The sequence below is a fragment of the Aquarana catesbeiana genome, linkage group LG08, assembly GCF_042186555.1.
Source record: "Aquarana catesbeiana isolate 2022-GZ linkage group LG08, ASM4218655v1, whole genome shotgun sequence".
NCBI classification, from domain to species: Eukaryota; Metazoa; Chordata; class Amphibia; order Anura; family Ranidae; genus Aquarana; species Aquarana catesbeiana.
The window spans coordinates 77532514-77820871 of NC_133331.1; the positions used below are offsets into that span (position 1 = coordinate 77532514).

Below are 288358 nucleotides of genomic sequence, written 5' to 3' on the forward strand. Positions count from 1 at the left end.
ATCGTGCGACTTCACTTGAAGTCGCACGATTTCAAAGCCGCAGGTCAGTGTGATATCAGGGGCAACTTGCCTGACATCTGTGCAACTTCATGCACAGATATCTATGCTAGTCTCACCTGAAATCACAAAGAATAGTGCAGGAACCTTTTTTGCAAATCGGATGTTGCACCTATTTGAACAGTTCCATTACCGACAATGGGGTGCGACTTGTCATGTGATTTGGAACTGTTAGATCGCATGACAAGTTGCACTGGTGTGAATGGGGGCTTAAGATGCAGCACAGACAGGAGGCTCTACTCAAACAATCCAGGAACAAGATCCATTCATAGGTGCAGCCTCTTGAAAAGAAACCCAGCATCCAGTTCAAAGGGCACCAGGGGCAAGCAGCCCCCCTCCTCTCAACTCACTGATCTATTCCCTCGGGAGGGAAATATAACAATCTCCTAAGGGTTCCAGACTATTTAACAGCATCCCAGCCACCAACTGGGCACACCCCAACAAGAGTTGGCTAGGCCCTGCAAAATATTCAGGCTGGTCATTTAAATTCTTTATCCCTGTGCTCTAGAAACTTCTTTTAGAGGCAGGGGAAAGCAATCAACTCCCCCCAACCAGGAACTAAAACTAAATTTGCCTAGCAGCTCAATTAAGAGGGGCCTACATAAAGCTAAACTTCAAGCAAAGAGCCAAGTACACAGATGAAATACCTCCCAATGGACTTATTATTGTGTGCATTCAGTCCTAAGATTTACACAGCTCTGATGCTCAGCACAACTCAACTGGCAGGGTAGGAGACCTGCTTTTTCTCTGCACCATGGGCTCATTCATGTTATGCTCCTACATTAACACAACACACTACTGTGCATTAAGGTGTGCTACATTAAGACAGCCCATTCAGTCGGTGTGCTGGAACTTTATTCTTTTGCAAAACTCTCAGCACTGATACTTTACGATACCTCTAGTGTGTTGAACAACATGTCCCACTGTGATTTCTCCCACTGTCCCCTAGTCTCTGTAATGTATGGTAGTGAAGTTAGCAGGAGGAGCCACAGTTGCCAGTACTGGACATGCCATTTCATATACCTAGAAATTGGAATCGTATCAGCCCACTGAACTCAGCAAATGACCCGAGTACTGAAGCACCAGCACATGTTGTAATAATTAGGATAATTCCATATAATGGACTTATACCTACTGTTTCTTTCACAGGCTTCCTTTGTTTTTTGTTTTTTTCATATGTACAATGCATAACGTTTCAAATATAACCTAGCCCTTTCTCAGGGACTTACCATACTAAACTACCACCATCATACATATACAAATGTGGCACCCTCTAGCGTTGCTAGAGTAGGATTTTTTGTGTTAGTGTAGGCCTGTAGGTACATTTTCAGGCTTGGCTGCCAGCGCAGCCTGTGATTTTTCTGGGTTGGGTGAGTGACTCAGGTAGGCTGGATGACTCATCAGCAGCATCTCTGGTGACTCCCCCTGCACTGAAAACTTAGAGAAGATTCCAGAAGTAGATGGGAAGAGTACAGAAGGAGCTAGCTGGAGTGTTCTGAGGGCCCTGACTAATCTACAACAGAAGGGTTGGCAAGTGGCAGGCCCCCTCAAATACTCAGGGTCAGCCCAGCAGGGAGCAGTGTGGAGTTCGGGTGGAAGATGGAGAGTTAGGCTGTAGGCGCCTTTGGGAGGTTCACCTGACAGCAGGAGGTAGAAACTTACCTACTTGGGGTAAATTGCACAGAACGCTATACCTGAATCCTACACCATCTCATAAGCCTGGTGCTTTGATGGGGTGATCCATTTTTGTTAGATACCCCTTTTTTAGGCATCTCTAGTGACGAAAGGCATATGGGTTGATACCAGGCGATGCCAGACCTCCCCCATGCCTGTACAGGGTTAGTATTTTGGGGGGGGTGCTGAAAGTGGCAGTACCAAAAATATCTCATTGTCATATCTGTAACAACTGATACTTAACAGTGGACAACACATAAAATTCCAGCCCAGTCCTGAACTAAAATGAACGTTAAACTCACATGCAGCATAGCTTACCTTTTTCTTAAATTTGCATGAGAAAATACATGAAAAAGAATCATAATTTAAATAAGGTGAGACCTTATCTCTGTACTCATGGAACACATAGTTCCATGAACTAGTGCGTAAGATGCAATACATTCTGGATTTGTTTTACATTGGAGGTAGAGATTCAAAGTTTGAAGGTTCCTGGCATATATAGGAACTCTTATGCCGCGTACACATGAGCGGACTTGCCAACGGGCTAAACTCCGTCGGCATTTCCGACTAAAAGATTTAGAACATGTTCTATATCTGAGTGCGTCGGAAATGACGACAGATAAAGTCCGATGGGGCATACACACGGTCGGAATGTCCGACCAAAGGCTCCCATCTGACTTTTTCTGTCGGGAAGTTCGGCTGTGTGTACGCGGCATAATTGTGAAACAATATTTGCTCTCACAGTCACCTTTGATTCACAAACTGAAAAGTTCTGCGGGTCATTAACAGTCCTCATACTAACTTGTTTGTTCCTGAAAAGAAAACATGTACTCCCCAGGCTCCCCTACTAGAGGTTCCTCACCCATCACCCACCACTTCATAACTCTGGCAAAAGCTACATCTAATATAAACTTCTTCCTCAACATCTACACTTTTAGAATGGTTTTAAAACCCTAAATTGGCATAGGGAAAGTCAATGTTTAATGGTGGAACCAGAAAGCTCTCCTTAAACTTACAAACATTCTTTATATTGGTAGATTATTGTATTCAAAAGACTTTATCACCAAATATCACACCCACCCCTCACCACCCTTGGAATCCTTCTGGTTAGATCAGGTTTTCCACTGCCTCAGGAATCTAACACAAAATTAGTGCTCTTCACAACAAACACATTTTGAGAACATATGTGCACATACACCCGTTGCCATAGGCATTATGTCTGCTTTGTACAACATAATGAATGAGTCTGGAACTAAGACACAATTTTACTTTATGACCATGGGAGACTGTTTTGAACAGGAGTCTCACAATTTCTGAGAGGAAGCATTCTTTTACTATGCTTAGTAAAGGAAGTTATCAGGATTCCTTGATGGAACCGGCAATCTGACTTGGTTCTAGTCAACTTATATAAATTATTACCCATAGTCTCCTCTAACTGCTTTATTAACTGTATTTAAAGTGAAATTTACTTTTCAGTTTTGGATACAGTGGAGATGGGTCAGAAGCTCTGTCAGCTATTTGATGCTACGTCCCCATCAGAGAGATTTCCCTGTACGTCCAGTCTGCAGAGACACAACAGTAAGTGGTAATCCCCCAATATAAGGAGACACCCTACCTTTGATAGTTTGTAGTCCCCATCCTATTACAACTGACAATTGTAAAATTTATAAAATTATGGATGCCCCTTTACTTTCTATCCTGATATCTATGGTCTTTAGAAGAAATAGAGAGAATGGATCTCCTCCAACAGGGACACAGACAACAATACAAACATTAAAGCAGTTTTAAAGCCTAAGTTCAGTTTAAATGAATAAATGATTTCCTCACAATTATTAAAAATAAAAAATCAGAAGCTTCAGTTGCAATACTCAATCCATCTCTGGTCCAGTCCCACAATAGACTCACTGATCCAGAGCCAGTACTCTTTTTTGAAATTGTATTTCTTTTTAAAATATATACAGGGGTTGATTTATTTAAGGCAAGTAGAGTGTGCACTTTGCAAAGTGTAGTTGCACTCCACAAGTGCAGTTGCTTAGTAAATGTGGTTAAGCTTCACTTTGCAAAGAATACCCAATCACATGCAAGGGAGAAAAAAACAAACAAAAAAAAAATATCCCAAGCTTTCAACAACTCACAGAGCACTGTTCAATCCATCATCTGAAAATGGAAAGAGTATGGCACAACTGCAAACCTACCAAGACATGGCCATTCACCTAAAGGGACAGACTGTACAAGGAGAGCATTAATCAGAGAAGCAGCCAAGAGGCCCATGGTAACTCTTGTGGAGCTGCAAAAATCCACAGCTCGGGTGGGAGAATCTGTCCACAGGACAACTATTAGTCGTGCACGCCACATGCAACTTTTTGGCCTAAAAGCAAAACGCTATATGTGGCAGAAAAGTAACACATGTACATCACCCTGAACACACCATCCCCACTGTGAAACATGATGGTGGCAACATCATGTTGTGGGGATGCTTTTCTTCAGCAGGGACAGGGAAGCTGGTCGGAGTTGTTGGGAAGATGAATGAAGCCAAATACAGGGCAATCTAAAAAGAAAACCTGTTAGAGTCTACAAAAGACCTGAGAATGGGGCGGAGGTTCACCTTCCAACAGGACAAGACCCTAAACATTCAGCCAGAGCTACAATGGAATGGTTTAGATCAAAGCATATTCCTGTGTTAGAATGACCCAGTCAAAGTCCAGACCTAAATCCAATTGAGAATCTGTGGCAAGACTTGTAAATTGCTGCTCACCGATGTTCTCTATCCAATCTGACAGAGCTTGTGCTATTTTGCAAAGAAGAATGGGCAAAAATTTCAGTCTCTAGCTGTGCAAAGCTGGTAGAGACATACCAAAAAAGACGTGCAGCTGTAATTGCAGTGAAAGGTGGTTCTACAAAGTATTGACTGGGGGGGCTGAATACAAATGCACGCCACAATTTTCACATATTTATTTGTAAAAAAAAATTGAAAACCATTTATCATTTTCCTTCCACTTCACAATTATGTGCCACTTTGTGTTGGTCTATCACATAAAATTACAATAAAATTTACAATTTTGGTTGTAACATGACAAAATGTGGAAAATTTGCACTATAATTTGGCTCTTTACACAAGGCTTGCTCACTGTGGTGCAAAACTTTGTTATTTCCATCCAAAGTCTACCAAAGAGACATCATCATTTATCCAAAAAATCTCGAATCTTGTTCCGAATGCACTAAATTGTGGCCTCATCATACAGACTGGCTCCCCAAGCCCTTGTTTGCTAAATAAAGAAAGCTTGCAGGGAAAATTAATTTAAATGTCATTTTTTTCTTTATATATGTCAGCTTTGCTGCAACAGGTTCTATACACATTATAGATGTGCCACACTTAGACTAAGGGGACCCCACAAGCACTATATTTAACCACTTCAATACCGGGCACTTTCGCCCATTCCTGCCCAGGACAATTTTCAGCGCTGTCACATTTTTAATGACAATTGCACGGTCATGCAACCCTGTACCCAAACTAAATTTTTATCATTTTCTTCCCACAAATAGAGCTTTCATTTGGTGGTATTTGATCACCTCTGCGGTTTTTATTTTTGCACTACAAACAAAAAAAGACCGACAATTTTGAAAATACAAAACTGATGGACTCTGATAGGCAGCACTGATGGCACCGATAGGTGGCACTAATTGCACTGTTAGGCAGCACTGATGGGCACAGATAGGTGGCACTGGATAGGCAGCACTGATGAGGAGCTACTGACAGGCATGACTGAGTGGCCTCTGGAGGGCACTGACAGGCATTACTGATGGGGCACTGATTGGCACTTTTATGGGCACTGATTGGCACTGTTGAGGGCACTGGGGGCGCCGGCTTGTTATCCTGATCACGTCATATGACCTCCGATCACTTTGCCGCCGTCATATTGCTATATGGCGGGCGGCAAGTGGTTAAAGGAATTTTTCATTTTTATTGTTTCGCTTTAAACATTTCCTGCCCCGCCTATAGCAAAATGATGGCCAGGCGATGGTTCAGTTATCCCGACTGGGTGTCATATGGTGTCCAGCAGGATAAGCCGCGATTGCACGGCCTAGAGAGCACACAGCGTGGCAATCGCTGCTGTGGTGTGTCAGTCTGACACACCGCATCACAGATCTTTGTAAAGAACCTCTGATGGAGGCACTTTACCATGTGATCAGCCGTGTCCAATCACGGCTGATCATGATGTAAACAGGAAGAGCCGTTTATCAGCTTTTCCTCACTGGTGTCTAACTGACGTGAGTAGAGGAGAGCCGATCGGCGGCTCTCCTGATAGGGGGGGTCTGTGCTGATTGTTTATCAGTGCAGCCCCCCCTGCAGATGCCCACCCAGAACCACCAGGATGCTGCCAGGACCACCAGGGATGGCCACCACACAGAAAATCCAGGTATGCCACCCTAGACCACCAGGGATATGCCAATCAGTGCCCATGCAGCTGCCAATCAGTGCCCATTAAAAATGCCTGTCAGTGCCACCAGTGATGTCTATCAGTGCCACCTATCAGTGCCCATCAGTGCCACTTATCAGTGCCCAGCAGTGCCACCTATCAGTGCCACCCATAGGTACCCATCAGTGCAGCCTTTCAGTGCCCAGTGTCGCCCATCATTGCCCACCAGTGCCACCTATGAGTGCCCATCAGTGCTGCCTATCAATGCCCATCAGTGCTGCATTACAGTGCCACCCATCAGTGCCATCTTATCGGTGCCGCCTTATCAGTGCCCATCAGTGAAAGAGAAAACTTACTTTTTAAAAAAGAAATTATAACAGAAACAAAAGAAAAACTTTTTTTTTCAAAATTTTCGGTCTTTTTTTATTTGTTTAGCAAAAAATAAAAACCGCAGAGGTGATCAAATACCACCAAAAGAAAGCTCTATTTGTGGGAACAAAATTTTGTTGGGGTATAGTGTAGCATGACCGCGCAATTGTCATTTAAAAAGTGACAGCACTGAAAGCTGAAAATTGGCTTGGGCAGAAAGGGGGGTAAGTGCCTGGTATTGAAGTGGTTAAGCATCATTAAAATCACTGCTCATTTAAAAACAATATTTTTTAAAAGTTTTTTTTTTTTTGCATTGATACATGTCCCCCAGGGCTAGTACCCGGGAACCCATACCCTTTTTGGCCAATAACTTGCATATAAGCCTTAAAAATAGGGACTTTTGATTTTTCGAGTTCTGGTCCCATAGACTTTAATATGGCTCTGGGTTCTAGTCAGAACTTTTTCACTGTTCTGGAGTTCTGATGTAGAACAGAACCCAGGAGTGTTCTGCCCATCACTAAGCAGCAGCATCATTGATAGTAGGGTTAAATTCTGTAAGAACCATTATAATTTCCAGACAGAACAACCACCACAACTAACATGTGCTTGGCAGAGGGCTAATCTTTAGAGGTATGCCAACTTCCTTTGGCTCTATATAATAAAGTACTGTGATTTAGGACTTGGAACCCTTGGTCTGGGGGTAAATACAATTAAGTGGCCCTTTCATGACATGTACAAATTTACATTATCCAGCATCAGCTTTCTTTGCATCTCTTGTCATTTGTTTAGGAATACAAAAGAAGCCTCTGCTGAAATACTGCCGTGATCCCAGGGATCATGTAGTTATATAACATGTGAAGACACAGTGTAGTGCTAAAAGGCCATCAAGAAGACAGCATATTACAGTGCATTGAAAATGGGAAAACAAGAAATAATAATATATGCTAAAACAATGATGTTTGGTCAAGTCCAGTGACTAAAAAAAAAAAAAAAAAAAAAAGTGTAAACATGAATTCGCAACTGGTAAGCTCATTAAAGCAAATGTCCATAAATATAAAGAACTTAAGATCCACTCTTGAGGTGATACTCGGAAAATAGAGATAAGTGGCTAGCCGTTAGGACGCCAGAGATAGTGTATCTTCCACCAAGGAAATATGATATATACTCTTACCGGACAAAGTGGACTCACGTGCCAGCGGCAGTGAGTCAATCGAGCTCGTATTGGCAACAGCCTGGAAGTCCAACTACATGGGACTCAGATGGAACTGGGATCCAGTTGGGGATCAATCCAGATGTGGATGGTGGATAAAAAGATGCTCTCACCCAGACCGACATAAAGATGATAGGAAACAAAAAGGCTCCATATGGTGCAGGTCAAAAAAGGGGGATTTATTGTAAAAGTACAAACATCAATTCACAGATGTGTACAACGATGTGATCACAGGATTTAAAAGTTATATAACACCCACTCTGCAGTATATCACTGCAAGTCCCACTGAAAAGGTGAAAAATGTCCCTACCCCAGTCTCCCCCAGATGTGAATACAGTACTTTATTATTTATTTATTTTAATTTTATTTCAGTTACTTATATAGCACCATCAATTTACGCAGCACTTTACATATACATTGTACATTCACATCAGTCCCTACCCTCAAAGAGCTTACAATCTAAGGTCCCTAACTCGTATTCATACATACTAGGGACAATTTAGACAGGATCCAATTAACCTACCAGCATGTCTTTGGAGTGTGGGAGGAAACCGGACTAGCTGGAGGAAACCCACGCAGGCACAGGGAGAACATGCAAACTCCAGGCAGGTAGTGTCATGGTTGGGATTCGAACCAGCGACCCTTCTTCCTGCTAGGCGAAAGTGCTATCCACTAGACCACTGTGCCGCCCTCATCAATGAAGAACTCTATTGTCATGGCCGGTTTAATGTTCAAAAGGGGTGTGCTGAATCAAAATTTGTAAATAGTATTATATATTACACATTGGACAGCCTCTGTTGTGTCAAATGGAAAACATTCACCTTTTACCAGGGTAGCCAGTGAACATCTGCAGAAAAGTTCCAAAATACAACATTTAATATGTGTAAAGTTCCTGCACTGGTAGCAAGCAATACTTTTCTTTCTGCACAAGGTACAAGCAGGGACTGGTGGATTTGCATTCGACTCAGGCTAGGACTCCCAGCTGAAAGACAAGATCCAGTGCTATGCCTAGCACTTCAGCTCCTGGACTTTTCATTGCATTTCAGCAGCACCTCTGTGCCCAAGGAGAAATGCTATTGAAATTTTTCCTACATCCTTCATCTTAGGTTCATCCAGCTGTGTCCGCTGCAATAACCACCATGGCATCAGAATATATGAAGTCATTCAGCATCAACCTGGTTTCATCAGCCCAAATGCTGTTTGCATAAACCCTTCTGGATTTTGTGCAGATGTTATTCTACATACTGCTAGCACACCCTGTTCATTGGACTAGACATTTGGAAGGTCTGAAAGCAAAATATTGTTCTAGGCATAAACAGGAACCAAGCCAACACTGACAAAGCATGCAAAAAAAACATATTGTGGTGTAAAGTTCTATAATTACCACTCAGATGATGCAGTGCAGTGCACGGGAAACAATGGTTCAGATCTTAACATCTGGACAGACCCACATGACCTTACTTCCTTTTTATCTAGACACTATTGTGATATACAGTATAGTTACAAACTTTAAATATATATTTAAAGATATTAATGTGTTAGAATGTGAATCCTTGACTGACCAGGTCCTAGACACAGGTTTTCCATTGAAGATGGGTGCTGGATATGGATTGATGAGATATGGATGCCACCATGTTGAGTATAGGAAGCCAACTGTGACTCTGTGCGGTTTCACATCTGGCCCCCTACTGCGCATGCATGAGCTGTGCTGCGCTCTAAATGGTACCACAGCCTTTTGGAATCTGGGACTTGTCTCAGGAGGTTGCGGGGAGGGAGGGGGCCTAACTTCCGCTGGGATTGGCTAGGTGATTGCAGCGGAAGTGAGGCGCAGATACCTATCAAAACTGGGTACCCACACCCCCCAAAAAAGTGTGTTCAGGATTTGCACTTCTGAGATAGACCAAAGCAATTCTGATTGGTCAGTGTCTGCACAGTAAATCACTCTTGGTCTGTCCCGGAACTACTGCACAGAGAAGAAGGAAGAAGACCAGCTCAGCATCCCCAGAGGTAAGTATAGCGAGGATCGGGGGTGGGGGTTAGGGTGAGTCTAAGGAGAGTGCACAGTGTTAGTTCACCTTTACATTTTTTCTGTAAGGTGGGCCAACACTTAAACTCTGAGATAATTTTTATGGTTTCTATCAAATTACCATTAGACATGTTTAGATCATATTTTATCTTAACAGGACAGTCATAACTATTGTTTTTCATTTGTAGTTTGCTATGAAAAGGTAATAATTACACATTATTTTAGTATCTCTATGATTGTGTATTCCGATCCACAGAATGGACCAGGCCGCAGATGTTATTGCTGCACACTTTCTCTCCTCTCCAAGACCACTAGAGAGCCAGAGGAGCTGCTGTGTGTGGAGAGGAGAGAGAAAAACAGAGGACACAGGTTGCTCTGCTGCGCCAGGATTCAGTCATACACATGACTTGTCATACAAGATTGGCGTTCCTCTGACTCTATGGCTGTTCCTTATGAGCCTTGACTTGCTGCTTTGGGGTGTGAACATCACACACCACAACGCATGTTAAAGCATAGACCTGGGATTCCCTAGTCTCAGGCTTTTGCTTAAAGCTCACCAATCTCTTGATCTACCGATCAAACCCTTTGCTTCTGATACAATACTGCCATGTACAAACGGCTTCGAGACCTGAGGCGCCGTCTCTCTTCATTGTGGCCTGTGCATTTTCTCCACATTGGGTAATATTGTTACATACAGGCATACCCCGCTTTTAAGTACAGGGGGTCCCCTACTTACAAACACCCGACTTACAAACGACTCCTACTTACAAACGGAGGGAGACAACAGGAAGTGAGAGGAAATCTACCCCTAGGGAGGGAAATTCACTCCTGTAAGAGTTAATATGGGAAAAAGGTGTCTCCACTGATGCTTTATCACCTATCCTTATTTCCCTAATAACCCCAAATTTTCAAAATCCAATTGTCATTGGGACAGAAAGTGAGGTGAAATCTTATGAACAGGGGCACAGACAGCAAAACAAATGTTACAGGGGTGATAACCCTTCCCTATGCTATCTACAAAACTTAAAAATAGATTTTTTGGCTGGAGCTACACTTAAAAAATTTACCTGTTCCGACTTACAAACAGATTCAACTTAAGAACAAACCTAAAGTCCCTATCTTGTTTGTAACCCGGGGACCCCCTGTACACAATGGGGTTTATTTACTAAAGCTGGAAAGTGCAAAATCAGGCTCACTTCTGCATAGAAACCAATGAGCTTCTAACCCCAGCTTGTTCAATTAAGCTTTGGCAATAAAACCTGGAAGCTCATTGGTTTCTATGCAGAAGTGAGCCTGATTTTGCACTTTCCAGCTTTAGTAAATAAACCCCATTGTGTACTTAAAAGTGGGGTATGCCTATATAACAGTTTGCTTCCACTTAACCCCTGAGGAAGGAAATGAATAAGTTTACCTATATTCCCCTGCTTTTCCGAAACATGTTGTGATTTTTCTGTGATCATATTATCTGCATGACCCCTCTTTTGGAGTCCGCTTATTGATCCATGAATCAAGCAACGTTATATGCATTGATATCCTATTTAATGGTTTTAGAAATATTTATAGTGTATTATATTATTGTCATTTTGTAATAAAATTACCTTTTTTACCTATACTTATGTTTTCATCACTTACTGATACTCCCACCCGTAAAATCCCCCCAAGGGCATCCTTTTCCTACCACTGACATAATTGGTTCTGTGAGAGATGACTACTGCCGGGTCCTGTGTCACCACTGACATCATTGGTTCTGTGAGAGATGACCACTGCCGGGTCCTGAGTCACCACTGACATCATTGTTTCTGTGAGAGATGACCACTGCCGGGTCCTGTGTCACCACTGACATCATTGGTTCTGTGAGAGATGACCACTGCCGGGTCCTGAGTCACCACTGACATCATTGGTTCTGTGAGAGATGACCACTGCCGGGTCCTGTGTCACCACTGACATCATTGTTTCTGTGAGAGATGACCACTGCCGGGTCCTGAGTCACCACTGACATCATTGGTTCTGTGAGAGATGACCACTGCCGGGTCCTGTGTCACCACTGACATCATTGGTTCTGTGAGAGATGACCACTGCCGGGTCCTGAGTCACCACTGACATCATTGGTTCTGTGAGAGATGACCACTGCCGGGTCCTGAGTCACCACTGACATCATTGTTTCTGTGAGAGATGACCACTGCCGGGTCCTGAGTCACCACTGACATCATTGGTTCTGTGAGAGATGACCACTGCCGGGTCCTGAGTCACCACTGACATCATTGGTTCTGTGAGAGATGACCACTGCCGGGTCCTGAGTCACCACTGACATCATTGGTTCTGTGAGAGATGACCACTGCCGGGTCCTGAGTCACCACTGACATCATTGGTTCTGTGAGAGATGACCACTGCCAGGTCCTGTGTCACCACTGACATCATTGGTTCTGTGAGAGATGACCACTGCCAGGTCCTCAGTCACCACTGACATCATTGGTTCTGTGAGAGATGACCACTGCCGGGTCTTGAGTCACCACTGACATCATTGGTTCTGTGAGAGATGACCACTGCCGGGTCCTGAGTCACCACTGACATCATTGGTTCTGTGAGAGATGACCACTGCCGGGTCCTGTGTCACCACTGACATCATTGGTTCTGTGAGAGATGAGCACTGCCGGGTCCTGAGTCACCACTGACATCATTGGTTCTGTGAGAGATGAGCACTGCCAGGTCCTGAGTCACCACTGACATCATTGGTTCTGTGAGAGATGACCACTGCCGGGTCCTGTGTCACCACTGACATCATTGGTTCTGTGAGAGATGAGCACTGCCGGGTCCTGAGTCACCACTGACATCATTGGTTCTGTGAGAGATGAGCACTGCCGGGTCCTGAGTCACCACTGACATCATTGGTTCTGTGAGAGATCATCACTGCCAGGTCCTGAGTTGCAGCCAACATCACTGGTCCTAGAGGCTAGAGAGTGGGAGGAGGTGTAATCATAGATCGCTGGCCACAACTTACTGGCCACACCTTACTTTAGGATAAAGTTTGGGTACCTAAGCCATGTATTGTTGGATCCACTAAAATCTGAGCACTCCAACACTGGGCGCCAGTGCTTACAAATACACTGGCCACAGGGAGGGATTTGGAGGTACCACCCCTTAGTTAGAACCTACCTAGTGTTAGAGTTCAGGGGCAGAGACATCTAGTCCTCAAGTCATTTGTGGTGTTATACAAAATTAGTATTTGTTGTTTACTGTTATTGTCATTTTGTTTATTGATTTGCTGGGTGTGTTAAACAACTAAAAAATTCCATCATCAGTCTTAGTGTGTTGGAGAGTGTTGTCGCTGCCCAGTGGGTCATTGGCACTGGGAAAAGGGTACCCAAGCAACAGCGGCTTCTTTGGGGAAAGTACTATAATCATTTAACTACTTCAATACTGGGCACTTTTACCCCATTCCTGTCCAGGCCAATTTTCAGCTTTCAGTGCTGTTGCATTTTGAATGACAATTGCGCCGTCATGCAACACTGTACCCATATGAAATTTTTTCTTCATTTTTCTCACATAAATAGAGCTTTGTTTTGGTGGTATTTAATCACCACTGGGTTATTTATTTCTTGCTAAAAAAGAAAAAAAGACTGAAAATTTTGAAAAGAAAAACAATTTTAACTTTGTTTCTGTTATATCATTTTGCACAAAAACAATCTTTCTTCATAAACGTAGGCCAAAATGCATTCTGATACATTTTCTGTGTGAAAATAACCCAAATCGGAGGCGCATGTGTGAAGCCCGCTAAGCAGGACATGTCTGCTTAGAGCTCCGCACCAACCGGGACCCGACAGTCGTTTAAGCAGAGTCACACCAGACCATAACTTCCCCACATCACCGCATTAATCCCTGAAACTTGTGGGCACATTTTGGTGACATGTACAGTGGGAGAAAAGCGAAGCTGAAAACAACAAAGCCTCAGGAAAAGCTGACTAGAATGGTATCTAAAATGGCGGTGGCACCATCACATCTCTCCTCACAGACTGTTACACAGAAGCATCACAGGTCTCCCTCCTCAGCGCACTGTGGTGAGACTGAATATGACTTGACTTTGTCTCCTATTACTCTACGTCAGTGTTTCTCAACTCCAGTCCTCAAGGTGCCCCAATAGGTCAGGTTTTCAGGATTTACATTATTTTGCATAGGTGATTTGATCAGTTGCACTGCCTTAGTAATTACCACAGCTTTTTCAAATCTGAGGGAAATCCTGAAAACATGACCTGTTGGGGCGCCTTGAGGACTGGAGTTGAGAAACACAGCTCTACGTAATCAAATAGGCTCAGCCCTGCTTTCCCACTTTGAACCGGTATTACATAAAGCATTACAGAATACCTCTGATGCTATTACTGATAAACTAACGTGGGAGATCCGTGAGGTAGGCAGACGCACATCTATACTTGTGCAGAGTGTAGATGAGATTGACATCTCTACCATAGCTCATTCAGAGGAATTAGAATCTCTTGAAGAGGATTATTCTACACTTCAAACCCGACTGGAAGATTTTGAGAACAGGGCTAGATGATCGAACCTACGAATCCGTAGCATTCCTGAAGAAATAGAGGATCTACAATCAACTGTTACAATACTTTTTCAAGAACTTGTTCCATCCATCCCATTAGAAAGATTGGAAACAGATCGAATACACAGAGCTTTATCTGCACGTAAAAAAGATGGGCCCCCTAGAGATATAATTATAAAAATGCATTATTTTCGCACAAAAGAACAAATAATGGCAGCTGCAAGAAACAGACTCTTTAATTTTCAGGGCCATAAATACCAAGACTTATCTCAACTAACTCTCTTTAAATGAAAAGAAATGAAACCACATTTGAAACTCCTTAAATATCACCAAATAAATTATCGCTGGGGAATTCCTTTCTCCCTTCGCTTTACTTATAAAGGAACTTCATATATACAGTGGGGACAGAAAGTATTCAGACCCCCTTAAATTTTTCACTCTTTGTTATATTGCAGCCATTTGCTAAAATCATTCAATCAGTTCATTTTTTTCCTCATTAATGTACACACAGCACCCCATATTGACAGAAAAACACAGAATTGTTGACATTTTTACAGATTTATTAAAAAGAAAAACTGAAATATCACATGGTCCTAAGTATTTAGACCCTTTGCCGTGACACTCATATTTAACTCAGGTGCTGTCCATTTCTTCTGATCATCCTTGAGATGGTTCTACAACTTCATATGAGTCCAGCTGTGTTTGATTATACTGATTGGACTTGATTAGGAAAGCCACACACCTGTCTATATAAGACCTTACAGCTCACAGTGCATGTCAGAGCAAATGAGAATCATGAGGTCAAAGGAACTGCCTTAAGAGCTCAGAGACAGAATTGTGGCAAGGCACAGATCTAGCCAAGGTTACAAAAAATTTCTGCTGCACTTAAGGTTCCTAAGAGCACAGTGACCTCCATAATCCTTAAATGGAAGACGTTTGGGATGACCAGAACCCTTCCTAGAGCTGGCCGTCTGGCCAAACTGAGCTATCAGGTGAGCCTTGGTGGGAGAGGTAAAGAAGAACCCAAAGATCACTGTGGCTGAGCTCCAGAGATGCAGTCGGGAGATGGGAGAAAGTTGTAGAAAGTCAACCATCACTGCAGCCCTCCACCAGTCGGGGCTTTATGGCAGAGTGGCCCGACGGAAGCCTCTCCTCAGTGCAAGACACATGAAAGCCCGCATGAAGTTTGCTAAAAAACACCTGAAGGATTCCAAGAAGGTGAGAAATAAGATTCTCTGGTCTGATGAGACCAAGATAGAACTTTTTGGCCTTAATTCTAACACCATTTACTATTAAAAAGGAACTTAAAGTGGATGTAAACCCGAAACTTTTTTTTTGTGTGTCATAATGTAGAGTATAAGATTTCCTATCATTTGAGCCCAGTCTTGCCACACAGAGTTAATCCTGCTCTGAGCAATCCTCTTTTATTGTTCAGTGAGATAAATCTTAACAAACAGAGAAAAACTTTGTCAAATCCTCCCCCTTGCTGTGAGTGACAGGTGATTTACATATCTCGTGCAGTAGCCTAAGAGACATGCATTATTTTTTTTAATTCCCACCCCCACTCCTTTCTTCAGCAGCTCTGCAAGGATTGGCTGTTCCACACCTCAGCATGATTTGGCATGCTGAAGTCATGTGGTTAATTTCCTGTCTTTTCACTGGATGTTAGAGATCATAGCAGAAGTTCCGTGTAAGAAATACACAGGAGAAAAATGCATATTGACAAGGGGAGTGTAGAGGTGGGCAGGGAGTCTACTGACATCACGACTCCACCCACCGAGCTCCAGACAACAGACCCACCCACAGAATCTGCAGTTTTTTGGCTCTCATAACAGACAAAGGGGAGACATTTGACAGGTAAAGATACATGCAGGAGGCATGTATATCCTTATAGATAACCCCTATGGCAGTAGTTTAGAAAGGATGACATTGGGTTTACATCCACTTTAAAGACCCCGAAGGTAGATACCTGATCTTATCAGGTACATTATTAGATAATGATGTCACGATCATTTCTTACTATGCACCTAACAAGAACCCATTGGCATTTCTCTCACACTTGCTCTTGGTGTTTGAAACACAAACAAGGTACCCTAATTATTGGTGGTGATTCCAATAAAATATATATTTTCATTCCTTGACAAATCCCCGGTCCCAACCAACATTCCTAAACCTTCATATCAACGACTCCTGCATCAATATTCTCTTTTAGACACTTGGCGAGAACATAATCCTACAAAACGACAATACACTCACTATTCCCATCCCCACAAGCAATTTTCCCATATTGACCACCTTTTTGTTATGGTTTCAACTTGAGCACTCATTATACACTCACATATTATACCATGTGCATGGTCAGATCATAATGCTGTAATGACAACTTTCTCATCTCTAGTTCCACGATCCAATCATTGTACTTGGTATATTAATGATAGTTTACTTGCAAATTCCTCATTCCAGCAGAGATTGGAAACGGCCATAAAAGATTATCTCATCATCAACAATTCCAATGTCACAGATCCCCTGACACATTGGGAAGCTCTCAAACCTTATATTAGAGGGGTTTGTATTAGCCACACCTCTTTCCCCCGTAAAGAACAAAAATAACTTCATAATAAACTTGAAGACACATTTTACAAAGCTTCGGTAGACATTCAGACCAAACCTACACAGCCAAATAAACTTATATATGACAAAGCACGCCTAGAAGTGGACCTCTTTCTGACGGAATCAGCAGAAAAAACACTTTGTAAATCCAAGCACACCTTTTATAAGAAAGCTAATCTCCCCTTTCCTCATCTCATCAAGATACTCTTGATAAACCTATTACTGAATTTGAAATACAACAAGTTATAAAATCACTCAAATCACATAAACGTCCAGGCATAGATGGTCTATCAGCAACTTACTACAAAAGATTTGCATCTTTATTATCACCCCTTATGGTAGAAGCCTTTAACTCCCTTCTCAAAGAACATAATTTTCGTACGGAATCACTTACAGCTTCTATATCCATGATCCCTAAACCCAATACAGATCCACTTATAGATCAATATCTATCCTCAATATCGATATTAAAATATTGGCCAAAATATTATTGTCCAGACTTAATCCAATTATTGGCACCCTTATTCATAGGGATCAAGCAGGATTTATTCCCTCAAGACAAGCTGGCGATAAAATTCATTGAGCTACACTTCTGGCCCACGCAGCTCTTTCACGCCATATTCCTGCCTGTTTCCTCTCGTTGGATATACGAAAGGCATTCGATTCATTATCATGGCCTTATCTACACTCAATTCTTTATCACTGAGGTTTTGGACCACATTCCTTGAAATGGATAACTGCCTTATATCAACACCCGAAAGCATATATCTCCTATTCGGGTTTTAAATCTGATCCTATTAATGTTGAGAGAGGAACCAGGCAGGGATGCCCCCTATCCCCTCTCCTCTTTGCATTGGCAATTTAACCCCTGGCTCAACTCATTCAATCCAACCCAAACATAAACGACTCGAACTTGGTGGTTATCAACATAAATTATGTCCGTTTGTAGACGATGTCTCAATATTCCTTACTTCACCCATAACCTCAGCGCCAACTCCTTTCTAAATTTGAACAAGTATCAGGCCTTTCTATAAACCCCCAAATATCCAAACCTCTAAATATATCGTTGACACCCGCCATCCATACCCAACTTCTTTATTCTCTACCATTCACCTGGTCTACAACTTTTATCTCCTACTTGGATATTAACTTTACAGTCAACCCTCTGGAGCGCTATGCAACAAATTACCCACCTATGCTTTCACAACTTAATAAACTTCTCAACCATACCATTGGCTTGGTTAGGAAGAATTACAGTGATAAAAATGTCTATCCTGCCAAAACTCTTATATCTTTTTCGAGTACTCCCTATATCTATACCATCACACTTTTTACGCATCGTACAACGTAAAACCTTACATTTTATCTGGGGTAAGACAAAACCTCGAATTCCTAAACATACCCTATATGCTCCTAAAATTCAGGGTGGTCTGGGTGTGCCAGATTTGACAAAATATTATCATGCAGCCCAATTATCACAACTTTCCAAATACCACGCTAAAACGGAATCCCACTTTGGGTAGCAGTAGAATCTGTCGATTGTGACCCTCTATCCATCGCAAATCTCCTTTGGCTAAACCCAATGCAACACCAAACAGTAACGAATCCCATTACCAAACACAGCCTATCCATTTGGGATAGGTTAAAAACCTGATTTGGCCTACAGTCTAGACATAATCCTCTTCTCTCCTCCCTCCATAATCCCTCATTCTACCCAGCTTGGCCCTCCCCAAATTCATTCTCGGCATGGTCAAGAGCTGGTTTGACCTGTGCTCATTATTTCTATAAATCTTCTCTAATTACACCATTTCCTACTCTTCATGAAAACTTTGATCTTCCACATACAGAAACTTTCAGATATCTTCAAATAAAAAAAAACTCTTTTCCCAACAATGCACCCTCTGATACGAAATCACCAAGCTTCACTATATTCGAACAAGCCTGTAAATCAGATCCACATAAACGTGGTTTCATTTCCAACCTATACACCCGTTTACTATCACACATTACCTCTACGTCCCCAATCTATACTACCAAATGGGAAAAAGATCTCCAATTATAATCTGCAGACATAAATTGGTCTCAAATCTGGCAATCAGCAAAGTCTGTATGTAAGGAAAAATCGTGCTAGATCAAATAGCAATAATGATTAGAAAATTATAAATTTGACATATTAAAAAGTCCAAACAGCAGCAGCTTAATTGCAGGATAATACAAAACATAGAATGGAAGGAAGAAGCTGCGCTATATATATCTAAACCATCAATGAGTTATAGATAACGAATATGTGTGCATTGACAAAGTCCATAAAAAACACCCAGGTGAGCTTGAACCAAACATAAGTGCCGCCACCTAATAGAAAACTCGCTTACCAGATGGCAAGCAAAAGCATGCAGATGGCTATAGCCCAGCCACGGCCTTTGCTTGATAAGGGAACGTCCAGACTAATATATCCAGATGAGTCGTCAGTGTAACGCAATCACTTGTGATCGTGGATGTCCGTTAATCCCGGTAACTCAACAGGGTATAAGAGAAAAACCAAAAATAGCGTAATAACGTTTGGGATGATTTATTAACGAAAAGAAGTATTGCACTTACATATCAGTAGAGTAAAAAAGCGCTAAAATACAGAGCCGGCTGCAATAGAAAACCCCGTCCTCCTAGTCAAACGGCGTGGTGACGTCAGCACGTATCCTCCTCCAGACGCATTTTGTCACAGGTTGACGTTATCAATGGGGAACCGTAATATGATGGTGAATAGAGCACATCAGTCTCTGTCCCCTGCATATGCCAGGGGACAGGGACAGAGACTAATGTGCTCTATTCACCATCATATTACTTCTCCCGGCTCCCAGTAATGTCCTACGGATATTATCCCCCTACAACTGCTTCACTCTCCTCCGGTCCGCCTATGACAAGAAGGGTGCAGTGCAGTCATGAGGGGACAGAGTCACGCACCTGGCTGGCCGCCGTGGTCTCTCTCGTCTCAGTCTCAAAGGGTTTGAAAATGGCGCCAGGCGGCGCGGCGCAATTACGTTACTGCGCATGCGCAGTTGCGTGGTTGGCTCGCGGCCAACATTTTTACGGGCACCGGTGCCCGTAACGGGCTTTCACGGGCGCCCCAAAAAAGGGGTCAAATTTACGGGCTGCCCGTAAATCTACGGGCGGTTGGCAACACTGATATACAGTATCTCACAAAAGTGAGTACACCCCTCACATTTTCGTAAATATTTTATATTAGGATTTTTGCCTGTCCTTCAATAATGCCAATAGTGTTTTATCTGACAGGTTTCCTTTGAAGTACTTGCAAATTCTAACTTAATAACATTTTTTCACTCTTTGTTGCATCTCATTGATGCTTATCTCTTGCAGCCTCTTTACCACCCTTTCTTGTAAACATACACTATCTCACAAATGTAAGTACACCCCTCACATTTTTGTAAATATTTTATTATATCTTTTCATGTGACAACACTGAAGAAATGATACTTTGCTACAATGTAAAGTAGCGAGTGTACAGCTTGTATAACAGTGTAAATTTGCTGTCCCCTCAAAACACCACAACACACAGAAACCTATGTGACAGAAATTTTAAAAACGAAAGAAAAAAAGTATATTAGGGACAAGTTAGCGTATGATAACAAACAAGCTTATAACTGGTCACAAAATAACCACAAGGGAAAAAAACGTAACAATCAAACACGTCAGTCAAGACAGGCAAATAGTGAACCCAATGACTCTGATTCATCTGTCTCTTCCATTTCTTCATTGCAGGCACAAGAATTCACGCGACTCACCAGATCCCAGGGATCATCAAACCCCAAACATTCGAAAGAAAATGCACTCGTCGGTATGTCCAGGCGCACTCCCAATACTAAGACACCTATGGTCACTCGAGCCTGTGCGACTAAAAGCTCACTCACCAATGCACTGGTACATTCCGAATCGCTCACTAACACTTTTACAACTACTTGCGCACTACCAACGGTTCCTAGCACCCCGGTAAGTAGCACTAATACTATTCCTTTACAGCCAGATTTTCGTCCAGCTCCAATTTTTTCACAAGCAATGTTGGAGCCCAAAAAGACCACAAACCCGGATCTGGGGAATCTCAAACCCTCGAAAATCAATTTGAGGTGATTAATATTTCCTCCTATCCCCTGTCGGCAGAACAAATTTCTGTGTTAAATTTGGGTTTAACCTTCTGCCCCACGCATAGGGTAGATAAATTTGAACTGATAAAGGACCTCAATCTATTTTCCCGAAAACTCATGTTCAAAATTCTATATGATGGACCACCCACTTCCATTCAGGGCTCCACCTTGGACAACCCTCTTTGGAAGGGTATGTCCATCAATGATATTAAGGCCATGGAGGACCTAATGGAGCTGTGGGAGGAGGGAGGTCTTGATGAAAACAGACCTACTCGAGGCCCACACCCTTGAGGCGGCTGTTGACCCCTCACCTCCTCCCCCACCTCCATTGGGTCATCCTCCCATTACTGTCAAACCTCAAAATTACAAACCTAAGTCTTGTAAATTCCCTGCCCTACAGGGAAATCCCAATGTATGGGCATTCACCAATCAAGTAACGAAAGAAATCATGGGGACTAAATGGAAAAATACATCTGAATCTAATTTAACTCCTTCCCAGGTGGCGGCTTTAAAATCTCAACAACAAAATAAAAACATCATAATTAAGCCTTCAGATTAAGGTGGCAATTTGGTGGTGATGGACAGTGGCCAGTACGAGTCTATGGTGCTGGCCATTGTCCAGAACCGCGAATGGTACCGTAAGGTATCATCAAATCACTTAACCTTAGCGATCAAGCGCTATCAACATTTAATCGGCTTGGCCTACTGCAATGGCCTTATAAACAAATCCACCTGGGAATTCCTAAATGTTGCCTCCCCACGAACTCCCACGCTGTACGCACTCCCGAAGATTCATAAAAACCCGACAAAACCTCCGGGCCGCCCCATAGTCTCCGGTAATGGTAATCTTACGGAGACAGCTAGCCAATTAATCGATTACTTTCTTAGGCCCCATGTCGAGGGACTGGTGTCCTATCTCCAGGACACCAATGACCTCCTACGCGCCCTAGATGGAATTTTCATTCCTGCGGGCTTGTGGTTGGTAGCCCTCGACATGGAGGCCTTATATAATTCCATTCCCCACCAACAGGGTGTTGATGTAGTTGAAGGCTTCATCTCTGAAAATCCAGAAGCATCTCACCAGTATATTAAATTCATCTTGGATCTTTTGTTATTTATCCTTTCCAATAACATCTTTTTATTTGGGGGCTCCCACTACCTCCAAATACAGGGGGTGGCTATGGGGACCAAATGTGCCCCCTCCTACGCCAACCTGTATCGGGGGGGTGGGAGCACGAACTTTTCTGTAGAGATGACATGCAGGGATACATGGAACAAATCCCCCTATGGAGAAGATTCATTGATGATATCTTCTTCATATGGATGGGCACCAGGGATTTACTTCCGTCTTTCCTAGAGAGTTTAAAGATCAATGAATTCAATCTTAAATTTACATTTGAATTTAGTCAGTCAAACCTAACTTTCTTGGACACTCTAATTGTAGTTAATCCAGATGGCAGTATTGGAACAACTTTATATCGCAAGCCATTTGCAGGGAACTCCCTGCTCCATGCCACGAGTTCCCATCCTGCTCCCCTTATCACCAGTGTGCCTTATGCACAATACTTGCGAGTCAGGCGCAATTGCAGCGCCGATTCCGATTTTGAAAGGGAAGCTAAAATGCTGCGATTGCGTTTTCTCAATCGCGGTTATAGCAAAAAATGCCTCAAAAAGGCATACCTAAGAGCAAAGAACCACAATAGAGCTTCCCTTATACACAATGTAAAATCAAAGAAAGACAACCCTGGTGTCCGACTTATCACTAGTTTTTCTAGTCAACACAAACAAATACAAGAAATCTTAAAAAGATACTGGTATCTGCTGATGGGGGATGAGAAGGTGGCCAAACACATAAATCCTTATCCAGAGATCACCTTTAAGCGATCTCGCTCTTTGAGGGATTCCTTGGTCCACAGCCATTATGAAAGTCCTCCAAAAACTGTCAGAGAGGCTAACAAAGGTAGTAGACCATGCCACTAATGCAACTATTGTAGATACATTATGGCGACACGAAGCCTACTGTTGCCCAATGGTCGTCTTTATAAACCCAAATTTGCAGCAACTTGCCAATCTGTAGGCATAGTGTATATCATGCAATGTGAATGTAGAATGTTCTACATTGGTAAAACCAAGCGACGCTTCTTCTGTCGGATAAGGGACCATATCTCTCTAATTCAAAAAAAGAGAATGGAGACCCCTATTAGTCGCCATGTTGGCCTACAGCATAATTTTGACAGCAGTTGCCTACACTTTTTTGCTTTAGAACACATTCCCCCTGGAGATAGAGGAGGAGATTATGACAAACTACTCCTTCAAAAGGAAGAACGCTGGATACATGAACTGTCGGCCCTCAGGTATCCAGGCATGAATGATGCATTTAGTTTTAAACCATTTTTGTAAACAGATTCTTTCTTCTTTTCTTTTTCTTTATAACTTTGAATTTAATTCTCTAATGTCTATATAGGGAATAGCATCCATATGATGCACTTGTTTACATACTTGGGTATAATTGCAATAAGTTTTCACTGAGCTGGTTTGACACACCGCACACCGCTCTGCTACAGGCACCATCTCATAACTGAGAGTGTACGGATCGCTCTCAAGCTCCTTCATGCCTTTGGACATTCTAAAAGTAAGTGCTCCATCTGCAGCTGTCATTTTCTGACAGTAGCTGCACTTGCAAAGCTGTTCTAATCTGTTTTTTTCTGTCCACTTTTGTTTAGAAATCTGTAAGGAGAGGGGACTGTTTCCTCTGTACAATCTATTACAGACCACACTATCCGCCATTCTACTATACAGTATACCAATTTACCTTGGTCATTAGTTTCATCAATTGCTGAGAGGTTTTTTTCGCTTCAAGCAATCATTGGTTGGTTCTATTTTAGGCAATAAATCTTTCCCAAACTTTGGATTAGTATAAATACAGATTGCATCCATGCTCTAGCTAATTGTCAATTAATTTTCCTGTTTAAGGACCATATAAAACTTTATATTCCTCTGTGGACATATCAAGAAAAGGGAGCCTATATGTATGAAAGCCTATATTTTGAAAAATCTGTAGCAGCTTTTCAGCTTGTTCAAGTTTAATGCATTGCTGGTGCACAACAGCCTGGTAAGATTTAGTAATCTCAGCAATTTTCATTATTGTTCTGTTTTCTATATATTGTGTTTTGACAATGAATGATTATTTATGTACAATCTGTGATTTTCAACTTTTGATTGACCTTTATCAGATTAATACCTTTCATTGTTTACCAATGTATTTTTTTTCATGATGATTTGTGTATTTATTGTTTTTGTTTTTTGATTCACTGTTTAGAGTCTACTACAATCTTTGCCATAAACTCCTGAAGAAGCTCATTTTCAGAGCGAAACATGTCGAGCGGCAGAATGTCATGGAACTAAGTAGCTCTACTTTTATGTGCCTCAAATGGGTTAATGTGCTGATTCATATCTGTACAAATTTTTATGAATGATGATGTCTTATGTGTTGGAGATACATGGTTTTAATAATGATTTTCTAAATAAAAATTATAGATTTTTTGTGAAATGATTGTACAGATCTATCTGCTTTCCACCATATATTTAAAAGCACCTTAAAAGTCCCTGGGGTATTTATTCCAAACCCCTTCCCCTGGCAATTTGCCCTTTTGTACGTATCTAAATATGGGATGTGGTGCTCTTTGTTGACTATTTCTGCCCTTATCAGTATACACAGCCATTAATGTCTAAACCGCTGACAACTAACGTGAGTACACCCCTAAGTGAAAATGTCCATATTGGGCCCAATTAGCCATTTTCCCTCCCCAGTGTCATGTGACTCGTTCGTGTTACAAGGTCTCAGGTGTGCATGGGGAGCAGGTGTGTTAAATTTGGTGTTATCGCTCTCACTCTCTCATACTGGTCATTGAAAGTTCAACATGGCACCTCAACTCATGGCAAAGAACTCTCTGAGGATCTGAAAAAAAGAATTGTTGCTCTACATAAAGATGGCCTAGGCTATAAGAAGATTGCCAAGGCCCTGAAACTGAGCTGCAGCATGGTGGCCAAGACTATACAGTGGTTTAACAGGACAGGTTCCACTCAGAACAAACTCGCCATGGTTGACCAAAGAAGTTGAGTGCATGTGCTAAGCATCATATCCAGAGGTTGTCTTTGGGAAATAGACATATGAGTGCTGCCAGCATTGCTGCAGAGGTTGAAGGGGTGAGGATCAGCCTGTCAGTGCTCAGACCATACGCCACACACTGTATAAAATTGGTCTGCATGGCTGTCGTCCCAGAAGGAAGCCTCTTCTAAAGATGATGTACAAGAAATCCCGCAAACAGTTTGCTGAAGACAAGCAGACTAAGGACATGGGTTACTGGAACCATGTCCTGTGGTCTGATGAGACCAAGATAAACTTATTTGGTTCAGATGGTGCCAAGCGTGTGCGGCGGCAACCAGGCAAGGAGTACAAAGACAAGTGTATCTTGCCTACAGTCAAGCATGGTGGTGGGAGTGTCATGGTCTGGGGCTGCATGAGTGCTGCCGACACTGGGGAGCTACAGTTCATTGTAGGAACCATGAATGTAGCATGTACTGTGACATACTGAAGCAAAGCATGATTCCCCTCCCTTCAAAGACTGGGCCGCAGGGCAGTATTCCAACATGATAACAACCCCAAACACACCTCCAAGACGACCACTGCCTTGCTCAAGAAGCTGAGGGTAAAGGTGATGACTGGCCAAGCATGTCACCAGACCTAAACCCTATTGAGCATCTGTGGGGCATCCTCAAATGGAAGGTGGAGTAGAGCAAGGTCTCTAACATCCACCAGCTCCGTGATGTCATCATGGAGGAGTGGAAGAGGACTCCAGTGGCAAGCTGTGAAGCTCTGGTGAACTCCATGTCCAAGAGAGTTAAGGCAGTGCTGGAAAATAATGGTGGCCACACAAAATATTGATACTCTGGGCCCAATTTGGACATTTTCACTTAGAGGTGCACTCACTTTTGTTGCCAGCGGTTTAGACATTAATGGCTGTGTGTTGAGTTATTTTGAGGGGACAGAACATTTTTACTGTTATACAAGCTGTACACTCACTAGTTTACATTGTAGCAAAGTGTCATTTCTTCAGTGTTGTCACATGAAAAGATATAATAAAATATTTACAAAAATGTGAGGGATGTACTCACTTTTGTGAAATACTGTATGTTTACAGGAAAGGGTGGTAAAGAGGCTGCAAGAGATAAGCATCAATGAGATGCAACACAGGGTGAAAAAATGTTATTAAGTTAGAATTTACAAGTACTTCAAAGGAAACCTGTCAGAAAAAACACTATTGGCATTATTGAAGGACAGACAAAAATCCTAATCAATTTGAACATCTAGTAAGCGGAACATTTGCCCATGTAAAAATAGAAGGGTTAGGCCGGACATACACAGTTCAGATCTCGTCTGGTTTAGCAGCAACCGGTCAAGATACAAACCATTTATGGGCAAGCAGAATGTACCAAGTTGATTGATCTATACAACCAGCCTGCTGGATTTGCTTGAGAATATTGAAAGCAGCTGCTATAACCACTAGCTATAATCAAACAATTGCCCAGCAGGAGGGATTCTCGCATCAACACTGTCTGTGTTGATGGGGGAATGGAGTAAATTTCTTTCCTGCAACCCTTGGTTGCAGGAAAGAAATTTGTTCCTTGTATGGCCGGCCTTTGCACTGATTTTTATCTTATAATTCAGTGCAAAGCTTGTTTGGCTTTACTTCTCCTGTCGATCACAGGAGTGCAGATCGTTCTGCACTCCTGTGACCCGTTTTCACAGCGTGCTGTTGGCTGATGTCACAGAGCCGGGCCAGGCTCGGGCAAGATAGTGACAATGAAATCGGGATTCACCCACATGCCTGGACCGGCACCTTGCTCAGCTTCTCAGCGAGCCGCTGAGAGCCTAAGCTGGCAGATCCCGGGGGGTAAGAGCAGAGAGCGGTGACTAACAGTCACCAGCTCTCTGCTCACGGAGCCCTGAGAACCAGGGCGATCAGAGGTGTTTGATCGCTCCTTTCTCAGTCTTAGAGCCTGCGGGGATGCAGCATTGGACCAATGCTGCATTCACCTAGGCAAGTATGAATCCTAAAAAAAACACAAAAAAAAAAACATACTTCTTTTTTAAACCATTTTGACATATTAATCAAAATAAAGCAATTTGGTTATATTGGCCCCTTCACATTATGAGAATTAGAGTAAAAGTTACGGTGGGACCTGCTGTGGCCTTGGTGAGGACCAGAGAATATCTGATCTCCCATAGGGACCAATGAATAAACTCTCTGATGGTGGGCAACCTTAAACTTGCTATACACACAAAGAATGGGCCACTCAATCTGGGAAAAACCTTTAGCTGCCCAATACTAAACCAAGGTGGCCATATACTGTACACATGGCCAAATCAGTCCTGTAAAAGGTCACAGGGACTTTTCACTAGTGTACTTGCCAGTGTATTTTAGATGATTTCCTTCATCTGTCTTGAATGGAATTGCTGTGGGAATAAATTAATATGTGTAATGATTGGCAGGTTCATGAAAAAAGCATATGTCATTGTTTGGATGCATAGAGATACACAGAAAGAAAAAAAGACATGTTGTGCTAAGAGTGAGCTGGCTACGACCAAGACTCTCGCAGAAACACGTCAGTTTTTGTTTTATTGTCACTCCTTTGTAACCAGCCACCAATAAATTGTTTTACGGACTACAGTGTTGCTGACTCAATCCATACATTTGTCTTGAGCATGTGTGAGGTTGGCTGTACTAGCAAGGTGTCATTCACTCTAAGGAGGTTTAGTGAGGCTTATGATAAGTTGACATATCCTGACCACCATTGAAAACCCTAAGATGTTGGAGCAGGCTGAAAATTGTTGGGTTTACTTTTCTGAAGAGAAGTGTGCGAAAAGTGTTTGAGCAAGAGAAAAATGTTTTCTCTGGAATGTGTGAAAAATTAGAACTTTCATTAGAGGAAGAGGAACCTGTGCACATCCAGAGTCCCTGATTGTTATCCTGCTGAGGATTATTATTCTGCAAAGGTCTGTTAAACTGATTAGCACCATCTCCCTTAAAGTGGAGCTCCACACAAAAGAGGAAGCTCCCCTTGTCTGCCTCCTCCTCCCCTCTGCTGCCACATTTGGCAGCTTTTCGGGGGAGCTGGTACCTGTTTTTGACAGGTACCTGCTCCCGGCTCAGTTCACTTCTCAGGGAAGTGAGCTGGAAGTTTGGCTCCCTCTACTTCCTCCCACAGCCAGCCCATTCACAGAGTGCAACGCGATTCACTCATGAGCAGTAGGAAAGTAGCTGTGAATCCACAAGGCTTCACTGCCAGTTTCCCTTAGCCGAGATAGTGATGCCAGCACCCGAGAACAGATTCAAGAATCGACTTGTTTGGTCGAGGACACCGCTGAATGCCTGGATAGGTAAGTGCCCTAATAGTAAAAGTCAGCAGCTGCGGGGTCATGGCCTAGCGCGGGATGTGAACGGATGTGTTCCTGTGCAGCTCCATAGAACTTTGGATGGTGACACGGACTTGGTGGAAGGAGACAACCAACCCACATCCCTGTGTACATGTACAAATAGAAAATTTTTTCTTCTTAATTGGGATTTTAAAAGGTGGAAGTCTCCAAAGAATATAACAAAAAATATATAAAATATAAAAATTTTATTATATCAAAAGATTAAAAACATAGCACATACTAAATAGGGATCACGAATAACGAAAAATATTATGGATGCCAGAATGTACAAATGGTAATAGTACAATGAAAATATACAAAATATACAAAACAGGTTGACTGAACTACACTTAACCATAGAGGCTGTTTAAGCAAGGAGCTAATTGACAGTGCAGGCCCAACGCGTTTCGAGGTATTTTATAATGATTGCGACCTCTTCTTCAGGGGCTGGGGGTAAGGTGTATATCCGTCATAATGTTATAGGAACATCATCACATGGCATCCGATTCAGGAGAGGGGGAGAGATAAAATGGTTAGCCACCGGGGTCCAGAACCGAATGAAGGCGCCACTGCCACGAAAACGATATCGTCAGCAAGTCGGAACCGGACACAAAGGGCTTCGCGTCTGTCAGCTATCGCTGTGTGGAGACTAGTGTTATCTCTACTCTGGCTCCAAAAAATGGATAACCATCAACTGATAACACCCCGGGTGATTGGAGTTATAGAGATGTTGGACTAAGGGTGTTATCTATAATGGCTAGTGGATCTCAGGGCTGTGATCCAAGAGGAGGTAATAGTGGGACCCCTATGGTCAGCAGCTTGCACGATCAACAGTAGCTGCACGTTCAGTTCAGTATCTCCCCAGCCACGGGAGAGATGGGGAGATACTGAACTGAACGTGCAGCTACTGGAGGATAAGGTCGATGACCTCGAGAACCTGCATCTGGTTGGCCTCCTGGAGCGGGTGGAGGGATCTGACCTGGAAAGCTGGCTCGAGCAAGAATTTGGCTGCACTCAACTATCTCCCTGCTTTGTGATTGAGAGGGCCCACCGAGTCTCTGGGCGCCCCCTCCCTGAAGGTCACCCTCCATGTACTGTGGTGATTCGTCTCCTCAACAACAGGGATCATAATTCCATTTTGGGGGCTGCCAGGAGGAAGGGAAGTCTCCGGATTAACACCGTGGTGTCCCTCTTCTTCGGTTACTCTGCAACAGTCCGTAACTGAACAGCCAACTATCAGAGTGTCAAGCAGAAACACTGGGAGCAGGATATCCAATACTCCATGTTGTTCCCTGCTGCCCTCCGGGTTACCTACCAGGGGAAAGTCCAATTCTTCCAATCCTCACAGGATGCCCTCTCATGGTGGGAATCACTACCTCGCCCTCCTAAACCTCCTGCCCAATGATGATCCCCACACTTTGATGGAAAAGTTGGAGAAACTGAATCTTCTTCTTCTCCTGACCCTTTCCCATTATCCCTTGTTAATCACTACTGAAGCTCTGTTAGGTGATAAGTATTGCTGATCATACACACCTCCTGTTTGAGAGTACCTGGCCCTCAGTTTCTGAGCAGGCCTGAGCTGCCTTGGGGTTCACCCCCCCCCTCCTGATATTTGTTGAACATTGTCTATTTTGTTTTTCTGAAATCTTTTACTTACTGTTGCTGGCCATGCACCCCATGCATGGTACAAGTTTGGGGTATAGGCCCTCTCCCCTTTTTTGGAGCTGGGCAGGGGTAACGCCACCCTAACTGGGTAATGCTTATGTTATTGTACATAGTTTTATTGTTGTGTGTATGCTGTATGTGTGTTTTTGCAGCACTGCAACCCTCATGACCCTTTGTAGCTGTGACCAGAGATGGGGAGCCCTGCAGGAGTCCCTACACTCCCCCCCCTCCCCTGCCCTAGTGGTTTCAACATTGATCCCATGTCTGAGGTAAACATTTGCTCATGGAATTTTCATGGGCTGAACTCTAAATTTAAAAGAGCAACTGTCCCCAAGCACAGCAAACCGCATGTTCTGTGCCTCCAGGAAACTCATCTCATAGGATCTAAAATCGTGGCCCTCAAAAAACATTGGGTGGCCCATAACTACCACTCTACCTATTCTAACTATGGCCGGGGGGGGGGGGGTTGAGATCCTAATTCAAAAAGGATTACCTTTCTTGTGCCACCAAGCTATCCTGGACCCTAAGGGGCAAAATATTTTCCTACATGCTACTGTGCATGGAACTCCCCTCATTTTGGTCACGGTTTACCTCCCCCCTTCAGTCACGGCAGAAGTGTGCTCTGAACTCACTGTGCATTTTGCCTCTTTGCCTAACTGCCCCATGCTCATCCTTGGGGATTTTTTTTTTTTTCAAATTTTTTATTTGGTCTAAAATAGAAGACAAGACCCTCAGGGCCAATGTAAGAAAATGTAATACAAAAACATAATGTATAAATATAAACGATATAACAGGTCACAACAGTGTACATATCTCCATGGGAGGGGGAGGGGGATTTGAATATCACCGAGTAGGTGTATCTCCTGAGAACCTAGCTCCATGCACTGTCCTGGCTTCTAAATTTACCAGACCCAGTACGTAGTATATTCCACTTCCCCATCAGAGCACAGCACATACATAAATCGGTAAGTTTCCCCATGGGTCTCGTCCTCCATGATTTTCTTTATTTACCATAGTAAAAATAGGGAGAGAGAGAAAGAGAAGAAGAGAATAAAGGTATAGGTTGGAGGAATTAAAGAGGATAAGTGTTAGGGGTAGAGGGATGGGGGGGGGCATGAACATGGGCCCACATGGTGTCCAGGGTGTAGCTTGGTATAATCTGGTTCGGTGCGGTCATCGTACGTACTTTCTTCCAGATTTGACTTACTTTCTTCCAGAAGTCTGCCACTTTAGGGCATAACCAGAAGATGTGTAGGAGAGTTCCTCGCTCACTCTGACATCGCCAGCAGAGGTCGGAAGTCGAGCAAAAGTATTTATTCAGCAGTGCCAGGGTTCTATACCATTGCGAGAAAATTTAAAGTTAGTCTCCTGTGCTTTAGTGCAGATGGAAGATTTGTGTACAAAGCGGAGGATGTGGAGATGCTGGTTTGGATTAAAGTGACGATCTAACTCCCGTTCCCACCCAATCAGATCCTTGGAGATTTTAACTCTGTGCTACAGCCTGACTTAGACAGGTTGAAACCTCTAAAATCTGAGTCTAAATTGTTTAGTGTGTGGTGCAATACCTATGGATATGTAGATCTATGGCGCTGGAAATATCCTAGTAACAGAGTGATCTCCTGCCAGTCCAGGTCCTATGCGGAATCTCCAGAATAGACTATGCCCTAACCACGGGGGACTTTTTACCCCATGTCCAGTCCATAGCATATCTGTCCCAGATGATATCTGATCATTCTATAATACAGGTGGGTTTGACTGTGGGCCACAGACCATCATTCCGGGCATTGAGACAGCCCTCTCTGGATCTCCACTCCGGAAATCGCTGAGGCCATCCCGACTGACATGGTCAATTACTGGTCCTTCAACACTGACTCTGCAGCTGGGGGACCTGTCTGGGAAGCTTTTAAAGGCGGTAGTCAGGGTCATATACTTCACACATTATACAATAAAGATCCGCCGGGTGGGCCACGCAGGAAGCTCTCCAAAAGTCACTGGAGGAGTTACGCACCCGCCATATGGGTAGCCACTTCTCTGAGACTCGAAGTATGCTGATGGACACTCATCGGGCGCTGCAGCTTCATATGGTGGATTTGACCAGGAAGCAACAACTATACCTCTCTGCTCATATTCATGAGCATAGGGGGAAAAAAGCTATGCTCCTTTTGTATCTTGCCCATACGGACTTTCAGGACAGTTCGATTGTTGAAATTCAACTCCCAACTCCCAGATCAACTACTTCTAATGCACCGACTATTAACCAAACCTTTGTAGAATGCTATAGCAAACTATACGTAGGTACATCTGTCCCTTCAGAAAAAGCCTTTCTAGGCTTTTTTGAATCACTTGACTTCCCAGCACTTAGTAGCCCCCAGCAGCTTCTTCTAGATAAATCTATCACGCTAGAGGAAGTAACTACGGCCATACACCTATTACCAACTAATAGAACTCCAGGCGTGCATGGCCTCCCCTCAGAATGGTATCAGACACACATAGAAGAACTGGCTCTCAGGCTCCTTTGTTTTAAAAGTTTTTATTATGTTTTCATAAGTTTAAACAGATGTATAGTACTATCATATGTGGAAATACAATATTTGACGGAATAGAAAACAGAAATTAGGTTTCATTAGTAATAAACATTAAAATAAGCTATAAGGTAAAAATTAGTAGATGATACAAACTTATTTGTAACATATATGACTGAAATTAGGATATTTCTTATTTCAGGAATGAGTATGGAGAATAGAAATAATTCAATAGAATATTGTACCTATGGTTTTGCGTGAAGAGCCAGGTAGTTAAAATATGTATGAGATGGTACATTAGGAGTGTTACAGGGCAAACAAGAGAAATAGGTAAGTTTTCCAGGGCTAAATTCCTGCAAATTGGCTTGGCATTATCTGGAAAAACAAGTAATATTTCAGATTATCCCACAAGACTCCTATTAGAGTAAAAATAACTAGCATGGCGGACAAGATGGGTGAACTAGAGATACTGTTGTACAAGGAGGATTTGAATTTTGTGGGAATTTCAGAGACCTGGTTCAACAGCTCTCATGATTGGCTGGCAAACATTCAAGGGTATACCCTACACCGCAAGGATAGAGAGAGTAAAAAAGGGGGAGGGGTATGGCTATATATCAAGAATAATGTACAAGTGAATGTGAGAGATGACATCACTGAGGGAGCTAGAGAGGAGGTGGAATCCTTATGGGTAGAGCTCCAAAGGGATGAAGCTAAGCAGAAAATAATACTGGGAGTATGCTATTGGCCCCCTAACCTGAGGGAGGAAGTGGAGACAGATCTCCTATCACAAATTGGATTAGCAGCAAGGATGGGAAGTGTTATCATAATGGCGGATTTTAATTATCCAGACATAGACTGGGCGGAGGGAACCGCGCATTCATTTAAGGCTCGCCAGTTCCTTAATGTCTTGCAGGACAATTTTATGGGTCAGATGGTAGATGCACCAACTAGAAATAAAACATTACTGGATCTACTGATTACCAACAATACAGACCTGATCACGGATGTGGAAATACGGGCCAATTTAGGTAACAGCGATCACAGGTCAATTAGTTTCAGTATAAATCACACAAATAGGAAACATAAAGGGAATACAAAGACACTGAATTTCAAAAGAGCTAACTTCCCTAAACTACAAACCTTGCTAAAAGGCATAAATTGGGATAAAATATTAGGAACAAAGAATACGGAGGAGAGATGGGTTTGCTTTAAGAGCATATTAAATAAGGGCATTAGCCAATGTATCCCACTGGGTAATAAATTTAAAAGAGCGAACAAAAATCCTGGATGGCTTAACTTCAATGTAAAAATGCATATAAAAGCAAAGGAGAAGGCCTTTAAAAAATACAAGGTTGAGGGATCATCATCAGCATTCAGACTTTATAAAGAATGCAACAAGAAATGTAAGGGTGCAATTAGGACGGCTAAGATAGAACATGAAAGACACATAGCGGAGGAGAGCAAAACAAAACCCAAAAAATTCTTTAAATATGTAAACAGTAAAAAAGGGAGGACAGACCATATTGGCCCCATAAAGAATGAGGAAGGACATCTGGTTACAAAGGATGGGGAGATGGCGAAGGTATTGAATTTATTCTTCTCCTCAGTCTTCACGAGTGAATCGGGGGGCTTCAGTAACCAAAACTGCAGTGTTTATCCTCATGACACAACACAGGAAGCACCTCCATGGTTAACAGAGGACAGAATTAAAATTAGACTTGAGAAACTTAACATTAATAAATCACCGGGACCAGATGGCTTGCATCCGAGGGTACTTAGGAAACTCAGTCAAGTGATAGCCAGACCGTTGTTCCTAATTTTTACAGAAAGTCTACTGACTGGAATGGTACCAGCTGATTGGAGAAAAGCCAATGTAGCACCAATATTTAAAAAGGGCCCAAAATACATCCCTGGGAATTACAGACCAGTTAGCCTAACATCAATAGTATGTAAACTCTTGGAGGGGATGATAAGGGGCTATATACAAGATTTTAGTAATAAGAACGGTATCATTAGCAGTAATCAGCATGGATTCATGAAGAATTGTTCTTGCCAAACCAATCTATTAACCTTCTATGAGGAGGTGAGTTGCCATCTAGATAAAGGAAGGCCCGTAGACGTGGTGTATATGGATTTTGCAAAAGCATTTGACAGTTCCCCATAAACGTTTACTGTACAAAATAAGGTCCGTTGGCATGTACCATAGGGTGAGTACATGGATTGAAAACTGGCTACAAGGGCGAGTTCAGAGGGTGGTGATAAATGGGGAGTACTCAGAATGGTCAGGGGTGGGTAGTGGGGTTCCCCAGGGTTCTGTGCTGGGACCAATACTATTTAATTTGTTCATCAATGACCTGGAGGATGGGATAAACAGTTCAATCTCTGTATTTGCAGACGATACTAAGCTAAGCAGGGCAATAACTTCTCCGCAGGATGTGGAAACTTTGCAAAAAGACCCGAACAAATTAATGGGGTGGGCGACTACATGGCAAATGAGGTTCAATGTAGAAAAATGTAAAATAATGCATTTGGGTGGCAAAAATATGAATGCAATCTATACACTGGGGGGAGAACCTCTGGGGGAATCTAGGATGGAAAAGGACCTGGGGGTCCTAGTAGATGATAGGCTCAGCAATGGCATGCAATGCCAAGCTGCTGCTAACAAAGCAAACAGAATATTGGCATGCATTAAAAGGGGGATCAACTCCAGAGATAAAACAATCATTCTCCCACTCTACAAGGTTCTGGTCCAGCCGCACCTGGAGTATGCTGTCCAGTTCTGGGCACCAGTCCTCAGGAAGGATGTACTGGAAATGGAGCGAGTACAAAGAAGGGCAACAAAGCTAATAAAGGGTCTGGAGGATCTTAGTTATGAGGAAAGGTTGCGAGCACTGAACTTATTCTCTCTGGAGAAGAGACGCTTGAGAGGGGATATGATTTCAATTTACAAATACTGTACTGGTGACCCCACAATAGGGATAAAACTTTTTTGCAGAAGAGAGTTTAATAAGACTCGTGGCCACTCATTACAATTAGAAGAAAACCTTAAACTACGTAGAGGGTTCTTTACTGTAAGAGCGGCAAGGATGTGGAATTCCCTTCCACAGGCGGTGGTCTCAGCGGGGAGCATTGATAGCTTCAAGAAACTATTAGATAATCAACTGAATGACCACAACATACAGGGATATACAATGTAATACTGACACATAATCACACACATAGGTTGGACTTGATGGACTTGTGTCTTTTTTCAACCTCACCTACTATGTAACTAGTGTAAAGAGAAGGGGAAGCTTAGATAATGTTATGATGAAGAGACATTGGGATGTGAAATGGGGTATGTCGCCAGAGGGGGTCAGTAGACTCGGGAGGTAAAAAATGAATGAATGAATGAATGAATGAATTAAATCACATGACAGATTATAGATCTTAAGCAGTTAAGGTAGTATAGTAAAGAGGTGTCAAAGCCCGGAGGTAGGAAATGTTCAATCCATGGTGTCCACAGGGCTTCGATTTTAGATATATTATCAAGATAGATAGCCTCTGTTTTAGCATGGATTAAGAATTGGGTAACTCTTTGTATGACTAGTGATATCTCAAGTGAATCTGTTTTCCAAGCTTTCGCTATGACCTGTTTTGCTGCTGTTGTTACAAAGAGCATGAGTTTAAATTGGCCGTTTGACAAGGCATGTGGTTTACTGTTCAGGAGTGCAATAGGTGCGTCAGGCAGTAATATAACTTTGAACATTGTGGAAAGAATATTAAATATTTCTGACCAAAAGGATCTGACAATATTACATTCCCACCAAATATGTACCTGAGTACCCGGAATAGAGCAGCCAAGAAAGCAATGGAAAGGATATTGTGGAGTGAATTTAGAAATTCTGGCTGGGACTAAGTACCATCTTGTGAGTACCTTATAATTAGTTTTGGGAGCCTCTACATTCGGGGAGGCAGACTTTGTTGGTTGCCAGATTTGAGACCAATTTATGTCTGCAGATTGTAATTGGAGATCTTTTTCCCATTTGGTAGTATAGGTTGGGGGCGTAGAGGTAATGTGTGATAGTAAATGGGTGTATAGGTTGGAAATGAGACCACGTTTATGTGGATCTGATTTACAGGCTTGTTTGAATATAGTGAAGCTTGGTGCTTTCGTATCAGAGGGTGCATTGTTGGGGAAAAAGTGTTTTTCTATTTTAAGATATCTGAAAGTTTCTGTAGGTGGGAGATCATAATTTTCATGAAGAGTAGGAAATGGTGTTAGAGAAGATTTATAGAAATGATGAGCGCAGGTCAAACCAGCTCTTGACCATGCTGAGAATGAGTTTGGGGAGGACCAAGCCGGGTTGAATGAGGGATTATGGAGGAAGGAGAGAAGAGGATTATGTCTAGATTGTAAGCCAAATCGGGTTTTTAACCTATCCCAAATGGATAGGATGTGTTTGGTAATGGGATTCGTTACTGTTCGGCGTTGCATTGGGTTTAACCAAAGAAGATTTGCGATGGATAGAGGGTCACAATCGACCGATTCTACTGCTACCCAAAGTGGGATTTCCATCTTAGCGTGGTATTTGGAAAGTTGTGATAATTGGGCTGCATAATAATATTTTGTAAAATCAGGCACACCCAGACCACCCTGAATTTCAGGAGCATATAGGGTATGTTTAGGAATTCGAGGTTTTGTTTTACCCCAGATAAAATGTAAGGTTTTATGTTGTACGATGCGTAAGAAGTGTGATGGTATAAATATAGGGAGTACTCGAAAAAGATATAAGAGTTTTGGAAGGATGGACATTTTTATCACGGTATTTTCTTCCTAACCAGGCCAATGGTATGGTTAACCAATTATTGAGAAGTTTATTAAGTTGTGAAAGCATAGGTGGGTAATTTGTTGCATAGCGCTCCAGAGGGTTGACTGTAAAGTTAATACCCAAGTAGGAGATAAACGTTGTATACAAGGTGGTAGAGAGTGAAGAAGTTGTGTTGGAATGGCAGGTGTCAACGAGATATTTAGAGCTTTAGATTTGTGGGGGTTTATAGAAAGGCCCGATACTTGTTCAAATTTATAAAGGACGTTCAGAAGAGTTGGCGCTGAGGTTATGGGTGAAGTAAGGAATATTAAGACATTGTCTGCAAACAGACATAATTTATGTTGATAACCACCAAGTTCGAGTCCTTTTACGTTTGGGTTGGATCGAATGAGTTGGTCCAGAGGTTCAATTGCCAATGCAAAGAGGAGAGGGGATAGGGGGCATCCCTGCCTGGTTCCTCTCTCAACATTAATAGGATCAGATTTAAGACCCGAATACGAGATATATGCTTTCAGGTGTTGATTTAAGGCAGCTATCCATTACAAGAAATGTGGTCCGAAACCCCAGTGATAAAGAATTGAGTGTAGATAAGGCCATGATAACAAATCGAATGCCTTTCATATATCCAATGAGAGGAAACAGGCAGGGATATGGCGTGAATGAGCTGCGTGGGCCAGAAGTGTAGCTTGACGAAAATTTGATCTCTATGAATAAGGGTGCCAATAATTGGATTAAGTCTGGATTAAGTCTGGAGGATAATATTTTGGCCAACATTTTAATATCAATATTGAGGATAGATATTGGTCTATAATTGGACCAAGATTTGTCATCTGCATTGGGTTTAGGGATCATGGATATAGAAGCTGTAAGTGATTCCGTACGAAAATTACGCTCTTTGAGAAGGGAGTTAAAGGCTTCTACCATAAGGTACATAATAAAAATGCAAATCTTTTGTAGTAAGTTGCTGAAAGGCCATTTATGCCTGGACATTTATGTGATTTGAGTGATTTTATAGCTTGTTGTATTTCAAATTCAGTAATAGGTTTATCAAGAGTATCTTGATGAGATGAAGAAATGGAGGGGAGATGAATTGAAGATAGGAGTGAGGTCAGTTGAGAATGGTCTAAGGTGTTAGGGTCTTTGTATAATTCAGTTAGTTTTTTATGAAATTATTTTAAAATTTTTAGTGGATTACTGGTGTACATATCTTTTTTAATTTTTAGATGAATAGGTTTAGGGGTATAGATGGTCTTCCGCAATGCCAGGGCTAGAAATGTGTTTGGTTTATTAGCTTTCATATAAAAGGTGTGCTTGGATTTACAAAGTGTTTTTTCTGCTGATTCCGTCAGAAAGAGGTTCAATTCTAGGCATGCTTTGTCATATATAAGTTTATTCGGCTGTGTGGGTTTGGTCTGAAGGTCTACCAAAGCTTTGTAAAATGTGTCAAGTTTTTTTGATGAAGTTGTTTTTGTTCTTTACGGTAGAAAGAGGTGTGGCTAATACAAACCCCTCTAATATAAGGTTTGAGAGCTTCCCAATGTGTCAGGGGATCTGTGTCAGTGGAACTGTCGGTGATGAGATAATCTTTTATAGCCGTTTCCAATCTCTGCTGGAACGAGGAATTTGCAAGTAAACTATCATTAATATACCAAGTCTGATGATTGGATCATGGAACTAGAGATGAGAAAGTTGTCATTACAGCATTATGATCCGACCATGTACATGGTATAATATGTGAGTGTATAATGAGTGCTGAAGTTGAAACCATAACAAAAAGGTGGTCAATACGGGAGAATTGCTTGTGGGGATGGAAATAGTGAGTGTATCGTTGTTTTGTAGGATTTTGTTCTCGCCAAGTGTCTAAAAGAGAATATTAATGCAGGAGTCATTGATATGAAGGTTTAGGGATATTGGTTGGGACCGAGGGTTTGTCAAGGTATGGATATATTATTTGGTTGGAATCACAACCAATAATAAGGGTACCTTGTTTATGTGTTTCAACCACCGAGAGCAAGTGTGAGAGAAATGCCAATGGGTTCTTGTTAGGTGCACTGTAAGAAACGATCATAATATCATTATCTAGTAATGTACCTGTTAAGATCAGGTATCTACCTTTGGGATCTTTGCGTTCCTTTTTAATAGTAAATGGTGTTGTGCGGTGGAAAGCAATCGGTAATCCCCTTTTTTTCGTTGTGGTAGAAGCAGTAAAAACTTGGGGATATCTGTGGCCAAAATATTTTGGTGTGGATTGCTCAACAAAGTGGGTCTCTTGCAAACATACTACATGAGCTAATAGTTTGGAAAAGAAGGTAAAGGCTTTAGTTCTTTTCGAAGGAGAGTTGAGACCTTGTACATTTAGAGTTAATACATTAAAGGAAGACATTATAGATTATTGATAAGGATCAATAAAAGGGCTGCTTAATATTATTCAAAGTTACTTCATTGGAGAACAGAATACTAATGAGGAATGGGAAATTCAGCAAGGTAGGAGCAGTAGATGCGTATCAATGTAGATTGTATACCTTATATTATCATAGAGGAAAAATTGTACATTTAGGTGAAACTTCAAAAAAGGAAATAAGTTGTAAAAAGGAAAGGGCTCCCTATTGGAGCGAATATCCAGTGGATAGTGAATAAACACCAACCAGTGGATATGAAGTGGTCCAAGGAGTGTCCAAAACTAAGTTGGACACTCGAGGAATGAGTGGAGGTGCAGTGAGCTGTCTCCGGGACTATGACAGCCTGCGTGTTATTAAGTAAAATTATTGAACAAAACGAGTCATAAGTATAATGTTAGTTTAACATAACTGTAAAAATAATGCATACTATAATGCAAGGTAGTAGAATTCAGGTTAAGCTCAAAATATATTGAAGTTAAGGATAATTGAAACTGAAAGAAAAAAAAAAAACAAAAAAAAAACAAGATAATTCTAATGTTAGAATAAAAATCTTTTAATAACGCTAGTATAGAAAATATAACATTAAATCCACACAGAAAGGGGTAATAATTAGATCATGTGAGGTAAAAGAAGTAGAGTATGTAAAACCAAGTCAGTCAAAAGGGGGGGGGGGAGATATAAGATCGAATTCTTAAATATCACCCATATGGTCCGTCTGCAATGTCTTCTTCAGGCTAAGGTGAAGCAAAGCGACCCCTTTTATGAGGACTAAGTGGGGTTTGAGTTATTTAAGGTGCTTGGGAGTCTTGAATATCTTGGGTCTGTGAGAGGGATGTTGAATTCATTCGTCGCTTGGGACCATCCGTTGTTGTGGAAAATGTTGACAGGCAGGGATCATTTGCTGATTTACATATATATGAATTTCCTTTATAAGTAAAGTGGAGGGAGAAAGGAAATCCCCAGCGATAATTTATTCGGTGATATTTAAGGACTTGCAAATGTGGTTTCATTTCTTTGCGTTTAAAGAGAGTTAGTTGAGATAAGTCTTGAAAGACTTGGTATTTATGGCCCTGAAAAATTAAAGTGTCTTTGTTTCTTGCAGCTGCCATTATTTGTTCTTTTGTGCGAAAATAATACATTTTTATAATTATATCTCTAGGGGGCTCATCTTCTTTACGTGCAGATAAAGCTCTGTGTATTCGATCTGTTTCCAATCTTTCTAATGGGATGGATGGAACAAGTTCTTGAAAAAGTGTTGTAACAGTTGATTGTAGATCCTCTATTTCTTAATTTCTTCAGGAATGCCACGGATTCGTAGATTCGATCGTCTAGCCCTGTTCTCAAAATCTTTCAGTCGGGTTTGAAGTGTAGAATAATCCTCTTCAAGAGATTCTAATTCCTCTGAATGAGCTATGGTAGAGATGTCAATCTCATCTACTCTCTGCTCAAGTATAGATGTGCGTCTGCCTACCTCACGGATCCCCCACAATAGTTCATAAGTAATAGCATCGGAGGTATTCTGTAATGCTTTATGTAATACCTGCTCAAATTGGGAAAGCAGGTCTGAACCTATTTGATTATTATGTAGAGTAATAGGAGACAAAGTCAAGTCATATTCAGTCTCACCACAGTGCGCTGAAGCGGGAGACCTGTGATGCTGCTGTGTAACAGTCTGTGAGGAGAGATGTGATGGTTCCGCCGCCATTTTAGATACCATTCTAGTCAGCTTTTCCTGAGGCTTTGTTGTTTTCAGCTTCGCTTTTCTCCCACTGTACATGTCACCAAAATGTGCCCACAAGTTTCAGGGATTAATGCGGTGATGTGGGGAGGTTATGGTCCGGTGTGACTCTGCTTAAACGGCTGTCGGGTCCCGGTCAGTGCAGAGCTCTAAGCAGACATGTCCTGCTTAGCGGGCTTCGTGCATGTGCCTTCGGCTCCCAGGCTCCTTAAGACATTCCAAGACTCTCTTAAACTGAGGAAACTTCCTGACTCTACGAAGGAAGCCACGGGTGGCCTGGCCTGCCCAAACTTAAAGTGGATGTAAACCCAATGTCATCCTTTCTAAACTACTGCCATAGAGGTTATCTATAAGGATATACAGTGGGGACGGAAAGTATTCAGACCCCCTTAAATTTTTCACTCTTTGTTATATTGCAGCCATTTGCTAAAATCATTTAAGTTCATTTTTTTTCTCATTAATGTACACACAGCACCCCATATTGACAGAAAAACAGAATTGTTGACATTTTTGCAGATTTATTAAAAAAGAAAAACTGAAATATCACATGGTCCTAAGTATTCAGACCCTTTGCTGTGACACTCATATATTTAACTCAATTGCTGTCCATTTCTTCTGATCATCCTTGAGATGGTTCTACACCTTTATTTGAGTCCAGCTGTGTTTGATTATACTGTGTGGACTTGATTAGGAAAGCCACACACCTGTCTATATAAGACCTTACAGCTCACAGTGCATGTCAGAGCAAATGAGAATCATGAGGTCAAAGGAACTGCCTGAAGAGCTTAGAGACAGAATTGTGGCACAGATCTGGCCAAGGTTACAAAAAAAATTTCTGCTGCACTTAAGGTTCCTAAGAGCGCAGTGGCCTCCATAATCCTTAAATGGAAGATGTTTGGGACGACCAGAACCCTTCCTAGAGCTGGCCGTCTGGCCAAACTGAGCTATCGGGGGAGAAGAGCCTTGGTGAGAGCGGTAAAGAAGAACCCAAAGATCACTGTGGCTGAGCTCCAGAGATGCAGTTGAGAGATGGGAGAAAGTTGTAGAAAGTCAACCATCACTGCAGCCCTCCCCCAGTCAGGGCTTTATGGCAGAGTGGCCCAACGGAAGCCTCTCCTCAGTGCAAGACACATGGAGTTTACTACAAAACACCTGAAGGACTCCAAGATGGTGAGAAATAAGATTCTTTGGTCTGATGAGACCAAGATAGAACAGATAGAACTTAACTTGACTTTTTGGTATGTGTGGAGAAAACCAGGCACTGCTCATCACCTGTCCAATACAGTCCCAACCGTGAAGCATGGTGGTGGCAGCATCATGCTGTGGGGGTGTTTTTCAGCTGCAGGGACAGGGCGACTGGCTGCAATCGAGGGAAAGATGAATGCGGCCAAGTACAGGTATATCCTGGACGAAAACCTTCTCCAGAGTGCTCAGGACCTCAGACTGGGCCGAAGGTTTACCTTCCAACAAGACAATGACCCTAAGCACACAGCTAAAATAATGAAGGAGTGGCTTCACAACAACTCTGTGACTGTTCTTGAATGGTCCAGTCAGAGCCCTGACTTAAACCCAATTGAGCATCTCTGGAGAGACCTAAAAATGGCTGTCCACCAACGTTTACCATCCAACCTGACAGAACTGGAGAGGATCTGCAAGGAGGAATGGCAGAGGATCCCCAAATCCAGGTGTGAAAAACTTGTTGCATCTTTCCCAAAAAGACTCATGGCTGTATTAGATCAAAAGGGTGCTTCTACTAAATACTGAGCAAAGGGTCTGAATACTTAGGACCATGTGATATTTCAGTTTTTCTTTTTTAATAAATCTGCAAAAATGTCAACAATTCTGTGTTTTTCTGTCAATATGGGGTGCTGTGTGTACATTAATGAGGAAAAAAAATGAACTTAAATGATTTTAGAAAATGGCTGCAATATAACAAAGAGTGAAAAATTTAAGGGGGTCTGAATACTTTCCGTCCCCACTGTATATGCCTCCTGCATGTATCTTTACCTGTCAAATGTCTCCCCTCTGTCTGTTATAAGATCCGAAAAACTGCAGATTCTGTGGGTGGGTCTGTTGTCTGGAGCTCGGTGGGTGGAGTCGTGATGTCAGTAGACTCCCCGCCCACCTCTACACTCCCCTTGTCAATATGCATTATCTCCTGTGTATTTCTTACACTGAACTTCTGCTATGATCTCTAACATCCAGTGAAAAGACAGGAAAGTAACCACATGACTTTAGCCTGAGGTGTGGAACAGCCAATCCTTGCAGAGCTGCTGAAGAAAGGAAATAATAATGCATGTCTTAGGCTAGTGCGCAAGATATGTAAATCACCTGTCACTCACAGCAAGGGGGAGGATTTGACAAATAAAGTGCTCCTTCGTGACCCCCTTAAGCTAATGTGCTCACCTCAAAGCGTGTGACTCAGCTTCTACCCTGAGTCCAAATATGCTTTGGAGCCACCCCTGGGCTCAGTCTCAGTGTCTGCTGCACTCCTCCAGCTGGAAACAATGTGGCTCCATACATAGAATGAAAAGGAAACTATATAGTGTAATATAGCCAAAAATGTCATCCCCCTGATGACACTATATTACACTCCATAGTTTCCTTTTCATTCACATTAGCTTAAGGGGGTCACGAAGGAGCACAGGAGCATGTTTTGCAGCACTCAGGATATCTTCGGCATGATGTTGGATTGTTGTCACAGCTGAACACCACCTGCACGCATTGTTTTATTATCACTGCTGGACATTATTTGCACGCACTATTTAGAGTGCCAAAGAGAACTTTTTTTCATTATTTATTATTTATTAATTTTTTCATTTAAGAAAAGCAGGTTACTGTATATTGAACACTAAGCACTATTTATGTTGATTAAGACACTATGTATGGTGTAACAAGCACTAATAGGCACTCATTTATGGTGTAACAAGCACTTGTTTTTTCACACCTTGTTTATTTATTCAACATTCATATTATTTGTATTTAATATTATTGCACTAGTATAAAAACAGTGACCAGGGTGGATGAGTGCTTCCAAAACGGGCTCCGGGGTGCGACACCTGTTTCCCCCAGCCTCTCACCTGAGCCTGTTTTGGAAGCACTCATCCACCCTGGTCACTGTATTTATTGATTTTGATCAATTTTTGATTGATTTTTTTCCACGTTTTATTGGGACAATTTCTACACTCATCTTTGGTTCACAGATTGTTATGAACTTTTTGCACTTTTATGTACTTTAATGAATTGCACATCACTGTTTAGGAATTGATTTTGATTGTTATTCCTATGAAATTTGTACACATTTATTTATTTTAGTGTATTGCACTGTATGATTCAAGAATTCATTTTTATTTTTATAATTCACATTTATTTATTTTATGGTATTGCACTTTATTATTCAAGAATTCATTTTTATTTTTATTATTCTATTTATATGTTTGGTATTTTTGCACTTTCGAATATACATTTTTCCATTCATTATTTTACATACATGTCACTCCCACCATTTTTATATGTGCGTTACGGGTTCGTATGATCAGTCGCATTTTTTATGCGTTTCAGTGGAGTCGCATTGCACTTTCTAGTAGCCTTTTTGATTTTTATTGTGGTAATTTTAATTTTTATTTCTTGTGTATTTCCATTCACACAGTGTGGGCATAAGGAGCGCCGCATATGTTTTGTTATTTACCTGTTTGGTTCAGTTAATGTGAGGACACTGTTTTATGCTGGCAGCTCTTGTGTAGCCTACCCCTTTCAGTTGATTGACTATTGTTGGTTTGCGCATTAGCTTATCTATTATTGTCTCTGCTCCCCCCATCTCAGAAGTCCGCATCAGAGAGGACAGAACTCCTCCTATAGATCCTGCACCTCTCTGTGCAGCTGCAACACCCCCGCATCTCCACCTCCCCAGGTCTCAGCATTTAAAAGACTCTGGCAGGTGACTCCAGCCTTCCTCTAGTCCTCCTCAAGACCCTGCAGTTTGTGCTTCTCAGCTCCTTCCTTGCAGCAGAACAAGGTAAGGGAGGGGGTCACTGTGTTGTAAGGGAGGGCGGGGGACACTTGACATCTGATGTAAGGGGGATGGGGTGCTCTGGACATCTAGTCTTACAGATACATCCGGCCCTTTGCGGGCAACCATAATGCTAATGCAGCCCACGATGAAATGGAGTTTGACACTCCTGCTCTAGACCTTGCCATTGTCACCCCGCATTCCCACTATGGCCCTTTTCACTACCTTTGTTACCCCCCTTTTTTCTTTTTGTTATTACTACTCCTTCCCTGGCCCACTCATTTTCCGACAACCCTTTACGCTCTTTAGCCCCCACACCGTCTTCCATCCCGATACTGAAAAAATTAGTGATGTGATTATCCCCTCTTTTCAATATTTTTATTGATTTTGACACGAAAAAAAAGGTCACCTGGTGCGCATGAATCCATAGTAAGATGACATTAGACGATACAACTACAATATTGCAAAACAATAAAGGATAAGACATGAGAAGTTGAATGGTCATCACCTCTTCTTTTTCTACACACAGTCATTGAAGTACCATTCATGACCTGACATGACATGACCTGCATACAAACCAGAGGTCCCAGTTGTTACTGTTTAATGTTTTACTGACCACCTCAGGCAGTAAGTAATAGATTGGAAACCTGTTTGTATGCTTAACATTCTTTGATGTACTTTCAATGACTACTTTTTTTTGTGTTCCTTAAATAAAATAATTTACAAAATAATGAGGCCAGTGAGGGGTTGTCTTTTTGGCACAAGAACAGATCCAGGCTAGTTGAGACAAGCTTCACCCTCGGTAGCTATATAGAGCCCATTGCACCCTTATAAAGTCATCAAAACCAACTTAATTTTGCCTTCCCCATCGACTCCAATAAGTTTAGACAAAATCACAAATCTTTACTAAAATCTCCCTATTTTCACAAAAATTATTTGCCTCCCAGTTCTGAGGAGACCAAAAGACTGGCCTTTGTCTTGATGATGACCTTTGTCAAGGAACTTGCACAAAGTATGAGCATGTTTTCTATCTAAGAAAATGTAACATAATTATATTAAATGCAGATTAGATGACCATTAATGAGGTGTTTTAATACCAAAATAAAGGGTTAAGCTGTGGGTGTGACCAAGTGTGATTGAGGTCTTTAGTCAGGGGCGTACCTAGAACATTTGGCACGGGTTCTTGGCAGGTCCTCTATCTGGCACCCCCCCCCCCCAATTAAAAATGTAGAGACACGCACCAAAATTTGTCATTGTAAAAATATGAGCTTAGCCTACCTTAAAAGTGAACTGCAGGGCTGGTGCAAGGATTTTTTTTCTACACAAGTGAAAGTGCAGTTTGCATTACAGTTGCTCCACAAATATTACATTATGCTCCACCACAAATATTACATTATGCTCCACCACAAATATAACATTATGCTCCACCACTAATATTACATTATGCTCCACCACTAATCTTAATGGGTGGGCACTGCCCAGGGGCCCCAGCTGCATGGGGGGCCCCTGCACTTTCCCCAAAGCAGCAGGTCCTTGAGCCCACACTGCCCCAAAATTGGGGGCCCCATGATGGCATCGAGAGTGATGGATACACAGGGGAGGCAGGCTGGCAGCACGATACCTATTATTTCATAGCCAGCAGGGAGGGGCAGGGCCGGAGCACCAGTGATGCTCTGACCCTGCCCCATGCAGCTTGAATGCTCGAGACTTGAAGGCTGCGGGGTAGGAGCTGGAGTGGGAGCTGCTGAGTAGGCAGCACTGAGAGCCCACCTGCAGAAGTAGCATTGTGGATGGTGTCATGGTGAACCCAGCTGTCCAGCACTGTTTGCAACGAAGTGCTTGGAATGCCCGGAGGGATGCTCCCTCCTCCACCCCTCCTTCTGCCTGCTTGATTGGTATAGCTGAGTCCAGTGCTGGAGGTTGGCACATAGCCAAAAGTTCACATGCCCTGTATCTCCACTGGAAAATGGGGTACTACATGGATGGAATAATGGTGCTGGGGAATATCAAGGATGTATGGGGGAAAACAATGCTGAGGGGGGATCTGGGGTGTATTGGGTAGCAATGCTTGGGGTAGCTTGGGTGGCTATAGTGTTAGAGGTATCAGGGATGTAGAAAGGCCACAGTGTAGGGGGTATCAGGGATGTAGTGGGGGTCACAATATAAGGGGTATCTTATGGTATATGGTAACAGTGCTGGGGGGATATTTAGGGTGTAGAGGGGTCAGAGTACTGGGGGGAGATCTGGGGTGTAGAGTGGTCAGAGTGCTGGGGGGATATCTGGGATGTAGAGGGGTCAGGGTGCTGGGGGGATATCTGGGATGTAGAGGGTCAGAGTACTGGGGGGAGATCTGGGGTGTAGAGTGGTCAGGGTGCTGGGGGGATATCAGGGATGTAGAGGGGTCAGGGTGCTGGGGGGATATCCGGGGTGTAGAGGGGTCAGAGTGCTTAGGGGATATCTGGGATGTAGAGGGTAAGAGTTCTGGGGGGATATCTGGGGTGTAGAGGGGTCAGAGTGCTGGGGGGGATATCTGGGATGTAGAGGGGTCAGAGTGCTGGGGGGATATCTGGGATGTAGAGGGGTCAGAGTTCTGGGGGGATATCTGGGGTGTAGAGGGGTCTGAGTGCTGGAGGGATATCTGGGATGTAGAGGGGTCACAGTGCTGGGGGGATATCTGGGGTGTAGAGGGGTCAGAGTGCTTGGGGGATATCTGGGATGTAGAGGGGTCAGAGTGCTGGGGGGATATCTGGGATGTAGAGGGGTCAGAGTGCTGGGGGGATATCTGGGGTGTAGAGGGGTCACAGTGCTGGGGGGATATCTGGGGTGTAGAGGGGTCTGAGTGCTGGAGGGATATCTGGGATGTAGAGGGGTCACAGTGCTGGGGGGATATCTGGGGTGTAGAGGGGTCGGAGTGCTGGGGGGATATCTGGGATGTAGAGGGGTCAGAGTGCTGGGGGGATATCTGGGATGTAGAGGGGTCAGAGTGCTGGGGGGATATCTGGGGTGTAGAGGGGTCTGAGTGCTGGAGGGATATCTGGGATGTAGAGGGGTCACAGTGCTGGGGGGATATCTGGGGTGTAGAGGGGTCAGAGTGCTGGGGGGATATCTGGGGTATAGAGGGGTCACAGTGCTGGGGGGATATCTGGGATGTAGAGGGGTCACAGTGCTGGGGGGGGATATCTGGGGTGTAGAAGGGGCACAGTGCTGGGGGGGATATCTGGGGTGTAGAGGGGTCAGAGTGCTGGGGGGATATCTGGGGTATAGAGGGGTCAGAGTGCTGGGGGGATATCTGGGGTATAGAGGGGTCTGAGTGCTGGGGGGATATCTGGGATGTAGAGGGGTCACAGTGCTGGGGGGATATCTGGGGTGTAGAAGGGGCACAGTGCTGGGGGGATATCTGGGGTGTAGAGGGGTCAGAGTGCTGGTAGGATATCTGGGGTGTAGAGGGGTCAGAGTGCTGGGGGAATATCTGGGATGTAGAAGGGTCAGATGCTGGGGGGATATCTGGGGTGTAGAGGGGTCAGAGTGCTGGGGAGGCATCAATTTAGCAGATATATTATATGCACAGGACAGCTTTGTTACTTTATGTATGTAGTATTTTCCCACGGGGAAGCTCCACTTGTCTGCCTCCTACCTACTTGATGTCTGTTTACCTGCACTGTCTCCATTGTTGGGGCCCCAGAGCATTACTTTGCCCAGGGGCCCATGATGGTATTAAGACAGCCCTGTATCAAAGGGTCACCAGTACGGTATTTGTACATTGAAACCATAACACCCCTTTCACACCAAGGCGCTTCAAAAACGCCCTAAAACGCCTTAGCGTTATTACAGCGTTTTTAAGCGTTTTAGGGGCGTTAGCGTTAAAATTAACGCAACGCTGCAGGCGTTTTAACAGCGTTTTTCAAGCGTTATTGAAGCATGTGTTATTGATGCTATCTTTCTGCTTGCATGTTTATCCTTTGTGATATCATGTAAAACAAGCAGTGTCTTGTAAAGTAACAAGCAGTGTCTTGTTTTACTTGAAATCTTCATTTTTCTTGGATTAATTCTTTTTTTTTTTTGGCACTTTAATTTAGTTTTTTTGGCACTTTGATGGTCTGTTTAATCATTCTGACCTTCCCACAAGTTCATTCCTGTTGTTGTAGATCTCTTTTCTTCGAGCATGTTTACCTTTTTGTGAGATCATGTGAATTTTCTACAGCTCAGGGTGGATTATAGGCGCTATTCAGGCGTTTTTACAGCGTTTTCAATTCATTTCAATGGAAAGGGGCTTTTTTGAAGCGCTTTTTTCAACGCCCAAAAGCTGCTCCAAAGATGCTGCTTGCAGGACTTTTGTCAACGCCCCGCCAGCGCAACGCCTCAGTGTGAAAGGGTCCATTGAGATGCATGGGGAACGTTTTATGAGCGTTTTAATAGCGTTATTTTTAGCGCTAAAACGCTGCAAAAACGCCTTGGTGTGAAAGGGGTCTAACTCCTCTCAAGCGTCTCTTCAGAGAGAACAAGTTCAGTGCTCCTAACCTTTCCTCATACAGTAACTTAGGTCCTCCAAGCCCTTTATTAGACCCCTTTCACACTGGGGCGGTTTGCAGGCGTTATTGCGCTAAAAATAGCGCCTGCAAACCGCCCCTAAACAGCCTCCGCTGTTTGTTCAGTGTGAAAGCCCGAGGGCTTTCACACTGAAGCGGTGCGCTGGCAGGACAGTAAAAAAAGTCCTGCGAGCCGCATCTTTGGAGCGGTGAAGGAGCGGTGTGTTCACCGCTCCTAAACTGCTCCTGCCCATTGAAATCAATGGGACAGCGCGGCTATACTGCGGCAATACCACGGCTATAGCCGCGCTGTACGAGCGGTTTTAACCCTTTTTCGGCCACCAGCGGGGGTTAAAACCGCACCGCTAGCGGCCGAATACAGCCGCAAAAACGACGGTAAAACAGCGCTAAAAATATCGCTGTTTTACCGCCGACGCCCTCACCGCCCCAGTGTGAAAGGGGCCTTAGTTTTGTTGCCCTTCTCTGGACTTTCTCCAGTTCCAGCACATCCTTCCTGAGGATGGGAGTGGGGGCACTTGACAGGAGGGAGGGCCCAGGAGAGGAGGAAGATAGGGGCTGCTCTATGCAAAACCAACTGCACAGAGGAGGAAAGTATAACATGTTTGTTATTTTTTTTTTTTTAAACAAGACTTTACAATCTGTTTAAGATAGGAAAAAAACTCTGAAAAAAGAAAGCATGAAAAGTATGAAAACCAGTAACCTCTTAATAATCCCACACATGTGAGAAATAAACAGAGTGGCCTAAAGATTAAGCCATGGCCTTAGGAACTGACCAGTGAATGAAGAGATTGCACAACCTGTATTGTTGCACTGCACAGGAAGAGAAGGTTTCTCTCTCTCTGATTTTCTGTTATGCGCTGGGAAAGGAGGGGGTCTGTAATACACACCTTAGACCTTTGTGTCCCCTGTTTCTGTGCCAGATAAATACAATCTGAGGACCTCTTTGCCAGATTGAAATTTAAAACGGTTTCTCATGGGTTTTCTTTTTAAAATGTCACATCAGGTTTAGACCCCACTGTGACAGCAGCAGGCATTCACTATTCATTGTATTTCCCAACACAATTTAGATTTTCTTTTGTGTAGCTGGGCAGGAGGTTATACAAACTAAGCAAAGGGACTTAATTCCAAAAAACTGTTCTGTAAATAGATATAAGGCAAGGCAAACACACTGCATCATTTACAGAGAAGCCTTGTGCAAGGGTCAGTGTTTGTGTAGAGTTAGTAACTCTTGTGTGAGTGCCAGAGGGGTTGTACACAGATGGAGCTTTATAAAGCCTTGTCTTTGCAGTGCTCTTCCTCCTGACCAACATATCTGGGCTGCAGAATGTGCAGAATGTGGAGCTCCATGCTGGGACTGTGCCTGCTTCTTACCGTCTTCCATGGAGGAGAACCGAGCAACCATGACCCGTAAGAAATTCCTTTTTTACCGTTTTACAAATATTAAGTATAATTATTTACTACTAGCCTTTTTATATTGTACTAAATAGTAATTACAATAATATCAATGATTAAAATAATAATTGTTGTTTTAGAATGCTTACTGTGGTTATTAACAGCTATTATTATAAGCAAAAATATTGTTTTCTACTCTATAGTTACATATTCAACTATTAATAGGAGTAGAATAATAGAACAAATATACATTCTATTATTTTTATTACTGTTAATAATAACAATAATAATGAATAATTATTATTGTTATTACATTAATGTTTTTGGTTTCATTATATATTTTATATTCCTAATATACTGTACTATTTAAATATATACTATATACCAGGGATATGGAATTAGTGGACCTCCAGCTGTTGCAAAACTACAAGTCCTATCATGCCTCTGCCTCTAGGTGTCATGCTTGTGGCTGTCAGTCTTGCTATGCCTCATGAGACTTGTAGTTCCGCAACAGCTGCAGGTCCGCCAATTGCATATCCCTGCTATATGCAATGGGGTTGATTTACTAAAACTGGAGAGTGTGAAATCTGGTGCAGCTGTGCATGGTAGCCAGCTTCTAACTTTACCTCAATTAAGCTGTGACAAAAACCTGGAAGCGGATTGGTTTCTATTCAGAGCGTCACCAGATTTTTCACTCTCTGGTTTTAGTAAATCAACCCTAACAGATGATATACTGTACTTCTTTTATTTAAATGTTACTACTATTATTATCATCAAACCATAAGGCTGGGTTCACACTAGTGCGAATTAAATTGCGTTTCCCCGCAACCAATTTGCATGACAGGAGAGTGTGACCGGCTCTCAATGCAGCTGGTTCACACATCTCCGTGGTCGGCTGCGGAGCGACTTGCACAGGGGACGTGTGCGTCTTTGGCTCTATTTCAGGTCCGAATTCAGGCCTGATTCGTCCTTGAAACTGAGAACAGGGACGCACCTGACCCCTGCTGTGAGCCACATGCAATGTTAGTGTGAACTCAGCCTAATTGTCTTTTATATTGTTAGATTCTAGGTTACTAGATTGTTGTATTTTTAGTAAAATAACAAATATAAATTAACTTTTTTTTTTTTTTTTATTAGAGTTTATACTTTGTGTTTGTTTATTTACACATTTTTGTTGCTATTGTTTTTAATATTTTGCTGGATGCTGAGTAATGTTAAATGGCACAGTTATTGCTAGTTCCAGTCTACAGAGAGATTTTCTTTAGCTTTTCCGAGCCATCCTCATCAGTCGACATGGGGAATACACTGGGGGACACATCCTCAACCAGATCCTGCTCGCCCAGAGGCACCGGCTCGCAGATAAGCCAGCGCATTCCGGAAATGTTCCAAACTCAGCCATGCGAGTCCGCGGCTTCATCTCAGGCCTACACAGGCGCCACGCGATCCTTTAGCAGAAATCGCCCACAATCTTCGGCCAAGTTCACCGCCACTTCATTGAAAACCTCCAAGACCTCCGGGCGGCAGCAGAAGATATTAAAGCCACACTGGCATCCGCCATCACTGATCTGAGGAGGGACATCCAATTCATGGCTGCAAGAATGGATGATCTTGAGAAGACAACAACCACCCATGAGACCTCCATCCAACAGCTTCAAGCCTCCTCACAAGCCCACAATGTCCAGCTCAGGGACCTCCTCAGACATCTGGAAAACTTGGACAATTGGGGCCGCTGTCACAACCTGCGGGTAAGAGGTCTCCCTGAAACAGTAGAACCTAACCACCTATCTCATTACAGCTATCTTTAACGATCTTCTAGGGAGACCCCCTAAAACTCCTATTGAATATGAACGCTTACACAGAGCACTTAAACCTAGGAGCAGAGCTACTGACCCTCCTAGAGACATGATCGGCTGTTTGGTCAATTTCAAGACCTATCGCCTATTACCTTACAGAACAGAAGGGATCTCCGCCATCTTCTTGACTTGCTATGCACCAAAGGGCTTCAATATCGCTGGAAGTTTCCCTTTTGCTTATCTGCCTCAGGGATGCATGGCCAATCTACGTTTGCCAGACGATCTGGCCTCTTTCTGTGAGATATTGAACATACCTCATATTGACATACCAGATTGGTATAACTCATTTCGGCCTCCTCATCTACGAAGAGCCATGTCCATGGATGCTATATCAGTCTGTGATGATTTCCACATCAGGAGACGTAGGTCTACCTCACCACGACCCGCTATGCCCCCAGAGCCCAGAAATACCAGGGGCAGCAGCCCGACAGCCTCTACAGCTCACAGAAGAGCTCGTCATGAGGGCCACAATTGACGGATCCTTCCTTGCCTCACCTGAGCTGTGAATCTCTGTATCTCCTCCAGAGTTAACATGAGCCTGTGAATCTCTGTATCTCCTTCAGAGTTAACATGAGCCTCTTGGCAGCTTCTCTGATTACTGCTCCCCTTGCCCAGGCCTGGCAGTTTGGGTGGACGGCCATGTCTTGGTAGGTTTGCAGTTGTGCCATACGCTTTCCATTCTCGGATGATGGATTGAACATTGCTCCGTGAGATGTTCAAAGCTTGGGATGTTTTTTTTATAACCTAACTCTGCTTTAAACTTCTCCACAACTTTATCCCTGACCTGTCTGGTGTGTACCTTGGCCTTCATGATGCTGTTTGTTCACCAAGGTTCTCTAACAAACCTTTGAGGGCTTCACAGAACAGCTGTATTTACGGTATACTGAGATTAAATTGCACACAGGTGGACTCTATTTACTAATTAGGTGACTGCTGAAGGCAATTGGTAACACTAGATTTTAGTTAGGGGTATGAGCGTAAAGGGGTCTGAATACGAATGCACGCCACAGTTTTCGGATATTTATTTGTATAAAATTTTGAAAACTATTGATCATTTTCCTTCCACTTCACAATTATGTGCCACTTTGTGTTGGTCTATCACATAAAATCCCAATACAGGCGGTCCCTGGGTTACAAACATCTGACTTACATACAACTCATACTTACTAATGGAGGGAGACAACAGGAAGTGAGAGGAAATCTACCCCTAGGAAGGGAAATTCACTCCTGTAAGAGGTATCATGGGAAAAAGGTGTCTCCACTGAAGCTTTATGACCAAGCCTTGTTTCCACAACAACCTAAAATTTTCAAAATCCAATTGTCATTGGAACAGAAAGTGAGCTGCAATCTTCTGAACAGGGGCACAGACAGCAAAACAAACAAAAAAAGGGGTGGTAACTCTTCCCTATGCTGTCCAGAAAGCTTGAAAATAGTTTTTTTAGTTGGAGCTACACTTAAAAAATGCACCTGTTCTGACTTACATACAAATTAAACTTAAGAACAAACCTACAGACCCTATCTTGTTTGTAACCCAGGAAGCGCCTATAAAATACATTTACGTTTTTGATATTAACATGACAAAATGTGGAAAATTTCAAGGAGTATGAATACTTTTTCAAGGCACTGTATATTGATGGTATAATGGTGGAGCAGACAGGCAGGCATCGGTCTGGGTACCAGCAGTAAAACTGACAGAGCCAGGTAGCATACTGTTAAAAAAATCGCTAACTCCTCCATTGGTATGGTCTGATAAGTCAATTCTGTATTTAAAATTAACCTGCTACCAAATACAGCACTTTGTCCAAAGTACCAATCTGACAGGCAAAACCTTTTTTAATTTTGGATGGAGTGGAGAGATATTAGAAAACCTGTCAGTTTATATTGCTGTCTGGTACCCCATTAGGAAAATTCACCCTCTCTATTTGTCCTGCTTACCATTATCGTTGAAAGTGAAATCTTCCAATGAGGACCAGTGGCGACTGGTGCTCAACATTTTTGGGGAGGCGCAAACAAACTGAAAAATTCTGGAAAAAAAAAACATCAATTGCAGCCTGTGCCCATCAAACGCAGCCACTGTGCCAAACGCCGCCACTGTGCCCATCAAACGCCACCACTGTGCCAAACGCCGCCACTGTGCCCATCAAACACTGCCACTGTGCCCATCAAATGTTGCCACTGAGCCCATTAAATGCTCCCACTGTGCCCATCAAATGCTCCCACTGTGCCCATCAAATGCTCCCACTGTGCCCATCGGATGCTGCCACTGTGCCCATCAAATGCTCCCACTGTGCCCATCGGATGCTGCCACTGTGCCCACCCACCGTCTGCCCTGTACTTACCCTGTCTCGGTGGGGCAACGGGTGATGGTGGCGGGGCAAGGGGCCGGGCGCCTGAATAGGGGGTGGCAGTGGCGGCCATGGATAGACTCGTGCATGAATCTATCTCTTGGTGATAGAGGGAGGTGGCTGGAGAGAGGGGCGGCGCCCGTGCACCCTTGTGGACGCACCGCCACTGATGAGGACACTAGTTCTGGTGACCTGGGGTCTCCTTAATTTGCAGGGATTTCCTCTCGCTTCCTGCTTTGCCTATGGGACAGGAAGTGAATTGAAATCTCCCCTTACAGATGTCAAAAAATAAACTGACAGGGGTTATGACCTTCCTGCACTGTCCAAAATTAAAAAAAAAAAAAAATTTGCCTATAGTTCTACTTTAATACTGATATCAAAATATATTACACAGTATATTGTACCAAACACCAGGCATAATTGCAGATGAGAAATGTATGGATATTTGAATGTGATTAATAATTTTTAGAATATGTGGCAGCAAAGTGATAACCCTGTTTACCAACCACAAAACCTGCCTACAACAGCCACCTCCCCCTCTGTACAACAATCAATACACCCCTCCAGCAACCACAATGACCCCTTCTTCCTGGGCTTAACAGCCACAATACACTTCCCTCCTTCACCTGCCATGCACACCTTACTGCAATCACAATATATTCCTCCAGAAACCAGAATATACACCATCTAGCACCCACAACTTTTTACTTTGCACTGTATACCTCTCCAAAAATCACAATATAGCCCATCAACAGCCATGTATCTCTTCCCTATAACTACAGTATCTTCCTCCAGCAGCTACAACATATTCTGTCCAACAGCAACACATCTCTCTCCTGGGATTACAGTATCCCCTCCAGCGGTCACAAATAACCCATTCCAAATGCCTTGGACCTCTCCTCTGTTGACTTCCCTATACCACGTGCAGGCAATAGCATCATGAAAGTGGATCTGGTTAAAGTGGAAAAGACAGGAGAAAAACTGAGTTTGAGCACTGTCAACCTAATGAAGAGCTGACCAAAGAGACTTCACTACACTAGCTAACTTTGCCTCAGAACAAAGGTATTGGAACCAGCTGATCTAGCCTCTAAGCAGTCATTATGGCTTGTGTGGCCAGTTGCTTAAATGATAGACTAAGCAGTAATGCTTAAAGCCCAATTCAAGTTACCAAAAGCAGATGCTCGGCCTTATAGACATTGCACTTAACTACCATTTGTATAGTCTCACACCTGCTTTGCTCTTATTGCAGTTGTGTAGTGTGTCTTAACACAACTATGCAGGCCAGTAGACACCAGGGTTTGACCACACTCTTAAGTGCACTCAGATTTCAGCACTGTTGTGCTTTGAATGACAATTACGCGGTCATGCAACACTGTACCCAAATTAATTTTTAATCATTTTCTAAACACAAAACAGAGCTTTCTTTTGGTGATATTTAATAATCACTGCTGTTTTTTTTTTTATTTTTTACAAAAAAAAAAAAAAGACCAAATATTTTGAAAAAAAAAAAGTTTTCTTAGTTTCTGTCAGTAAATTTTGTAAATAATTTTTCTCTATCACTGATGTGCGCCAAGGAGGTGGCACTGATAGGCTGCACTGATGGGCACTAAAGAGGTGGCACTTATTGGCACTGATGAGGTAGCACCGATGAGGAGGCACTATTATGCCGCACTGATGGGCAGGACTGGTGGGCACTGAGAGATGGCACTGGTTGGCACTAATAGGCAGCACTGATGGGCACTACTGATGGGCACTAAAAGGCAGCACTGACTGGCATCAGTAATGGGCACTGATTTGTGTCACTGATGGGCACTGATTGGTGCCACTTCTGGGGCTTTACTGTAATTAGGGCACTGATGATCAGTGCCCTGGTTACATAGCCTGTTCTCCCCTGTGAGGAGATGCCGCTGATCGACTCTCCTCGCAGCACACTTTGTCAGTGTGAGGCGATGGGAGCCGATTACTGGCTCTTCCTGTATTTACATGTGACCGGCTGTGATTGGACACAGCCGATCACATGGTTAAAGAACCCCATTAGCGGCTCTTTACAGAGACTGGGTCGTGCTATGTCCTAGCAACATGGCGCGGCCGCGATCACCGTGTTGTGCACCCCCACGGGTGTGGCTATTCGGGTGCGCCGTCATATGACATCTACCCAGAACGAGAGCCACCCTGCCCCTCCGTCATTTGACAATGGGCGGGCGGCAAGTGGTTAAGTCAAATAGAGTTGTAAAAGTCAAAAAAGTAATGTATAGCTGTAGGGGTAGGTGGGTGGTACCTCCTCCATGTTCTCCTCCTCATTGAGCGCCAAGTGTGGGTCATATCGGAAGCCTACCCTGGGGTATGTTCTTCTGGGCTACGCTAGGCACTTACAACAGGTCACAACCTTTCACATGGGGTACCTTTACTTAAACACACAACGGAACTATAGTAACTCTCTCAATGTAATTATACACCACCATGGTCACTGATCCATTTAGGAAGGGACAAGCAGTGCCAATGCCCTCTACACCTGCCCAGCGTTGTACTGCTACCTCACTCCCAGTAGCTGTATGAAGACCTGCCATGTACCTAGTGCTGAATCTATGCGTGCACTTCACTTAACTCTTCCTCTTTCGTACCTGTGTACAGGTTGGGGGCCTCTGCAGTGCTCATCTTCTCCCGTTGCTATGGGAGACGGACCTGCTCACGGAGAGAGTGACAACAACAACTCCTCCTGTTAGAAGCTATCCCATCTGCCACATGTACACGCTTATGACAGACTGCTGGAGAGACCTTTGTTACCCTTGGTAAACACTGTATCCTCACACTGTGTTAACTCTTGTACCGTTATCTTTATACCCCAATGTGCTTAGTGACCCAAGCTGTAGACTATGTGGATTACTTGCATTACACCCCTTGCGTAACTTCAGACCAGGAAAAGGCAAAGTTTTAAGAGCTTTATTGAAACACTTGGTCAATCCAAATAACATTAGCAACGGTCTTTTCCTAACATTCCTAGTCCCTAACTCAGGCTTGTGGCTGTCCCAACATATCTGCACAGGAAAGAGTCCATCTTTGGTAAAGTCCATGGTGGTAATATCCAGAATTGGCATCTTCAGCAGTTCCTCTAGGCTGTAGCAGGATTATGAGGGCTGATGTGCATTGTCACTTTGGACTCAGAATTTTCAGCAGGTCAACAGGACAGGGTCACCAGCAGCAACCTTCCTACATGCTTGTTCTCGGTCGCCCTGCACTTTTTGAATCAGCCTGTCTCATATTTTTACAGCACAGGACCAGTGGCTTGGACCCAACAAAGCCCACCAAAAAATAACCGAGAAACATAATTAACACTAACCCTCCAAGCTGAGGTATCATAAACTCTACCTTCCTATAGAACCAATACTCACATGTGCGATTTTTTGCTCATCCGAATTGCATACAGACGAACACATTTTCGGATAGGAACTTTTTCCCGACCGAAAAATAGAGAACATGCTCTCAATCTTTTGCTGGCTGGAATTCTGCCAGCAAAAGACCGATGGAGCATACACACGGTAGCATTTTCCGACAAAAAGCTCTCATCGGAGTTTTGCAGGCGGCATTTCTGATTGTGTGTACGTGGCATAAGATATGAATCCACTACATTGTGCTCTTTACAAAAAGAGAGAAACATGTTCTAGGCTTGCAGGAGTCTGTGGTTACTAGATCATGGGAGCAAATACCCAGAGTATCTATCCACCTACCCCATAGTTTCTCAAATTTTGTGGTATAGCCCCAATTTTGGAAAAGAGTCTCAATGTATTGTTCATATGATTTAGCCATTCTTTATGCAATGGGTGGAGTGGGGGACAGTAAATTTCCAGTGCTGTAGAATAAGCACTGAAGCATGCCTGGCCTGGAATATTCTTATATGATTCTTGCTTCTGCTCTTATATGCTTCTGATATGTGGATACTGAGGTGCTACAGACCCCATTTTTGTAACTTTCCCAAACTGTGTGCTAAGTGGGAGGGTCTGTCAGAAATAATTAGAAGATCAGTCCCAGTCTTGTATTAGGAAAGTGCATTCCTGGCATCCCTTACGCCAGTTAAAACTGGGACAGATTACTGTAATGGCTTAGGTTGGCAAGGTGGCCAGAGGCAACTCAAAGCTGTCCACACATACTTCTTATGGTTTGTAATCAATTTCGGTTGCAGACTGTTGCCCACCTAGAACTGAACTGCTAGTAGAGCAGGGCTATATAGTTTACCCTACTCATTGGCTCTCAATGTTCTGATAAAGACTGGGCAAATTATCCCAGTAGCCTCAGCCTTGGCATACCTTGGGTGGCTTTGACATCTATCCAATTGTCTGGGGTAAGAGAGAGCCAGCATATAAGGGGTAAAAAGTATACATTCACATACCTCCAACTTTCTTAGATGAGAAAGAGGGACACCTTTTTAGTATAAGGTATGTAGGCAAAGGACACACAGTTGCAATGCACCATGCTATTAGGGCCATGAAGAATTGATATGCAAACAATGATTGTTTAAACTCACATGTGATTTTTTTTTTTTACCACAAATTTTTCTTTATACCTGCAGTTCAAATGAACAAATTAATTAATTCATTAATAATGTATTGGTTGGGTATAAGGTTTATCACAGTATAACACTTCTGCTACATTTTTTATAGAGTTCTTTACATCAGAACAAAAGGAGAGATAAATGAGGAGGGAAAAGGGACAGAGGGATTTGGATCCAAAAGAGGGACAGTCCCTCCAAATTTAAGGACAGTTGGGAGCTGTGCATTCAGGCCAAGTATAAGTCTCACTAGAACCTTGTCATTTACTTCCCTTAGGTCAGTGTTCACCAAACTGAGGCCCACGGGCCAAATGTGGCCCTTTGCTTGCCTTTATCTGGCCCTTGAGGTACTGTTCCTTCCTCTAACACTAATGCCCTGTACACACGATCGGACATTCCGACAACAAAATCCATCAGATTTTTTCTGATGGATGTTGGCTCAAACTTGTCTTGCATACACACGGTCACACAAAGTTATCGGAAAATCCGATCGTTCTGAACGTGGTGACGTAAAACACGTACGTTGGAACTATGAAAGGGGCAGTAGCCAATAGCTTTCGTCTCTTAATTTATTCTGAGCATGCGTGGCACTTTGTGCGTCGGATTTGTGTACACACGATTGGAATTTAAATGGTTGGATTTTGTTGTCAGAAAATTTTATATCCTGCTCTCAAACTTTGTGTGTCGGAAATTCCGACTGAAAAAGTCAGATGGAGTCCACACACGATCAGAATTTCCGACAACACAATCCGATCGCACTTTTTCCATCGGAAAATCCGACCGTGTGTACAGGGCATAACAATGAGGCACCATTCCTTCCACTGAAACCAACAGTGGGCAGTAAACTGGTCTTTTGTTTAGAAAGTATTTTTAGAAAGTGTGCAGACCCCATCTTAAAATATCAGAGGACAAATTTAATGATCCTGAGCACCGTGTTTTGACTCTCTGAACTAACCACGGGTCTCTAGAAATTGCATTTAAATTCACATAACTTTCTTTGTGTTTCTTTAACAAAAACTGTTCCTCCAGTCATGCTGTTTTCTTATCAAATGTTTGTTAAGTGTACTTTACTATCAAATTGGAGGAAATGTCCCCAGTGGCGTGTGTAATTAAAGTCCTAAGTTGTTCTCTTACAGCCAGAACTAATATACAGGGTATTTGGGTGTATAAAGATTTTGGAGTACATTGTGAAATCTTTCCACGATCATATTGGCATTAGTATAAATGTACAGTAATCATGTGAAAAACAAATCTGTCTTAGCTTTGATGTGTGAATAAGTACACCTTGTTATGTTATGTTATGTTATGTTATGTTATGTTATGTTGTGTTGTGCTGGAAGAACATCTTCCTTCTGATCCCCTTCTGGGAAGAGGGGTTCTGCAAGATTATTTAATGATAGGTATGGCAATGATTAAACAAACTCTTTTGTATTTTAGAATCTTATATTCCTAAATTCCAAGCTATACCATTTCTTTTTCAGATCCGGTCATCTAATATTATTTAAAATAGATGTAAATCTCATCATGTAACCCCAATCACAAAAATGTAATTGAAGTCATAATAAATGAATGTCATTTCCAAAGCAGTTTTACATATTTTTTATAAAGGCTTCAATGACAAGCTAAACAAGTACCAAATTCATTTACTAAGCGATGCATAAACCCTATAAAGTAAATAACTATATAACCTTCCCTAGCTGAGCAAAATCCTCCTTCATTTGTGTCTCATGTGCTCCCCCTTCCAGACACTGCAGCTCACAGTGGGAGTGTTTCACCAACAGAGACCGTCCTGAAGCATGTCCCAGTCTCCAGCAACTCCTATAGCATGTTTATACACACACCAATCCCTCTAGATTTTATAGCATGTTTGTTGACCATATCCTGTAGTATGTCTACAGTCTGACAGTTTTCTGTAGCACTATTCACGAAATATAATTTGTAGCCTTTGTAGCAATGTTAGTGGTCTCATTGAGGCCCCCTACATCAAGAAAGTTGACTACAACTGGCCAACAGGCTTGGGAATCGGCAGCGACAATGTTAATAGTCATGCCCCCTGTAACATGCAAGCATAGCCTAGACGAGAGTGACAACTCTGCTCTGAATTCAGGAGTAGTGCAGTATTGTTGTCACCACAGCTAGCTGCATTAGGTGGCTTTTATTAGCAGGCTCAAAGGGTATTTGTAGGTGTTTGAAGGGGGACTAAGAGAAAACTGGAGGTTCAGATGTATTTCATTTTCACCTTTAGTCCATTATATCCAACAGGCAGGTTAATTATTTCTGCACTGAGATAGGCGATGATGTTCATTAGCAAGTGGTTGAAATATGCTTGTCCCTGTTAAAGAGACCCTTTTGCCAGACCATTCATTTGAACAACAACCTTCCTATATGTTTATATTTACATACTTTAGGCACTCAGGTGACACTCTATAATATTGGAGGGGCAGAGTAGGTGGTCCAGACAGACAGTAATTAGACACTCTCAGAAGAGGAGAGGGCTATGACGTGTAGGGAGGGAGCTGACACTTTCTGGAGTGTCAATTCCAATGCAAGTTCAATTATATATTGCAAATGAACAAAAAATAATTCACAGAAGGGAAAAATGCTAAAAGTGGGCAATTAAAATTCTTAAAGCGGAGCTCCACCTTAAAAATTTTTTTTAAAAGCCAGCAGCTACAAATACTGCAGCTGCTGACTTTTAATAAATGGACACTTACCTGTCCCAGGGTCCAGTGATGTTGGCAGCCGAAGCTGATCGAGCGCTCGTCTCTCGGCTGCCCCCGCCACCTTCCTCTGTCAGGGAATCAGGAAGTGAAGCATTACGGCTTCACTGCCAGGTTCCCTACTGCGCATGCGCGAGTCGCGCTGCGCGTCTTCACTGGTCCCCGCTGTGTTCTGGGAACTGTGTGTTTCCCAGAACACAACGGAGGGGGGGCGCGTATCTGCAGCTATTCTGCGGCTATCTATACCCAGAAGTGGGTGCAGATACCTGTATTAGACAGGTATCTGCACCCCCCTCCCCCCTGAAAGGTGCCAATTGTGGCACCGGAGGGGGGGAGAGGAATACGATCAGCGGAAGTTCCACTTTAGGGTGGAGCTCCGCTTTAACCTAACAGATTTTAACAGGTTTTTACCTGCAATTTTTGACAGGATCTGTTTAGATTGTATCCACCACTCTCCAATGTCAGTATTGCCACTTCTACAATAAGAAATCTGCCCTTATTATAAACTCATTTGCATTAAAGTATAACTAAAAGGCAAAACTTTTTTGTTTTAGATAGAACAGAGAGGGACCTCAATTTTTATGTACTTTATTGTCTGTGCACTCGTTACTGAGATTTAGCCTCCCTATTTATCCTGTTTACCGTTATCATGGAAAGTAAAAGAAAATTCCAAATTTTGGTTTGACACCAGAACAGAAAAAAAGAAAAAGGTTTTTCCTTTAGTTCCACTTTAAATAGTAAAGAATGTAGGGATCGTGTCTTATGTAGTAGTAATCCTAGCCTGAATTTAGTGTTACTGGGTTGTTTTTAGCCTGAGCATGGATTGATAGTTCTGTTTTCCATAAGTTCTGTGTATCAGGTTGGGGTCCTTAGGCCCACCCCACCAGAACGTGAGCAAGCCGGGATATATTAGCAGATATAGCAGGTAGGGATCAAGCAAAAGCGTAGTCAGTAAACAAGCCAAAGGTCGATAACAAGCGATAGCGAAGGTATGGATGGCAGCAGAAGTGACAAGAGCGAGATATTGGTTGGCAAGAAAACAATCTTGCAAACAGGAAGTGCAAAGGCATGGCTTTAAATAGAAAGTTCATGGGGGGAGAAAAGGTTCAAGGTTCAAGTCAAACAAGACACAAGGCAAGGTTGTCTTAAGAGATCAAACAGGGAGCTGTCCAGCATCTCAGTTGGCTAAGCAAGAAGAAGTACTGGGTTCAGATCCAGGTCCTGAAAGCCAGTCTGGTTTAGAGGTCATTTTACTGAACTGACTGAATTACAGAATTCGGCAATTTAGATTTTTTGAGGCATCCTGTGTTCTGACCCCTCTCACCCTGAAATTATTGGTCTTTTAATAAACCCAATTACTTCCACTCCACAAAGAGTCAAGCTATCGGTCTTCAGATGAAATGCTAGTCCACCAAGCCACCTGGGAGTCCCTAACTGCCTTTAGACGTTAAGGGGGTGCTACAATAATAATTACCAAGCTAAACTGCTGTGAGTACCATTGTGTGGGCAACTGCTTCCTGTCCCCTAGCACACCATGGCAGAGGATGGAATTCAGCTCCCGTGCAGCAGATGTTGCTTTCTAACTCAATGCTGGCCAGATATAGGGATTATCTGTTAGTTAAAATGTGCAATAACTTTTAATTTGATAGTTTTGTTTGTGCCCTTGTTTACGTTTTATTCAGAATCATTTTCAATTTTTAATTCTACAGGCAATATATGCTGTTGGTGCCAACTGTATTAAATGCAGGAAAGGAACAGACATTCTGCTTGCAGCTGTCCCACCTTAATGAGTCTGTTAATGTGAAGGTGTCCCTGGAGGGACAGCACAACACAACACTGCTGGAGAAACATGTCACAGAGCCAGAAGAGGATAGTTGCTTTTCATTCCAAGTAAGAAATGGTCGGCTATTGGCAAAATGTCATTAAATTCCCTGTCTTTCATAGGCTGGTCAAATGATTATGATACTGATTATTGCGGGATCAGGGGTGTATCATGAAATTAGTGGGCCCGTGTGCAAGAGTGGGCCCCAGGCACTGGCAAACGAAGAAATGTGGCACGCTATGCGGGCCGCTACAAAAAGTTGGTGTGGTTTAAATGGCGTTAAATATTGGGCATGGCTTGAAAGGGGTGTGGTTAAATAGAGTCCGAGGTGACTTACATAGTGTAGAATGTGGTAATGTTAAATAGGGAATGTTCAGTCTGGAGTATACGGCGGCAGGTAGTATGTGCAGGAGAGGAGTATGGAGTATAGGGAGGTGGGTAGTATGTGCAGGGAGAGGGGTGTGGAGTTTATGGCAGTGGATAGTATGTGCAGGGAGAGGAGTGCATGGAGGTGGGTAGTATGTGCAGAGTGGTGTCAGTAGTTCTTTATTATCATTTTATTTTTATTTTTTTTCAATTAATTTTTTTTGTATCTTTTCATTTTTTTAATGCTTTTTAGGGGCCAGGGAATGATGCCAGTAGGGCAGTGGAGTGTCAGTAGAGAAGGACACAGGGGGCCGGAGGAGGACACAGAGGGGCCGGAGGAGGACACAGAGGGGCCGGAGGAGGACACAGTGGGGCCGGAGGAGGACACAGTGGGGCCGGAGGAGGACACAGTGGGGCCGGAGGAGGACACAGTGGGGCCGGAGGAGGACACAGAGGGGCCGGACGAGGCCGGAGGAGGTCACAGAGGGGCCGGACGAGGCCGGAGGAGGTCACAGAGGGGCCGGAGGAGGACACAGGGGGGCCGGAGGAGGACACAGTGGGACAGTTGAGGGTGATAGGTGCAGTGGGTGGCTGGCAGTTTCAGCAGGGCCGCTGTTAGAAATCATGGAGCCCGCTACAACCTACCTGATGGGGCCCCCAGCCCAGCCCCTGCATACCTGCCTAAAAGAATACAGCTTTGTCTTCAAGGGGGACAAAAGGGAGCACTGGTGCTCAGTCAGGGAAGATGGGGGGTCCTGGTGCTCACTAAACAGAGATGGGAGTCTTGGTGATTAGTAGGGGCAGATTGGGGGGGAATGCCAGTCAGTGGGGGAGAAGGCACTGGTGCTCCTTTACTGGCTCCTTGATCCATCTGGCATTCTGTGTAGAAGAATCCTCCCCTCTCTCACTTTTCTTCTGGGCTAATTTCTCTCATCTAGAGGGATGCCAGGGATGCCAGTGCAGTGATAGCTCAGACTATCTCCCAATTTTCCCAAAAGCAAAGAAAACTTCCTCTGCTTACTCCTCTGCCAGGCTCTGACTGATGAAATCATCTATTGCAGAGCCCAGCAGGTCCTTTTTACTTGTCTGAGTAGTTACTGCACGGCATCCCCAGCATCCTTTCTCCAGAGGTGTCAGCCCAGCTACAGAAGCGGTGATACAGCAGTCACTTCTCCTGTCAGTGGCGGTGCCCCCCCTCAATGCGATGCCCTCTGGATGAAAAGATGGGCCCCCACCACTACCCTGATCATCCCCAAATGTATCATCCATGTGTGCAGGGTAGGCCAGGACACAGTGCCCCCCCCCCTCGGAGGCCCGTGTACAGTGAACACCCTGCACACATGAATAATACGCCACTGTGCTGGTTCATATCGTCCATGGAAAGGTTGAAATTAATTATAAATATAAACTCTATTTAAAGCCTGACTTTATTTTTTATTTTTTTACAAACTGGACAAGGAATAGAATCTCTATCAGGTTTTTTGTTTTGTCTGTGTCCCATTGGGTAGATTTCCCCTCACTATCTCTTTATTTGGAGCACGCTCTACAACAAACCTTTTTTTTGTAACAAAATGGGAAAATCTTGGTCATATTACTGTGTATATCTTCCTGTTCCAATCATTCCCTAAATGTATTGTCCAGCTGTCACGAGGACAAAAAGGAAGGTGAAATCCCACTAGTGGGGGTCAAAGACAGCCATAAAACTCGACAGAAGTATTTACTCTTCCCAATTAAGTTTATCTGAATTTAAAAAAAAAATATTAAAAGTTTGGAATAAATTTAGGTATTACATTTATGTCATTCTCAGGGAAATTTTTCTAAAGCGTACTGTCCTGTTTGAAAAAAATATTTATACAGTGCTGCTGCCCCCCCCCCCCCCCCAATGCTTACCTGAGCCCGAACTCGATCCAGCACTGTGCCCCAGTGCAGCGGCCCTCTCCTCTCTCTTTCCTCACTGGACATGGAGGCAGCAGTGGGAGTCTTTGGCTCCTACTGCTGTCAATCACAGCCTGTGAGGAGAGAGTGGGAGGTGGGATCGAGCCCGCACAAGTGTCCCCATAGCACGCAACTGCTATGGGGTACTCAGAAGAGGAGAGGAGCCAGGAGCACAAACAGGGGACCCCAGCAAAGGAGGATCAGGGCTGCTCTGTGCAATACAAGAGGGGGTTGCCAACTAATTGGAAAAGAGCTAGTTCAGGTCCACATCCCTAGTACAACATGTAAAAACTATGTTCCTCAAAAGGTGGGACTTTAATGGACCAGAAATGCTCAAGGAGTAGGGAATTTTATAAAATTACAAATTTATTACAACGTATCAACAAAAATTCATACAATTGACATCCATGATCATGATAAGGACAAAACATGGAAAACAAATAATGAGGAGACAGCCCAAATCAACTGTCGGGAAGACAGAAGAAACCAGCGCGTTTCGACAAATGAGGTAGAGGTCTTCAGGGTAAATGGGCTGAAACTTTCCAGATCAATACATACAATCTATAATATCAATAAACACATAATTACAAACACAAATCAAAATTCATAATGTAACATAACTTGTATCATAAAGGTTATAACAAAAAAGAAAGGAACGAAGTGTGCATGCAAGTATCCATACTGACCTCATGTGTCATATATGTTCATAGCTCAACAGATAAAACGGAACTAGAACACCAATACAGCACCATGTAGCCAAACCAAAAAGGAAACTAAGCCGTGTCCACATCAGAGATCCCCCCCCCCTTCATCTGAGCCTGCCTCCCAAAAAGAGGCCTGAGCAACATCAAGGGAAGACCCAACAGGAATCTAGGTATATGCAAAAACAAAAAGGGGAAGGAGTAGACAAATGGTAAATGGGTTATAGTATAAAACATAAATTAGTACACGAAAAATGGACACTCAATGGTGTTGCCCAAAAAAGTTATGATAATAACCATACCTATCACTTGAAGGTTTGTAAGGTGAATCTATCGCTATGGAAGTTGGTCCATAGTGCAGAAACGGATACCACTGCAAAAGGCCACTGACAGTCAAACAAGGCTGTGCCACATAAGATTACGCAAAGATTACTCACCAGGTATCCAGAGAGAGGCTGAACAAAACAGCCAAACCTAAAATCAAGAATAATATGAATTTGTATTGTACCGGGGGACAAAAGAATTAACCCAAAAGTACAAAAAATGTTAGAGGATATTAAACCCCAAGCAGCAGAGAAGTATCACATACCTTGTAAGCCTTATGATTGTCATAAGTATGGCAGTTCCTCATTTCTCCAAAGAGCTACCAGGAGCATGGGGAGCTGCCTGTTTTTAAATGGTGGCCATAATGAGAGATGTGGGGTGTGGTAAATTATGTCATCGAGGGAACCTCCCTGGATGCAGTCCCGTGATTGGCCCCCCTGAGCCGACGGCGCACCGCGCCATGCCCCCGACACAGGTGTATCTAATTGCGGTGACGCTGGGTCATGGCGCCGCCCGCAAGCCACGCCTTCGCGAGAGGCTTACATGAATGACGCCATCGCGGGCAGATGCCGGACCGTCCTTCGTGACGGCACGGCATGCTGCACCACCCGCCCACTGATGCATGAAGGACAGAGGTGCACGTGAACAGACCATGCATCAGAGCCCAAAGTAAGCCGCCGTCTCCGCCTCTTGAGGGGATGGTCCGTGCGGCCTGGATGCGCCAGCTGGGACAGTAGCACAAACGAACGCAAGAGGAAAAAAAGGAAGGAAAAGGCTCAGTTGTTCTATGGAAAACCATGGACAGAGTTGTAAATTTTTTTTTTTAATTAAAGGGCAGCCATCGGAACTAGGAACAGACAGTGGCGTCTCCAGCTTTCAAATTTAGGGGGGGCACATGGGGGGACAGGGACAAAAGTAGGGGGGCAACTATAAAATGCGCATATATATATATATATATATATATATATATATATATATATATATATATATATATATATATATATATATCCTGGGGCCCTTTACTACGACCCCACAACGGGCCCTTTCACATGTTCTGCAGTGAGCTCCCTTCCTACTGTATTGGGGTCCCCCAGGGTGGCAGAAAACAAGAGATATATGTCACCAGCATATCAAGAAAATATAAGGATCCAAAGCAGTGGGAGAACCATCAGGGTTGCAAAGGTTGTCTTGCCTCCGGGCCCTGGTGTTCTGCCACTGTGGGGTTCCCCAGCCTCCTCTTGCTGTCCTGCCCCTGCTATTGACAGCTCTGGTCTGGCATCTCTTGGAATTTACAGGCTGGTCCTCCTGTCCTAAGGACGGGAGAAATCAGTCTGTTTTTTCAGTAACTGAAAGTCCTGGTGGAGTCCTTCCTGCAACTCGCTCTTCTACCTGCCAATGAGGATGCAGGTGAAGGAGCAGATCAGGCGACCGTGGTTGTGTGAACGCTCGCATTATGCAGTGTCAGCGAGCAGGGGAGGGGGGGGGAATCACCCGCAGGAGCTGACTGGGGACTCTCTCCCTCTTAGACATTGATTTTTTGTAAAAAAAAAAAAAAAAAATTTTTTTTTTTTGGGGGGGCACATGGTGGGGCACAGCATAATGTTGGGGGGGTCAGGGCCCCCTCTGGCCCCCCCCTAGGGTCGCCATTGGGAACAGAAGTAACTAAAATGAATGGGCATGTACTACAATGACACACAAAAGAAAGAATAAGGCCTCATATACACTGCTACTGGTAAACGGACATTCAGAGGCAGTTGGCTGCTTTTTTCAGCTGCCCCTGAACTCATCCAATGTTATCAGTACATGTACAGAGGTTCGTTTAATGTCGTTTTTAGGCAGTTGAGTTTAGAGGCCTATTTTGGAACAAAACAAAAACAACAAAAAATGAGTTCAGACGCTGAGTTTAGAGGCATTTCAAACGCTAAACGCTTCTAAACGTGGCTAAACGCGTTAACTCGCGTTTAGACGAATTTCGTTTACAGGCGTTTTTCATTTTTGGCCATTTTGAAAAGAAAAAAAAAATTTTTTCAAACGCTTCTAAACGCAAACGAGTCATGTAAATGCAGCAAAACTGACGTTTTAAACGTGGGTTACTATCTGTCAAGTTAAATCGTTCAGGAGAGGTTGTAACAATGTCCGTGTACATTAAGCCTAAGAAAAAAAGAATGAATGCAGAATATTGAGAAGAATCAAAAACACATACAATATATATATATATATATATATATATATATATATATATATATATATATATATATATACACACATACACACACGCGCATGTATGCATGTATGTATACAATATATCATCTGAGGGGGGCCTGTGCTGATAAACAATCAGCGCAGACCCCCCTGTCAGGAGAGCCGCCGATCGGCTCTCCTCTACTCGTCTGTCAGATGCGAGTGAGGAAAAGCTGATCAACAGCTCTTCCTATTTACATCGTGATCAGCCGTGATTGGACACGACTGATCACGTGGCAAAGAGCCTCCTCCGGAAGCTCTTTACCAAGATCGGTGGAGCGGTGTGTCAGACTGACACACCGCTCCACCGATTGCCGCGATGCGCGCCCCCACGGGAGCGTGGCGGCTGTTATCCTGAAGGATGTCATATGACGCCCAGTCAGGATAACTGAACCACCGCCCGGCCATCATTTTGCTATAGGCCGGGCGGGAAGTGGTTAAGCTAGGACCTTCTAGTTCCTAGTATCAAGTTTCAGGCTTTCATATGCCAACAGTCAGAATGGCATTCATTTGATAGATGCATGTAAACAGATAAAAGTTGCTTCCATCATCCAATCAAATTCCAATTGCAGGGAAAAACTGACATATTTGTTACCGCTTGTGAGCAACATCTTTACATGTGCTTCCCGCAAAATTGTATTGATGGGTTTTAACATTACAAATGTAACATTGTCATTCCACAGATCCTTAGTAATATGTGCCGAAAAAAATAAGCCAAGTTGATTTTTCCAACCTCCTTTGGAATATTCTAGTTGCTCAGCTCTCACACTGATTAAATGGCTTCAGAAAATTGTAAGTCACTGGCTGACCCAAATAACATGTGCAGCAATGTGAGGTCAGAATGTCGGATCTACATAGTTGTACCAAGTCAATGGGATTGAATTATTAAAAGCAAATTCACTTTGTAGGGGAATTTTTTCCAGAGCTTTGTAAATGAGGAAAAGCACTGCTGACTTTGATCATCCAATTACGCACAAGCAAAAATGCTGTTTTATTTTTATTTTCCCTGCACGTGATTGGGTATTCTTTGCAAAGTGAAACAACATTCACTAAGCTTTGAGGCAAATTACCTTTCAAAACGAACAGCTTATTTACCTTCAGTAAATCAGCTCCCGTGAGGCCACTGCTAAAGAAGTATGAAGGCTAGGGAACTAGAATTTTATTAGAAGAGGTCGGCTATGGCAAACTAGATATTTATACCAGCACGTTTCCTTTTCATAACTCCTGTAACAGATGATATGTTTTTAGATGGCAAATCTCTTTGTGTTAATGCACTCAGCCAACTACAATAAATGCTAATGTGTAAAGATCAGTGACCCACAACAACCATAAGGAATCCAATAAACTGAAATCTGTTTTTGAAGCCTGTGTTTGTTCTTACAGGCCCAAACTGGGTCAATGAGACTCTTTGGTAGTTAGGTGAATAAACTCCACAATTGTCAAATCCAGTGAGGATAATGCTCCTGAAATTTTCGATACATCACTGAGATAAATGAGGAATATTGCTTTGGTCAGTTTTAGGTGGAATTGACCTTCAGGCTGAGTTCACACTGGCACGACAAACGCTCCGAGTTTGGGAACTCATGTCGCATGACGTGTGAAAATCAATGTTTCCCTATGAGAGCGGTCTTAACTGGTCCGACACAAGTCAGTCCGACTTTGAAAATGCTCCCTGCACTACTTTGGTCCGACTTTGGTCCTACTTCAGCCCATTGATCCAACGTCAACGATTGTCAAAGTAGGATCCTTGTCTTAATCATCCAACTTGTGACATCTGACATGGTGATTACAGGAGCAGTAAAAGGAATTTATGTCACTCTAGGATTGTTTTGATTGGTCAAAGGACAAGTTATACTATCTCAAAGTCGGAGCAACATCTTATCTTGTTCATTCAAGTCTGATGGAAGTAGGAGCGAAGTAAGACTGATGTAGGACAGATGTAGCAGGACAAAGTAGGATGACAGTAGTACAGTCGTGTCGTACCAGTATGAACACAGCCTCAGTCATCACTTGTACCCTTTCACCAACTGATTCTATCAATGTTGAGGTTCTTGTTTTGTGTCTCTTTAGACACCAAATGTTGAGAGTCCACAAATGGCATTCATCACACTCGATGCTGTCGGTGATTTTTTGCACTTTAAGTCAAAGAGAAGCATCCTCATCAGGAACCCATATAACTTGGCGTTCATCCAGACTGACAAACCCATCTATAAACCTGGACAGAAAGGTAAACTGCTTGAATTATTCACTGAGAGTGGAACAGGGATAGAGCACTACAGTTCCATGCTAATGCCTGGTACACACAATCAGAAAATCAGATGACAAAAATAGTTTTCAAAGCGATAATATGATTATTAGTACACAGCTTTTGAGTGCCAATCACAACATTTCATCCAACAATATCCAAAGGGACAAGCATGAAAACTTCTCAGATAATATCAGAGCAAACTATTTTTGTTTATTCAGTACAGTATTTGTGCGAAGAAAATCAGAAGACCAAGACCATGCATTCTCGGAAACGAAAGAATACAACATATAACATCACTTTTGAAGTTGTATTCTGCTGTACGAGAATTTTGGTAACTTCAGTAACTTCTTCATTCTCGATATTAGACTAGCATGCAACAAAAAACGATTTGTTGGATATTCTCTTAGTGTGTACAAAGTTTAAGAACTCACTTTACCATACCATACATTACTGCACATGATCAGCTGCTTGACTTATTACCAACTAAAATAAGAATATTGATGCAACAGTACAATTACATGCTTAAGTCTCTTGATACCATGCTATTGTACCGTATATACGATACATTACCCTACATAATTAGAGAAGCTCAAGCAATGCATATAACATGTATTTACATTATTAGTTAAAATGCACATTGAAATGTTGCACTCTCTTTAGTGTTCTCTATATATATATGTGTATATAAAACTGAATCTGTTTCCCTTATTTGTAGTTCAGTTCCGTGTTGCCACTATGGATGAGACATTTCATAGCACCAATGAAAAGGTATGTTGGGTATTTAAACATGCTTAAAAAAAAAGCTATTAACCATAAGACACAAATCACTTTGCACAAAGCAATGTGTCTATCTACAGTATTCTAGGATACCCTGAAAGAACTAAATCATATTGTGCAAAAAAAGATGAAGTTTTTTTTCTTTCATATTATTTTATGGGAAAACTATAGCAATGTATGATGGGCAGGGTAATAGAAAACTAAATGTAATTCAATTTGAATTTAGCTCTGTTTTAACTTAAATCATAAAAAATATAACTTTAAAATACTTTAATGGTAGAAATTAACCTGTAAGCTGCACTATTGTAATATTTTTTTTAACTCCTGATCTTTTTCCATGTCTTTTTTTAGTTTCCCATAATTTATGTCGAGGTAAGAATTTTGTGTTTTTGTAAGGCATACATGTACTTAAGGGCCGCTTCCAATATGGGTGGACTGCAGGGAACTTGTAAAAAGCTAAAGGCTTTTCATGTAGCTTGCTGCAATTAGATGAGCAGTGATCATGGCTGCTTATCATTTACCAAGAGGTTAGACACTTTGCAAGTACAGTAGATAACGCAAAAAGTTTATGCTTTTTTTCCAAGTTTTTCTGGAGCTACAACAATCATACATTCTAAATTATTACTAGACACATTTTATATAATCAATGAGCTGATATGGAGCCACTATTTTTTTATTAACGCCATCTTACTTTTTTCTGTGCTGTCCATCCTATTTCTCCTTTAATATTTTTCTTTTTTCTTTTGATCTTTTGCAATTGGATTTTGATTTCAGAAATATCAAACATAGCACAAGTAATTTTTAAGAGGGTTGTAGGAAGCACAAATGTGGAATCATTGATCTGTAAAGGGGCTGTAATATCAGTAATCTCTAGCAGTTTCATGTAATGTATCCAGTCTATGACTATCTCCCGAAGTATGTCCCAATAACAATTCCTTCATAATGTTCGCAGCCTCTGACCATCTCTTACAAAACATCTATAGTCCTTGATCATCTATTGTTGTACATCTGCACTTTCTATAGCGTTACATCCACTGAATATTATCAGCAGTCCATGGGTGATGTCAGGTGACACACTTGAGGTCTCCTGTATCAAGAAAGCTGACCACCAGTGATGTAGAGGGACAGTTGATGCGTTCAGTGGTACTGTTACGTACCTGCCGGATGAACCGGACGTGCAGTGGGAAGGCTTTCTCATACAACCCCGGCTCAAGGGCCACCGGTGTTGCAACAGTGGCCGCAAGAGCCTGGCGGTGTATGGGTGCCTGGTTCGTCTTTGGTCTTGTCAGTTCAGCTGGTGCAGCAGAAAACAGGAAGCAGGCTGGTAGGTGCAGAGCTGGGGAGACACTGAATACGTAGTCAGACAAGCTGGGTTTGGTAACAGATGATCAGATGTAGATATAGACGACAGGCAGAGAATGGTCAGGATACAGGCAAAGTTCGGCAACAGGATATCAAGCAGTGTAGAGCTGAGCGTGGTTACAAGGCAGGCCGGGGTCAGGATAACAGAGATCAATCAGTCAAAAAAGCCGGGTCAAACACAGGAAACAGATTGGATCACAGGAACAGGAAGTCACGGGATCAGGTATGAGCTGCAGATCAGACAGCAAAGACACAGTGCTGCTGAGGTGTTTAAATAGGACAGCCTGTTGCCAATCACTGAAATCAGTCTGCACTATTTTAACCCTTGGGTGGCAGATCCATGACAGGTACAGACCCAGGCAAAGGTCACTAATTACAATACTTGTACAAACAGAACACTTATTCCTATCTGCATAAGCTTAATGTACACATACACACACCCCACCCCGACTTACTTAGAATGAGAAAGAGGTCACCTTTTAGTACACAGTATGTTGGCAAAGGACACAAAGGGATTGATTTACTAAAACTGGAGTGTGCTAAATCTGGTTCAACTGTGCATGGTAGCCAATCAGCTTCTAACTTCTGATTTCTATACAGAGCTGCACCAGATTGGGGCTTAATTTACTAAAACTGGAGAGTGCACAATCTGGTGCAGCTCTGCATAGAAATCAGCTGCCACATTTTATTGTCAGCTTAATTGAACAAGCTGAAGTTAGAAGCTGATTGGCTACCATGCACAGTTGAACCAGATTTTGCACACTCCAGTTTTAGTAAATCAATCCCCAAAGTCTTTGATTGGTTAAACCCACAAGTGTTTTTTTCCCCACTACTTTTCCTTTATACTGGCTTAGATTAGAGGAAAGATTTAGTGTAGAATAATACTTTTGGTAATTAAATAGTTCATTATTTAATGCAGTGGCGGTGCGTCCATAAGGGCGCACGGGCACTGCCCCCTCTCTCCAGCCACCCCCCCATGACCAATGGATAGATTCATGCATTGCATGAATCTATCCACGGCCGCCGCTGGCACCTCCTATTCAGGCGCCCAGCCCCTTTTCGGGCGCTGGGCGCCTGAATTACAGCGTGGGGGTTGTTTCTGAAGCACCTGATTAGAGCCATAGGCTCTAATAGGAGTCAAAAAAGGTGACCTGCGAGCGCCATGCTTGGAGCTCTCAGTTCACCCAGGTGTGTTAAAACAGCGAATGAATATTCACTGTCCTAACACTGAACCGCCTCTCAGCCAATCAGGTGCTCGGGTCTGTTACCCGTCATCTGATTGGCTGAAATGACAGGCGCTGTGATTGGACGCCTCATGGGAGAGGACGGTAGGGGACTAATGGAGAACACCGCTCGGAGGACACCACTCACCACAGTCACCCGCTGCCCCACTGAGACAGGGTAAGTGCCAGATAGACAGCGAGTGGGCGGGGGGGGGTCACAGTGGCGGCATTGGATGGCACAGTGGCAGCGTTGGGTGGGCAGAGTGGCAGCATTCAATGGGCAGAGTGGCAGCATTCAATGGGCAGAGTGGCTGCGTTGGAATGTTCAGGGAAGCATTCGATGGGCACAGTAGCTGCGTTGGATGGGCACAGTGGCAGCGTTGGATGGGCACAGTGGCAGTATTCGATGGGCACAGCGGCAACATTTGATAGGCACAGTGGCAACATTTGATGGCACAGTGGCGGCGTTTGATGGCACAGTAAGGCTGCAATTGATGGGGGTTTTTTTTTAGTCTGTTTGCACGCCCCCCCCCCCCCCCCCCCAAAAAAAAAATTTGAGCACCAAATTAACTATTTAAACATTAAACCAAAAAGAAGGACAAATGATCAGGAATTAGGAGCAAGAGTGTTTTAGCTCCAAATGAGGGACAATTGGGAGGTATGACATATATGGGATTGCCACGTCTGCAGTAACAAAACTCTTATTAGATTTACCGGGGAAGTACAATTTTATTTTTTAGTATTTTTAGGTTGTAACTATAATTATTGAAGCAATTTTTAGTGCATATACAGTATTTGTGTAGAATTCAGAGATAAGCATGATGGACATGATAGGATTTAACAGAGTACATTAGATGCAAATATAGAAGGTATCTAATCTAGTGCGTCCTCTCAGGATCCTCAGAGAAACCGCATCTTTCAGTGGGTGAATGTGGAGACAAACAGAGGAATTGCGCAAGAATCCTTCCTCCTTACCTCTGAGCCAAGGCTGGGGACATATAAAATGGTTGCACAAAGGGTAAAGGGCTCCAAAATTGAACATTCCTTTACTGTGGAGGAATATGGTAAGCTCTTCATCTATGACACACACATTCTCTTTTTAAACTATTACATTGGATTTTAGAGCTATATTTTAAATATGTTTATTCATATGCTAGACGTGGGAGGTTGTTAAAAAGGCAGAACGTTTGTAAGGAGGTTGTAAAAAGTTGAAACAAAGGGGAAATAATATACTAAAGGAAAAAAGGTTGCTTTTGAAGTTTTATTTGAATTTAAATTGTTCGTAAATGTGTTAAAAAAAAAAATTGTTATACTTACCTGCTCTGTGCAATGGTTTTGATAAAGTGGCCCCGATCCTCTTCTTCTAGGGTCCTCCACTGGCGAATCTGGCTCCTCCTCTTCTCTGACTGCCCCCATAGGAAACCGCTTCCTATGGGGGGCACTTGTGTCGGCTCAATCCTGAGCCAGGCTGCGGGAGTCTGTTGACACACACAGCGCGGCTTGGCCCTGCTCCCTCCTCACTGGGTTTGATTCACAGCAGCAGGAGCTAATTGTTCCCCCTGCTGCCTCCATGTCCTGTAAAGAGAGAGAAAACAGTGCTGCTGCTCTTGGGCAAAGCACTGGATTGAGATCAGTAAGGCTACTTTCACACTGGAGCAGTGCCCCAAAGCGTCGCTTTACCGCTGTTATAGCGGCGCTATTCGGCCGCTGATGGGGCGCTTTTACCCCCCACGCTAGAGACCGATGAAAGGGTTAAAAGCCCCCATGTTGTGGCGCTGCCGAAGCATTTTGCAGGCGCTTTGGCAGCACTGCCTATTCATGTCAATGGGCATGGCATTTTGGGAGCGGTGTATAACCATTCTCGCACTACCCCAAAGATGCTGTTTGCAGGACTTATTTTCGCGTCCTGCAAGTGCACCCAATGCTGTATCCTGGCCTAGGCCGACAAGGCCCAGGCCTAGGGCAGCACTTTGCAGGGGGGCAGCACGGAAAGAGTCCCCGCCGGTTTGCGCTACACTGTTAGTGTAGCACCAGTCTTATGGGGTGGACTGGGCTGAGAGGCGAATTAGTCTAGCGCCCTCATAAAGCGGCCGCATTTCTTCCGGTATGCGGGCGGCCAGCATTCTGCAACTGTGGGGGGGGTGCGCTTCTAATTTTGACTGTCCTATCATCCTGGACCTCAAACCTTCCTCACTGTGCTATGTTTTCTGCTGCACCATTGGCATGGTTATATTTTCTTAGTCCTCTCCATAAAATTATCAGAAATTTGTGCTTAAAGTAGAACTATAGACAACACTATTATTTTTCTCATTTTGGATAGAATAAGGGAGGGTTATAGCCCCTGTCAGTTTATTTTTTACCATCCCTGTTCCATTACACTTCCCTATGGCTTTCCCCGTGACGTAACCGGGTGACCCCGCTACCTCTGACATCACGGGAAAAGCCATAGGGAAGTCCCCATCAAGTCCCCATGCGTCAGAGGGGAGCAGGGTCACCGGGTGGCCCCGCCCTGCGTTATATAAGAAGTGTCAGAAGAAGAGAAGAGTCACACAGCGGGAGCCTCCCATGGATACGGAGTGGCCCAAGAACGAAGCGGGGAAGAAGACGCTGCGGAGGGAGATGCCGGACGAGAACACCAGAGCAAGAAGCAGAGGACCGGAGGAAGAACCAGAGGAAGAAGAAGATGGAGGAAGGAAGGAAAGGAAGGAAAGGAAGGAAGGAAGGAAGGAAGACCCGAAGAAGATGGAAAGAAGAAGACTTTAAATAAAAGGAATTGTCAAAAACTGTCTCTTCTCATGTTTAACATTTTTGACACTTTTTTTTTGTGAAATGGTAGGGGTACTTTTGTACCCCATTACCATTTCACTTTTGTACCCCATTTGTACTTTTGTACCCTATTACCATTTCACACAGGGGGGGTGGGATCTGGGGGTCCCCTTGTTAAAGGGGGCTTCCAGATTCCAATAAGCCCCCCCACCCGCAGACCCCCACAACCACCAGCCAAGGGTTGTGGGGATGAGGCCCTTGTCCTCATCAACATGGGGACAAGGTGCTTTGGGGGCTACCTCAAAGCACCCTCCCAATGTTGAGGGCATGTGGCCTGGTACGGTTCAGGAGGGGGGACCGCTCTTATCCACCCCTCTTTTCCTGCGGCCTGCCAGATTGCGTGCTCAGATAAGGGTCTGGTATGGATTTTTGGGGGGACCCCACGCCATTTTTTAAAAATTTTTTGGAGTGGGGTTCCCCTTAAAATCAGGTCTGGTATGGATTGAGGGGGACCCCCACACCATTTTTTAAAAAATGTTGGCACGGGGTTCCCCTTAATATCCATACCAGACCTGAAGGGCCTGGTATGGAATTTAGGGGGACCCCCACGCCATTTTTTTTTAAAATTTCGGTTTGGGGTTCCCCTGTGGGGAAATCCCATGCCATTTTTATCAATTAACTTTTATATGTATTGTAGGACTAACAATTCATTAATAGCCGCGAGTAGTTTTAAATGACTTTTTTTCCTTTGAAATGTCATTTTGCTGTCAGACTGTTCTAAACACGGGAAACGTGCGCTCCTTTACAGGCATACTATAGACACCCCCCAGGTAAGAAATTTAAAGGAATATTACACTTTTATTGTTTCACTTTAAGCATTAAAATCACTGCTCCCGAAAAAACGTAACGTTTTTAAAACTTTTTTTGCATTGATACATGTCAGGACCCAGGTTCTCAAACACTTTTTATGACAAAAACTCGCATATAAGCCTTTAAAATTAGCACTTTTGATTATTCATGTTCGAGTCCCATAGACTTTAACGGTGATCGAACAAATTTTTTGCCTGTTCGCATGTTCTGGTGCGAACCGAACAGGGGGGTGTTCGGCTCATCCCTAACCATCAGTATGCTGCTGCTCCTAAAATTGTCCATCTAGCCAGATGGCAGAGAACATGTAACTAAGGAAGCAGAACGTCAACAGTCAATTTCTTCTATAGTCAGTCATCAGATGAGCACTATTACGATTTCAGGGAGAGAAGAGTGTTGACCTGTATACTGTACATAGAGGAAACCTTCAACTAAAAAACGTAAGGCAAGAGATACAATATAATGTATGTAGGGCAGATCATTTAAATCTTAAGAGTATGGTTTTTGCCTGAACCTCAGCTTCAATAAATGCCATTGCTGCAGTGCTAGTCAAGAAACGTACATGGGTATATGAACATTGAGTGATTTATGTGCACAAAACTGACTTGTTGTTTGCCATCTTTTCAGTTCTACCCAAGTATGAGGTGCAGGTGAAAATGCCCTCGGTGATCACTATCCTTGATGAAGAAGTCAAAGTTACTGTATGTGGAAAGTGAGTGTTGAATCCTGAGACTATCACTGAAGCTAGTACTATAGTCCTACTGATCATAGTTTCTTTCTATGTTATCAGAGTTAAGTGACACTAAACTTTGGTTTAAAAATATATATCCTATTCAAGTTATGTATTCTTAACTCGGAAATGTGTGTTCCATTGCTCTTCAAATTCCTATTTTTCCTTGCTCCTAAGATCCAAAATTCCTGTTGTGGGTGGCTAAGTTTGTTCTCCATGGTCCCACTATATGTGGACATGTAGTCACCCTCTCTTGCTTGCCCCCGAGATTGGCTAAGGACTATGGACTATGGTCTATGGATAGAGCAGTGCACATGACCGCAACTATCGTGTACCTCTAGTTGCAAACAAAGGGAAGCGAGAGAAAAAAGGAGAATTTCAGGAGCCCACTGAGGACATTACAAGGAGGCAGAAAAACACAGTAAGAAATCAATTACTGTAGATCTAAAAGCAAAACTTTTTTTCTATTTTGGATAGAGTAAGGGAGGGTTATAACCCCAGTCAGCCAGTTTTCCCCATCTGTGTCCCCATTAGGGAGATTTTCCTTCACATCCTGTCCTATAGCCAAAACAGGAAATGAGAGAGAACCCCAAATTCTGACCAAGACTAGTGTCCCCATTGGAAGATTTCCCCTCCACTTCTGTTTTGGTGAGAAGCCAAAATTCGTTTTTTTTTTTTACGATTATGACGCATACACACGTTCGGAATTTCCCGACAACAAATGTTCGATGTGATTGTTGTCGAAAAATTCCGATCGTGTGTAGACTCCATCGGACAAAATTTGAGAGCTGGTTCTCAAATTTTCCGACAACAAAATCCGTTGTTGTAAATTCCGATCATGTGTACACAATTCCAACGCACAAAATTCCACGCATGCTCGGAATCAAGCAGAAGAGCCGCACTGGCTATTGAACTTAATTTTTCACAGCTCGTCGTACGTGTTGTACGTCACCGCATTCTTGACGTTCGGCATTTCCGACATTTGTGCGACCGTGTGTATGCAAGACAAGTTTGAGCAAGCATCAGTCGGAAATAAATCCAGGATTTTGTTGTCGGAATGTCCGATCGTCTGTACGCGGCATTACTCTTAGTGATAGTGGTAGTATATAGTACAAATACAGAGGACGAATCTCCCCAACAGGGACACAAATAGCAATATGAACAGGTGATCTAATCCCTTTCCACTCTGTCCAAAATAAAAAATAAAAGTTTCGACTTTAGTTATACATTTAACCACTTCAGCCCTGGAATTGTTTACCCCCTTAATGACCAGGCAATTTTTTGCAAAACTGCACTGCGTTACTTTGACAATTGCGCAGTCATGCAACGATGTACCCAAACAAAATTGATGTCCTTTTTGCCCACAAATAGAGCTTTCTTTTGGTGGTATTTGATCACCTCTGCGTTTTTTATTTTTTGCGCTATTAACAAAAAAAGCGACAATTTTGAAGAAAAAAAAAAAAAACCAATATTTTTTAATTTCTGCTTTAAAACATATCCAATAAAAATATGTAAAAAATCTAATTTCTTCATCAGTTTAGGCCAATTTGTATTCTGCTACATATTTTTGGTAAAAAATATTCCAGTTAGCGTATATTGATTGGTTTGAGCAAAAGTTATTGCGTCTACAAACTATGGGACAGATTTAGGGGCTTTTTTTTTTTTTTTTTTTTTTTTTACTAGTAATGTAGGGGATGCTGACACTAGACAGAGAGAGATCTGTGTTCCTGATTACTAGGAATCACAGATCTCTCTCCTTGTCTGTGACAAAACAGTATGCCTTGTTTACCGCCATTCTGTCATCCCTGAGAACAATTGTGGGTGGGCAGCGGTGTCCAATCACAACGGGAGCGGGTCGCGCGTGCACCAGACCTGAGAGCGCAGACAAAGTACAGGTACGTTGTTTCGCGTAGCTTGGCCGCCCTGCCGCAGTATATGTATACGTTTTTTATTTACTTATATGTTTATTATTTTTTTTTTTTTTTTTTTTAGAAGCCATACCTAGGTAGTAAGTCCGATGCAGCATCTGTCCCCCACTGGCTCTAAGACTGAGAACTGAGTGATTAAAGACCGCTGATCACTCGGCTCTCACAGCTCCATGAGCAGATAGCTGGTGATTGTCATGCCGCGTACACACAAGCGGAATGTCCGTCAGAAAAAGTCCAATGGGAGTTTTTCATCGTAAATTCCGACCGTGTGTATGCACCATCGGACTTTTTCCGTTGAAAATTCAGATGAACTTAGATAGAGAACATGTTCTAAATTTTTCCGACGGAACTAATTACTATCGGGAAAATGGCTAGTCTGTATGCTGTTCCAACGTACCAAAAATGACGCATGCTCTGAAGCAAGTACGAGATGGAAGCTATTGGCTACTGGCTATTGAACTTCCTTTTTCTAGTCCCGTCATACGTGATGTTCGTCACCTCGTTCTGGACGGTTGGATTTTGGTGTGACCGTGTGTATGCAAGACAGCTTGAGCGGAATTCCTCGGAAAAACCTTCAGGAGTTTATTCTGACGGCAAAACCGGTCATGTATACAGGGCATCAGTCAGCGGCTCTCTGCTCTGCCCCCCCCCCCACACACTCACTGGAGCGCTGGGCTGCTGTGGAGGGAGCAGCTGGCTCAGGCTCTGTGGCTTGAAGAGAGGCTGCGCCGGGTGCCAGTCCATGCATCTGGGTGGATCCTGACCATATGGTCGCAATCTTTCCCCAGTCTGGGATAGCTCTATGATGTCAGCCAACAGCGTGCTTCAGCCTACTGTCTGCTAAAAATGGGTCACTGGAGTGCAAAACTAACTGCAGTCTTGTGATCCACAGGAGAAGTACAGCCAAACAAGCTTTAGCTGTACTTCTCCTTTCAGTTATTCATGTTAACATTGTGCTCATTCCTCTCTGGTCCCAGTAGCTGGAGTAATACCCACTGGGGCCTGCAGATGTAATGCAACATAGTGGGGTTTTATTAGGGGTCACACAGGGGTGCATGATATGCTACTGACCGCAGTCTTCTATAAAAAGGCTTTTAGTCATTAGTTAAAAATACCACCCAGTTCATTGACTGTGACACATGGATTATACCCAATAAATAACAGTTTGGAGGATAAGAAATAACTAAAATATGTGCCAGCAGTAACCTTTTTATAAAGACAAAAAAAAAATATCCTTTGCAGTAGGGCTAATTCCCACATAGTGAGGGGACAAGGGTTTTACTGCAGAATACAAATGTCCCATTCACACAGCAAGACAACTCAGAGACATGCTGCATTTTATCACAGTGCACTGTATAGAACTGCATGGTACTGCACAGCATGCTGATGTACAGGGATATGAATGAAGTGTCGTTTTGTACACTTCAAATAAAGTTTGTACAAAAAAAAAAAAAAAAAAAGGAGCTGTGTGATACGCTCTATCACGCACTGCACTGCTCCCTACCGCAATTGGAATGGACAGCTGACAGAGAGAAAACAGGTGTGGTATACCTCTCTTGCAGCTATCTGTTCTAATGTAAGTTTGCCCGCAAACCACAGCTCAATATGTAGTAATTTATTTTACTTTTATATAAAGAAGTGTTTTGGCAATTTATATATGTCTCTCAGGCACTTCCAACTTGGAAACGGCATCAAAGAACTTGCTGGTGGAATTATAGCTCCCATTTGGACTGGAAACCTTATAAAAACTTTAGCTAGGCAGACGAACAAAAAAAGTTTGCTGCTTAGTCTGTGGCTCTCAGCCATCTCCAGGAATGGGGGCCTGCTTTTAAATACTGGAGAAAAATAATTATCCATCAAATTGAATTGCCCAATCAGGTTTCAAATTTTGTCTTTGGGAACATTAAACAAGCCATGGTAGCAAAATGGGAAGCTCTTCATTTTTTGTGGACAATATTTCTTTCTTTTCCTGGTTTTGGCACCAAACATCAGGATATATGTAGAAAGACAATTAGACATATTAGTTTGACTTTAGCTAAATTCTAAATTGAAAGGGAATTGAATTGACTAAGCTCTAGGAATGAACATTGCTTTAATTTAACATTTAAAAGGATAAGTTCACCTTTAGTAACATGTTATACCCATTTTTAGGATGTATCATGTGACATGTTATTAAAGCACCTGCCTGCACCCGAACCTAATCCCCTCATCGTGACAGCGGGCGGTGGATCCTCCTCCAGCACCGATTGTCACAATTCAACATCAGCACAACCATGCATGGCTCCGCCCACACAGCTGCGTCATTCAGTCACAGAGTTCTGTGAATGAATGAACTAAAAGTATCATTGGTCACTGCAGCAGGCCGCTTGTAGTTCTCAATGAACTGTGAGGGAGCTGGCGTGCTCTCTTATAGTTCATTGACCTTTTTGGACTTCAGTAGCTCTCGTAGGGGCAGACAACTGTAAAAACAGCCTGCAGGAGCCTGACAGTTCACCCCTGATCTGCTGATAGCGGATGCAAGGCTTTACAGATTTTTTTTTAAATTCAACTTTATTTTCACTTTTTCCAATACACACAAAAGTATTATCCATACAAAAAAAGCAGTAAAAAAACAGTTCAGAGATACATATTCTTCCCTCCCCTTCCTCGTGGCTATCAGGGCAGGACCGAAGGCGCTCAGAGCCGCCCGCCCGCATCAGCGTCAATGGTCCCTCGGGACCCCGCTTCTCCAACTGTCTCTTGCCAAGTGCAATGCGCTAATCTCGGACCCCTTCACAGGAACCTCTGGTCTGTTTCTAGGGTGGAGGAGCCCAGGTGAGCTATGCTATGCACATCCGCTCACATTTGCGTCAAGCCACGCCCCCCTCAGCTTTACAGACTCTTAAGGGAAAAAAAATATCAAATGCACATTTTTTTTTTCACCTGCAAAACAATTATTTTTTTTTTTAAAAGTGAACTTATCCTTTAAAAAAAAAAAAAAGAATTGTAAAGGAATTCCAAGCAAGGCTATTTGGCTCTGTGCTGCAACTTGAACTACTGTATGTCATAGCGATGGCCCATATAGAAGCTGGAGGTTGTGATATAGCTGTTGCTCACACACAGACAAGCACAAAGCTGACCAGCACTCTACTCTGCATGTCCAAGAGTGACAACCCTGTTTTTGCAGAGGCAAAGACTTAGTCAGTCTTACCACCCAGTAGAGTAAGTCCCTTACCGGCAGGATCAACAGGTCAAATTAGAAGAAAGAAAGCCTACAGAAGGAAAGCAAGACCCTTAACTTGCCCAACAGTCATCAATTGAGGATAAGCTACCAGTTTTCATTTGTCGAGGAGGAGGGAGTTACATACACTTTAAAAGAAAATAGTGAGTACATATTGTTAAAATGAAAGCAAGTGAATATGGTTATAATTAGACTAACACACCTTCTTTTAGATACACCTATGGTAGACCTGTGACAGGAAGGATTGATGTCAGCATCTGCAGAAAGTTTACCTACTCTTATAACTCCTGTCCTGATGAGTCAGAAGATCGAGTGTGTGAAAAACTGTCACATGAAGTGAGTACATCACATTAAAGTCCTTAGTTTAGAATTAATCTTAATACAATTTTAAGCTCATGTTTTATTGTTGTTTTTTTTTTTTTTTTTTTACTATTTAGATTTACTTTTTTTTTTACACATTTTACAAAGTATGTATTATAGGGTGTGCCCATGGCATACTAATCATAGGGTGTTTTGAAAAAAAGGAATTCACAGCAGAACCCGCTTGCCTTCAGGCTCCATCTTTCCAATTGAAACCTTGGATGGAGCCATCACACACAGCAGGAGGGAGAAGAGGGAGTCTCTGCTTCGACTCAAATTCAACTCGAGTTACTGAGTTTTGTAACCTGCAGAATTTTTTTTCAGCAAAACATATAAAGATGTAGGAGATGTGGAAGGTGCCTGACCCTCATATGCATTATTCATATTTACTGATTAAAAAAAAAAGAAAATACTTTTAAATGTAATTTTTTTAATCTTGACCAAAATACATAAAAATGTACAAAATTACTGTACATTACCTTTAAGACTAGAATGAGCCAGATGTATTAAACAGTATTCACATTTTTTTAATCTGAGCTGACTAGTTAGCAACTGATGTGTTTTGTATCATTATCTGACTTTAAATATTAGAATTTAAAGACGCCTGCTAAATTAACAGTTTATTCTTTTTGCAAAATATAAGAACGTGTACACATCACTTTATGGTACAGGAGATGAATAAGGCAATGCTTATCACAGGAGACAGCACTGACTATTTTAAAATAGGTTATTCACTTCTGAGAAGATTTGACAAAGCTACAGATGAAAATAAACACTACCTCACTGCTCAGCCTATGGAGATATCTTTTGATAGGGTTGTTCACCAACACCATGTTCATCATGTACAGACCAGCTGATATCACATAATCTGAAGGAAATATTAGAATATCTCATGGATGCTTTTCTTTTTCAGACTGATAACAAAGGCTGCTTTTCTGAAGTGGTAAAGACAAAACTTTTCCAGTTAAGACGTACTAATTATGAGTCGAAACTCACTGCTACCGCAAAGATAACGGAAGATGGAACAGGTAAGAGGAGGCAACAAAGAAAAATAATAGATAGAAAAAAAAAGGCCAACTGACATGCTATCAATGTTATCTCTTTTAGGTGTGGAAATGAGAGGTGAGGCCTCTTCCGAGATAAAAAAGATAATCACAAAAGTGTCGTTCCGACAGCTGGACTCCCGCTTTAAGAGAGGCCTTCCCGTGTATGGACAGGTGAGCTAAGATGATGAAACAAAATCTCAAACTGCTCAAACAGAAAGTCTAGCAGGGAGATACTGTAAGCATTCAGTAGAAGTATAAAAAGGAACAACACCTAGGATTTGTTCCAGATAGTCAAGGAAAAAAAGTAGAGAGGGTAATATGAGGGTTGATTTTGCTCCCCTGCGAAAACACTAGTTGCCTGGCTATTCTCCTACTTCAGTGTATTAAGTCGCAGTCTGGAACAGAGAACTAGTGACCTTCATATTTGTTGTATAGACCACAACCTGTGTCAATGGCCTAGGATTAATGGACAAAAACAAAGTGTGCTTTCAGGTGCATTTCAGATCAGTTTGAGAAACTTCTGAGATCATTCAGTTTATTGACAGGGGCATTTGTGCAGCAGTTAACCTTCTTATGAGCTGAATTTGACCTCTTTAAGATGCATCAACCTTCTTTGAGCTGCTTTTGTATTCCCATTGACTTGTATAAAAAGAAAAGCAATTTCAGATGAAATTACGAGCCTATCCATACAGGTCCTTTGGAAGGTGCAGCAATATACTGCCCCATGATGCCTTCACAATGTCATGAAATTTTCCTTTGATTTAGTTTGGCTGTCTAGCACTTGTTGCCTGCCACTTCCATAGCAGCTGGATAAAAATATATCTTTTGCCTTTTCACAGGTGTTCCTGGAAGATGCTGCAGGAAAGCCCATTTCTAATGAGACAGTGACACTATATGTGGGTTCTGATGGAATAAACTACACCTACACCACAGGGCCCGATGGTACAGCAGATTTCTCTATTGATACCACGCCATTCTACCAGAATTCCATAACGCTAAGGGTAAGAACAAGTTGGGAAGAAGCTTAGGAGTATTTGCTCTGCAAATCACAGGTTGGACTTGAGTCTTTTTTCAACCTCACCTACTATGTAGCTATGTAACTAAGAAATTAATACAAAATTCCTATAAAAGAATTGGTTGTGACAAGCTGATAAATTAGGATTGTTTTTCTGACAGTGTCAATGTGGTGCTAGAAGTGAATTTGGAATGTTTAGAGATCCTCATTTTCATTGATTTGTGAAGTGGATGCTTCTCTAGGCAGAGGAGACAAGGAAGCCATGAGGGTTCCAGCATTATTCTACCTCGCTTAACCTCCCTGGCGGTATGATTATTTCGGATTTTAGGTGCTGAAAGCGGTACAATTATTTTGCATGGAAATTTGGCGTTTTATATTGTAGGTCTGTAAATCTTAACAATAACACACTTAAATCTGTCCAAACCAGAGTCTAGTAGATATCCCGGGTATGATAAAGTTTGAAACACAAAAACATAAATTATAATATAATAAATAAAAATAAATAATTAAAAAAAATAGTAATAAAATAAATTTCCCCACAATTCACTATCGCTCAATTCTGCAAGTGTTCTAATTTACTATCGCTGTTTTCTAGCTGGTCTAAAGCCACTTTTGACGTAAAGGGACACTTTTTGGTTGCTATGGACAATCTCCAGTTTCCAGGCAGAAAGAACAGTGTATATCATGTAAAACTGCATGCAGGGCATGGGCCAAAGCACTGGGGACAAAAGGGATGTGAAATCATTTCATACAGTACTGTAATCTGTAAGATTACAGTACTGTATGTGTTATGATTTTGACATTTTTTTGAATTTGCCGCCAGGCTCAGCCCCCGTGCGTCGCGCTGCTCGCAGGGAACGGAGCCTGGCACGGAGAGGCTTCGGAGGAGGACGGAGCCCTCGGACACTGCGGGGGACATCGCAGGATCCCGGGGACAAGGTAAGTAACGCCTCCCCAGGATCCTGCAATGCGATCCCGAGTGTGGCTCGGGGTTACCACTAATGGTACTGAATTTTAACCCCGAGCCACACTCGGGAAAACCGCCAGGGAGGTTAAGGTGATTGTAGCCCTATTAGTGCACTTGTGACAGAAACAATGGAGTACTGACCGTGATTAAAAAAAAAAAAAAAAAAAGTATAAAGAACAGTACTCAATAGATTCTGGCTGTATTCTAGTAAGTGTAGCGCTACCCCCGCAGGGTTGCGGTTAGGCTGGGCCTTCTGCTCTGTGCCTCAGCATCTTTAAGAACTTCAGCCCCTCTGACACACTAGGTTGAGTGTAAAAAACATGCAATGTCACAGAAAATCACTGAAAGTTATATTGAGTACCCAGTAGTAGTACTATATTAAAAAAAAAGGCACGGATCTAGTTAGTTGGGGAAAATTATAATATTGTCACCTAATATGGCTGGTAACGAATAGAAATGGATTAACAAATTGTAATAGCCCCATCTAGCATACATGGTGATTAGCAATAAGGACTAGCAATAAGATGACACTTGGCACTCAGATTAGCATAAACAGTAGCAAGGTCACCTAAAGTGCAGCAGCGAAAAGTAATAAAGCTTGATTTACCAAACACAGGAATAACCTGTCAAAGTGCATTAATAGTTACTATGCTAGGATTAGACTGACTAGATGTGCACTGTCCATTTAAATGAAGGAACGGGGAGAAGGGAACATCGGCGATTTGCATGATGGTTATATGGGAGGAGCAGACTTTTATGCTGTTCTGCGGACTATCGTTGGGGCTCTTTAGGAAGCGTTGGTGCACTTAATGACAGTTTCAATAAACGCATCTCATTATGCAGACCGTTTGTGGCATCTCTCAGTCTCTTATTGATTTGTGCAGACTGCTGCCTGTGGCTGATCCCAAACACTTGTGTTACCTTATTGGCCAACTGGTAGCAGGCTGTTCATTTGACAATACAGAGTTATAGGGAGGGATGAGCTAAACAAATTTCACAGCAAAATCACAGAAAAACAAAAATGCTTGATTATGCTCATTCAGCTGCTTTAGTAAATTTTGCAATTTGCTTAAAAAAAAAAAAAAAACTACTCTTTATTTCTTTATTTAGAAGGTGTTTGTTTTTTATGGAGAGAAGGGGTATTTAATTTAATTTAATTTAATATTCTTTGAATGTGTGACAGATGTTTAGTTGTAATAACCACCACTGCACTGGAAGATTACAGTGGAAAGGGTGAAGGAATGAGGACAGGGACAGAGGAGGATTTCAACTAAAAGAAGAGCAACCAGAACAAGGGAAACATCTTACCGACTGTCCCTTGTGCCAATTTTTGTGGTCTTATTTTTAGCTTGTTTTTAGCTTCAGTCATACCTGTGCACAGCTATTGCATTAGGGTGTACACCAACCTCAAACATACATGCCTTTCTCTGCAGCCTCAGCTACATGGGGCAGTGAATGAATGGGATGCTCTGTGCTGAGTGGCTTCCTGTTCATTCACAAACTGAAGCATAGTAAACACAGTTGAATGAATGGACACAGTGGGCGAGTGTGTTCATTTAGAAAAGGAAGGGGACAGTAAATTACATATTTACTAGCCCCTTCCCCCTCTCTCCATCCTGAAACATCCCCGTAGCAGCTGGGGGAAGAGGAGAGGAGGGAAGTAAGCAGCAGTGCGAGGTGGATGGCCAACAAGGGGTGGGGGGGAGAACGGGAAGTAGAGGGAATCAGAAATGCACATAGTAATTAGGGTGTACCCATGCACACCTGGCACACCACCTGCACATGCCTATGGCTTCACTTAATAACTACCTTCATTTCACCTTTTCTTTATTGACATCAGTGCATTTTGCCACAATGGTGACATTTTACTGAAATCTCCAGAATCAGATTTTCACATAAATATCTGGAAAATAAATACCCTCAATTGCGCCATTACCTGATAGGTACCATCCTTGTGTTGAAGAATAATGCCCCGTACACACGACCGGATTTTCGGACAACAAATGTTGGATGTGAGCTTGTTGGCTGAAAGTCCGACCGTGTGTATGCCCCATCAAACATTTGTTGTCCGACTTTCCGCCAACAAATGTTGGCTAGCAGGTTCTCAAATTTTCCGCCAACAAAACTTTGTTGTTGGAATTTCCGATCATGTGTACACAAGTCCGACGCACAAAAGTTTACGCATGCTCGGAATCAAGCAGAAGAGCAGCACTGGCTACTGGCTTCCTTTTTCTCAGCTCGTAGTACGTCTTGTACATCACCACGTTCCCACGTTTGTAATTGTTGGGCAACATTTGTGTGACCGTGTGTATGCAAGAAAAGTTGGAGCCAACAACCTTCTAACAAAATTCCACGGTTTTGTTGTTGGAAAGTCCAATCGTGTGTACGGGGCATTAGAGTACAATATGATGGGCACCCCAGTTCAGCAAGAGGGGCGATGTCCATATCCATAGGGTTGAAGATGTTCTAATCTTTCTGACAAACCTTTCTGAATATGTAGAATTTTTATTGAGCTCTCCCTAAACCCTCAGCCATAATCTTGTACGGTTACCTTTGTGTAGGCAGAACAGCTGGGTTTCCGCACTTTAATTCAGCAGTAACTTTCTAAAGTAGACCTCCACTTTCTGTATCTAATATAGGCTCACTAGCTCATTATAATTTTAGAGACACTATTTCTGTTGTTACAATGTAAGGATTCCCATAGATACAAAATCACAGTCATCCAGTTCATCTGCTTTCACTCGGATTGGTGGGCAAGTTTTAGCGAGCACTGTTTGGGGAGAAATAGCCAAATTGACAAGTTACTATTGTTCCCTCCAAAATAAATAAATAAGTATCTCTGCTCTACAAATCCTCGCAAGCCAGACATTCATGTTTCTAAATCCATTAAAGCAGTATTGAACTCAGCAAAAAAAAAATGAAAAGGTGGTCTCCCTGCAGGTTGATGTCATAATGTGCTAGTATGCACTGACATCTTCCCTTTGAGACAGAGAAAGGGGCTGAGGACAGAGATACCCCAGTCCCTTTCTCAGCAGCCTCAGCATTGAAGATGAATGAACAAGAGACAGCCACTCCCGTTCATTCATAAACTGAAACAGAACAAACCGTTTACTATGCTCAGTTATTACAGGACACTGGAGTGATCGGTAGCGATCACTCTCTATGTCCTATTCGGAAAAGGAAGGGGCCGGTTAATGACATATTTACTGGCCCTTTCCTCCCCTCTCCATCCTGACACATCCCCCCAGAAGCCGGCGGGAGAGGAGAGGAGGGAGTCGGCTGCAGGGGGACGAGGAGGGGTGGAGGAGAAGCACACAGCGGGGTGAAGGAGGAGGACAGGGGGCCATAGAACACGGAGCTGGAGGATGAGGAGGATATCACGGACATTGGGGGACGTATGGCATTTTACAGCCGTGGGAGGGAGAGGAGGAAAATCGGGTGTCTGAAAAGCCATGCAGGGATATCGGTGCTCGCAACTGTCCCCCCTGCACTGATCATCCCTGGCTGTCAAGGGACAATCATCCATGTGTGCAGTGTGGGGCACAGTGGGCCCCCCCCCATTGGGGGCATGTGTGCAGTGAACACCCTGCACACGTGGATGATACCCCACTAGCTGCTGCTATGCTTTAAAGGAAACAGGTCTCCGCATCTTCATTTTATCTACTGTAACAATTTTGACCTTTAGGAAATGTCACAGCCATGCAGACAGGAATGTAAAAGCGTATAAAATATGTCAGCAATATGAATGGAGGATGAGTGGTGGTGAATGAATGGTCTGCCTCCTCTATTCACAGTTGCTTTTCATTAATGGAAGCTATAATACAGCTTCCATGAAGAGAGGATTGGGTCAGAAAGGGCAGGCATAGTCAGCACTCTTAAATGCTTATGACAGGTTTAGCAACTGTATTAACCCCAACTGTACTGGAAGATTGCTGCTGTGGGGGTATGGTGGGGGCGGGGCAGAGGATTTCATATTTCTACAGCTGCCAGCACAATGTACATTTCTCATTGAATGTCAGTACCATCCCTTCATGCACAAAAAACCCTAACAGCTAACTCAAGGACTTTACTGGTACCTTAAGGATAAAATGTCAAAAAAAATTTTGTTACAAAGATTAAAAACAATGTATAAACAGTATCTCACAAAAGTAAGCACACCCCTCACATTTCTGTAAATATTTTATTATATCTTTTCATATGACAACACTGAAGAAATGACACTTTGCTACAATGTAAAGTAGTGAGTGTGCAGCTTGTATAACAGTGTAAATTAACTGTCCCCTCGAAATAACTCAACGCACAACCATAAGAGCCCTTGCACACTGGGGCGGGGGGCGGCGTCGGCGGTAAAACGCCGCTATTATTAGTGGCGTTTTACCGTCGGTATGCGGCCGCTAGCGGGGGGGTATTACCCCCCCGCTAGCGGCCGAGAAAGGGTTAAATACCACCGCAAAGCGCCTCTGCAGAGGCGCATTGCCGGCGGTATAGCCGCGCCGTCCCATTGATTTCAATGGGCAGGAGCGGTAAAGGAGCGGTATACACACCGCTCCTTCACCGCTCCGAAGATGCTGCTGGCAGGACTTTTTTTTTACCGTCCTGCCAGCGCATCGCTCCAGTGTGCAAGCCCTGGGATGACAGCAGCGGCACTTTCGGGGCGGTTTGCAGGCGCTATTATTAGCGCAATAGCGCCTGCAAACCGCCCCAGTGTGCAAGGGCTCTTAATGTCTAAACCGCTGGCAACAAGAGTGAGTACACCCCTAAGTGAAAATGTCCAAATTGGGCCCAAAGTGTCAATATTTTGTGTGGCCACCATTATTTTCCAGCACTGCCTTAAGCCTCTTGGGCATGGAGTTCACCAGAGCTTCACAGGTTGCCACTGGAGTCCTCTTCCACCCCTCCATGACGACATCATGGAGCTGGTGGATGTTAGAGACCTTGCGCTCCTCCACCTTCTGTTTGAGGATGCCCCACAGATGCTCATAGGGTTTAGGTCTGGAGACATGCTTAGCCAGTCCATCACCTTTACCCTCAGCTTCTTTAACAAGGCAGTGGTCATCTTGGAGGTCTGTTTGGGTTCGTTATGATGGAATACATACATGTATCATGCTCTGCTTCAGTATGTCACAGTACATGTTGGCATTCATGGTTCCCTCAATGAACTGTAGCTCCCCAGTGCCGGCAGCACTTATGCAGCTCTGAGGTGATTTATGTTATGTATAAATGTTTAAAAGATTGGAATTGATGCTTATATACTTTTCATTTTAGAGCTTTTGCTGTAGTTTTACTCCTGAAGAAGTGGGCTCTGACCCATGAAAACGCACCTGCGTTGAGAAGTCGCAGCAAGCATACTCATCACCTGGCTGCAGTAGGGTGTTGAGGAATAGTTAATAGCATTACAATTATGTATTTCCTCTCCTCCCTTTTTGTACATATATGTTGTGGTAACAATCTATTGCTACATCAGTGCTAAAACCGCCCATTTTTCCCATTTAGCCGCGTTTTTACATTTGCATTATTGCGCATTTTTCCCACGTTTTTTGGCATTAGCGTTCTCTCATTAAAGTGATTGTAAACGCCCGTTTTTGTTTTTTTTTAAATAACAAACATGTTATACTTACCTCCTCTGTGCAGGTTTTGCACAGAGCAGCCCGGATCCTCCTCTTCTCTGGTCCCTCTTCGCTGCTCCTAGCCCCTCCCTCCTTGCAGCTTGCTACAGGGGGCACCCAAGCCGAGTCAGAGCTCCGTGTATCCATTCAGACACAGAGCCCAGACCTGGCCCCTCCCCTCTCTCCCCTGATTGGCTGTGACAGAGCAGGGGCGCCATTGGCTCCAGCAGCTGTCAATCAAAGTCAATCAGCCAATCAGGAGGAGTGTCCTGGATGGCTGAGGGGATCGTGGACATTGCTGGAGAGAGAAGGGGCCAGGAAATTAATTAGGGTGGTGCTGGGGGGGTCTTCTACATACAGAATGGACGCACAGATCAGCTGCTCAGCTCAGGTGCCCCATAGCAAGCTGCTTGCTGTGGGGGCACTCTGTTGGAACGCCGGTGATTGACCCGAGAAGAGGAGGATCCGGGCTGCTCTGTGCAAAACCACTACACAGAGCAGGTAAGTATAACATGTTTGTTATTTTTAAACACAGAAAAAAACAAGACTTTAAACTCATTCACAGAATATTTCTTAAAGTGATATTAATGATCTGGGTCCTGTCAAGGATGCTGTGTCTTGAATGTTGTAAAGGATGACGTGTCTACAATGTTGTAATGTGATTCATGGTAGCCTGCTTTGTGTTTTAAGATGAATGTCCAGTCTGATGATTTTGTTGCTGACTTGTGAATTTTGGAAAAAATGGGGTGCATTTTTTAGTAGGGCTCATCTCTTTACTCAGTTTGAAGTTCATCAGACCTCTGTATTGTCACACTGACCAATGGAGAAAAAAATATAAAATAAAATAAAAAAAAAAAAAAAAACACATTCATTCCCTTTAAAATACAATTTTTTGTGAACAGTGGTGATGGGAATTGTTTTCACTGTTGTTACAGGTCTCCCACAAGAAAAGAGATCGACAATGCTACAGTCATTCTTCGTTGTTCCCCACATATGAAGAGGATTCCAGAAGCATAAACAATTTCTACTCCAGAAGCAAAAGTTACCTAAAGATACAGCCCATATTCCGCACTCTGAAGTGTGAGGAGCAGGAGAACCTCACAGTACACTACACTCTGACCCCAGAAGGAGTTGCAAACATGAGCCATGCTGTATTCCATCACCTGGTGAGTATACACTCTTGTTCTGGCCTCACAGGATTTCCTTAGTTTTACCCCCATCATTCTCAGAAATCAAAGAAATACTGAATGGACATAACACAGGTCCATGGAGAATAAATACAGAAAAAGTGAAGTGTGTGATTAATTGAGGCCAAATTTTCCACTACATTATTTTGTTCTTATTGGGAATACAGCATCATTAATGGGATATAGGCACATTAATCCCACCTTTGGGCTAGATTATCATATGCACAGAACTGCTTCCTAGTGCTCATAACAGGTACATGCCAGGGTTCCTCCAGGTTCAGTTTTTGTTATTTATTGTATTTTTTCTGACAGGTATTAAGTCAGTACTGATTCTAGCTGTTCTCTTCCTAAGCGGATTGTCAGAATGTTACAAACAGCCTACTGCCTTTTAATTACATCTACTTTTTAACTGTACAGACCCATACACATCCTTTTTTTTAATGACCCTGCAATCTATTGTTCTATACATTGTTTTTTACTGTGCATTTCTGCCTCCTTAGCAACGTCCTCAATAATGTCCTTAAGCTATCCTTTTCTGCTCACTTCCTGGTGTTCTGAATGAGAAATGCACACTGGTTGTAGCCCTGTATACTGCTCTATAAAAAAAAAAATGTCAAACTACCAAATCAAAATAAAAGTAAATATAATGTGTATGAAGCCCCTCACCTCATCCCCGATATATTATGGAAAAAATAGAAAAAGATTGCCCCAGGGATTGTATCGGGGGTGGGGTGGGGAGAAGAGTAATAAATATGTGGTTTGATGTAACACGGGTAACGAAAATAGTAAAAATATATACTTTATTCAAAAAATTTTACATGAAATATATAGTTAAAAGACAATGACGAACAGCTCATACAGTTGATTTCCTATATCATGTTGCAGGGGACTCTACGGTAGAGAAACACACACAAACATGATATTCAAGAAACCCAACATGTTTCGGATTATTATTAGTACAATTCCTTCTTCGGGGGTTTCCTGTGAGGATATATTTTATGATCTAAAAAAAATGCATAAATAGAACATAACAGTCATTTTACAAGGATATATGAAAATATATGAAATAGAGTATAAGTAGTGGGGATAGGAGCTTGGGGGGAGAGAAAAGGAAAACATCAGCTATAATCAAAGGACTTACTAGTTCAAAAAACAGCAACCGTATCCTAGACGAATGATAATTTGATGGCTTGTCGAATGCCGCTAAGAGCTACAGATTAGAAATTACATGAAGCTTCTCCAATGTGTCTAATAGAGCTTAGCATCGCATCAAGGACACATCGGATATGCCAGGCCACGGAGTCCACAAGGAACAGCTCAGTGACCATTTAAGGGTCATAAAGTAATGGGATAAACAATGATGGAATATACCAAAAGAAATCAGGTAGCAAGTGACTTACTTACGCTATCATGTACAAAACAGTCATCAATCAGATTTTTCTGATACTTCATCTATTGCTTCTAGTATGTTGCAATCTTTTTCTAAACAAACTAAACGCACAAGAAAACCAAAAAGACATAGGGATAGAGATAGCTCTGAGGGGAGACCCAAACGTAGCTAGGGTAATCGTACATGCAAAACTCCCACCAAAACACCAACGTCTACCCCACAAACATATGACAGTAATTCTGCCACAGTTCATTCTAGGTCCAGTATAAAAGAAACTGCTCCCCTTACCAATGTCAGAATTCCTAGTTTATTTCAGCCAAAAAACTCAGGCTCCCCTCTGACCCCTCCAGTGTAGAACACACTACATCCTAAACAGTACCTTAATATAACATTATCAATCTTTCCTCTTACCCCCTTACAGTGGACGAAATTTGCGTACTTTCTAGGGAACTCACATTTTGTCCAAATCGCAAAATTGATAAATTCGAAACAATAAAGGATTTACATTTATTTACATGGAAGTTTCAATTACAAGAGTCTGTTTGACAAGGCAGATGTAGATTCAATTACCTTTCAATCTCTTAATGAGCGTCAAGCACTAGCTAATCTAAATGCACTCCTAGAAGAGAGCGTCACTCGAGACCTTATCGATGTCATCGATTTAGAATCTCTTTTAAACCAATCCACCAACTCTACAACGACCGGTCAAACACCCTCGAAATTAAAGAAAAAATCTGATCTCTATCCCTCCTCGAGCTCTAATCATAGCATATCCAATTTTTTAAAACTGATTACTCAGGATATAAAAAGTATGAGTATAACTACAAGTTTACCTGATAATTTAACAACTAAATGAAAAAACAGCCCTTAACGCGTTATCAAATAACCCGAATGTGGTCATCAGACCTTCAGATAAGGGTGGAAATATTGTACTGATGAACAATGCCAATTATATATCGATGTGTATGAAAATACTTAACAACACCGATTGGTACAGACCCATTAAACTTGAAACAATTACTCTGTTCAACGAGGAGTTCTACATCCTCGTTGACAGGGCACTTAACAACAATATAATCTCCAATCAATTATGGAAATTTATTCCTACTTCATTCCCAGTCATCCCTACATTTTACTCTCTCCCAAAGATCCATAAAAACAAAATGGATCCTCCAGGCAGACCCATTGTGTCGGGCAATGAATCCATTACCGAAAACCTTTCGAAAGTAGTGGATTAACACCTTAGACCACTAGTGTCTTCCCTACGCTCATATGTAAGAGACACGATACACCTACTTCAAATCATCTAGGTGACGGATCATACTATTTTGGTCTCCATCGACGTAGAAACACTCTACAGCTCCATACCGCACAACAAGGGGTTAACTTGCATTCTAAAAATGTTATCTCAAATTACCTCTCTAGAGAAAGCATTTAATGAATTCATATTGCTGGCACTAGATTTTATACTTCGACATAATGTCTTCAGCTTCCATGGACAATATTTCCTCCAGGTACAGGGCGTGGCCATGGGCACCTGTTGTGCCCCTGGCTATGCCAATCTGTACCTGGGGGAATGGGAGAGAACCCTATTCGATGACGAGGACCTCTCTATGTGGCGCAGGTACATCGATGACATCTTCGTCTTATGGGAGGGACCAATTGATTTACTTAATGCCTTTCTAACCATTCTGAATTGTAACTGATTCAATTTAAATTTTACGATGCTATATGATCACACATCATCTATAACATTTCTAGAGGTTGAGATCTTCAAGGACTCCAATAACTCATTAGCTTGTAAACTTCATCGTAAACCCACATCAGGCAATACTATTTTGCATTCTGATAGTTTTCACCCAAGACCATTAATTAATTCCATCCCCTTCAGTCAATTTTTAAGGATCAAACTTAATTGCTCCAACAATGATGGCTTTCTTCGAGAAGCCAGGGCCCTTAAAAATCGCCTTTTGGACAGAGGCTATAGCCATAGATGCTTAAAAAGAGCTTTTAACAAAGCAAATAATCGTGATAGACAAGATCTGTTACGATCACAGAATAAATCTACTCCTAGCACGAACTCCTATACTAGGGTAATTACTACCTTTTCAAACGAACTTACACAGCTAAGACAAATTTTGACCAAGTATTGGCATGTTCTTACCTACGATCCAATAGTGGGCCCTTTTGTATCTCCAAATCCTTTGGTCACCTTCAGACGCAATACGTCAGTAGGTGACCGCTTAGTTAAAAGCGAATTTAAGGGACTTACTCGTGGTGACCCTTGTAATACTCTTGGCACTGTTCCCTGTGGCTATTGCCGGTACATTAACACAGATAAAAATCCACGTCTTCCCAACGGATGGATTTTCTCCCCCAAAACACTATGCCAACTGCCAGACCACATTTGTGGTGTATTTACTACAATGTGAATGCGGTTGTTATTATGTGGGAAAAACCATCCAAAAATTGTGCAAGCGTTTATATCGCCACATAGCAGTCATGAAAACCAAAAACCCAGACTTTCCTTTGGGTCGCCATGCAGCGTTAGTCCATAGTGAACATTTTCCGAAGGTATCAGTCTTGGTACTGGACCGACTCCACCAAACTCCCAGAGGAGGTGACCTCAATAAATTACTCCTCCAATGGGAAATGAGGTGGATCTTGAACCTTAACGCCACCTCACCCAAAGGCCTGAATGAAATATTGAGTTTCAAACCTTTCCTACAGGGCTTCACATCAGGGGGCTATGAAGGTGACTTGTAGCTATGTATACTCCATATTCTTATCAACGAATATTATCCTGTTATATAGATGAGTCGCAGTTATATACACTCCATATTCCTTTTAATGACTATTATTCTGTTATTATAAAGATGACTTGGAGTTATGTATACTCCATATTCTTATCAATGATTATATGCTGTTTGCTCTGTATTGTTTTTCCATTATTAATTTTGAAAATTTCAGGATCCAGCATTTATGTTATATGAGTTCTACCTATGCTATTTATATTGTACAATTTATGCGGTTGGTACTTAATATATCAATGCATTGTGACGGATATGTAATTAATTAATATTCTATGTTTTTCAGTTCCACTTCCGATCTCCTATATCAGGCCATGTTTTTGCTTCCCTATTGGTGAGCATCGATCATCCGGGGCCCTGGTGGATAGATGTCCGGGGCCTTCTGGTGTCCCCCGGCATGGGGAGGCCCCACACCTTCCGGTTTGGGGCCTCACTGTGGGCTGAGGTCCGGCCTTGACCGCCGCTCGCACATGCGCGATACGGCCGTCTCTTAGGCCGGCTCCGGCTATGCCCTCTCCTCCCATGTCGGAGGCGCTCCGACGTCATCGCACCCTCCGACACGGTGACGCCAGATGCCGCCGCGCAGGGGGAACAGTACCCAGCGAACTATGTCTTTTTGCTGACACTTCAGTCAGCTGTCGGAGACACGTTGCTGAGCTCGGTGCGGCCCCCAGCACATTACTATTACAAGCGGCATTCTTCGCCCCTTGAGGCAGGACTCTCCCTGACCATCTGCTATTTAAGTTTCCAGGTGGCAACACTTCCCTGTTGCACACCTAGACTCCACATCTAGGAATAGAGAGTTTTTATCGCAGATTCAATCATCCACTAAGTACCGACTTTGCTGCCTGACTTTGTAACTGTTTACCTTTGGTTTTTATTCAACCTTTATAATTAACCATTTATGTCATGGGCATCTAGGTGGTTTAATGTGTAAATATAGCCCTCAGCCGGACTGTGTATCCCATTGCACTAGTCTCTGTTTGGCCTTACACAGTGTTTCATTCAAGTCACTTGCTACCTGATTTCTTTTGGTATATTCCATCATTGTTTATCCCATTACTTTATGACCCTTATATGGTCCTTTCAGGCAATCTTTCAGACATTGGAGAAGCTTCATATAATTTCTAATCTGTAGCTCTTAGTACTACATATATGGGCCCACATAGCGTTCTACTCCCCCAAAGGCATTTTTGACTGGTATCATGGAGATTGGAACTTGGTGCGGCATTCGATAAGCCATCAAATTATCATCTGTCTAGGATACGATTACTGTTTTTTTGAACTAGTAAGTCCTTTGATTATAGCTGATTTTTTCCTTTTCTCTCCCCCCCCAAGCTCCTGTCCCCACTACTTATACTCTATTTCATATATTTTCATACATCCTTGTAAAATGACTGTTCTATTTATGTATTTTTTTAGATCATACAATATATCCTCACAGGAAACCCCTGAAGAAGGAATTGTACTAATAATAATCCGAAACATGTTGGGTTTCTTGAATATCATGTTTGTGTGTGTTTCTCTAACGTAGAGTCCCCTGCAACATGATATAGGAAATCAACTGTATGAGATGTTCGTCATTGTCTTTTAACTATATATTTCATGTAAAATTTTTTGAATAAAGTATATATTTTTACTATTTTTGTTACCCGTGTTACATCAAACCACATATTTATTATTCTTTCCCCCAACCCCCCCCCCCATACAATCCCTGGGGCAATCTTTTTCTATTTTTTCTGTATACTGCTCTATGAGCACTACAAATCCTATAGTCCTTAATCTATCTGAGATGTAGGGTGGCTATGTTCTGACGTGCAGCGGGCCCATGGAGAGCAAACGTAGCCAGATGTCAGGGCCTGGATCTGGCAGTAACTCTTCTTGCTGAGCCACTTGAAATGCTGGACAGCTCCCTGGGCAATTCCTTGAATGATCCGGCGATTCGTCAGATTCAACGACCTGTCAGAATTTGTAACGGAAGTGACTTTCGTCTCCGCCATCTTGCTACAACCCGCACCCGTCCACAGTAAGAATAAAGTGAGAAGGTGGCAAGCGGTCATCTTGTTACACCCACCGGGTCTGGCATTTCACACTTATTTTAACCACTAAAAACGGAGCTTATATAGTGACATTCAGTGCTTTTAAATCCATCGGACGGTTTTGTTGTTGAATTGTAAAAGCAGCAGCAAGCCTGCTGATCTCACAGATTTGCTGATCTGACAGAACAATGCTGATTTTACAATTCAACATCAATACAGTCATACGGATTTCCAAATACTGTATTTCCCTAAATAAGCTCCGTTTGGTGGTAAAAATAAGTGTGAAATGCCAGACTCCAGTGGGTGTAACAAGATGTCCGCTTGCCCCCTTCTCACTGCATCCTTACTGTGGTGGATGAGTGTGGGGTGTAGCAAGATAGTGGCGACGGAACGTCACTTCCGTTTCAAAATCTGACTGGTCGCCTCATCTGATGAAACACTTGTCTTGAGCCTTGTTTGTCTTGAACCTTAAACTCTTCGCTCCCCCCATTAATGTCCTGATTTAAGCCATGTCTCTGCACTCCATGTTTGCCAAATGATTGTGCTCGCTTCAACCAATATCTTGCTTTTGTTAATCCTGCTGATATCCATATCTTCGCTACCACTCATTACTGATCCTTGGCTTGTTTCTCGACTATGCTTCTGCTTAATCCCAACCTGCGACTATTCGTTACTGACCTTTGGCTTGTTTACTGACTACACTTCTGCTTATCTGCCATTGGACCCCGGCTTGCGCACCTTCTGGTGGGGCAACCCTGAGGGCTGCAATCTGGTACTAACATGCAGCCAAACCCATCTCCAGCATCAGGAGCTCTGGTGAGCACCGGTTAGTATTTAGACCCCGCGTCATCCACCAGGGTGATCTGTTTCTGTACTTATCCAGCTGATCGGTGGGTGCCTTTCTACTGCTATAGCCCCTGGCCTCTGAGCCTGATTCCAGTTTGTTTTACCAGACTCTAGGACAGGAAGTCAGATCACAGTTGCAAAAAAGAAAAAGGGTATTCGGAGAAGGTTGAAAGCAATAGAAGGCACATTTTTTAATTAAAGCGGAGTTCCACCCATAATATATTGTTTACATCAATCAGCATTTGGGACAAAATTTTTTTTACTTACTCTGTCTGCATTGTTGCCATGGGGTCCCTTCTAACCTGCCACTTCTGGGCCAAGGCGATTTACATCATATCCCGCGGTGCCTCCTGGGTGATGTGTGTCATCGTTTCCCAGGAGTCAGTGGACAGCGCCGAAGGATAGCATTACGTTCTTTCAAAACAGGAAATGACACGATCAAAGGTGAATCTACACACTGTCGTGCGCCATGCCCGGCTTACAATGTACATGCGTGAGATCAGGAGGTGCATACTGGGTAGCCAGCATGCGCCTTATACCGGAAGAGAGTCCTAGTAGGCTTCACATGCCCACAATCAAGATGGAATCGATCAGGACGACGAAAATAAGGTAAGTAAATTATAAAAAAAAAAATGTACTGGGAACGGGATTGAAATATATACATGCGTTATTATATATTAATCGCATACAAGCAGAGGGGATGCCAAAAAAATAATAATAATATGTGAGCGGAACTCCGCTTCAAGTATACATTGAACATATTTAAACAAGAGTTTAGTGGCATTATTATTATTATAATACAGGATTTATATAGCGCCAACAGCTTGCGCAGCACTTTACAACATGAGGGCAGACAGTGTAGTAAAAATACAATTCAATACAGGAGGAATCAGAGGGACTTGCTTGTTAGAATTTACAATCTAAAAGGGATTGCTCTATAAACAATAGTCAGTCTTGTGACTCCTCTGAACATCCCCAGTACATAATTGCCCCTTTACTTGATTTACTAAATTATTCAACAAATTCCCAGAGGAGAAAAAAAAAATATTGCTGTTGCCCTAAGCACTGGTCTATGACTGCCTTAAATGTAAATAGAGTATTGGTAACTGTAAGCGCAAACACACAAGTCCATATATAACAGGAGATATAAAAGGCTGAGCAACTTAGTCCATAGGGGACAGGCTGGAAGTTCAAGGGTTAAGTGGTAACCGGTAATGTAATGGTTAAAGTAGTCTGGTAGGCTAGGCGGCTGCTGTTTCCTCAGAGAGCTGGCTCTGTGATGGATGAGAGAGGGGTAGAGAAGGAAGCGCCACCTGAGTGTAGTATTAACAAATGATGTTTTCTTGTGATAGACGCTGGGACCTGTTATCCCACAGCACTGCCATATAAAAGGACATTGCAGACACCTCCCTATTAGGCCTATTGAAGGAGCAGTGGCTCCGAGCACGTAGCCTTCTCTCAACCTCTCTGCTAGCCCTCCTCCCTGGACGATCCCAACCCTGGATACCGAACCCGGAAGCAGATGGACGACCTGTGACGTCATGCACGCTTCACGTGCGCTCCACGCCGGCCCCTAGTCTCTTCCTGATGGCCACAGAAGGAGCTCCCGGCTGGTAATCCACCTTCTGCAGCCCAGCATCCCTGCAGCATCACCACCACAGGATCAGAGGGAACACCGAGGACCACATACCTATACAGATGAGCCTTTTATATGTTTTTATCCTGTAAGTGTGTTTTTACCTGGTGTCATTAAACATCATTTGTTAATACTACACTCAGGTGGCGCTTCCTTCTCTACCCCTGCCTTAAATGTAAATACAGCACTTAGAAAGAAAGTTCAATAAATTTAATGTTGTTCACCATTTAAAAATTTTTACAATTAAAAAGCGGTAGTAAACGCTTTTCTGCAACTTTTACCTACAGTTAAGCTGATATTCATTTTACCTATGGGTAAACTTTATTATCTCCTAAATGTGCACTGTTTAGGAGATATTCACTACTTCTGCAGCCGGTGACCTCACTGGTGCATGCGCACTGTGCTCTGAGGGGATCATAGATCGATGGTACTATCACAGTTTACTGTGCTCCGAAGGGACGGAATGCCGTCCCTTCAGAGCCCTGTGCCGCGGCCGTGGCTCCCTTGCGCATGCACCATTCAAACGGCCGGAACCTGTGAACCCAGAAGGAAGACCTGGTGAAGATGAAAGCCCTGTCAGTGGTGAAAGTGCGCCACTGGAGGGCTTCTTTTTAAGGTAAGTCTTTCATAATGTGCTAGTATGCGACACATACTAATACATTATGACATAACCTTGCATGGGGTCCATATTTTTTTTTATATCATTTTTTTTTTCCTGTACAGATAATGTCAAAGGGAAAAATTATTGATACTGGAAACCATGAAGTGGAACTCAACGCAAAAGAAGGTAAATACACTATAAATTAAAGAGCTAAATACAGTATATGTTTAGTCAGGGCTTTTTTTCCTCAGAGAATAGGTGCAGGAACTCAACCATGCCCACCACATACACATACCTGCCAAATGGCATCAAATAGTAGCTCTTCTCTCTGTAAACAACCCCCTCCCTCCACTGCCCTCATCTTCTCCCCCCTCCTTAACCACTTGCTTACAGGGCACTTAAACCGCCCTCCTATCCAGACCAATTTTTAGCTTTCAGCGCTAACGCATTTTGAATGACAATTGCGCGGTCATACAACGCTGTACCCAAATGAAATTTTTATCATTTTTTTCCCACAAATAGAGCTTTCTTTTGGTGGTATTTGATCACCTCTGCGGTTTTTACTTTTTGTTAAAAAAATGTAAAAACCTGAATTTAAAAAAAAAAAAATTTTTTTTTTTATATTTTGTTATAAAAAATTTTAAACGGGTAATTTTTCTCCTTCATTGATGTATGTTGATGAGGCGGCAGTGATGGGCACTGTTAGGTGGCAGTGATGGGCACTGATGGGTGGCAGTGATGGGCAGCACTGGCAGGTGGCACTGATTGGCACTACAGGTGGGCATTGGTAGGTGGCACTTGTGGGCATTGATAGGTGGCAAGTGTTGGCATTGATAGGTGGCACTGGTGGGCACTGTTAGGTGGCACTGTGGGCACTGTTAGGTGGCACTTTTAGGTGGCACTGATGAGGAATGTGTTGTGCTTCCACTTCGGGACCGATGTCCCTGACATCTGAGCCGGTGATCGGCTTTTTTCTCTACTCGCGCTGTCAGCACGAGTAAAAAAAAAAAACGATTACCGATCTTCCTGTTTACAGCATGTGATCAGCTGTCATTGGCTGACAGCTGATCACATGGTAAGGGGCCGGGACCGGCCCCTTACTCGGATTGGTGATCAGCCGAGTCTCAGTGACTCGGTGATCACAGGGCGCGCGCAGGGAGCGTGCACAGGGGAGGCCGTCATATGACGGCCTCCCGGGAATGCAGGTCCGCGCTGTGGCCGTCATTCGGCCATAGCACGGATGTCTAGTGGTTAAAAAGCTCCACCATCTGTCATATGTTTTACCTTTGTTGCAATATTAAGCTGAAACACCTATCTGGCTGTAGTACCTCCCAGCATACTATACTATACTTTAGTCACTTGCAAGGGAGATCATGCAGTAGGAGCTTCAACAACTGGTCACCAGGGAAAAAATGGAGACCACAGAAGGTGCAGCCTACCACGCACCCTTTCCTGCTCATGACTGCACTGAACCCTGGTCACCTGTTCTGTATCTCTCTTGTCCCTGTCTGGCACTCAGTGGAATCTGCACAGGAGATCTGACCTGTGGGAGCTACTGGGAGATAAGCTATCACTTGTAAAAGGTAGAAGCTGGACTTCAGTGTTACCAAGTGATAATGGTGAGCAGTGAGCAGATGACCTGAGCCAGAGGTGTTGGAACTGAGTTGCCCCTAGTTCCTGCTGAAAAAAAGCCCTGTGTTTAGTGCCTTGGAGGGTGGGAACTCATGCAAATTATTTTATTACAGTATGTAAGGCCTGTGAAAATGACAAAAAAATAAACACAATAACTAAACCACATGGGTAATTTTCCCAATCCCCAAAAGTTCAATATTTTTGTTGGCCCTGTGTATTCAGAGTATGTGAGACTTTCTAGATTTTACAATAGATTTCTGTAACATTTATTTTATATGATCTATAGAGCAAAATTTGTCTGTCTCTGCCTAGGCTCGATATAGGTCTTTCAAACAAGCCAATCATATGTAAAAGAACACAGTGCACACTTGTCTTTCCAGCTGCCCAAGCTTCCAAACTCCTTTGCGATGCTGAGAAATCTTTTGTACTGTAACCGACATTTCCAGGAGGGTAAATCTCCTAGGCCCCCCACAGCTCCTACTGGTTACTTCTGCTGATTTGTATGTCACTACTGCATCCTGTAATGGATTGAGAGCTGCGATGAACCTAGGAGATTGACACTACCAGAAGTGTCAGTCTCAGTACAGATTTTAGCAGAAGAATTCTCAGCATTGAAGTGGAGTTTCATGGTATGGGCAGCAGAAAAGGTGAGTATGTCCTGTATTTTTTTTACAGGCAAGGCCTGCTTGAAAATATTTGTATAGCAACAAGGTCATTTAAATACTGATTACCTGCAGCGAAAATCACTTTTTAAATATAAACTGAGCTTGATCAAATCCTCTTGCGCCTTCCGGGATACCATATTGATTAATTAACTTGTCCATCACATTAAAGGACCAATAAGAAGGCTTAAGGGGTGGAAGAGGTGGGACAAGCTCAACTGTTTGGTGAAAGTTACATGTGATAATTTTCAGTAGATCCAGAGATATAAGCAGCTAAATCTTCCTGCATTTCTAGACTTTTCCTGTAAAAAATAAATAAAAAATTGAGAAAGATGTTGGCCATACCCATTTATACTTCCTAAGCCTTTATTGCCCTTTAATGTGATGGGTGGCCTCACTGACCAATAGTGGGGCTTAGAAGATGGTATGCACTCTCCATTCTTTCAGGAACCTTGTATTTAGGCTTTTTTGCTAATACAGTATGCTCAATTTTAAACGCCTAGGTTTGTGACATGTCAGACTGAAAATGTTAGCAGCTGAAAGCATCACTGGACATTAGCTGATTTAAAATGTTGAATGAAATGATATGCTCAGGGGCACCAATCCTTCCCTTAAGTTAGTTTTAAAAAATAGTTTTGGAATGTTTTTTTGACTTAAGATGGAAGTACACAATAACATGATTTTTCTGTTCATTGCAGTGTCACATGGACATTTTACATTTAAGCTTCCCGTCAATGTTAATACGGCACCCTTGGCTAAAGTGCTGGTCTATCTTACTCTGGACAGTAGTGAGGTCATTGCAGACAGTGCCAGCTTCAAATTAGAAAAGTGCTTTGGAAACAAGGTATGGATATTGACATTATTTATATTGCCTTTAATCAATATGGAGTATAAGCTCATATCTTGCCCATTAAAAGTAGCCATTTGTGACCACGCTGGACTCCAGCTGTTATGGGGGGCCTGGAAGCACTTAGTTAAAAGCACTGCTTAGTTAAAATATACAATATCTATACCCCAAATCAAAAATTGAATATATTGCTAATTATGCCGCATACACACGAGCGGACTTTCCGGCGGACTAGGTCCGACGGGATTAGTCCGGCAGACAATCCGATAGTGTGTGGGCTAGTCCGATAGCTTTTCGGGATAAAAATCTGACGGACCTAGAAATAGAACATGTTTCAAATCTGTCTGATGGACTAAAATTGGTAAAACTGTTCGTCTGTGTGCTGGTCCGACGGACCAAATACGACACAAGGGAAGCTTTTGGCTACTGGCTATTGAACTTCCTTTTTTAGTCCCGTTTACGTCATCACGTTCAAACCGAACGGACTTATGAACGGACTTAGTCCTATCGTGTGTGGCCAAGTCCGTTGGTTCGGAAAGTCAGTCGGACCTAGTCAGAAAGTCCGTCAGACCTAGTCTGCCGGAAAGTCCGCTTGTGTGTACGCGGCATTACAAGTCCTTAGATATTGTAGCTTTGTAGTTGCATGTTTTTTTTTTTTTTTGCAGGCTTTTCCCGTGTATTTATCTGATAATCCAGTGAACACACTTCCAGCCCTTTCACGTTTACACAGATCTCTGCATTGTATCCGTGGGGGCAGCCATGGTTGCCACCAAGGCTGGACTTCAAACATGTCTGCCTTTGTTCATCATCATTATATGGTGGATTGATGGGACTAGTAATAAAGGGTTGTCTGTGCTTTCTTTACTGCTCATAGAAAATTACAAGGAAACTTTTGGAAAGCATTTCTGGCAATATCAACAGCTATTTTCTGTACAGGGGGTCCCCGGGTTACAAACAAGTTAGGGACTGTAGGTTTGTTCTTAAGTTGAATCTGTTTGTAAGTCGGAACAGGTACATTTTTTAAGTGTAGCTCCAGCCAAAAAAACTATTTTTAAGCTTTTTGGATAGCATAGGGAAGGGTTAACACCCCTGTAACATTTGTTTTGCTGTGTGTGCCCCTGTTCAGAAGATTTCACCTCACTTTCTGTCCCAATGACAATTGGATTTTGAAAATTTTGGGTTGTTGTGGAAACAAGCCTTGGTGATAAAGCATCAGTGGAGGTACCTTTTCCCCATAATAGCACTTATAGGAGTGAATTTCCCTTCCTAGGGGTAGATTTCCTCTCACTTCCTGTTGTCTCCCTCCGTTTGTAAGTAGGAGTCGTTTGTAAGTCGGATGTTTGTAACTAGGGGACCCCCTGTACTTGCTGAAAATGTAAGGGAGTAGGGTCATGGCTTAATTAGGGTTTATTCACACTTGTTCATTTACCTTCATTAAAAAAACATGAATGTTATTGCAAGTTCAAAATCAACTAAGTAGTTGGTTTACATCTAAAGGAATATTGGCACTCATGGCTCCATGCTACATAAATATATCCCTTAAGCCTCGTATACACGATCGGATTGTTGGCCAACAGAGCGTCAGACTTTTGTCCGAAGGGTGTGTGCCTGGATTTTGTTCTGCATACCAACGGCACACAATTGTTGGTCAACAAAAACGAACATAGTGACGTACTGCCTGGAATTTCAGCTCTTGAGCACCACCCTTTGGGCACCTTCTGCTAATGTCGTGTTTGGTGAGCATTGATCCCGAGCATTTGTGTTTGTACTTTGGACTTGTGTGACGGACTTGTGTACACACGATCCGAAAATCTGACAACAGACCATTGTCTGCCAAAAATTTACTAGCCTGCCATCCATTTCCGTTTCCATTTCCATTTCCGTTGGTGGGAAGTTGGACAACAATTGTCTGATGGAGCTTACCAACGGTCGGATTTTAGGCAAAGAGTCTGTCATCACGCAATTCCCTGCTGAAAATCCGATCGTGTGTACGAGGCTTTACTCTGGGCAGACCTCTGAACTTTTCCTTCAGTCTTAAAATCGTTCCATGACTGTGTGGAGGCTCCTAGAGTATGTCCAAGTTCCTCCATTAGACATCCATTGTTTATTTTGTGAAACCAAACCTTGATCAACTGGATGGTGGGGGTATTCCAGTGCAGCCTTTTTTAACAAGGGTGCTGTGGCACGGCACCCTGGGCTGCCATCTGGATTCTTCAGGGGTGCCTTGGCAAAAAGCCTAAAAATTGTCCAAAAAGTGTACAAGCCAGCAGGTGGATTAAGCCTGCCTTTTTGTTACACAAAGTCACAGGTTTTTTTGTGCAACATTATAACTTTGAGCACTGTACAATCCAGCTGTCAATGTCCTAACGACTTATGATGTTCTCAGTTGATAAGGAGGACATTGGACACCTGCACGGCATCCTTGTTTACCCCTTCCCTGCCCCTCTATGTTAGCAATGGGGTAATGTGATGGAGAAGGGAAACACTGAAATTGTAGCCAGTACCAGTGTGCAAAGGTGCATTTTAGAAGCGTAACGAGAACCTCCAGGGCCCCAATGCAAGAAACCATAAAGGGGCCCCCTGACCCATCCTGGGACCCTTTCCATTGGTCCTGGGGCCCTTGCCACTGGTCCCAGTGCCCTTTCCACTGATTCCAGGGGCCTCTACTCCCATTGCAGGGCTCTTTATTATGGTCCCACAGCGGGACCCTTTCATATGTTCTGCAGGGGGCCCCCTTCCTGCATAGTTGCCAACATTTCCAAAAAAATTTCTGGGACACTGTTTCTTTACTATGTGTTCTGTCAGCCAGTGTCATTTACACAGTAATCAATGCATTTTTATAGCATCAATCACTGTATAAATGACAATGGTCGCAAAATAGTGTCAAAAATGTCCGATGTGTCCGCCATAATGTCGCAGTCCTGATAAAAATCGCAGATCGCCGTCATTACTAATAAAAAATAAATAAATAAATAGAAATGTCATGAAACTATCCCCTATTTTGTAGACGCTATAAATTTTGCGCAAACCAATCAATATACGCTTATTGCGATTTTTTTTTTAATCAAAAATATGTAGAAAAATACATAATCGGCCTAAACTGAGGAAAAAAAAAAAACATTTTTTTTATATATTTTTGGGGGATATTTATTATAGCAAAAAGTAAAAAATATTACGCTTTTTTCAAAATTGTCGCTATTTTTTGTTTATAGCGCAAAAAATAAAAACCACAGAGGCGATCATATACTGCCAAAAGAAAGCTCTATTTGTGGGGAAAAAAGGACGTCAATTTTGTTTGGGTACAACGTCGCACGACCGCGCAATTGTCAGTTAAAGTGTGACGCAGTGCCAAATCGCAAAAAGTGCTCTGGTCAGGAAGGGGTTAAAATCCTCCGGGGCTTAAGTGGTTAACCCCCCCCAACACAAACAGCAGTGTACTTTATTTACCTTGATCTCCCCATGGCCACTCACCTCTGCTGTACATCATTTGCTCTGTAGTTCTCAGCATCTCCCTCTGCCCCTCCAGCCAGCAGTTCAATATTCAGTGGGGAAGGAGGGGGGCAATCGGCAGCTCTGTGGTGCCCGCGGCATCTCCCTCTGCCCCTCCAGCCAGCAGTTCAGCTATACAGTGGAGAGGGGAGGGGCCTCTGACCTGGGTAGGCTCCGGCTTCAGTACACAAGTGATAAGCTTTGCTTGTGCACTGCCCAGGTCAGAGACCCCCCCACTGTATAGCTAAACTACTGGCCGGAGGGGCAGAGGGAGATGCAGGCACATGGGCACCACACAGAGCTGCCACGGCATAGTGAACTAATGGCTGAAGGTGCCGGGGGAAGTGTCAGGTCTGCCTCCCCCAACAGTGGCAGAACGCTATGGCATGGTCGCATATGCGACCCTGGTAGTTCCGCCACTGGTGTATTTGCTTTGTAAGTATAAATCACCTGTAACAAAGAGTGTCTCATGTGTATAGATGCTGCTGCATTATCTAAAACTATTAGTTTAGTTATTTACAATTTAGAAGTGGTGCCTTAAGATTGTGCATTAAAGGGAGTTGCAATAACGAGTATCTCAGAGCAATGAAACTACTCATTTTTAGATTAGCCATTTATGAGGTAGTCATTGTAGACAGAAAATAATTCAAAGCTTCCCAGAATGTATATTTATCTTTTTTCTGAGACAAAAATTGAAATGTAATGCACTAAACAGAGCAGCGGGTGAAGGCACTGCATGCACACATTGCAATTTGCACTTCTGCTTACACATCTGCTGTAGTATACAGTGACAGTGTACAGTTCTGGCTTCACAAGTCACATGTTTGACGTACTCAAACATACAAATCTCTTTTCATAATTGACAGCAGATAGGAGACCTGCCCATTTGTCATCCTTATTGGCAGTTCTGTTTTGTTAGTATATCCCAGCTCTCCCGACTCACTAAAAGGATCACTCCGGTTAATGGAGAAAGAGGAACATTTCCTCAGTCTCAGTCATTTTCTACCATATTGGGAATTCTTCGATAGTGGACATTTCTTATGCTCACAATATCATTTATCTGTTAACATGTACACAGCTCAGTTATCATAAGGGGTTCAGAGGCCATTTGCTTTGCTTACATATTTTGGGCATATATAGTGGGGACCTTAGAAGAAGAATTTTGAGCTGGAATTGGGAATTATTTAACATTTCCTAAATTGAGTTAATTTGTAGGTCATTTGCAAATCATATGTTATTTTTTCTTTGATTCAGGTGAAGATTTCATTCTCCGATAACGAAGTTCTGCCGGGCGCAAACACCAATCTTGTCCTCTCCTCTCTGCCAAACTCCCTGTGTGCATTACGGGCTGTGGATTCCAGTGTATTTTTGCTTAAACCTGAAGCTGAATTGTCTGCAAATATGGTATGATCTATGAATGTTTTAAAGTAGTTTAAAATGTATGTATAGGTATACCTCCCAACTTTGTAAGATGGGACAGAGGGACACCTATTAGCAAATGTATGTAAGCATGGGACACCCCCCTGCCATGCCCGCTTAAAGGAGAATTATGCAAAAAAAAAATGATTAGTTAAACCCACATTTGTATTTATTTTATTTTTTTTACTACTATTCCTTTATAATGGCTTTTGAAATTTACAATTGCAACAATTTAGAAACTGGGTGAAAAGATTTAGCACTGGGAAACACTTTTTGTAAGATAAATAGTGCATTTTATATACAACTTTATAAATCAGACCAAAATGAGGGACAAATGAGAAGTAATGGGGGACAGAGGGACATTGCTCCAAATCAGGGACAGTCCCTCGAAATCAGGGACAGTTGGGAGGTAGGTGTATAGGCAAGTTTTGGCTAGAGTAGGGAAGTTTTAAAGAAGAATTATCACTTTTTTTACATGATTCAATTTGTACTTTGTCCCATCTTCCTAGGTGCTTTAGAACACTAGCTGAGATGGTGCACTGCCCTCTGACACCACATCCAGCAAGGAGACTACTGCTTTAATAGCGAGTATCTGTCTCCAGGTTAAAGCACTTGCCCAAAGCAAGGATTGGCATAAAGATTGCAATACCACCTCCCTCTGCATTCCTCATACCGTTGCTTGCCTCAGATAAGTGCCAGGAGCCAGACAGGCGCTACATAGCAAAGCAGCCATCTCCTTGCTAGCAATTGTAGCACAGACTCTATACTAGTCCCAGCTGTTTAACCCAGGGTTTGACCCCAATTTGGTGCAAACAGTCAGCCACACGGTATTTTCAGCCAGGTGCACAAGTTTTAATCCTTCACACAGTGAATGAGCCGTTAGTGTCTTATTGTGGTTTTTGTTTTGTTTTATAGAACTGGGATAGGGTTTGGGAGAAAGCCTTGGGATACACAGAACTAACAAACGTGAAGGAGGACACTATCTAGCAAACGGTAAACTGTGGTAAAAAAATTCAACAATTCAGCACAGGGGGCTCCCACCATGGAAACAACCCTGGCCAACAGGTTTGGAACAGTCCCTCTTGCAAAAAGGGGCACAATGGCAACAGTCTCCCTCCCAGGACTTCTCTTGGGGCTACTCACTGTGCCTCTGGCTATTTGAATGCCTCCTTCCAGTTTCAGCTGAGACTGTATCCTGAGCCTCCTGATAAGATCTTCTTTGGATGTTTCCTGGTTGTTCCTGTGATTAGGATTGATCCTTCAGCCCCTTGATGAGCCAAAATCTTCCAGAACTTCTTGCAGCTTCTCAGAGCCCTGGAAGGTTTAACAGCACTTTCAGGCTGGATCACTCTCCAACAGGCTGCTCTATACTCCAGTCCACACCCTATGTACACCTAAGCCCCCTGCTGGTCCTTCTCCTGACAAGGGATTGGCTGAGGCCCTATACCAGGTCAGGCCAGTCTCTACCCTTTCCACCCACCATGTTCCAGCGATTCCTGGAAAGGCAGGGGGAGACAGGCAAACCTGCAGCTGCAGAGCCCAGAGCAGACCAAAATAATCAAATCCACTCCACTGGCTACAACAGAAACCGAAAATAACTAAAATGTGCCTACCTATCTAGGAGGGTGCCACACTGCATTATAGGGTGGCCATGTACCAAGAGGTGGGGGGGGGGGGGGGTTGACTTTCTGTCCAACTACATAGCTAGCGTTTTAGTGCACCTAGGAAGATGGGGCAAAGTACTACATGTGCTTAGTCCCATCAAGAACTAAATAGTGTAAAAATTTGTGATAATTCTTGTTTAAGTTTATTTTTTGCTGGTTGTGTCCAGTTGGGAAGAATTCCTACTTACAAGAATAGGAGGTATTCCTCTGTTAGACAGATGTCACCTAAAGGGAAAATTTACCTTCACCTCTTGCTCTGGTGAAAAGTAAAGTTTTAATAAATAAAGGATGCAGCGCTATGATAGTACGAAATGAAAAATAGTGTAAATAGTTTCACAAAGGAAAACTAAGGCAGTTACCAAAACTGCAAAGACATAAGATGAGTTATATCTTTTACATAAAAAAAATAATTTGTGCTAAAACAGTGATATTAAAGAATTCCTCATCTATAAGTGCCACAAAAAAATATAATAATTACCCCACCAAAAAAGAGGAATGTAAGTATGTGATAAATCATAAATAGTGAATAAAAATCAACTAAATTAAACTAAATAACATTCAGGCACTATTTAACACCATAAATAATATATATAAAGTCCCATCGCAAGCAGTGCAAAAATTAAGATTTAAAAAATGACTAAACAGTCCATGAACATTGTGAAGATGCTAATCCAGAAAATGTGGTATAGATAGGTCCAAAATCCCAAATGCTAGCACACCTGAGTGAGTGATGAGGCTCCTTACCGACTCAAATGACCACCCAGGTGGTCTCACCAGGCACAGGGAATATAAGGTCTCCCAAAAACCTATAGCGGCATCTGTAGTAATAGCTAGATTTGTGATTCTCGGGAGATAAAAGCAAGAAATGCTCCCATAGTGTAATCGTTCACAATGAGGGGTTTATTATATAAAAAGAATTGCACTTACAAGAAGATCCAATCAATAGAGCATATAAGAAATGTGGATAGATGATTAAAAAGTCCCAGCATCTCCACAGGCTTCCCGCTGTTCATTTTCTTCCCATCGGTCTCGGAAAAGAAAAAACGTAGTGACGTCAGCGTCACAGGCCCCTCCCTATGCGTTTCGTCACGATAGGACGTCATCTGGGGGTTGGGGGACTTTTTAATCAATCATCTATCCACATTTCTTATATGCTCTATTGACTGGATCTTCTTGTAAGTACAATTCTTTTTATATAATAATCCCCTCATTGTGAACGATTACACTATGGGAGCATTTCTTGCTTTTATCTCCCGAGTATCACAGATCTAGCTATTACTACAGATGCCGCTATAGGTTTTTGGGAGACCTTATATTCCCTGTGCCTGGTGAGACCACCTGGGTGGTCATTTGAGTCGGTAAGGAGCCTCATCAGTCACTCGGGTGTGCTAGCATTTGGGATTTTGGACTTATCTATACCACATTTTCTGGATTAGCATCTCCACAATGTTCATGGACTGTTTAGTCATTTTTTAAATCTTAATTTTTGCACTGCTAGGGGTGGGACTTTATATATATTATTTATGGTGTTAAATTAAATTAATTAAATTAATTTAGTTGATTTTTATTCACTATTTATGATTTATCACATACTTACCTTCCTCTTTTTTGGTGGGGTAATTATTATATTATTTTTTTTTGTGGCACTTATCTATGATATGAGGAATTCTTTAATATCACTGTTTTAGCACAAATTAATTTATGTAAAAGATATAACGCATCTTATGACTTTGCAGTTTTGGTAACTGCCTTAGTTTTCCTTTGTGAAACTATTTACACTATTTTTCATTATGTACTATCATAGCGCTGCATCCTTTATTTATTACATGCACTGGAGTTCCTGTATCTGACTCTTTGATGCTGGCTGCTTTGTTGATTTTGGATTTTCACTTTTCAAAATATTTTTAATTTATAACAATTAGTTTTCTAGCACAGCGTTAACCCTTTGGGTTTTTTTATATATCATGAAAAGTAAAGTTTTGCCTTGCCTCTAGTGGAACCCAATCGAACTTGATGCCCTGCTCCAGCTTCCACTGCATCTGCCCAGTGACTTAATCTGTCGGGTGCAGCTCTCACAGGGCTCATCTAGCTCAACTATCAACATCATGCAGAGAAAAGATGAATGCGCACACCAAATGCTGTTCAATTGCAAAAAAGTGTCAGGAAGTCTTCAACTCCATCCCTTCCCAGGAGGTGATGGAGCTGCAACCTTCCTGTCATTTTTGCAGTTGAGCGGACTTCAGTGTGCGCTTTCATATTTTCTCTGCTTAGTGGAGACACAGAGGGCAATAAAAATAGAACCTGAAAATCAAGTCCTTAAGATTCTCTTTTTCCTATTCAGGTGTATAACCTGCTGCAAGTTACAGACCTTTCAGGCTATGACCATGAGGGATTTCGCTTAGAGGAGCCACGTGAAGATGCCTGCCTGCGACTGGAGCCTATCTTTTTAAATGGAGTATATTACAACCCATCTGTCCCTACATGGGACACTGACACCTACAAGATCCTAAAGGTACGCTACTCACATAAACGCATAAAAACTAGCAACACAATCTGAGAATGCTATCACAAGCTTGCTCATGCTGATCTGCATAGATTAATGCAGGCTCAGTTCAAGGGCATATAGAAAACAATTGTTTTCTAGGTGCCCTGTTCACACTATACAGGTGCAGTGGGGCACGCTGCATAAAGATGAAGCATGAATGCCTTGTTACGCAGTGCAACCAAAAGCACTGCATGTCAATTAGCTGTAATGCATAGAAATGATTTAGGTGTCAATTTGTGACACATAACCCCTTTTCCCCCCAGCATCCCTTTATTGGGTCTGCACAACTGGGGGGCAGGAAAGATCAACCAATCACATAAACACGGATTGGCTTTCACAATGTTCACATGATCAGAAGCCACTCCCACAGACACCCGATCGTTAGTACAGACTGAGAGCTGTCTTTTACAGCTCAGGCTGTGTGCTGGGAACACTCAGTGAGTGCACTCTCAGCTCAGAAAGCAATGCAACCCATTGATGCATATGGCCAGCATGCTCACCCTCTTTCCTGACGCATGCGTGTTGTGAGGGGGCAAGAGGTTAAATAAATAAAAAAAAAGAAAAAATTAAACAATGCAATGTGTTATAACAATGCATCACACTACCCCTCATCAATGGATTTTTGTCTTGAACATTATTGAATGGTTAGAGCACAACGTCATTTTATTTACTACGCTAGGAATACATTCACTATAGCATAGTAATGCTGCGTACACATGACTGCACATTCCGACAACAAAATCCATGTTTTTTTTCCAAAGGATGTTGACTCAAACTTGTCTTGCATACACATTTAAAGAACAAGATTACTCAAGGTTTGGGACTTTAAATGGACGTAAGGCAGTGATATACAAAAGTACAAAATGTATTTGACAAACAATAAATCAGTCAGTAGTGTAACAAAAATATCAATATAAATATGAACAAATGGCAGATAAAAAACATCTATATAGAGGGAAACCAGCTTAAAGACAGGAGGGAGCTCGCAAAGGAATGTCCGACGCGTTTCAAATGCACTATAAAGTGCGGATCTTCCTCAGGGACTTTACAATTTGCACCACTCTCAAAGCTGTAGTTCCCAAATATACAGTTATTTCACCAGCAGCTGAAGAGACACACTCAAGTAGTAGGAATTAAAACATTCATCCATGCCAGACTGAGAAACACCATCCAAAGGACACCCTGAATTCACCCATGCTCCAAGAAATTGCTCATAGTCACTTGTAGGGGAGTTTTGTTTAAACAGTGTTAGAATAATGTCCAACTTAATAGTGAAGGCTTAATTGATATGTGTATATTTCATGGAGGGTTGTATCACATCCAGAAAGGGTTCTCATATCAAACGATGGAGAGGTATCCCCCCTTAATGGATGGAGCGGAGGTGTGTGGTCCATCAACTGCAAAATCAAAAAACTTTTAGCCCGGGTTCACACCTATGCGAATTAGATGTGCGTTTCCGCACATCTAATTCGCATAGCAGGAGAATATGACTGGCTCCCTATGGAGCCGGTTCACATATCTCCGGGGCGGCTGCGGTGCGCACTGCACAAAAACGCTGTGTGTCTTTGGCTGCGTTTCAGGGCCAAATTCAGGCATAGAATCGGCCCTGATTCGTCCCTGAAATGGTGAACAGGGACGCACAGCACTCCTGTGCGGTCCACAGCGCATTATAGTGTGAACCCGGGCTTATATTTGGGAACTACGGCATTGGGAGTGGTGCAAATTGTAAAGTCCCTGAGGAAGATCCGCACTTCATAGTGCAATTGAAACGCGTCAGTCATTCCTTTGCCAGCTCCCTCTTCACTTTAAGCTGGTTTTCCTCTAAATAGATGTTTTTTTTATCATCAGCCATTTGTTCATATTTATATTTTTGTTACACTACTGACTGATTTATTGTTTGTCAAATAAATTTTGTACTTTTTTATATCACTGCCTTGTATCCATATAAAGTCCCAAACCTTGAGGAATCTTGTTCTTAAATATATGCTGGGATGGGATGCACAGGCAATGTAGTTGGCTAGATGAGGCAAAGCTCTACCCTCACTTTGTCTTGCATACACACGGTCACACAAATGTTGTCGGAAATTCTGAACGTCAAGAACGCGGTGACGTACGACGAGACTAGAAAAATGAAGTTAAATAGCTAGTGTGGCTCTTCTGCTTGATTCAGAGCATACGTGGAATTTTGTGTGTCGGAATTGTGCATACAGGATCGGAATTTCCGACAACGGATTTTGTTGTCAGAAAATTTGAGATCCAGATCTCAAGTTTTGTTTGTCGGAAATTCCGACGGAAAATGTCCGGTGGAGCCTACACACGGTCGGAATTTTCGTCAACAAGCTCCCATTGAACATTTCTTGTTGGAAATTCTGACCATGTGTATGCGGCATAAAAATGTCCATATTGTTTACAAGGCAATAACAACGTCAATTGTGCAGCTTGCCCCATGGACTACAGCAACACATGTTCCTTTCTTCTGCTCTCAAACAATATGAAAGCATCTGCGGCTTTCTCTGAGATTTTCCTATAAACTATCCCTAACCACATCAATTCTTGAAGTATCCCTGACTGCTTCAACCCTTGAAGTATTCCTAACCAATTCACTCCATTAAGTTTCCCTAACCGGTTCAGTCCTTGCCCAAAGCCTTGCTGTCTGATTTGAATAGTACTTGGACAATTATGGACAGTGTCAGTCATGACAGATTCTCTTTAATGACTTAAAACAGGTACTTATTTTAGTAATGTCCCAATAAAAATGTTTAGACCGCTCATTTAGCTTTACAATAATTTTCTACATTTCCCATTACCTATATTGGCATCTTTCTTTAATGCCAGTACAACGCTTTGACCTTTATCCTTGTACCACTCTGTAATTCTGTTTCTTTCTACAGGATCTTGGGCTGAAGGTTGCCACAAACACCATTATCAGGATCCCAGCGCTATGTGAGGAAGTAGTTATTGGTTATGCTTACAATATGCACGATGTCCACGGTAGAGTAATGGGTATATCCACAATAACTTTGATAATCTACTTGCTAATCATTTTCAGGAATGCACATTCCACAGTCTAGGATAAGCAAGTTATTTTGCATTGGACAGTAGAAATCAACGTCTTTTTATTGATAGTTAAGCAAAGTGGCAAAACAGTAGTGAAACTGTAAGGTTATTTTATCTTATTGATGTTGCTATCTTAAAGGTAATGATGTTGCTGTGATCTAGTTTGCAGGCAGGCATCTTCTACACCCCAGAGGATCTCCACAGTTTCCTTGTGGTATAATGTGCTGACAAGACCTATACATGTAATCATATACCATTTAAGATCCAGTTCACTTCTAGTCCGTTTACATAGTTTTAAGTCTCAAGCCTCGATGAAGGGGGCATTTTTGGACCCCCAAAATGCGTTGCCTACTCTTTTGATTATCCCTTATTGGAATATTGGAATAAAAGTAGACGATCCTGGGAGCTGCACATCAGAAAAAGACCTGCTGTTTGTAAACAAGTGGCAGTCTCTGCCTGGACCCCCACAGGCCATGCACTAACGCGTTTCACTCTGCCCATTGGAGTTTGCTCATGGGGAAGCCATCCCCATAAGTAAGCTCCAGTGGGTGGAGTTGCAATTGTTATTAGAATTTTGTCCGATATTTGGTTTTGTTATCTCGAATGCCTTTAAATTCGTTACTATTGTAATTTAGAAATTCAGATACATCCAAATTTCCAAATATTGAAAAATTTGTCAGAATTTCGATTCAGAACGAAACAAGACCGCACATCTAAAGCCGCGTACACACGAGCTGACTTTTCGACCAGATTGGTCCGACGGTCTATCCGACGGACTTTCAGCAGACTTCCGACGGACTTTCCTAACGAACGGACTTGCCTACACACGATCACACCGGAGTCCGACGGATTCGTACGTGATGACGTATGACCGGACTAAAATAAGGAAGTTGATAGCCAGTAGCCAATAGCTGCCCTAGTGTCGGTTTTAGACTGTCGGACTAGCATACAGACGAGCAGATTTTTTGACCGGACCTCGAGTCCGTCGGAAAGATTTGAAACGTGTTATATTTCTAGGTCCGGAGGACTTTTGGGGAAAAAAAAAAAAAGTCCGCTGGAGCCCACACAGGATCGAATTGTTCGACGGAGTCCGGTCCGACAGAGTCCGGTCCGACAGAGTCCGGTCCGACAGAGTCCGGTCCGACAGACCAAGTCTGCTGGAATGTCCGCTCGTGTGTACGCGGCATTAGGAAGACAGGTGTATAGGCACTGCAACCTTCCCACATAAGATTACTAGCACATTATGACAGACTTACCTTAAAATGAAGCCTTCTAGCGGTGCCCTGCCACCACTAAGAGGGCTTCCATCTTCACCCAGTCTTCCATCCAAATTTGCGGGCTTCGGTCAGCTGAATGGCTGTGCCACAATGACATCACACCCATGCATGCGCACAGTCACAGCCCACTGCACAAAGCTCTGAATGTAGGGCACCATCCAGAGTGCAATGTGCACGCGCCATTATGTCACCAGCTGCTACTAAGGTAAATATCTCCTAAATGGTGCACGTTTAGGAGATATTTACTGCACCTACAGTAAGCATTATAGGCTTACCTATAGGTACAAGATAAAAAGCAGACTTTACTATTGCTTTTACTAGGGAGGATTAATGAGGCTGATCTAAATCAGAACTCCCTCTAGTGATTAATCTCCATATCGCTTTACCTGTATTTAATACCATAACAAATACAGGGCATCCCCGAGTTAGGAACATCCGACTTGCGAACAACTTCTACTTACGAACGGGAGGCGGCTGCCGTTTTGTGCATGCGCGGCCACTGTTCACATTGGAAAACATCGTAAAACAGCATCTGCGCATGCGCGACTACTTGACAGAACATCAGGAAACATCGGAAAACGACGTCTCTGCTGTTCTGCGCATGCGCTCCCGACTTACGAACATTTTCGACATAAGAACAAACCTACAGTCCCTAACCCGTTCGTAACTCGGGGACTGCCTGTATAAGCAAAGGATAGCATCTGAAATTTGAAAGTTACACTAAAGCAAAACTAAACTCCGGAAGCTGTGCCCAAAAAACTAGAACTAGAACTTGTTCACACCAGAATGCAATGCAGAAAACCTGCATTCTGTGAGCATTTCCTACACCGCGTTCAAAACACACAGGGTATGCGATCTGCTGTGGGTGTCAATGTATTCTTAATGACACCTCAAATGCAGATCGCAAACACCTGGCTGCACTGGATTACATGGTACTGCAGTACAGATGTGCTTTGATGCGGTGCACTTTTGAAAAGCAGTGCATACACTACTGTAGTTGCGATGCAGAGCAATTTCAGCCCAATGGGCTGAAAATTTTTCACCATACTGAAATGCACAGGAAGGCGGACTGCGTTCCTGTGCGATTTAGGTGTGAACCAGCCCTTACCGTGCTGTACATCTTGGTAGAGGTAGTTTTTCTTCCTCATGTCAGAGCCTTCAACAGTGACAACAATGAGTAGCACCGTAGTGACATACCAAAATCGATATCCAAAAAGAGTAGCAGTCAGAGGCAGCAGTGCCTGAGGTCTCTCACTTCAGATATACAGCCACAGGAGCACCTAGGCACACTAACATAAATCGCTGTTTTTCTGTTTCAATGTATTTATTGGTTTTAAGCCACAATGTAAGAAATCAAAAGCAAGCATATAGGTCGCCCTCACAGGGGCTAAAGAATGATCGGGTATTACAGAAGAATCCAAGAGGAATACAAACATAACAATCATAGTTAAAGCGGAGTTCCACCCATTTAAAAGTCAGAAGCTACAAAAAGTGTAGCTGCTGACTTTTAATAATCAGACAGACACTCACCTGTCCCACGGTCCAGCAATGCGGGTGCAGTAAGCCTCACTCCTCTCCCCCTCCTCTCTGCTGTGCCGGCATTCTAACTGTGGGCACCCAGCTGTAGCTTCAGTCGTGCGCGAGCTGCGCTGCATGCTGTGAATGGCCGGTCAATCTTCTGGGACCTGTGACGTGTTAGCTTACAGGTAAGACCTGGTTAATCAAGTTTTTCCATTGGTAAGAGGCACAACTGTAGAGTAAAACCATTGTAATACTATTGTTTTCCTGGCATACAACATTAGATATCGTATAAACTGTTTCTGATATAGGAGCTTAGGTAAATTTCTTCCAAAACCCCCAGCAGGCACCATTTTGGACCACACACATTGGGAAGGTTAAAGTTTGTGGCTATAAACTGTGTGACACTGGACCAAAATGACCTTATTTTCTCACAGGTCCAGATCATATGGAGCTAATCTCCCTTGTCTTTATTTTTGTGACCTATAGGGCTATCTCTTTTATGCATCCAAAATAATCTAAGTGGGGTATAATATATCCTGTGAAAAATACACAGTTGAATCAATCGATCGATCTATAGCCCATATTAGTAGAAATAAGAATAAATGAACTCTTCCCAATTGTCTTCCGAAAGATCTGGGATATCCAATGACCATTGTTCTTTCAAGACCTGTAAGCAGATAGATTTATTCTGGAGTAAAGTGCTATTAAAAAAAAAAAAAAAAAAGGGATATCAGTTCCATATGCTCAGACGAAGGGTCTTATTTTTTGTGATGAATTGTGATAGGCATGTTTAAGCAAGAAAAATATATCCAAGGTTGCCTACTCTCTCATAGAAATGCAGCCACAAGTATCATACCTGATGTCTTCTGCTCCACTGAGAAGAGTGGGAGCACAGTCTGCAGAAGAAGAGATTGTGGAAACTGTGAGGAAGTTTTTCCCTGAAACGTGGCTTTGGGACTTAGTAGCAATAGAGTAAGTAACAATCTGTTAGCAAAGACGAAGTTATAGCTCAATTTGAGCAATTCAGTATCAACTTATTTACATAAGGCATACAGCCTTATCCAGTAGACAGTTTCAAGAAAAAAAGTGACTCACAGGAGCCAATTAGAATTCACTTTACTGAACCCAGACCAGTACATGACCTTTCTATTGGTTACTGTGGCTACTGCACATTGCACTTGTTTTGCGTGTTCTGTTATATTGAATATGCCTGATAAAGAACAATATAGCTTGTACTTCACATGAGGGCTCGTTCACACCTTTACACTGTACACTGCAACGCATGTGTTGTTGCCTTGCCTTTTAAAAATGAATGGGCTGCAACACACAGCAATGCAAGTTAAAATAGGGCAGCCTGCCTTTTTATTACAGTACACATTTGGAGGCGTATTGGGGTGCCATTTGCAATAAATGGCGCCACAGTGTACCAATGGATATAACACATGTGCTATCACAATGGTGTGAACGGGCCCCTTGTAGATCTGTGAATTGGTAAAGCCCACAGTTGGTGTTAAAACTAGCTAGCTGCTAGTTTTATTTGTACAAATTCTCAAGATAATACAGTTCAAAATAAATCACTGAGTGTGCTAGGCCTAACGTTACAAAATTGAATTCCCTTCTTTATACAAGCTAAGGGCATATTGCCCACCAAACACCGCATTACAAACCTGCACTCACAGTAGTGCATTTTCAATTTAAATTCGATTTTGGTGGACTGACTCTTTAAGAAGGTTGATCAGAATTTTGGATTCCCTCGTTGACTTCAGGAAGGCCTTCAAGTGAAGACGTGTGAATGAACCCCAAAGTTGGCTATACACTGATAGATAGAGGAATCTAGCAGATTTCTTTTGTTCAGCCTGCTGGCTGAACAAAGGAAATCTAGCAGATTCCTCCATCCAAGCTAACAGCATGGCTGTCAGAATGCTCCAGCAATGGCTGTATCTGACTAGATGCAGGAGCTGTTCAGCCAACAATTTTTTGACAGGCTTCCTTGACAAAAGTCAAATGGAACAATTGACTTTTATCACATAGAGCAGTGTTGGCAGGGCAATAAACTGCTTGAACTGAAAGTTGCCAAAATTCAAGCATTATATGGTCAGCTTAAAGCAGAATTTTACTTAGAACAGAAAGTTCTGCTGATTTTCCTCTTCCCCCCTTCTTCTGTGTTTATTGGCCTTTTTTTGTATTTATTTTTAAGATGCAGGTACCTGGCTTTGACAGCTCGCCCCCCAAATACCTGCAACTTCTTGGTTCCCAGGAGGCTGCCGGACCATTCAGAAAGAGCAGTGCAACTCAGGCATGTGCAGTGGGGAGCCAGCTGTGAAGCCACAGGGAAACACGACTGGCTTCCTACAGTCAACATGGTGGCACCAGGGACCCAAAGACTGGCGAAGAACCAGTTCGGGTGGAGACAGCCTTGGATCCCTGGGCTGGTGAATGTTTTTTTATTAAGTCAGAAGCTTCAAGTGGTTGTAAACTCTCCCCCACAACTTTGTCCCATGTAAATCAGCATAAAAAGCCCTGATGAACACTGCTTGTAGATATATCCTGACTTGCTTAGTATTGTTGTAATCCTTTTTGTTCTTTAGAATGAAGTCACTGAGCATGCCCATATCTCCCCTGATTTACGGCACACTCTGTGTACTTGTCTATTATCAGGACTTCCTACAGCACATCACTGAAATCCCATGAGACTGCATAAGCACTCAGAGCTTCCTACTACACCCCATGTGACATCACATGGAGTGTAAACCTGGGCATTGGACAGCATTACTGCAGTCTTATCAGCTGAAGCTGATAAGACTGACATAGGCAAACACTAGATAATCGGCACAAGTAAATACTATGAAATAAAACGATTCAGCTATGAGCAGGGAAGCAGGGTTGCCATAGAAATGTTGGATTGAGAAGGAGGCTTGGTTAACAGTACAGGAAGTGCTCAATGTAAGGGCGGAAATACACTACTGTGGACTCAGAAAACAATACTTAAGATGGCGCTGCCTTACCCCTGGAAACAAGTTTTTTAAAGTTTCTTTAAACAGTAAGTAATATGCGATTTGGGCTGGATTAAAGTGGCTATAGTTTGATAATTACTTATTATAATGGACTAAATGAAAAGAAGCATCAGAGTGGGAGAGTTTACTTCCTCTTTCAGTATTTGTAGCTGCTGACTTTTTTTTTTTTTTAACTGAAGTGGAGGGCATCACTGTGTTTTGTTTGGAAGGGTGTATAGAATTCCATAATCTTTTCTTCTTGCAGTGATGTTGGACAAGCTACCATGAAACTGACAGCACCAGACACCATAACAACATGGAATGTGGGGATGTTCTGTACATCAGAGGAAGCAGGCTTTGGGCTTGCAGAACCAGTGTCACTGGTGGCTTTCCAACCTTTCTTCCTGGACCTTACCCTGCCATACTCCGTTGTACGGGGAGAGATATTCACACTGAAAGCTAACTTGTTTAACTACCTGCCGCAAACCATCAGGGTGAGTAATCACAAAATCCCATAACCTTGTCCAGTTTAACCACTAGCCGACCTGCCGCCGTCATGCTGTGGCAGGTTGGCTCTCCTGGGCAAATCAACGTACAGTAGCTGTACATCAGTGCTTTAAGGCGCCTTAGCAGGCGTGCGTGCGGCCGCTGCGTGACGCAAGAGCTGATGCACATGCCCGGCACGTGCTGATTTCCGCCGAGAACTCGCGATTGAGAGAGGGAGAATGTAAACAGACAGATCCCCCGTTCTGTCAGGGAGAGGAGAGAGATCTGCTATTTCTATTGAATAGAAACAGCGATGTCGATCTACTCCCAGTCACTACACTGCCCCCACAGTTAGAAACACCTCCCTAGAACACAGTTAACCTCTTAATCGACTCCTAGTGTTAACCCCTCCCTGCCAGTGACATTTATACAGTAATCAGTGGCTATTTTTAGCTCTGATCGCTGTATAAATGTCAATGGTCCCAAAAATGTGTCAAAAGTGTCCGATCTGTCCGCCACCAATGTCAAAGTCCCAATAAAAATCGCAGATCGCCGCCATTACTAGTAAAAAAAACAACAATAATAATAATAATAATAATAATAATAATAAAAAGCCAAAACTCTATCCCCTATTTTGTAGATGCTATAACTTTTGCGCAAACCAATCAATATACACTTATTGCAATTTTTTTTACCAAAAATATGTAGAAGAATACATATTGGCCTAAACTGATGAATAAATATGTTTAAAAAAAAAAATGGGGATATTATAGCAAAAAGTAAAAAATATTGTTTTTTTTTTCCAAAATTGTCGCTCTTTTTTTGTTTATAGTGCAAAAAATAAAAACCACAGAGGTGATCAAATACCACCAAAAGAAAGCTCTATTTGTGGGGGAAAAAAAAGGACGTTGATTTTGTTTGGGTACAGCATCGCATGACCACGCAATTGTCAGTTAAATCAAAGCAGTGCCGTATCGTAAAAAATGGACTGGTCATAAAGGGGGTAAATCCTTCCAGGGCTGAAGTGGTTAAAGTAGAACCGTGTAGTGTAATGCAGGTCTCTAAACTGCTCACATAAGTTTTTAGAAAAAAAAAACAAAAAAAAAAAACAGGTGTATGTACTAGCAGACAAGTATGATGCAGAGCAGAAGGCAGAGATAGACAATTAAAGTGGTTGAAATCCCTCACATTTACTCAGTGGCGTGACTAGCATCAGATGATACACAAAGATGAAACAAATCCTCCTACATACGTAGTACCTGTTTATCTGCAGCCATCTGTCCTCTACAGCCATTCAAAGTTCAGAATTTACACAGTATCTCTCAGTTCTTAAAAGCAGGGGGCAGAGATCTGATTTCTCACAGTGCCGATCACAGCGAGGACAGCACTAAACTTTGATTGGAGGGAAGGGAAACACCCTCCTTCACACAGTACATGGAGAATATGCAGAACTAAGGATATCAGTCACAGGCTGTGTGCGCTGGAGCTCTCCTCCACCCCCTTTTTCGCTGTTGTCAAGAAAACCAGAAGTGACTCATGCTGATAACAGAGGAACGAGGCAGCAGAGAGAAATGACACTTAGTGCTTTGGATAGTAACAAGTAAACACCATATAAGTATATAGTGCTTTGTTCATATATGAGGATTACAACCACTTAAAATATTTGTATTATTATTATTATTATTATTATTATGTAGTAGTAGTAGTAGTAGCAGCAGCATCAATAATAATAGTAATAATAATAATAATAATAATAATACAAAATGAGAAAAAGAAACACATTGCATCTCCAAACTATTTATACAGATTCATTTCAGAAATAAGGAGATATTACCACACCTACATAAAATTCAAAGTTCAGGATCTAATCAGAAATGAAGATGGGGCAAATATGGGGAAATATTTTGCTCCAGACATCGGCGTTTGTATTAGTATTCCCAGAGAAAATTACTGTACTAATATTGTAAATTTCAGGATTGACTGATAACAGAATGAGCATGATCAAATTTCACTAATTTCTAAATTTATATTCATTAATGTTTATACCAACCAAGACATTTGCTATAACATACAGTATAGAATATACAGTACATACATACACACACATATGCACACAAATATAATATAAGGTATATGCTTATACACAATTATTGTATGTTGTGGTATTATTGATGACCATTACCCCTTTTCAATTAATAGGTGGCAATTAATTTGGAAAAATCTGACAAATTCACAGCTAAAACCATAAACACAGAAGATGATGGTCAGTGTGTACAAGCAAACAGCAGAGTGACTTTAGAATATGAAGTGATCCTACATTCTCTTGGTAAGAATATGGTTGAGTAGTTAGTAGGTCTGCACAGGGTTCTCTCACAACTGTGTACGCTATATTTTAGGCTGGGTTCACACTAGTGCGAATTGGATGCGGATTTCCAGCATCCAATTCACAATAGCAGGAGATTTTGACCGGCTCTGGAGCCGGTTCACATATCTTCTCTGTGGTTCCGGTGCGAATTTGCACAGGGGTCCTGTGTGTCTTTTGGTCTGTTTCAGGTCCAAATTCAGCCAAAAATTTGGGCTGAAATCGGACTTGAAACAGTGAACTGGGATGCACCGGACCCCTGCTGTGAGCTGCATGCGGTGATAGTGTGAACCCAGCCTCAATGTTTGAACAGCAACTGCACAAGTAATAGCAACCAGTAAACTGCTGCAGGAAATACGGGTATAATGCTAAAGTCAGAAAATCTGTTCAGAGAGACCCCTCCACCCTTCTCGTAATCATGGACCCACAGGCTATCATCCTCAGGCTAGCTTGTGTTTATTATTTCAGTCTATAGCGCATGTGCCATTTATGCTTCAATTTCTGATTGGGATTCATATACAGTAACTCACAGAAGTGAGTACATCCCTCACATTTTTGTAAATATTTTATTATATCTTTTCATGTGACACACTGAAGAAACGACACTTTGCTACAATGTAAAGTAGTGAGTGTACAGCTTGTATAACAGTGTAAATTTGCTGTCCCCTCAAAATAACTCAACACACAGCCATTAATGTCTAAACCGCTGGCAACAAAAGTGAGTACACCCCTAAGTGAAAATGTCTAAATTGGGCCCAAAGTGTCAATATTTTGTGTGGCCACCATTATTTTCCAGTACTGCCTTAACCTTCTTGGGCATGGAGTTCACCGGAGCTTCACAGGATGCCACTGGAGTCCTCTTCCACAACGACATCACGGAGCTGGTGGATGTTAAAGACCTTTTGCACTCCTCCACCTTCCATTTGAGTATGCCCCACAGATGCTCAATAGGGTTTAGGTCTGGAGACATGCTTGGCCAGTCCATCACCTTTACCCTCAGCTTCTTTAGCTTCTGTTTGGGGTCGGTATGTTGGAATACTGCCCTGTGGCCCAGTCTCCGAAGGGAGAGGATCATGCTCTGCTTCAGTATATCACAGTACATGTTGGCATTCATGGTTCCCTCAATGAACTGTAGCTCCCCAGTGTCGGCAGCACTCATGCAGCCCCAGACCATGACACTCCCACCACCATGCTTGACTGTAGGCAAGACACACTTGTCTTTATACTCCTCACCTGGTTGCTGCCACACACGCTTGACACCATCTGAACCAAATAAGTTTATCTTGGTCTCCTCAGACCACAGGACATGGTTCCAGTAATCCATGTCCTTAGTCTGCTTGTCTTCAGCAAACTGTTTGCGGGCTTTCTTGTGCATCATCTTTAGAAGAGGCTTCCTTCTAGGACGACAGCCATGCAGACCAATTTGATGCAGTGTGCGGCGTATGGTCTAAGCACTGACAGGCTGACCTCCCACCCCTTCCACCTCAGTAGCAATGCTGACAGTACTCATACATCTATTTCCCAAAGACAACCTCTGGATATGATACTGATATGATACTGGTCTCACCCAGTTTGCTGAGACCAGTAATATGGGCTAAATAGCCCCGGAGTAATTGTCTGACTGTCCCACCACAGACTGGTCCTGTGGCTATAGCTGTGCGCAGTGTGCCGTGTAGTGCCGTCTCAGCAAACTGGGTGTCCCGCTTTTTCAGATGAGAAGTTTATGGGCCCACATCTCACAATAGATGTCGCTGATATTATGCACCTTATGATTGTGCCCTAAATACATATATAATATTTTGAACCTTGTACGGTAGAATATCTATATGGACTATTTGGTCCTCAGTGCCTGCTCACATGGAACCATCATACTGGAATAGATTTGAATGCTAAATATTGTTTGAACCCCTGATGAAGGTATTTGAACATCTCATACCGGAAACGTGTCGGGCATCTGGGCATTCATATTTTACACCACCCTATGTATAACATTTTTATGACATTCCATGTAATTTATGTTGTGCATATTTGTCATCTTTGGATTTTATGTTTTTTCATTATTAAGGTTTTCATTTTTATGGATCTTCTGAGTGGGTGGTCTAATCAAAGTCCCAATTGAGGGGGTTACTACTTCTTTGTTCCTATCTATGGGGATGAGACCACCTTGCTCTGTGCGGCATGATGGGAGCCTCATTTTTCTTACTTTTCTACTGGTTTTACAAATTGGTTGCATCAATTGCAAGAAATGCAGTTGGTCTAGAAACCAAGCCGTAGGTAAAATATACCCCATCTGTCATGGTCAGATATACCTTTAACTAGTCTGGTTGTACTAACACATATACCCTTGTCACACACTGGACCAACTTTCTTATATTCAGAGAGCAGGGGATATGGCATTCACCGATGAATTGTAGACCAAATTTGTAAGAATGTATGTAGTTATTAGCTATCTTGCTCCATTGTGCTTGAACATGCTGCACCAAACAGAAAATACTCAGCATTTGCCACATAGGAACTATAGGCTTATATAGAGAAATGCCTTAAAGTTTTAGAAAAAATAGTTTTAGTTTTTACCTTAAAGTATTAAACCCAAAAAGAAAATATTTATTGTTGCCTACCAATTCTTAGAAGTGGTGGCTGCATTAGTTTTCTTTTTTAGGCGTTTTTTCTCTATTTTCATTTAGTGATCCAGCCAGAAAGTCTGTTGTTTTTTAAAAGAACAAGCTTTCTTGCAGATGTATCAGTTAGGACTGGTATAAAACAGGTATATGCGGGTAGCAGCCGAGTAGGGTCATGAGGAAATGGCACCACAGGCAAACCAACAGCTCAGAAATCCATAGACATGTGGAGAGTATTGGAAAGGAAACGAGAGAGGACTATAGTGTAATTCCATAAAACAGATATATTTATTAAAATGAAAAACCACTCACATGGATATAGGTAAAAACAGCGATGTAGAATAATGCAGGCAGCAATGGGGACCGTACCGACGCGTTTCGTCTCTAAAAGGACATCATCTGGCCCTCTCTCGTTTCCTTTCCAATACTCTACACATGTCTATGGATTTCTGAGCTGTTGGTTTGCCTGTGGTGTCATTTCCTCATGACCCTACTCGGCTGCTACCCGCATATACCTGTTTGACGGCATCTATCTACGGTCCATCCATTGTATAACAAGCCTGTTTGACACACAGAGCGTATGCCCTAGTGTGTTCAAACGATTTGGTAAGCCTTCCCTTCATCCGGTGGTGGTTTTTTTTCACGAGTGTACATATTCACCTTTTGCAAAGACTTCATTGCACTTGACTGTGAACAAATTCATATTTACTTTTATTTATGGACTTATTTTGAGGGTGTATACCCCCATTTTCACTATATACACGCTGTGCATAACTGTGTATACCATGATTTATATTTCATATGTGTTGTCATTTTATTGTTATTTTTGACATTCGTTTGAATTGCATCAGAACACTTCTATTCCTAGCGCTACACTTTGTTATCTTAGTTCTATTTACCATTTTTTCAATGTGATGTGTTAGCTGGTAAAACACTGTAAGCAGTGCAGAAATTTCCGGTTTATTTTTCTGGAGTGTGAGGAGAAGAGGCAGTGCAAGGAGCCAATCAGTTTATGTGCTGATAGGTGGAGAAAGCAGAGGGACAGAAAGGTGAGCTCATCACTGTTCTGCTTCTCCTTTCACTGTCCATCACAGCTTGGGGCAAGTCCAAGAGGACCTGGGTACAGAGGAAGAATGATGCTGGCCACCAAGCTGAGGACAGCTAGTCATAATCCTGTGGTTAGAAATATCTGCATTGAAAATACGACAGCAAGAGCTGTTATTTTATCTTTTAATGGGTTATTCATTCATTTTATCTTGTTATTTTTGTCTGGAGTGGTACATTAATCCAAGAGATGAGTAACTGTACATAGGTATATTGTAAGAGATCCTCCTGTGTTTTTCTTAGGTGAAGTGAACTTTACAATCAGTGCTCAGACCCTGCCAGGAGGAGGACTGTGCGGAAATGAGATTGTGAACCCAACACAAGGGAGAAAGGACACAATCACCAAACATATTCTAGTGGAGGTGAGCCCATTTTGTAATTTGACTACAACATTCACTGCACAGGAATTCAATATGTGTGCAACTTACTTAAAAAAGTTCCCAGCCCCCAGCCCTACTACTCTGTAAACCTAGGAAGGTGTGAAGAAATGCTGTTGAGAAATAATGCTTTAAAAAAAATATATATTGTATTTGTTTATTTTTATCAAATCTAAAACAAATTAATATTTGGTGTGACTACCCTTTGGCTTCAAACCAGCATCAATTCCTACACTTTGTACACTTGCACCAAGTCAAGGATTTTGTAGGATTAGATTCAGGCGTATGATTAACCGATTGCACCAAGTTGGTGCTAATGATCATCAATTTCATATGTAGGTTGAAACACAGTCATTAACTGAAACAGAAACAGCTGCGTAGGAGGCTTAAACCTGGGTGAGGAACAGCCAAACTCTGCTATTAAGGTGAGGTTGTGGAAGACAGTTTCATGTCACCATGACAAGACTGAACACAGCAATAAGGTAGTTATGCTACATCAGCAAGGCAAAGATTATGCTGCATCCCAAGCAAAGATTTTAAAGCAGAATTGGATTTCAAGATGTGCTATTCAAGCTCTTTTGAAGCAGCACAAAAAAACTGGCAACGTTGAGGAGTGTAGACACGGTGGTCGACCAACTTAATGCAGCAGATGAAAGACGAATCATGCTTACTTCCTTGGCAATAGAAGATATCCAGCAGTGCCATCAGCACAGAACTGGCAGAAACCAGTGGGACCCAGGTACCCCCATCTACTGCCTGCAGAAGTCAGGCTAGAAGTGGTCTTCATGGAAGAATTGTAGCCATAAAAAAGCCATATTGACATGGAAACAAGGCTAAGCGACTCAACTATGCACAAAATTATAGGAACTGGGGTGCAGGAAAATGACAGCAGGTGATCTAGACCAGTGTTTCTCAACTCCAGTCCTCAAGGCGCACCAACAGGTCATGTTTTCAGGCTTCCCATTATTTTGCACAGGTGATTTGATCAGTTTCACTGCCTAAGTAATTCCCAAAGCCATTTCAGATGAGGGAAATCCTGAAAACATGACCTGTTGGGGCGCCTTAAGGACAGGAGTTGAGAAACACTGATCTAGACTGATGAGTCAAAATTTGAAATACTTGGCTGTAGCTGGAGGCAGCTTGTTCGCCGAAGGGCTGGAGAGCGGAACAACAACGAGCAACTGCAGGCATGGTGGAGGTTTCTTGCAAGTCTGGGGCTGCATTTCTGCAAATTGAATTGAAGATTTGGTCAGGATAAATGGTGTCCTCAATGCTGAGAAATACAAAGAGATACTTATAAACCATGTCATACCATCAGGGAGGCATGAGATTCGCCTCAAATATATTCTGTTAATAAGCAAAAAAACAAAAAAAAAAAAAAAAAACACTGTGTACAGTAATTGCACTTGGGTCTATATAGCTCCAGAAGCAAAACTCCCAAATAGTCCAATGGTATGTTCCATCAATAAAAGGGGTTAAGGCTCTAGGTTAAAACCACCACCTTGGGCATTGCATGTACACACAATGGTACATCTCTCAGAAGTTGGGCAGCCTGCCATGAGCTCAGGATGTTATCGGAGACATGTATGTCTTGTCAGCGCACTGCTCTACCTCAATGGAGACTCGCCGGCTATGTAGTGAGAGGAGCCGCCTTCTGTGTCACATGACATGGAGGGCCAACAGCTGATAGCGTGCATTAGGTGGTTGGCAGGACAACGTGTTTCTGCTATTATTCACCTACATTGAGTGTATTGTTTTTATACATTTTATCTGTATAATAAAAGGTTTTGCAACAGAGCCTGTGCGCTCTTTCTTCCTTTTGTTTCCTCAAATTTATTCTGCAACAGGACAATGACCCCAAACATACAGCCAATGTCCTGTTATATTGCTTTTGGTGACTCTCAAAGTAGAGGTGAAAGCATATCCCTGTATCCCAGAACATGGGGTGCAGGCTTATCCTGATACCAATCCAGAGGGCTAGCAAGTGAAAAGAGGAAAGGATCGCCATTACTCTCAACCAGCTTAGGTGAATGATAAGGAGCGACCTCGGCCTACATGTCTCCACCACACCAAACACCCTGATGCATTTCGCTCTGCCCAACGGGACCCTATGAGTATCCCTCATGGGTGAAGCGAAACGCATCAGGGTGTGTGGTGTGGTGGAGACATGTAGGCTGAGATCGCTCCATATCATTTATTCACCTGGGCTGGTCGGGAGTAGCAATTATTCTTTCCTCAATACATCCAATGCCATTAAGAACTTTGTTCAGTGTATAGAAGAACAAGGAGTCCTGGAAGTGGTGGTTTGGCCCCCACAGATCCCTGATCTCAACATCATGGAACCAGTCTGGGATTACATGAAGAGACAGAAGGAAGGATTTGAGGCAGCCTACTACATTCATAGAAGATTTCTTGTTAGTTCTCCAAGATGTTTGGAACAACCTACCTTCCGAGTTCCTTCAAAAACTGTGCAAGTATATAGAGAAGAATTGATGTTTGAAGGCAAAGGGTGGTCACACCATATATTGATTTGGATTTCTCTTCTGTTCATTTACTTTCCTTTTTGTTAATTGATACAAATAAAGTATTATCACTTCTATTTCTGAAAGCATTCATAATTTACAGCATTTTTTCATACCTGCCTAAAAAAAAATTGCATGGTAGTAAATCTGATTTTTGGGTGGGATTTTTGCACTATATCTCCTGTAAGGTGGGATGTTGACCAAGCCATGTATTAAAAGGAAATTTGTCTTACCAGTAATGCTGCGTACACACGGGCGGACTTTTCGACCGGACTGGTCCGAGGTACCAAATCTGGCGGACAATCCGATCATGTGTGGGCTCTGCAACGGACTTTCAGTCAAAAATATGACGGACTTTAGATTTGAAACATGTTGCAAATCTTTCTGACGGACTTGAGTCCGGTCGAAAAATCCGCTTGTCTGTATACTAGTCCGACAGAGGAAAACTGACGCTAGGGCAGCTATTGGATACTGGCTATCAACTTCCTTACTTTAGTCCGGTCGTACGTCATCACGTACAAAGCCGTCGGACTTGTGTGATCGTGTGTAGGCAAGTCCGTTCGTTCAAAAGTCCGTCGGAAGTCCGTCAGAAAGCCCATCGGACCAGTCCAGTCAAAAAGTCCGCCATTCATTGTGAATAAAATATGAATCACTATTGAGCTAAAAGTTTGTTGGTTTACAGTAGGTACAAAAAAAAAAAAAAAAAATGAATGAAGCTTCCATAAGAAAAAAACAAAAAAAACAACACATACAACAACAACAGAGGAACAGCTAACATCATCACTGCTAGACTATAATTATAAGCATCAGATTAATACACTGCTTGTAAAAAAAACATTAATATGAGAAATAAATATTGAGAATTAGAAACATGGAACAAAGCATTCCAAACCTAATTCAAATCCGCAAATAGGAAACATTACAAAAATAAATGACGACAGGAAGCCACTTGGCATCAGAGAGGTGCGTAGTATCAAACAGCATCAGCATTACAGAATGAACTCTATTAATGATTAGGGAAAATTGAACAATAGTGTTCACTATTGAACCAACTGAGGGCTCTTTTCCAGTATATTATTGCTTGTGGAGATCACTGTCCATGCAGAGAGACTATCTTGGGGTTTTTTTTCTGCATGGTTTTTATGGGTCTTTTTAAAAAGGTACTTTAGGTTCCCAACACCAACACAAATTGGCATCTACACGAGTTGGTCCTAAAATGAATTTGCGTTTTTAAAAGTATTGTAGGAATGTTCTCCTACCAGACAACATGCTCCAAAAGTATAAGTACAATATAACATAGGTTTGTGTTTAATTTGCAGCCGGAAGGATTTGAAAGAGAGGAGACACACTCATCCATGGTCTGCGGTAATGGTATGTTTTATATTATGTCTATAGGTAAATATTCCAGTTCATATGAGACACCCAATGTTTTTTTTTTTTTAAGTGAAGAACTTAGAGAAAATAGCCTTACTACATAAAAGCGGACCTTCACTCAATTGATATCCTAGGCATCATTGCACTCCTCACCCCTCCACACTCTAAAACAGCAAACATTTTTTTGTATTTTTACTTTTTACATTTTTTTTTTAGTCTTTCCTGCCACAACTAGCCATTCTTGCCTAGATGAAAATGACATCTTCTTCTCTCTAAAGCCTCCTGGGATATTTGCACCACATATCCTAGGAGGCTGCAGGAGCAGGGACACATAGCGGCCAGTAGTGCAAGTTTATGTGCGTCATGAGGGAGTACTGTCTGCCTGAACCTGGAGCAGGCGTCAGGGCTCCCTTTCGCATTAGAGGAGAAAATGGCAGCATGGATGGGGCACCCAAGCATTGGACTGCAGCAGGGCAATGCTGGCTTTGCAGGACAGGTGAGTATGTGCATTTAGGACAATCCAGCATAACAGGTAAGGAGAGTTTTAAAAAAAAGTGGGGCATGTGGATTATAAGTCCCTATTTTGGGAGCAAGCCCTTTTGCTCAGCCAACACATGCACAGTAGGGGGCTCTGGCACCATCCAAGGCTCTGATTTCCAAGCACTGTACTGTGCTGGCTGGCCAAAGTCTCAGTGTGCCCCTATTGCATATGCACAGCACCAGATTTCAGAAAAGCAGCAGTCCCTACTGCATATGAGCTGGCCAGACAGTGTCAGCACCGCTTATGTTCCAGCCGGGCACAGTGCCTGAGCACCGACATATAGTAGCCCCTACTGGGCATGCACTAGATGCGAACAGTGTTAGTGCCCCCTACTGCACATGTGCTGGCCAGATAGCATCAGCAGCCCCTATGCTCTAGCAGGACACCAGAGCACTGACAGACAGCCCCTACTGTGCATGCGCCAGCTGCAAGCAGTGCCAGCAGCTCTTACAGTGCATGCATCCAAACGTGCAAGGGCAGCAGGTGGCAGGAGTATGCATGTCAGAAACCCATCAAAGGAAACCTTCATAGCCTGGTAATACCGTAGACAGTGCACAAATCTGGAAACAGAAAGCAATGGTGACATAAGGTATGCATCTACATTTATTCGTGTATTTTGGGGTTTAATATCGCTTTAATCTGTATATACAGGCACTAAAATAACAGAAGCAATTTCCCTGAAGCTCCCAAGCCAGATAGTAGAAGGTTCTCAACGTGCCTACTTCTCAGTGATTGGTGAGTAAATTAGACAGTGTTTACTGTCAGAGTTGCTATGACAGAGTATAGTATTAAAAAAACTGCTGTGAATGGTGCAGCTTAAAAAGATTTATTGTATTAATAAATAGCCTTATGATTTTATCTATTTTAGGTGATATCATGGGAACAGCAATGCAGAATTTAGGTAATCTGCTAAAGATGCCGTCTGGATGTGGGGAACAGAATATCGCCCTTTTTACCCCCAATATCTTCATTTTGGAGTACCTCAATAATACTGGTCAGCTGAGCCCAGAGCTCAAATCAAAAGCCTTGAGCTACCTGAGCACAGGTGAGAGCGCAGCACATCCCAACATTGCTTCTTGTGGGTTCAGTACATGGCTAATCTTTCTGCCTTTCTTCTGTAATTGTTATATAAATGTATTGCCTTGCTGTGTTAAACGTCTGATCTTTATTTGTAAAAACATGTGGGAAGAACAAACTTAAAAAAGGAGAACTCCACCTAACACAATCCAGGACAATATAAAGACAGCACTTTCTGCAACACTTCTTACCTTGGAACATGGTTTTAATTTGCTTGAACAAGACAGACAAAAAAAGGACTTAGCTGATGCAGGAGAAACTTTCCCTGCCACATTTTTTTTAGGGGATCAAATTCTGAACTAAATATTGAGTTCTCTGTGATTTCAGCAGCTCCTCATATTGAATCGATATCCCATTTTCTAATAAGCTTGAAGTTCATCTTAAAATGATTTATTTCCCTACTTTCCCATACACGCACGGTTATATTATTTTTGTAGCCCATTGGTCCTATCTTGTCTTAGACCACCTTTTTTTCCCCCTTTCTGTTCTGTTGGTAAAATGTCATAATGTATAGTATGAACAATAGTGTATTTTCTTGGGACTGTAAAGTTCCAGATCAGATAGATACCTTAAAGTGTTACTAAACCCAGTAATATGAAAACAGTTCATCTACCCACCCACAGTGCCCACAGCTTATAAATCTTCTTTTAACATTAAAATACTGCCACTATATACACTTTTTTGGCTGATCTGTATATCACGGTCACGTGATAAACTGCACAGTTTCTCCAGTGCTGAGAGTTCAGGAAGGAGATTTCCACTGCAGCCTGTATACATGCCCACATGTATGATGTCAATATCATGTGACCTGGCTAGCTCTGAGAACAAGGAAATGTTCTCTCCAGCATAAAAGACACAACTGAGCATGTGCAGGTCGGCTACCCTGCCTCTGTGTTAGCTGGCCTTCCCCAGATAGACAGTACAGGAGGGAAGGATCTATGCATACAGGATCAAAGAGCTTTTTTACACAATGCAGAGGATTAACCCTTTAAGTTCCACAGTGAGTATAACAAGCATGCTATTCTGCATATACAGTCTGATTTTACTGTTGTGGGTTTAGTAACACTTTATTCTGAACATAAGCAGGAACTATTGCTTTCACTCAATACATAGCTGACCTTACTGAGAGCAAGAGGATAGATTTACATTAAATTTGACCTATAGTCTAATAGCAAAAACACTTCAGTGTACACTGTAGGCTATGGGTGGCTCTGTTTGAAAAACTATTCTTCTAGTATCTTTAGCGGAGACCAATGATATTCCATTGTTTTTGGACAAAGATTTGAATATGTACTTTGTCTCATGTGACTTATTCTATAGCAGCATTCCTCAACCTTTTAACCATGGAGGAACCTTAAAAATAGTTTTTAGGCCCCAGAGAATCTGTCCCCTAATGGCCCACATAAAGCCTACTACACAGCTAGAGGGGGCTGCTTACAACTTTAATGCGGCATGTTGAGTTGAAAGGCGGTACCACCTGTCAGTCTCACCTGTTCAAATCAATGGGGCCACACCCCAACCGTCAGCCAATCACTTGGCGCTCTTTAGTTTAATTAGGTTTACACTGGTGATCAGTGGAAAACAGGTCCTGTTCTACTACTGGTCAGTCATAATACCCATTACAGTGGTGGTCAGTTTAATGTCCCCAGTATGGGGACACTAAAGAGAATGCTCTTCTTACAGACAGCCAACATGTCCATTGGCGGCAGTGGTAAACCAGAAGCTCCACTCGTCCCACATTGCTGGCTCTGCAGAATAACATTGGTGCCAGACATCAGGCAAGAGGCCTGTTAATGCTCAAGGAACCCATAGCAACCTCTGGAGAAATCCTTGTTGAGAAAGCAATGGTGGCTGGTGCTCAATATTTTGGGGGGCAGCAAACTAACACCCCCCCTCCTCTGCGCCCTGAGCCCACCCTTTGTTGTAGCCAATTATAGCCTCATTCTCTAATTATGTGCTCAAAAAAACCCCAAAAAACATCCCATTGTAATCCATGCGTCCAGTGGTGGTCAGTTTAATGTCCCCAGTATGGGGACACTAAAGAGAATGCTCTTCTTACAGACAGCCAACATGTCCATTGGCGGCAGTGGTAAACCAGAAGCTCCACTCGTCCCACATTGCTGGCTCTGCAGAATAACATTGGTGCCAGACATCAGGCAAGAGGCCTGTTAATGCTCAAGGAACCTATAGCAACCTCTGGAGAAATCCTTGTTGAGAAAGCAATGGTGGCTGGTGCTCAATATTTTGGGGGGCAGCAAACTAACACCCCCCCTCCTCTGCGCCCTGAGCCCACCCTTTGTTGTAGCCAATTATAGCCTCATTCTCTAATTATGTGCTCAAAAAAACCCCAAAAAACATCCCATTGTAATCCATGCGTCCAGTGCTCTGAATGTAGATTAGGGGCCAGGCGCGTGGATTGGGGGGGGGGGTCGCGCCCCTGCACCTCTTACGGACGTGCCACCACTGTGCCCCTTATGGATAGACCGCCACTGTGAGAAAGGCTGTATAACTGCCTTATAGTATAGTATAGGTGCTTTTTAGATCTACTTTAAAAAGAAATGTAGCCAAAGCCATTTTGGCTATACTTATCCTGTAGGTCACAGGAGTGCACTTAGCTCTGCACTCCTGTTACCCCTTTTCAGCTACAACGGGTTAAAGTCCAGTGTCGGCTGACGTCACAGAGCGATCCACTGAGAGTCTAAACCAGCACATCCCACTCCCTCCACAGGCCAGAGGGGAGAGCAGAGAGCCCGTGACTGACAGTTCCCAGCTCTCTGCTTAGAGCGGAGGGGGAGAACTGAGCGATCAGCAGTGTTCGATTGCTCAGTTCTCAGCACAGAGCCGGTGGCCAACAGATTTATCGACCTAGGCGAGTATAATTGTTTGTTTATATTTTTTAATTCCATTCTTCTCTTTTAAAGCTACAGTTTGAGATGGAAGCAATGCAAATGTGATGGTATTTGTTTTCCTGTTATTTTACAGGATATCAGAGGCAGCTGATTTACAAACACCAAGATGGCTCGTACAGTGCTTTTGGACCTCGGTTTGGACAAGGGAACACTTGGTATGGACACTTGGGGATGGGGAACAAAAAACGTATTGTTATAAAGAAACTGTTAGCTTTATTTAAGGGGAAATTCAGGCAAATATAAAAAGACCAGACTTATACTGTATATTCTTTATGTATTTGGGTAATGCAGCTGGTATACAGTATCATAATCTGTCTTTATTTTAGCTTTCTGTAGTCACATGAGACAGCACTCAGGCTGAAAGGGCCAGACGTTTGAGCCAGTCAGCTGAGCGATCTACGTAATTTACCCTACGCTGACAATTTAACACTGGAAGCATGCTGACAGGAGAACAGAGAAGAATAACGGTTTTGTTTTTTCCAGGTTAACAGCGTTCGTTCTCAGGTCCTTCTCCAAGGCTCAGTCACACATTTACATTGACCCAAAACAAATATCAGACAGCATGACTTGGCTTTTACAGAAGCAGAAAGACAATGGCTGCTTCCATAATATGGGACAACTCTTTAATAATGCTTTAAAGGTAAGGTGGCAATGGAGAAGAGGGGGTTGTTGCAGAAAAAGGACTGTATTAAATAGTGCAAGGATTTGAGTGCCAAGTGACAGTTGGCACCCAGTTTGTTTTTTTTGTTTTTTAACAGAAAAGAGCGGTTTATTGATAGATAGATAGATAGATAGATAGATAGATAGATAGATAGATAGATAGATAGATAGATAGATAATATCTATCTAACACACACACACACACACACACACACGTGAGTACACCCCTCAAAATTTTTGTAAATATTTTATTATATCTTTTCATGTGACAACACTGAAGAAATTACACTTTGCTACAATGTAAAGTAGTGAGTGTACAGCTTGTATAACAGTGTAAATCTGCTGTCCCCTCAAAATAACTCAACACACAGCCATTAATGTCTAAACCGCTGGCAACAAAAGTGAGTACACCCCTAAGTGAAAATGTCCACATTGGGCCCAATTAGCCATTTTCCCTCCCTGGTGTCATGTAACTCGTTAGTGTTACAATGTCTCAGGTGTGAATGGGGAGCAGGTGTGTTAAATTTGGTGTCATCACTCTTTCTTACTAGTCACTGGAAGTTCAACATGACACCTCATGGCAAATGAAGCAAAAAAGTTCTGGACAGCCGCACTCCAGCATATAGCCTTTATTGTAAAAAAATCCAAGAAATATAAGCCACAGCAGAAAAATGGGACAAACGTGTTGACGCGTTTCACACTTACCAGTACTTAGTCATAAACACGTCAACACGTTTGTCCCATTTTCTGCTGTGGCTTGTATTTCTTGGATTTTTTTACAATAAAGGCTATATTCCGGAGTGCGGCTGTCCAGAACTTCTTTTTTGCTTCATTTACTATATGCTTAGCCTGCACCTGGTGTTCCAGTTCTGAGGAGAGTCTTGTATCCACATATCCACCTGGAGCGGTGATCCCTTCCCCTTCCCCTTATGTTCCTGGATTATGACACCTCATGGCAAAGAACTCTCTGAGGATCTGAAAAAAAGAATTGTTGCTCTACATAAAGATGGTGTCACGTACCTGGTAGGTTGTGAGCCTGAAGTGCAGGAAAAGACCTCCCTTACAGCTCCCACTCCCGTTCCCCTGGAATGGAGACAGAGGGCCAGGAGTGAAGAGTGGTATGGGTGCCTGGCAGGATCTACAGTTGCTGGAAGTCCAGTAGTGGTGGCACCCTCTGGAATCAGTAGACTGAGATGTAGACTGAGGACAGATACTGGAATGCAGGACTGGAATCAGGAACAACAGCAGGTAATAGCAGACTGGAAGCTGGACTGGAACACAGCAGAAGATAGCCTGGAATACTGGACTGGAACACAGCAGAAGGTAGCCTGGAACGCTGGACTGGAACCAGGAACAACAGCAGGTAATAGCAGACTGGAACACAGCAGAAGATAGCCTGGAACACTGGACTGGAACACAGCAGAAGGTAGCCTGGAACGCTGGACTGGAACCAGGAACAACAGCAGGTAATAGCAGACTGGAAGCTGGACTGGAACACAGCAGAAGATAGCCTGGAACACTGGACTGGAACCAGGAACAACAGCAGGTAATAGCAGACTGGAAGTTGGACTGGAACACAGCAGAAGATAGCCTGGAACACTGGGCTGGAACACAGCAGAAGGTAGCCTGGAATGCTGAACTGGAACCAGGAACAGCAGGTAATAGCAGACTGGAAGTTGGACTGGAACCAGGAACAACAGCAGGTAATAGCAGACTAGAAGCTGATGAACACAGCGGAGGGTCAACAAGCCGGAGGTCAGTAACGTTCGGACAGCAGAGGTACCAGGGATAATGCAGAGGGATGGTCAGGCAAGCCAAGAGGGTCTGATGCAGGCAGATAGCAGGATCGTCAAACAGGAAGCCGGGTCAGATAACAGGATACACAGATCAGATCGGGTAACACTCACAGAACGCTGTAGAGCAGACAGCGGGGATGGAGTGTGACAGGCAGGTTTAAATAGCCCGCCTGACACCAGCGGGAGTGCGCGCGCACGTGCCCGTGCATGACCGCACCCGTGAACGCGCGCGCATGCGCAATGGGACCCGTGGCCGGGTTCCCGTGCGCCTGGGACGCCGGTTACTGGCAGGATCTTCATGACATTGCCCCCTGCCCCTTTGGAAAAATTTCTCTGGATGAGCTGTTTTAAAGGCTTGTAACAGGTCTTCAGCATGAATATTATCCTCTGGTTCCCAAGAATTCTCCTCTGGGCCAAACCCCTTCCATTTTATTAAGAATTGATTCTGGTTACCTCTTTTCCTGTGATCCATGATAGCCTCCACCTCGAATTCCTCTTCCCCATCTACCAGGATTGGATCAGGAGGATCCGTACTTCGACCTGGAAATGGGTTGGTAATAGATGGTTTAAGCAAGGACACGTGAAAAACTGGATGTACCTTTAGTGAATCCGGGAGTTCAAGTTCATATGCAACTTCATTAATTCTCCGTTTAACAGGGAATTGTCCAAGAAATTTGGGACCCAATTTCTTGGAAGGGCAGGCCATCCTGAGGTTTATGGTGGACAACCATACCTGATCCCCAGGTGCAAGTAAGAGCTCACCTCGCCTCTTTTTATCGAAGGTTGCTTTGTTGTATTCCTGAGTTCTGGTCATGGTGTCCTGTAAAACTTGGTTGTTAGAGGTAAAGAAATCCAATTTCTCCTGGACTGCGGGTACTGTGCATTCTGGAAGAGAATTTGGTAAAAATGAGGGGTGGAAACCATAATTCGCAAAAAACGGAGTTTGCTTGATAGCAGAATGAATCGAATTGTTATAAGCGAATTCGGCCAATGGTAAAACAGCAATCCAATTATCTTGGGCAAAGGAAGAAAAACAGCGCAAATATTGTTCAAGGGTCTGGTTTGTTCTTTCTGTTTGCCCATTAGTCTGGGGGTGATAAGCTGATGAAAATGAGAGTTCAATGTCCAAGGTTTTACACAGAGCCCTCCAGAATCGAGAGGTAAATTGTACCCCTCGATCTGAAACGATATTAACTGGTACCCCATGGAGCCTGACGACCTCTTTAATGAATGCTTGTGCTGTTTCTATAGCAGAAGGGGTACCCTTCATTGGGACAAAGTGCGCCATCTTCGACAACCGGTCCACTATGACAAAGATTGAAGTGAAGCCCCCAGCCGGGGGTAATTCTACAATAAAATCTATAGAGAGCATTTTCCAGGGTCTATCTGGGACAGGCAAGGGTTTTAGTAGACCCCATGCCTTTGTTTTGTGCCCTTTGTTCCTAAGGCAGGTGGTACAGGACTCTACAAATGCTTTACAATCTTTGCGCAGCTGAGGCCACCAGAAGGTGCGCTGAACCAAATCAGTGGTCTTAGCCACACCGAAATGCCCAGCCAGCGCATGATCGTGACAAAGCTCTAGTACTGGAACTCGTAGTGTTTCAGGTATAAAGATCCTACCTTCATGCCACAGTAACCCATCTTTAACCTGGAGCTCTGTCTTCATGGAAGATTCTACTCCCGCGGAGGCCTGCTTAATCTGGGAAAGCAGGTCTCCCTGAAGTAGAAGAAAGTTCCCCGGAGACAAAATGGTGTCTGGAGGGGAAATCTCCTGAGGTTTGTGAAACATTCTAGACAGAGCGTCAGGTTTGGTATTCTTGGAGCCAGGACGGTAAGTGACATGGAAGGAGAACCTGGAGAAAAAGAGAGCCCACCTGGCCTGACGTGGTTTCAACCTCTTTGCAGACCTCAAATACTCCAGGTTCTTATGATCAGTAAAGATTAAAACTGGATGAGCGGCACCCTCCAACAGATAGCGCCACTCCTCTAATGCTGACTTGATTGCCAGCAACTCTCTGTCACCCACATCATAATTTCTCTCTGCCGTGGATAATTTACGAGAAAAGAAGGCCACAGGGTGCAGCAGGGCCTTGGTTCCCTGTCTTTGGGACAATACTGCTCCTACAGCAATTTCAGATGCATCCACTTCTAGAATAAATGGCAGAGAGGAATCTGGATGCTTAAGTACAGAGGCGGAGGTGAAAAGGCCCTTGAGAGTCTCAAAAGCCTTTTGAGCCTCGGCCGACCAATGGAACCGTGTACCCTGTTTGGTAAGTTGTGTGATGGGTGCAATGATGGCTGAGAACCCTTTAATAAATTTGCGGTAAAAATTAGCGAATCCAACGAATCGCTGGATTCCTTTTTTATCAGTCGGGACTGGCCAATCTAGTACAGCCGTGACCTTCTGGGGGTCCATCTTAATGCCCTTACTGGAAATGACTAACCCTAAAAATGGAATACTTTTCTGTTCGAATTCACATTTTTCAGCCTTTGCATTTAGACCGTGTTGTCGAAGTCGGCCCAATACACTTTTGACGTGCCTGCGATGGGATTCAAGGGAACAAGAGAAAATTAATAGGTCGTCTAGATAGACGATGACAAACAGGTCTAGAAAGTCACGTAACACATCATTAATAAAGTATTGAAAAGTAGCAGGGGCATTACACAGGCCGAAAGGCATCACAAGGTACTCAAAATGTCCATAACGGGTACGAAAAGCGGTCTTCCATTCGTCTCCATCCCTAATACGAACTAGATTGTAGGCCCCACGGAGATCAAGTTTGGTGAATATGGTAGCCGTTCCCAGTCTCTGAAACAACTCTGGTACTAAGGGGAGAGGGTACCGATTCTTCACAGTAATTTTGTTTAGTTCGCGGTAATCCACACACGGTCTGAGGGTTTTATCTTTTTTCTGCACGAAGAAGATGCCAGCACCTGCGGGGGACGTGGATGGACGAATGAAACCTCTTTTGAGGTTTTCGTCAATGTATTCCTTCAATGCCCCTTGCTCCACCTCAGTCAGGGGAAATATTCTTCCAAAAGGAATTTCAGCACCAGGAAGTAACTCAATGGGACAGTCATAGGCCCGGTGAGGGGGTAGCACCTCTGCCCTCTGTTTACTAAATACGTCCAGGAAATCATGATAGGCGGAAGGAATGGATTGAAGTAGACTAGGATCTATATCTAGGCATAACAGAGTAGAGTTCTCCTGGATGTTCTGGGTTCTGCAAAACTGTTGGCAGTAAGGAGAGGGAAAGGTCACCTCACCCGTGATCCAATTTATGTCCGGATTATGGGCCTGTAACCATGGCATGCCGAGTATTATGGGGAACAGGGGTGAAGCGATAATGTCCAGGCGCAGCTGTTCCTGATGGACGTTGGAAATGAAAACTGGTATTGGCATAGTCTCTTGGGTGACAGGCCCAGACTTGATAGCGGTCCCATCAGCTAGATGGATAGAGAGTCCATGGGCTTTAGGTGACAAAGGTATTTGGTGTTGGATAGCAAAATGAGAATCCATGAAACAGCTGCAAGCTCCTGAGTCAATAATGGCGGTGATTTGTAGATTCCTCCCTGGAAGCTGTAGCAGAAGAGGAAGAGCAAGGTGAGTGGAATTTTTAACCGGAGGTGTCACATAGTCAGTAGATAGGGATAAACACTTACGGAGTTTGAGGGGACAGTTCCTGACATAGTGCCTGGGTTCCCCACAATACAGGCACAAGTTATTTGCTCGACGACGTTGTCGTTCCTCTGGGGTGAGTGAAGGCCGCAGGACTCCTAATTGCATGGGCTCAGGTAAGTTAAGCGTGGAGGTAGGTGGTGTTGATGATGGGTGATGAGGAATTTTAGGGGTAACCCAAGTTGGACGAGAAGACCCCATAGCTTTCTCAGACCTGCGCTCTCGTAGGCGTCGATCGATCTGGATAGCTAAATCGATTAAAGCATTTAAAGTCTGTGGTGTACCCACCCTGGCCAGTTCATCCTTCAGAGGATCAGAAAGTCCCAACCGGAATTGATAACGGAGAGCCGCATCGTTCCAGTTAGTGTCCGCACTCCACTTCCTGAATTCAGCCACATAATCCTCTGCTGCTCTGCGACCTTGTTGAAGGGTGTGTAGGGCCGCCTCTGCAGTTACAGATAGCTGGGGGTCATCATATAACTGGCCTAGTGCGTCAAAGAAAGTGGAGAGGTTGGTCAGGGATATGTCCTTTTGCTCTAAGAGGCGATGGGCCCAGGTTTGGGGGTCACCAGAGAGTAGAGAAATTACGTAGCCCACCTTTGTAGCCTCCAGGGAAAAGGTACGTGGCTGAAGAGCAAAAAATAGTTCGCAGGAGTTGCGGAAGGCTCTGAACTTATGGCGATTTCCAAAGAAACGTTCAGGTGTGGGAACCTTAGGTTCCGGAGGAAGCATCACCACCGTTGAGGAAGGCCCAACTGAAGAAGCAGGAGCAGAGGAAGCTCCCTGGGCCCCAATGGGGTTAGACAGGGTTAACACTCGTTCCTCCAGTCTGGTGTATCCTTGTTGCAGATTTTTGACTGCTTCAGTCAATCCTGCCAGGTGTGCACAGAGTTCCTCCATGGGAGACGTTCCCTGCTCAGGCTCAGACATGGCTGTCTGCTACTGTCACGTACCTGGTAGGTTGTGAGCCTGAAGTGCAGGAAAAGACCTCCCTTACAGCTCCCACTCCCGTTCCCCTGGAATGGAGACAGAGGGCCAGGAGTGAAGAGTGGTATGGGTGCCTGGCAGGATCTACAGTTGCTGGAAGTCCAGTAGTGGTGGCACCCTCTGGAATCAGTAGACTGAGATGTAGACTGAGGACAGATACTGGAATGCAGGACTGGAATCAGGAACAACAGCAGGTAATAGCAGACTGGAAGCTGGACTGGAACACAGCAGAAGATAGCCTGGAACACTGGACTGGAACCAGGAACAACAGCAGGTATTAGCAGACTGGAAGTTGGACTGGAACACAGCAGAAGATAGCCTGGAACACTGGGCTGGAACACAGCAGAAGGTAGCCTGGAACGCTGAACTGGAACCAGGAACAACAGCAGGTAATAGCAGACTGGAAGTTGGACTGGAACCAGGAACAACAGCAGGTAATAGCAGACTAGAAGCTGATGAACACAGCGGAGGGTCAACAAGCTGGAGTCAGTAACGTTCGGACAGCAGAGGTACCAGGGATAATGCAGAGGGATGGTCAGGCAAGCCAAGAGGGTCTCATGCAGGCAGATAGCAGGATCGTCAAACAGGAAGCCGGGTCAGATAACAGGATACACAGATCAGATCGGGTAACACTCACAGAACGCTGTAGAGCAGACAGCGGGGATGGAGTGTGACAGGCAGGTTTAAATAGCCTGCCTGACACCGTGGCCGGGTTCCCGTGCGCCTGGGACGTCGGTTACTGGCAGGATCTTCATGACAGATGGCCTAGGTTATAAGAAGATTGCCAAGACCATACAGCGGTTTAACAGGACAGGTTTCACTTAGAACAGGCCTTGCCATGGTCAACCAAAGAAGTTGAGTGAACGTGCTCAGCATCATATCCAGAGGTTGTCTTTGGGAAATAGACGTATGACTGCTGTCAGCATTGCTGCAGAGGTTGAAGATGTCAGCCTGTCAGTGCTCAGACCATATGTCTCACACTGCATCAAATTGATCTGCATGGCTGTCACTACTTTACATTGTAACAAAGTGTCATTTCTTCAGTGTTGTCACATGAACATATAGAATAAAATATTTACAAAAATGTGGGGGGTGTACACACTTTTGTGAGATTTTTTTATATCCCAATAGTGAGCAGACTCTGGATACAGGTTTACATTCTCAATCTCCCACTTATAAAGCACTACTAAATAAACGTATTCCTGACCTTTTTTGCACTGAATTGGTCCTCCATATCTTCACAGCCACCAAGGTTGCAATAGCCAGGGCTTGTTAGACCCCAACCCCAAGCTTCAAATCCATAAAAAAAAAAAAAAAAATAGGTTGACCAATATCATGATAAACTAAAAACTCACAGCAATTGATACCCACACTAAATTTCTCCTCATTTGACAGCCCTGGATATCCTATTCCCAACCCTAATGCTTTGAGGATTCTCAATTAATATTTTAACTTTACAGGACTTTAAAACCCTGGGACTCCTTCCTTTCCACTCCTACACATTCCTCTTGAATCTTACCCCACCTTCTTTTCCTCTGTTTTTTCCTAACCCCACTCATCCCTCCATTTTTCATAGTCTCAACATCTACTTTAGCTCAATATCCTTCTCTCCACACAATATTTGCACAATCTTGGTTGGGTTTTTATATCCCAATAGTCATACCTGGAAGAAAACCAAGACTCTGATCTCCAGATCCCTCTATCGACACATAATATCATATAGTTGAGTATAATCCTATGGACCCTATCCTAACATATCTTAATCTTGTCATTATTATATTATTGCTACTTTTGTATAATGTTGGCCAATGTGTATACGTCTTTGTCAGTTTAATATATGGAATTGTCAAACTGTTACCATGGCTTTTTAGCTTCCCAATAAACATTTGTAAAAATAAAAATATATATCTGATGAATCCAAACATACAGTGGGGATGGAAAGTATTCAGACCCCCTTAAATTTTTCACTCTTTGTTATATTGCAGCCATTTGCTAAAATCATTTATGTTCATTTTTTTCCTCATTAATGTACACACAGCACCCCATATTGACAGAAAAAAACAGAATTGTTGACATTTTTGCAGATTTATTAAAAAAGAAAAACTGAAATATCACATGGTCCTAAGTATTCAGTCCCTTTGCTCAGTATTTAGTAGAAGCACCCTTTTGATCTAATACAGCCATGAGTCTTTTTGGGAAAGATGCAACAAGTTTTCCACACTTGGATTTGGGGATCCTCTGCCATTCCTCCTTGCAGATCCTCTCCAGTTCTGTCAGGTTGGATGGTAAACATTGGTGGACAGCCATTTTTAGGTCTCTCCAGAGATGCTCAATTGGGTTTAAGTCAGAGCTCTGGCTGGGCCATTCAAGAACAGTCACAGAGTTGTTGTAAAGCCATTCCTTCGTTATTTTAGCTGTGTGCTTAGGGTCATTGTCTTGTTGGAAGGTAAACCTTTGGCCCAGTCTGAGGTCCTGAGCACTCTGGAGAAGGTTTTTGTCCAGGATATCCCTGTACTTGGCCACATTCATCTTTCCCTCGATTGCAACCAGTCGTCCTGTCCCTGCAGCTGAAAAACACCCCCACAGCATGATGCTGCCACCACCATGTTTCACTGTTGGGACTGTATTGGACAGGTGATGAGCAGTGCCTGGTTTTCTCCACACATACCGCTTAGAATTAAGGCCAAAAAGTTCTCTCTTGGTCTCATCAGACCAGAGAATCTTATTTGTCACCATCTTGGAGTCCTTCAGGTGTTTTTTTTAGCAAACTCCATGCGGGCTTTCATGTGTCTTGCACTGAGGAGAGGCTTCCGTCGGGCCACTCTGCCATAAAGCCCCGACTGGTGGAGGGCTGCAGTGATGGTTGACTTTCTACAACTTTCTCCCATCTCCCGACTGCATCTCTGGAGCTCAGCCACAGTGATCTTTGGTCCTTCTTTACCTCTCTCACCAAGGCTCTTCTCCCCCCGATAGCTCAGTTTGGCCAGAGGGCCAGCTTTAGTAAGGGTTCTGGTCGTCCCAAATGTCTTCCATTTAAGGATTATGGAGGCCATTGTGCTCCTAGGAACCTTAAGTGCAGCAGAATTTTTTTTGTAACTTTGGACAGATCTGTGCCTTGCCACAATTCTGTCTCTGAGCTCTTCAGGCAGTTCCTTTGACCTCATGATTCTCATTTGCTCTGACATGCACTGTGAGCTGTAAGATCTTATATAGACAGGTGTGTGGCTTTCCTAATCAAGTCCAATCAGTATAATCAAACACAGCTGGACTCAAATAAATGTGTAGAACCATCTCAAGGATGATCAGAAGAAATGGACAGCACCTGAGTTAAATATATGGGTGTCACATCAAAGGGTCTGAATACTTAGGTCCATGTGATATTTCAGTTTTTCCTTTTTAATAAATCTACAAAAATGTCAACAATTCTGTGTTTTTCTGTCAATATGAGGTGTTGTGTGTACATTAATTAGGAAAAGAAATTAACTTAAATGATTTTAGCAAATGGCTGCAATATAACAAAGAGTGAAAAATTTAAGGGGGTCTGAATACTTTCTGCACCAACTGTACATATGGGCAACATTACCCATCTGCCAGCTATTTAGAAATGTATTCGGGCTATAACTATTATCATCAAATGTGGATCAAATTTGGATTATCACATCAAAGTGACACCAAAGCATGTTCACATATTCTGCGGTCAAACTGCTCTGTAGACACTTGACTGTCAATATATTTGTTTTTTTTTTTTTCAGGGAGGAGTGAATAATGAAATAGTATTGTCTGCCTACATTACCATCACACTGTTGGAAATCAAGTTGCCTGTTACGGTATGAGTATACAAAAAAACTAACGTAAAAGACCTCCAGATGATAACTGGCTAGCAATGTTTATGTGAATTGCAAAAACCAAGCTTAATTTTAAAAATGTACACGTAAAACCTTTTTATCAGGAGAAATAAACAAACTGGTTATGGTACAATCAATACATATTTAAAAGAAGTTGTACTCGGCACTAGAAACTTTGTACTAATCCATTATTTATTAAAGTGCCCGTTCCACTTTAATCCACCAATGTTCACTTGATGGCTAGTAGGATCTAGCCAAATCTTACAATTAGTTATTGGTAGATTTATTTGAGCATATACTGTATGTGTCTTTGTAAAAGAAATCTCTGTCTTCATAGCACTTGGTGGTCAACGGTGGCTTGTTGTGCCTGGAGAGGGCTATAGGTAATGAAATGGACCTTTACACAGAAGCATTAATGGCGTATGCTTTCACACTTGCTGGAAAACTGGAACTCCGTGCCCGACTCCTTCATGACCTCGATGGCAAGGCCATCAAACAAGGTATGAGCATGTGGTTTCAGAACTAAGTATGCCCTACATGCTAGATAAACTCAGATGGGCAACTGATATTGTATATGTATATAGTAAGCAATCCAATGCTTTTCCATTTTTAACCTACTTTAAAACATCACAGTAAAGCCCCATACACACCATCAGATTTTCTGCTGATTTTTTCCTTAAGATTTACCAAAACCATATAATAGGAGGTCAAACCTTAGGAGTTTCAATTTGTATGCAATCAGACAGGCTCTTGCACTACATGGTTTTGGTAAATCTGAAAACAAAAATCAGCAGAAAATCTGATAGTGTGTATGGGGCTTTAGAATTTAGTTAAGAGTTTAATTGTTTGAGATACTGTAGATATATATACACACACACACACACACATTAAAGAACCAGTACCATGAAAATTCTTAGCTAACACTTGTGATTGGGGGGGGGGGGGGGTAAAAATAGGCGGTTGACCCCCAATCACTCCCCCTAAGCTGCAGCAGGACATGATTGGACAGATGTCACTGTCATGATGCTTTGCTTCATGGCAAAAGTTATCCCCACAAAGCTAATGAAGCTTCTCAATGTTCTAGTCTTTCCCCTCACTGTCACTTTTGCCTACACGTAAACGTAAAACAAATATGGAAAAGGATTTCTGAAATGAAAAAAAAAAAAAATCCATGTTTTGAGTACTTTCCTCATGTGTATAATCACATCCTGTTAACAGAATGCAATCTATTTCATATCCTCTAGTAAAATTATTATATTTTTCTTGTGGGAATATAAAGGCGTTCTGTGAGCCTGTGCATATTGAAATGATTGTGCAGCTCTTTTGTAATATTGTAATAACTTATACTGTATATTACAGTGGGGTAACATTATTCCTAGTCTTGCAGCTTATATCTAATGCCGCGTACACACGAGCGGACTTTACGGCAGACTTTGCCCAGCGGACTGGATTTCGTCACACAATTCGAATGTGTGTGGGCTCCAGCGGACTTTGTTTTCTCAAAAGTTGGACGGACTTAGATTTGAAACATGTTTTAAATTAATCCGTCGAAATCGAGTCCGGTCGAAAAGTCCGCTCGTCTGTATGCTAGTTCGACGGACAAAAAGCCACGCTAGGGCAGCTATTGGCTACTGGCTATGAACTTCCTTGTTTTAGTCCAGCCGTACGTCATCACGTACAAATTTGACAGACTTTGGTGGACTTTGTGTAGGCAAGTCCGTTCATTCAGATAGTCCGTCGTAAAGTACGTTGAAAAGTCCGCCGGGCAAAGTCTGCCGTAAAGTCCGACCGTGTGTACGCGGCATAAGAGTTTCCCATTATTTGAAGGACTAGTAGCTAGGTACAGAAAGTGTATGTGGGGGGATGGTGGGTGGCAGACCAGCTCTCTACTTCTAGCAAGTGTCAGATTTTGCTGAAAAGAGTTTCTGGGGTCTCATTGCTCATTGGCGCACCTAAATAGATGTTTGAGGTTATGGATAGGAACTGCTGAGTACCAGAAGGTTAGTAACCTAATAATTTTGTCGTGATTCCTGTACCGTTCAGTGTCATTTAAAGTTAATGTATGCCTTGATATTCTGATTTCGAAGCCAATATATTCAGTGGGTTAAAACCATATGATCCGAGAAAGTTTTCTCCATCAAATCTTGATCAATTGCCAATATGATCAACATTAACAAAAATGTAATATTCCAGATGGCACAATCCACTGGCATCGTCCAGAATCCTCAGAAGACTCTGCAATTAGAAGAGACCCTTACCGCAAAGCCCCATCCCTGGATGTAGAGACGACCGCCTATGTCCTGCTGGCTATGTTATCCAAACCCAAGGTCAATGGCGAGGATATGACACATGGTTCAAAGGTGGTCTCATGGATAATAAAGCACCAGAATCCCACTGGTGGTTTTTCATCTACCCAGGTATATGGCAAGAAACCTGTCATCTCCCTTGTCTTGCATCTCTTTATACTGATTTGTACCATTTGTCCCTTCTGCACCTCATCTATTTGTAGATCAGTTATAGAATTGTATTGAGGCTTAAATTAAATAGGTGCCACATCCTATTTAGAGAAGCTCTAAATAAAAACCACCAAAAACATTGTGTACCAAGCAGATTTTTAAAAGAGTTTTGTCTCACTCCCAGCCAATGTGGTCATTATTTTCCACCTGGCTCTTTCAATTTTGTAATCGAAAGATAAGGGACAAGAGGGAGCCGACAGAGCCACCCACAGAGTGAATTTCAACTTGCCCTCCACATGAAGATGCCACGGGTATGGTGGTCACAGATCTCAGATGCGCAGATGTGCCTGAAGGCATTCGCTGGGTTTTGAAAGATAGTGGTGACGGAGAGTTCCTCTTTGAATGTTAGGCCTCATGCACACTGGAAGTTTTAAAGCTGCTCTTAGGGGTGTCAGGCCTTTTTTTTTTTTCCTGCCACTAAACTGCATGTACCCATAGGCTTTTAGAGGCAGGAAAAAAAAAACCCCATTACCAGTGCTTTCAGGAGCAACAGAGTTTTGGCAGAAAAAACACTTGACGCTGCTAAACGCATCTAAACGTGCCCAAACTCTAGGCATGTTTAGCACTTCAGCTTTTATTCATTTCAATAGTCAGAATAAATTAAAATTCCGGCCAATTAAATAAATAAATGCCCAAACACCAAAGCTCTGAACAGCTAAACTGGTTTAAAAAAAGGTGAGGTGAGTTTTTAACGCTGATTATCTCCTGTCTGGAGGAACAGCGTTTTACAGTAAACCAGCGTGCATGAAGCCTTAGACAGCGCAAATACACTTCACAGGCACTCACTGATTGTCAAGCAGTACTAGCAACAGAACTGGCTGATATAAACTCTGTGACAAATCCGTTTTAGGGAAGTCCTACAGCAAATTATTATACTGTTTTCATAACCAGACTCTAGTAACAGAAATTGAAGTAATCTACCCCCAGATCTTAAAGCCCAATAGAATTTCCACTTTAAGTTAGCTAAGTACATTCTAGGCACATCAAAAGCAATGTCCTTCAGTTCATTATCTTTAGAAAGCAGCCACGGATAGAGTAGAAAGTCCTGTCCCCTGCCAGCATTCTGTAGAGAATGACCCTTGCTCGGTTTCTTTTTTCTTGTTTTCGTTTGATACACCTGGAATGTATTTAGCAAATTAAAACTGAAAAAATACATTTCGTTAGTGCTCCCTTACAAGTAGATAAAGTCATATGGAAGATCTTAGGGTCAGATTGGCTAACCTATGTAAGAGAACCTCCTACCAACTTAATAAAATGTAAGTAAAAGCACAGGCATTTTGAATGCTTACATGCAGCATTTTTCCTTTTGATAAACAACTCTTTATTCACATGCACTGTGCCTTTGAATCTGCCTGCAAACCTGACTACTCCAGGAAGAGTCAATTCCTAACCACAGCCTCATCCTTCATTGCATGACATGACCCTCTTCACTTCTGGGAGTGTCTATTTACTCTCTGTGCTGGGCTGGCCCAGCATTTCACCCCAATACATAATCTTTTACATAGCAGGTGAAGGAGCAAACTATTGAATGTCACTTATAGGGCTGCTGACATCACATTTAAGGTGGTGGCACAACACAGCGCTCCCAGGGATTTTGGATGGATTTTTCATGTAAATAACACACATAAAATACATTACATGCACATACTGTATAACCTTAAGAGAAGATTTTTGTTGAAATTAATGGTGACATGGCCTCTTTAATATTAAAAGAGAGAAGTATCAATTAGTGTAAATGGAATTAGGTGCGCTACCTGTAACATACAAACTTGTAGAAAAGTCAGTGAAAAAAAAAAAAACAAAAAAAAACAACAACATTTGAATATTTGAATAGCAACCTTTGCTATAGGCTAAATTGGAAAATTGGTGAAAAGTGAATAAAAATCAAATATGTGCAAAATCCATCAGAGAGCTTGATAGCGTCCTTATTAGGTGACACCCAAAAGGTATGAAACTTCACTGAGAACAAGTCCTTCAGTCAAATGGGGGATATTATCTTCATCAAAATTCATAAAAAGTATTTGATGAAGATAATACCCCCATTTGACTGAAAGACTTGTTCTCAGTGAAGTTTCATACCTTTTGGGTGTCACCTAATAAGGACGCTATCAAGCCCTCTGATGGATTTTGCACATATTTGATTTTTATTTTTATTCACTTTTCACCAATTTTCCAATTTAGCCTAAAGCTATTCAAATGTTTTTTTTTCACTGACTTTTCTACAAGTTTGAATGTTATAGGTAGCACGCCTAATTCCATTTACACAGTTTGCTAAAACCGTACGTTCAGTTTTTTTTAGGTTGCAGCACCTTCATTTATGTTTTTACAGGTTCCAATTTTTTCACTTTTTTTGCACTTCATTTGTTTGGGAGTAGTGCGGATTGTCCACGTTACACATAAGTATCAATTACCCTAATCTTTATTTTATACTCAGGACACAGTAGTTGCTCTTCAAGCCCTAGCCTTGTATGGCTACTTTGCTCACCAACATGATGGTCCTCGTGATGTAGCCGTCACCCTCGGTGAAGCTCCAGTTGCCAAACTCCATGTAGAGGACTCAAACCGCCTGCTTCTGCAACAAGTCCAGCTACCTGACATTCCTGGAGATTACACTGTATCCATCAATGGACCTGGCTGTGTTTTTATACAGGTTAGTACCCATGCACACAAAATATCCAGTCCAGATACTGAAATTTTGAGTTTAACAAAGATTTTGAGCCTGTTGTATGTGACTGTCCATAAACGATGTTGTTAACAACTGTTTAACTGTGGAATGTCATACAGCTCAGATCTGATGGTACTTTGGCTATATAGAATCCCAACTTTTGGCAAAGAAAATCTGCTTCCTATGATCAGTATACTTAAAGAGTAACTCAACTTTTGATGAAAAATAACACAATCCACTCTGAGAGATCAATGTATTTTGTAGGTGTGGAGTTGGTCGTTAATGATTATTACTCATCTTATTACAATAACCCCCCTTTCCTAACTGGAACTTGTACATTTCAGTTGAGCTCATGCTCTTCTAGATCCTATTTATAGGTCAGATGAAGAATGGCCATGAAAAGCATGGTGCCATCCTGCCAGAATCTACCAATTCATACAGGCATGCCAGGAAGAGACACCAGGACCAGGGTGTGTGTGGCAGAAAGCAACCCTCTTCAAATCCCATACTTTAATTGTTAGAAAGCATCTAATTGTTTGCTGTTGGCTTATTGCTAAATGTGTATTTATTGTGAATATAAATAAGCCAAATTGTTTTATAGAGTACTCTGAAATACAACATTCCTCCTCCTGAAGGTGAAGCTCCATTTACCATCACAGTAACTACAGTACCGAAGATATGTAGCCCCAAATCCTTCAAGTCTTTTGGCATTTCGGTCAATGTAAGGTGAGTCTAAATGCCAGTGCTTGGGTCAGTTCTCCCAGTTGGAGATTTCCTTCACTTCTCATTTTGGATACTCAACAGGAGGTAAAAGGAAAGTTCTACAAAGTGAAGAGAATTCCCCCTCTTAGACCAGAACAAGTGTCCCTATTGGAAGAATAACCCTTACTTGTTATGGTGCCAACTGTAAAGTTTTAGATTTCCATTACTATCTGATTTGGTGACAATGGTCACCAGGACAAACAGAGAGGGAATCACACAGTAATAATAATAATAATAATAATAATGGATAATGGGTGCTAATCTTTCCCTTCTCTATCCAAAGCTAAAAATGTTTTAGGATCTAGATGAAAAAAGGTTAAAAATGCTCATGTACAGTAGCTACTGTAAGCCCAAACTTCATTTCTCTACCCATTGAAGTTGTGTTCCATTTTTCAAGGCTACATGATCTCTGCATCAAATCACCCCCATCAAATCATTCTCTGCAGCTATTACCTTTTGTACCACCACCCCCTCCTTTTAGAATGTAAGCTCTACGAGCAGGGCCCTCCTGTACCTTTTGTATTAAACTGTACTGTAACTGTGTTGTCCCCCCTATACATTGTAAAGCGATGCGTAAACTGTTGGCGCTATATAAATCGCATATAATAATCTCTTACTCTATATATAAAATTTATTATTCATCCAAGAATAGAATTCATATTAATATAAAATTACAAAGTCCACTTAATACATAGTTGATAAGTGATACTTGGATGTATCATTTCACAAGATGCTTGAATATGCAGAGAGCCGACATGTTTCGCAGTTTCCTGCTTCTTCAAACCACGACTCCACGGCAGAGGTATGTCCGCCCGCTGTGCTGTGCGCTCACTGTCTCCACTATGTGACACGGAAGTGGAGACAGTGAGCGCGCAGCGGGCGGACATACCTCCACCGTGGAGTCGTGGTTTGCGGGACATCTCACAGAATAATGGCATGGTCAATATATTTTCCTGATATTCTGGCCATTGCGTGATCCAACATCCCACTATCCAGCCCTTTATGGATCTGGCTTCCACAGGGCAACGGTCTTGGTTGGCTGAATTTGAGAACCGGGGTTTGATCATGAGCCTTCGCCACACATAGCTCCCGCAGGCATTTGCAATCTCTGACCGGATGAATGTATAGATGCATGCGACGCCTTTTGAAGAAGCAGGAAACTGCGAAACATGTCGGCTCTCTGCATATTCAAGCATCTTGTGAAATAATACATCCAAGTAACTTATCAACTATGTATTATGTGGACTTTGTGATTTTATATTAATATTATATAATTTTGTATCAATAAATTCTTTATTAATCTTTATGACTGTGTGCTTGCCTTATTATACAGATGTAATTGTCTCCCTCAAAAATCCCACTCTTTAGGGGCAGCTTAGACTTCCCCTGAATTTTATCAATATTTTTCCATACATTATTAGGGATTGGAGACACCCATCTGTATCTGCAAAGGATCCAATAACATTTATTTTCTTATATATTGTAACTTTGTAGAAAGCAAGAGGCTGCAGCAGTGGGCTGATCTGTCTGGGTCATTTGGGAACACAATGAAGAATTGTAGAGGCACCATGATTTACATGACCTTTGTCATAGGATATGTTTATTGTTCGATTTTCCCTTGAATTTTTTTTTTGCAGCACAGGTCAGAAAAATAAAACCGACTTGACACATTGTGCACGACACAATCTTTATCCTACTGGATCTGTCATTAACAACAAGCATAAGGCCGTGTACACACGAGCAGACTTTTCGGCAACAAAAGTCCGACGACCATTCTGACGGACTTTCGTCAGACTTTTGAACGAACGGACTTTCCCACACACGATCACACCAAAGTCCAACGGATTCGTACGTGATGACGTACGACCGGACTAAAATAAGGAAGTTGATAGCCAGTAGCCAATAGCTGCCCTAGCGTTGGTTTTCGTCCATCGGACTAGCATACAGATGAGTGGATTTTTCAACCGGACTCGAGTCCGTCGGAAAGATTTGAAGCATGTTTCAAATGCAAAGTCCATCAGATTTTCGACTGGAAAAGTCAGCTGAAGGTCCGATGAAGCCCACACACGATCGGATTGTCGACCGGACTCGGTCCTTCGGACCAGTCCGGTTGAAAAGCCCGCTCGTGTGTACGCTGCATAAGTAAAAGTCCAGCTCTGTGAAAGGGAACCCATAAATTTAATACATCTATTTCTTCATAGTTAAGTTAATTATACAAAATATCAATTTAACTTATTATATACTTATTTAAATCATACATTTTAAATAAACGTGAAACAATTGATTTAAAAAATAAATAAATAAAAAAAAACTTACTTGAAACATTTTGCACTGCACAATCTTTATCTTACTGTATCTGTCATCAGCAAAAAAAATCATAGTAGAAATCCATTTCTGGTAAAGGGAAACAATAGTGGTTTCATTTAAAAATAGATCCATTTTAATTTTTGCATGCTTTTATTAAGTTAATAAAAAGTTAAATTCAAACTGGAACTTATATATAAAAAAATATTTATACATTTTAATACTATATATATATATATATATATATAAATATATATACACACACACACACACACACACACACACACACACACACACACACACAATATTATTGTTTTACAGTGAACATTTGATACATGACAGTTGCATATTGAGATAATTAAAGAGACAGCATAGCAGAATCCGACTGCCTTGAGGCTTACTGTGTCCAATTAAAACTTGGGATGGAGCCAACCTCAAATATGTGAAAAAGGAGCTGAGACCAATAGTTCTTATTCACCTTAAAAAATTTAAAAAATAAAGCTTCCTTAATCATGCCCACAATAACATTGTATACAAAAATCACTACACATTTCCTTTAAAATATTTTTTTTCTCTTTTCCCTACAGCTACACTGGCAATCGGGTGAACTCCAACATGGCGATAGTAGAAATAAAGCTGCCATCTGGGTACATTCCAGTAAAGGCTAGTGTCAAACAGGTAATTATGCTGATTTTATGCCTGTTTTTTGTGGTCAGCCCTGCCATGACATAACATTGACATTTCACATGCTTCTTTTTTTTTTTTTTTCAGCTGTCAAACAACAGAATAATTCAGAGGACAGAAAGCCATCCCAACAAAGTTGTTGTCTACTTTGAAACGGTAATTTCTGTAACAGGTTTATAAGGGTATGATTGGTAATGAAGAATAAGTGAAATTGATGGCACTAGAATGTATTGGATGCCTCAAAAATTTGCATGAGAAAAACTATTTGGCATGATTGTTCAATGGTCTGCATATAAATCAAAGAAAAAAGCAGCAGACTATATGGACTGATAGCATGACAGTGTGAAGACAGCTTAACTGATCGGGCTCTCTGAGGGAGTAGCCTAGTAATGGCGCGCGTCCTCACCTAGAGCATGCAGGGGAGAACCAGGTCTCGCTCCCTGCTAAAGGATCCAATCATGACTGCCTGAACTTGTCCGGCTGCCCTCCACCCCCCCCCCCCTTCAGCTTCACTCCAATCACTCCCGCGGACGGAAAGGGGACAACTAAAGGTTAGTTGCTTTACATGTAGGAGCGCTGCCCTCGCTGGAGGAGTTAGGAGTGTTCCCTGGGTCTGGACTTGTGGGACGGGACGGCCTCTTTGGAGGTCTGGCTTGTAAGAGGAGAACGAGGCAGACTGCCAACTGCCGCAACCCCAGACGCTCCTCGCTCCCCTTGGTAAGCTAAAATACTGAATCAGTCGACTTGTCAGTCTGTAGGGAGAGCGGGTAGACAAAGAGCGTCAGTCACCTTCCCCTAGGACAGCACCCCTTCTGTCCCGGTGACTACAGCATAAAATAGTTTATAGATATGCTACGCTGTGAAACAATCTTACGCTTACCACGTGCATAAGAAATGTTATCTTCAACATGAACACCACAGTGTAATAATATCACGTCATTTATGAATAGTTACACTATAAACTTACCTACAAAATAAATAACCCGGGACAGACATAGGCGATAAATGTAAAATCCATGAAAATACAGTTTCCCTGGAGTATATAAACACTGCACATTCGACCGCAAGGGAGACGTGATAGTCAAATGACCCCTAGAAGGGAGCAGGGTGCGACCATAAGTTTTTCAGATGGACTAAAAAGTGCACTTCACTTGCCTATGATAAACTATTAAACGAAGCAGAGAGCAGCGAAGGGGAATCGGAGGAGGGGGAAAGAAGAGGGAAGAGAGTAGGAGAATTCCACCATCCCTCCAACGTAACCAGTCAAAGATTATATTTACGATCTGAACATACAAGTTATGGACTTTAATAAAAATAAAGGGATTAGAGAAGAACAGTAATTCCAAAGGAACAATGAGGAGGAAGGCAGCCAGAGGAGGTGCAACCCCCTAATTACCCCGCCTAAGTTTGACCACCAGCCCAGGTCCAATGAAAAAGTATGTCACACAAGTGGGAAATGTAGAGAAGCAATCGATGGAAAAGCAACAAACCACTAAAAAGTAGCCAGATTGAGAACAAGAAGAAGAAAAAAAAAAATTGCAAAACAAAATAACATATGAGAGTGATACACTCTCAGAATCTAGAATTGAACAAGAACTAGATTTAGAGCCTGAACCAAAAGGTGAACAGCTGCAGCAAGATAACCCCTCCTTACCGACTAAAAATTAAAATCGCATCTATGTTTGCAGCTCTGGAAAAATCCTTGAAAACTGAAACATAATAAATATCTTAGAACGTGTGGAAGAAGAAGAAGTGGAAAAAACAATCGAAAGTAACAGTATCAATATGGGGAAATTAGAAGCAGAAATTAAATCCTTGAAAAAAATACAACAAGAACTAGCATATAAAATTAGAGGATCAAGAAAATAGGGATAGAAGAAAAAAACATAAGGATATGTGGTGTACCGGAAACCTCCCACCAAGAGGATCTAACAGATGTCATAAAAAAGATATGTAATCCTTTGATAAACAAAGAAATAACAAATCCAATAAAAAAAAAAAAAAAAAAAAAAAATCGAGAGAGCCCATAGGATAAAAAAAAAAAGCCAAAAGAACTCCCACAGGAAAATCCAAGAGACATTATTGTGCGATTCAAGATCTGGGAAGACAAAAATGACCTATAGCGAAATCTGAGAGGGAAATCGCATTCAATTGTATTAAGACTTATCACAGGAAACTTTGAAAAGAAGGAGAGCTCTAAAACTAGCAATTTTATGTGAGAATGATGTCCAGTACAACTGGGGTTTTCCATCAGGTCTAATTGGCAGGAAAAATGGGACGTACAGCTAGATGAGATTCATAGAAGACACCGCAGAATTTTGCAGAAAATTGGAATTTCCCATACCGAAAGACTATACAGCATAAATAGTTGCAAAGAAACTTTTTTTTTCCCCATGAGAGACTTGGGAGGTGTGTGTGGGGGGTGGGCCTAGAAGGAAACATGAAGACTAAAATTAAACAACAGGGAGTCAGGGACCTGGACTCCTGGCAGGCTCTGGTACCATCTCACTGGTAGTAGGTGGGATGAGTCCCGACAACTCCAAAACAGAACTCCACCTCAGGTCAAAGGGAGCAAAAAGGACAAGGTGATCTCCAGGAAAGTGCTCCAGACCAAGGGGTCAAGATTCCATCTGACGCCGGGGCAGGGGGATTGGGTGGTGGAGGGGGAGGGAGAAGGGTTTGGTGGGAGAGAGGGGTTGAAGGGGGGGGGGATAGAAGATCTGTTTGTCCTCAATTACTTGCGAAAATAAGAAACTTTAGCAAACTAGATAATGACAGACGTTAAGTTTATTACATATAATGTAAGAGGGTTGAACTCCCCTGAAAAAAGACATATTGTGCTTAAAGAGGTGGAGAGGTACTTTGCAGTTATAATCTTCCTACAGGAGAAGCATATATCGCTTGATTCAAATACTAAATTATATTAATGTGCGATTCCAACTTGGTACTATGCTGATTCCCCAAACAAGAGGGCAAAAGGAGTCGCTACTGGAATAGCAAGAAACATTAGTTTTATCCTGGAAGAAAGGAAAGTAGACCCAGAGGGCCGCTTTTTATTTCTAAAAGGGACTCTTCAGGGATTAAGGTACACGCTAGCAAATGCATACTGTCCTAATAAATGCCCAAAAACATACATAAATGGAATTTTGAACGCTCTCACAGAAGTTAAACAAGGTCATCTAATCCTAGCAGGAGATTTTAATACCTCAATGGACCATGATCTCGATAGTACGTCACGTGCACCGTGCCAAGAAAATAAACAATTAAGATTGATTAAAAAAAAAAAAAAAAAAATGCATAGTCATCAACTTCTCAATATATAGAGAATAAAATATCCAAGGAGAAAGGACTATACATTTCATTCTACGGTGCACGACACATATGCGAGATTGGATTATATCTTAGTAGACCATGAAATACTGGAGCATGTGACTGAGGCAGCGATTGAAATAATCTCTGTCTCACCATGCTCCAGTAACAGTAAAAATAAGATTTAGAGATATGGAGCGGAGAAAAGGGGTTTGGAGACTTATCAGCGATGAAGAAGTGGGAAGAATAATAAAGGCTGAGAGTGAACAATACTTTAATATAAAAAAGACACACCAGATGTGTCAAAGGCAACAATCTGGGAGGCCCATAAGGCCTACATCTGGGGGAAATTGATCTCCATTGGAGCTGGGAAAAGAAAAAAAAAAAAAAAAAGAAAAGAAAGAGTTAAAAATGAAAAACATAATAAAGGAATTACATGAGTTGGAGCAAAATCACAAAACACAACTAGACACAGATACACACCAGAAGATGATGGAGCAAGAAACTAGGAAAGTATGCAAGAATGTGGCGAAAGAAAGGTACATGTGGGGAATAAGCCCGGGAAATATCTAGCAAAAATATCAAAAGAAAAAAGAAAACCTTAAACTATATTGAAAAGATGAAAAAATGAGAAAGGTGAAATGAAATATAAAACAACTGAGATAGCTAATGCCTTTAAAGCATATTACAGTGCATTATATGCAATTAGAAATAAGGAGACACCAAAAGAGGAAGAGATTAGAAATCTAAAATACAGGAATATCTAGCGGAAGTTAAACTACCAAAAATAACAGCAGAAAAAGCAGAACTACTAGATGATCCAATTACCCAGGATGAAATTTATAAAGCCTTAAAGGAAACACCAGGGGGGGAAAAGCCCAGGCCCAGATGGCTTTTCAATTAAATATTACAAAAGATTCAAAGAACAACTTGTCCCAGAATTATGTAATTATTTAAATAGGGGAGAGTGAGGAAATAAGAAAGGAATCCCTTCTGGCAAATATTTCTGTCATACCAAAGCCAGGGAAGGACAAAACTATTTGCTCTAATTATCGGCCCATATCGTTACTAAATGCCGACACAAAACTATACGCAAAAATTCTGGCGTTGAGAATAAAAAACTTCATGCCGGAACTGATAAACGTTGATCAAGCCGGTTTCGTAACAGGAAGAGAGGGTAGGGACAATAGTATAAGAACCATGCTACTAATGAAAAAAAATTGGGGACTGCAGGCCCCCAATGATCGTATTATCAATCAATGCCGAAAAGGCATTCAATCGACTGGACTATACATTTCATTCTACGGTGCACGACACTGGGGTTTTATGATGGAAACACTTCGGCATATAGGACTGGGACCAAGAATTATGAGATGGATAAGTAACCTATATAAAACATCCAACAGCCAGGGTGGGGGGGTCAATGGGAGTATGTCGTCTGCTGTTCAACGGGACAAGACAGGGGTGCCCGCTCTCGCCACTCCTGTATGTACGCACTAGGACCTCTATTAACAAAAATACAAAATAATGTGGACATAGGGGGGAGTAAAACTGGGAGAAGAAGAGCATAAAGTTGCAGCGTATGCAGACGACATACTCCTATATATGACCAAACCAAGGCTGTCTGCCTAATTAAAGAGTTGAAGGATTACGGACCACTTTCGACCTTTAAGATAATTCCTATAGAAACTAATATCTAGGAATAAATAAAAAGGAGGAAAAATTATTACAACAAGAATTCCCTTTTACTTGGGAAAAAGAAGAAATAGCATACCTAGGAATTAAAATAACATCTACCGAAGATAAGTTATACCAAGCCAACTTTATTCCGCTACTTAATGAAATTAAAAAACAGATAAAAAATATAGCAAGAAGTCCAATCTCATGGGTAGGGAGAATAAACATGCTAAAAATGGTGATCTTACCAAAAATATATAAATTCCAGATGCTCCCGATAGGAATACCATCAAGCTTTTCTAAGCTAATAAAAACAAGATTTCTGAAATACATATGGCAGAATTAAAAACCTAGGATAAATAATTTGTTAAGTAGGAAAAAAAAAAAAAAAAAAAAAAGGGAGGGATGGCACTCCCGTATGTGGACAGGAACTATAAAGCAATTACATTAGCTAGATTAGTTGAATGGGCCAATTTAACCACTAAAAAGAGGTGGGTAAAGATGGAAGATACACTCTATGGGACACAACTTCAAAAAATTATTTGGATACCACCGAAATATAGAACACATAGTAAAACGACACACAAGATAAGTAAAAATAGTACTTCAAATATGGGATACACTTTACTATAAAGAAAAATGGAAATATAATTCCTCACTAATCTCACTTGCAGGCACAATTTTTTTTGCACCAGAGAACGGATCACGTATGGGAAAACAAATGGGAAATGCACAATTGAAGGATATTGTAATACACGGGGAAATCATGACAAAGCAGGATTTAATAAGGAAACACGGGTGGTCTTATTTAAAAGAATGGGAGTATTTACAAATAAAACATTTTGTAAACACTCCCTCAACCAATTAGAGAGGAGAAAGAATTAACAATGGAAAAGCCCTGTAATGCAAAAAACCCTGTAAAACATGGTATATCTCAAATATACAAAATTTTAACAGAATTAGAGGGGCACGGGACCCTACCCTCTATTGAAAAATGGGAACAGGATATGGGCCTAAAATTAGATGAAACGCAGATAAGTGCAGTATACAACTACGCATCTGATATAACCTTGATAGAAGCAAATTATAAGTGCATGGTACGTTGGCATTTGACACCAGAAAGAATCAATAAAATCCAGCCAAATAAGTCCCCACAATGTTGGAGGAATTGTAAACAAGGAACAACATTGCACATATGGTGGGACTGCCTAGAGATAAAAGAATACTGGCGGGGTATATTAGAACACACAGAGATAATAACAGGAGAAAGGATTCCTCAACACCCCTGGAACTGTTTGTTCCATGGAACAACTAAAACAAGGAAACAATATAAAAAACGTTGGTTCTGTTCCTGCTCAACGCAGCAAAAGGTCTTATCCCTAAAAAAATGGCTGTGCACTAAGAAGCCAAGTATTAAAAAGTGGCTACAGAGAGTGGACCATATTAACAATATGGAGTACCTGTGCAGTGCGGAGCAGGGACGGATCGAAAACTATAGGGCAACCTGGGTGAAATGGAGAATGTTTAAAACGTCAGAAAAATATTCACAGTCAATGATAGAAATAGGTTAAGGTAGAATGCTGCAGAGGATAACAGATTAATAAGGGAGGAAGGGTGGGAAATTGATTTTTGATATACGAGATAATATTATTATTCATTTGTAAGATGTGATTTGATGATTTTTGTTTGTATATTTATAAAATTTATAATAAAAGAAAAGATTAAATTATAATAAAATTAAAAAAAAAAAACACACGACTTAATTGAACAAGGTTTACGAAGAACTAAAACCCAGGATTATACATCCTATATTCCTATAGTAATCATCATTTTTATTCCAAGAAGTGCTTCCAAGAAAAGCAAAAGATGAACACTGATCAAAACATTGATGAGATTGTGGGTGGGTTCTTTGTTTTTGATTCAAGCCAGGTTAGGTGGGGAGATGCATATTTTACTTTAAAAATGGAGTTTGCTGTAAAAGTGCCAAGTACATGAAACAGTCATCTCCTGACAACCTGACCGTTCTGTCACAAGAGGTCCTTGTGTTTGCATAGGCTGGAGGGACTTAGAATGTGGTCAAAAGGCAATTAAATATACTATAGGGACAAAAGGTTGTGAACAGCTATCACACCTAGTTTATGAGTTTGATGGAGATTGCATACCCCCCCCCCCCCCCATCCCTATCAACCTTATCAGCCTTCTCTATTCTTCACAAGATTTTGGAGCGTGTATATAGAAATCTGTGCCTATTAAGCCAAATGAGCATTTGTGAGGTCAGGTACAGATGTTAGACCTGAAGACCTAGCTTGCTGTTGTTCCATCTCATCTTAAAGGTGCATGATAGGGTTAGGTCAGGCCTGTGACTATTCGAGGGCCTCCAAACCAAATCTTTAAACCATGTCTTTTATGACTTGTGCACAGGGGGTGAACAGAAGTGTGCCTTCTCAAACTGTTGCTACAAAGTTGGAAGTGCAAAATACCCCTGAAAATTTTGATTGAAAGAATGTGAAAGTCTCAGTCAAGAGATGTCTCATTGACTCTACATTTCATATTTATTATAGAAGTAGAATCAAATAGAATGGATATTGCTGTTTTATGGAGAATGTATTTAATGTTAAACCCAAGCCCCAGCCAAAATGTATTTTGGGTAAAACCTTAGTCAATTTTTTATTGCCATCTGTTTCCATTTGGGAAATTGCTCCTCACTTCCCATACAAATGATGGGTTTCAGACAGAAGGCAAAGAAGAGAGACAGACAGCATTTACAAATCTCACATTAAAAAAAAAATAAATAAAAAAAGAAACTTCAATTTCAGAAGAGCAACTGAAGCTGGTCTTTAATTACTACTTGTATAACTTTCTTTAGCAATATAGTCTAAAGAGCAATGCTTTGTTCCAAATCAAGGCAAATCATAGGTTTTGGGCTTTTTTTGATGGCATCAATTTGACATCAGTTTGAAATGCTTCTGTATTCATAATTTGATGACACAGTGGATGACCTATCATATCTGGCACTGAGGAAAGGTCATTTTTTAACATATAAAAACAAAGATTGGGGATACACAGTATATTATTATTGTAAGACCCCTTTCGCACTGGGGCGGTTTGCAGGCGTTATTGCGCTAAAAATAGCGCTTGCAAACCGCCCCTAAACAGCCTCCGCTGTTTGTTCAGTGTGAAAGCCCGAGGCTGGCAGGAGAAGAAAAAAAATCTATATATAGCCTAGCTATAGCCGCGCTATACGAGGGGTTTTAACCCTTTTTCGGCCGCCAGCGGGGGGTTAAAACCGCACCGCTAGCGGCCGAATACCGTGGTAAAACAGCGCTGTTTTACCGCCGACGCCCCCTACCGCCCCAATGTGAAAGGGGCCCTACACTCCACGTGTCCAAACACATAATATGATGCACTGCCCTCTAACTGAGCATACAGGAAAAAGGAAAAAGGTGGTTATCACATTCTGGAGGTAAAGCCTCCTCGATGGGCAACCCAGCAGTTAATGAGGCAACAAATTGGACTTGCTGGGGTGAATATAAAATGTACTTTAATGTTGTCAGAAAAAAATAATTCCAATAAAATGAGTATGCAAACTCGGTTTAACCACACGGTGCAGACATACTGTCCCTCCACCACAGCATAAAAACAATGTCACTGATTAATTACGTCCAGAAATCATATCCATGTGAAGTGCACACTTTTGTTCGGTATCCCGCATTAGTATCCAAAATTCAGGGTATGCAGTTCACGTATTAATCGGTGACATTGTTTGAGGAGGTTTTACCTCCAGAATGTGGTGACCACCTTTTCCTTTTTCCATATTTTTTTTTTTTTTTTAACACCTTCCCTCACAAACATTAAACGTATTTTCGTTAAAAGGATATGAAAGTCTTGCTTTTTTTTTTTCTTTAAAATACCAAACATGTCATACTTACCTGCTCTATGAAGTGGTTTTGCACAGAGGAGCCCGGATCCTCCTCTTCTCGGGTCCCACGCCAGCGCTCCTGGCCCCTCCCTCCTGCCGGGTGCCCCCACAGCAAGCTGCTTGCTGTGGGGCACCCAAGCAGGCAACCTCTCTGGTTCCTGATTGGCTCACTGGCTGTGATTGACAGCAGCGGGAGCCAATGGCTCCCGCATATGCCAATGGCCAATCAGGAATGCGAGTCCCCGGAGAGACAAGGATCTTGTGGATCAAGACAGGCTCAGGCAAGTATTGGGGTGGGCTGCTGCCATTGTCTCTCCAAGTAGTGGTACCTGGTGCGGGCCACCTCCCTCCTCTCTACACAGAAACATTTTATCTGCTTCAGGTAGGTTTTGCATTGCCATGGACTTATGGAAATGCAAATCCTGTTTCAAAAGCCCTTCATCACAGACCCCAAAAAAAGTCAAATGAATGTGTCCCAGATTCTCAGGGGTGATAACACATCATGATTTTTCATGGGTCACTGTGCCTTACTGCAAAATTATTAAAGTCAAATTGAACTCAATTATAAAACTGTGACTAAAATGTTGTACATTACTGTATGTAGGAGAAGAGCCCCCTCTGCTGTGGTGGGCCATGCCCTCTGTTAGTGAAAGCTAGATCAATCTACTCAGCAAAGCTCATGAGCCCTAGGGTTCAATTAATTTTAGGTCATAAATTGGAGTTCTGCAATAGTAGTCACTTAACTTGTGGCATCTATAAAAATAAAATCTGATATGATGTGTATCTGGATGTACTGTATATTTAGGACATTTATACATTTTCCCATTCCTGTTCTTAGCTTACCAAGGAAATACAGAATTTTACGTTCTCCATTGAACAAGATATTCCTCTGAGCAACCTTCAGCCAGCCCCTGCCAGGATCTATGACTACTATGAGCCAGGTACCCTGCTCCTCGCTGTGCTTTTACCAATTGACCATACACTGTTTAACTTGGGGAAATTGGGGTTCACCGACTTGGGTAAATTCCATTGGGGGTCACAGATGTAATGAGCTTGCCATTCCTCATTATCATCATTGTCTTTCTGACCACGCTAAGCAAGGAAGCAGATCTGGGATAGCGTGGTCTGTTTGCATCCCTGCTCTTTCTAATGGGACCTATAGGACGCTGTGCTAACACATGGCGTTCTTGTAGTCAGTTGCATTAAGTTGCATTACTGTGTATTGCGTAAAGGAAGTCTATTAATTTGAGCGAACTCCCTAATGCATCAAACACACCAAAAAAAAAGTGCATGTACTATTGTTTGAAATTCAGTGCACCAAAATGATAGTGTGTTACCATGCATTACATTGTACTACAATGCACATCTGTTGCCAATGAACCTAGCATGGGAGTGTGAACCCAGGCTAAATGTTTACACCCAGCCCGAAACTTTATATTTCTGTCTGTGTTACTGTAGGAGGTTTTCCCTCACTTCTTATCTATTAAATAGATTCATGTGAGCAGGACAATAAAGCTGTCCATCAACTGATCGAATGTGTGGCTGTCCCTGCTTGACTAAGTAATTCGTTTGTTCAACTTCTGTCAAATAAATATGCTTGAAAATGTTTGCCAATTGGCAGCTGCAAGCTGCTGATCAGTGCATTCTGACAGCGCCAGGTCAGAATACAATGTCCAGTGGGAGGAATTCCACCATTCACTTCATCTGTGTGGCTGAACAAAAAAAAATTAATGGTCTATGTGTAATGCTTCAGGCAGTGAACTATGTTGGATTGTGTGGATCACAGTTTAGGAAGTCTATGAATACTATATTCTTAACAGTTAACTTTAACCTTAACAGCTATCAGGTAGGAAGACTCAGATAAGTTTGGAAATACAATCGGTTCGAGTGGTAATACACAGCCACGACGGGGAGCTTCAGAGGCAACTTAAGCTTAGTAGCACTACACAGGGATAAAGTTTATAGGAAATGTAAAGATACTTACAGTGAGTGGATTCCTGGAGATGGGGTCACCCAGTGGCTTCTTGAGAGATGTACTGGTCGCCTATGTGGAAAGGAACAGGTAAGGTTTTCTTCGGGCAAAGTAAGTAGACTGTGGGTAGGGCAGAGGAGAGTCTGACTACTAGAGAGGAAGGGGCTCTGACCGGCCCAAAAGAGAGGTGGAAGACGGGGCTCTGACCGGCCCAAAAGAGAGGTGGAAGACGGGGCTCTGACCGGCCCAAAAGAGAGGTGGAAGACGGGGCTCTGACCGGCCCAAAAGAGAGGTGGAAGACGGGGCTCTGACCGGCCCAAAAGAGAGGTGGAAGACGGGGCTCTGACCGGCCCAAAAGAGAGGTGGAAGACGGGGCTCTGACCGGCCCAAAAGAGAGGTGGAAGACGGGGCTCTGACCGGCCCAAAAGTGAGGTGGAAGACGGGGCTCTGACCGGCCCAAAAGTGAGGTGGAAGACGGGGCTCTGACCGGCCCAAAAGTGAGGTGGAAGACGGGGCTCTGACCGGCCCAAAAGTGAGGTGGAAGACGGGGCTCTGACCGGCCCAAAAGAGAGGTGGAAGACGGGGCTCTGTCCGGCCCAAAAGAGAGGTGGAAGACGGGGCTCTGACCGGCCCAAAAGAGAGGTGGAAGACGGGGCTCTGACCGGCCCAAAAGAGAGGTGGAAGACGGGGCTCTGACCGGCCCAAAAGAGAGGTGGAAGACGGGGCTCTGACCGGCCCAAAAGAGAGGTGGAAGACGGGCTCTGACCGGCCCAAAAGAGAGGTGGAAGACGGGGCTCTGACCGGCCCAAAAGAGAGGTGGAAGACGGGGCTCTGACCGGCCCAAAAGAGAGGTGGAAGACGGGGCTCTGACCGGCCCAAAAGAGAGGTGGAAGTCAGGGCTCTGACCGGCCCAAAAGAGAGAGGATAGTCGGGGCTCTGACCGGCCCAAAAGAGAGAGGATAGTCGGGGCTCTGACCGGCCCAAAAGAGAGAGGATAGTCGGGGCTCTGACCGGCCCAAAAGAGAGAGGATAGTCGGGACTCTGACCGGCCCAAAAGAGAGAGGATAGTCGGGACTCTGACCGGCCCAAAAGAGAGAGGATAGTCGGGGCTCTGACCGGCCCAAAAGAGAGATGATAGTCGGGGCTCTGACCGGCCCAAAAGAGAGATGATAGTCGGGCTCTGACCGGCCCAAAAGAGAGATGATAGTCGGGGCTCTGACCGGCCCAAAAGAGAGAGGATAGTCGGGGCTCTGACCGGCCCAAAAGAGAGAGGATAGTCGGGGCTCTGACCGGCCCAAAAGAGAGATGATAGTCGGGGCTCTGACCGGCCCAAAAGAGAGATGATAGTCGGGCTCTGACCGGCCCAAAAGAGAGATGATAGTCGGGGCTCTGACCGGCCCAAAAGAGAGAGGATAGTCGGGGCTCTGACCGGCCCAAAAGAGAGATGATAGTCAGGGCTCTGACAGGCCTAATAGAGAGAGATGACTTCTGTTGGAGCTCTTTACCTGGCCTCAGGTTCGAACGTCAAGCAAATGGTGTTGGCTGTTTAAGTAGGGACAAGAGGAGCAGCCGGGTGATGTCGTTATGACGTTATCCATCTGCGACAGAGTTTGTGGAGATATCAGAGCTCCCAGTGGAAAGATTAGAATATTGCAGGAGAAATGTCGGAGCCTCCAGTGGAGGGATAAAGACATTACACTATGGCAGCCTTAAGTGAAGGGAAATCTATCTAACAGAGCCCCAGTTAGCGGGGGGGTTCTAATCCTATACTGCTCTAGAATAACTTTAGCTGGCCATATACTCTAGGCTGGTGCACATCCCACAAGGTGAATATCAGATTACCATAGATATCAGGGGTGTCAGGGGGTGTTTAGGCACTAGCTTTCTCCAAACCCAAAAGATGGAATCAGAGGGCTCCTGGGACAAGTAAAGGAGCCACTTTAAGATTCTAATATTCTAATTCTGCAATATGCATGGGCACCCTAATGGCGTTGGTTTTGACTCTGCATGCAGCCAGTGTGTCACAATTGTTTTTCAGCACTTCCAAATTATTACTGTGTAATAAGGCATTCTGTATGTGCATTAGAAAACAGCCTGGCAGAATGATGCCCCGTAAAACCGAACAGTCTACAAACCCACCGTTTTGTTCTCACCCATATTTATCTCTTGTATTCTCTTCTCCTCTTCTCAGCATATTCCTGTGTTAGCATCATACCCAGTCCCTTCATATAGCTAAAAATAATTTTTTTATAAGAATATATTACCTTAATTATAGGCAAGCTGGGGTTGGGAGTGAAAACAAATGTGTAATATACAATATGTATTTCTCTTTTAGGTGATTTTGCGGTGACAAAGTACAGCGCCCCCTGCAGTTCAAAAGGTATGACATGACAATAGCAACCTGAATATTACATCTCAGTACTCAAAAAAGAAAAAAAAAAAAAAAAAAAAGCAAGCTGTATTACCACGTTTTGTGTAAGAGTAAGATCATATTACTTGTAGGATATGCAAGTAATAATATGAGTATGATTCTGAAATAACGTGATTTGGAGATAAGGTGCTCTAACACATTTCATACTTGTGAGATGGTAATGTTTAAAATTTACAGCTTTTATCCTTGGCTTCAGACTGAACAGACATCTTGGGCAGACAGTTCACCTTACAGCGAAAATTCTAGGAGATTAAAGTGAGACCCTTTTAGAACCTCTAGATCAGGGGTCTCCAAACTTTTCAAACAAAGGGCCAGTTTATTGTCCTTAGGACTTTAGGAGGGCTGGAATGTGGCCAGCAGGAGCAGAAAATGTCCCGATCCCAGCATCAGTGAGAATAAATATGGCCTCAAGGTTGGTGGTCAGTAGAAAGGAGTAGTGCCCCTATTAGTTGGAGGAATACTATCCCATCATTGGTATCAGTGGAAGAAATAGTGCTCCCTTGATGGTGTCAGTGCATCATATTAGTGCCCTAAGGCTAGTAAAGGGCCAGATGTGGCCCTTAACTAGCCCAGATAAAGGCGAGTAAAGGGCCACATCTGGCCCTCAGGCCACAGTTTGCAGACCCCTGCTCTAGATCAAGGGTCCCCAAACCTTTTAAACAAAAGGCCAGTTAACTGTTTGAATGGAAGACTGACCAGTAGGAGTGATAAAGAACACCTCAATGTCAGACATTAATAAGACTAAAATACGTCCTGGCCTTAGTGGTTAGTAGAAGTAAAGAATGTCCCAGTATCAGTAGTCAGTGGTAGAAATAAATGGCCAGGCATCGGAGTACAGTGCGATTACTAAATGCCTAGACTTTGGAGAACAATTTCCTGGAATGCCCAGGCTTCAAAAGGTCAGTGGATGCAATAACTTCCCCAGCTTCAGAAGTCAATGGGGGAAATAATTGCCCTGGGTTCAGAGGTCGCATGGAATAATAAATGACCGGTCTTTGAAGGTCGGTGGGTGTAATAAATGCCCAGGCTTCGGAGGTCAGTTGGAGTATTACATGCCCAGGCTTTGTAGGTCAATGGGAGCAATAATTGCCCCAACGTCAGTGGTCTGTAGGCGTAATAAACACCCTGGTGTCAGTGGTCAGTAAGAGTAATAAATACCCCAGCCACAAAAGGCCAATGAGAGGAACCATTTCCGATCATTGGTAGTCAGTGGAAGGAATGGAGACCCACTGGGATAATATCTTGTCATTTCGCAATAACCAGGCCTGCCACCTGGCTGCTACACTATTCAGGATTCAGAAGGCATGATGTCTTCTTTAAGTCTCTTGAATCCAGAATGATGTAGTAGTCACATATCTGGACAAGTTAATGTGGCATGACAGGGTATTACCCCAAAAATATATGTATATGACAGAAAAAAAAAGGGATTTCAACTCACAAGATGACACTACTATACTATCTTAAGAGAGAGATACAAGAAGGGTACAAGAGCAGGTTTTAGAAACAACTGCAGAAGGTTAAAACATTTTTTAGTATCAAATTATTTGTTAAAAGGGAAAGTATCTTCTTAAAAAATGAATAAAATATAAAATAGTCCCAACAGAAAAGTTACACTTCCCCTATGCATGTCAAAGTATTTCCTAGCTTACTCTAGGTGTTTACCTGTCCTCCTGCTTCATACCAGCCACAAAGATCCTTCCTCCTCTCTGACACCATTACTTCAATACACACACTCTGAGTTTACACCTGAGCTTAATAGGGAGGGCTGAAGGGGGAAGTATTCCCTTCCCAAATGAATCCCCTCTTAGCCCTGTCGCAGGCTGACTTCCTACAGCATGTAAAAAGATAACCTTGATGTAAATAGTCTAATCAATATATGTTCATGTTTCAAAAACTGTATTTTTACATATAATTTGTGACTTTGTGAGCATGAAGTACAGCCATATTTGATCATTGCGCATGCAAGCTGTGCTTCCTGCTTTGCAGAGCTACACAGTGGTTGTGCTTTACTGCTTTTTCTCACAATGCAAATCTATTAGTCAGCTGACCGATTGAAATTAAAGCACTCCCTGTGTGGCTGATATCTTATTTAATAAGTTGTAAGCAGATAGAAGTCATTGCAGTAGGTAATCTTATGTGGCAATCTCACTGAATGCAATAACAAAAATCTGAAAGAGTGAGCATAAAAAAATGTAAAAGGCATACAAAAGTACTTTAGGGCAAATCCTGGAATAACAGCTGATATCACAAAAATAAACTATGCTTTCCCTTTCAAAGTTATTAACCGCTTGCCAATCACGCACTGTAGTTTTATTGCTACAGTGCAGGCAGGCAGTGTAGAATCACATATATACACAGTATATATGTGATTCTGCATTTCCCAGAAGGCCCATGCTGTGATTTGTCACAGCGCATGCTGATCACTGGATCCTAGCCAATGATTAACTGCCAGTGACAGGGGATCTCATTGTTTGCTAAGCAGGGAATGAAAGCAACTAGATCCCCAGTAAAAGCAGCACACAGTACACACATAAACACTTGTTAGGCACACATTTAACCCCTTGATCACCCTTGATGTTAACCCCTTCCTGCTCAGTGTCATTAGTACAGTGACAGTGCATATTATTAGCACTGATCACTGTAATATTGTCACTGGGGATGTCAGTGGCAGTTAGTTATTTTTTTCAACATTGTCAGTCTTTTTTTGTGTATATAATAAAAATTTAAAAAAACAGAGGTGATTAAATACCACTAAAAGAAAGCTCTGTTTGTGTGTAGAAAAATGATATCAATGTCGTTTTGGTGTACAGCATTGCATGACCGTGCAATCGCCAGTAACGCAGTACAAAAAATGGTCTGGCCATGGATGGGGTAAAACCTTCTGGAGCTGAAGTGGTTAATTTAGTACTTTCCTGCCCACAATCTGTGTATAAAGATATATCCAGAGCAATGCTTCATGCTGAGAATAGTTTTATAAACATCTACCCCTTTGAGAGCCACTAGCTGACATTTAGTGCCTGACACTGACAGCACTGACTTTAGTCACTGACAGCTCAGATCCCCACTGACAAGTGTGAACCAATCAGTGCGGATGCTGATCATATGATGCAGTCATATGATCAGGCAGTCATGTGATCAGCTATGATATACTGATCACATGACTGCCTTCAACCCACATTTGTCATTCTATAATAAATACGTAGAGCAGTTTTTTTTTTTTTTTTAATAAAAAAAAGACCTTTTATCAAAAACTATAAACATTAGGTATGCAAATTATTGCCAAATTACTGGACAGTGGCCTCTGGGCACAAGTTTTTTGTTTTTAGTTTGGTTTTCAGGATATAATTCTAGGCTGCTGGGGACAGTAATGGAAAGGATGCCCTTGTGTTGTGTCAACATACTAAAACTAATCTATTGTATCTTTTTATTTTCAGATGACATTCGATATGCATAAGAAAGGATATTTGCACAGATAGACAACTTACATCCAAAACCGTTTTCTCAGATGAACCTAATAATTGAGTCAAGGCAACAGCACAATTATAAACTCACATTTGCAAAAATCTGTGGAATGTAGACAGTCTGTAAATCCTTGTTGTTCTGCATCCCATATTTTTGATTCATTCCTAATCTAGGTTCTTTTTTATAGCTGCACTCAGTTGCCGCCTTCTCAAATCACTTTTTATTTTTTACTTCCTGAGCTTTTCATATGCCATAAATTGACAGCACAGCAACAAACTATATGTAACATATAGGAAATACACAAATTTTAATATTTCCTAAAATAGTCTAGGGTTTTACTAACAAACCATATGTGTATTTTTTATGTTTTTGTATTGTTTGTGCATTGCAATAAAGCCTGCTGTGACTTACTACAGAATATGTTGGGCTTTTATCTTTTCATTGGTACACTAAATGAAACAACTGGCATTGCATCTCAGAAGTAGGGATTATCTTGCATTTGTTCAGAATGGAGCAGTGGCGGCTGGTGCTCCTTTTTTTTTTGGGGGGGGGGCGACAAACAACCCCCCCCCCACCCCACCCCCGACGCTGGGTCCACACTTATCCCATCCTCGGTCGTGGCTGCCCCACAGCAGATGGACGAAGCAGTAGGAGAGCAGCCAGGTGGACAGAGCCAGGCTGCGTCACACTCCAATGACAGACATTGCCATCTTTCTTCTCCCAGCTCAGGCTACATGGCAACTCTGCCTCTGCACTGCATATGTTATCACCGGAGACTGCAAGCTCATTGGCTGCCGCCAGCTCCCCCGCCTCCTCCTTCTCCTTTGCTCCTCTACTCCTCCTCTCCACTGCTTATCTGCTCCAACCACTGCCGCACACATCACACAAGTGGGCGGGCTCAGGGCACAGTGCTCTGCGCCCTCAGCACACCCTTTTTGAAGCCAAATAGAGCCTCAAGCTCTAATCACGTGCTTCAAAAAAAAAAATAAAAACAAATTAACCATTTGCCGACCAGCCACCATCATTATATGGCGGCAGGTTGGCTTGCTGGGCGGAGAACCCGATGCCCGTGGCCGGCGATCGCAGGCACGAGAGCCAGAATGGAAATGTGTGTATGTAAACACACAAATCCCCGTTCTGATAGGAGAGGAGCAACAGATCTGCTGTTCCTACTAATCAGAAACAGCGATCAATCTCCTCCTCTAGTCAGTCCTATCCCCCCACAGTTAGAAACACACATGAGGGAACACATTTAACCCCTTGATCACCCCTAGTGTTAACCCCTTCTCTGCCAGTGACATTTATACAGTAATCAGTGCATTTTTATAGCACTGATCGCTGTATAAATGTCAATGGTCCCAAAAAAGTGTCAAAAGTGTCCGATCTGTCCGTCGCAATGTTGCATGGTGCAGTCCTGCTAAAAATATCACAGATCGCCGCCATTACTAGTAAAAAAAAAAAAAAAATGTTTTTAAATAAATAAAAATGCCATAAATCTATTCCCTATTTTGTAGACGCTATAACTTTTGCGCAAACCAATCAATATATGCTTATTGCGATTTTTTTCACCAAAAATATGTAGAAGAATATAGATCGGCCTAATCTGATGAAGAAATTTATTTTTTAATAATTTTGGGGGGGGGGGATATTTACTATAGCAAAAAGTATAAAATATTGTGTTTTTTCAAAACTGTCACCCTTTTTTTATTTATAGTGCAAAAAATAAAAACCGCAGAGGCGATCAAATACCACCAAAAGAAAGCTCTATTTGTGGGAAAAAAGGATGTCAATTTTGTTTGGGTACAACGTCACACGACCGCGCAATTGTCAGTTAAAGTGACGCAGTGCCATATCGCAAAAAATGGCCCGGCTGAAGTGGTAAAATCCATGCGTCTGGTGCCCTGTATGGAGATTAGGGGCTGGGCACATGGATTAGGGGTAACTACACTCAGGTGCGCTACTATTGTCAAAATAATCCGGCCGAGGGACCTCCCTTAGCCTGCATATGTGTATGTATGTGTTATACCTTAAGACAACAGTGATAATAAGTAACAAATAAATGTTAAATATTGTGCCTTCAGTGTAATAATATGGTTATAATGTAGCAAAACATCCCCTGAGAAAATAAATGGTTGAGGGAAGGCAAATAAAAAAGTCCTGCAACAGAAGTATATATTTTCTGGGATAAAATGATCCTTTTTCTGCGAACCGGGATCTTGTAATAAATTGAAAAAGGCGGCCGCTTACCAGATCCATGGGACCCCTATTACGGGGATCTTTCAGGCTCAAATGTGCCCACTCCCGCAGGTAGGAACAGCTGATGAAATTCTCTTATTCAATCATCCATCGGCCTAAGATCCTCTACTGGCATCGGAATAGCGGTGTGCTGGGGTCCCATAGATTAGAACAGCTGATCGGATGGAACAACTGATCTGGTGACGCAGACTCGCGCCTTCAGACGCTGTTGATTCTATATAGCCAGAGGAACTTCAGTTGTGTCCCTTGCCATATGTGGATTATAAAAGCAGGAAAATCTCCATAGCGTATTAAGTAAAAACTTCTTTATTAAAAAAACAAAAACATAACCGGCATCTGGGTTTTAGCAGAAAATCAAGAAGGGAAAAGTTTAGCGATGTTGCTGCATTGAAGCTAGTCAGCTGCTGTGTGGTGACGTCTGGTTTGGTAGCTCCGCCCTACGCTGCGTTTCTCCGTAAGAGGCATCGGCTGGGAAAGGAGGCTAAAAAAAACAGACGTCACACACCACACTTTTAAAGTATCTCAGCAGGCAGGATGACACCGGAAACAAGATTGGGATAATTTCCCAATCAGTTCTCAGTGTGGTCAAATCCTTTCCAGATCTGTGGGTGTTATATACTGTGCCAGATGTATATAATAAAAAAAACAGTCCCATTATCACAATATCATTGCCGGAAAAGAAATACATATTCAAATATTTTTGTAGCACATATTAAAATTATACATTGGAATTAAAAAACACAAAAAATTTAGTGTTACTTCAGATTTTTTTTTTTTTTAACACAGGTTACTTCAGATTTTTACCCAATTCATACAAGACAGCAACATCAAATCCTATGTTATCAAACTATACCGTGACACGGTGATATTAAGAATATTTAAAAATTATTATTAATAATACATAAATGTTACCAGCTTATACATCTAAATGAATAGATCTAATGGTGGTCCAAGCATTTGTGCTGGGACATCGCACGTCTCATTCGCCTCCTCCTAAAGGAGGGGAAACATTATGAGCAAGATGAGACGTCCATTATCAAATAGTAGATAAAATTAAACACACTGTACTGATTTTTATAAAATCCCAACAGGAATACATATGTGTGCATAGAAACGGTTTAGCAGAGGAAAAAAAAGGTAAAAAATTTTTTTTATAAATAAATGGGGGGGGGGACCCCCCTCCTGATGATATATCTTAATTACAGGGATGTAGGGACAGCTTTAGCTGTTATCTATATAGCAATTTATATGCCATTTTATGTTTAGGCCCCAAGGGCTATAGGATTGCATGTCAAATATCCAGCGGGTTTCGCGACGTGAAATATGGCGTTTTAAATTGCTACCCCTCCAATGGGGGGTGAATTTTTCTATAGCCATAACTTTCAACAATGATGTATCGCGGTCATGGAATTTCCGAAAATGGCATGAGACGCTATGTCCGATGAAACCCCTCCGTATATTTGACAAATGCTCATCAATTCGAATTTTGAGCGCACGGGTGGTGCTACCGATGTATTGAAACCCGCATGGACAACTGAGAAGATATATTACCCCTACAGTCCCATGATGAAATCTTTCACAGAGTAAATCCTAGAGGTGACAAAAGATGAGAAGGTGGAACTTTTAACGGTTTGGGATGACCTGCATACCACACATTTTTTACAAGGAAAGTAACCTTTTAAGTTGCCAAACATCTGTACTTTCTGGGGTGGGTCACTAACACTAGGTGCCAAGAGATCCTTCAGATTTTGGTTCCTTCTGTACAGAACATTTGGCCGATGCAGGTCCTAAGACCTTATCGCACTTCAAAGTTGGCCAGTGCTTTCGAATGATTTTGTTCACCCACCAATACTGTGAAGAGAAAGCGGTCAAAAAGGACCACTCCAATTTATTTGTGTTTGTGTTTTTATTCATGGATTAGGGGGGCAGCACCCCTGCGCCCCTAATGAGTGGGCCGCCACTGGAATGGAGTTTGGCCTTAACCCAAAAGCCAGATGTCATTTCTTTCTTTTTTTAATAAATTCTTTATTTTCACAGAAATGTTACAATTATCAGAAACATATATCACCCCAGAATAACATCACTTTGATAATACCACCTATCTATATCACAACCATACTACCTTGTCATTCTACATTATCTTAAGCGTGTATTAATTCCTCAACCTATCCTTTGTAATCAGTTCAAAAGCAAACACAACTTCTCTTTTTCTGTCATTTCTGATGCAATGATGATGTTACAAAAGGGAGATTATGCTTATGACATTATTGACCTAATATTGGTACATGGCATAAATAATGGGGTCACAACTCATCAAGGAGACTAATGCCGTGTACACACAGGTGGACTTTTCGGCATCAAAAGGTCTGACGGTCTTTCCGGCGGACTTCCGACGGACTTTCGACGAACGGACTTGCGTACACACGATCACATCAAAGTCTGACAGATTCTTACGTGATGACGTACGACCGGACTAAAATAAGGAAGTTGATAGCCAATAGCTGCCTTAGCGTCGGTTTTCGTCCATCGGACTAGCATACAGACGAGCGGATTTTTCGACCGGTCTCGAGTCCGTCGGAAAGATTTGAAACATGTTCCAAATCTAAAGTCCGTCTGATTTTTGACCGAAAAAGTCCGCTGCAGGTCCGATGAAGCCCACACACGGTCGGATTGTCTGATGGATTCGTTCCGTCGGACCAGTCCGTTCAAAAAGTCCGACCATGTGTACACGGCATTAGATTACATATATACATAGGAAATTTTAGGTTTTGTTTTTTCTTTGGTAAAAGGGCAATCCTTTCCCAAAGATTGTACTCTACAAAAACACGAACAAAAACTACTTGAGCTCAGTGGTAAGTCTGGGAGTGGCTAACTAGTAGCAAACAGGAGGGGGTGCAGTAAAACATATGCAGATACAAAATAATCATTCTATCTAAAATATATACTAAATAAAGTGGACTAAAATATATCATTTAAGCCTCATATTACACAGATGTTTAAACACTGCAAAGTCCTTATGCATAAAATCTCTGGCGCTTTCCGCACCCCAGGTGCTGCATACAGCCGTCCATTAAAGTAAATGGCTACATGCATTGCTTGTGCATCAGCATTACCTGTGCATGCACGTACAGCGTATTACCCCGAACATAAAACGTATGGGGAAATACACCATGCGCAAATGCATGTGCACATTATTCCAGCACCACCACAATAAAATGCCAAAGAACTAGGAATATCAAAAGGAGTTCAGCAGTAGCAACACTCATTAGCTCTCATGACAGAATCCCTTTAAATTCTGCAGCATTTTAAACTCTTCAGTTTTCTGCAGGCCCCCACTGTGCCATTATTAGCTCCACCCCCTTCACTTGGAGGACGCAGTTTACTATCTAAGGCTTGGGTTCTAGATAATCTCGACAGATGAGAGCAGAAGATCCCGGGAGCCGCACATGAGAACAAGACCTGCTGTGTGTAGACGTGTTCTATATATTCTGTGTGAGTTTTCAATAAAGTGTTTCAATTCCAGTTTGCACCTAAGCTAGTGTCGTCTAGTCCTTGGGTGCTCAGCCATAATACCTGGTTCCTGGGTCCAGACTGGAGGAAGCTGTATCTTGACGTAAGCACCCAAGCTGAGTGCTGGACGTTCCGTCACAGGGTCTGTCCAAGATAGGGTCTCATTTTGATACATAGGAGAGTGGCCCTAAGTGTCCATAAGTGAGGCATATAGGTCAGACACTAAGCCTTTCAGAACAGGGTCGACATTCCATTTATTTAAATGGACTTCCAACACAACAGAATGGACAAATAAACATACCTGTTATTGTGGAAGTTGACCAACACCCATGAACCACTAAACACCAATAAAGCCATACTACTACTTTAGTTTATAAATGTTCCCCTAAGTTCGTTCTGATTTCCTGAACAAGAAAGGAGCACAGGCAGTGTTATGACAGTATAGGAGGATGGTATGTATGATTATTTTTTTAGGGTCACTCTACCCAAAACCTTCAGTAAAAGATGCAGGAGCGTTATGCTACCTAACTGTTCCTCATATGTTGTAATGAGATGTCTGGAAGTGAGATCCCAGATCATCACATTTACCTCGGCCATTAGTGGTGTGAGTGATTCAGTTCATTGGATGGTGCATACAACAGAAGTGGGAATACCTCATTGTGGGCAAGAACAGAGCAACAAACAATTGTAAGGTGATGATACTATAGAAGACATAAAAAGGCCAGTGGGAGACTAAGCCCAACAGACTATTATTATTTTTTATTATTATACAGGATTTATATAGCGCCAACAGTTTACGTAGTGCTTTACAACTTGACTACACCTATAATTGAAATATCACTTTTAGGTGGACCCATCCTTTAACTGTACAGGTGCCACAAAGGACAGCAGTGTACGAGGACCGCTGCGTGGGCTTCGATCTAAGGTAAGTAATTCATAATGAGCTAGTATGCTGTGCATACTAGCTCATTATGCCTTTGTCTTGCAGGGGTTTTTTTTGTTTTTGTTTTTTTGGTTAGTGGGTGTAAACCCTAATACTGATCTTCCCCTTATTGGTCCCATTAAAAAAAGGCCTGCCAGAAATCCAATAAGCTTTTAAGATCCTGTGCTCTATGCCTTTGCTGCACTGAAACCTCAAGCAGTATTATCAGCCCTGCCGATTCTCCTCTGTGGACTACAGAACACGTGCCCCTTATCTTATGAAGATTCCTATAGTCCTAATACACTTGGTGACTATGATGCTCTTCCATACATATAGTATTATGAATGAGCTTTGTCACCGTAGGACAGGAATTATCTTACTGGCAGGGTCATCAGATGAAAACAAACAAACAAAAAGAAAACAAATGAAGCCAACACATCTAATAACTGTTAAACTGTAATATAGTACATTTTTACTGCTGTCCTCTTCAGGTGCACAAACTCTCTTTCCTTTCATTCTCCTGCCACTCCATTAAAGCCCAAAATTAACCTTTAATTTAAATCAGTTGAATACTGTATGTATAGGTGCATCATGACAAAAAAGACATTCAATGTATTGCAGTTTGAAAAACAGCCACCACTTGCCAGCAGCTGCAGAGTGGGTCCCTTGCTCTGTGTAGAAGCAATGATCTCTCTGCAGAGATCTAACACGCCCCTTGCTGAGTCTGACCTATAGCTTGCAATCAATAAAACCCAAGCTCCCTGATGATTGCATAACTTTAGTTCTGACCCTTCAGGGAGTAAGTTGGACCTCTCCAGAGAGATGGCTGCTTCCCCATAGAGAGCAATAGACCTTCCCTGCAGCATGCTGGCAGGTTACAGGCTTTTCTATTCAGGCTGTGACTGATTTTTAAAGATAACAAACTGTTTGGCTTTACACACTTTTTGTTTTTATGCATCTGGTTTGTATTGAGCCGATTTAAAAAAAAAGTTCAGTTTGGCTTTAAGGTCAGGGGTTAAAGTGAACCTGTGGTGTGACTATAGAGGGCAGTTAAATCTGTCAGGAGCAAACTTAAAAGAGTTGTAAACCCTCATTTTTTCACCTTAACTGTTCCCTTGCTACTAAGAAGATATGAATGCTGGAACTAACTATATGATCCTCTACACCTCTAATAAATGAATCCCCTACCACCAGTATCTGCTTATCCTTTCCTGTAACCTTGACCCCATCTCTACTGGAGATGTCCCCTTTGTTCCCCTGGCATTTTGGTGACCGTGAGCGTCACACTCTGCCGGAGTCCGAACGTGAACGTCACACTCTGCCGGAGTCCGAACGTGAGCGTCACACTCTGCCGGAGTCCGAACGTGAGCGTCACACTCTGCCGGAGTCCGAACGTGAGCGTCACACTCTGCCGGAGTCCGAACGTGAGCGTCACACTCTGCCGGAGTCCGAACGTGAGCGTCACACTCTGCCGGAGTCCGAACGTGAGCGTCACACTCTGCCGGAGTCCGAGTCCGAAAGTGAGCGTCACACTCTGCCGGAGTCCGAAAGTGAGCGTCACACTCTGCCGGAGTCCGAAAGTGAGCGTCACACTCTGCCGGAGTCCGAAAGTGAGCGTCACACTCTGCCGGAGTCCGAAAGTGAGCGTCACACTCTGCCGGAGTCCGAAAGTGAGCGTCACACTCTGCCGGAGTCCGAAAGTGAGCGTCACACTCTGCCGGAGTCCGAAAGTGAGCGTCACACTCTGCCGGAGTCCGAAAGTGAGCGTCACACTCTGCCGGAGTCCGAAAGTGAGCGTCACACTCTGCCGGAGTCCGAAAGTGAGCGTCACACTCTGCCGGAGTCCGAAAGTGAGCGTCACACTCTGCCGGAGTCCGAAAGTGAGCGTCACACTCTGCCGGAGTCCGAAAGTGAGCGTCACACTCTGCCGGAGTCCGAAAGTGAGCGTCACACTCTGCCGGAGTCCGAAAGTGAGCGTCACACTCTGCCGGAGTCCGAAAGTGAGCGTCACTCTCTGCCGGAGTCCGAAAGTGAGCGTCACTCTCTGCCGGAGTCCGAAAGTGAGCGTCACTCTCTGCCGGAGTCCGAAAGTGAGCGTCACTCTCTGCCGGAGTCCGAAAGTGAGCGTCACTCTCTGCCGGAGTCCGAAAGTGAGCGTCACTCTCTGCTGGAGTCTGAAAGTGAGCGTCACTCTCTGCTGGAGTCTGAATTTGAGTGTCACTCTCTGCTGGAGTCTGAATTTGAGTGTCACTCTCTGCTGGAGTCTAAATTTGAGTGTCACTCTCTGCTGGAGTCTAAATTTGAGTGTCACTCTCTGCTGGAGTCTGAATTTGAGTGTCACTCTCTGCTGGAGTCTGAATTTGAGTGTCACTCTCTGCTGGAGTCTGAATTTGAGTGTCACTCTCTGCTGGAGTCTAAATTTGAGTGTCACTCTCTGCTGGAGTCTAAATTTGAGTGTCACTCTCTGCTGGAGTCTAAATTTGAGTGTCACTCTCTGCTGGAGTCTAAATGTGAGTGTCACACTCGGCTGGAATCTGAACGTGAGCGTTACACTCTGCTGGAGTCTGAATGTGAGCGTCCCACTCTGCTGTAATCTGAACGTGAGTGGCCCACTCTGCTGTAATCTGAACGTGAGTGGCCCACTCTGCTGTAATCTGAACATGGGGGTCCTGCTCTGCTGGAATTTGAACGTGAACATGCATATGTGTTATGTGGTAGCTAGGGGTTAAACATGTATGTGGGGCTTTCTTTCCATGTTGTACATTTCTGCCAGCTAATTGGCACTGCTATCATGTTGGTTGGCACTGAGGTCATCAGCCCAGCCTATAATAAGGGGCATTGCAAAGCTTGTTAAAAAAAGTCAGTTAGCAGCTAAAAGTTGGAAAAAGAGAGGGGGTGGGCGGGGACTCGGCTCAGTGTAAACAATTCTAAAAATAGCTGTTTGTGTCTCTTGATTTAAAAATAAATCTGCAGATTGGTGTTTACAGCCAGCAATGTCTATGGCCATCCCTATACATGTGTACATATGGAGGGTGTGACCTGTCATCAATTGGGGAAAACGGATACAATGTTTGTATCTATAAATATCCACAATACTTACCAATCCAGGGTTCTGTTTTCCGGCATGGTCCATCGGTTTTACAGCCGGCACCAAAACATCCAACGGCTCTGAAGCAGCCCTCCTCATTTTGGTGGGCTTTTTGGTTAGGGGATCATCTGCAAGCTGTTTATTGATACCCAATTCCATAGCTGGGCTTCCTTTTCTTCGTTTCTCAATGTTGTTTTTTTGAGAAGCAATCTGTTCACGTTTAAATTGTTTCATTATGAAGGATAATAAAACACGCTTTAAGCCTGCGAGAATGAAATTGCAATAAAACCAAATCGAATAAAATCTGATCCAATGAAACTGCAAAAAAACACTTGACAGAGAAAATAAGAGGTCTTCATTGGTCAGTAAATACTCAGCTACTGCTGCCAGAGCCTCCTGAGCTTGCTTATATTGGGGCAGTTGATGACACCCTTTCATTGCCAAATCTTTCCCCCTAATTTTTTTCAACCCTTTAGCTGCCAAACTGAGTTTATTTTTTTAACCCCTTCACTGCAAAGCCCATTTTTAATTATTATTTAACCCTTTTACTGGCACAATTGTTTTCCCCCAATTTTAACCCTTTCACTACAAAACCAATTTTTTTTCTTTTTTTTCCTTTTTTTTCAACCCTACCACTGCCAAACCATTTTTTTTTCTTTTCATTTTCTTACCCTTTCACTGTCAAACTTTTTTTTTGTTAGTTTCAGATAGAGTGGAGAGGAATTAGTACGCTTGTCATTTTTTATTGCCATTCATTCAGTGCCCCCTTTGGGGAAATTCACCCTCTCAATTTTTCATGTTTAGCATTACCACCAAAAGTGAAGAAAATCCCAAATTTTTGGGTTGTCACCAGAACAGGGACAAAGAGGAAATCTTCCAATGGGGACACTAGTTCTGGCGACAACCAGGGATTCCATCTCTTTGGAGGAATTTCCTCTCACTTCCTGTTTTGGCTATGGGACAGAAAGTGAAGGGAAATCTTCCCAATGGGGACACAGATGGCAAAAAACCTGACGGGTTATAAGCCTCCCTTACTCATTCCAACATGAAAAAAATACTTTGCTTTTAGTTCTGTTTTAAAGCATTTGTTACCCCAACACTTCATATTCCTGATATGTGCCTTCTGGACCATGTACTTGTATCAGAAAGTATCATGTAATTTGTATTGCTTCTTTTGTGTGAAATTCTTGGTGTTCATGACAGTCCCTCTGCTTTCCTATTAAAAACTGACCACACTAATCAGGAGAGCACTACACGGTCAGTTCTGTGGTAATGGTGAGAGACATGGCACCACCTAGTCATTAAAGATAGAGACACAGTCCTTTCTGCAAGATTTTGTAGCACAGAGGTTACACCTCATTGTAGTGTGTGTGGGGATCTCAGACCCAGGACAGTGGGTGATCTTCTGGAAGAGACTGATGCAGGGTCAGATACACCATTTGTGCAGATTGTTTAACAGCACTAGGGCTCTCTTAGATTTAGAAGCCCATTTGCGCAAAATGTTGGTAGGCTGTCACATAGACTTGGACACTTTTCTCTTCTAGGATTGGTGAGAAGCTGGAAAAATTCTGCATAGAGTATAGCCTAATGGTTTGCCCTTACTGATTTGTGGGGTCCAAATGTTCTTGCACAGGGGCCCTTTACTTAGTATGTCTGCCACTGATTGGTTGAAACCTGTGATGAGGCTTACCGAATGCTGCACAGAAATGCAGTTGCATGGTGGAATTAACATTCATTGTGCAAACCCTGTTCTATGTTCCTGTCCAATGTTAGTTACTTCTTAGCAAGGACTTTAGTTTGTTGAAGTTTACAGTCCATTTCCGTGCACAAAAAAACAAACAAATAACACCTCTTGCAGTCCCCCCCCCCCCCCCCCATTACTTCAAGGGTTTAATGCACGTTAAGTCTAAGGCTGGGTTAACATATATGTGAATTGGATGCGTTTTAACCGCATGTAATTTGCGTAACATGTGAATGTGACCAGCTTTCAATGGAGCCGGTTTACACATGTCCGGGGCGCCCACGGTATGGTTTTGAAAAGGGTCCTGTGCATTTTTGGATTCGGTTCAGCTGCAAATTCATGCAAAAATTCACACCTGAATCGCACATGAACTGGTGAACAGAAACGCACCGGACTCTGGACTGCAAACCCCAGCCGGACATGTGTGAACCCAGCCTAAGGGTTCTCCTGAAGCTGTTTTCCTCTACCTAAAGCTCCAGTCTGCAGGCAAATCCTTTGATATCATCATGTATAGTGCCTGGAGCCTGTTGGAGCAGGGGAAAAGACCCCCCCTAGACTTATTGAGGATTCAACCCTTGCAGCTTAGTGTGGCCCACTGCAATGGTTAATTTTTTGTTGTGCTCGAATGTGGATTTTTAACCCTACACCTTCTGCAATTTCCCATAGCAATGAAAGTGCTTCAGTGGTCAATAAGGGGTAGGAGTAGGCAAGTCTTTATCTTGTGTAACGGTGCCTCCGTGGGGTCACTGCGTGTTTCAGCATCCACACATTTCACCCTGCTGGTCATACATCCATTTTGGCATACTTTCCCAGACAATGAACAGTCTCTTGCTTGTTTTTGTTGTTTTTATTAGGGGATTAAACTTGGATGGGGAAAAGGGACATGGGATGCCCAGATAATGAATAATTCTAAATTAAATCTATGTTGGTTGAGTCTAGATTTGACAGCCTCTTCCTCTGCACATCTCCTCCAGCACACTACTTGAGATCACTTGCTTCACTTCAATGTCCAAATCTAGGTTCCTATCACCATCAGCACATGGCTAGGCCTCACTCTGAATAAGTCCTAATGTTTTCCTAATAGCCCATTACAGGCAGGGGTCTGCAGTCCCCTCTGAGGTAGCAACCGTTTTTAGTAGAGAAGAATAAATGTGCTGACACTTGGTGGACTACTTATCCTAGCACGTCCAATGCAAATCCTGCCAGCCCTCATGGCTGCAATGACTTGACTCCAAAACAACACCACAGTCTCTCCCTCTGGCTCCACATCCAAATCCTGGCATGTCTCTCCCAGAGCCTCTCTCTGTGCTTCTCGCTCATCGACCCCGGCATGGATCCCTCCTGAATGACTTGCCTGGCAGTGCTCCCAACTGTCCTCTTTCCTGCTCCTGTTCCAGTACACCTCTCAATGACCGTGACTCCCTGCCAGCTCCAGAGCTCCAGGCCTGAGTTCACCTCCCCCCAGAAAGGGGGTTCCCTCAGACCACGACAGTCTAACACTCCATTATTCAGTTCTTCCACCTGACAACTCCTCCCCCAGCAGGCTGACCATGGGTATATATAGGAGGCCTCCCTCCTGCCAATCCTAGTTGGGGATTGGCCAGGGATTCAGGAAAATCAATGCATTAGTTAATATGCAACTAACATCAGAGGAATCCCAAAAGGGAGTTTTTTTTTGGCTACCACTGGTAATAGGAGGCATTATGTGGTGCTTGCTATTGGACATAATAATTCTTACTTTTCCAAGGGCTTGCACAGTCATACAAAATGAAAACAGGGCAAATACAAAGAAGACTAAAAACCAAAGTGAAATTGAGTGTTTTATTAAAAGTATCTAGACATAAGAAAATAGGCATAAGAATTTGTGCAGAATAATAAAAGCAGTTTGCTTACATTACAACACAAATTAAACATTCAAAATACAAACATTTCATTTTGCACATCTTTTAAATTAACGGAGAAAAATAGTTTTCTAGGTAAAATATAGAATACAGTACTAGGCCTACCTCTTGGCCATTAAGCATAGAAAAGGGAGTGAACCATAAAAACAATTAACTCTCATAGAGAGGACAAAATGAACTCTCCTAGTTGGGATCTAAGAGCGTATTTCAAGCCAGCTGGTGCATTATCAGCGAAAATACCCTGTATGCTAAAAAACTACAAATTGTCTAGGCCTGATATAGTGTATATGGCCACACTGGCAACATAATGGCCTCAGTTAAAGGCTGCCAACATCTGTGAACAGTACTGGATGTTAAAGATGACCTATTACTTTGTAGTTGAAACTGTATGTAAACCCAAACAGTGAACTTCTTTGTTTTTTGCTCCCTTTGGTTTGTTAAATATACCATTGAAAGCATATTTTTATATCTGTTCAATAAGTGCAAAAATACCTCCTGATCCTGCTGGAAATCCTGGTGCTGCCCTACTATCAGTTAGTGTTGTTCAAAGCTATCTCTGTGGGCTTACCGAACACCCAGCCTTATAATAGACATTCTAAGGTGATAAAACTCCATAGATACAGTATAATGATTGAGTGTTGTCACCCCAGGGCAGGAACTGGCAGGATTACCAATTAAAAAGAAAGAAAGAATAGCTTAAAAGAAAAGGATACTGATACATATTTTATTATTGGGTTTAAATGCACTTTAAAGAAGACCTATCTTCAAATTATTATAGATTTTATTTGACAGATCTGTAACCTATGGGATGATGTACATACAGTCCCATATGTTTTCTAACCCTATCTATGAGGTCTGACCAGACCCCCCCCCAACAACAGCTTTGAAGGAGACAGCTGATTCATAGCAAGCAATGCTATAAGGAAATGCAGAACCTGCCCCCCTCCCCCCCCCCCCCCTTTTGTAGAAACATGGGACAAGCACCTGTATGTACTTTATTCCAAAGGGGACAGAACTGTAAAAACATTGATAATGATAGATCTTCTTTAAAGGCCCAACTAATAAAGCAGTGCCGGGAAAACTGAGGATGTGGAAACACAAATGTGCTTATCAACCGGTTACAATTTTAATAGATGATTAATAGCAATGGGTTAGTGGACTTTGCACATCATTGTTCCCTGTACTGATTTATTGAATATGAAGCATAATGCTTTAAAGGAGAACCGAAGAAGGACCTGACACTGCTCTTGTTTCAGATTAGCGCTCATGCACACAGGTGTACAATTTGCAGCATTCATATGTGTAATCTCTACAGATCTGAGCACAGCAGTATTGTATCCTATGGGTCCATGCACACTGGTTTATAGCATTTAGCTTGGTAAACCAGAACTATAAAAACTTGTGTCTGGTGTAAGGGTTTGGCTGTATTTTTTACACTGTACGCATATAACTATTAGTTCCAACTTTTACATGCATACAGTGTATTGGATACTGCTGCCCATGCTCAGGACTGATATGTAAACAATAGTGTATAATCAGTGGATTTCACTTATAAAAGTCCAAGGTCATTCTTTGTATGCGCCGCTAATGAATGAATAACTCATTCAGGGCAGTGGCAGCTCCCGCTGATTGCACAGTGCAGTGGCTGACTATAGAAAGGGTCATTATTTGAGCCATTCGCTAGACAGAGTAGCCGTACAAGCTGCCTGTATGCATCTTTGCTCATACAGACTGTATGTAAGCAATATATATGTATAACTTTTTATGCAGGATCATGCTGGCTCCCACGTAAATTGTATATGGCTGTGTGCATGAGGCCTTACAGTTGTTAAAATTTCAGTGCCATGTATGCATGTTCAAGTGGCAGAGAAAATGTTAAAATTTGACACTTAGGGGTTGATTTTCTAAAGGCAACTAGACTGTGCACTTTGCAAAGTGAAGTTTCTCCGGAGCTTAGTAAATGAGGTAAAGCTTCACTTTGCAAAGAGTACCCAATCATGTGCAAGGAAAAAAAAAACAAAAAAAAATGCATTTTTGCTTGCACATGAATGGATGATGCACATCAGCATACTTTCTGCTCATTTACTAAGCTCTGGAGCAACTGTACTTGCAAAGTGCACAGTCTATTTGCCTTTAGTAAATCAACCCCTAAGGCTGGAGTCAGACCTTTCTGTGACATGTATTGAAACTCCTGTTTTAAATCCTTGCTACAACACACTGTGCTTTGGTGGGCATTGCCAGGTATTCTGAATTGGCACCCATTGTAACACACCTGTGCTACAGCACACCACAAGCACCCGCTGTGAATGTAAAGTACATTGCTCAAAAGCAATTCACTTCAATTTTTTGGCCAATTCATAGTGAATAGGCTACCTGAACGGAACTTGAATCAACGCAAAAAAAATAACACATTATTGCACATGGAAAGTTGTGACTAGAGCTTTACAGTCTCTATTCATAAAAGATATTTTTAAAGCAGTAAAAAATATTCAAATGTGTTTATTTACATTTCCAAGGGCAGATTTACACTTCTGTGCTAAAAAAAACACATCCACAGTAAAGAAAAGCTTTGCAGATGTCTAATTCTGAAATGCTATTTGTTTGGCTTTAAACATTTAAGCCACTGACCTGGAGCAAGCATGTCAATACCATGCCAGCATGCCAACACCATGCCACATCAAAACACACAGGTAAAAAATGTACCAGTAAATAATTATTTAGATCTAGCTGGTGTACATGCAGGTTCAGAAAAATATGACAAAAGCAATGAAGTATAAACGGGCCCTTAAAAGGTATATCAAAGTTCAAGAAAAGGCTGGAACACTAGCCAGAAAACAATCCTGTATGACAGGTCTAGAAAGTTAGGTTGAGAAAGAGTTTGGTTTACTGGCCCTGGTAATCTCCTGAGAAGCTAATAGGAACAAAGAGACAGGGACGCAAATAGAAAAATTGATAGAGTAAGTGCCAAGTAGACCGTCATGATTCCAACACTATACAATATAAATCCATAGCTGATTTTACCAGCTACATATCTTTCCTTAAGAAGGATGGCACAGATGAAAAAGCTCTGGAGCTAGCACTTACAAAATGAAATGTAGGGCCTGAAGGTTAGTAAGAATAAAGCTGAACGATTTTTTTTGTTTTGGGTGGAATGGAGCTGGGTTTTATTAGGACAGGGGAATGGTGGCATTCAAACACTTGTCCCTGTATGAAAGTTATGGCTCTTATTTCAAGGTTTTACCAACTGTAAATTAAACCTGTTATGGTTTAGAGGCATATGTTCTGTGGCCCAATCAATACCTCTAGAAAATGGTATGGCCCACTAATATTTTCTTATGTAATGCTAAGCTCACAGACCCAGTGCAGGCAACACATTTCACTTAAATCTGAATTCTAGGAATTCAGCTCCTTTGTAAAAAGGGAAGGCACACTATGAGTTAAGTCCAATGAGGTGCATGACATCTACCATGTTTAGCGCTTTTATTTACATCTGACAGTTTTATTGCACTCCTGAAAGACAGCTATCAATGTATTTCTGGGAGCCCGACGCTGATGCTTCAGGTCTAAGCATCTTCAACATTAGGTTCAGAGCAGCTGCTATGTCTGCTCCTCCCCTCCTCCTGCCCAATCACAGAAGCCTTTGTATTATATGAACTCATTCACAAAATACAGAGGCTTCTCTGAATGGGCAGCAGAGGGGAAGGGCAGACATAGCTGCTCTGTGTGCCTCTCTCTCCTCCCTCACAGCCCAGAGTGTCAGTGTATGCTCCAGCAAAGCTATAAACCTGCCAGATATAAAAAAATAGTTTTTTTTCAACTCCCTGGACTTAACTCATAGTGTGCCTTTCACTTTTTATAAAGTGTCTTAATTAATGGAATTGAGCTTCAAAGTGGTGATAAAGTTTTTTTTTTTACTTGTACACCAAGGCAAGCCTATAATAAGGCTTAACTGTAGGTACAGTGAATATTCCTAAACTTGCACTGTTTAGGAGATATTCACACTGCATGCAGCAGGTGATGTCCCCGGCACATGGGCTCTGAAGAGATGGCATACCCATGTCGTCCCTTCAGAGCTCTGTGCCACGGCCTTGACGTCATCACGGCTCGGCCAATCAGATGGCAGGAGCACGCAAACCCAGAAGGAAGACCGGGTGAAGATGGAAGCCCTGTCAACAGTGAAGTGGAGGGCTTCGTTCTAAGGTAAGTATTTCATAATGTGCTAGTATGCTATGCATACTAGTACATTATAACTTTGTCTTGAAGGGTTTTTTTTGTTTGATTTTTAAAGGTTTGGTTTACTACCACTTTAAGTGCTGTGAACACATAGAGCAATACTCTCCAGGAAAGGTATACAATTACACCTCTCCCAAAGGAAAAATGATTTCAGGATGAATGATATTCTTACATGGCAGGACTATAAGTAAATGTCCCACACATTTGGTTTTCATGGCATCACATGGCCTCTTCTAAATCTACTTGTAGATAGAATTTTCTTTTAGCCTATTAGGCATCACCTGTTAGGGGCTGGGGCTTCACAGAGGTCCCAAAACTACCAGCCCCATGAGGACCTGTAGGCCAAAAAAATTCTATGCAGAGGTCATTGTTCTAAATTTCCAAAAGATGTGTGATGCTCTACAAATCCAAAGAGTGAGACATTCTCTTAAGGGCCTTACACATAAAAAACAACAATCATGACAACCCAGCCGAAACCTTTTATTTTGAATACTGGAGGAAAGAGCAAGTGCCATCTGTGTTCCTACTGGTGAGTTTTGGGAAATCTCTCCAAAATGGACACATAAAAACACATTCATAGCAGAGTAGAACTTCTGGAGCCACACATTATGACACAAAAACTCCCACTAACTTAATGCCAACACCAGGTCTACCAGGCAGCAAGTCCCAGCCTGGGAAAATCCTGCTAAAGTGCATTTTTCCTTTCATAAAGAAAGTGAAAATCTTATATCATCGATCTCCCATCACCCAATGCCTGTATATACAGGGAAGGAACCCCTTAATGTCCACATTTTTTTCCAGATTGGATATCTATAGGAGAGGGGTGGAGAGCTTGCTTATCGGGATGGAGCCATGCCTCCCTGAGTACGCTAGTAAGGGCTTTAACGTACCTATTTTCTACACCCCTGGTACACAGCAATGTAAACTATTAACTTAGGAATCAAAGTTGCACCCGATATATGGTTTTTAAAGCGGAGCTCTGTCTGAAAAAAAAGTTGGTGTACTTGTATTGAGTTGGCCCAACCGTTGCAGTTATAACAGCTTTAACTCTTCTGGAAAGGCTGTCCACAAGGTTTAGGAGTATGTCTATGGGAATGTTTGACCATTCTTCCAGAAGCGCATTTGTGAGGTCAGGCACTGATATTGGACGAGAAGGCCTGGCTTGCAGTCTCCGCTGTAATTCATCCCAAAGGTATTCTATTGAGTTGAGGTGAGGACTTTGTGCAGACCAGTCAAGTTCCTCCACCCTAAACTCGCTCATCCTTGTCTTTATGGACCTTGCTTTGTTCACTGGTCCAAATCATTCATTGGAGGGGAATTTATGGTGTGGGGTTGTTTTTCAGGAGTTGGCCTTGGCTCCTTAGTTCCAGTGAAGGGAACTCTTGGGACGTCAGCATTCCAAGACATTTTGGACAATTTCTCCCAACTTGGTGGGAACAGTTTGGGGATAGCCTCTTCCTGTTCCAACAGGACTGCACACCAGTGCACAAAGCAAGGTCCATAAAGACATGGATGAGAGAGTTTGGGGTGGAGGAACTTGACTGGCCTGCACAGAGCCTGACCTCAGCCCGATACAACACCTTTTTGATGAATTAGAGAGGAGACTGCAAGCCAGGCCTTCTCATCCAACATCAGTGCCTGACCTCACAACTGCGTTTCTGGAGGAATGGTCAAAAATTCCCACAGAAACGCTCCTAAACCTTGTGGACACCCTTTCCAGAAGAGTTGAAGCTGAAGGGTGGGCTAACTCAATATTGAACACTACGGACTAAGACTGGGATGCCATTAAAGTTCATATATATATATTATATTTATATATATATAAAAGTTTTATATACAGTATATTATACTGTACATAACAGGTCATACACCACTATTTTAACAACAAAAACTATAAAAAATAAAGTAACAATTGAAAATCAATGTCTAAATTAAACAGATAATGGCTATCCCTGAACTAATCAACAGATTAATTGTAACTAACAGCAGTTAGATATTTGGAGTACATGAAAATGATTAATTGCTGTGCTTACATTTGTAGTTGCACCAATACCCGTCATGATCCGGAGTACATTGGACAATGAAGATAATATATTATGGCATATTTAACAGATGTTCCAAGAACAATAATATGCAGTAATCCATAACAACCAAGACATTGTCTATGAAAGCTGACATCTTACTGGGTGCTCTAAGGCAAGCCATAGATTATGCAATTTTTTTTCCTTCCACGACGGGTGGAAGGAAAGAAAATTGCTCGATTGCCTCATTAACACAGTCAGTGTTGATGGGGGAATCCTTCCTCAAGCACTATTGTTTTCTGCCGGTGGGCAGCCTTCCCTGCCAGCAGAACACAACAAAAAGTGTTACCCATACATGGATCGAAATTTGGCTGTTCCCTGCTGAACCGTCCAAATTTCGATCCATGTATGGTCGGCTTAAGGCTGGCCACACATTATACAATTTTCCTTTAGATCTACCAAACCATATAATATAGGGGGGTCAAACCTAAACACTTTCAATCTGTATGCAGTCAGGCAGGCCCTTGTACTACATAGTTGAAAGTAAATCTAAAGGAAATTGAACAAGAAAATATTGTATAATAATTGTATAATATATGGCCAGCTTAAAGCCAGCCACAGACAGTTCGAATCTCAGCCGGTTCGGCAGGAACCCCAGCTGAGCTTCAAACCATGTATGGGCAGGATTAATGTACCCAAGTTGATCGATCGTTCAACTTGTGTACATTCAGCCTGTCTGATTTTACATGCGATTAATGCTAGCGGCTATTATAGCCACTAGCAGTAATCATTGTGTTAATGAAATGTAAACTGTCTGTTAGAGCTGCACAAGAATCGTTATCGTGATTAATCGTCAAGAATAGTTATCGCGATCTTGACTAAAGTGTTTCACAATTCTTTCTATGCAAAGAATTCTCTCTGCTCTTCTGAAGCCACAGCCCTCCAAAGAAAGGAAGAGAAAAACTGGGCAGTCTGCCAAGAAACAAAGCATTCTTTATCAGTTGAACTTAAAGTGGATGTAAACCCAATTTTTTTTTATATATATATCATAATGTAGAGTATAAGATTTCCTATCATTTGAGCCCAGTCTTGCCACACAGAGTTAATCCATCTCTGAGCAATCCTCTTATTGTTCAGTCAGATAAATCTTGACAAACTGAGAAAAACTTTGTCAAATCCTCCCCCTTGCTGTGAGTGACAGGTGATTTACATATCTCATGCACTAGCCTAAGACATGCATTATTTTTTAATTCCCTCCCCCACTCCTTTCTTCAGCAGCTCTGCAAGGATTGGATGTTCCACACCTCACCATGATTTGGCATGCTGAAGTCATGTGGTTACTTTCCTGTCTTTTCAATGGATGTTAGAGATCATAGCAGAAGTTCAGTGTTAGAAATACACAGGAGAAAATGCATATTGTCAAGGAGTGTAGAGGTGGGCGGGGAGTCTACTGACATCATGACTCCACCCACCGAGCTCCAGACAACAGACCCACCCACAGAACCTGCAGTTTTTCGGGTCTCATAACAGACAGAGGGGAGACATTTGACAGGTAAAGATACATACAGGAGACATGTATATCCTTATAGATAACCACTATGGCAGTAGTTTAGAAAGGATAACATTGGGTTTACATCCACTTTAAGTATAAACATTGTAACAATTTATCAATGGAATAGACTTCCTGTGTACTTGAAAAAAGTTTAACCACTTAAACACTAAACTAAACAAAAAAAAAAAAAAATCTAACCAGTAAAGTTAGCCCATTTTTTTTTTGTATAATGTGAAAGATTTTACGTTGCGAGAATCGTGATCTTTTTATTCTAAGCAAAAAAATTGTGATTCTCATTTTGGCCAGAATGGTGCAGCTCTACTGTCTGTACATTATTCTCCTGATTAAGACCATCAGATAAGGAACCATATTATTATAAATAAATATAACTTAACAGGGCATCATATAAATATACAGTATGTATATACTGTAGCTAAGATCAAAAGTCAATGGAAATTGCCTGGTTACAGTTTCAACAAGTATAATTATTGCAATCATAACTCAATAAAGAATTACAAAACTATAATATATTCCAATAAAATATCTCAAGTCTCTGCTTGTTTCCACTTTTATTTTGCTATCAGCATATATTTGTGCTTCAGCTGTGTAAAGCCCAACTTTGGGCATTTTTTTTTAACTTAAAGTGCTATTAAACCTAATAGCAAACATTTATTATCTTGCAGCTTACCAATTCTTATATGTGATAGCTGCATTCGTTTTTTTTTAGACTTTCTTTCCTCTAGTTTGATCTGGTGATCCAGCCAGTTATGCCCTGTACACACGATCGGACTTTCCGACGGAAAATGTGCGATCGGAGCTTGTTGTCGGAAATTCCAACCGTGTAGGCTCCATCCGACTTTTTCCATCGGAATTTCCGACACACAAAGTTTGAGAGCTGGCTCTAAAATTTTCCGACAACAAAATCTGCGTAAATTCCGATTGTGTGTAGACAATTCTGACGCACAAAGTGCCACGCATGCTCGGAATCAAGCAGAAGAGCAGCACTGGCTATTGAACTTCATTTTTCTCTGCTCGTCATACGTGTTGTACGTCACGGCGTTCTTGGCGTTCGGAATTTCCGACTAACTTTATGTGACTGTATGTATGCAAGACAAGTTTGAGCCAACATCCGTCGGAAAAAATCCATGGATTTTGTTGTCGGAATGTGCGATCGTGTGTACAGGGCATAAGTGTGTTGTTTTTCAAATGAACAAGCTTTCCAGCAGAATGTATTCGTTACAGAGAGGAGACAAACCATTTACCGCTAGCAGGGGTGCTTACAATGCTCAGATTTTATTTATTTGTGTAAACCTTTATCCCAAAAAGGACAAAAAACTGTTTGCTGTAACTGCTTATAAAGAATTAGTTGGAGTTTGGATTCAATGTATTATGCCGCGTACACACGACCGGACTTTACGGCATACTTGGTTTCGGCGTACCGGAGTCCGTCGGACAATTCGATCGTGTGTGGGCTCCAGCTGACTTTTTTCCCCAAAAGTTCGATGGACCTAGAAATAAAACATGTTTCAAATCTTTTCGATGGACTCGAGTCCGGTCGAAAAGTCGGCTCGTCTGTATGCTAGTCAGACGGACAAAAACCAACGCTAGGGCAGCTATTGGCTACTGGCTATGAACTTCCTTGTTTTAGTCCTGTCGTACGTCATCACGTATGAATCCGTTGGACTTTGGTTTATCATGTGTAGCCAAGTCCGTTCGTTCGGAAAGTCCGTTGTAAAGTCTGTCGAAAAGTCCGCAGGACAAAGCCTGCCGTAAAGTCCGCTCGTGTGTACGCGGCATTAGTGTATCTAAATTGGCTAGTACAGCTAACACTCCCTTCCCCCAGATTGACAATGATGTTGTCCAAAGGTGCCCCCTGTGCTCCTTCATCCAATACAGGAGGTGTGTTACTGGCCAGATCACCAGGTGAAAACAGATGGAAAGAAGCCTAAAAAAAAAGAAAACGAATGCAGCTACCACATGTAATGATTGGTGAGCTGCAATATGTTACATTTTTGGTTTGGGGTTTAAATAGTCCCCCAACTGCAGCTTAAAATTAAAAATCATTGCAGGCTGCAATATTCACCTTCAACCTGGAGCAGTCCCTCACAGTACTTCCTTATCAGGAGCGGATGCTTTCAGTCTTTGGAGTTGATTAACCCCCAGCATCGCCCAATTCAGAAGACTCAGAGCACCACTCATTGCTGGAGGAAGACTGAAAAGGATCCAGGAACTAACAGGACCAGCCTGGTGAATTTTAAAAAAGGTAAGTATTTAAAAAATAAATAAATCAAAGCATACTGCTGGGGGATTCTCCAGGGAAGAGAGCTGCAGGGGCTGAGCCTGGAGTTGGTCTTTAATAATTCAAGTGTAAAGCCCTAGGGCTAACACTGCACTATAACTAAAATAACTTGTGAAATGACAAATAAATAAGCTGCTAACATCAAAAAAGTCCAGTACAGAAACTCCAAATAAAGTGCAATATCCAAAAAAAGATGCAGCGCTAATTAAAATCGTAAATATATTAATATGAATATACATAAAAAATTAATGAGTAAATACCAAGGTGAAAAAAAGAAAAAATTGAAAAAAGAAAAACTAAAGCAAAGTCCCATCAAGAAAAAAAATCCATAAATTCTTAAATAACGGTGTCCATCCAAATGAGCAAGAATAAATATGCAGAAAAAGCATCGTGACAAAGACTTCAAAGCAAACAAAGTGCATCCAGATCACCACCCAAAGTGTGTGAATAACCTGCTTCCAGAAAGCAATGACCGCCGCAGCAGTCTCGCCCAGCCTAGGGAAGTAAGGTCTCGCTCAACCCTTATAGGAAATCCAGAACTCCCGCTGTTGATAAAAGTACTCAAAAACATAAGACAAAAAAGACTTCCATGGTGTAGTACGTTGATAAATGAAATGTAATAAAACATAGGTTTGCACTTACAAGAGAGAAGTCATCTATCAGCAAACAAGCAGTGTAGATACGATTTGCCAGAGTTGCGGTACAACCATTAGTCTCACTCTACTTCCTATATCGCACGCCCATCCACCGTCTCGGAAAGAACGAACGTGCTGATGTCACCGTCAAAGGCTCCACCCTGCGCGTTTCGTCTGCAAAAGGACTTGGGATTGCCCGCAACTCTGGCAAATCATATCTACACTGCTTGTTTGCTGATAGATGACTTCTCTCTTGTAAGTGCAAACCTATCAGCAAACAAGCAGTGTAGATACGATTTGCCAGAGTTGCGGTACAACCATTAGTCTCACTCTACTTCCTATATCGCACACCCATCCACCGTCTCGGAAAGAACGAACGTGCTGATGTAACCGTCAAAGGCTCCACCCTGCGCGTTTCGTCAGCAAAAGGACTTGGGATTGCCCGCAACTCTGGCAAATCGTATCTACACTGCTTGTTTACTGATAGATGACTTCTCTCTTGTAAGTGCAAACCTATGTTTTATTACATTTCATTTATCAACGTACTACACCATGGAAGTCTATTTCATCTTAAGTTTTTGAGTACTTTTAGCAACAGCAGGAGTTCTGGATTTCCTATAAGGGTTGAGGGAGACCTTACTTCCCTAGGCTGGGTGAGACTGCTGCGGCGGTCATCGCTTTCTGGTAAGCAGGTTATTCACACACTTTGGGTGGTGATCTGGATGCACTTCGTTTGCTTTGAAGACTTTGTCACGATCCTTTTTCTGCATATTTATATTTGTTCATTTGGATGGACACTGTTATTTAGGAATTTATGGATTTTTTTCTTGATGGGACTTTGCTTTAGTTTTTCTTTTTTCACCTTGGTATTTACTCATTAATTTTTTTATGTATATTCATATTCATATATTTACGATTTTAATTAGCGCTGCATCTTTTTTTGGATATTGGTCTTTAATAATTAGCTGGTCTTGACTCACTGGACTATAATCATGAACAATAGGACGATCAAAGAAAAGCAGCAGCACCAGTGCCATTTTCCCCTTAATCCTCCACTTTTGTAAAGAATGCAGAGCTATTCATCGTGGTTTAGTGGATTCAACCTTCTGCATAATAATCAAGGCCTTATAACCTTTTAGACGGAAACATGGTCTAAATGGCATTTGTCCCATTTCCAGCCTATAACTCACTTTCTTTTGCCTTTTTTGAGCTTGTGTACCATTTGAGAACAGCAGCACCAGCTGTACTGGCCACAATGCACAGGGCCCCTCCAACTGTCCACCACGTTGGAGTGTGGTGGAGGAACAAGGCCTGGAAAATAAAAGCAAAGACCACATCCATTGTCCTCATGATGGCTACCAATCCAGCTTTCTCGATCTGTAAAGCTTTTACAAGAAACGCTTGGCCTCCCAAACCTAGAATTCCAATAAGTATCAGAAACCACCTGTCTATTCCACAATAAGGCAAACTCCATTCACCAAGAATTGACAGGGCAATGATGCACTCAATGAGACCGATCACAGCATAATACCAAATAGAAAGCAAGTAATGCACAGACTTGCCCATTTTTCTTAACACCACCAGGGTTAATGAGGCACAGATTGCGCTTGTTAATGCAGCAATAGTCCCTTTAATGTGCCCAGAGTAATCTTCCTCAAGGTCATTGTTGTATGACCCAAACAGAAATGGTGGACGAGCTATAAGGATGACGCCAGTTATAGTGAAGACTATAAAGACTATATCCCACAAAGTGCATTTCTCCTTCAGGCATATGCAGGCAAATATGCAGGTGAAGGCAGGACTGCTGAAAGTGATGACTGTGGCATCCGCCAATGGCATAGACTGGACAGCATAGTACAGGAGAATCATCGCACCAGAGCCAAGGAATCCGCGCAGGAAAAGATAAATCCTTTGATCCTTGGGACCTAGAAAACCAGTCCTATAAGAACAAGAAAATATAATTTTATAGGGGAATACAAAATGATCTTTTCAAACAGGATAAACGGTCACACTACTTATTTGTAATATATGTTGCTAGGTGAAAAAAACAGTTACTGAAAATCCTCCATGATCAAGCCCTCTGGGCAGGACGAAACACGTCGGGGTGTGGCCTGGATGGAGTCTGGGCTGAGGCTGCTCTTACCATCACTATCCATATGTTTTATTGGATATGCAGCCTCTGGAATGATTCTTTCCCTGTTTGCAGTTACTGAAAATGTTACTTGCACATAGTTTAACTAGTAAAAATGCAATGTTAAAGTGTATGTAAAGCCAAAACTTTTTCTTTCTTGTATATAGTAGGGAAGAGTTAAATTGACACTTCTATTGGTCTCAGCCTCCTCCAAACCTCCAAATTCCTATTTTTTTGCTTCTGTGATCTGACTTCCCGTTAGAGGGTGGCTACATTCATTTTCCATGGTCCCACTGTATGTAAGAAAGGAGCCACCCTTTCTTGTTCCCTACCAAGATGGAATATGGACTATGGGATTTGTAGTGGGTATAGACCAGTGCACATGGTCACAACTAACCAGTATTGCTTGTTCCCAACAAGGGCAAGTAATGGGGAAAAGGAGAGGTTCAGGAGCTGATGGAGGATGTTTCAAGGAGGCATTAGACATTATAAGAAATTCTTTCATGATGAAAAAATTACATGCCATTAACCACTCTCCGACTGCGCTATAGCCGAATGACAGCTACAGTCGGCCAGTTCTGGGAGGGCGTCATATGAGGGCGGCAAGTTCTGTGATCGCTGTGTCCTTCGGACACATCTGTTCACAGATTGGGGTAAAGGGCCAATCACAGTGGCCATTTACCACGTGATCAGCTGTGTCCAATCACAGCTGATCACGATGTAAACACAAGCTGTGTTCAGCATTTCTTTCCTCACGTTGACAGCATGAGAAGAGAGGAGAGCTGGTAACTGTCTTGTGTGAAAGGGACATCTACACTGATTATCAGTGTCCTCATTATCAATGCAGTCCCAACAGTGCCCATCAGTGCTGCCAATTACTGCCAACCAGTGCTGCCAATTAGTGCCCACCAGTGCTGCCAATCAGTGCCCATCAGTGCCTCCTCATCAGTGTCACCTATCAGTGCTGCCTATCAGTGCCCATCAGTGCTGCCTACCAGTGTCCATCTGTGCCAACTATCAGTGCCCATGAGTGCCGCCAATCAGTGCCCATCATTGCCACCTATCAGTGCAAACTCATCAGTGCCACCTCAGCAGTGCCCATCAATGCAGCCTATTAGTGCCCATCAGTGCCACCTCATCAGCACACATCAGTGAAGGAGAAAAATTACCTGTTTGCAAACTTGTATAACAAAATGAAAAACATTTTTCTTTCAACATTTTCTGCCTTTTTTTTCATTTATTTATCAAAAAAGAAAAAAAACCCACCGGTGATTAAGTACCACTAAAAGAAAGCTCTATTTGTGTGAAAGAATTATAACAATTTCATATGGGTGTGTTGCATGATCGCGCAATTGTCATTCAAAGTGCGACAGCGCTGAAAGCTTAAAACTGGCCTGGGCAGGAAGGGGGTAAAAGTGCCCAGTAGGGAAGTGGTTAAGTAGTATATGTGTATGGAATGCTTTTGTAGAATAAAGATATCTTACAGTCTCACTTTAATGGCTTTATAGTCCAAATGGGTTTATTATTTCCACATATGGTGAAGGAAAACAAAAAGACATACAATGCATTTCAGGCATTGGAAATTATCCATCAGGGCTACAAAACACGAACATTGACATTATAAATAAAAGAAACATGAATATTGATGTTTCTTTATTTATAATTGTAATGTTCATGTTTCCCCCAAAAAAGGGGAATTTCCTGACCCCCAAAACACATTAGCTGTCTTTAGTTTCCCTTTATTATATGCAGAGATAATAAAGAAATTAGGCCTCCCTGGACATTAGTTTCCACTTTTTCTGGTACAACTATTTGTGAACTTCTCAAATCAAGTGTCTCCTATCTTTGGGGACCCCTGTTTTTTAGTGGAGAGCTTACCGAACCCAAGCCATCTGACTCAAATAGAGATGTGTTCCATCAGACTAAAGGATCAGTGTCCAGCCCCTCGTCTCTACTTTTGTTTAAATGTACCTCGCATGTCACCTGATATATCATATTGATTTCACTTTTGTTTTAGGTTCTGTAAAGGACAGAATCCTGTTTCAAAATGTATTTAAATTTCAGAGATCCAGCCCCATTCTCACATCGTTTGGTTCCTATATCCCGAAAAAGCATGGAAAAAAGCTAGCAAGGAGCATGTTATAGGGAAAGAAGTTCCAACAGGAATGATGCTGCAGGAGGAAAAGTTGCAGCAGTTATGTCTTGTGATAGGTAGTTGAGGCAGCAAACTACAAAATAGTGTGACAATAACATAGAATACCAATTGTATCATGTAAAGCAGTGGTTCTCAACCTGGGGGTCGGGACCCCCTCGGGGGTCGAATGACAATTTGCCAGGGGTCACCAAATCCTGGGCTGTTCCTGAAGCCCACACAGCTCTCCCAGCCTTTTTGCGGAAGCCCAGCAGGGCTGTCCCTGGAGCCCGCGGCTGCCCACTCAGCCTCTTCGCAGCCGCCCATTCACTTCACGGCATGGCTGGGGGGCAGAGACTAGAGGTCAGCTGACTGGTGAAGAATGTTAAGTGGGCGGGGCTGGAGGAGACCCCATCTCCTGATTTTGGCATAGGTGTCACTGCTATGAGACACCACAAAGTCGGAGACACAGTGAATCCGGCGACACAGTGAGTAACACTACCTGTAATTATAGTTTCCGTTAAAAGTCCCTACTGCAGTTCTCAGATCAGCAGATGGCCTTGATCAAGAGCACCTAAGTTGGATTATCAGAACTCCCCAGTACTGCCACTCATCCCATTCCCCCCAGCAAGGAGTAAGAGAAGGAATAAAAATAGAGAATACATGGAAGAGAGAGGAAAAGGGGGGGGGGGGACAAAGAAAAAAGGAGAGGAAGAATAAGAGAAAAAACAACAAAAACAGCTAAAGGTATGGGGGAAAAAAAAATTAGGATAGAGAGAGATAAAAGGGAAAGAAAGAAGAACAAAAAAGAGTGGTACATCCTAAAATGTACCATAAGGGGTTTTAATATTGTACGAGTGGAAGGGACTCAGGGAGCGCTAAATGTCCATGGGTTAGGGGCGCAAATTACTTGTCTTGCCTTGGGTGCTGACAACCCACGCTACGAAAATAACTTGCCCACAACTTGGGAAATTTTATCAAGGGGTCACGGCACTATAAAGGTTGAGAACCACTGATGTAAAGGGATGCCAAAGCACAATCTTTCAACGAGACAGATGGAAGCAAGAGAATTCTCCACTATGTCTCTAAGGAACACCGCACAAACAGGGATGCTGTTAACACTTTTCTTTATTCAATAGCCAGCAGGAACACAGCAATGCATTTCACACTAAGGAGCAGCCTTCTCACAGTGTACCATAACTCACACCCATAAATACTTATATTAATTCATTAATCAAATTCACATGATTAATAACCCACTTAACACCATGTCACATAAAAGAGTGATTATGTTTAACAACTTGCCCGACCGGGCCATAGCCGAATGACAGCTACAGCATGGTCAGATAATCTCGGGAGGGTGTACCATGACGTCCTCCCAGATTCACGCTCCCGTGTGCCCCTGGGGAACGCACATGGGAGTGTCCATTCTTGCAGGGTTCTCGGGCGCGTCACGGATCGGGGTAAAGGGTCAATCCCAGCGGCCCTTTATTATGTGATTGCTCCATCCAATGATGGAGAGATCACCGTTAACAAACCGGCGTCATGTTCGGTTCTCTCCGCTTCTCACACCGATTGTGTGAGCAGAGGAGGGAGAAGCTGCAGCGTGAGGCTGCGTGAGGTTTTATTTTCCCTATTCCAAGTGCCCAGCAGTGCCCATCTGTGCCCCAGAAGTGCCACATCTGTGCCCCACAATGCCTCTTCAGTGCACATCTGTGCCCTATCAGTGCCACGTCAGTGCTCAGCAATGACCAATCAATGCACATCTGTGTACCAACAGTGCTCAGCAATGCCCCATCAGTGCCACATCTGTGCTTTACAGTGCCCTACAGTGCAACATCTGTGAAACATCATAGCCACATCTGTGCTCTACAGTGCCCCATCAGTGCCCATCAGTAAGTGCTCATCAGTGCCACCCTATCAGTCGATCCCCATCCGCGCCCGTCAGTGCCGTAAAAAATGCGTTTTAATTTTCTTTCCACATTCCCAAAAAACTTGTGGAAAAAAATGAACCCTTCAAAAGACTCATAATGCCTCATAGAATATATGTTGGGGTGTTTGCTTTCCAAAATGGGGTCATTTTGTGGGCGTTTCCATTGTCCTGGTGCTCCAGGGCCTTCAAAAGTGTAATAGATTGTCAGGAAACTTTATGTGTACTTTATGTCCCTAGAATGCCTGAAAGTGCTCCCTGCATGTTGGGCTTCTGTATGTGGCCAGGCTGTGAAAAAGTCTCACATATGTGGTATTGCCATACTCAGGAGGAGTAGAAACAAAAATCCAGGCGCACAGACCAGAGGCCAAGTAAAAAGTCAAAAAGAAAAATTGAATGTAGCTGTGGCCACTGCTGTTCAAAACTCATAGACAAATGAGGTGAAGAGGGATAAAAACTCTAGTGTTTCGGAGCGCTTACGAAGAGCTTTTCAGACATGGGGCAGGGGTGTTTTGGGAACGCTGTATGCAGCGCTTCCAACCTGCCGCAAAGATGCTGCTTGCAGGACTTTTGTGAACGTCCCACAAGCGCACCGCCTGGGTGTGAAAGTACCCATTGCAGAGAATGAGAGGCAGTTTTCAGTAGCTTTACAGGCACTATTTCATAATGCCGCGTACACACATGCGGACTTTTCGATGGACTAGGTCCGGTGGACTCTGACGGACTTTCGAATGAATGGACTTGCCTACACACGATCAACCAAAGTCCGACGGATTCGTACGTGATGACGTACAACCGGACTAAAATAAGGAAGTTCACAGTCAGTAGCCAATAGCTGCCCTACCATTGGTTTTTGTCCGTCGGACTAGCATACAGACGAGCGGACTTTTCAACCGGACTCAAGTCCGTCGGAAAGATTTGAAACGTGTTTTATTTCTAGGTCCGTCGAACTTTTGGGGAAAAAAAGTCAGCTGGAGCCTACACACCATCGAATTATCTGCCGGAGTCCGGTCCGCCGGACCAAGTCTGCCGTAAAGTCCGCTCGTGTGTAAGCGGCATAAGGGTCTCAGAGTTGGTGGAGATATTATATGATCACCACTAGATGGTGAGCTAGCCATCTTTAATGAGTCTATTTTAATGTTAGGTATCTTAAACTTCAGAAAATATTTTTCAGATACAATGGGGGAAATTTATCAATTTTTTCACAGTTACTGCATTCATAATTCAATCATGCTGTAGAAATTGGTTGAAATTCTTGTCCCATTCAAGAATCATTGCAAATACTGTAAAAGCGTTGCAGTCGTTATATGAATATGTGACTCCGCTTGCAACGATGCTATTCCTGTGCAGGTGAGCCAGCTCACCAGGAACTCCAGGTACAAGCCTAGCAAGGAGATAGTGTGGGCCAGCCAGGAGACAATTCAGGTGCCTGGTTAGGATACATATGTGGAGTCTGGCCAAGAGACAGTCCAGGAGCCCATCCAGCAGGCCTGCTAGGAGCTCACTCAGGATGCAGTGCAGCAGACAGTATAGGAGCCCATCCAGAAGCCCCCAACTGTACCCCCATCAGGAATTCCACAAGGAGTTCTACCAGTAGTCCACAGTATCTCTGACAGGAGCCTGAGCAGAAGGCACACTTTTACCCCCGCCCCCTAAAAAAAAAAAAAATATATATATATATATATATATATATATATATATATATATATATATATGTATGTATATGTATGTATGTATATATATATATATATATATATATATATATATATATATACACACAAACATATACATATAAATATATATACACACACACATACATACACACTACAGCTTACCAACGATCAGATGTGGTAGCTGCATTTGTTTTCTTTTTTTAGGCTTTTTTCCTGGTGATCTGGCCAATAACACACCTCCAGTGAGTGCCCCCACTCTGGATGGATGAGCACAGGGGCACATTTGGACAGCAGCATTGTCATTCGGGGGGGGGGGGGGGGGGGGGGGGGGTGTTAGCTGTACTAGCAGATTTACATACACTAACAAATTGTAGCCAAACTCTGGCCTCTGGCTCACACTTTATATCCAGTTACAGCAAACAGTTTTTTTTTCTTTTTGAGATGAAGATTTTTCATAAAGAAATAAAACTGATCATTGTAAGCACCTCTGCCAGCATGGCATAGTTTATCTCAACCCTGTAACTGATACATCTGCATGAGAGCTTGCTCTTTTGAAAAAAGCAAGATGTATTGGGCAGATCACCAGATGAAAATAGAAGAATGAAAGCTTGGAAAAGAAAACAAATGCAGCCATGACATCTAAGGCAGGCCATAGATGATGCCATTTTCTTTCCTGCCACTACGGGAAGGATTCCCCCATCAACACTGACTGGGTTGATGGGGGAATCCCTCCGTGGAACTATTGTGTTCTCCCAGCAGGGAATGGGGGGGGGGGGGGTGGCGCATGGGGAGCTGTCTCTGCCAAGGGAACATAGTAATTACTGGCAATATTTGCATGCTGAAAATCGGACATGCTGGTTGTACCCAAGTCAACTGATGGATAGACTTGGGTACAATCAGCCTGCCCATAGACGGTTTAAATCTCACCCGTCCCTGTTGAAGAATTGGTAATCTGTAATATAATACATGTTTGCTTTTGGGTTTAATACTTTATAATACAGTAGATGACCTAACCAGGGATCAAATTGACAAATACATCTTTAGTAGAGTTGTTTCTCGTAAATAGCCACTCGCGGAAGATTTACCCCCCTTCCTGACCAGGCCTTTTTTTGCGAAAAGGCACTGCGTTAATTTAACTGACAATTGCACGGTCATGCAACACTGTACCCAAATAAAATTGATGTCACTTTTTTCCCCACAAATAGAGCTTTCTTTTGGTGGTATTTGATCACCACTATTTTTTGTGCTATAAACATAAAAAGACTGGTACTTTTGAAAAAAAAAAAACATTTTTTTTTGCTTTCTGCTATAAAACATATCCAATAATTTTTTTTTTTTTAAATCGTATTTCTTCATAAAATTGGGCCAATATGTATTCTGCTACATATTTTTGGTAAAAGACATCCCAATAAGCATATATTTGCTTTGCGCAAAAGTTATTTTTATACTAATAATGATGGCAATCAGCAACTTTATTGAGGCAGACAATCGGACACTTTTGACACTTTGTGGGAACCAGTGACACTAGTATGGTGAAGCTAAAAATATGCACTGTGAGTGTACTAATGACACTGGCTGGGAAGGGATTAAACATCTAGGGCGATCAAAGTGTTAAATGTGTGCCTAGCCAGTGTTTTTGTGTACTTTGTGTGGTGCTTCTACTAAGAGATGGAGCTTTGCAGGGAAAAAAAATCCATCACTTCCCCTGTCAGGACAGAGCTCTGCCTTGTTTACATAGGCAGAGCTCCATTCAACCTCTCTTCCCGACAATAGGCGTGTGCGGCGGACATCCATTGGCCGGCACACTCTGATCAGCTTCTGCTGTGACTAATCACAGCAGAAGCGGCATGCCGGCGGCACTCGCGCCCCCTGTAGGCGGAAGTACAGAATAACACATATACAGGTGCATCTCACAAAATTAGAATATCATCAAAAAAGTTCATTTATTGCAGAAATTCAATTCAAAAAGTGAAACTCATATTATATAGATTCATTACACACAGAGTGATATAGTTTAAGCATTTCTTTATTTAAATTTTAATGAGCTAGTGAAAACCCAAAATTCAGTATCTCAGAAAATTTGAATATTACATAAGCCCAATAAAAAAAAAAGATTTTTAATACAGAAATGTTGGCTTACTGAAAAGGATGTCCATGTACAGTATAGTATGCACCCAATACTTGGTCGGGGCTCCTTTTGCATGAATTACTGCATCAATGCGGTGTGGCATGGAGAAGATCAGCCTGTGACACTGCTGAGGTGTTATGGAAGCTGAAGTTTCTTTCATAGCGGCCTTCAGCATGTCTGCATTGTCGGGTCTGGTGTCTCATCTTCGTCTTAACAATACCCCACCGATTCTCTATGGGGTTTAGGTCAGGCGAGGTTCTGGCCAATCAGGCACAGTGATTCCATGATCATTAAACCGGGTATTGGTACTTTTGGCAGTGTGGGCAGGTGCCACACCCTGCTGGAAAATGGAATCAGCATTTCCATAAAGCTGGTCAGCAGAGGGAAGCATGAAGTGTTCTAGAATTTCCTGGTAGAGGGCTGCGCTGACTGTGGACTTGATAAAACACAATCGACCAACACCAGCAGATGACATGGCTCCCCAAATCATCACTGACTGTGGAAACTTCACACTGGACCTCATGCAACTTGGATTCTGTGCCTCTCCACTCTTCCTCCAGACTCTGGGACCTTGATTTCCAAATAAAATGCAACATTTTCCACAGTCTGATGATTTAGGGAGCCATGTCATCTGCTGGTTTTGGCCCACTGTGTTTTATCAAGTCCAAAGTCAGCGCAGCCCTCTACCAGGAAATTGGTAGAGCACTTCATGCTTCCCTCTGCTGACCAGCTTTATGGAAATGCTGATTTCATTTTCCAGCAGGACTTGGCTCCTGCCCATGCGCCTGACCAAAAGCCCATAGAGAATCTGTGGGGTATTGTCAAGGGAAAGATGAGAGACACCAGACCCAACAATGCAGATGAGCTGAAAGCCACCATCAAAGTAACCTGGACTTCCATAACACCTCAGCAGTGTTGTAGGCTAATCGCCTCCATGCCACGTCGCATTGATGCAGTAATTCATGCAAAAGGAGCTCCGACCAAGTATTGAGTGCATACTATACTATACATGGACATACTTTATAATAAGCCAACATTTCCTGTATTAAAAATCATTTTCTTACTGGTCTTATGTAATATTCTCGTTTTCTGAGTTACTGAATTTTGGGTTTTCACTAGCTGTAAGCCATAATGATCAAAATTAAAAGAAAGAAATGCTTGAAATATATCACTCCGTGTTTAATGCATCTATATATAATATATGAGTTTCACTTTTTGAATTGAAATACTGAAAGAAATGAACTTTTTGATGATATGATAATTTTATGAGATGCACCTGTGTATGTGATTCTGCACAAAAAGGCCACGCTGTAGCAGTAAATCTACTATAGGGCTGTCGTTAAGTGGAAATCTACAGAATTTCTAGTGTTTTCTAGTGTTTAAAACGTACTTGTAATAAATGAGGCCAGGAAGCACAAATAACATCTGGAAAATACAGCGGAAAGCACTGATCTGCACAGAGTGCATGTCTTCAATCTTCTTCACCAGCAAAGCGCCTGAGGAGAAAAATAAGGTGGACAGGATGGTGTAGAAGATTCCAAGCCCAGGGCAAATGCATTTCTTCTTCCCTGTGATGGCAGAACAGAACATCAGCTTAGTTGGGCAGTAACACATTTGACAAATAAAGCATAAAAAAAAAAACAGTCCATAAAATATAAAATGCAATTTGGTAAACAGAATATGTATCTGTATTATATAGCTAATGTGTCATCTTATTAGGACTGAGCTCAATGCATATGTAAAATACTTTTCCTGAAATTGGGACAAGTTTTGTGTTATATCTGTGGACAAGATAAGTGTTACTTATCACCAGAGAAATAGCAGGTCTTCTGCCCTGCTAGATATTGGAAAGATATTGGCAATGAAACTGGAAGGTTGCCAGTCAATGAAGAGATGACATGGAACGTCTTAGACTTCATGTACACAGGACGTTTAAAAAACCTCTTCTGAACGCTGGAAACTTGACAGCTAGTAACGGACAGTTAAAAACGTTCGTTTTGCCGCTTTTACATACCGTGTTTATGCATGTTTGTCTCCGGTTATGAGTGCATGTGTTTAGAAGCGTTTTTTATAGATAACCTCAGGAGACCCTCCCAAATGCCCACAAAAACAATTATTAATATTAACTATTTCAGCCTCAGAAAACAGCAGCAGAGGGAGCAGCGTGCTTGTAGAAAGCTTTTTGTTTTTATTAATTCCTCCCCCTCTTTCCCACCCTCTCTCTCCCTCCCCCCTCTCCCTCCCTCCCCTTCTCCCTCTCTCTCCCTCCCTCTCGCCCCCCCCTTCTCTCTCTCTCCTTTCCCCCTCTCTCTCCTTCCCCCCCTCTCTCTCTCACTCTCCCTCCCTCTCGCCCCCCTCTCTCTCTCCCCCCTTTCCACCTCTCTCACACACTCTCTCTCTCCCTTCCTCTTATCCTCCCCCTCTACCTACCCCTACCTTCCCCCCCTTCTCTCTCACACCTTTCCCCCCCCTCTCCCTCTCTCACACTCCCTCTTGTCCTCCCCCTCTCCCCTTCCCCTCCTCTCTCTCACACACCTTCCCCCCTCCCACTCTCTCTCCCTCCCCCCTTCCTCTCTCCCCTCTCTCTCCTTCCCCCCCTCTCTCTCTCCCCCCTTTCCCCCTCTCTCACACTCTCTCCATTCCTCTTGTCCTCCCCCTCTCACCCCCTCTCTCACACCTTTCTCCCCTCTTTCTCCCCCTCCTCTCTCTCCCTCCTTTCCCCCCTCACACTCTCTCTCCCCCTTCCTCTTGTCCTCCCCCTCACCCTACCCCCTCTCTCCTTCCCCCCTCTCTCCCCTCTCTCTCTCTCCCTCCTCCTCTCTCTCTCCCCCTCTCTCTCTCCCTTACTCTTGTTCTCCCCCTCTCCCTACCCCCTCTCTCCTTCCCCCCCTCTCTCACACCTTTCTCCCCCCTCTCTCTCTCTCTCCCTCCCCCTTCTCTCTCTCCTCTCTCCCCCCTCTCTCTCACCTTTCTCCCCCCTCTCTCCCCCCTCTCTCTCTCCGCCCTCTCTCTCCCTCCCTCTCTCCTTCTCCCCCCCCCCTCTCTCTCTTCCTCCCTCCCCCCCTCTCTCTCTCTTCCCCCCTTTCCCCCTCTCTCACACTTTCTCTTCCTCTTGTCCTCCCCCTCTCCCCTTCCCCCCTCTCTCTCACACACACACCTTTCTCCCCCCATCTCTCTCCCCCCCTCTCCCTTGCCCTCCCCCCTCTCTCTCCCTCCTTTCCCCCCTCACACTCTCTCTCCCCCTTCCTCTTGTCCTCCCCCTCACCCTACCCCCTCTCTCCTTCCCCCCTCTCTCTCTCTCCCTCCTCCTCTCTCTCTCCCCCTCTCTCTCTCCCTTACTCTTGTTCTCCCCCTCTCCCTACCCCCTCTCTCCTTCCCCCCCTCTCTCACACCTTTCTCCCCCCTCTCTCTCTCCCTCCCCCTTCTCTCTCCCCCCTCTCTCACCTTTCTCCCCCCTCTCTCCCCCCTCTCTCTCTCCGCCCTCTCTCTCCCTCCCTCTCTCCCCCCCTCTCTCTCCCTCCCTCTCTCCTTCTTTCCCCCCCTCTCTCTCTTCCTCCCTCTCCCCCCCCTCTCTCTCTCTTCCCCCCTCTCTCACACTTTCTCTTCCTCTTGTCCTCCCCCTCTCCCCCTCCCCCCTCTCTCTCACACACACACACACCTTTCTCCCCCCTCTCTCTCCCTCCCCCTCTCTCTCTCCCCCTCTCCCTTGCCCTCCCCCCTCTCTCTCTCTCTTTCGCCCCCCCCCGTCTCTCTCTCTGTCTCCCTTCCCCACTCTCTCTCGCCCTCCCCCTTTCCCTCCCTCCTGCCCTCCCCCTCTCTGTCTCCCTTTCCCCCTTTCTCTCCCCCTCTCTCTCTCTCTCTCCCCCTCCCTCAACGATGGGCTAAGCTTGCAGGGAACAGCATGTTTTGAAAATTGCGTTTTTTTCCACATTTTACATGTTGCAAAATTATCAGAATTTTTTTCCTCTTTAAAAACACATATAAATGCGGGTTACCGCGTTTATGCATGGTTACAAGCATTTGGTGTTTGAAATACCAGTAAACTACAGTCCTGAATGTAATTGAGAGGCAGATGGAGTGTCCTGAAGAATGATTTTAGGGACTTGGGAGCTAAATTGAGGAAAAGGACCGCCAAGGTATTATTCTCAGTAATACTACCGGTACATCGAGCCACACCAAAAAGGCAGAGGGAGATTAGGGAAGTAAACAAGTGGCTGAGGAGCTGGTGTAGTAAGGAGGGGTTTGGGTTCCTGGAGGACTGGGCCGACTTCTCAGAGACCTGGATCAACAGCTCTCATTATTGGCTTGCAACCATTCAAGGGTATACCCTTTATCGCAGGGATAGAGAGGGTGGAAAAGGGGGAGGGGTATGCCTATATATCAAGAATAATGTACAAGTGAATGTGAGAGATGATATCACTAAGGGAGCTAGGGAGGAGGTGGAATCCTTATGGGTAGAGCTCCAAAGAGATGAAGCTAAGGGGAAAATATTACTGGGAGTATGCTATAGGCCCCCTAACCTGAGGGAGGAGGGGGAGACTGATCTCCTATCACAAATTGGATTAGCAGCAAGGATGGGAAGTGTTATCATAATGGGGGATTTTAAATATCCAGACATAGACTGGGCGGAGGGAACCACGCATTCGTCTAAGGCTCGCCAGTTCCTAAATGTCTTGCAGGACAATTTCATGGTTCAGATGGTAGACGCACCAACTAGAAATAAAGCGTAACTGGATCTTCTCATTACCAACAAAACAGACCTGATCAAGGATGTGGAAATACGGGGCAATTTAGGAAAAAGCGATCACAGGTCAATTGGCTTCAGTATAAATCACACAAATAGGAAACATAAGGGGAATACAAAGACACTGAATTTCAAAAGAGCCAACTTCACTAAACTATGAACCTTGTTAGAAGGCATGAATTGTGATAAAATCTTAGGAACAAAGAACATGGAGGAGAGATGGGTTTTCTTTAAGAGCATATTAAATAAGGGCATTAGCCAATGCATCCCATTGGGTAATACATTTAAAAGAGTGAACAAAAGTCCTGGATGGCTTAACTCCAATGTAAAAATGCATATAAAAGCAAAGGAGAAGGCCTTAAAAAAAATACAAGGTTGAAGGATCATCATCAGCATTCAGATTTTATAAAGAATGCAACAAGAAATGTAAGGGTGCAATTAGGGCGGCTAAGATAGAACACGAAAGACACATAGCGGAGGAGAGCAAAAAAAATCCCAAGTATGTAAACAGTAAAAAAGGGAGGACAGACCATATTGGCCCCATAAAGAATGAGGAAAGACATCTGGTTACAAAGGATGGGGAGATGGCGAAGGTATTGAATTTATTCTTCTCCTCAGTTTTCACGAGGGAATCGGGGGGCTTCAGTAACCAAGACTGCAGTGTTTATCCTTATGACACATCACAGGAAGCACCTCCATGGTTAACAGAGGACAGAAATAAAATTAGACTTGGGAAACTTAACATTAATAAATCACCGGGACCGGATGGCTTGCATCCGAGGGTACTTAGAGAACTCAGTCAAGTAATTCCCGGACCATTGTTCCTAATTTTTACTGACAGTCTACTGACTGGAATGATACCAGGTGATTGGAGAAAAGCCAATGTAGCACCAATATTTAAAAAGGGCCCAAAATACATCCCCGGAAATTACAGACCAGTTAGCCTAACATCAACAGTATGCAAGCTCTTGGAGGGGATGATAAGGGACTATATACAAGATTTTAGTAACAAGAACGGTATCATTAGCAGTAATCAGCATGGATTCATGAAGAATCGTTCTTACCAAACCAATCTATTAACTTTCTATTAGGAGGTGAGTTGCCATCTACATAAAGGAAGGCCCGTAGATGTGGTGTATCTGGATTTTGCAAAAGCATTTGACACAGTTCCCCACAAACGTTTACTGTACAAAATAAGGTCCATTGGCATGGACCATAGAGTGAGTACATGAATTGAAAACTGGCTACAAGGGCGAGTTCAGAGGGTGGTGATAAATGGGGAGTACTCGGAATGGTCAGGGGTGGGTAGTGGGGTCCCCCAGGGTTCTGTGCTGGGACCAATCCTATTTATTTTGTTCATAAACGACCTGGAGGATGGGGTAAACAGTTCAATCTCTGTATTTGCGGATGATACTAAGCTAAGCAGGGCAATAACTTCTCCGCAGGATGTGGAAACCTTGCAAAAAGATGAACAAATTAATGGGGTGGGCAACTACATGGCAAATAAGGTTTAATGTAGAAAAATGTAAAATAATGCATTTGGGTGGCAAAAATATGAATGCAATCTATACACTAGGGGGAGAACCTCTGGGGGAATCTAGGATGGAAAGGACCTGGGGGTCCTAGTAGATGATAAGCTCAGCAATGGCATCTAATGCCAAGCTGCTGCTAACAAAGCAAACAGAATATTGGCATGCATTAAAAAGGGGATCAACTCCAGAGATAAAACGATAATTCTCCCACTCTACAAGACTCTGGTCCGGCCGCACCTAGAGTATGCTGTCCAGTTCTGGGCACCAGTCCTCAGGAAGGATGTACTGGAAATGGAGAGAGTACAAAGAAGGGCAATTAAGTTAATAAAGGGTCTGGAGTATACAAGTTATGAGGAAAGGTTGCGAGCACTGAACGTATTCTCTGTGGAGAAGAGACGCTTGAGAGGGGATATGATTTCAAATTTATAAATACCATACTGGTGATCCCACAATAGAGATAAAACTTTTTAGCGGAAGGGAGTTTAACAAGACACGTGGCCACTCATTAAACTTAGAAGAAAAGAGGTTTAACCTTAAACTATGTAGAGGGTTCTTTACTGTAAGAATGGCAAGGATGTGGAATTCCCTTCCACAGGCGGTGGTCTCAGCAAGGAAGAATCGATAGTTTAAAAAACTATTAGATAAGCACCTTAACGACCGCAACATACAGGGATATACAATGTAATACTGACATATAATCACACACATGGGTTGGACTTGATAAACTTGCGTCTTTTCGGCCTCGCCTACTAATTTATCTGCAAGCTCTTGGAGGGGATGATAAGGGACTATATACAAGATTTTAGTAACAAGAACAGTATCATTAGCAGTAATCAGCATGGATTCATGAAGAATCGTTCTTACCAAACCAATCTATTAACTTTCTATTAGGAGGTGAGTTGCCATCTACATAAAGGATCCCACAATAGAGATAAAACTTTTTAGCGGAAGGGAGTTTAACAAGACACATGGCCACTCATTAAACTTAGAAGAAAAGAGGTTTAACCTTAAACTATGTAGAGGGTTCTTTACTGTAAGAATGGCAAGGATGTGGAATTCCCTTCCACAGGCGGTGGTCTCAGCAAGGAAGAATCGATAGTTTAAAAAACTATTAGATAAGCACCTTAACGACCGCAACATACAGGGATATACAATGTAATACTGACATATAATCACACACATGGGTTGGACTTGATAAACTTGCGTCTTTTCGGCCTCGCCTACTAATTTATCTGCTTTCAAAAAAATGCCAGTAGCTCGAACTGCCTCTAATCCACTATAAACATCTGAGTGTACATGTACAGATAAGATAACATAGAGGAGAGTTCAGGGCTGCTGGAAAAAATGCCCAACTGGTCCTAATAATCAGTTTAGCAGCCGCAGTGTACATGAGGCCTAATCTGTGTCTCAATGTCAAGGCCCTCAGGAAAGGATAACATACACAACTCAAGAAATAATAATACACAGAAACTGACTGTGCATCAAAGAAATTTTGCTGAGCATATTTCTGGATGTCACATATTATTCAGTCTGTAATCTACATTAGGCCTCATTCACATGAGCACTGAGGTCCATTAGTCTGTGAATGGACTGATACATTCGGGCAGCCTATATAGGCGTATGGAGTTGAGTGGTTGTGACAGCACAGCTGCTGCGAGACGTGCCCCGGACGCAGACAGTGCGTGTTCAGGGCCGCTTACCCACACTCACATGTCTGTCATACTGGGATGAGTGGCTGTATCTGTGCAGCTGCTGCGTCCCCATACACTGACACGGTCTGCCTGCACGCAGCACCTGTTGGCTCAAGTTGCATGAATACATGGCCCATTCATGGACATGGGCCTCAGCGCCTGTGTGAATGAAGCCCTATGTTGCAGTGAATTATGTTGGTGAAGTTATTATTTTGCATATACTGTATCTATTAAAGTGTTACTAAACCCAGTAATATGAAAATAGTTCACCCCCCCCAGCTTATAAATCTTCTTTTTACATTTAAATACTGCCACTATATACCTTTTTGGATGATCTGTATACCACGGTCACATGATAAACTGCACAGTTTCTCCAGTGCTGAGAGTTTAGGAAGGAGGAGATCTCCACTTCACCGTGTATACACGCCCACATGTGTGATGTCAATATCATGTGACCTGGCTAGCTCTGAGAACAAGAAACTGTTCTCTCCAGCAAAAAAGACACAACTGAGCATGTGCAGGTCGGCTACTCTGCCTGTGTTAGCTGGCCTTCCCCAGATAGACAGTACAGGAGGGGGAGGATCTATGCATACAGGATAAAACAGCTTTTTTACACAATGCAGAGGATAAACCCCTTAAGTTCCACAGTGAGTATAACAAGCATGCTATGCTGCATATATAGACTGATTTTACTGTTGTGGGTTTAGTAACACTTTAATATACTATAGATTTGTGCTAAACTATGCGTCCTCAGTGAGTTAGTGGGTAGTCTTGCTCTGTTTAGAGTTGTATGTTATAGTTAATACATGACATATCTTTTTATGATCTATACTTATTCTTTATTTTGTAAATGTAGAGGAAGCTACTCAGCTCCTGATTTCTAGCTGTACTGTATAAATGCCACCCTTGGGGAAACACTTTTCTTGGGCACACCTTGCTCATATTTGTTCAACAACAAACTGGGCAGAGTTGACTCAAAATAGTGTTTTCTGTAGAGGTCAGGAATTTTTGAAGGACAATTTTTTCTGCATGTTATCACTCTAATATTTGACTCACTATTGATTGTCATGAGTAAAGCTGGCCATACATTGCTCAAATTTTGATCAGTGAGTGGCTGTTCCCGCTTGGCAGAAGTCAGTTGTTTGATCGACTTCAGTGGAAGGGGCATGTACATGTACATTTTCCTTGATTGCCAGCTGTGGTCACTGATCAGTGTATTCTGACAGTGGAGGGTGCCACTATCAGAATGCAAGGTCCAGGTGGGGGGGGGGACTTTTGGTTATAATCACCAAAACAAAGAGTTCATTCCTATGAAAGGCATTCTATCCAACACCTTATTTCTATCACTTATCCAAAGATACATAAAAACTCACAACATCCCCCTGGTAGAGCTATTGTGGCATCCATGGACAGCGTCACCTCAGGTTTTAGCCTATATGTAGATCAATTTTTACAGCCCATAGTCCTCCAATTACAGTCCTACATTTGTGATGGAACACACCTACTGAAACTTCTGTCCCCCTACAAATGGGAACCAACATATGTTTGGCTGTCACTTGATGTCAGTTCTTTGTATACCTCCATCCCCCACAGCTTTGGCCTAATGGCCTTAGAACAATTTCTAGCCATGGATCCACTTATTAACCCTCACCAGGCAACCTTCATTGTGGAAGCCACTACATTTTGTCTGACGCATAACTACTTTACTTTTAATGGAGAGTATTACTTACAACAACAAGGCACCGCCATGGGAGCAAATTTTGCTCCCTCCTATGCTAATCTGGCTATGGGTTTTTGGGAAAAGCACCACATTCACAATAACAATCCTTTTTCAGCCAACATTGTTTTTTTCGGGAGGTACATAGATGACTTCATTATCATCTGGGATGGCATCCCCGATCTCATCACCTCATTTGTCCAATATTGCAATGACAACATATATGGGTTGTCATTTACATTTGTAAGCAACCCGACTTCATTAGCCTTTTTGGACCTAGAATTAGGACATGACAGTCAGACCGTCTATGCCAAGAATTACGTAAAACCTATCGCTGGCAATTCTTATCTACACATTAAGAGCTGCCACTATCCGAAATGGATCCAAAATATCCCAAAAGGCCAATTCTGTCGCCTCAGACAGAACTGTACCAGAGACACTGATTACGTCGAACTTAGTGCTAACCTGAAGAACAAATTTCTTGAGAAGCAGTATCCCGACAGCCTGGTGGAAGAAGCGTACAAACTGTACCTCCATGGAAAACCTCCAAAAACTAGTCAACCTCCAAAAAGGTGGTTCATAACCACTTTCCTTTCCAAACACAAGAAGATGGAAAAGATACTGTCCAATCGTTGGGCCATCTTACAGCAGGACCCACACCTAAAAACTATCCTTCCTCCTTGTCAGAGAGTCACATACTGCAGGGCCCCAAACCTGAAGAACAAAATCGCCTCAAGCAAACTCAAGCCAACTATAGCCTCATCATCAGTACCCATTTTGATAACTATAGTGGGTTTGTACCAATGCCGAAAAGCACTTTGCAAGACCTGCAAATTTGTACAGCTCGGCCAAAAACCATTCAGTACAAAATGTAAAACCTATCCACTAAAAGAGTTTTACAACTGTTCATCAGACAATTCAAGCCCTAAGACAAAGATTTGGTGAGCATAGAAGGTTTACTGAGGGCGGTACGGACTCACACAGTGTCCCCAGACACTTTGCAGAGGCCCACCATAAATCTACTGTGGGTCTAAAATAATGGGTTATCGAACAGATTCCTAGATCTCTCTTGACAACCGAACAATTCAAAAAGCTATGTGCGAGAGAGACCTACTGGATTTACAGGATGCCCTTTTACCAGGAGGTATCAATGAGTGTATAGAAATAGCTACCATTGTTTGATACTCTCACATTTTTTTGCCTATATCTGCTTATGTTCTCCTTGCATTTTAAGCTATTTATGCCACATACCATATCTAACCATATATCCATATATATATTTTTTAGGTTTGTCTTCCTATCTTCCTTTTTTTGGGGGTGGCGGGTACTCGTAAGTATGGTCACACTACCCATTCACATAAGAAAAGGGGTGTGTGTGTGTGTATATATATATATACACATACATAGACACATACACACACACACATATACATACACACACACACACACAATAAACCCCCCCCCTCCTTTTTTTGTTCTAACGGTACCCTCTGTGGATTTTATAATTACCTTATATGTTAGTTCCATACATACCATGGATAACTTGTACCCTGCACATGTCGCATTTACGTGCTGTATGCTGTACATGTGTGTTTTTTGCACATGTTGCATCGGCGTGTTGTATGATGAACATGTGCACTATGTTTATCCCCATTACTATTTCTCCATACATGTATAGCCATCCCATATCTCTCTCTCTCTTTTTTACCTCTTATCACCTAAATCATGATATTATATCTATTCTTTTGATCGAGTTCCATTATGTAAAATAATCAAAATATATTATAAAATATATTGTAAGCCTGTGAGTTCCATCAATCAGCTTGAAGAAGGAGCGAGGCTGCCATGTCACTTGCAGCCTGTACGCTCAGGAAACGCGTCGTTTTCCAGTGACGTCATCCCTCCTCGCCTGGAAACCATCTGCGCCTTAAGCCTCGTTCTGAGGAATCCTCCACTGCAGCCGGTCGATGACCATCCAGCGAGCAACAGAGCGTTAACACAGATCGACTACACTGATGACACCCCTATGTTGGGACTTATGCTTACTATGACTCCGCAAATGTGAGTTGCCTATGTACTTTTACTTCACATTAAAACTTGACCTATATCTGCACCCAGAGGCGCCTCTCCCCTGCTGGTGTCTTTTCAGTGTATTTGGAACATGGTTTCTGTTCCCCCGATGGCAGCCCTGAGCGTGGAAACCCCCCCCCCCTTCATTATCATCTCATATGGTCCGAGGACTTTTTTAAAACAACTATAAAACTGTGGACTTCTGTTGTAATAAAATTTTTACTGTGCATATAATATTATGCTTATACAGCACATCACTCAAATATTGTGGGATATTGACGGTTCTAGTTCTCTGCGCCTTCACTTGTATATATTGCCACATCTTACCACTGGGATTTTTGCCCATCCCTCCTTGCAAAACTGCTCCAGCTCCTTCAAGTTGGATGATTTGCACTTGTGAACAGCAATCTTTAAGTCTGACCACAGATTTTCTATTGGATTGAGGTCTGGGCTTTGACTAGGACATTCCAACACATTTACATGTTTCCCCTTAAATCACTCAAGTGTTGCTTTAGCAGTGTGTTTGGGGTAATTGTCCTGCTGGAAGGTAAACCTCCGTCCTAGCCTCAAATCACAGAGAGTGGTACAGGTTTTGCTCAAGAATATCCCTGTATTTAGCACCATCCATCTTTCCCTCAACTCTGACCAGTTTCCCAGTCCCGACTGCTGAAAAACATCCCCACAGCATGATGCTGCCACCACCATGTTTCACTGTGGGTGTTCTTTGGGTGATGTGTTGGGCTTGCACCAGAAATAGCATTTTCTTTGATGGCCAAAAAGTTCAAACTTAGTCTCATCAGACCAGAGCACCTTCCTCCATACATTTTGGGAGTCTCCCATGCCTTTTTGCAAACTCAAAACGTGCCATTTTGTTTTTTGCTGAAAGTAATGGCTTTCTTCTGGCTACTCTGCCATAAAGCCCAACTCTATGGAGCATTTGGCTTATTGTCGTCCTATGTACAGTGTAATAGTGAGAGTCCCTGTCTCTGGGAAAATGGGGTTAAAGTGGACACAGAGTCTGCATATCGGCGGACTGCAGAGCTACAGACCATAGATTTGAAACAGAGAAAACTGCTCTGGCAGCTTTCTCCGGATCTTGCTATTTCCGGATGGGGCTCTGTAGTTTGGAGATCCCTCAGAGTCTTGGGTGGGACAGGATCTCCAACCCTGTGTCCGGGTGTTGCGGACAGCCAGCAGGGTGTGTGCCCAGGTGCATATAACGAGGGACTGGTGAGAGCAGTAGGGGGAGGAAGGTGGAATGTGAGCAGCTTGTTACTGCTGGTGCTGCATGAAGACAGACCTATGTCTGGAAAGCTGTCTGCCCTGTGGGAGACTGCAGCATGTGTTAGGGGGACTCTCTGCCCAGGGACTGGGAAAGGCTGGCCAGTCTTGACAGTCACGAAGACTATGGAAGCCAGTGAGTCCAGGGGGCTGGAAAGAATCAGCTCTGTTGAGAGCAAGCAGATCAACTGCTTACAAGAGAGCCAGGTATGTTTTCCTTATTTTTGAGTACTAAATTAAGTTAAACCCCTGCGTGGGAATCCTGAATGAACCTTTTGCTTTTGTTTTGTTTTTCATTTAATAAACGTGGGCTCATTTATGTGGGCCAAACAAAGTTAACCATAACACCTGTTTGAAGTGGACTCACTGCACCAAAAGAGCATCTATCACTTGAGCTAAACACCCCAATAACACAACAGATACTCCAGTCTCTGCTGTGGAATTCTGCAGCTTCTCCCGGGTTACCTTAGGTCTCTGTGCTGCCTCTCTGATTAATGCCCTCCTTGCCCGGTCTGTGAGTTTTGGTGTGCGACCCTCTCTTGGCAGGTTTGCTGTTGTGTATGTTCTTTCCATTTGGTTATGATAGATTTGATGGTGCTCCTAGGGATCATCAAATATTTGGATATTTTTTTATAACCTAACCCTGACTTGTACTTTTCAACAACATTGTCCCTTACTTGTTTGGAGAGTTCCTTGGTCTTCATGGCAGTGTTTGGTTAGTGGTGCCTCTTGCTTAGGTGTTGCAGCCTCTGGAGCCTTTCAAAAAGGTGTGTATATGTAATGACAGATCATGTGACACTTGCACATAGGTGGACATCATTTCACTAATTATGTGACTTCTGAAGGTAATTGGTTGCACCAGAGGGGGTGAATACATACGCACATGCCAATTATCAGTTTTACATTTCTGAAAAATAGTTTTATGTATATATTTTTCTAATTTTACTTCACCAACTTAGACTATTGTGTTCTGATCCATCACATCCAGACTGTGCTCTGTCCTCAACCCCCTTCTGGGAACATAGGCCTTGTTCACACCTGTGTGTTTTAGTTGTGGTGCAAGAAAAAACTTCTGCTTGCTGCAACTTTGACTTCATGAAAATACATGCTATATAGGGTTCAATGGTAATATGCCTAAAACACAACACACCTATAATACACTGCACAGATGTGAACTGGCCCTAAGGGTCCAGGCTCAGGGCAGAAAGTAGTCCTAGTAGACAGAACCTCATCGGTGCCTTTCTAATATACTTTTATTTACAGGAAAGCAGACACGGACATGATGATCCTGACAAATTAACAGCCTGCCTCCGCCATGATTCACCTTCCCCAATGCTCAAGACCCCTCCCATGATGCAGTGCTTGGACATACATAGTCATGTGAGGAGGATGACAACACCAACCCCTTGTAAGCTCCAACATCATCCAACACAGAGCTTACACAGGGTTTGATTCCTAGAGAAATGGAACAGCAGGGGAGGGCAGTACTTTCATGACAGGTTCTATATATTCTGTGACTGAGCATTAAAGCTGAACTAATACTCCATACTCATCTCCTCTCTAGAAGGTGACGTCTGCAAGTTCCCTAACCTGTGCCAACATTCTCACCTGGTCTTTTTCCAGCACCTTCGGCCACATTGATTGGCTGGGGTAGGATAATGTAACTGCAACGTATGCACATGAGGGTTAATTCATCTGGACACCTTGTAGATGCTGGGATCGTACACTAAACTTCACTCAATATGCTTTGTTTAGAAGTTTCTTCAGAAACGTGCATGGCCACAAATACTCAAATACTTGTTTAATAACCAAAATTCTGACACCCTCTCAGCTGTAGTGCACCACACAATATATGTACTGTAAATTATTTCTGCAGTGTGCATCTCACCCCTCATCCCTCTCCAAATCAGACTAAGGGGATTTCATCCCATATATGTAGTCTATACCCAGGAATGTATAATGATGTAAAGACACATTGAATCATGTAATAAAGTGTAGCGCATATATTTTATATATATATATATATATATACAGTCAGGTCCATAAATATTGGGACATCAACACAATTCTAATCTTTTTGGCTTTATACACCACCACAATGGATTTGAAGTGAAACAAACAAGATATGCTTTAACTGCAGACTTTCAGCTTTAATTCGAGGGTATTTACATGCAAATCATGTGAATGGTGTAGGAATTACAACAGTTTGTATATGTGCCTCCCACTTTTTAAAGGACCAAAAGTAATGGGATAATTGGCTGCTCAGCTGTTCCATGGCCAGGTGTGTGTTATTCCCTCATTATCCCATTTACAAGGAGCAGATAAAAAGTCCAGAGTTTATTTCAAGTGTGCTATTTGCATTTGGAATCTGTTGCTGTCAACTCTCAATATGAGATCCAAAGAGCTGTCACTATCAGTGAAGCAAGCCATCATTAGGCTGAAAAAACAAAACAAACCCATCAGAGAGATAGCAAAAACATTAGGTGTGGCCAAATCAACTGTTTGGAACATCCTTAAAAAGAAAGAACGCACCGGTGAACTCAGCAACACCAAAAGACCCGGAAGACCATGGAAAACAACTGTGGTGGATGACCGAAGAATTCTTTCCCTGGTGAAGAAAACTCCCTTCACAACAGTTGGCCAGATCAAGAACACTCTCCAGGAGGTAGGTGTATGTGTGTCAAAGTCAACAATCAAGAGAAGACTTCACCAGAGTGAATACAGAGGGTTCACCACAAGATGTAAACCATTGGTGAGCCTCAAAAACAGGAAGGCCAGATTAAAGTTTGCCAAACAACATCTAAAAAAGCCTTCACAGTTCTGGAACAACATCCTATGGACAGATGAGACCAAGATCAACTTGTACCAGAGTGATGGGAAGAGAAGAATATGGAGAAGCTCATGAGCCAAAGCATACCACCTCATCAGTGAAGCATGGTGGTGGTAGTGTCATGGCATGGGTATGTATGGCTGCCAATGGAACGGGTTCTCTTGTATTTATTGATGATGTGACTGCTGACAAAAGCAGCAGGATGAATTCTGAAGTGTTTCGGGCAATATTATCTGCTCATATTCAGCAAAATGCTTCAGAACTCATTGGACGGCACTTCACAGTGCTGATTGACAATGACCCGAAGCATACTGCGAAAGCAACCAAAGAGTTTGTCTGGTGATGTCTATGCGTTCCAGACTTCAGGCTGTAATTGACTGCAAAGGATTTGCAACCAAGTATTAAAAATTGAAAGTTTGATGGATGATTGTTAATCTGTCCCATTACTTTTGGTCCCTTAAAAAGTGGGAGGCACATATACAAACTGTTGTAATTCCTACACCGTTCACCTGATTTGGATGTAAATACCCTCAAATTAAAGCTGAAAGTCTGCAGTTAAAGCACATCTTGTTCGTTTAATTTCAAATCCATTGTGGTGGTGTATAGAGCCAAAAAGATTAGAATTGTGTCGATGTCCCAATATTTATGGACCTGACTGTATATACACACACACCTTTTCTTCTTTCACAGTGCAATAATCCCCCCCCCTCCCCTTTTGTCTTGAAGTGTAAAGACACATTGCACCCAACTTACATGCACAAAAAAATCACCAGTATTACAGCAGTTATACATTCTGTTCCCCATTAAAGAAACCTCCTGCCAATTACATGCCAGGAGAAGTACAGCTCCCATTGTAGTTCTGTGCCTGCTCCAACGTAAGCGATGCACGCCTCAAAGACCCCAGCAATACAGTCACACCCCCCTTCTCCAGGGCACTCACAAAACATATGGCACCAGGCTTTTCTGAACTGCCTGGTAGAGAGGTGGGCAGAAATGTGGCCGTAGCTCTGGGGTCTACAAGGCCTGCAGAGCTTGCATCCAAGCAGGCATAAAAGTACAGCTGGAGCTGTAAAAAAAAAAAAAAAAACACACATGCCTGTATAACATGTAGAATAAATGCAGCATGGTGGGGGATTCTTTTCTGCCAGCATAATATAAAACTGCTAAAAACTGATATGTTATGTGTACCTGTTGGGCTTTAAAGTTTACCTCAAAGTTAAAACAGCCACAGATAATAGCACAGAATTATTCTCAAGCAGACTTAGCAGGCCTTTGACCTCTGCTGGCATGTTTAAGCACTCAGTATTACCAAAGTTTTTCTTTTATTACATTTTATATCCCTTTATAATTGCCCATCCTTATCAGATCCTACCTGGCGTGTACCATTTTACCTCAGGTGACCAAGAGTACCAAGATTACGTTTACTACCTGTACGGCCTAATGCCTGATACACACGATGAGATTATCGGACAAATGATCGTCTCTTTTTTTGCATCGAAAATAAAAGAGGTTACTAACGTTACAAAAATTCTCCATATGACAGAAATAAAATAAAAAATCTGAAGTGATGTAATGTATTGTATTTGTATTGTATTTTTAGACAACAACTGTACTGATTGCACGAAAATGGTCCAAGAAAAATGTTCGTGCTTGTCCCATGGGATAATTTCACATGAATTGTTGTGATCAGCTCTCGAAAGCTGCGTACTAACGATCAGATTATCGTACAATGGCTTTGAAAGCGGTATTTTTCGTACAATTTTCTGATCGCGTGTACGGGCCTTAAGTGGATATCAATGTTATCCAGACAATGCATGTGCTTTTAAAGCAGTCAATATCGAGCTGGCAATGAGGGCGTGACCGGATGTGGATGGAGGAGAGAGTCTATGAAGAGTGAGAGCGTGTGTGAGCTCTCACCCCACTCCACGTTTATGCCCCTCTGCGAGTAATCCGAGTAATGTGTTCCCAGCAGTGACCGGTGGATACCTGTGTGGATACCTGTGTGCCAGCCGCTGTCCTTGTGAGTGTCCTCCGGTGCGGGTGCAGGGAGCCATCGGAAGCCCTCGGCAATCCTCGATAGCATTCAGATCAGGAAATCCCGGAAGAGCGGCGAAATCCCACGAGAGTACGGACGGCTGCTGTGGGAGTAAGCGGTGAGGTGCTGGCAGAGGAGGACGAGTGTGAGAGTACCCAGAGCGCCCAGTAATTCAAGCAGAGGAGCCGGAGACACGATGGGAAACACAACGGATCATCTGAACGGCCTCTGAATGTTTAAGAGGTGGGAGAGAGCAAATGTAATCTATGCTGAGGAGCGGAGGTATTGCTTTTCCTTTTTATATTATATACTATACGTGGAGGTGGCTGGATGTTTTTTTTTTCCGTTGTTCAGAGTGTCAGAGCCAGAGCCAGAGACTTGTTACTCATGTAACGTGAGGGAATCTGCACTCTCATATATGATCTATGAAAACAGAGACTAAGATTGGCGAAAATTAAATATTTAAATATTCAAGAAAAGTGACTTTTAGAGCTGAAACAGGTTGCTCTCCTCGTGCTAGCCGGTATTAGACCAGACCTTTTTATGAAGCAATGGATGATGATATGATATTGATATAAAAGATCTAACTGCTGGGATCACCCCCCTTTTGTTTGTTTTTTTTGGTTCGTTATTCAATTTCAGTGAATCCTCTTGATTCCCCCGTTAAAACGTGCATTTGAAAGTGGTAAGGTGCCATGTCAGCAAGGAGGAAAGGAGATGAGCATGCCAGCCAGGAAAATGTTGGGATTCAATCATTGCGATCCGCCAAAGATAAGGACAAGGATAAGGAAAAAGGGGCACAGTCCACAGTGGCAGGTGTGACAGCAGCAGGAGCTACTTAACTGGATAAGTTGGTTCATGCTACAGACCATACACCAAATAAAGGGGGGCAGCAGTCTCAAACTAAAACATCTACTGACAGAAAGAGCCAGGGACAATTGGGTGCACCCATAAATGCTCCAGGTATGAAGAATACTATCAGCAATAGGGATGAGCCGAACACCCCCCGGTTCGGTTCGCACCAGAACCTGCGAACGGACCGAAAGTTCGCACGAACGTTAGAACCACATTGACGTCTATGGGACTCGAACGTTCGAAATCAAAAGTGCTCATTTTAAAGGCTAATTTGCATGGTATTGTCCTAAAAAGGGTTTGGGGACCCGGGTCCTACCCCAGGGGACATGTATCAATGCAAAAAAAACTTTTAAAAACGGCCGTTTTTTCGGGAGCAGTGATTTTAATGATGCTTAAAGTAAAAAAAAAAAGTGAAATATTCCTTTAAATATCGTACCTGAGGGGTGTCTATAGTATGCCTGTAAAGTGACGTGTGTTTCCCGTGTTTAGAACAGTCCCTGCACCAAATGTCATTTTTAAAGGAAAAAATCTCATTTAAAACTGCTTGCGGGTTTAATGTAATGTCGGGTCCTGACTCCTGGCAATATGGATGAAAATCAGTGAGACAAACGGCATGGGTACCCCCCAGTCCATTACCAGGCCCTTTGGGTCTTGTATGGATATTAAGGGGAACCCCGCACCCAAATTAAAATAAGGAAAGGTGTGGGGCCACCAGGCCCTATATACTCTGAACAGCAGTATACAGGCTGTAGGTTTGTTAAGTAGAATCTCTTTGTAATTTTGAACGGGTACATTTTTAACGTGTTTAGCTCCAGCCAAAAAATCTTTTTTAAGCTTTTTGGAAAACATAGGGAAGGGTAATCACCCCTGTGACATTTGTTTTGCTGTCTTTCCTCCTCTTCAGAAGATTTCACCTCACTTTTTGTCCCAATGGATTGGAAAGCATCAGTGGAAAGGAGAAATGTTTTTCCCATATTAACTCTTACAGGAGAGAATTTCCCTTCCTAGGGGTAGATTTATTCTCACTTCCTGTTGTCTCCTTCCGTTTGCAAGTAGGAGTCGTTTGTAAGTTAGTTGTTTGAAAGTAGGGTCCTGCCCTATATACTCAGCAGAAATTTGGGCCTTAGGTGTTGCTGTGGCCACAACACTGTAAGCCCTCACAGGGCTCTGCTGTGAAATATTAGATCAAGAATTGTAATTACATGCCCCTGTTGAACAGGAGCTGAAAAATTAGGCCTTAGGCACTGGTGCTGGTGCCACAACACTGCAACCCCTCACAGACACTCTAGTTGGAATGCAGGAACGAGCCCTGCTGCAAAGTATTGCATCAAAAATTGTAATTACACGCCCCTGTTAAACAAGGGCTGAAAAATTGGGCCTTAGGCACTGGTGCTGGTGCCACAACACTGCAACCCCTCACAGACACTCTAGTTGGAATGCAGGAACGAGCCCTGCTGCAAAGTATTGCATCAAAAATTGTAATTACACGCCCCTGTTAAACAAGGGCTGAAAAATTGGGCCTTAGGCACTGGTGCTGGTGCCACAACACTGCAACCCCTCACAGACACTCTAGTTGGAATGCAGGAACGAGCCCTGCTGCAAAGTATTACATCAAAAATCGTAATTACACGCCCCTGTTAAACAGGGGCTGAAAAATTGTGCCTTAGGCACTGGTGGTGGCGCCCAGAACCAAAAATGCTCTTACAAGCTATCAGCGTGATGATTGAGGAGGAAGAGGATAATTACTCAGGAATAGTCACTCAGCATCAGCATAGGCAGTCTTTGAAGGGCTCTGAGATTTCAAAAAAAATTATTCGGTTACATCAGCATCAGGTGCTTGGTAGCTGGTGGTGATCCAAGACTCATTCATTTTTATGAAGGCCAGTCGATCGACCGAGTCAGTGGACAGACGCACCCTGTGATCGGTTACCACGCCTCCAGCAGCACTGAATGTGCGTTCCGAAAGAACGCTGGATGCAGGACAGGCCAGTAGCTCAATTGCATACTGTGCAAGCTCTGGCCAGTGATCCATCCTCAAGACCCAGTAACCCAGAGGATTTTCGGTGGGAAAGGTGTCCAAGTCTGATCTTGCCCCTAGGTATTCCTGCACCATGTAAAACAGACGCTGGCAATGGTTGCTGGAACCAATCATACCTTGGGGCTGCGGACCAAAAAATTGTCTGAACGCATCGGTCAGACGGCCACCTTCTCCACCGCTCCTTCTTTGACTGACCGAAGCCTCAGCAACACGTTGTCCAGAAACAGGAGTTTGTAACCTCCCAGTCTCTGGGAACGTGTTGCACAGACCTTTCTGCAAGGCCTCCCGAAGATGTTTCATCCTCTGCTCCCTCTGCGATGGCAAGATAAGGTCCGCAACCTTACCCTTGTAACGTGGATCAAGGAGGGTTGCCAGCCAGTATTGGTCCTTCTCCTTGATACCACGAATACGAGGATCCTTACGCAGGCTTTGCAGGATCAGGGAGGCCATGCAGCGTAGGTTTGCTGAGGCATTCGGTCCGGAGTCCTCTGGGTCACTAAGGACGACATGGTCCGCAGCCACCTCCTCCCAGCCACGTACAAGTCCATGTGTTTCTTGGGACTGATCCCTTAAAGACTGCTGCTGATGCTGAGTGCCAGGCTCCACCTCCATACTGACACAATCTTCCTCCTCCTCCTCCTCCTCTTCCTCCTCGTCCTCTTCCTGTGTGAGCGGCGGGCACGCAGGAACACTGTCTGGATAAAGGGGGCCTTGAGAGCTAAGGAAGTCCTCCTCTTCCTGCCTCTGTTCTGCCTCAAGTGCCCTGTCCATTATTCCACGCAGCGTGTGCTCCAACAGGTGGACAAGGGGGACAGTGTCACTGATGCATGCACTGTCACTGCTCACCATCCTCGTGGCCTCCTCAAATGGTGACAGGACAGTGCATGCATCCCTGATCATGGCCCACTGGCGTGGGGAAAAAAAAACAAGCTCCCCTGACCCTGTCCTGGTGCCATAGTCGCACAGGTACTCATTGATGGCCCTCTGCTGCGTGTGCAGCCGCTGCAGCATGGCCAACGTTGAGTTCCACCTGGTGGGCATGTCACAGATTAGGCGGTTCTTGGGCAGGTTAAACTCCTTTTGGAGGTCCGTCAGCCGAGCACTGGCATTATATGACCGGCGGAAATGCACACAGACTTTCCTGGCCTGCCTCAGGACATCCTGTAAGCCCGGGTACCTGCCCAAGAACCGCTGCACCACCAAGTTAAGGACGTGAGCCAAACAGGGCACATGGGTCATTTGTCCCTGTCGGAGGGCAGAGAGGAGGTTGGTGCCATTGTCGCAAACCACCATTCCTGCCTTAAGTTGGCGTGGCGTCAACCACCTCTGAACCTGCCCCTGCAGAGCTGACAGAACCTCTGCCCCAGTGTGGCTCCTGTCCCCCAAGCACACCAGCTCAAGCACCGCATGGCATCTTTTGGCCTGCGTACTTGCGTAGCCCCTTGAACGACTACGGAGCACCGCTGGTTCCGAGGAAGAGGCCATGGAGGAAGAAGAAGAGGAGGGGGTGGAGGAGAGAGGTGTGTCACAATCATTAGCATTTTGGAGGCGTGGTGGCGGAACAACCTTCAACACTACTGCACCTTGTCCTGCATCCTTCCCAGCTGCCAGCAGAGTCACCCAATGCGCCGTGAAACTTAGGTAACGTCCCTGTCCATGCCTGCTGGACCATGAGTCAGCGGTAATATGCACCTTACCACTGACCGCCCTGTCCAGCGAGGCATGGACATTGCCTTCCACATGCTGGTAGAGAGCCGGAATCGCCTTCCGTGAGAAAAAGTGGCGTTTGGGTACCTGCCACTGAGGAACTGCACATTCCACAAACTCACGGAAGGGGGCAGAGTCTACCAACTGAAAAGGCAGCAGTTGAAGTGCTAGCAATTTTGCCAAGCTAGAATTCAACCGCTGGGCATGTGGATGGCTGGGAGCAAACTTCTTTCGGCGGTGCAGCAGCTGGGGCAGGGAAATTTGCCTGGTACAATCTGACGTCGGTGTACCAAAATCAGATTGCCCACAAGTACGTGGCTGTGACACACCTAATTCTACACCTTCATTCCTCTCAGTGCAGGTCTCAGAGAGGACTGAAGGTCTAGTGGGGTTGGAAATCTCAGCTGATGAGGAGCAAGCAGAGGTCCTCTTTGTTCTTTGGTGTGGGTCTTTTAGATACGCTTGCCAACGAACTGCATGGCAGGTCAACATATGTCTGGTCAAGCATGTGGTACCCAAGCGGGAGATGTTTTGGCCACGCGAGATACGCTTGAGACATATGTTGCAAATAGCAGTGGTGCGATCTGATGCACTCGTCTCAAAAAAGGCCCACACCAAAGAACTTTTTGAATAACGCGCAGAGACTGCAGCGCCCTGCACATGTGGAGCTTTGGGGTGTGATGCAGTCAATGTGCTGCCCTTAGGCTGGCCCCTGGAGGGCATCCTGCCTCGTTGGTGATGTGCCGCCTCCTCCTCCTCCTCCTCCTCTTCTCTCCTATCAGGCACCCACGTTGAGTCAGTGACCTCATCATCCCCTCCCTCCTCATCACTGGAGCAAACCTGGCAGTATGCTACAGCAGGGGGAGCATGACTGCCAGATTGCTGTCCTTCTTGGGCACCCCCTCTGTCCGTGCTCGTGTTACTGCCTTCATCGAGCTCAGTATCATCATCAGAGCCTTCCAAACTCTGGGCATCCTCCTGGAGCATGTACCCAACACTGTGGTCAAACAGTTCGAGGGACTCCTCAGGAGGACATGGTGGGGCTAGGGAAGGAGTCACTGATGACATTGAGCCGAGGGAAGAGGCCGCTGCTTTGCCAGACAAAGTACCCTGGGCATGGGTGAGAGAGGATGAGGAGGATGAGGACGGCTTGGTCATCCACTCGACCAAGTCTTCCGCATGTTGCGGCTCAACATGGCCAGCTGCCGAAAAAAAGGCCAAGCGTGTCCCATGGCCACGTGCTGATGAGGATGCACCGTCTCCACGACCAGCACTAGACACAGAGCCTGCTTGCCCTCTCTTATTGGCTTGTGACTGTCTGCCTCTCCTTCTTGGCCTTCCAGACATACTAATGGCCTGTAGCTGCACTAAGCTGGGATATATATATATATATATATATATATATATATATGTACTGATACTGCAGCTAGCAAAATCAACTGCCTGCCTGTAGTATGAGAACACCACCAACCTTCTACAGGTAGCTTTAGCTGAACACTGTGAGGTGGACGCACCCCACTAACTTGTAGGTTTAGCAGAACACTGTGAGCAAGAAGCACTGCACTAACTGTAAATAGTCTAGCTGCCTGACTGTGGTACTAATAGGATCAAAAGAACATCAGTAATTTTCTTCAGGTAGCTGTATTTACTGTAACAAGATAAGCCTGCCTGTCAGTAAGAAGATAACAGAAATGGATCTAGCTGAACACTGTGAGCAGGACGCACCCCACTAGCTTGTAGGTTTAGCAGAACACTGTGAGCAGGACGCACTGCACTAACTGTAAATAGTCTAGCTGCCTGACTGTGGTACTAATAGGATCAAAAGAACATCAGTAATTTTCTTTAAAATACTGTAACAAGACAAGCCTGCCTGTCAGTAAGAAGATAACAGGAACGGATCTAGCTGAACACTGTGAGCAGGACGCACCCCACTAGCTTGTAGGTTTAGCTGAACACTGTGAGGTGGACGCACCCCACTAACTTGTAGGTTTTGCTGAACACTGTGAGCAGCACGCACCCCACTAACTTGTAGGTTTAGCAGAACACTGTGAGCAGGACGCACTGCACTAACTGTAAATAGTCTAGCTGCCTGACTGTGGTACTAATAGGATCAAAAGAACACCAGCAATTTTCTTCAGGTAGCTGTATTTACTGTAACAAGACAAGCCTGCCTGTCAGTAAGAAGATAACAGAAACGGATCTAGCTGAACACTGTGAGCAGGACGCACCACACTAGCTTGTAGGTTTAGCTGAACACTGTGAGGTGGACGCACCCCACTAACTTGTAGGTTTAGCTGAACACTGTGAGCAGGACGCACCCCACTTACTTGTAGGTTTAGCAGAACACTGTGGGCAGGACGCACTGCACTAACTGTAAATAGTCTAGCTGCCTGACTGTGGCACTAATAGGATCAAAAGAACACCAGTAATTTTCTTCAAAATACTGTAACAAGACAAGCCTGCCTGTCAGTAGGAATATAACAGGAACGGATCTAGCTGAACACTGTGAGCAGGACGCACTGCACTAAATGTAAATAGTCTAGCTGCCTGACTGTGGCACTAATAGGATCAAAAGAACACCAGTAATTTTCTTCAAAATACTGTAACAAGACAAGCCTGCCTGTCAGTAGGAATATAACAGGAACGGATCTAGCTGAACACTGTGAGCAGGACGCACTGCACTAAATGTAAATAGTCTAGAAGATAACAGGAACGGATCTAGCTAAACTGAATACAGTGTATATATATATATATATATATATATATATATATGCAACACCTGGGATGCATATATATACACAATACACTTTAAGTGCAGCTAACTGACTGACTGTCCTGCCTAATCTAGCTAACTCAAATGAAATGACACTGTCTCTCTCTCTCTCTAAGCACACCGGAACACACTGCACAGGGCCGCCGTGCAGGCGGCCTTATATAGTGTGGGGCGTGTACTAAATCCCCTGAGCCATAATTGGCCAAAGCCTCCTTGGCTTTGGCCAATTATGGCTCTCTGTTAAGGCGGCGCTGTGATTGGCCAAGCATGCGGGTCATAGTGCATGCTTGGCCAATCATCAGCAAGCAATGCACTGCGATGCCGCAGTGAATTATGGGCCGTGACGCGCCACACGAATTTGGCGCGAACGGCCCATATCGTTCGCAATTCGGCGAACGATCGAACAGCCGATGTTCGAGTCGAACATGGGTTCGACTCGAACACGAAGCTCATCCCTAATCAGCAAAGGTGCGGGAGCTGTTGGAAAAGAACTTGAAACTTCTGCTGCTCAGATACCTCCAGTAGAGGGAGAACCAACCCTAAAAGATATCTTGTTGGCGATTAATACATGTAAACAGTCTTTGGAGGAACTATGTGATCAAATGAAAGATATTAAAGAGGAGCTATCCCTGGTGCAGCATGAGCTCAAAAAAACAGCAGAAAGAGTGACAGCTACAGGGGGAAGAATAAGCCAGATAGAGGATGATCTGCACCCCATGAGGTTAAGGCCTTGAAAGGTCAAATGAGCAAGATCACGGAAAAATTCAATGAAATGGAAAACAGACTTCGCAGAGACAATGTGAGGGTGGTGGGCCTACCTGAAAAGAGTGAAGGGCCGGACCCGATAGCATTTTTAGAAAAATGGTTTATTGAAATTTTTGGAAGACAGACTTTTTCACAGCAGTTTTCAATTGAAAGGGCACATAGAGTCCCGTTTAGACCCCCTCCACAAGGAGGCCACCCAAGACCTACGCTATTGAAATTTTTAAATTATAAAGATAAAGTAACACTCCTTCGTAGGGCCAGAGTGATGGGGAACATTTCCTATAATGGAGTTAGGATATCAATGTACCCCGACTTCTCTCCCGATTTGCAGAAGCGCAGAGCTGAGTTTACAGAAATAAAACGTAGACTTCAAAAATGTAATGTTACATATGCTCTGCTTTATCCAGCCAGGCTACGAGTAGTAGCGCTGGGAGGAACTCAGGTTTTTCACTCTCCTGCAAATGTGATGGCCTGGCTAGACAATAAGGGGATCAATTGTTAATAAAAGGGTATTTGGTTAGAAGATGATGTACACGGGGGTGCACACGCGGAAAATAATAATTATGTATTTTGTGTGGAGTGAGGTGGGGAAGTACACAATATAAATGGAATCAAGGAATGGGTGGGGAAAATAAAAAAATAAAATTTGCTTTGAACACAAGGAGGGAGGGTTGGGATGGGGGAGGAGGGTAGGAGTTAAGAGGGTGGGAGGAAGGGGTTTTGAAAGTGTGGGGCGGTATGTAATGGTCATTGAAAAAGCCTTCTGGAGCAACCTAGAAAGGTATAGGGTGGGAGAGGGGAGGAATAATAACATCAGGTTTTTGGGATGGGTGGGGAGGGGTAAGGGATATAGAAGAAGTGCAATACACTGTAGGGAAACACACTGTACACAGGAAAATCAAAATATAGTTGTAATACACACGAGCATAAGATTAAAGTATTTAAAAAAATTAACACTTAAAACACTTGAAGATGGGAAACTCACCCTTTTGATATGGAAGAGAAATATAGAACAGTGGGGCAACAGAACACACAGGGAGACGAAGATATTTAGGTTTATGTGCTTATTATTACAAGGACCCCTCTTACTCCCTTCTTCTCTCTTTTTAGTTCCATTAAGTATTAAACTCTTTCCTCTGTTTCTGATTACCTTTGCCTGAATAATCTATGCTATTGAATATAGGCTCATGGAATGTCCGAGGGATGGGTACTCCGGCCAAAAGAGCTGCTGTATTTGACATATTGGAAATGTATGATGTAGGACTTATCTGTCTGCAAGAGACACACCTGACTGAAGGACACTAAATCACAAATACGAAATAAGAAATTTTAGTGCCAATATCACTCAGTACACACCTCCTATTCTAGGAGTGTGTCGGTGTTAATTGATAGAGAAGTGGTGTTCACTTGCAGACAGTGTAATATAGATGAGGAGGGCCGATACATTTTTTTACATTGTGTGATAGAGAACCGGGAGTATGTTTCCCCCACCTTTCAAATTAGATGTTATGTACAGCCTAATGGAATTCATAATGAATAAAACTGAGTTACCAATTATGGTAGTAGGGGATTTTAATGTTGTTATTAATAAAAAAATGGATAGGTTACCCCCAGGAATACAGGAGCAAGGAGCACATGAAAGTCAGATGTGCCATCTCCTTCAGGAAGCGGAGTTGTTGGATCTTTGGAGAATACGGAACCCAGATGTGCTACAATATTCATGCTACTCGAGTTCCTATTCTACACTTTCAAGGATAGACCTTGTTTTAACCACTTGACGACCGCCTCACGCCGATTTACGTCGGCATGGTGGCATGGACAGGCAAAATCACGTACATATACGTGATTTGCCTTCCGCGGGTGGGGGGTCTGATCGGTCCCCCCCCCGGTGCCCGAGGCGGTCGCCATTTCTTCCCGGGCGATGAGAGGTGAGGGGGAGGCCATCCATTGTTGGCCACCCCCTCCCGATCGCTCCCGGCGAATGAGAATGCTTCCTTTCCCTCTGTAATGTAAACAGAGGGAAAGGAAGTGATGTCATCCCTCCTCGAGTCGGTCTTTTTGATCCGGCGCCGAGGAGAGAAGACATCAAGTAAGTCTGCACAACACTACACTAACAGTAGAACACGACAGGCACACTTGTCACCCCCCCATCACCCCCCGATCACCCCCCTGTACCCCCTGTCACTCTGACACCAATAGCATTTTTTTTTTTTTTTGCATTGGTGTCAGTTTGTGTCAGTTACAAGTGTTAGGGCAGTTAGGTTAGCCCCCTTTAGGTCTAGGGTACCCCCCCTTAGGTCCAGGGTACCCCCCTAACCCCCCCTAATAAAAGTTAACCCCTTGATTACTCCCCGTCACCAGTGTCGCTAAGCGATTGTTTTTCTGATCGCTGTATTAGTGACACAGGTGACGCTAGTTAGGGAGGTAAGTATATAGGTTCGCTGTCAGTGTTTTATAGCGACAGGGACCCCCATATACTACCTGCTAAAGGTTTTAACCCCCTGATTGCCCCCTAGTTAACCCTTTCACCAGCGATCACCATATAAGTTTTACGGGTGACGCTGGTTAGCTAGTTTGTTTTTTTGTAGTTTATTACAGTTTATTATAGTTTTAGGGCACCCGCCGTTTATTACCCTATAAAGGTTTAACCCCCTAATTGCTCGGCGGTGATATAAATTACATTTTTAGGGTCAGCTTAGGTCTGTGTCGCCCCAGGCAGCGTCAGGTTAGCGCCAGTACCGCTAAAACCCACGCACGCAGCATACACTTCCCTTAGTGCTATAGTATCTGAGCGGATCGATATCTGATCCGATCAGATCTATACTCCCCAGCAGTTTAGGGTTCCCTGAAATGCAGTGTTAGCGGGATCAGCCCAGATACCTGCTAGCACCTGCGTTTTGCTCCTCGGCCCAGCCCTGCCCAGCCCACCCAAGTGCAGTATCGATCGATAACTGTCACAAAACACTAAGCACACATAACTGCAGCGTTCGCAGAGTCAGGCCTGATCCCTGCGATCGTTAACAGTTTTTTGGTAGCGTTTTGATACAGTCGCTGACAGTCAGGAGCTTTTTTGCCTGTGAGTCTCACTAGTGTACCCCTAAATTTAGAGCCCAAAATGGCAAATCGAAGGTACACTAGTGAAGAGGCCTACACGTTTCTGAGTATGACAGATAGTGAAGAGGAAGTCACTCATCTGTCAAGTTCAGGCTCAGAATACGAACCTGTAGAGGACAGCGGCTCCATGACAGATAGCTCTGACGACAGAGTTGTGGTCCCTGCTAAGGTCAGGCGTACCAGACCCCAATCTTCTTCTGTCCTTGAAGTGCAAGAACCGCAGGGCTCTCGTATGGAGCAGAGAAGTACTAGCGCCGCTATTCCTTCTGGTGAACTGGCAAGCACCAGCGGCCTAGTACACCCTGGTCGTACATCCAGCACTGCAGTATTACGTGGTGACGTGGCGAGTCCCATAAGTGCAGTTCAAGCTGGCGAGGTGGCAAGCACTAGTAGTGTCCCGCTGCCACCAAGAAGACAAAGACAGGCCCGTCGTGCCCATAGTGCCCTTCCTGCTGCATTGGCCAATCCGAATTGGGAACCCACCACTTCTGCAGCACCCGTACTTCCCCCTTTCACTGGCCAACCCGGAATTCAGGTGGAAACAGTTGACTTTACGCCACTGGATTTTTAGTCACTGTTTTTCACCGAAGATCTCTATAGATCTAATGTGGACCAAAGCAATTTATACACTGGTCAACACATCGCCGCTAATCCCCAGTCCTCCCTTGCCAGAGATTGGAGACCAATTACGGTCTCCGAATTTAAGACCTTTCTGGGCCTTTCCCTCCTCATGGGGTTGAATAAAAAGAGTAAGTTGCGGTCATATTGGTCCACTGACCCAATTTACCATTCACCCTTGTTCTCTGCTTCCATGGCCAGGGCACGATACGAGCAGATTTTGCGGTTCATGCACTTCAACGACAATGATCTCTGTCGTCCTCGTGGAGACCCTGCATACGATCGGCTCTACAAAATTCGGCCCCTCGTAAACCACTTCAACCAACGTTTTGCAGACTTGTTTACCCCCCATCAAGTTGTCTGCATTGATGAGTCCCTGATTAAATTTTCTGGCCGCTTGTCATTCAAACAGTACCTTCCCAGCAAGCGTGCCAGATACGGGGTCAAGATGTATAAGCTCTGTGACAGGGCCACAGGCTATACATGTAGATTTATGGTTTACGAGGGCAAAGATAGTCACGTAGAGCCGACAAACTGCCCTGACTACATAGGAAGCGCTGGCAAGATAGTGTGGGACTTGGTGTCACCCTTATTCGGAAAGGGGTACCACTTGTACGTGGACAATTATTATACGAGCGTGCCACTTTTTAGTCACTTGTTTGATCAGCAGATTGGAGCATGTGGCACCGTGCGACCTAATCGCCGGGGCTTTCCCCAGCGGCTTGTAGATTCCCGTCTTAGGCTGGGGGAGAGAGCCTGCTTGAAGTATAATAATTTGCTCGCTATGAAGTGGAGGGATAAGAAGAATGTTTTCGTTCTCACCTCCCTTCATGCAGACACGACGACCCAAATTCCTACGGCGACTGGTGTTGTGGAGAAACCCCTCTGTGTCCACGAATACAACCTTAATATGGGAGGGGTGGACCTCAACGACCAATTGTTGGCGCCGTACCTAGTTGCCCGTAAGGCCAGACGCTGGTACAAAAAAGTGTCTGTTTATTTATTTCAATTGGCTTTGCTGAACGCTCATGTGCTATACAGAGCTTCAGGACAGACTGGATCCTTCCTTAAATTCCAGGAAGAGATCGTAAGAGCCCTTCTGTTTCCAGACGGTGCTCTACCTCACCTTCCCCAACCAAATGCAGTAAGCCGACTGCATGAGCGGCATTTTCTTTATACCATCCCGAGTACCCCTACCCAACGAGCCCCCCAAAAAAGATGTCGTGTCTGCAGCAAGCGCGGATTTAGGCGTGACACCCGGTGTTATTGTCCCTCCTGTCCTGGCAATCCTGGTCTTTGCATGGGTGAATGCTTTGAACGCTACCATACATTAGTTGAGTATTAGCGTAGGGTTCAGCACTGCACAGACTAGGCACACTAACACAGGGTCTCCCAAGATGCCATTGCATTTTGAGAGACCCAAACCTGGAACGAGTTACAAAAGTTAAAAGTTACTAAAAAAAAGTGTAAAAAAAAAAAATTTTTTAAAAATTAAAAAAAATAAAAACACAAAAAAAAATATAAAATAAAAAAACCAAAAATAGTTGTTGTTTTATTGTTCTCTCTCTCTCTATTCTCTCTCTATTGTTCTGCTCTTTTTTACTCTATTCTATTCTGCAATGTTTTATTGTTATTATGTTTTACCATGTTTGCTTTTCAGATTTTTTATACTTTACCGTTTACTGTGTTTTGTTGGTAACCATTTTATTGTTTTCAGGTACGCCATTCAGTTGCAGCGCGGATTTATTTATCTTGACAGCAACAGCGTTTGCTCCCACGATATATAAAGCCGTGACTCCAGCGCTGTCGGAGGTGATTTCACCACCACAGTTACATACTTCAGCATATATGCCGAAGCGTGGGGGCAGCAGTGGGTGGAGGAGCAATTTGCTCCTGCCTTTTGCGGGAGGATGCCCCCATGCTTCGGCATATATATATTTTAGGCACAGGTTGCGTTAAATGTTTTATTTTTTACTATGTTTTTTTTTTTGTATTTGCTTTGCAGGTATGGTAAGTCTTACTGTTATACTGTAATGTTACTTTGTTTTATTGTTAACCATCATTTGCTTAGCAGGTACGCCATTCAGTTGCAGCGCGGATTTATTTATCTTGACAGCAACAGCGTTTGCTCCCACGATATATAAAGCCGTGACTCCAGCGCTGTCGGAGGTGATTTCACCACCACAGTTACATACTTCAGCATATATGCCGAAGCGTGGGGGCAGCAGTGGGTGGAGGAGCAATTTGCTCCTGCCTTTTGCGGGAGGATGCCCCCATGCTTCGGCATATATAAATGGTGCATGTATGCCCATCATTAGAAGTGGGTGGATGAAGGGAGGTATTCTAATGGTGGGCATACCCACCGATCAATATCTTTTTTTCGTTCAGCCCACAGGCTGCATGAAAAAAAAAGTTTACAATATATGCCTAACAAGGACCAGCAACGTACTGGTATGTTGCTGGACTTTGAGTGGTTATACCAGAATGATGCCTGCAGGTTTAGGTATCATCTTGGTATCATTCTTTTCAGCCAGCGGTCGGCTTTCATGTAAAAGCAATCCTAGCGGCTAATTAGCCTCTAGACTGCTTTTGCAAGCAGTGGGAGGGAATGCCCCCCCCCACCGTCTTCCATGTTTTTCTCTGGCTTTCCTGTCCCAACAGGGAACCTGAAAATGCAGCCGGTGATTCAGCCAGCTGACCATAGAGCTGATCAGAGACCAGAATGGCTCCAAACATCTCTACGGCCTAAGAAACCGGAAGCTACGAGCATTTCATGACTTAGATTTCGCCAAATGTAAACAGCGCCATTGGGAAATTGGGAAAGCATTTTATCACACCGATCTTGGTGTGGTCAGATGCTTTGAGGGCAGAGGAGAGATCTAGGGTCTAATAGAGCCCAATTTTTAAAAAAAAGAGTACCTGTCACTACCTATTGCTATCATAGGGGATATTTACATTCCCTGAGATAACAATAAAATAATTAAAAAAAATAAAAATGAAAGGAACAGTTTAAAAATAAGATAAAAAAGCAAAAAAATAATAAAGAAAAAAAAAAAAGCACCCCTGTCCCCCCCTGCTCTCGCGCAAAGGTGAACGCAAGCGTCGGTCTGGCGTCAAATGTAAACAGCAATTGCACCATGCATGTGAGGTATCACCGCGAAGGACAGAACGAGGGCAGTAATTTTAGCAGTAGACCTCCTCTGTAAATCTAAAGTGGTAACCTGTAAAGGCTTTTAAAGGCTTTTAAAAATGTATTTATTTTGTCGCCGCTGCGCGTTTGTGCGCAATTTTAAAGCATGTCATGTTTGGTATCCATGTACTCGGCCTAAGATCATCTTTTTTATTTCATCAAACATTTGGGCAATATAGTGTGTTTTAGTGCATTAAAATTTAAAAAAGTGTGTTTTTTTCCCCCAAAAATGCGTTTGAAAAATCGATGCGCAAATACTGTGTGAAAAAAAAATATGAAACACCCACCATTTCAATCTGTAGGGCATTTGCTTTAAAAAAATATATAATGTTTGGGGGTTCAAAGTAATTTTCTTGCAAAAAAAAAATATTTTTTCATGTAATCAAAAAGTGTCAGAAAGGGCTTTGTCTTCAAGTGGTTAGAAGAGTGGGTGATGTGTGACATAAGCTTTTAATGTTGTGCATAAAATGCCAGGACAGTTCAACCCCCCCCAAATGACCCCATTTTGGAAAGTAGACACCCCAAGCTATTTGCTGAGAGGCATGTCGAGTCCATGGAATATTTTATATTGTGACACAAGTTGCGGGAAAGAGACAAATCTTTTTTTTTTTTTTTTTGCACAAAGTTGTCACTAAATGATATATTGCTCAAACATGCCATGGGAATATGTGAAATTACACCCCAAAATACATTCTGTTTCTTCTCCTAAGTATGGGGATACCACATGTGTGGGACTTTTTGGGAGCCTAGCCGCACATGGGACCCCGAAAACCAAGCACCGCCTTCAGGCTTTCTAAGGGCGTACATTTTTTATTTCACTCTTCACTGCCTAGCACAGTTTCGGAGGCCATGGAATGCCCAGATGGCACAACCCCCCCCCCCCCAAATGACCCCATTTTGGAAAATAGACACCCCATGCTATTTGCTGAGAGGTATAGTGAGTATTTTGCAGACCTCACTTTTTGTCACAAACTTTCGAAAATTGAAAAAAGAAAAAAAAATACATTTTTCTTGTCTTTCTTCATTTTCAAAAACAAATGAGAGCTGCAAAATACTCACCATGCCTCTCAGCAAATAGCTTGTGGTGTCTACTTTCCAAAATGGGGTCATTTGGGGGGGGGTTTGTGCCATCTTGGCATTTTATGGCCTTCAAAACTGTGATAGGTAGTGAGGAGTGGAATCACAACTTAACGCCCTTAGAAATCCTGAAGCCGATGCTTGGTTTTCGGGGCCCCGTATGCGGCTAGGCTCCCAAAAAGTCCCACACATGTGGTATCCCCGTACTCAGGAGAAGCAGCAGAATATATTTTGGGGTGTAATTCCACATATGCCCATGGCATGTTTGAGCAATATATCATTTAGTGACAACTTTGTGCAAAAAAAAAAAATAAATAAATTGTCACTTTCCCGCAACTTGTGTCAAAATATAAAATATTCCATGGACTCAACATGCCTCTCAGCAAATAGCTTGGGGTGTCTACTTTCCAAAATGGGGTCATTTGGGGGGGGTTTTGTGCCATCTGGGCTTTTTATGGCCTTCAAAACTGTGATAGGCAGTGAGGAGTGAAATCACAACTTTACGCCCTTAGAAATCCTGAAGGCGGTGCTTGGTTTTCGGAGCCCCGTATGCGGCTAGGCTCCCAAAAAGTCCCACACATGTGGTATCCCCATACTCAGGAGAAGCAGCTAAATGTATTTTGGGGTGCAATTCCACATATGCCCATGGCCTGTGTGAGAAATATATCATTTAGTGACAACTTTGTGCAAAAAAAAAAAAATTGTCACTTTCCCGCAACTTGTGTCAAAAAAGAAAGTATTCCATGGACTCAACATGCCTCTCAGCAAATAGCTTGGGGTGTCTACTTTCCAAAATGGGGTCATTTGGGGGGGTTTTGTGCCATCTGGGCATTTTATGGGCTTCAAAACTGTGATAGGTAGTGAGGAGTGAAATCAAAAATGTATGCCCTTAGAAATCCTGAAGGCGGTGATTGGTTTTCGGGGCCCCGTACGCGGCTAGGCTCCCAAAAAGTCCCACACATGTGGTATCCCCATACTCAGGAGAAGCAGCTAAATGTATTTTGGGGTGCAATTCCACATATGCCCATGGCCTGTGTGAGACATATATCATTTAGTGACAACTTTGTGCAAAAAAAAAAAAAATTGTCACTTTCCCGCAACTTGTGTCAAAAAAGAAAGTATTCCATGGACTCAACATGCCTCTCAGCAAATAGCTTGGGGTGTCTACTTTCCAAAATGGGGTCATTTGGGGGGGTTTTGTGCCATCTGGGCATTTTATGGGCTTCAAAACTGTGATAGGTAGTGAGGAGTGAAATCAAAAATTTATGCCCTTAGAAATCCTGAAGGCGGTGATTGGTTTTCGGGGCCCCGTACGCGGCTAGGCTCCCAAAAAGTCCCACACATGTGGTATCCCCATACTCAGGAGAAGCAGCTGAATGTATTTTGGGGTGCAATTCCACATAGGCCCATGGCCTGTGTGAGCAATATATCATTTAGTGACAACTTTTTGTAAATATTTTTTTTTTTTTTTTGTCATTATTCAATCACTTGGGATAAAAAAAATAAATATTCAATGGGTTCAACATGCCTCTCAGCAATTTCCTTGGGGTGTCTACTTTCCAAAATGGGGTCATTTGGGGGGGTTTTGTACTGCCCTGCCATTTTAGCACCTCAAGAAATGACATAGGCAGTCATAAACTAAAAGCTGTGTAAATTCCAGAAAATGTACCCTAGTTTGTAGACGCTATAACTTTTGCGCAAACCAATAAATATACGCTTATTGACATTTTTTTTACCAAAGACATGTGGCCGAATAAATTTTGGCCTAAATGTATGACTAAAATTGAGTTTATTGGATTTGTTTTATAACAAAAAGTAGAAAATATCATTTTTTTTCAAAATTTTCGGTCTTTTTCCGTTTATAGCGCAAAAAATAAAAACCGCAGAGGTGATCAAATGCCATCAAAAGAAAGCTCTATTTGTGGGAAGAAAAGGACGCAAATTTCGTTTGGGTACAGCATTGCATGACCGCGCAATTAAAAGTTAAAGCGACGCAGTGCCAAATTGGAAAAAGACCTCTGGTCCTTAGGCAGCATAATGGTCCGGGGCTCAAGTGGTTAAGTAATGAGGTAGCATGTCAAATAATAAAAGACATAGTATATCAACCGGGGGGGTATCGGACCATTTATTGATGACAGTCTCTGTAAAGTTGAGAGGGTAAAAAATCTCTCAGGGCATGTAAGATGAACCCAATGTGGTTTGAAATAATGGGAAACCCGGATGAGATATCAGCTAAGTTAAATGAGTTTATAGACCTAAATGAGGATACTACAACGAAGGGGGTGATGTGGGATGCACTGAAGGCATACCTTAGGGGTATATTTATTCAACAAGTGGCCAAAATTAAAAAGTCCTCAAGGGAATGGGAGAATAAGAGAATAAGGTCAGGAAGGAGCTAGTAGAAGCAGAAAGAGATTATGTGAAAGATCCATCCCCCGAGAAACAAAGTATATGGCAGAGTAAGCAACAAGAATATAAAGATGTAGTAATTAGGAAATCAGAAAATAAGAGATTGTTTCAGAAGCATATGGGGATGGGGAAAAAGTCAGAAAGATGTTGGCTCATTTAGTAAGGACCAACTCCTCCCCCTCCATGGTCCCCGCAATCAGGACAGTGAGAGGTGAAATTTCATCTCAGGTAGAAGAGATCACTGATACATTCAGAGAATATTATGAAGGACTGTATAAGTCATGGGGGGCCGAGGGAGGAGAGGAATTGGATAGCTTCTTTGGAAATATTGAGATACCTTCTCTTACAGAGGTGGACAAAGAGGAAATGGAGGCCCCGATAACTTTGGAGGAAATAAAACTAGCAGTAGCAGAAATGGCCAATCAGAAATCCCCAGGACTTGATGGTATCCCAATGGAGACCTATAAATATTACGGGAAAGTATTACTCCTGGAGCTCCTTAAAGTGTTTAACTGGGCAAAGGAAGAGGGGAAGTTACCTGTATCAATGACAGAGGCCACAATAATAGTCCTGCACAAAGAGGGGAAAGATCCACTGGAAACAAAATCCTATAGACCCATTTCCTTGCTTTGTACAGACGCTAAAATCGTGGCGAAGATTTTGGCCGTCAGATTAAATAAAACTATTTCCAGACTGGTTCATCCAGACCAAACAGGATTCATCCCTGGTAGATAAACCAGCATGAATATCAGGAGGGTTTTTTTGAATCTGCAGACACCAACAGAGAATATGGGCTCAAAGGCTGTTATGTTGTTAGACGTGGTTAAAGCGTTTGATAGCCTGGAGTGGGAATATATCTGGCGGCTTTTGAGAGAATTTGGTTTTGGTCCCTCATTTATTAGCTGGGTTAAAATATTGTATAATGATCGCAGTGCAAAAGTCAGAGTTAACAATGATTATTCCGATGAGTTTCAACTAGAAAGAGGAACAAGACAGGGGTGTCCTTTGTCACCCCTGCTTTTTGCACTGGCAATGGAGCCATTGGCCATTGCAGTGAGGCAAAATAGAAATATGGAAGGATTCCGGAGGAGGTCTGGAGAGGAGAGGATTGCATTATATGCGGATGATGTCCTCATATTCCTGGGAGATACAGAGCAATCCCTTAGATAGGTGATAAATATCTTTTCAGAATTTGGAAGACTTTCTGGTCTGACTATAAATTGGGAGAAATCAGTACTTTTACCAGTAGATCCCATTAGGAAGCAAATTCCACTAAAGAACATCCAAATGGAAATAGTAGAGATAACGAACTATTTAGGCGTATAAATAACAAAAGATCCAAATAAATATATAAATAACAACATAGTTCCCCTATTAACTAAATTTAAAAGTAAAATTGAAATATGGAGGCGTCTTCCATTATCAATTGCTGGAAGATGCAATTTGATTAAAATGCTGTGGATGCCACAGTTATTGTATTTGTTGCATAATTCTCCAATATGGATACATAGGAAATCTTTTAAAAAAATCGATACAATGTTTAGAGATCTTATATGGAAAGGTGGTCAGCCTAGGATAAGTTTACAAACCCTACAATTATCAACAAGGGAAGGGGGGCTTGCGGTTCCACATCCAAGGGGCTATTTTTTAGCAGCCCAATTGCAGCATTTAGGATTGGATATGGACTTTGAAGGCGGTATTAATAGGGGATTAATGATTGAAGGGGCACCACATAAGACAATAATGGAGATACTAGAGGCAAATTATTTCATTGATAGAACCCCCACGGTAACATTAAAAGTTTGGAAAACTGTAAAGGCATTGAAGGGATTGGGAGGTTTGACAAAGTGTACCCCTCTTTGGAATAACAAGAACTTGCGAGAGTTGGAATCGATAGGGAAAGTAAAGGAATGGGAAATAAAGGGAATAGATAGATTGGCACAACTCTATGAGGGGAGTACTTTAAAAACATTCACCTCATTAAGGGAGGAATATGACATCCCGAATCATTCATTTCATAAATATTTACAAATAAGACACGCCCTAAACACACAGTTTGAGAAGCAAGGACCGACTAGGAGTAATTCTCCTATATACCAAAAAATAGGTAGATTAGGTGGGTCTAGAGGTTTTATACCTGAAATGTACCCATATATATGTGGAGGTAGTATTAAGGGCCCGGAAAGGCTTAGGAGTAGGAGTAAATGGGAGGAGGATCTGGGTACAGTGTCAGATGAACAGTGGAAAAAGATTTTGGAGAGAGGACACCTGGTATCGGTCTCACCCGCACAGAAGGTCTCATATTTGATGTTGCTGCATAGGACATATTATACACCCAAAAGACTTTTCGAGTTTGGGTGGAGAGTGGATGCCAAGTGCCCTAGATGCCAGGATACTGGGGACCTGATACACATGATCTGGAAATGCCCAAAATTATTCCGATATTGGTTTGAGATATTAGACACCATAAATAAGACTTTCAGCATAGGACTGAAAATGGACCCGAAACTATGTATTTTAGGTTTAGGGGAGGGTATAAATGTTAAAACTAAAGTAGTGTTGAGATGTCTCTTTCAAGCAAGAAAATTAATAGCGCAGAGGTGGCAGGCAGAGAAACCCCCCTCAGAGGGAGATTGGGTTAGAACCGTAACTGAAACGGTGTGGAAGGAAAAAGTAGTATATGCAAGGAGAGGAAATATTAGAGAGTTCGAAAAAATGTGGAAGCCTTGGCTAGAGAAGCTGGGATATCCTATGTAAGGCGCGTAAGGAAGAGATGAAGGAGGTGGCTCCATGGTATCAAAGTAATCACGTTAATAAGCGAGTGTGTAGCAAATAACTAAACGTGAAAATGGGAGGGGGGAGGGATAAAGTAGAAAACCAACTGTGATGAGGAAAAAAGATCGGGGAAGGAAGAAGGAGGAAAAAAAAAAGGAAAGGAAATTTTTTTTGTTTTCTATTTAATACTGGTTGATATGTGTATGACATATGATGTATTTTAAAATGGTATTTTGTACTTTGTATAGTATGAAGAAATAAATAAAGATTATATAATTTAAAAAAAAAAGCAGTCAATATCACTTTATTGTATTATTAAATACCTGATAACACATAAAGCCTATTTTTAAATGACATTTAACAAGGTAAAGGAAACGTGACAGAAGAAATTTATACACATCTCAGGTTTAGCATCTCCATTATGGTATTATTGTAAGAGGATGACACATGACCCGTATACAGACTAATGATTACACACTGTATCAATAAGACACTTATAGGTCTTCTCATTGGTTACAGAGAAAACACGTGGGTGCGATGTTGATAGAAGTAGACTAGAGTGACTGTGCTAGCAGTGGAGCATACTCATTACCTCTGTGTCTTGTCACAAAGTGCTCCACAAACAAATCAATGTAAATATAGAGAAACCAGTAGCCTGGAAGTTCCTAGCATGGCATCGGCTGCCTTCTGTCAATTACAGAATCAATAAAATACTTATAAACTCTTAAAACATTTGTTTAGCACTTCTGGTTCAACTACATTTAGACTTTTGCATCTGGGTGACCCCCTGTCCCTGGAGGGGACCCTGCTTTGTGGAGAACTGCTGAACCCAAGCCATTGGGCTCATTTAGGGGCCCTTTTTGTACTAAGCTATGATTCTGTATGTAGGAAGGTGCAGTTAGCTAGTCTGCCACTAGGTGTCCCAGAATAGTGTGTGGTCATAGAGAACAGTGCAATCAGGCGCAGGGGCGGTTCCAGGAGGGGAGCAACAGGGCAATTGCCCCCCCCCGAAAATCCCACACGACATGTCATGTTGTCACTTGCCTCTGCTCGAGTCTCTCTCACATCAGCCGATCAGCGGCGCCAAGATAGAGACTCGTCTAATGTTATTAAGCTGCTGCACCGCACTGACCAGGCGCCGGGGGAGGTGGGTGGAGCCTCTTCCATGCACTCGTTGCTAGCGCCTGGGCTGCCTGGCGTCTAGCAACGAGTAAAGTCAGTGAGTCACGTCAGATTCGAGTCTCAGACGAGTGACGTCAGTGAGTCTCAGAGCTGACGTGACAGGATCCTCAAATAAGGGAACAGTTAATGCTGCAGTTTAGACAGACTAGTTAAAATGTCCAGCGTCCACTGTCAGTGGCAGAGCGCCAGCATTCTTCCTTCTCTGAGTGAGTGTTGGCTCCACCCACCTCCTCCCTCCATCTTCTCCACCTTGCAGTCTGCAGAGTGACGTGGCAAGTGGACAATCTGCAACTTGTGGTAGGTAACATGTAAGTGGACAATCTGCAGCTTGTGGCAGGTGACGTGGCAAGTGACAATATGCAACTTGTGGCAGGTGATGTGACAATCCACAACATGTGGCAGGTGATGTGACAATCCGCGATGTGTGGCAGGTGACGTGGCAAGTGGACAATCTGCAACGTGTGGCAGGTGACGTGGCAAGTGGACAATCCGCAACGTGTGGCAGGTGACGTGGCAAGTGGACAATCCGCAACTTGTGGCAGGTGACGTGGCTGGTGGACAATCCGCAACGTGTGGCAGGTGACGTGGCAAGTGACACACTCGGGGCTCCCACTGATTCTGTATTATGATGAGTTGAACTACCTAATTCTATATTACAATGTAATAATAGAAATAATGCGATACAATCATCCTGACACCATAACTACCATGGTGCTGTGATGATTGAACGCCAACACCAGCCATTTCCCTGATAAATTGCCTGCAAAAAAATCGTATTTTCTGGCAGTGTCCCTCCCGAGACTAGGCTCTGGATCCGCCCCTGATCAGGCGCTAGTTCCCTTTTACTTAGAGCCCTCTGTATTAATGTCATGGGTGAGTCACTGCCCATATACAGTATAAGACAGGTTGGATGGAGCCTTAGGGAAGATGGGGCATAGGAGCAGATACCCCAGCAGCATGCAGATGTAGTCAGCTAGTGTAGAGGCTCTGGAGAGGGCTGGACGACAGGGTGAGATTTGTACCCAGAAGAGCCGGCTGTAGTCTTCCTGTCTGTTATGGTGGTGGAAACTAGTGCAGGTTGCAAAAGGCCTTTCAGGCCAGGCCAACTGTTCTCTGTAGTGAGTCTATCCCCCCGGAGTACCTGGTAACTAAAGGTGCAGCTGCAATGATCCTGTCTATGGAACAAGTAGATTCATGAGATGGACACAGATAGCCTAAGGCAAGCCAGAGCCCTCTGAGTGAGTACTAATGACCCCAGAAAGAGAGAGACTGTGTAAAGAGGAGATGGCTTAAGGGTGAAGTGTTGTGTACTGCTTTGACATGTGACTGCTGTGGATCGTCCACTATATGTGACTGATAAAGTACTGTCAATTGACCTAAAATAGTATGTCTATGTGATGTGACTGTGATTGCCAACTTTTTGAAGTAACATCAGTAGCGCAGCAACTATATTTCTCTTGTGTGGACATTCCTTTCTTTGGAATATAAAGAGTGATGGCTAGGATGTCATTGGAAGATGTGTTGCGTTTGTTACAATATGATTTTTTTTTTATTAATCAGACTTATGATACATGGGACATAACATTACACAATAGTGGTTGGTCATAGAGATATTGTCAGTTTTTGGCTTGAGTAGATTTCTCAAACAAATGCTGTTTTATACAATGGGGGTAAATATCATTGTTGTATTTAATTGACAGTTCAATTAACAGGCTATTGTCTCTATTGCTACAGTACATAAGAAAGAGATTTAGTTGTTTGAGGTTTTCAAACTGAAAGAATGACTGTTAGATTACTGTCAGGTGTTGGCTTGATTAGACAATGGGTACGTAGATGCAGTTATCAACAGTCCATTGTTTCTACAGCTACAGTAAACAGGCATGTTTTCTGTTGTTTGGTAACTATGGCAAACAGCCTGAGACATAAAAGGGGGTGAGTAGGGACACAGACACACACACAAACACCATCATGCTGTAACATCTGACGCCACTCATGATAGAAGAAATTTGCCTGATGCTCCAGGAGAATCGTTGCCAATGGAGATCACGAACATAAAGTAACCTTTAAGTGTATTTGTGCTATTATAGACCATAGGCTGTTTATTTGCTAGGCATTTTGCTTGTTATTGATATCTGTCAGTCTTGTATTGTATTCCTAATATTGTAATAGTTTTGTATGTACAGCATCTTTGTATAGTAAAAGCACATTTACACATTGCAGAAGTCTCAGCTTCCTTGCTTATACCACAGAGTAACCTTGCTAGATAGATGCAAGCAAAACAGAAGCTTCTGGCAAGGAGTGCGTACAATATGGCGGAGGTCTATAGCTTCAAGCAGCAGGGTTGTTGTTCTAGCAAGAACTACTAGCTGGCGTCAAACATCAGCCATTCACAAGCCCCCCTCACGTATCCAGCAACTCACTCCCACCTTTCCTTGAATAGTTTTGACACAGCAATCCCCCTTGTAACATAATTTGTTACCTTTTGATTTTGTCAGTAAGTGTTCATTTTCAACTTTGTGCAAGCAAGACCCTGCCTAGGTATCAGTATTTTTCTAAGCCCATGTGCATGAGTCCTCAAAAAGTTTCAGCTGGAGTTATGCTTTCCTTTGAAATGCTGCTGTCTAAGGAAGGCCAAGTTGTTCCTCCATAGAAACAGTGTAATGCCGCGTACACACGATCGGAAATGCCGCCAGCTTTTTGTCGGAAAATGCGACCGTGTGTATGCTCCATCAGTCTTTTGCTGGTGGAATTCCAGCCAGAAAAACATTGGGGGCATGTTCTCTATTTTTCGGTCGGGAAATGTTCCTATCCGAAAATGCGTTCATCTGCATGCAATTCGGACGCGCAAAAAAGTCACGCATGCTCGGAAGTATTGAACTTCATTTTCTCGGCTCGTCGTAGTGTTGTACGTCACTGCGTTCTTGACGGTCGAAAGTTCAGAGAACTTTTGTGTGACCGTCTGTATGCAAGGCAAGCTTGATCGGAATTCCGTCGGAAAAACCATCCAAGTTTTTTCTGACGGAAATTCCGATCGTGTGTATGCGGCATTTGAGTGAATGTTGCCACCATAAGACAGGGAGTGCATTAATTGTCAGATCTCCAGGTGAAAATAAAGCACAACCAAGCACTTCTACAATGCTAGAACTATATTCCCCCCTCCCCCCAAACCTGACTCCTCCGCCATGTGTCCCAGGCTCCCCTGATTCTCCTGGGTGCCATGGTGTCAGAATTGAGATTGTCAGAATGTCTGTTTATTTATCTCCCCTTGATAGTATGAACTTGGAAGCACTCAGCTCTGAGCACTTTAGGATTAAGAGCTGTCAATGCCTGGTTGCTCTGGCAGAAGAAGAAGTTGATCGAGCACAATCTGTGCTTGAACAGTTTCAACAGAGTGCAGAGGCAACCTTGGAGGTCCAATAGACCCCTGATTTTTCCTTAAAGTGGCTTATCAATAAAGTAAATTAAAAAAAACTCAAAAAAAAATGTAAAAGCCCCCTACCCCCATGTTTACACACATATACAGTGCCTTGAAAAAGTATTCGTACCCTTGAAATTTTCCACATTTTGTCATGTTACAACCAAAAACATCAATGTATTTTATTGGGATTTTATGTGATAGACCAACACAAAGTGGCACATAATTGTGAAGTAGAAGGAAAATGATTTTCCAAATTTTTTACAAATAAATATCTGAAAAGTGTTGCATGCATTTGTATTCAGCCCCATTTACATTGACACCCCTAACTAAAATCTAGTGGAACCAATTGCCTTCAGAAGTCACCTAATTAGTAAAAAGAGTCCACCTGTGTGTAATTTAATCTCAGTATAAATACAGCTGTTCTGTAAAACCCTCAGAGGTTTGTTAGAGAACCTCTGAGGGTTTTACAGCTTCATGAAGGCCAAGGAACACACCAGACAGGTCAGGAATAAAGTTGTGGAGAAGTTTAAAGCAGGGTTAGGTTATAAATCAACATCTAAAGCTTTGAACATCTCACAGAGCACTGTTCAATCCATCATCCGAAAATGAAAAGAGTATGGCACAGCTGCAAACCTATCAAGACATGGCCGTCCACGTAAACTGACAGGCCGGGCAAGGAGAGCATTTATTAGAGAAGCAGCCAAGAGGCCCATGGTAACTCTGGAGGAGCTGCACAGATCCACAGCTCAAGTGGGAGAATCTGTCCACAGGGCAACTATTACTCATGCACTCCACAAATATGGCCTTTATGGAAGAGTGGCAAGAAGAAAGCCATTGTTGAAATAAAGCCATAAGAAGTCCCGTTTGCAGTTTGCGAGAAGTCATGTGGGGGATACAGCAAATATGTGGAAGAAGGCGCTCTGGTCAGATGACACCAAAATGTAACTTTTTGGCCTAAAAGCAAAACGCTATGTGTGGCAGAAAACTAACAAAGCACATCACCCTGAACACACCAACCCCGTGTGAAACATGGTGGTGACCGCATCATGTTGTGGGGATGCTTTTCAGAGACGCTTGTCAGAGTTGATAGGAAGATGGATGGAGCCAAATACCGAGCAATTTTAGAAGAAAACCTGTTAGAGTCTGCAAAAGACTTGAGACTGAGGCTGGGGTTCACCTTAGAGCAGAACAACGACCCTAAACATACAGCCAGAGCTACAATGGAATGGTTTAGATCAAAGCATATTCATGTGCTAGAATGGCCCAATCAAAGTCCAGACCTAAATTCAATCGAGAATCTGTGGCAAGACTTGAAAATTGCTGTTCAGACACTCTCTATCCAATCTGCCGGAGCTTGAGCTATTTTGCAAAGAAGAATGGGCAAAAATGTCACTCTCTAGATGTGCAAAGCTGGTAGAGACATCCCTAAAAAGCTGTAATTGCAGTGAAAGGTGGTTCTACAAAGTATTGACTCTGGGGGGTTGAATACAAATGCACACCACATTTTTCACATATTTATATGTAAAAAATTTGGAAAACCATTTATCATTTTTCTTCCACTTCACAATTATGTGCCACTTTGTGTTGGTCTATCACATAAAATCCCAATAAAATACATTTATGTTTTTGGTTGACAAAATGTGGAACATTTCAAGGGGTAAGAATACTCTTTCAAGGCACTGTAAACACAAACTCATGCATCAGGTGTGCCCACATACAAAAACATTGATTGCGCCACACATATTAAAGCGGAGTTCCACCCAAAAGTGGAACTTCCGCTTTAAGGAATCCTGACCCCCTAACATGCCACATTTGTCATGTCATTTTCTAGGGGGGGTACCTAGTTTTCACAGGTATCCAGCTCCCACTTCCGCTCCGGGCTGCCTAGGCGACTCCTCCCTCCCAGCAATATTCTGGGACATGTCACAGGTCCCAGAAGATTGCCCGGCCACTCAGGATGCGCAGCGAGACTCGCACATGCTCAGTGCGCGCCCGGCTGTGAAGCCCACAGTAGTAATGCCAGCGCTGCAGAGAGGAGAGGGAGAGGAGCGGCCGCATCGCTGGACCGTGGGACAGGTAAGTGTGTGTTTATTAAAAGTCAGCAGATACTCTTTTTGTAGCTGACTTTTAATAAACAGAAAAAACGTGTGAGCAAGAGCAAGAGCTGGCAGCCTCCTATTGCTTTCAATGGGGCTGCCTCCCGCTGCTAATTGCCAGGAACACCCCCCCCCCCCCCGCTGGGATTCTCGCATATAATCAATGTTAGGCCCATTCACAAGTGTGAATGTGGCCTTACTGTCCTGATGACCGTGTTCCCCTCATTTCTTGGTGTCACAGGAACAGGAAGTCAGAAGAAAGCTCACTGATGAGCTCATAAAAAAAAAAAAAAAATCACAGCAATAAACCCTTATAAAAGAAGTAAAAAAATAATAGTGTCTAACTTTCTTTGTAAAGTGTAGATTGTTAGACGCAAGTTCAGACAAAGATATGTTTAAAACTTCCACTCATATTTATTTGGAGAATAAAAAAACACGAATGCACCCAGATGGAGCAACTGCAGAGCTCAGCAGGGTTGCAACTGCGTCGCAGGACCGGGCTTGGGAAAGGCAGGAGGATGATGTCAGTCAACTTTTGAAGACATCGCTAATGGCGGCGGCTCAGTCACAAGGCAGCCAAAGTTTGAAATTGAAGTAGTGAGGTGGAGCGGTGTGGAGGCGGATGATGGTAACCAGCTGGTGTCAAGGCGACGATGCAGACAGGATCCAAAGGATGACGTGGAAGGCATGGTGGTGTGCCTACGCGTTTCAGGCCAAGGACCTCATCTTTGTCAAGCCATTGGCTGCCTCGTGACTGATCTGCTGCCATTAGCGGTGTCTTCACAGCTTGACTTCATCTATCTTCCAAGCCTGATTCTGCCGACCCAGCCGCGACCCAGCTGAGCTGGATGGTTTCATGTTTTTAATCGCCAAATAAATGGGAGTGCACATTTTACACATATCTTTGTCTGAAATTGCATCTAACAATCTACACTCAGATCGTGGCACTTCCCATGCCTTTCTTTTTACACAGATCCAAGAGTGCAATCCAATACTCTTTGGGATAGCTTCAGCCATGTTCTGAGTAGCTGCCATTGTTTATATTAAAAAAAAAATTACCATTATAGAATATTTATCTAACTCTTTCTAGGAACTTTTTAAGGGGCTTTTTTTAATTCAAATTATCTCTCCACCCTAGTCTGTTTAGCACGAGAATAATCCTTTTTTCTTTTATTTCTGTCTTCCTCTGCAATGCCATAAATGACAGGTGCAAGTTACATTGTACAAAGTAGAACTAAAGGCAAAACTTTTTCATTTTGGAAAAAGTAAGGGCGGGTAATAACCCCTGTCAGTTTTTTTTTTTTTGCCATCTGTGTCCTATTGGGGAGATTTCCTTTTACGTCCTGTGCCATAGCCAAAAGAGGAAATGAGAGGAAATCCCTCCAACCTGAGAGAATGTCACTACGGCAGTGATGGCGAACCTATGGCACACGTGCCACAGCTGGCATGCAAAGCCCTCCCTGTGGGCACGCAAGCTATAAGTTGCCAGATCACTACCCCCCCAGCAGCCAAAGCTTGGAAGAGCTTGACAAAGGAATGCACACTGACCGGGCATCGCCAGTGCGCATGCTCGGAAACACGTTGACGTCATCGCGCCTGGCGCCACGCTCCATCAGCGGTTCAGCCCTCTCTCCGGGATCCTTCTACACTCACAGCCAGTTTCCAGACCCAGCAGAGCAGTGTCACTAGCGGCACAGCGCACCTTGTTGTTCCGCAGGACGTTGGACTATATTATATGCCTATATCTGTCTACAAAAATGTGGGTTGCTCTCCTACAATTATGTGTTTAATAAATACTTTTTCTGGCATACAAGGCAATTAGGTGCTGGTGTTGTTTCCAAGAACTCAGAGTCCAAGCAATAAGCTGTCATTGCCCATGTGTGTCCCTGTACCTACTGTACTGATCACAGTCGGGTTATACTGGCAGCACTGCTACCTGAGATCAGAAATGAATCAACAAGCCGTATTAAACTGCCACAATAATCTCAGCTCTGGAATGCAGAAGAGATTTCTGAATCATACGGTGTGTACTTTGCATGGGGATTGAGCTGTGATTACATCAGACTTATATGCAAAGTCATTGTGATAGTACTTTCCCTGGTATTATTGTGAGTTTCACCCACAAACAGCCGTGTCTATGCAGTGTGATTGCTGTATGTGATGATGACATGTGATGATTAAGTGTTTTTTGAGTTTATATCTGTTAAAGCGGTAGTAGAATGTAAAAAAAAAAAAAAAAAAAGGTTCCTCTTGCAAGGTAATGTCATAATGTGCTAGTATGCACTGCATACTAGCACATTATGAGAGATTTACCTTAAAATGAAGCTCTACAGCGGCACGCTGTCACCGCTGACAGGACTTCCACCTTTACCTAGTTTTCCTTCCAGGTTTACAGGCTCCAGCCTTTTAACCCTTTCATTGTCAGGTCCGTACGCCATACAGACCTCATTTCTCCTTCTCCTATAAGCTCATGGTCACTTCAGTGACAATAAACTTATAGCAGGATTGTTCAGCAGACTCTGCTGGACAATTCTATAACTCTGATCAGCGGAACCTCAAATGTGACCCCTTTCATCTAGAACTGCTCCCCCCCCACTCTCCTTTCCTATTCCCTTCATTCCCCCTTCTCTCCCCCTCAGCACCAATCCCCCCCCCCCAGACACACCCGATCCGACCCCCGCAAACCCGATCCCTTGCAGCTACCCTCAGAAGCCGGCATCCCTCCTCTGCCACTCCCACCGGCTTCAATTGCTGCAGGGGATTAGAGGGGATCCAGATGTGTCCCCCCAATCACTTTGTACCCCCCCAATACCGGTCCTGCACCCCCAATCTATGCCTGTTCTGGTGGCATGCCCCCTCCTTCCCCCACGCCACCTGCAGCTGCTGCCCGCACTGAGCTCCGGGAAGCTGAAAAGCTGAAGAGCGTGCATGGGGGGGGTGAAGCTGGGGCTTGGTAAACATGTGTTTACCAAGCCCCCCCAAACATGCCAGATTGGGAACAGCAACTACGCCTGTGCAGCCGTTGCATCCCAATTGACATAAATGGGACTGCCTGTACTGGGATGCATGGAACACCTGTGCATTCCTGGGTGGGTAAACATGGCCATCCACTTTAGTATGCCACATGTGAACAATGCTTTAGTAGTAATTTAGCAGGAATTTTGTAAGTCATGTTGTGTTTATGTGCACTATTAATAATTTTAGTGTTTTTAGTGAAAATAGCTATATAATGAACATTTGCGCAATTTTTGTGGGGCCCTAAAAATCAGTAGCACTTTTTTTATTCTACAGGTCATGTGCTTTCAGAAAATGTCTAGATTGTGGGGTCTTTTCAAATTCCGAAAGCTGAAAGTGAAAAACAGTAGCCTCCGGATTTTTAGAGTGAATTGTTTTTATGTACAGTTTTGCGTACCTTCAGTTTTCACCATTTCACAAAAAGGCGCAATTTAAAATGTACAAATATTTGTTATTTATAAACTCGATACAGTTTTAACTTTTATATTTACTCGGAATTTAGCAGTCATTTTGTACATTTTGCCATGTACAGTGGGGACGGAAAGTATTCAGACCCCCTTAAATTTTTCACTCTTTGTTATATTGCAGCCATTTGCTAAAATCATTTGAGTTCATTTTTTTTCCTCATTAATGTACACACAGCACCCCATAGTGACAGAAAAACACAGAATTGTTGACATTTTTGCAGATTTATTAAAAAAGAAAAACTGAAATATCACATGGTCCTAAGTATTCAGACCCTTTGCTCAGTATTTAGTAGAAGCACCCCTTTGATCTAATACAGCCATGAGTCTTTTTGGGAAAGATGCAACAAGTTTTTCACACCTGGATTTGGGGATTTTCTGCCATTCCTCCTTGCAGATCCTCTCCAGTTCTGTCAGGTTGGATGGTAAACGTTGGTGGACAGCCATTTTTAGGTCTCTCCAGAGATGCTCAATTGGGTTTAAGTCAGGGCTCTGGCTGGGCAATTCAAGAACAGTCACAGAGTTGTTGTGAAACCATTCCTTGGTTATTTTAGCTGTGTGCTTAGGGCCATTGTCTTGTTGGAAGGTAAACCTTCGGCCCAGTCTGATGTCCTGAGTACTCTGGAGAAGGTTTCCGTCCAGGATATCCCTGTACTTGGCCACATTCATCTTTCCCTCAATTGCAAACAGTCGTCCTGTCCCTGCAGCTGAACCCCCCCCCCCACAGCATGATGCTGCCACCACCATGCTTCACTGTTGGGACTGTATTGGACAGGTGATGAGCAGTGCCTGGTTTTCTCCATATATATACCGCTTAGAATTAAGGCCAAAAAGTTCTATCTTGGTCTCAAACGTCTTCCATTTAAGGATTATTGAGGCCACTGTGCTCTTAGGAACCTTAAGTGCAGCAGAAATTTTTTTGTAACCTTGGCCAGATCTGTGCCTTGCCACAATTCTGTCTCTGAGCTCTTCAGGCAGTTTCTTTAACCTCATGATTCTCATTTGCTCTGACATGCACTGTGAGCTGTAAGGTCTTATATAGACAGGTGTGTGGCTTTCCTAATCAAGTCCAATCAGTATAATCAAACACAGCTGTACTTAAATGAAGGTGTAGAACCATTTCAAGAATGATCAGAAGAAATGGACAGTTAAATATATGAGTGTCACAGCAAAGGGTCTGAATACTTAGGACCATGTGATATTTCAGTTTTTCTTTTTTAATAAATCTGCAAAAATGTCAACAATTCTGTTGTTCTGTTTTTCTGTCAATATGGGGTGCTGTGTGTACATTAATGAGGAAAAAAAATTAACTTAAAGCGGGGGTCCACCTAAACCGCCAAAAAAAAAAATATTAAAAGCCAGCAGCTACAAATACTGCAGCTGCTGACATTTAATAAATGGCCACTTAACTGTCCCAGCGATGTCGGCAGGCGACGCAGAGAACCCGCTCGGTTCTCGGCAGCTGCCCCTGCCATCCTAGGTGAGGGAATCACGAAGTGAAGCGTTGCGGCTTCACTTCCCGGTTCCCTACTGCGCATGCGCAAGTTGCGCTGCGCATCGTAACTGGTCCCCGCTATCTACTGGGAGCTGTGTGTTTCCCAGGAGACAGCGCGGAGGGACAGGAAGAGGCATAGACTCCCATGGGAGTCTATGCTGGAAGTGGGTGCAAATACCTGTCTTAGACAGGTATCTGCACCCCCCTCCCCCCTGAAAGGTGCCAAATGTGACACCGGAGGGGGGGAGGGTTCCGAAAAGCGGAAGTTCCATTTTTGTGTGGAACTCCGCTTTAAATGATTTTAGCAAATGGCTGCAATATAACAAAGAGTGAGAAATTTAAGGGGGTCTGAATACTTTCCGTCCCCACTCCACTATTAATGATTTTAGTGTATTTTTAGTAAAAATATCGTTTTGATAAAAATTTGTGCAAATATCGTGGTCCCGTAAAAATCAGTAGCACCTTCTTTTTATTCTACTGGGGGGAGGGGGGTCTTTTACAAACTCTGAAAGCTGTAAATGAACAAGGAAAACCTCCAGATTTTTAGATAATTTTTTTCCGTACGTCCGATTTTCACTATTTCTCAAAAAGGCGCAATTTAAAATGTACAAATATTTGTTATTTATTAACTCAATACAGGTTTAGCTTTTATATTTAGAAGGAACTTAGCAGGAATTTTGTAAAATTGGCTGTCTGTATCTGCTAATATTGATTTTAGTGCATTTTAAGCGAAAATATTGATTGGTAAACATTTGTGCAAATATAGCGGGGCCTCAAAAATCAGTAGCACCTTCCATTTATTCTACTGGTCCTATGCTTTCAGAAAATGTATAGTTTGGGGGGGGGGGGGGTTCTTTTAAAAACGCTGAAAGTGAAAAATGAAAACCTGGAGGTTTTAAGAGAAATCTGGTTATTTATAGTTTTGTGTATGTTCAGTTTTCACTATTTCGCAAGAAGGTGCAATTTAAAATTTACAAATATTTGTTATTTATTAACTCAATATAGGTTAAGCTTTTATATTCAGTAGGAAATTTGTAAAATTTGCTGTGTTTTTTTCTGCTAATATTGATTTTAGGTTATTTTAGCAAAAATATTGTTTTGATAAACATTTGCGGAAAATATCATTGTGCTCTAAAAATCAGTAGCAAATTATTTGTATTCTACTGGTCATGTGCTTTCAGAAAATATATGGTTTTGGGGGGTTTTAACAAACTCTGAAAGCTGTAAGGGAAAAATAAAAAAGCAATGGAAAAATTGCAAAAAATGGCCTGGCCAGCTAAGTTTAAATGTGGAGCACAGGGCCTGGCAGCGAAAGGGTTAAATGGCCGTGGCACGATGACGTCACTCCTACGCATGTGCCTTGGAGCCAGGGCAACAGCACAGTGCTATGAATGGACAGGATGCCGTCCCTTCACAGCACAGAGCGCATGCGCTGGTGGCGTCATCGGCTGCAGAAGTAGTGAATATCTCCTAAGCAGTGCACGTTTAGGATATATTTCTTATATCTACAGCTAAGCTGTGTAAAAAACAACAACAATGTGTAATCAGGTTGATAACAGACTATTGACATGTTGGCCCTGAATGGCTGCCTGCATCCTATCAAAGAAGGACACTAGGCAGAAGGAGCCGCCTGCATCCCACAATGAAGGAAGCCATGCAGCAAGAGCCACCTGCATAATAGCAACAAAGAATGCTATGTGGCAAGAGCGATCCGCACCCTAGCAACAAAGGAAGCCATGCAGCAAGAGCCAGCTGCATCCTAGCAACAAAGAATGCTATGTGGCAAGAGCGATTTGCACCCTAGAAACAAAGGAAGCCATGCAGCAAGAGCCACCTGCATCCTAGCAACAAAGGAAGCTATTCAGCAAGAGCCACCTGCACCCTAGCAACAAAGGAAGCTATGCAGCAAGACCCACCTGTGTCTCAGCAACAAAGGAAGCTAGATGGCAGGAGCCGCCTGCATCCTAGTAACAAATGTTAGGCAGCAAGAGCTGTCTGCATCCTAGCAATGAAGGGCACTAGGCAGCAGGAGCCATCTGCATCCTAGCAATGAAGGACGCTAGGTAGCAAGAGGGGCTTGCTTCTTAGCAGCAAAGGACAGTAAATGGCCAGAGCAGCCTGTGTCCTATCAACAAAGCATTAGAGTTGTCGGTAGCACACCAACCCCAAGGAGGAAGAAATAGTAACTAACCAACATGGACTTTTTAGGCACCAATAGGCATTAGTTAAAAATAGGTACATTTTATTACAAAGTACAGTATTTATCTGCGTATAACACGCGCCCCATGTTTAGGAGGGAATTGTAAGAAAAAAAACTTTTTAAGGAAAAAAACTTACATTTAAATGCTCATCAATGCAGCCTTATCAGTGTCCATCTGCAGCCTTGCACAGCGTCCATCTGCATGCTTGTCCAGTGTCATTTGCAGCCTTGCAGCCTTGTCAGTGTCCATCTGCAGCCTTGTCAGTGACATTTGCAGCCTTGCCCAGGCTGCAGTTAAACTGCCATGACTTGTCAGTGTCACTGCAGTTTGAAAATGGCGCCGCCAGCGCCGAGATACATAAACGGTCCTTGGCTCTTCTCGGCTCCTCTCGTAGTCCAGCCCAGCCCCGCCCTATGATGGACATAACACAGGTCCAATGGCGGGACTGGGCGTGACTGTGAGCGGAGCCGAGCGCCGCCCATATACATACATAGCCGAGTGTACTCGGCTAGGTTCGGTTAGCTCCGCTCACAGTCACGCCCAGTCCCTGTGTTATGTCCATCATAGGGCAGGACCGGGCGTGACTGTGAGCGGAGCTAGCCGAGCCTAGCCGAGTACACTCGGCTATGTATGTATATCGGCGGCCGGCGCTCGCTCCGCACAATTAACAGGGGGGTTTGGGGTATAACACGCACCCACGATTTTCCCCTGATTTTAAGGGGAAAAAAGTGCGTGTTATACGCCGATAAATACGGTACTAATAATATGTACCTGTTTTAACTACTGTCTGCCGGTGCCCAAGTCCATGCTGGTTAGTAACCATTTCTATCAACAAAGGACGCTAGGCGGTAGGAGCTGCATGTGTCCTAGCAGTGAGGAGCTGCATGTGTCCTAGCAGTGAGGAGCTGCATGTGTCCTAGCAGTGAGGAGCTGCATGTGTCCTAGCAGTGAGGAGCTGCATGTGTCCTAGCCGTGAGGAGCTGCATGTGTCCTAGCAGTGAGGAGCTGCATGTGTCCTAGCAGTGAGGAGCTGCATGTGTCCTAGCAGTGAGGAGCTGCATGTGTCCTAGCAGTGAGGAGCTGCATTTATCCTAGCAGTGAAGAGCTGCATGTGTCCTAGCAGTGAGGAGCTGCATGTGTCCTAGCAGTGAAGAGCTGCATGTGTCCTAGCAGTGAAGAGCTGCATGTGTCCTAGCAGTGAAGAGCTGCATGTGTCCTAGCAGTGAAGAGCTGCATGTGTCCTAGCAGTGAAGAGCTGCATGTGTCCTAGCAGTGAGGAGCTGCATGTATCCTAGCAGTGAAGAGCTGCATGTGTCCTAGCAGTGAGGAGCTGCATGTGTCCTAGCAGTGAAGAGCTGCATGTGTCCTAGCAGTGAAGAGCTGCATGTGTCCTAGCAGTGAAGAGCTGCATGTGTCCTAGCAGTGAAGAGCTGCATGTGTCCTAGCAGTGAAGAGCTGCATGTGTCCTAGCAGTGAGGAGCTGCATGTATCCTAGCAGTGAAGAGCTGCATGTGTCCTAGCAGTGAAGAGCTGCATGTGTCCTAGCAGTGAGGAGCTGCATGTGTCCTAGCAGTGAGGAGCTGCATGTGTCCTAGCAGTGAGGAGCTGCATGTGTCCTAGCAGTGAGGAGCTGCATGTATCCTAGCAGTGAAGGGGACTAAGCAGCAAGAGCTGCCTGCATCCTAGCAGCAAAAGGACATTAGGCAGCAAGAGCCACTTGCACCCTAGTAAGGAACAATACTAGGCAGCAGGAGCCACTTGCATCCTAGCAATAATGTTCTTAAGGTGGCAGGAGCGCTATATGCATTCATGTACGCAACATCATACACACATGTGCATGAGCCCCGAAAAAAGGCATTCTCATACTAGTACAATTCTCTTGCACTAAGCTGGTCAACGTTCAACCAGTTTACAAATAGTCAATATTCTACTCATCCGACAGGCACATCTGCTATTTAGTGTGCCATCTGATCTCCCCAAACCAGACTGAACCAGCTTATCTCTAAGTACTTCTGCATCAGTTCACATGCATTAGAAGTAAACATTTCCTAACTGAAGCACTCACTGGAGAAAAACCTGGTGAATTGTTAAAACTGAATGTCAGGCCATATGAGACTGATCCACACAATAGGTGTTGCAATACACTGGCTGATATCATATCATTGAAAATCCCCATCGATACCTCTAGCCCAATTGAAAATAAGAATTAACAATATTAAGTTCATGGAAAAAATATTTCACACCTTACATAATACAAATCATTTATATGATAAAAAAAAATGGGATCCCTGGTTCAATCATTCTAAACACTTCTTAAACCCTAAATAACAATACTTTTCATTAGAGATCATTGAAAGATATACATTGTTTATGGAATTCAAGGATACTACTGTTAGCATGTTAGTCAACCATAACAATGTACATCTATCAACTACTGCATACTACTTTAACATAATCTTCCTTACTTGTAAACCTTATGTAATGCATTTCCCTTGACATATGACATCACTTTTTTGTACCACTTTTTTTTGTTTAATCTTTGTGGTTGTCGAAATCTTGCTATGCCTCATGGGAATTGTAGTTCTGCAACAGCTGGAGGTCCGCTAATTGCATATCCCTGATCTAGAGGGTCATCCTTCGTTTTTGTTCCTTTTTAACCACAAAAACCTGACCTTATTCTCCCAAGAGGCCTCCTCTCCCACACCATGCAGGTAGAATAGTGTCCCCCATTGTGAGGGCAGCCTCTCCAGTCAGCATCCGCACCAGAACTGGGGAATCCCCCCAAGGAACTGTTGCATACTGCCGATAGGGACCAAGATCTTTTTGCCTTCAGTTCTGCATTTAAGCGGAGCTCCAACCACCCCCCCAAAATTAAAAGTCAGCTGCTGACTTTTACTATTAGGGCACTTACCTCTCCAGGGATCCCGCTCACCAGAGCCGATTCTTGAATGGGCTCCTGGGTGATGGTGCTGCCATCTTGGGCTTGCGGCTTCACTGCCAGTTTCCTACTGCGAATGCACGAATCGCGCTGCCCTTCCTCAATGGGCCGGCTGCGTCGAGGGCCGAACTTCCGGCTGAGTTCCTGCTTACCCTCCCCCCCCACAAGATGCCAAATGTGGCACCGGAAGCAACAAAGGAAGCTATTCAACAAGAGCCACCTGCACCCTAGCAACAAAGGAAGCTATGCAGCAATACCCGCTTGTGTCCTAGCACCAAAGGAAACTAACTCCGGGAGCGATGTCGCTGTGTACTGGGACCGCTGCGGGGGCTTCGATCTAAGGTGAGTATTTCATAATGAGCTAGTATGCTATGCATACTAGCTCATTATGCCTTTGTTTTGCAGATTTTTTTTTTGTGGGTTTACAACCAATTAAAGCAGACCTACCTTCCTCCCCCCTTCTTTCTTCCTCTTTAAGGGCTGGTTCACAACAGATGCAGTCCAGTGCATTTTTATTCTGCATCAGAAATGCATTGACAAAGTTTACCATGGATTCCAATGGCCCTAGTTCACAAATGTGCAGTGCCCTCCAGTGCAGTCAACAAAAGTAGAAATGCTGCATTTTTTCTGTATGGAAAGCATAGGGAACGTGGCAAAACACATCAAAAATGCACCGGAATGCATGTCCTTAATTGAGACGAAGAAAAAACATGCATTCAGGAATGCTTCCAAAACACAGATATTGTGGTGTGAACGGGCCCTAAGGGTCCTTGTACATGAGCAGCTGACCCTGTTCAACATAACTGCTGGTATGTTTTCCCTGTGCGGGCAATCCAGATGCAACATACAGCCTCCAATAGACATGAATGGCTATGCACTGCTGTGCTTGGATATATCGCAGTGATATTGTAAATATCAGTATAGCAACAAGCATACGCAAAAATAGAGAGTTTTCTAATTATTTGCATACACTTTTACACTATACTCACCATAGTTTCTTCTCCCTTATTGTGAGCCGGCCAGGGTGGATATAAATCAATGATTTTTTATTTATTTTTTTAATTTAAAAATCAATTTTTTTAATTTAAATCTGTTTTTTTTTTTAATTAAAAAAAAATCACATTTATTTTAATAAAATGCTTTTGGAGTAAAAATCTACCCAAAGACAGTTTTCTATTTAAGATACATTAATAATGTAGTTTATTCAGCATGAAATGGAGCTTAGTTATGTAGCAAGAGGCTGTATATTCTGCAAGATTTCCATTTTTAATAAATTCATTCAATAAATCCAAGATAACACGCAATGCATTGATGCATTCACACAATTTCATAGTAACCATGAGTTCAGGAATATTCCTTTATCCCATTGGTTTGAAAATCTATGTACACTACAAACTGTATGATTGAATCGGTCCTGATATCATTGTTTTACTAACCTGACAGCTTATTATTCTAAATATGAAACCTTCATTTTGTTTGCAAATATTAAAGATTTTAACTACCAGCAAGAAAAGGTCCTTACATTTAAAGAGCACCTGTCATTTCAGATCCATCATGGCAGCGCCTGTTAGCGGGCATCTACCTGCTGCCGCCACGTCCCTCACCTTGTTGTGTCACTGCCGCATCACCAGCCATCCTATTAAAGTGAATGGGACTGTCGGTGAGTCAAAAGCGGGTCAGAGGAGGAGCCACTGTGGGACACAGATGACAGTTGCTCTTTAAAAATTATGCCTTTTTACTAGTGATTTAATCAAATCCACCCTGGAGCTGGCCCACCGGTGACATCTCCTCCTGATCTCACATGTGTGTGCCGTACAAGATCTGGCACAATGTGGTATCAAAGAATAACAAATCTTGCCAGATGATGTATGGCACATGCATGCGATTGGGTGAGATCTCCACGGCAGCCGTCAGGCCAAGTTCTATTGAAAACCCAGAAGTAGAAAGGAAAAAAAAAAGTAACTTAGGTATAAAATCTGATTATACAAAAAAAAAAAAATGATGTTTAGCCCCCGTTCACAAAAGTCAAACAACCCCCTCATTCGCAACTGAGCTGAAAGTTTTTTTAGGTAATTTGGAAGAGTTTTTTTTTTTTTTGGTTTATTTGGTTTTTTTTGCACATTTCTTTAAAAGTATTTGGCAAGAGTTTTTCCTTGTGTGTGCCAGCTTAGGGTTTTTTTTTTTGTTATGGAGAACAGAGGAGAACCAGCGTGAAAACATGCAAAAACTGTGTGAAACTATGTTGTGCACTTCCCATTAAAGCGGAGTTCCACCCTTAAAATTAACTTTGCATTATTCAGCAGCATTAAACCTAAGACCCCTTTCACACCGAGGGCGTTTTGCAGGCGCTATAGCGTTAAAATTAACGCCTGCAATTCGCCCTCAAACTGCTGCTCCATTGTCACACTGGAGCGGTGCACTGGCAGGGCGTCAGGAAAAGTCCTGCCAGCAGCTTCTTTGGAGCGGTGAAGGAGCAGTGTGTTTACCGCTCCTCCATTGCTCCTGCCCATTGAAATCAATGGGGCAGCGCGGCTATACCGCCGGCACAACGCCGCTATTGCAACGCATTACGGGCGGTTTTAACCCTTTCTCGGCCGCTAGCAGGGGGTTAAAAGCGCCCCGCTAGCAGGCGAAATGCGCTGCAAATCCAATGTTAAAACGTCGCTAAAAATAGCGGTGTTTCACCGCTGACGCTATGGGCGGCTCAGTGTGAAAGCCCTCTTAGAAACAACATATGGAAATAATTTTTTTTAACTATTTCATGTCTGTTGCTAAGGGGTGCCTTGTATTCTGCCTCTTCCTCTCCCTGGCGCCTGACGTCATTTCCCTCAGCGCCCGTGCTCGCTAGTGCTCCCAGCAGATTTTTTTCTCATCATTTCTCAGGAGTCAGTGGGCAGCGCCGAGGGCTTCGTTGCCATCGCAACGAGGGGGGCACTTCCGACAACGCCGCCCATTGTGATGGCAACATCAGTAGTGTACGGCGCTAAGAGCCATATATACTGCGCATGCGCGAGAACGGGTGGTGCGTGCTGGTCGCTCAGATGCACCTGATCTCGGAAGATAGTGCTTGTGGGAAATTGCCAAGAACGAGCAATATAACATATCTTCTGCTATTAATTCGGCAATCGAGTGGCGATTCATCAGAGAAACGTGAGTGCTATTAATAAGATTTTTTTTTAAAAGATATTCATCAGAAATAAAAAAAAAAATTAACAATTGGAACTCTGCTTTAAGGTTTAAAAGCATGCAACAGATCCAAAAAAAGCTCATGTTCCTTTTTGCTCTTCAAGGGTTTGAGCACACAGATGTGAACAGCTTCCATAGAAGATAATGGGGTTCTTGATGTTTAGCGTTGTCTCATGTAGGGAGAGGCGCAAAACTGCACGACAAAACACTCAGTTGTGATTGGAGACAAGCTAAACCCTAATATTATTAATGGGCCCGTTCACATCTAAGCGTTACATAGTTCATCACAAGCTTGAAAAATTATAGAAGCTTCTTCAGGTCCCTTTCACATGGGCGTTCCATATGTCTGTTTTTCATCCATCCGTTGACGCATGAAAAACGGACAGTAATGTATTTCTATGGGCAAATGGATGTAAACGGATGATCATCTCTTTACATCTTTAAAGCGGAGCTCCGCCCAAAAGGGGAAATTTGGCACTTTTTTGGGGGTACCCGCTGCCACTTCCGGGTAAGATCGTGGCGATCTTCGAGTATGTCCGGCCCCTCCTCTCGCTGCCTTCAGGGACACACACAGGGCCAAGAAGATGGCGGGACCATTCAGAAAGCACAGCATGACTCGAGAATGTGCAGTAGGAAACCCTTAGTTTCCCTCAGTGAAGATGCTGACGCCTGCACCTGAAGCCGATTGATGAATTGGCTCAGGGTGCCGACATAACGGGATCCCTGGACAGGTAAGTGTTCTTATATTAAAAGTCGGCAGCTACAGTATTTGTAGCTGCTGACTTTTAATTTTTTTGGGCGGAGATTGAACCTCTTCTTTAAGGAAAATTGATCCTTTTGACCCTGTAGACTTTAATGGGAAAGACAGAAAAAGATCCCCCTGAGGAAGACACATGATTAGCCCTGTGTCGTCACGTGCAGGGGAGGGGTCAAGATGATGGAGCAGCTTGAAAACATGCTTGTTTGTACAAGCTGCTGACACATACAAGTTTGGAAGTCGTTTGGAGAGGAATCCTTTGCTTAATGCTTTTATAGTTTGGTGTGCTGGAAGCACTTAAATGTGTGAGTACTCTGATGTTATGTTTTCTAAATACATTTTTAAACTAGCGATAATGCACTATCCAGCCTCTTTCTTGTTTTAAATTGAGAATAACTTCTCTGGATTTTCCTGTGGGATCCTTCTGAGCCAGTTTCACTTAGAGCCCAGGAGTGGTTCAACTGCTTATGTGGACCAAACCTAAGTTTGCGGGTCACACTGTTGGAGGGGAGCGCGTTCACACGGGAGCACGTGTGTGAAGTCACCCTCTTCTGATCAGGATTATCACCACTAGAGTCAACTTTTGGACATTAATACCCCAATCTGCACTTTTGTCTCTGTGGATTGATGTAAATTGGGAGAAGAAATCTCTCTGTTTTTTTTTTTTTATGGACACTTGATATTAAGGAATAATACTAAAAAAATTTTCACTGTGAGCTTGCTTGTTACAAATATATATTAGGGCTGCAACTAACGATTATTTTCAAAATCGATTAGTTGGCCGATTATTGTTTCGATTAACCACTTGAGCCCCGGACCATTATGCTGCCTAAGGACCAGAGGTCTTTTTCCAATTTGGCACTGCGTCGCTTTAACTTTTAATTGCGCGGTCATGCAATGCTGTACCCAAACGAAATTCGCGTCCTTTTCTTCCCACAAATAGAGCTTTCTTTTGATGGCATTTGATCACCTCTGCGGTTTTTATTTTTTGCGCTATAAACGGAAAAAGACCGAAAATTTTGAAAAAAAATGATATTTTCTACTTTTTGTTATAAAAAAAATCCAATAAACTCAATTTTAGTCATACATTTAGGCCAAAATTTATTCGGCCACATGTCTTTGGTAAAAAAAATGTCAATAAGCGTATATTTATTGGTTTGCGCAAAAGTTATAGCGTCTACAAACTAGGGTACATTTTCTGGAATTTACACAGCTTTTAGTTTATGAATGCCTATGTCATTTCTTGAGGTGCTAAAATGGCAGGGCAGTACAAAACCCCCTCAAATGACCCCATTTTGGAAAGTAGACACCCCAAGGAAATTGCTGAGAGGCATGTTGAACCCATTGAATATTTATTTTTTTTGTCCCAAGTGATTGAATAATGACAAAAAAAAAAAATATTTACAAAAAGTTGTCACTAAATGATATATTGCTCACACAGGCCATGGGCCTATGTGGAATTGCACCCCAAAATACATTCAGCTGCTTCTCCTGAGTATGGGGATACCACATGTGTGAGACTTTTTGGGAGCCTAGCCGCGTACGGGGCCCCGAAAACCAATCACCGCCTTCAGGATTTCTAAGGGCATAAATTTTTGATTTCACTCCTCACTACCTATCACAGTTTTGAAGCCCATAAAATGCCCAGATGGCACAAAACCCCCCCAAATGACCCCATTTTGGAAAGTAGACACCCCAAGCTATTTGCTGAGAGGCATGTTGTGTCCATGGAATACTTTCTTTTTTGACACAAGTTGCGGGAAAGTGACAATTTTTTTTTTTTTTGCACAAAGTTGTCACTAAATGATATATTTCTCACACAGGCCATGGGCATATGTGGAATTGCACCCCAAAATACATTTAGCTGCTTCTCCTGAGTATGGGGATACCACATGTGTGGGACTTTTTGGGAGCCTAGCCGCATACGGGGCCCCGAAAACCAAGCACCGCGTTCAGGATTTCTAAGGGCGTAATGTTGTGATTTCACTCCTCACTACCTATCACAGTTTTGAAGGCCATAAAATGCCAAGATGGCACAAAACCCCCCCAAATGACCCCATTTTGGAAAGTAGACACCCCAAACTATTTACTGAGAGGCATGTTGAGTCCATGGAATATTTTATATTTTGACACAAGTTGCGGGAAAGTAACACTTTTTTTTTTTTTTTTTTTTTGCACAAAGTTGTCACTAAATGATATATTGCTCAAACATGCCATGGGCATATGTGGAATTACACCCCAAAATATATTCTGCTGCTTCTCCTGAGTACGGGGATACCACATGTTTAGGACTTTTTGGGAGCCTAGCCACGTACGGGGCCCTGAAAACCAAGCACCGCCTTCAGGATTTCTAAGGGCGTTAAGTTGTGATTCCACTCCTCACTACCTATCACAGTTTTGAAGGCCATAAAATGCCAAGATGGCACAAACCCCCCCCCCAAATGACCCCATTTTGGAAAGTAGACACCCCAAGCTATTTGCTGAGAGGCATGGTGAGTATTTTGCAGCTCTCATTTGTTTTTGAAAATGAAGAAAGACAAGAAAAATGTATTTTTTTTTTCTTTTTTCAATTTTCGAAAGTTTGTGACAAAAAGTGAGGTCTGCAAAATACTCACTATACCTCTCAGCAAATAGCTTGGGGTGTCTATTTTCCAAAATGGGGTAATTTGGGGGGGGGGGTTGTGCCATCTGGGCATTCCATGGCCTCCGAAACTGTGCTAGGCAGTGAAGAGTGAAATCAAAAATTTACGCCCTTAGAAAGCCTGAAGGCGGTGCTTGGTTTTCGGGGGCCTGTGTGCGGCTAGGCTCCCAAAAAGTCCCACACATGTGGTATCCCCATACTTAGGAGAAGCAACAGAATGTATTTTGGGGTGTAATTCCACATATTCCCATGGCATGTTTGAGCAATATATCATTTAGTGACAACTTTGTGCAAAAAAAAAAAAAAAAAAAAAAAAAAGATTTGTCTCTTTCCCGCAACTTGTGTCACAATATAAAATATTCCATGGACTCGACATGCCTCTCAGCAAATAGCTTGGGGTGTCTACTTTCCAAAATGGGGTCATTTGGGGGGGTTTTGAACTGTCCTGGCATTTTATGCACAACATTTAGAAGCTTATGTCACACATCACCCACTCTTCTAACCACTTGAAGACAAAGCCCTTTCTGACACTTTTTGATTACATGAAAAAATATTTTTTTTTGCAAGAAAATTACTTTAAACCCCCAAACATTATATATTTTTTTTAAAGCAAATGCCCTACAGATTGAAATGGTGGGTGTTTCATATTTTTTTTTCAAACAATATTTGCGCAGCGATTTTTCAAACGCATTTTTTGGGGAAAAAACACACTTTTTTAAATTTTAATGCACTAAAACACACTATATTGCCCAAATGCTTGATGAAATAAAAAAGATGATCTTAGGCCGAGTACATGGATACCAAACATGACATGCTTTAAAATTGCGCACAAACGCGCAGCGGCGACAAAATAAATACATTTTTAAAAGCCTTTAAAAGCCTTTACAGGTTACCACTTTAGATTTACAGAGGAGGTCTACTGCTAAAATTACTGCCCTCGTTTTGTCCTTCGCGGTGATACCTCACATGCATGGTGCAATTGCTGTTTACATTTGACGCCAGACCGACGCTTGCGTTCGCCTTTGCACGAGAGCAGGGGGGGACAGGGGTGCTTTTTTTTTTTTTTTTTTTTTTTTTCTTTATTATTTTTTTGCTTTTTTATCTTATTTTTAAACTGTTCCTTTCATTTTTATTTTTTTTTTATTAATTTTATTGTTATCTCAGGGAATGTAAATATCCCCTATGATAGCAATAGGTAGTGACAGGTACTCTTTTTTTTTTAAATTGGGCTCTATTAGACCCTAGATCTCTCCTCTGCCCTCAAAGCATCTGACCACACCAAGATCGGTGTGATAAAATGCTTTCCCAATTTCCCAATGGCGCTGTTTACATCCGGCGAAATCTAAGTCATGAAATGCTCGTAGCTTCCGGTTTCTTAGGCCATAGAGATGTTTGGAGCCATTCTGGTCTCTGATCAGCTCTATGGTCAGCTGGCTGAATCACCGGCTGCATTTTCAGGTTCCCTGTTGGGACAGGAAAGCCAGAGAAAAACATGGAAGACGGTGGGGGGGGGGGTCATTCCCTCCCACTGCTTGCAAAAGCAGTCTAGAGGCTAATTAGCCGCTAGGATTGCTTTTACATGAAAGCCGACCGCTGGCTGAAAAGAATGATACCAAGATGATACCTAAACCTGCAGGCATCATTCTGGTATAACCACTCAAAGTCCATAAACATACCAGTACGTTGCTGGTCCTTGTTAGGCATATATTGTAAACTTTTTTTTCATGCAGCCTGTGGGCTGAACGAAAAAAAGATATTGATCGGTGGGTATGCCCACCATTAGAATACCTCCCTTCATCCACCCACTTCTAATGATGGGCATACATGCACCATTTATATATGCCGAAGCATGGGGGCATCCTCCCGCAAAAGGCAGGAGCAAATTGCTCCTCCACCCACTGCTGCCCCCACGCTTCGGCATATATGCTGAAGTATGTAACTGTGGTGGTGAAATCACCTCCGACAGCGCTGGAGTCACGGCTTTATATATCGTGGGAGCAAACGCTGTTGCTGTCAAGATAAATAAATCCGCGCTGCAACTGAATGGCGTACCTGAAAACAATAAAATGGTTACCAACACAGTAAACGGTAAAGTATAAAAAATCTGAAAAGCAAACATGGTAAAACATAATAACAATAAAACATTGCAGAATAGAATAGAGTAAAAAAGAGCAGAACAATAGAGAGAGAATAGAGAGAGAGAGAGAACAATAAAACAACAACTATTTTTGGTTTTTTTATTTTATATTTTTTTTTGTGTTTTTATTTTTTTTAATTTTTTTTTAATTTTTTTTTTTTACACTTTTTTTTAGTAACTTTTAACTTTTGTAACTCGTTCCAGGTTTGGGTCTCTCAAAATGCAATGGCATCTTGGGAGACCCTGTGTTAGTGTGCCTAGTCTGTGCAGTGCTGAACCCTACGCTAATACTCAACTAATGTATGGTAGCGTTCAAAGCATTCACCCATGCAAAGACCAGGATTGCCAGGACAGGAGGGACAATAAGACCGGGTGTCACGCCTAAATCCGCGCTTGCTGCAGACACGACATCTTTTTTGGGGGGCTTTTTGGGTAGGGGTACTCGGGATGGCATAAAGAAAATGCCGCTCATGCAGCCAGCTTACTGCATTTGGTTGGGGAAGGTGAGGTAGAGCACCGTCTGGAAACAGAAGGGCTCTGACGATCTCTTCCTGGAATTTAAGGAAGGATCCAGTCTGTCCTGAAGCTCTGTATAGCACATGAGCGTTCAGCAAAGCCAATTGAAATAAACAGACACTTTTTTGTACCAGCGTCTGGCCTTACGGGCAACTAGGTACGGCGCCAACAACTGGTCGTTGAGGTCCACCCCTCCCATATTAAGGTTGTATTCGTGGACACAGAGGGGTTTCTCCACAACACCAGTCGCCGTAGGAATTTGGGTCGTCGTGTCTGCATGAAGGGAGGTGAGAACGAAAACATTCTTCTTATCCCTCCACTTCATAGTGAGCAAATTATTATACTTCAAGCAGGCTCTCTCCCCCAGCCTAAGACGGGAATCTACAAGCCGCTGGGGAAAGCCCCGGCGATTAGGTCGCACGGTGCCACATGCTCCAATCTGCTGATCAAACAAGTGACTAAAAAGTGGCACGCTCGTATAATAATTGTCCACGTACAAGTGGTACCCCTTTCCGAATAAGGGTGACACCAAGTCCCACACTATCTTGCCAGCGCTTCCTATGTAGTCAGGGCAGTTTGTCGGCTCTACGTGACTATCTTTGCCCTCGTAAACCATAAAACTATATGTATAGCCTGTGGCCCTGTCACAGAGCTTATACATCTTGACCCCGTATCTGGCACGCTTGCTGGGAAGGTACTGTTTGAATGACAAGCGGCCAGAAAATTTAATCAGGGACTCATCAATGCAGACAACTTGATGGGGGGTAAACAAGTCTGCAAAACGTTGGTTGAAGTGGTTTACGAGGGGCCGAATTTTGTAGAGCCGATCGTATGCAGGGTCTCCACGAGGACGACAGAGTTCATTGTCGTTGAAGTGCATGAACCGCAAAATCTGCTCGTATCGTGCCCTGGCCATGGAAGCAGAGAACAAGGGTGAATGGTAAATTGGGTCAGTGGACCAATATGACCGCAACTTACTCTTTTTATTCAACCCCATGAGGAGGGAAAGGCCCAGAAAGGTCTTAAATTCGGAGACCGTAATTGGTCTCCAATCTCTGGCAAGGGAGGACTGGGGATTAGCGGCGATGTGTTGACCAGCGTATAAATTGCTTTGGTCCACAATAGATCTATAGAGATCTTCGGTGAAAAACAGTGAATAAAAATCCAGTGGCGTAAAGTCAACTGTTTCCACCTGAATTCCGGGTTGGCCAGTGAAAGGGGGAAGTACGGGTGCTGCAGAAGTGGAGGGTTCCCAATTCGGATTGGCCAATGCAGCAGGAAGGGCACTATGGGCACGACGGGCCTGTCTTTGTCTTCTTGGTGGCAGCGGGACACTACTAGTGCTTGCCACCTCGCCAGCTTGAACTGCACTTATGGGACTCGCCACGTCACCACGTGATACTGCAGTGCTGGATGTACGACCAGGGTGTACTAGGCCGCTGGTGCTTGCCAGTTCACCAGAAGGAATAGCGGCGCTAGTACTTCTCTGCTCCATACGAGAGCCCTGCGGTTCTTGCACTTCAAGGACAGAAGAAGATTGGGGTCTGGTACGCCTGACCTTAGCAGGGACCACAACTCTGTCGTCAGAGCTATCTGTCATGGAGCCGCTGTCCTCTACAGGTTCGTATTCTGAGCCTGAACTTGACAGATGAGTGACTTCCTCTTCACTATCTGTCATACTCAGAAACGTGTAGGCCTCTTCACTAGTGTACCTTCGATTTGCCATTTTGGGCTCTAAATTTAGGGGTACACTAGTGAGACTCACAGGCAAAAAAGCTCCTGACTGTCAGCGACTGTATAAAAACGCTACCAAAAAACTGTTAGCGATCGCAGGGATCAGGCCTGACTCTGCGAACGCTGCAGTTATGTGTGCTTAGTGTTTTGTAAGTGTCAGTTATCGATCGATACTGCACTTGGGTGGGCTGGGCAGGGCTGGGCCGAGGAGCAAAACGCAGGTGCTAGCAGGTATCTGGGCTGATCCCGCTAACACTGCATTTCAGGGAACCCTAAACTGCTGGGGAGTATAGATCTGATCGGATCAGATATTGATCCGCTCAGATACTATAGCACTAAGGGAGGTGTATGCTGCGTGCGTGGGTTTTAGCGGTACTGGCGCTAACCTGACGCTGCCTGGGGCGACGCAGACCTAAGCTGACCCTAAAAATGTAATTTATATCACCGCCGGGCAATTAGGGGGTTAAACCTTTATAGGGTAATAAACGGCGGGTGCCCTAAAACTATAATAAACTGTAATAAACTGTAATAAACTACAAAAAACAAACTAGCTAACCAGCGTCACCCGTAACACTTATACGGTGATCGCTGGTGAAAGGGTTAACTAGGAGGCAATCAGGGGGTTAAAACCTTTAGCAGGTAGTATATGGGGGTCCCTGTCGCTATAAAACACTGACAGCGAACCTATATACTTACCTCCCTAACTAGCGTCACCTGTGTCACTAATACAGCGATCAGAAAAACGATCGCTTAGCGACACTGGTGACGGGGGGTAATCAAGGGGTTAACTTTTATTAGGGGGGGTTAGGGGGGTACCCTGGACCTAAGGGGGGGTACCCTAGACCTAAAGGGGGCTAACCTAACTGCCCTAACACTTGTAACTGACACAAACTGACACCAATGCAAAAAAAAAAAAAAATGCTATTGGTGTCAGAGTGACAGGGGGTACAGGGGGGTGATCGGGGGGTGATGGGGGGTGACAAGTGTGCCTGGCGTGTTCTACTGTTAGTGTAGTGTTGTGCAGACTTACTTGATGTCTTCTCTCCTCGGCGCCGGATCAAAAAGACCGACTCGAGGAGGGATGACATCACTTCCTTTCCCTCTGTTTACCTTACAGAGGGAAAGGAAGCATTCTCATTCGCCGGGAGCGATCGGGAGGGGGTGGCCAACAATGGATGGCCTCCCCCTGACCTCTCAACGCCCGGGAACAAATGGCGACCGCCTCGGGCACCGGGGGGGGGACCGATCGGACCCCCCACCCGCGGAAGGCAAATCACGTATATATACGTGATTTTGCCTGTCCGTGCCACCTTGCCGACGTAAATCGGCGTGAGGCGGTCGTCAAGTGGTTAATCGATTAATCAGTTAACCTTAAAAAAAGTGTGGTGTATAATTTAGTTAATATGTAAAGTTTAAAAAAAGGCAATTTTTTCCTAAATATCTTAATACGCAGGGGTAAATATAAATAACCAACTAAATGGTTAGGGAGTAAAATCTTTAATCCTCTCTGAGAATAACAGACAGAAGAGATATATTCTATATACTAGAGGTTGAATCTGGACTCAGATCAAATTTTTTTTATTTAAAGAAAAAAAAATTCTAGACTGTTTTGCAGATTTTCAAACAGAACTGTAATATTACATGCTTTTCTGCAGCTTCTCCATTGAAGTATATTGAACCAAAAAAGCACCGTTTTGCATTGAAAAAGGTCCTTGACCCTTTCCAAATACACAGCAGCTGAAAAAAGCATAGATGTGAACGTTAAATGAACTGTAGTGCATTTCTGCAAAAAGCACCAAAAAACACATGGGTGGGAACCAGGCCTAAGACATTTAGTAACATAATGGAGTTAAAAAAAAAAAAAAAAAAATTGTGTTTTTACTGTGCAACAGTGAAAGTAATATTTAAAGTAGAGATTATTTGCTCTTTTTGTACTATAAAGGGCTAATTTTAGCTTTAACCCCATTATGTTACTGGCCGATTAATCGATTATCATCGATCAGTTGTCGATTAATCGATTAGTTGTTTCAGCCCTAATATATATATATATATATATATATATATATATATATATATATATATATAATATTCATAGTTACATTTTTTAGCAATATTGATTTTCATGGTTTATGGCACTATTTATGCATTTGTAAGGTTCAGTATCACACAGCGCTACATTTTTTTGTTTTTTGTAATGCCAGAAAAATGCTTGGGTGTTCATGTGCGTGTTTCAGGTGCCAGTTAAAGGTCTATGGGGTCAAAAATGCAAAAAAATTGTGCTCAGAAACAGGCAAAAAATGCCCGCTAAAACATCTGAATACACTCACGTAGGAATGGATTTTGGTGTTTGGGAGGTAAAAATCTGCTTTAATACTAAAGCAGTTGTTAATGTGTTCTCCTTTATCCCCCAAGTAATGCAAATAGGTAAAGCGCTGTGCAAACTGTTGGCGCTATATAAATCCTGTATAATAATAATGAAACTCTTGGCGGCTAAATATGTACCTATCTATATACTTTATTAGGGTTGCGCTGACACCGATACCGTTATCGGTGCTAATACTAAGCATTTGCATGAGTACTCGATTCCTGAAAGCGATACCTTTGCAGTGCGATTTGAGCACATACAAAATTAATGGGCTTAAATCGCACTGCAAAGAATTGCATGTGATTTGAACAGGGATTCTGTGCAATTCATTATATTCAATTGAGCCTGTTCACACCTGAATATCTTGTTGCCTATAGCTCACCACTTAAAAAGTAGATGAGCTTCTTTTGGGGCAGAGTCACATGTTTTTGCCCCAGTAGACTTTAGGCTGGGTTCACACTTATCAAATTGGATGCAGGTTTCCCCGCACCCAATTCGCATGACAGGAGAGTGTGACCGCCTCATAATGGAGCAGGTTCACACATCCCTGAGGCGGCCACTTAGCGTCACAGCCATATTTATTACTGGTAACTATTTGCTGTCACTGGCATTTACTGGCAGGAGAAAAGTCCCCGCTTTTTACTGGCTGCCATTAAAAACACTGACAGTTGGCAACACTGGCGCACATCAGAAGGGTCCCGCGCATCTTTGGCTCAGTTTCAGGCCTGAATTCAGGCAAACATTTAGACCTAATTCGGACCTGAAACGGTGAACAGACACGCACCGGACCCCATGCTGTGCCCCGCGGGCACACATAGTGTGAACCCAGCCTCAATGGAAGTGCCTGAAAAAACAGTTAGTAGCTGTCCATTGGATAAAATAGTTTTAAAAAGCCCCAAATTACCTATCTGTACATGTTTTGTACTCATTTTTTCTACAAAACCCAATAAAAAAAGATTTAAAAGAACATAAAAGAACTCAAGCTTAAAAGGCACACAAAACGCTTAGAAATGCTCAAAAATGTCTGATAAATGACCAAAGACGAATTCCCATTGTACTCAGTGCTGCCCGTACACCTGAGTGTGGTGTCACCTGAAGCCTGTCACTTGAAAAAGTAGATGAGCGTCTGTGTTACTATGGATATTTAGCTGATTTTATAGCATATTTATTTGTTAGTTAGATTGCATAGTTAGGTTTTTAAGATCATGTGGTCTAAGCTGCCTTGGCTTTTACAGCAGGAACCTGTAATAGACACAAAGCAAAACAGTGACTTTTGGGGCAAAGGGACTCCTAAAAAACACACAAAAAACACTAGGGTTGCATCGATACCACTTTAAGACCGATACTTTTTTGAAGTACTCGTCGATACCGATTACCGATACTATTTTTTAATGTCATGTGAGTGGACTGTGTCAGTAGTTTTTTTTTTTTTTTTTTTACATTTTTTAAAATTATTTTTTACAATGTGTGTGTGTATATGTATATGTATATGTATATGTGTATATATATATATATATATATATATATATATATATATATATATATATATATATTTTTTTTTTTTTTTTTTTTTTACAATGCTTTCTTTTTTTTGTGGGGGGAGTGGACGGTGTCAGTGTTTTTTTTTTTACCTTTTAAATATTTATAACAATTTTTTATCAGCCCTGTTGAGGGGGGAGCTTTGGTGAGATATCAGACATCAGACATCTCCCCTTTGGGACAGAGAAAGGGACTGAGGACAGAGATTCTCCAGTCCCTTTCCTTGCAGCCTCAGCTGCACTGCAGATGAATGGACAGGAGACATTCAAAAACTGAAACATTGTAAACACAGTTTACTCTGCTCAGTTATGAATGGACAGTCAGTGATCACTTAATCTGTGCATACAGAAAAGTAAGGAGTCGGTAAATTACAGATTTACCAGCTCCTTCCTGACAGATCCAGGAAAGAGAGGGACTGGAGGAGCACGGAAGACACGGAGGGGGACTGGAGGAGCACGGAGGACACGGCGGGGGACTGGAGGAGCACGGAGGACACGGAGGGGGACTGGAAGAGCACGGAGGACACGGAGGGGGACTGGAGGAGCACGGAGGACACGGAGGGGGACTGGAGGAGCACGGAGGACACGGAGGGGGACTGGAAGAGCACGGAGGACACGGAGGGGGACTGGAGGAGCACGGAGGACACTGAGGGGGACTGGAGGAGCACGGAGGACACGGAGGGGGACTGGAAGAGCACGGAGGACACGGAGGGGGACTGGAGGAGCACGGAGGACACGGAGGGGGACTGGAAGAGCACGGAGGACACGGAGGGGGACTGGAAGAGCACGGAGGACACGGAGGGGGACTGGAGGAGCACGGAGGACACGGAGGGGGACTGGAGGAGCACGGAGGACACGGAGGGGGACTGGAGGAGCACGGAGGACACGGAGGTCACACTTGAAATGAGCACAATAACATTCAAAGACACAAAGTGGCTTAGCGGGTGGCACCTATGCCTTGGAGCACTGGGGTCTTAGGTCTGAATCCCAATCAGGACACTATCTGCATGGCATTTGCATGTTCCACCTGTGCTTGTGTCGGATACCCCACACACCCCAGAGACAGGCTGGTAGGTTAATTGTCCCTGATATGTGTATGTATGTGAGGCAGGGACCTTCGAATGAAGGCTTTTTGAGAACAGGGACAGATGTGAATGTACAGTATGTAAAGCGCTGTATATAATGTCAGTACTATATAAATACCTGTAATAAAAGAAGGCTTCATGCACATATTTGCATTCCAGGAATGTATGTGTTTCGAGAATGCACAAAAAATGCAAGTTACTGTGTCAATAATTGTTAATGACACCCCAAACACGGCAAGCAAATGCACATTTTGCCACGTACAAAAACTCACGGTAAAAACTGCACACTAGAATGCAGGAAAATGCTCCATGTCACCCGTAGGTTAGCCCATTGAAATCAATGGGCTGCCCTATGCAACTCGTGGGAATAACCACGTGTCTCAAATAGCTAGATGTGAATGTGGCCTAAGAGGCTTCAATAGGAGAACCAGAAAAAAAAATGTACAAAAAAACTCATTGTTTGGGGGCATTTTCTTTCCTAGCTTTTCATTGGCTAAAAATTATTAAAAAAACCCCTCAAGCCTGAAACCTTATGAATAATGCTCACAAAAAGCCTGATAAACAACCGGATACATTGACCCTGAGTGTATTGTCAAATGAAGCTTGTGTTTTGGCAACTAAGAAATGAGCTTACGTAAAATGCGTGAAAAAGGCTTTTTCTTGCCTGGTAATTTGTTTTCTATTGGTTAAAAACAGTTTATAAAGAAATGCTAAAAGCCTGAAATGCATGTGAAAAAAGCCTGTACAAATGCTCAAAATACGCCCAATAAGGCCTGGTTCACACCTATGCATTTTTTAGTGCATTTTCAGTTTTGCAGAAACACACCACAGTCCATTTAACATGGTTTCCTATGGATGTCTCCATCTAACAACTGCACTATTTTCTCCATTAGCTCATCCCCCACAGCTATTACCCTTTTGTATAACTTGACCCTCCCTCCTAGATTGTAAGCTCTAATGAGCAGGGCCCTCTGATTCTTCCTGTATTGAATTGTATTGTACTTGTACTGTCCTTACTAATGTTGTAAAGCGCTGCGTAAACTGTTGGCGCTATATAAATCCTGTATAATAATAATGTAGTTCACATCTGTGCATTTTATGGAAAGGACCTGGGACTTTTTTCTGGTTTTTGGTTCCACAAATTTCAATGGATCAAAAATGTGTATTGAAAAATGCAAAATGCACCTGGATTATGCAAACTGCAACCTGCATACAGTAGGTGTGAACCAGGCCTCAATCACCAAAGACGCATTTCCATTGGTGGATCATCAGCCAACCCTCTATGTATCCAGTTCGCCCAGGAACAAGTTATATTGTATAGTTATTTTATGTTGTATAGTTTTATTAATGTATATTTTCTAGATTGTACAGTATAGTGTTTTGTTTATATTGTACTGTGTTTTATTACATTGTATAGTATTTGACTACATTGTATAGTGTGTTTTTTTTATATTGTACAGTGTGTTATTATATTGTACTGTGTTTTATTACATTGTATAGTGTTTTGTTTTATATTGTACAGTGTGTTATTACATGGTATAGTGTTTTGTATATTGTACTGTGTTTTATTACATTGTATAGTGTTTTGTTTTATATTGTACAGTGTGTGGTATAGTGTTTTGTATATTGTACTGTGTTTTATTACATTGTATAGTGTTTTGTTTTATATTGTACAGTGTGTTATTACATTGTATAGTGTTTTATATTGTACAGTGTGTTATTACATTGTATAGTGTTTTGTTTTATATTGTACTGTGTTGTATTACATTGTGTGTTATTATACTGTACAGTGTTTTATTACATTGTATAGTGTTTTGTATATTGTACTGTGCTTTATTACATTGTATAGTGTTTTATTACATTGTATAGTGTTTTGTATATTGTACTGTGCTTTATTACATTGTATAGTGTTTTATTACATTGTATAGTGTTTTGTTTTATATTGTACAGTGTGTTATTACATGGTATAGTGTTTTGTATATTGTACAGTGTGTTATTACATTGTATAGTGTTTTGTTTTATATTGTACAATGTGTTATTACATTGTGTGTTATTATATTGTACAGTGTTTTATTACATTGTATAGTGTTTTGTATATTTTACTGTGCTTTATTACATTGTATAGTGTTTTGTATATTGTACTGTGCTTTATTACATTGTATAGTGTTTTATTACATTGTATAGTGTTTTGTATATTGTACTGTGCTTTATTACATTGTATAGTGTGTAATTACATTGTGTAGTGTATAATTTCATTGTATAGTGTATTATTACATTGTATAATGCTTTGTTACATCATATAGCAAGGTCAGGAGTCAGTGGATGATGATGAGTATATAAAGGATCAAACTTCTTACCGCTCTCCTCCTTGGTCACCAAGAACTGGACACAGAACATGTGCGGACAGCGGCTCTTCTCCCCCGGAGTGACCACAGCTCGGGGACAGTCAGAGGTGACAAGGGTAATATCACCTGGATCCCCCGTCCCCCCCTCAGCGCTGAGTGCGCCACTCTGCCCGTCCACATCCCATGTGGAGTTCTGGATGCATCCATTCGTCTCCAGAGGGGGGGTCCGGCCCAGTCCTTCCAGCTCCAGTACCTCCGGATCCTCCTCGCTGACATCCCGATCCTCACTGCCCATGGTGGCCGAGGGATCTGATCACACCGGTAATGCGTGCGTTTTATGACTGGCCACAGGTGGCAGCAGAGAGCAACCATGAAGAACGGGGCGGAGCTAGGCAGTGACATTGCCTGGAGGCACAGCAGAGACTTTGGGATCGCTGTGGTGTGATTGTCCTCTGGTACAAACAGACCAGACACACTCATAAATCTGTGTGCAGAACATTAATTGTCTTACAGTTTTTACAAAGCTAAAATAAATGCATAAAATGGAGCTTGCGAATGCTAGGGGTTGAGAGGAACGCAAGTAAAATCGCACACCACCCAACAGCGCACAAAAACACGCAATTTTTTATTTTTGCAGGCATAAAACAGAGCTGTTACTTCTTAATGGCACCCCATGGTGCACTTTGCTAATGTGCATGAAAAATTGCACGCCAAGACACATGGTAACAGAATACCGTGCGTTTTTCTGCAGCTAAAAAAAAAGTGCATACTCTCTTTTGTGTAATTTGTTCACCAGCTGCCCACTGTGTGTCTAAATATCTGTTATTGTGCATTTGGGAAGTGGGACATTTAAAATGCCATTAAACCCAGACTATGAAAAATGAATTACATGCTCTATAACAGAATGTGCCCCCACTGCAGCCTGAGATGGTGTCCTCTACTGAGCATGCTCAATTTCAGTTTCCTTCTAAGCTCTTCATTCCCTCAATTTTCCTGATCTGTGCAGCCCATGTGACTAAAGAGTCACACATGTGGATGTATACAGTACACAGTGATAAATGACACTCCCCTCCCTCCTAGGGTTGCCACCTGTCCGGGATTCACCCGGACAGTTCGGGTTTAAAATAATGCGTTTGGGTTTCAGACCGCCTCAAACCCGGACACATTATTCAGACAGGACTATGGCTTCCCAGCAGGGTTTCTGGCTGCAGTTGTGTAAGCCAAGAGTGTCTGTTACACTCAATTTCACACTGCCCAAAGCCAGCACTAACAATCCTCACCCCCCCCCCCCACACACACAGACGGGAGAAGAGAAAGGGCTCGATCTACTCCTCTGTGTCTGCCCACACTCCAATCCCCAGTGCTGTGCCTCAGAAAAGGAAAGTGGGGGCCGGAAATTTGAAGTCCAGCAGCCTCAGATACATCTGGGTGAGAGGTGCCAAGGGTGAGTGAGCTCACCATCCATCCTTGTCTGTGAAAGAAGTCTCCCCCCTTCTCTCTCCTGCCTCTGAGTAAGTACACTAAGGTAAATCAGGCTTCTCAGAGCACCCCTTACATCACAGTTCTCAGTGTTCCCCCTTAGATCAGGGTTTCCAGAGCATCCCTTATGTTAGAGTCCCCAGAGTTCTCCC

At 42.9% G+C, this 288358-nt stretch overlaps 2 protein-coding genes across 3 annotated transcripts; one reads left to right on the plus strand and one right to left on the minus strand.

Annotated features, from left to right (window-relative positions):
* The first annotated feature begins 51485 nt into the window (after window positions 1-51485).
* On the plus strand, window positions 51486-178660 carry LOC141105863 (alpha-2-macroglobulin-like). 2 transcript variants are annotated; one of them, XM_073596016.1, is made up of 36 exons: window positions 51486-51639; window positions 64795-64975; window positions 72545-72701; window positions 73438-73490; window positions 73851-73871; window positions 76980-77148; window positions 80345-80429; window positions 85808-85931; window positions 86869-86983; window positions 87063-87172; window positions 87841-88002; window positions 95525-95755; window positions 105221-105284; window positions 108091-108236; window positions 112983-113132; window positions 117153-117323; window positions 120248-120359; window positions 124045-124183; window positions 126470-126698; window positions 128890-129016; window positions 133018-133136; window positions 136993-137044; window positions 138240-138323; window positions 138457-138633; window positions 141648-141729; window positions 142058-142214; window positions 152449-152523; window positions 152879-153041; window positions 154735-154958; window positions 157492-157707; window positions 158324-158448; window positions 161376-161466; window positions 161560-161628; window positions 171216-171318; window positions 174685-174729; window positions 178215-178660. In XM_073596016.1, exons 1-36 carry the CDS (start codon window positions 51557-51559, stop codon window positions 178232-178234), a joined length of 4431 nt encoding a protein of 1476 aa, XP_073452117.1. In that variant the 5' UTR covers window positions 51486-51556; the 3' UTR covers window positions 178235-178660. The 2 variants fall into 2 exon arrangements, with proteins under 2 accessions (XP_073452117.1, XP_073452118.1); XM_073596017.1 differs by having other exon boundaries at window positions 51487-51639; window positions 120248-120347.
* Window positions 178661-203052: 24392 nt separating this feature from the next.
* On the minus strand, window positions 203053-287058 carry SLC35G1 (solute carrier family 35 member G1). The gene is made up of 3 exons (XM_073596018.1): window positions 286740-287058; window positions 213784-213961; window positions 203053-204339 (listed from the first exon to the last, which is right to left on the minus strand). Exons 1-3 carry the CDS (start codon window positions 287020-287022, stop codon window positions 203580-203582), a joined length of 1221 nt encoding a protein of 406 aa, XP_073452119.1. The 5' UTR covers window positions 287023-287058; the 3' UTR covers window positions 203053-203579.
* Window positions 287059-288358: the final 1300 nt, after the last annotated feature.

Excerpts from the sequence above, each read along its gene's own strand:
- LOC141105863 (XM_073596016.1), top strand. The coding sequence starts at position 51,557 with ATGTGCAGAATGTGGAGCTCCATGCTGGGACTGTGCCTGCTTCTTACC. Across the intron at positions 73,872-76,979 it reads TTCCCATAATTTATGTCGAG|GATCCTCAGAGAAACCGCAT; the intron begins GTAAGAATTTTG and ends GCGTCCTCTCAG. Across the intron at positions 105,285-108,090 it reads GGAACTCAACGCAAAAGAAG|TGTCACATGGACATTTTACA; the intron begins GTAAATACACTA and ends TGTTCATTGCAG.
- SLC35G1 (XM_073596018.1), bottom strand. The coding sequence starts at position 287,022 with ATGGGCAGTGAGGATCGGGATGTCAGCGAGGAGGATCCGGAGGTACTG. Across the intron at positions 213,962-286,739 it reads GGTGACCAAGGAGGAGAGCG|GGAAGAAGAAATGCATTTGC; the intron begins GTAAGAAGTTTG and ends CTGCCATCACAG. Across the intron at positions 204,340-213,783 it reads CCTGGCCTCATTTATTACAA|GACTGGTTTTCTAGGTCCCA; the intron begins GTACGTTTTAAA and ends TTGTTCTTATAG.